This window comes from Suncus etruscus, chromosome 3 (assembly GCF_024139225.1).
Source record: "Suncus etruscus isolate mSunEtr1 chromosome 3, mSunEtr1.pri.cur, whole genome shotgun sequence".
Lineage (NCBI taxonomy): Eukaryota > Metazoa > Chordata > Mammalia > Eulipotyphla > Soricidae > Suncus > Suncus etruscus.
Window position 1 is genome coordinate 21990162 of NC_064850.1, and position 288358 is coordinate 22278519.

At 43.6% G+C, this 288358-nt stretch overlaps 1 protein-coding gene across 1 annotated transcript; it reads left to right on the top strand.

The window, feature by feature from the left end:
- Nucleotides 1–42717: 42717 nt before the first annotated feature.
- ADCK1 (aarF domain containing kinase 1) lies at nt 42718–158007 on the top strand. Its single transcript, XM_049770395.1, has 11 exons — nt 42718–42779; nt 47934–48079; nt 51311–51394; nt 83611–83814; nt 114963–115121; nt 130178–130336; nt 140042–140158; nt 149463–149612; nt 150262–150459; nt 154482–154675; nt 156300–158007. The coding sequence occupies exons 2-11, from the start codon at nt 47945–47947 to the stop codon at nt 156469–156471; spliced, it is 1572 nt and encodes a 523-aa protein (XP_049626352.1). The 5' UTR covers nt 42718–42779; nt 47934–47944; the 3' UTR covers nt 156472–158007.
- Nucleotides 158008–288358: the final 130351 nt, after the last annotated feature.

Consider the following 288358-nt stretch of genomic DNA (forward strand, 5'->3'; position numbering starts at 1 on the left):
ATGGCTGGAAACCCATAGTCACCGACAACAGAGTAACCCTAGAGCCAGGAGTATGCCCTAAATACAGACTGGTGTGACACGGAAACTAAAACAAAAACCATGAACAACCAACCAAAAGCCACATTCCTGGAATACTGCCTAGTATTGCTCCAAAATGGAAGGAAACATTCACTCAAAACTTTTCTATACTACACTATCTTTTGTACCACAATGTACCCTAAATGCCACACTTGTAGAAAGGTATATGATCTTAGTTACCTTTAAGACACTGTGCATATTGGGCCTGGAGAGATAGCACAGTGGCATTTGCCTTGCAAGCAGCCGATCCAGGACCAAAGGTGGTTGGTTCGAATCCCGGTGTCCCATATGGTCCCCTGTGCCTGCCAGGAGCTATTTCTGAGCAGATAGCCAAGAGTAACCCCTGAGCACCGCCGGATGTGACCCCCCCCCCAAAAAAAAAGACATTGTGCATCTTGTTCCTATGTTTTATGTATTTAAATGTGTTATATATATATGTTATGAATTAAACATAACCTTTGGTGATATGATGGGAAATTTTTAATTAGCTTGAAACTGTGGAGAGGGAATTGGGTAAAGAATAGATGACAATGGTAAGTTTTGTTTTGTTTTGTTTTGGTTTGGTTTTTTGTTTGTTTTTGGGCCACACCTGGTGACTCTCAGGGGTTACTCCTGGCTATGTGCTCAGAAATTGCTCCTGGCTTTTGGGGACCACATGGGGTGAAGGGGGATCGAACGTGGTCCGTCCTAGGTTAGCGAGTGCAAGGCAGACAACCTACCACTTGGGCCACTGCTCCAGCTCCAATAGTTAAGTTTTAATCACTTTAAAGTTGCATAATGGAAAAGTGAATGTTCATGATACTGTTCTTTATTCTTTTTATGCATTTAAAATTTTCCATGTTGGGGCCGGGCGGTGGCGCTAAAGGTAAGGTGCCTGCCTTGCCTGCGCTAACCTTGGACGGACCGCGGTTCGATCCCCCGGTGTCCCATATGGTCCCCCAAGCCAGGAGCAACTTCTGAGCACATAGCCAGGAGTAACCCCTGAGCGTTACTGGGTGTGGCCCAAAAACAAAAACAAAAAAAAAATAATAAAATTTTCCATGTTGACGAATAGAAATAGGCTCTTAATTACAATATAACAAACGTGCAGAAGTTGCCTACACTCTTAAATACACTCTAAAACTCTTTCAATTTCCTGCTAGACTGAACAAGAGAAACATCACCCACCCAAAATCACTAGAATTCTATTGTGATTAGATGTACTACACTTATCTACCACAGTTTCTGAGAATCAGTCTTTTCCCAATGAGCCTGCCTTCAAGTCAATAAATCTTATTTAGAGAAAACAATCAGGATATCACAGTGTATATACCCAGTGGTACTTAAGATTTATACCTGGTTCTGTGCTCAGGAATCACTCCTCATGAGCTCAGGGGACCATATGAGATACTGGGAATTGAACCTGGATCAACTCTGTGCAAGCGCCCTACCGACTGTATGATTCCTGAATACAGGAGTAAGCACTGAGTACAGCTGAGTGTGGCTCAAAAACAAAAACAAAAGGAAAAAGGGAAAAAAAGAGTATTTTGGTGTTTGGGCTGCAGTGCTGAGAACTTAGTCCTGTGCTCTGGAATCAGTCCTGGAGCAGCTCAGGGCTTGGGAGACCTTATGTAGTGCTGGGGATTAAACCCAAATTGACCTTACCTGCTATACTATCTTTCTTTCTATTTCCCCTTGAAAATCTTTTAATTTATATTTATTTGCTGTTTTTTTGGTTTTGGGGCCACACCTGGTGACGCTCAGGGGTTACTCCTGGCTCTGCACTCAGAAATCGCTCTTGGCTTGGGAGACCATATGGGATGCCGGGGAATCAAACTGCAGTTCGTCCTAGGCTAGCAGTGCAAGAGATGCCTTATACCCTGCGCCACCGCTCCGGCCCCAAAAATCTTTTATTTTAATAAAATTGTGATTTAGCCCATTACCATTGTTCCTTTTTCTGCAGTGATGGGCGAGGGCCATGATACACCTTGATTGCAGAGCCTGGAGATAGATCACTTCTTTATGACCCTTGGGGGGGTGGTCTTTAACAGCACTGTTGAACTGCTGGGAGGACACGCAGGCATAGTGGGGAGTAGAGGGGTGAAATGCCATGACTTAACTCACAGATGCACTCTACCAGTGAGCTTGCTCCAGGCTTCTCAAGCTCATCCCTTTGACTGCTGCCACCACCAGAGAAAACTCTTTGCTTTGAAAGGGCTCATCGATCCTGTCAAACCCATCCAGAATAATCTCCTTATCTTAAAGTCGACAGGTAACATATAACATTACACAGTCTAGTGAGATGTCCTCATATCCACAGCCCCGGGGATTATGCAGGACATGTTTTCAAGGTAAGAGATTTATAAGAGATCTTAGAATCATGCTAGCAATAGAACAGAAACTAAAGGGAAGAGAACTATATTTGTAAAAGAGATTCCTGATTAATTAGCAGGATTGTGTGTGTGTGATACTAGAATTAAACTCAGGTCTCAAGTTTAGATGCTATACTTTGCTATTGAGCTATATCCTTGGCCCTTCAAATACAACATTTTTTTTTTTTTTTTTTTTAGAGAACTCCCAAGCAATGCTCAGGAGACCCATAACTCCTCTGGTGATTCTCCGTCAATGGGGTTGGTTGTTTAATGCAAGGGCCTGAGAATACAGTGCTGCTCAGGCTCTTTAGTTCCAGAGATTATCTGGACTACCCAGGCAGTGTTGGAGGATCTCAACAGCCACACTTGGAAGTACTGGAGGGCTCCAGAGCTGTACCTGATGGTGCTCAGGGGGAACATGTGGTGCCCAGAATCATATCCAGATAGGGCACATACTAGGTTTATGTAATGAATGTCAATACTAAATTTCCTTTCCCATAGAATAAAGCATGTTTAAATCCAAGAGTTTCAGTATAAGATAGTAAATGCAGATTTTCCCAGTTATGTGAGCCTAGCTGTTTCTAATACTAAGGTTCTAAACAGAATTGGAATCTTTATTAAAACATTCTCTTATGACCTGCTCAGGAAAGCTCCAAAAAAAGAACAATTTCCATCTATGACACTGAATGATAGAAGGAAGAATTCTTGTGCACTGCCAATAATATACAGTCTTCTTACTGCTAATCACCCTCAAAAGATTATGTCTTTACCCTTGATTTGAAGAAAACAATAAGAATGTATCTGATTAACTGGAATACTGGTCAGAATTGGGTAATGTTAATGTTGCAATATCTAATTAAACTTTGAGTATACCATTTCTGTAAACCTCCTAAAAAAGCAAATCAAACTTGTTGGGCAGTTTATAAAAATGTATAGTCCTATTAGCTATACTATCTTCCAGTTCCACATACATTGTGGAGTGAAATTAGGTTGTTGTTGTTGTTTTTTTATAGTCTAATGATTTAAATTTAAGCTAGGATTTCACCATCAGTTAAGTATAATAGTAAGGTATACTGTCTTTAACTTCTCAAGGCCTGAATTCTTATCAAATTTAAGATGTTGAGGGGACGGAGAGATAGCATGGAGGTAAGGTGTTTGCCTTTCATGCAGAAGGACAGTGGTTCAAATCCCGGCATCCCATATGGTCCCTTGTACCAGCCAGGAGTGATTTCTGAGCATGAAGCTAGGAATAACCCCTGAGTGCTGCCGGGTGTGACCCAAAAACCAAAAAAAAAGTTGAATAATTATCTTCTTCAGATATATATCCTAGAGTGATGGTCACACTCACTGAGGTTTTTGCTTTTCAGAATTTGCTGAAGAAGTCTGTGAACACAGACTTCTCCAGAGCAGGAGAGATGCATGTTCAAGGAGAGCATGGACTTGAAAGAGTAAGCCAGAAGAGGATGTTTTACTTGGATCTAAAATTATAGATAAATATATTAGTCATCACAATTAATATTTTTGTTGACAGTAATCTGTTTTAACTGTGACCCAGGAACATAATATTTTTAGAAGAGGAGCAAATTAGAGAAGGCCTTGACAGCCAAGATCAGCGAACTTAGATTTAATTCAGCAGTGGTTTGGAGCTAAAGGTGGACCTTAGACAGAGGCTCTGGGTTCAAGGAACAGGCTGAAAAGATAATTCTTCAAGTGGAATGGGTTTCTATGGCAACGAGAGTCTGAAGGCCCCAGAGGACAAGAGTAAAGTGATTAATATGGGGTGGTAGTAAGATAATAGACCAAAACCTAATGAGATGGAATGAGAGGGGTAATGCACTCTAATTTTTCCTTGAGTAATATCCCTGCAAAATATTTCTACAAGTCCTGGTCCCTCACGCCCCGTGGTGTGTATAGAAAATAACAACTGATTTTATTTTTATTTACTCTTTTTGAAGTTTCTTTTTTTTAATATAATTTTTATTTTGATCGTAGTGGTTTACATATTGTTGACAGAAGTTTCTTTTTTTTAATTTATAAATTCTTTAATTGAGTCACTGGGAGACACAGTGGCAAAGTTGTTATTATTGAGTTTCAGTCATGCAATGGGCAATACTCTTCACCAGTGCACATTCCCGCGCCCCAAATCAGTGTCCTTAGTTTCACTCCTACCTTGCCCCTACCATCCCTTATGCCTGCCTCTGTGGCAGACATTTTTCTCTCTTTCTTTCTCTCTCTTTCTCTTTCTCTCCCTCTTTTTAACATTTTAGACACAGTGGTTTGCAATATTGTTACTGAAGGGTTACCATATGTATCAATTTATCTTCTTTTAGTACCCAGTTCTTATCCAGAGCAATCATTCCCAAATATTATTGTCATAGTGGTCCCTTCTCTGTCCAAACTACACTCCCATGCTGTTTGTGACAAGCTTCCTACCTTGGGCTAGTTCTCCTGGCCCTCATCTCTATTGTCTTTGGTTATTATTACCATACAGTTTTTTTTATATAACCCACAAATGAATGCAATCATTCTATGTCTATCCCTATCCATCCAACTCATTTCCCTCAGATAATATTCTCCATATCCATCCATTGCATAAGCATATTTCATAACTTCATTTTTCCTAACAGCTGTGTAGTATTCCATTGTGTAGCTATACCACAGTTTCTTTATCCACTCATCTATTCTTTGGCACTTGGCTTGTTTTTAGATTCTGGCTATTGTGAATAGTGCTGCAATGAACGTAAGAATTCAGGGCCCAGAGAGATAGCACAGCGGTGTTTGCCTTGCAAGCAGCCGATCCAGGACCTAAGGTGGTTGGTTCGAATCCCGGTGTCCCCTGTGCCTGCCAGGAGCTATTTCTGAGCATACAGCCAGGAGTAACCCCTGAGCACCGCCGGGTGTGGCCCAAAAACCAAAAAAAAAAAAAAAAAAGAATTCAGAGGGCTTTTCTTTACTATTGATTTTTTTTTGGGGGGGGCACACCTGGGGTTACTCATGGCTGTGTGCTCAGAAATCGTTCCTGGTTTGGGGGGACCTTATGGGATGCCGGGATCAAACCAGATCCGTCCTGGATTGCCGCATGCAAGGCAAACACCTTACTGCTGAGCTATCACTTTGGCCCAATATACAATTGATTTTAACAGCAATCTAGCAGAGCATAATTAAGAAAGCAAATCTGAGACTGTAAGGATAGTACAGTTGGTAGGGCACTTGCCTTGCACACAGGAAACCTGGATTTGATCTGTGGTATCTCATATGGTCCCCCAAGCACTGCCTGAAGTAATTCCTGAGTGAAGAGCCAGGAGTAACCCCTGATTATCGCTGGGTGTGGCTTAAAAACAAACAAAAAACTGGAAGAAAGGAAAGGAGGGAAGAAAGAAGGAAGAAAGAAAAAGAAAGAAGGAAGAAAAGAGAAAGAAGAAAGAAAAGGAAGAAAGAAGAAAGAATGAATGAATGAAAGAAGAAAGAAAAAAGAAAGAAAAAGGAGAAAAGAAAAAGAAAGAAAGAAAGAAAGAAAGAAAGAAAGAAAGAAAGAAAGAAAGAAAGAAAGAAAGAAAGAAAGAAAGAAAGAAAGAAAGAAAGAAAGAAAGAAAGAAAGAAAGAAAGAAAGAAAAAAGAAAGATGGTAAATTTACTGCAAAAGTAGTTGCTATTATAACCCAAGGTTATATGCTTTGTTGTGTGGGGGATGAGGCACATAGACAGCAACTATGCTGGAGCTTTCTAGTAGCATCTACACTTCATTATTGCAGGTAATTAGTCCCTACTTTTTTCAATAGACAGCCCAGATTAGGGCTCTCTCTATAGCCTAGTATTGGGGTTACTTTAGGCAATTTTAAACAATTTTCAACTCCCCTCCTAATTTCATCCTTAGAGGTTTTAGTAACTAACTTGATTCCTAATTAGCTGTGACTCTCTGAACACAAGTAGCAGAACTGGTAAGGTGTTTGGTGGCTTAGTAACACTCACGCCAGTTGGTATTTTTATTCCTGGGTTCCTGTCTCAGTTACCAAGTTGACTAGCTAAACATGGGGGCAAGTCTCTTCTTTCTGGGTTAGTTTTCCCAAAATACCCAAAGCGTAGAAGTAAGTATTAATCTAAGTCTGTTGAGACAATGAAATGCTTTAATCAGCAAAGTGCTTTTCAACTATGTCACAATGTTGACATAGAGTAAGCATCCTCAAATAATAATTATTTTTGGGGCCACAGAGATAGCATGGAGGTAAGGCATTTGCCTTTCATGCAGGTGGTCAGTGGTTCGAATCCTGACATCCCATATGGTCCCCTGAGCCTGCCAGGAGCGATTTCTGAGCATAGAGCCAGAAGTAACTCCTGAGCACTGCCGGGTGTGACCCAAACCCCCTCCCCAAAGATAATAATAATTATTATTATTATTATTATTTTCTGACCTTAATGTAACTGGTCTTAACACATTTTTAAGACCATGCTTGAGCTGCATGGCCTGCCTGGAAAGTGAGGCAATTGAACTTGATTTTATTTCTAGGATATCTTGCAAAAAATATTCTATTCTATTCTTCAATATATGCTTTTCATGATTGAAATGCTAGTGTTTTATGCTAAGATGCCCTTATGCATTAGTTATTGCTGTTCTGTTTATATTCACTGTGGAAGGTCTCTGACACACTTCACTTACCTTTGCCCATTCCCCCACTCACAAAAGAAAAGAGGAAGGCACACAGAGAGACCAAGAAAGAATAAGCAAATGTAGCACCATGTTCGTTGTTTTGTTTTGTTGTTGGTTTTCAGGCCACACTCAGGGCTTACTTAACCCGGTTCCATGCTTAGAGATTACTCTTTATGGGGCTCAGGGAACCGTATCAGCAGTTGAGCTGGGTTTGACAAGTGCTTTAACTCTTGTACTATCTATCAAGTCACCCAGATGTTAAGTTTTTAAAACTAGATAAAAGTGTAGTTCCATTTTTAAATTAAATCTAAAAAATGATTAAGGGCAGGGGAGCTATATAGGTGATTTACAGAACTGTTATCTCAACTGTGTGAAATTTTTTGTAATAAAACTTTAGGAGTGAACCACAAAGTTAGGTAACTGACATTTCTCAAATACAAAGCCTGCTGCAAAGCCACAGTAATCAAGGCAATAGAGTATTGATACTATACAGACAAACATACCACTGCAATAAAATTGAGGGTGCACACATAAACATATGTCACTGGTCAAGTAACTTTTGGGTAAAAGTACTGTTGTAGTATGAATGGGTCTCCCCAACATTTGGAGGTTGAAATCTGACCCACAGTGTGATGGTATTGGACATGAGACCATTGGGATGTAATTGTAGCTGGAGAGTTCATGATCTTATATTAGGCCTCACAGAATTCTTGCCCTTCCCAACATGTGAGGCTAAAGCAAGGAGATACCATCTGTCAGTCAAAAAGATGTTAAATCTGATATTTTGTTGTAACCGAATGAATGAACTAAGACAATACTAGATCATTATATGGGTAATAAGTAATGTTTTCATCAAACAGTGCTGGGAAACTATTTATATGCCAAAGAGTGAGTTGATTTTGATTTTTTTTTTTTTTTTTTTTTTTTTGCTTTTTGGGCTACCCCCAGTGACACTCAGGAGTTACTCCTGGCTATACGTTCAGAAATTGTTCCTGCATTTGGGACACTGGGGGATCGAACCATGGTTCATCCTAGGTTAGCCGCATGCAAGGCAAAGGCCCTGCCACTTACAAAAAAAATTACTCTATTTCCCGCTCCTAGAAATGCACCTTCTTTAAGAAAACTATCAGAAAACAACCCAATTGCACTCATGATTTTATTTATTTATTTATTTATTTTGGGTTTTTTGGGAGGTCACACCGAGCAACACTCAGGGGTTACTCCAAGATCTGCACTCAAAAATCATTCCTGGCAGACTCAAGGGACCATATAGAATGCTGGTGATCAAACCCAGTTTGGCCATATGTAAAGTAAACACCCTACCCGCTGTGCATATCTTGGGCCCCTTCATCCATGTTTTATTTATTAATTGCCTCATGGCCCCCCAAGGTGGGAACAGTGGTATCTCCCTCTTTGGAAAACACCACTCTGTACAACATAGAAATGAACTTAAATCAGATTAAAATTGACTGAAATATTAGCAATATAAATGACAAAAGTCTCAAAAATGATATTTGAATTTGGTATAGGATCCTTATGATGTTAGAAACATGAGCAAAAAGTAACAAATATGTCAGAGAGGCACAAATCATAGGGGTAATGTGCAAGACTTGTATGTGCAAGACTCCTGACCTCATGGACCATACAGCACTGCTAGGTACAATCTTGCTGGCTTCTAGCATTGATAGGCACTATCATTGTGAGCACTATCACATTGCAGGGACTATGCATCACTGGGAATGGCCCTGGGTCCCTATACTGAAAAAACAAAAAACTTTAAAGAATCTAATATATAGAAAAGGAATTTATAGATGATATATAAAGAGCTCTTATAAGTCAACAACAAAACAATAAATAACTCAGTAAAAAGAGTAAGCATTGCTTCAAAGCAGATCTACGAATGGTTAACTATAACATAAAAAGTTGTTCATGATTTTTTTTTTTTTTTTGGTTTTTGGGCCACACCCGTTTGACACTCAGGGGTTACTCCTGGCTATGTGCTCAGAAATCGCCCCTGGCTTGGGGGGACCATATGGGACGCCGGGGGATCGAACCACGGTCCGTTCCTTGGCTAGCGCTTGTAAGGCAGACACCTTACCTCTAGCGCCACCTTCCCGGCCCCAGTTGTTCATGATTTTAAACAGAGAAATGCAAATCAAAACTAGAAGGAGGGGCCGGGAAGGTGGCGCTAGAGGTAAAGTGTCGTCTGCCTTGCAAGCGCTAGCCTAGGAAGGATCGCGGTTCCATCCCCCGGCGTCCTATATGGTTCCCCAAAGCCAGGGGCGATTTCTGAGCGCTTAGCCAGGAGTAGCCCCTGAGCATCAATCGGGTGTGCCCCCCCCAAAAAAAAAGGTTGAATAAAGATAATTAAAAAAAAAAAAACTAGAAGGAGATTGGGCCAGAGAGATAGTGCAAAGATTAAGGTACTTGCCTTAAATGTGGCCATGGCTGTGACCTGGTTTCAATTTCAGCACTTCATATGCATTTTTTGTTTGTTTGGCTTATGTTTTATTTTTGGGCCACACCTGGTGGTGCTCAGGATTTACTCCTGAATGCAGGAATCACTCCTGGCAGGCTCTGGGGACTACATGGGATTGAACCCAGGTCAGCTTCATGTAAGGAAAGCCCCCTATCCACTGTACTATCTCTCCATTACCTGTACTTTTTTTTTAAACAAATTACTGGGGCCGGAGAGATAGCATGAAGGTAGTGTGTTTGCCTTGCATGCAGAAGGACGTGGTTCGAATTCCGGCATCTCGTATGGTCCCCTGAGCCTGCCAGGAGTGATTTCTAAGCATAGAGCCAGGAGTAAGCCCTGAGCACTGCCGGGTGTGACCCAAAAACCAAACAAAAACACAAAAAACCCAACCCCCCCCAATAAAACCAAAACCCATAAATTACTTCATTTAAAATCATGTATCACATAGTTGACTTACTTAATCATAATACATTTGTTTCTAAGTAATTAAGAGAGAATTTATAAAAGAATAAAGAAAAGAAAGGTGAAAAAAGAAGAAAGGAAAAGAGTAAATTTCTAGAAAATTTGTTAAAATTATTGTATCTTGCAATGAGGTCAGTAAGTCATTGTCAGGTATAGTAAGCTCTTGTTAGTTGATTATTCTGTAACCAGTTGTTTCTGAACATAAGGTGACTTCGAATACACATTGGCATATAAAGTGGTGTTTCCTGTGGGGAATGACAGTATTAAAAATTAGGAGCCTTGGTGCAGCCTTGTGGTCCATGAATTCCAGACATCATTGCTGAGGTTGTGGCTTTTGTGGGGTGTGTATTCAGCTGCCAGGGTTTTTGAAAGGACAAGAAGGTGGGGGAGAACAAGGTGCTAATAGTCACTCCAAAAGAGTCCTGGTGATGTCAACCCAAATACCGGCATACCTGGAGCTTTTATCAGAGATCTCTGCAGATATCTGTAGAAAAGTGATGAAGCAGGATCATTGGTGAAGTGGTGATTGTAGATTTCCTTAGCTCTGCCAGGAATGATCCCTGAGTGCAGAGCCAGGTATAAGTCCTGAGCACTTCTAGGTGTGACCCAAACTCCCCTCTCCCTGAAACAAAACTTAAAGTAAACCAAGGGATGAGATACATAAGGCAGAATTCAGGATAAAACCCAATGTCAAGTGTCTGGTTTCTTTCTTGAGACTACAGCAGAATAGCATTGGGTCCGTGTCAATAAGGCTATTGTCCACCAGGATGCACACTGGGCCTTGTGTCCAGAGTCTTTACTGGGGCTCTATCATGGCATGCCTGATTGCCTTTGTGGCCTATTTCAGTTTCTAGCATGTCCAGAAGTCTATGGCCTATGAATTTTCTGAAGTCTCCACACAAAATCACATTGTTGGTCTTTCCAACCAGAACCATTTGCACACTTGGCTTTATCTAGCCCCTACCTTAAATCATCCTGTTAGACTCTCTGGTTAGTCCAGACTTCAAGGCAAATATATATGCCTATTAGTCATGACATTTTAGAAATTAGAGATAACCTCCCAGAAGCTGAGGGCAAAGGCCAGATCTCTGTTGGGTCAAGGACAAATTCTTTAAAACAGCCTGAAAGCATGATGAGAACAAAGAAACCAGTGGCAAAAGGCCAGATATTGTATTATTCCATTTCTATAATACTTTGAGAATAGACAAATCCATAGAGATAAAAATAGATTAATATTTACCTAGGGATTGGTTCAGTGGGGAATAAGAAAAGTAGAAGTTTGCTAATGGGTTCAGGGTCTCTTGAAATGTTGATTCTTAGGTATTTCATCCCTTTGGTGTTACAAATGCAATCTATTTTAATATTATTGCTAAATACCATAGTAATATTTGTTATTTGTTTGGTTTGGGGCCACCCATGGCTGCATGCAGGGGTTACACCTGGCCTGGTGCTCAGGCTATAGCTCTTTTAAGTTATCTCCAGGCCAAGGACAGTAATTTTTATTTAAGAATGTCAAAATGTTCTGAAATGTGGCAGGCATTTGTTAGCACAACCTGTGTTTTGACTTTACACCAGGCAGTGTAAGGGCCAACTTGAATGAGTGAGGGTCTCATTCTGTTTTCTGATGGGGCTGGGAGGGACTGAGGAGTTTTTTGGCTTGAGGTGAAGGAGCAGCTTGCCTGTAAGGTACTTCTCCACCAGAGTGCAGAGACTTCCTGTTAGAAAGGGCTTCTGGGTGACCCCCCCCTTGTTGGTTTACTCTTAGCTTCCAACTTCTTCACTGCTCTCTTTACGTGTCAAAGACTCACCAAAGTGGAACTAGTTCTAGATAGGCCTTTTGTCTTCACACCTTTTCTCCACACAGAGGTCATTTTGGTACTTAATAAAAAGTGCAGGTTTGGTGGGCATCTCTCTCACTCCACAAGGTTGAAAGCTCCCAAACCATATATGTGTCACTCTCTCAAGCTTGGCCTGGTTTATTTTCCTAGGTGACCCCTGTTCCAGAACCATTTTCCTGGGGTTGGATTACAGTGCGTGGAGTTCCATACCCACAACCCCAATTTTTTTTTCCAGATATAATTATTTCTTTTGAAAGATGCATCAAACCTTCAGGAGATTTGAAACACAAGACTCCAATGGGAATGACACTTTAGATCCCAAATAACTATTTTTTCTTTTTGAAAAATTTCTTTTTTAAGAAGAAAGAGAGCGTGGGGAGTGGGGAGAGCGTAGGAGGGAGGGACTCTCTAGCCATGTTCAGTTTTAGCAATGCTATAGAGCAATGCAGTATTTCTTGGGCCCAACAATGCTGGGGGACCACCAAAGTCACCTCAGCTATGTTTGGGGGACCTTAGGGTGCTGAAGATTAAGATCAAACTTGGGGCTTCTATATGCTAGGCATGCACCCTAGTCCTTTGATCTGTCTCCCCAACTCCACACTCATTTCTTTTTTAATTGAACAGCCTGGTAAAGGAACAATTGTTCTTTGTCCCAAACATTATCATTTCAGGGGGAGTGATTTTTTTTTCCCTTGTAAGCATTGGTTAGCTCTGAAGGCAGTCATCTATATTTGAGGTGATCCTTGTATTACTCTCCTCTTCCTTCTCTAGTAGCAAGGTAGCCCATCAGAACACGCCATAAGGGTGAGAAATACTGGGATAATCAGAGAGTTGCTGTGAGTGGTTCCTGTCAGTCATACTCATTAACCTCAATATCAGTTATTCACGTTATTCAAAGCTGCATCTGGAAGAGTAAACAGAGGCTCCTGAACCTTTCACTATTGTCAGGCATTTTTTTCCCCCTAAGGTTGTGAGAATCAAGATGCTTGATTTACCTAGATGCTCTCAAGAAAACAAATGCTAGCTCAAGAGAATTGACTTAATTTAAAAAAGGGGGGGGCATGAGAATAGAAGCAGTAAGGCATTTGCCTTGCATGCAGCAGATCCAGGACGAATGGTGGTTTGAATCCTGGCATCCCATATGGTCTCCCAAGCCTTTGGGTGATTTCTGAGCACAGAGTGAAGAGTAACCCCTGAGCATTGCCAGAAATAACCCCAAAATAAAAAAATTTAAAAAACTTTAAAAAGGGGCCAGAGCGATAGAACAGCAGGTAGGGCGCTTGCCTTGCACGCGCTCGACCTCAGTTCGGTCACTGGCATCCCACATGGCCCCGGTGCATGCCAGGAAGGCGTCCTGAGCAAAGCTAGAAATAGCCCCTGAGCATAGCCGGGTGTGGTTAAAAAAAGAAAAAAAAATTAAAAAAGAGGCCACATTGTTATTTTTGTTTAAATGCCAACATGAATTGTACATCTGACCATCTTTATTATAGATATTGTTATTCTTTTAGATACTTTCCATAGATATTTGACTTTACAGTACTAATGTGAAAAGCGAACTCCAGGTAGACAATGGCCTTGCACAAGGCCGTATGGAGTTTGGCACTCTCGTCAGTCCCCTGAGCCCCACCAGAGATGATCCCTGAGTGCAGAAATAGGAATAAGCCCTGAGCACAGCTGAGTATGATCCCTTCTCTTAAAACAAAACAAAACAAAACAACAACAACAACAACAAAACAATGAAAAAGGCACCTTATCTCAGTAAGTGTCATGCTGGATGGAGATAATGACAAGAAGCTTTGGATGCCTGAAGGAGTGGCACTCAATGACAGCAGAGGAGTCTTCCTGCACTAGCCACTGATTAGAGTCATGAACCATGAATAACTGAGGCCCAGAAAGGCAGTGGCAGAGGTTGAGGTGGGTAACAGTGGGAGCTATGTGTTAAGTACAGGAACAAAATGAGAAAGTACTCAGAGGTAAAAAAAAAAAAATTAGTCTGTTTCTTCTTAGGTCTGTTAACCTGGAATAAAAAGAAAGCAGTTGGAATGGACAGAATCAGGCTCAACTCATGGGAAAAAGTAAGTTTTGTCTGAGTTTGGCAGACTCTGAAACTTTTTATTTTTTTTTTAAATTGAGGGCATCCAGCAAGGGAACTGGTTGGCTGAGCAGTAGACTGGTGGGAAGGTCAACTTCAAAGTGAAGGACTAAAAGCTTGTCCTTACTCATAGGCAGGAGTTCCTTCATGCCAGGATTTTGAGAGACTTGGCAGAGGCAGAGTGAAGGCCAAATGATGGACGAGGCTTCCCTGTGGAGTTCAAGGTCAAATTCAAATCACAGACAAGGACTTTGCTCTCTCAAACCACAGTGTGAGACTACATCACACCATTAGGATGGCTATAATAAACAAGACAGACAGTAACGAGAATCAGGGAGGAAACAGAGAAATTGGAACTCTTGTACACTGATGATAGGAAGGTAAAATGCAGACATTGTGGAAAATAGTTGGCAGTGTCAGAAAATGCTAAATTTAGTTGCCAGATGGCCCAGAAATTCCACTGCTAGATATACAACCAAGAGAAATAAAACATTTTTTTTCACACAGAAACGTGTACACATTGTTAGTTGCAGCATTATTTATAACAATGTGAAAATAATCCAAATGTGGTACATTGGAATTCATTCAGCAAAAAGAAGAAATGAAGTACTAGTTTATTTTGCAACATATATGAAGCTCAAAAAGCTTTTTTTTGGGGGGGGAGGGTCACACCTGGCAGCGCTCCTAGCTCTACACTCAGAAATCACCCCCAGCAGGTTCAGGGAACCATATGGGATGCTGGGACTCGAACCACCATCCTTCTGTATGCAAGGCAAACACCATACCTCATGCTATCTCTACAGCCCTCAAAAAGCTTTTAAGTGAAAGAAGACAATAAGAAAGTTCTGCACGTTATATTAATTCATTTATATGAAATGTCCAAAAGAGACCTATTGATGGAGTATTATTATTTATACAGAATGAAGCTCCTTACAACAATACTAGTGACATAGTAAACCCTGTAATAGTACCACAACACTTATTTATATATTAACCCCCTGGGAGTTTTAACATTTTTTTTGTTTTGTTTTGTTTTGTTTTGTTTTGGGGAAGGGCCACACTTGACAATGCTCAGGGCTTACATTTAGATCTATGCTCTGGGAACACTTTTAGCAGTGCTTGGGGAAGCATGTATAATACTCCAGATCAAACCAGGGTTTGGCTACCTGCAAGACAAGTGCCTTAACTCCTGTACTATTTCTCATCTCACCCTGCAACCATTTTTTTTTTGTATTTGTTTTTGGTTTCAAGGTCATACCTGATGGTGCTTAGGGGTTACTTTCTGTCTCTGTGCTCTGAAATTAATCTTGGTAGACTGTGGGGACTATCTGGGATGATAGGTTTTCTATGAACAAGGCAAATGCCCTACCCACTGTGCAACACTCCAGCTCCCCAAAAGAGTTTGTTAACACACTGTAAGAAGTCTGCATTTGTCAGTATCATTACTATGATTTTTTTTCAAGGGGATAATGGTTAAGTGATCCTTGAGTGCAGAGTCATGAGGAAGCCTTGAGAACCATTTGGTATGCCCCCCCAAAACAAACAAAAATAACAAAAATGAAAAACAGTGAATTCAGTGCAAACATTAGTAAGCTCTACAGCCAAATGTAAGAACACTACAAGCTGATGTGAAACCACTGGTGACAAAGTATGAACACCTCAGCCATTCCTGGATCCAGCCCCATCATCACCACTTTGATGGGGAAAAGGCAGGAGAGGGACAAAATAAAGGTATAAACAAATGACAGATATTAAAAAATGACTGGTATCTCAAAATAAAGGTTCTCAAAGGTGATCCTAGCAGCACAAAGAGAATTCTGATTAAATTAACGTTGGCAACTAGAATTGCTACTGTTGTGAGTAATGTTTTGAAATTTTTAATAACAAGGAAAAACATATGATCTTAAATTAAAAAGCAGAACCCAAAATAACATTCACAGCAGGAGTTCTATGATATGTATTTTCTTTTAAAAGCTAGAACAATATACTGTAAAATGATAGTGGTGATTATCTCTGCAGGGTAAATTATGGATAATTAAAATTTTCTTTCTTTTCTGAAAATTTCAACTTTCAACCATGAACCTGCAGATCATTTTGTTTCTAAAAATTTCCAATCTATTTCAAAGCAGGGAGAAGAGAAAATGAACCCAGGACCTTCATGCTCGCTGATGAAACCTGCTCCTTCTCAGATCAGTTAACCTTATATTTAATTTGTGATTTGTTGCAAATTTCTTTTTGAAAGGATTCTTATTTAAAAACCAAACCATGATGTTATTATACCAAAGTAAAAAGAAAAAAAAAACCTTTAAGTATACTGTTGGTATTGATATTTTATTTTCTTTATTGTCTTAACATTTTTATCTGTTAAATTCCTTATATATTCTTGGTTTTGATTTATTTCTATATAGTTTTTTGGGAGCTTGTACCTGACTGAGCTTAGGCTCACTCTTGATGGGGCTTGGAGGACTATATTTAGTGCTGGGGATTGAACCTGATTAACCATGTGCAAAGAAAGTGCCTTACCCACTGTACTCTCTCGCCCTGAATATATTTTTATCTTATCTTAATGGAGTCAAATAAAATTTATCCATTTGACTGTTGATATGTCTCATGTTTCTTTTGTTTATAAAGATTCCTCCTTTTAATTCCTTTATTTCCTTTCCTTATATTTAGCTGGAATACCTCTGTAAAAGAGAATGTTCTCTTTATCCACTATCTAATTTCTCTTTAGAATAAAATTCAAAGGTCTGAGTAACCTTTTTTCACTTCCACTTTTTATGGTATAATAGAAAAGCTCAGGATCATCACTTTTCTATGCCTAGTTCTGAACATGAGGAGCTGTGGTTTCTTTCTATATAGTAGTAGGTAAAAATGATTTTTAAAATATTTTTAAATAAAAGAAATGATGAGGGCCGGAGAGATAGCATGGAGATAGGGTGTTTGCCATATGGTCCCCGGAGCCTGCCAGGAGCGATTTCTGAGCATAGAGCCAGAAGTAGCCCCTGAGCGCTGCTGGGTGTGACCCAAAAAACCAAAATAAAATAAAAATAATAATAAATAAATAAAAGAAATGAGATGCCATATAGTGAATTATAGTTTAAAATGGGCACAAGGGCAGAAGAGATAGCACTTGTATTGCATGCATAAACATAAGGTACTTGCCTTGCATACAGTTGACCCAGATCCTATAAGGTTCACAGAGTCCAGCAGGAGTGACTTCTGAACATAGAGCCAAAAGTAAGCCCTGAGACCCCCCAGGTGTGGCCCAAAATAAAATAAAGCAAAATTAAAATGAGTACAATCAAATTATTGTAACATAAACCTTTTGAGAGCGAGGAAAGTAGTTCCTTACAACTCAACAAGATCACACCATAACACCCAATAACAATAACAAAAACTTAGTTTTCACGAATGAGTAAAACTGTTAATTTTAATTAATTTGAGAGGACTACACCCAGCAGTGTTCAGAAAACCATGTGGTGCTTCAATTTGAACTGGACTTCTTGCATGCAAAGCATATGTCCAGTCTGTTAAGTGATTTCTTTGGTCCACTTTAAAAGGTTATCAATTGGAACAAGCTCTAGTTATCTGGAAAATTGATGTAAAGAAAATGATTCATTTACCCCCTAGTAGTAAACCTTGGGCTTTATTTGAGGGTCTTGTCCAATACATACTTTATGGGGTTAGGGAACTACTAGCTCAGATGGTAGAGTATCTGTCTAGAATGTATGAGGTCCTGAGTTCTATTCCTATCACCACAAAAAGTACTGGATGGTCCCTTAACTCCACTGAGCATCACTGGTGAAGGAATAGTCCTTATTAAAAATATACATATTGGTCCCCATTCCCTCTGAATTGGAATGTAGGGTTTGGTATTTGTATTTGAATAAATCTTTGGAGTGCTTTGAAGCAGATGGTCCCCACAATGACCCTGTGACAATCACTGCCATGTATACATTGTGGACAGACCAATAGGGGTGGGAATAGAGGAGAGGGTGAGGGAAGTCTTCAGAGTACATTGGAGCATACTTTGGAAAATTAAACCATACTTTAAATGTTAGCAATTCTCTTCTGATTTCTAAAGGCTTCTATAATTTTTTCCTGTGGAAAATTAAACAAATAGAAAAGCAAACAGAAGATAATTAAAACCACCTGCAAGCAATTCTGTTATCCAAAGAAACTGTTCGAGTTGCCAGAAACAGAATTTCTTCCCGAAAGCATGTTGCAGGAATATGCAAGGGTGTCACCTTCCAGATGTTTCCAGGTGAAGTAATCTCTAGCAGCTCCGTCCACTTTGCAGATAAGAAGGTGGCTGAAACCAGCCAACCCTCAGGGTGGTGGGTTCTGAGATGGGGCAGGACTGAGTCAGGACTCATCCCAGTGGTTTAACCTACTACCAGAGGTACTTGCCACAGTTCTGAAGTTCCTGTGTAATATAGCATCTAAAATGAAAAGTTTTAGGTGGGGGTTTAAGAAACCTCTTTGAGCGGGATGAGTCCACATGAAGAGGCCAAATAGAAGATTGGAGAAGTACAGACATAAATAAAAGGGAGCTTGACCAGACTCTGGGTATGGAAGAAGGGTGAAGAGAATCACTGGACCCAAATCTATGGGGAAGTGGCTATAAATTGAGTAATCAGGGATTGGGGAGAAAGGAAAAGAGTGGCTTGGGCATGGAACCTGGCACAAAGCATTTGGCCAAGCACAGAGAATCGGAACAAAAAGTTGGGCATCAAAGCTAAGTTTTTTTTTTTTAAAGCTAAATTTTGTGGGAACAAACTGCCTTTTTTTTTTTTGAAAGCTTCATTGTTAACGACATCCTTTTATTTTTCTCAGATTTTTTCAAAAGAGGTTCTTTTAGACAGTGATACCAATGCCAATCACTTCTTCCTACAGAAAGTTAACCACCCACAGCATCTTATTATGTGTTGGTCTACTATGTCTGTAGCTCTCAGAGGAGACTGGAAGACCCTCTCTTTTTTGATGTGTCTATTAGCTCTTAAGAGTTACATTTCCGGGCCGGGCGGTGGCGCTAAAGGTAAGGTGCCTGCCTTGCCTGCGCTAGCCTTGGACGGACCGCGGTTTGATCCCCCGGTGTCCCATATGGTCCCCCAAGCCAGGAGCAACTTCTGAGCGCGTAGCCAGGAGTAACCCCTGAGCGTTACTGGGTGTGGCCCAAAAACCAAAAAAAAAAAAAAAAAAAAAAAGAGTTACATTTCCAAAAGCCTTTTTTGGGGGAGGGAAGTGAGAGGGTCCTGACCACCTCCTCTATCCCCCTTTCTTGGCAAGAAAAGGTTGGCGTAAGATTTAAATTCCCAAGAAAATTAAATATGACAAAAGCTCTCAGCCTCCATCTCACATTGAGCCAAGATCTTTGGGTGTTGAGGGTCATCACAGACAAAGGCTCTCTAATCACTTGCAATGGTTTCTCGATCTAATAATAGAAAGTATTGAGCTATTGTTTCCTAATTGCTTGCTGCAATTGGGCCTGAGCATTTTTTTTCTTTTTTGACAAAAGCCATTGTTTCTGATGAGTTGTTTTTTTTTCTTTTTTTGTTCGCTTTGGTCCATTGCCATGTCAGCCTGTGGATATTTCATTAGAGAGCTGAAGGAGGCGCTATGGCATTTCAGAAGAAGACTTCTTATCTCAAGCTTCCCCTTTCACAGTAAGCTAAAAGAGGAAAAGAATAAATAGAGGGTTAACTGAGCACTACTTAGCATGTGCCAAGCTTTGTACCCAGCTGTTAGTTTTTATTTTGGGGCCACATCTGGCCAAGCTCAAGAGATACTCCTGGATCTGTACTAAGGAATTACTCCTAGTGGTGCTCAGGCCACCATATGGAATGCCAGGGTTGGTGGTGTGCCAAGCAAGTGCCTTACCCAATGTACTATTGCTTTGGCCTTGACATGTTAGTCTCATGTATCAGAGTGAAAAATTTTCTCAATGACAGGTGAGTGCACCAAGGCACCCGAAGCCCTCTTAGGTCAAAATTGCTGAGCCAGGATTCAAACTCTCATTCCTCTTCTGCTTCTCCCAGAAGAGCCAAAGTATGTGTGCATGCTTTGAGTAGAATTTTGGCTCACAGAACATTGGCATTGCTGCTCCTTCAACATGGGAGAATTCTAGAGCTTGACTCCTGCTTTCTTTTTTTTTGTTTTTGTTTTTGGGCCACACCTGGCAGTGCTCAGGGGTTACTCCTGGCTGTCTGCTCAGAAATAGCTCCTGGCAGGCACGGGGGACCATATGGGACACCGGGATTCGAACCAACCACCTTTGGTCCTGGATCGGCTGCTTGCAAGGCAAACGCCGCTGTGCTATCCCTCTGGGCCCGACTTCTGCTTTCTTACCTGGAAAATACATCTTTCTAGGTTCCCTGCTAGTCTAGAACTGGGTGAGATGTCCTTGGAATTCTGAAAGGAGGTGCTAGATTCCTATATTGGCTCAGGGCACATGGAGGAATTTCCAATGTTCGATGGCAAAGAACAGGAGGAGAGTAACCCTGCCACCAGAGGACTAGCTGTGATAGGCCAGGAAGTTGACGACATGAGGGTCAGAGTGATAGTACAGTGGATAAGACCTTGTAAGTGGTCAATCTGGGTTTGACCCACAGCACACCAATGGTTCCCAGAGCATCACCTGAAGTGATCCCTAAATCAGAACCAGGACTAATCCCTGAGCATCACCTGAAGTGATTCCTAAATCAGAACCAGGAGTAATCCCTGAGCATTGCTGAGTGTGGTCCCCAAACCACATATACTAAAGAAAACTGAAGATACCCATTGGCTGTAATACAGAGTGCTGAACGGTACACTGCTTAGAAGAGTTAAGGGTCGGGAACACTGAAGCCTGGCACATCTCTCTGGACTGTATGTCTTCTGTGCGGCATCTGCGGGCCTGATTTTCTGTGTGTATGGCTTCATCTGCGGACAGCTAGCCTTCCCTGGAGGCGAGTTTTTCCACCTAGAAAGGGAGGAGCCAGAGCAGCCGCGCACACCATTTAGCCAATGAATACAACCACAACATGTAGAAAAACCCACAATACAAGTGTGACAATGGGGAAACAATGCAGGACAGTGAAGACATAGAAAATGAAGATGGCAACTCTGATGACCAGAACATGGCCAACCAACTAGTCAGTCTCTCTGATAAGGAGTTTAGAGTCGCAATATGGAAGATGTTCACAGAACTCAAAGAAAGTATAGAAAAGAACACTAATAAGAATCGAGAGAATATGAAGATAGAAATCAGAAAACTCCAAACTGAAATTTCAGGTCAAATAACAGGTCTGAAAAACTCAGTAGATGAATTGAAGAAAAAAATGGATGAGCTTTTCCACAGGTTAACAGCAGCTGAGGATAGAATTGGTACACTAGAAGATGAGATGAATAACAACTCCATACAGCAGAAGAGATTGGAAAAAAGCCTTAAAGCAAATGATCAAACAATGAAAAAATTACTCAAAGAATGTGAACAGATGAAAATAGAAATCTATGATAAGCTCAACAGAAACAACTTAAGAATCACTGGAGTCCCTGAGACCCAGGAAGAAAATCTCCAGGAAGAATCAATGGTCAAGTACATCATTAAAGAGAAACTACCAAAGCTAAATAATACATGCAATCAAATCCTACATGCCCAAAGAGTACCAACTAAAAGAGAACCCAGAAAAAACACCCTAAGACACATCCTAGTTACAATGACGAATCCCACAGATAGAGACAGAATTCTGAAAGCAGCAAGATCAAAAAGAGAAATTACATTCAAGGGAACATCCTTGAGATTTACCGCAGACCTGTCACAAGGAACACTCAAGGCAGGAAGGCAGTGGTGGGACATAGTGACAAAACTCAATGAAATAAATGCTTTGCCTAGAATACTGCACCCAGAAAAACTCACTTTCAGGTTTGAAGGAAGAATACATGGCTTCACAGACAAACAACAGCTCAGAAACTTTACAGACTCAAACCCAGTCTTAAAAGAAAAACGGAAAGACCTATTTTAAGAAAAGACTGACCAACAGACACACCAAACTTTGATAGAAAGATGGCACTAAATCCCAGGACAATTCTTTCAATGTCAATGGGCTAAATGCACCAGTTAAGAGACACAGAGTGACTAAATGGATCAAAAAACTCAATCCAACCTTCTGCTGCCAACAAGAAACACATCTGAGTAGTCAGAACAAACATAGACTCAAAATCAAAGGCTTGAGGAAAATCATCCAAGCAAACAACACGCATAAAAAAGCTGTAGTGGGGGCCCGGAGAGATAGCACAGCGGCGTTTGCCTTGCAAGCAGCCAATCCAGGACCAAAGGTGGTTGGTTTGAATCCCGGTGTCCCATATGGTTCCCCGTGCCTGCCAGGAGCTATTTTCTGAGCAGACAGCCAGGAGTAACCCCTGAGCACCGCCGGGTGTGACCCAAAAACAAAACAAAAAAATAATAAAGCTGTAGTGGCCATACTAATATCAGATGATGCAAACTTTATACTCAGGAAAGTTGTAAGGGACAAAGATGGACATTTTGTATTAATCAAGGGAAATGCACAGCAGGAAATCACTCTCCTAAACATATATGCACCAAATGAGGGGCCAGCAAAATATTTAATACAATGGTTGACAAATCTGAAAAATAATATCAATAACAACACATAATTGTGGAAGACCTCAACACAGCATTGTCAACACTTGATAGGTCAACCAGACTGAAACCCAACAAAAATATTCTAGACCTGAAAAGAGAAATGGAAGAAAGAGGCCTAGTAGATATATAGAGGACACTCCACCCCCAGAAACCTGGATACACATTCTTCTCTAATGTATATGGGACATTCTCCAGGATAGACTACATGTTAGCATATAAAACGTACCTCCATAATATCAAGAGGATAGAAATTTTGCAGGCTACCTTTGCTGACCACAGGGCCCTGAAATTATATGTGAGCTACAAAGGGACACAGAAGAAAAACTTTAATACCTGGAAGTTAAACAGCCTAATACTGAATAACCAGTGGGTCCGAGATGAAATCAAAGAGGAAATCAAAACTTTCCTGGAAACAAATGACAATAAAGACACAAACTATCAGAACCAATGGGACACAGCAAAAGCGGTACTGAGAGGAAAATTTATAACTTTGCAAGTACACATCAGGAAAGAACAAGGAGCATACATGAATAGCTTAATGATGCAGCTCATTGAATTAGAAAGTGCTCAACAAAAGGAACCAAAAATAGGGAGACAGAAGGAAATAACAAACTGAGAGCAGAAATTAATTAAGTGGAAACACAAAAAACAATCTGAAAGATAACAAAAGCAGAAGTTTGAAAAAAATAAACAACATCGATAGACCACTGGCAAAACTAACAAAGAAAGAGAGAGAAACTTGATAACTCGTATTAGGAATGAAAAAAGGAGAGATCATTATTGATATGGCAGAGATTCAAAGACTAATCAGAAACTACTTTGAGAAACTCTATGCCACTAAAAATGAAAACCTGGAAGAAATGGATAAATTTTTGGACTCATAATCTTCCACGGTTGAATGAAGAGGATGTAGCATATCTAAACACCCCCATCACTATTGAGAAAATTAAGACAGTAATCAAATGTCTGCCCAAAAACAAAAGCCCAGGCTCAGATGGCTTCACTAATAAATTCTTTCAAACCTTTCAAGAGGAACTACTACCAATCCTGGCAAGACTCTTTCATGAAATCGAAAAAACAGGAACACTTCCAAATAGTTTTTATGAAGCAACATCACCTTGATACCTGAATCAGACACAGATGCTACAAAAAAAGAAAATTACAGACCAATATTGCTGATGAACACAGATGCAAAGTTCCTCAACAAAATCATGGCAAATAGGATTCAATGCCTCATTAAGAAGATCATCCACTACGATCAAGTAGGTTTCATCCCAGGAATGCAAGGATGGTTTAACTTAGACCCCCAGCTAACATCATGTACGAAGGTAAAATCCAAATGGATGAAAGACCTCAATATCAGACCCAAAACTATAAGATATATAGAACAACACGTAGGCAAAACACGCCAGGACATTGAGACTAAAGGCATCTTCAAAGAGGAAATTGCACTCTCCAAGCAAGTGAAAGCAGAGATTAACAGATGGGAATATATAAAGCTAAGGAGCTTCTGCAACACAAAGGAAATAGTGCCCAGGATACAAGAGCCACCCACTGAGTGGGAGAAACTATTCACCTAATACCCATCAGATAAGGGGCTAATCTCCAAAATATACAAGGCACTGACAGAACTTTACAGGAAAAAAAACATCTAATCCCATCAAAAAATGAGAAGAAATGGACAGACACTTTGACAAAGAAGAAATACAAATGGCCAAAAGACACATGAAAAAATGTTCCACAAAACTAAACATCAGGGAGATGCAAATCAAAACAACTATGAGGTACCACCTCACACTCCAGAGATTGGCACACATCACAAAGAATGAGAACAAGCAGTATTGGCGGGGATGTGTAGAGAAAGGCACTTTTATCCATTGCTGGTGGGAATACCGTCTAGTTCAACCTCTATGGAAAGCGATACGGAGATTCCTCCAAAAACTGGAAATCGAGCTCCCATACGATCGAGCTATACCAATCCTAGGAATATACCCTAGGAACACAAAAATACAATACAAAAATTCCTTCCTTACACCTATATTCATTGCAGCACTATTTACCATAGCAAGACTCTGGAAACAACCAAGATACCCTTCAACAGATAAATGGCTAAAGAAACTGTGGTACATATACACAATGGAATATTATGAAGCTGTCAGGAGAGATGAAGTCATGAAATTTACCTATACATGGTTGTACATGGAATCTATTATGCTGAGTAAATTAAGTCAGAGAGAGCGAGAGAAATGCAGAATGGTCTCAGTTTTGTTAGAGAAATAACTACATTTTGAACTATCCTAATAATGAGAATGTATGAGTGAAATAGAAAGCCTGTCTAGAGTACAGGCGGGGGTTGGGTGGGGAGGAGGGAGATTTGGGACATTGGTGATGGGAATGTTGCACTGGTGATGGTGGTGTTCTTTACATGACTGAAACCCAAATACAATCATGTAGGTAATCAAGGTGTTTAAACAATATATATATATTAAAAATAAATAGAATAAGGGTCATTCACTGAACCAAAATGATTGCAAGTCCCCAGGAATAACAGAAAACATCTCTTTGCCTACTTCTTTAAAAAAAAAAAAACAAAAACTTTGTTTAAGCCATTATGACTTACAAAGTTCTTCATAGTTGGGTTGCAGACATACAATGTATTAGGGCCAATCTCATCACCACTTTTGAGTTCCCTCCTCTAATGTTCCCCAAGTTCCATAACAGCCTCCCCCTTCCCTCCAGGCTGCCAGCCTAGCAGACACATTTTAAGTTGTTGTTGTTAAATTGTGGGTCTCATGATTGCATTGTTGTTGATTTTGACTTGGAGATTTAGTTCTGTCCTTTAATTTTACTCCACCAATGCATCTGAAACCACTTGGTCCCAGGCACCCATCCTTTAATATTTGTGTTTCTCCTCCACGCACTTCTTTCTTTCCTTCGCCTCACTAAACTCTGGGGCCAAGGGTGTTCGAAACAACTCCCATTTGGACCATTGCATTTCTTTATGCAGTTATTCTAAATACCACATATAAGTTATATAATTCTTTACTTATCCTTCTTCTGGCTTACTTCATTTAACACACTATCTTCCAGTTCCATCTATATTGCAAAAAATTGCATGAGTACATCATTCCTTACAGCTATAGAGTATTTCATTTATATTTGTATCACATCTTTATGAAACACTCGTCTGTTGTTGGGCATCTAGGTTGATTCCAACAGCTAGCTATCATACTGACTGCTGCAATGAATAGTGATGTACATCCTTTTGGATCAGTGATTTTCTGTCCTAGGGATAGATACCTGAAAATGGGATTGCTGAGTCACATAGCAGATCAAGTCTTAGGTTACTGAAAACCTCCATATTGTTTTCCCAGGCAGCATTCCTAACAGCAGTAGATAAGTGTTTCTTTCTCATCTGTCAACTCAGATTTTTCCCAGTATTTTTGATATATGCCATCCTCACAGGCGTAAAATGATATTTCATTGTTGTCTTGATTTGAATTTCTGTAATGATAAGTGATGATGAAAATTTTTTACCTGTATCTGTTGGTCTTCCTCAGAGAAGTGACTGTTCATTTCCTCTCCCCATTTTTGTTGATGGCTCACCCCTACTTCTTTTTTGTTTTGTTTTGGGCCACACCTAGCAGCGTTCAAGGATTACTCCTGGCTCTTTGCTTAGAAATCATTCCTGTTAGGCTCGGGGATCACATGGGATACCACCCATACCGAGGCAGCTGCATGCAAGGCAAACACTCTACCGCAGTTCTGTTTCTCTAATCCCTACCCCTATTTCTAAAAAAATTTGGTTGCAGGGCAGAGGACCTGAAGCCCACTGAGACTGATGCCCAAACAAGGTAATCTAGCTAGCGGAGTTGATCAAAGAACTGGAATGCAAATTTGTATGTAGGAGCTTTGAAGTTGATGTCTGACGAGCCATAATCTCCCAGGACTACTGGGTGTGGCTCCAGAGCATCACCAGCCTTAAATCTTCTTTTCTCTTAAAAAAAAAAAAAAGTTCCCCAACAGGAGCTAAGGCAGAAAAGACATCCAGTATTGATCATACAGGATAGTATGGAGCACATAGGGCAATGTTTTTGGCCACACAGACACCAGGCCTATTTCCTGCATCCCCGCCATCTTTTTCTTTTTCCCCCTTTGTTGTTAGAAACAGAGTTCACACATCCTGGATGATTCATTGGAAATACTAAAGGGCAGTCAGTGCCAATCAATAGCACCTGTCATGTGGGGTGGTGCCAGGGATATAAGAATTGGTCTCACAACCTGCCACTTTGAAGCTGTATGGCTTGCCACATCCTAGCCTCTGGTCCCTGTCATCTATTCATATCTTTTGAGGAGATGAAGCCAGGGAAATCCTGGATATTCCACCAGTTTTTCATCAGACTCAACAGTGAAAGGAGTCACAGCGGGCCCGGAGAGATAGCACAGCGGCATTTGCCTTGCAAGCAGCCGATCCAGGACCAAAGGTGGTTGGTTTGAATCCCGGTGTCCCATATGGTCCCCCGTGCCTGCCAGGAGCTATTTCTGAGCAGACAGCCAGGAGTAACCCCTGAGCACTGCCAGGTGTGGCCCAAAAACAAAAACAAAAACAGAAAGGAGTCACAGCATAGGAAGTGATTCATGTATCCTCCATCAGTCTATGGGACTCTGCCAAAGGTCCTGACTGAGAACGCCTACCTCTAGGCTTTTCCTTACCAGTTCTATGTGCACTATGCCTTTACTTTGCAAGAGGGTCCTTTAGAAGGAGAATGGTCCCAAACCCAAGTGCAGCCAGCCACTTCCAAGCCTCACAACACAGCACTGCATGTGTTACATGGTGTGATTATGTTATGGGTGTGATTCCTGAGGAACTCAGGATGGTTGAAGGAGGCATGCCCAGCTTCCCCCTCTCAGGCTCTTGTTTTGATGCTGCTGAAAAGAATTTCTAGAGAAGACAGACTAGGAGTTTAGGAAGTGTGAGAGAGGAGAGAGAAAGAACAGAACCCCCATAGTAGGGTTAGAGGAGGAGAAAAATAATGCCCATAGTAAAGTCACACCCCAAAAAGGGATCACAGAAAACTCCAGAGGGGAAGGCAGACAAAAAAACATTTCTCCCAGACTCAGGTTGAAGGTTTCCCAACAGCCAAGTACTCACACTTCTTTAGGAGCAGATTTTGTACCTTTATTTTTATTTTTAATCAAAATACCTCAGTTTAGGCAGGGTGTGGTAGAGTAGTCAAAAGAATGTTTAGCTTTACGACTTTGTCCTCCCTCAGTTTTATATAGATCATCAGGAATTTAAAGACAGGAAATTTGCTGATAGCAGGTGATTCTCTCAGAATCTATTTTGTTCTTCCAAGTATTTCTTGATTGTTTTGTGGCCTGTTGTTTCTCATTAAAATTTTCTGCCCAAGGGCCCCCTAATTGCTTCCCTCCATGCACTGCCAGATCTCTCAAATGAGAACCATACTCAGGAGGGCTTTGGTTATAGGTTGGCTTCTTAGTTCAGCTGGACCATTCTTTGACCTGTACCAGTGTTAACATAGCTTTTTTTCATGGGTGGGCTTTCAATTTTTGCTTTCTTGTTCTGCTGCTCTGTGACTCTAACACCTGTTGGGTCTTGCTCACCTCTGGAGTAATGTTGGAAACTTGGTGGGGTTTTCTGGCTGCTCCCTTTTCAATGCAGAAAATACAGAGAGAAAGGAAGCTTTTTTTTTTTTTAACTGCATCTAGGTTTTAAACTTCTGTAGTCTTTATGGAAAACAATATGTGTTGCATTAAATAATTAACGATGGTGCTGGATGGTGAAGGATGGAGATGGGATTTTTCTCTGCCATCCCAGGCCACGTGGCTCCGCAACCCCCATCCAGCTGGCGGACCCCAGGTTTAGGTGAATGGCGGAATCAGACTCATCCAGAGACAGGCATCAAGAAGCATCAACTTTATTCATGCCCTATTCACCACATGTGTGGCCTATATCATAACCTATTAAGCGTTTGCTATTCTTAGCTTGCCCTGCATCTTAACTCCTTTCATCCATCTTCCCTTTGACCTCCTTGCTGGCCAAAGACCAGTAGCGCACTACCCAATCCCCTGGGTCAAAGGCCTTATCTACCTTTTCCAAGACCCCTCCCAGGAATGGGCGGGGTCTTGCAGGTAAGGTCAAGTTACCTAGGGAGAAAGGGTGGGGGATGAGGCTTCAAATATGTAGTTTCTCACAAAAGTAAAAAACTAGAACTCCCAAATGGCCAGTGATCCTACCCCCTTGTATTCTTGGCTTCTACCCCCAAGAACACAAAAAGATTAAATTGAAAAGATATTGAGTATATCCATGTCTAATGCAGTGCTATGTGTAACAGGAAGTTTTTGGAAAGAGCCCGAATGCCCAGTAACATATGAGTGGATAAAGAAATTGTGGGTGAAATCTTGCTTTTAGATACAACCTGGAGGTGCTGTGCTAAGTAAAAGAAGTCAGTAGAGAAGACAGATATAGGGGCTCTTATTTAAATGTGCACAAAGAAACAAAGTAAGGAATCAGGAAATGTGTAAGGAAACAAGTCCTGACTCTGAGGACAGAACTGGGGTTATTGAAGAAACTGGGGGTCATGGTGTTGTCATACATCTATAAAATCACTTTACTTTTTCCTTTCACTTTTTCTGAGTAAATTAACACAAATACCCTTAATTACATCAACCCTCAGGTTTTTTGTGTTAAATTCTGGCTAATTAAAGCATCAGAGAAAGCAGCAGAGAGGTAGAGGTTTGGCTGGTTCAATAAGATCTAAGAAGCTGCTCAACATCCCCTGGCCAAAATGCATTTTTCCCCCAGTGATTCTGTCTGATTTCTTATGCAAAACTGCAAGCTGAGACCCCACATAATTACCTCCACAATTTGTTGCCCGAATAGAAACCTGAAAACTTCAGAACAGTCATTTCTGAAGTACTGATTTCATACATATGAAGTATGTTTTCATATTATAAAATAATTTTTACCTTTCCTTTCACTTTTATGAGTTATTAACAATTACTCTTAATTACTGTTCAATAAAAGTGGCAGGGAGAGCAGCAGGGAGGAGAAACTTGGATGGCGCAGTAAGATTCAAGAAACTGCTCAACACCCCTTGGCTGAAATTCACTTTTTCCTATGACTATGTCTGGTTTCTTGTGCGAAACTGCAAGCTGAACCATCTTGGCTTGCTCAGTAAGATTCAAAAGGCTGCTCAAGACCCCCTGGCCGAAATACACTTTCTCCTGTGACTGTAACTAGTTTCTTATGTGCCACTCCTACTGACCTACCCATTTCAGGGTCAGCACAAACATGAACACAGAAAATACCACAAACTTCGGGTGGCTAAAAGCAAGCTGCATGTGCAGCCGTGAACTCCTGGGAAACCAGCCAACCATTGAATCCAGAAGTTATCTCTACAATTTGGTGCCTGAAGAGTGACCTGAATACTTCAAAACAGTGAGTGAGGCAACAACTTTCTCGAGGTACTGAATAGTGAAACCAGTGTCACCATGTCAACCCCTTCTTGCTGCACTGAATGTGCTATGCCCTCTACTAGCATATTAGTTTACATAACCCATCTTCTGAGTTGCCTTTTGTTTTAATTTAATTTAAAAAGTCCTAGAGTTGGTGTGGGAATGGTGAGACCTTTCTCAGTTCGGCCTGGCACCTACAGCCCCTTAAGCCTGTGAGTCTAAAAGCTGCAGGGTAATGGTGGAGAAAAGATCAAGGCGGTCAGATGAATTTCCAGGAGTTAGCCAGCTTTATTTCACTGTCCTAACTGCCGTGCACATTTCCTCGCATTGCTCCTATGCTAAGCCTTTTCCTAGCAGCTAATTCTTTGCTCCTTCTCTGGCTCTCTCTGCCTCTGTCTCCCTTTCAGCTGCTTCTCCAAGCTTCCTTGCTGACTGACGCCCTTTGCTGATGCTACTGCTGATGCTTCTTTGCTGATTCTGATTCTCTCTGCTGATTCTGATTCCCCTCCCCAAAAATCTTATTTATTCCACCTGAATGATCAGAACTGTCCACACCTGGAATGGGCGGGTAGAAGAGGCTAGCTGAGGAGAGAGAGGGGATAAGAAAGAGAGTTAGAGTCGCAAAGAATTCAGCATCAGCAAAGAAGTATCAGCATATGCCACAAGAGGGGAAGAGTGCCTTCCCAGTGGTGACGAGTTCTCCATCTAAAGGCCTTCCCAGAACTGATACTTTTACATTTACAACTGGCACTAAACTAGAGAGACCCTCATCTCCCAAGAATTGTAAGCCAGCTACCGTCTCTGCAGACTCAGAGTATGAAAATGACTCAACCAAAGATACCGCAGTGCCCCAAATACTGAGTCAGGTAGACAAGCCGGTGCTGGCAATCCAAGTCCTGGGAACTGTTAAATGGTTCAATGTCCAGAATGGTTATGGATTTATCAACAGAAATGACCCCAAAGAAGATACCTTTGTTCACTGGACAGGTATTAAGAGAAACAATCCCAGGAAGTTTCTGTGAAGCATTAGCGATGGGGAAACTGTGGAGTTTGATGTTGTGAAAGGAGAGAGGGAACCAAAAGCTGCCAATGTTTCTAGACCTAGTGGAATGGCAATGAAAGGTGGCAGATATACTCCCAATCGACATAGGTTCTGTCAATTCATCCCCAGCCTATCTCAGCTGGCCTACTACCTATGGTGGCAGAGGCCCCTCAAGTGAGACAGAAGCAGACAGTGAAACAAAAAGAGTTAAGACTCTGGGCAGCATTCTAGACACCACTGTCTACCATCTTTCCTCTACCAGAGGAGGCTTTTGTGGACCCCTAATCTGCAGCTGTTTATCAAAGAGACCCCAGCAGCCTAACACAGAAAGTGAAGATGGATAAGATGGAGGATCCAAGACCAGCTGAAGATTGGCTGAGAAGAAGCTGCTTTCAGAACTTTCTGCACCAGGGTTACCTCCAAAATATTAACTTATCCTAGGCTAACCTTTTGACCCTATTTTTACTAGTCAACATATTGCTGGTTAAATTGTGTTTTATCTGTATGGATCTTACTGTTTTGTTCTAAGCCCAAATTTTTCTGTTTGCAGTGGAGTTAGATATCATGAAAGGACAGAAAGTCACAGAAGCTTCTAACATAACCAGACCAGGGGGAATACCAGTGCAAGGCAGCCACTATGCTCCCAATCGACATAGGTTCCATCAATTCAACCTTCAGTCTTGCCCAGCTGAGGTTCCTTCAGGTGGGACAGAACTCGAAGTGAAAGGGAGTGATCTAAAGACTCCATACAGTGTCCAAGATACTGGTGCCCACCACCCTTTTGTCGAAGGCACTTTATGAGAGGCCCAAGGCCCCTTAACCAGCAGCAGCCAATAAAGGGCTCTGATCATCTGTGTATGTTTGTATGTTTTGCTAAAGAATAGCAAAACCTTTTCTCTATCCCTCTAACACCTTTTCTTTTGGCCTCAGAGTGTTCTCCTCCTGTGTTTTTTGTTTTTTTTTTTTTTCAGATTTGTGCTTAGAGAGATAGAGCCACCATTTGCAACTGAGCTGACCATGTGAAATGGCTTCTTCAAGTGGATCTTTGCCTAGTGATTCCAATCAGCAGCTGCAGAAGATCATTACCAACCTGACTGCTCTTCACCCGCGGATTACTTCATCAGCCAATCACTATCCAACATTTTCCCCATCCATGGGTGTTTTTAACAAATAGAAGAGGAGGAATTGTTGTTATATAGCTGTAAAATCAATTACTTCTCCTTTCACTTTTTCTGAGTTAATTAGCACAAGTACCCTTAATTACCCTTAGGTGATTTATGTTAAACTCTGGTTAATAAAAGTGGCAGGGAAAGCAGCAGAGAGGTAGAAGCTTGGCTGGTTCAGTAAGATTCAAGAAACTGTTCAACAACCCCTGGCCGAAATACACTTTTCCCGATAATTCTGTCTGACTTCTTGTGCGAAATTGCAAGCTTGGACCCCACAGAAATACCCCCACCACGTGGAGGGGTAATCTAGTGAACTGCAGTGGAGAGATACTGGAATTTTGGTGGTAGGTGATACTAACATTGTACTCCTAATACATAAAACATGTTTACATACTCTCCTGTAAATCAGTGCTATAATTAGCTAATAAAAAATTCCTTTGCTACTTTCTCTAAGCTATCTTTCTTCCTTGTCATAAGGAGACACTTTGTACCTTGATAATTGTGAGATGACACTAAGCTATAAACACAAAACAAAGATGTTTCCCCATCCCCCCCTTTCCTTTAAATTTCTTCCTTTGATATGTAAAAGCTCACCTGGATCACTTGACCTTCCCCTTCCTGGTGATTCGGTATTGGTTTAAATACCAATTGGCTTTGGGGTACTCAGAGATACCATAAGGTAAGAAGCAAACTGATTCCATGATTCTTTCCTGACTGGCTTGTTGTATTAGTTCTTTACTGCTACCTAGTTTCTTTAGACTTGTCCACCTGGGGATGGAAATATGCGTGTGCAGTGATTTCACAACGTGGGATTAATTTTACAGTTGATGCTCTTATGTTGCCTATCATTGACTGCACTGCATTGTGATTATTTTTTGAGATTATTTTTCTTCTGGAATTAAGATAACACCTCTGGGGCCAGAGGGATTGCAGAGTAGGTAGAGCACTTGCATTGCACGTAACTGACCTGGTTTCATTACCAGGCACCCTATATGGTCCTCTGAGCACTTCTAGGAGTGATTCCAGAGTACAGATCCAAGAGTAACCTCTGAGCATCACCAGATGTGGCCTTCCCAAAACAAAAACAACTTCCAAAAAAGCACCTTTCAAGCAAACATCTCTTGGACACTAAACACTCAGTTTATCAGGCCTTGCTGTCTGTGGAACACAGCTGACATTCTTGCAGTTCCTGAACTAAATTAGCTGCTTCCACTGTGATTTTCAGCTGCACTTTTACTTTCATTTCTATGGACACAGCTCATTCAGGTTTGAAGCCCTTCATTACACTGGGGCTGAAATTCAAATTGATGAGTCCTTCAGGGCCCCAGGGCCCAGTCCTCACCTGTCTCTCCTACCCACACCATCTCTCTATAGCAGCCACTCAGTCTTTTCTCTTCTCTTAACATGTCAAGCTATTTTCTTCAATTCCTGGGTCTTTGCACTCCAGGTTCTCTCTACTGGAAATATCCTTCCCTTTCTCCCCTGGCTACCTTTTTCAACAAGTTGCAGCTTCTTCAATTAGGTCATGTTAGAAATTACCTCTGGCCTCCTCCATTTGCTCTGACCCATACCCACTTCTGTTCTCCTTCACAAAGTTTACTGCATCATTCAAATCTTTGGTTGGTCAGTGCTTTGCTGGTCTATTGTCTGCCCTTTTCTTCCAAAGGACAAAGACCTTGTCTGCTCACCTTTAGCATCTTCTGTGTGTCAGACAATCTGCATCCAAATCCTTGCTCCTGTGGAACTTCCTTCCTGGTGTAAGAGAAGATACAAATCATCCAAGCAAAGAATGGATGATTCTAAGTACTAACGAGTTCTTAGAAAAAAGTACAGTACTTGAAAATAAGCAGTGGCGAGGACTGAGAATCTTGGGAAATATGGAGGGAGATGATTAGATTAGGGGGGATAAGAGATGGCCTCTCTGTAGGGGTGATATTAGGACAGAGAATAGACAGATAATGGACAGAGTAGACCTTGGAAAATATGGGGAAGCAGCAAGTGTAAGGCACTGGAGACAGCAGCCAGTATTGCTGACTCAGCTGGTGTGGCTGGGGGAAAGTGAGGGCTGCAGTGCTGGTGGTGGGGGAGAGTGAGTGATCAGATTGGAGACAGGGAGTGGGCCAAGGGAGCAGAGGTGGGCTGGGGTCAAGAGGAGAACTTGCATTTTCTGGATTTTGGGCTGGCCCACTATCCTTTTGTTGTGGCAGTGATGGGGGCTGCTCACATGTGGTTGTGGTATCCACCTAGTTGGTTGGGAGCTTGCACACTTGGTCATGGTGCTCTCCAGTGACAGTATTAGTTGTGGTGCTGGCATACAGTCTGGTTTTGGGGGTCACAGTGGTGCTCACACCTTGATCCAGACCAAAGCTCTCACCTGGATTTCTTCAGTTGTAGTGCTGGAACACTCCTCACTGGCATCAGGAGTCACACACTGTTGAAGTCACAGAAATACCAGACAGAGTTGGTGGGACCACTCTGGACATGTGAATGTAACTGGGGATAGAACTCATGACCTCATGCTTGAAAGACAGGTGCTTTGGGTGACTGAGCCACCCAAAAGAGCCACTGGGCCCTTTGTTTTATTCTAAGTGCAATAGAACATAGCTACCTAATAATGTTCAGTTTCCAAAGCACATGCACCATCTCCCATTGTCTTCAGCAATACTTTTGCAACAGTTGGGACATATGATAGCTCATAAACTATTTTACCAAGATGAAGAAACTACCATCTTTTTTCTTTCTTTTTGTTGTTTTTGGGCCACACCTGGTGACACTCAGAGGTATTATTCCTGGCTATGTGCTCAGAACTTGTCCCTGGCTCGGGGGACCACATGGGATACCAGGAATAGAACTAGGTCCTTCCTGGGTCAGCCACATGCAAGGCAAATGCCTTACCATTGTGCTATTGCTCAGGCCCCAATCTTTTTTTTTTTAAGTTTGAATTATCTTTATTTATTTAATTTTTTTTTAATTGAGAACATTGTGAGCTACAAGTCTTTCACAGTTGCATTTCAGGCATTTAGTGACAGTGAATTAGGGTCATTTCCACCACCAGTGTTGACCTCCCTTCATCAGAGTACCCTGCATGCATCCCATACCTTCACCCTTAGCCCCCAAGACTACTAGTATGAGAGGTCCTTTTTGTGTTTAGCTTGTTATAGTTTGAGTCTCTTAATTCTATTGTTGTTGATTTGACTTGGGTATTTAGATCTGACCATTTTTTCTCCACTCAGTGCTCCTGAGACCACTTGGCCCCTGTGCTCCATCCACTTTTTTATTTTTCATTTTGTAGAAATATGTAGAAATATGAGGCAGACAAAATGATTCAAATTCTAAGGTTCCATGAAAAGGGCAGGAACCCCTATCTAGAATATAAATAAAATTAAAAGAAGAAAATAAAAAAGGGGGGGGAGGAGCAGATTTGGCTTTTTTTTTTTTTTTTTCATAGACACAGCAAATTTTGGAGAAATTAGAAAGAAAATTCCATTGGCCTAAGAGATACAGGATATCTCCACCCATGAAGCATACCATCAAAAGACTGACTACAGGCTCCGGACATGTTGGTTGTCCAACTCCAAGGTTCTCTTGATTGTCCCAGAAAAGTTCTGCTCAGTTGAGGTTGTTAAAGTCAGTCTTCTGTAGTTGGAGATCTTGATTTTTGTAAAGATCCTGGGATAAAGTCTAGGATAAAGTTTTCCTTAGTGGTCCCAGGAAATGTTCTGCTCAGTCATGATTGTTGCAGTCAGTCTTCTGTCATTAGAGATCTTGGTTCTTGCTCTGTGTGGGAACCCAGAAAAATGGATCTGGAAGGTCCAAGGGGTGGCCCAAGAAACTTGTTACAGCATATCAGGTGATTCTTTTTTCTGTTTTTTTTTTGTTTGTTTGTTTGTTTGTTTTTTTTAGGCCACACTCAGCAGTGCTGAAGACTGACTCCTGGCTCTGTGCTCAGGGCTGACTCTTTATGGGGATTGGGGTACCATATAGGATGTTGGAATCTAAACTGTATTGGTTATTCAAGATAGCAGCTACCCACTGAACTATCGATTCAACCTCCTGCATCAGGGGACTGTAATGAGAACCACTGATTTCTGGTCACCTACATTCACTCTGGATAGTTGACAGCATCATTCTTCTACACTGCCTGTAAAAAAAAATCCACCAGGGCAACTGCAGGAATAGGGGAGTTAGACTAGACTCCAAAACTCCAAAATTAGACTTTCTGGCACTGAGGCTCAGGCACTGTCCTCATTGATCTGTCTTGGAGCACCCCACAATTACCTTTAGATTTTTCCTTTGGACTGCCATCTAATCTCTTCTCTTTGGATTATACCCTTCTTATTTTTCATTCCTCTCCTGTCATTTTCATGAAATTTTAGGAAGGAGCTGATTTAAATGGGTTTATTCAACATGCCATGTAGAATTGGAAGGCTTCTAAATTAAGGATTTCCTTAAAGAATTACTTTGAAATGATAAAAAATATATCTTTATAATAAAAAATGAAGTATTCCAACAGGGTTTTGGAAATAGTTTAGCCCTACTCTACCCCTTTCCTATTACTCAGGGTTAACTGCTAGCAATAAAAATATGGTTAAATTTAAGGTTTGATTGCGGTAAACTTATGTTTCTGTTTTATTCATTCTGGCATTTCACTGTGGTTTTATATTTTCTCTTTTAGGGGTGGTGTCAAACCATTCTGGGCAGTGCACAAGGGTCATTCTTGGCTTTGTGCTTAAGGCACAATCCGTGATAGTGCTCTGGGGGGCTGTATGAGGTGCTTGAGATTGGAACTAGGTTTACTGCATGTGAGGCAAACATTTCACCTCCTTCACTCTCTCCAGCCCTATTTCCCAGTTTTAATTAATTAGTATGTCTTTGTCTTTTACTGTTTTCTATTGCAGTTTTATGCCTTTTTATATGACTTTCCTCTGCCTGGGCTGCACCCAACATTGTTTATGAGGAGCCCTTATACAGCCTTTAATTCTTTGCCAAGTCAGTTTCTATTTAACACAGCATCTCAAATCTCCTGTGTAAAGTGAATATTCCATTTTTTGTGTCCCTATGCCTTCTTAGTTCAGACCTCTTATAATGCTTCCCACACTATTTGGCAGTTCTTCAGTTTTTAAAAGTCTTAACACCTATATATTGCAAGCTGGAGATGGTAGAGGCTGTTATTAAACTCTGGACTACTATTTTCTTTGTGTTGCACTAGTAATCTCACTCTGTGGACCTGTCTTTGTTTTAAATAATTCTCAGCAAAAAAAAAAAGCTTAAATTTAATACCAATTTTATCATTTTTTCAGATTTATCAAATTTCTAAAATTAATTTTTTTGGTTCTTTTGGGGTTACACCGTGTGGCACTCGGGGCTTACTCCTGGTTCTGCGCTCAAAAGTCACTCGTGGCAGGCTCAGGGAACCATATGGTTTGCCAGGGATTGAACTGGGGTCTGTCCTGTGTTGGCCGCTTGCAGGGCAAATGCCTTACTGCTGTGCTATCGCTCCAGTCCCATAAAATTAATATTTTTGTTTTATTTTTGGGGGGCCACACCCGTTTGACGCTCAGGGGTTACTCCTGGTTTTGCACTCAGATCGCTCCTGGCTTGAAGGGACCATATGGGACCCTGGGGAATCGAACTGAGGTCCATCCTAGGCTAGTAGATGCCTTACCTCTAGGCGCCACCACTCTGGCCCAGAAAATTAATTTTAGATTAAAATTTTTTTTGTGTGTTGGGGCCACACCTGGGTAGTGTTCATAGCTAATTTCTGCCTATGTGCTCAGAGATCACTTCTTGTGATGATCAGGAGACTATATGTGGTACCGGGGATCAAACTCACATCAACTGTAAGCAAAATAAGTGCCTTACGTGCTGTACTGACACATTTTTGTGATTTATTTTTACAGTTTTTTTTTTTTTGGTTTTTCGGGCCACACCCGTTTGATGCTCAGGGGTTACTCGTGGCTAAGTGCTCAGAAATTGCCCCTGGCTGGGGGGGGTGACCATATGGGACGCTGGGGATCGAACCGTGGTCCTTCCTTGGCTAGCGCTTGGAAGGCAGACACCTTACCTCTAGCGCCACCTCGCCGACCCCCCCCCTTTTTTTTTTTTACAGTTTTTGCTTGTCATTCAATAAGACATAATTTGAGAGCAAAAGATAAGTAAATAAATATAAACACCAACTAAGATAAACACATCAGCACATTCATACCCTCTTTTGTGGGTGGAGTGAGGGGACACTTGGCCATACTTAGGGCTTACTCCTGGTTCTGTGCTCAGGAATCACATCTAGCAATGTTTGGAGGACCATCAGTGCTGAGAATTAAACCTGGATGGGGCTGTGTATGTACTATCTTTCTGTCTCCTAATCAGTACATTCTTACATTAAAAATTTTTTTTACTATAACACCATATTTTACCAAGTTGTTATAATACAGTTGTTTCAGGCATTAAATGTCCCAACACAATCTGACCACAATGTGACCTTTGCTTCACCAAAGTCCTCATTTTCCTACACACCACCCACTCCTTGCAGTACAGATTTGCTTCATACTGTTTGTTACAACACAAAGGAAAATGGGATGATCAAAACTTAGATCAATAAGAGTTCCAGGCTGGAGTGGTAGCACAGAGGGAGGGCATTTGCCTTGCACATGGTAGACCCAGGATGGACATGAGTTCGATCTCCAACATCCAATACAGTCCCCCAAGCCAGGAGCAACTCTTGAGTACCACCAGATGTGGCCCAACTTCCACCCCCTGAAAATGATCAATAAGAGTTCATTTGTGAATACTGTTTTTGTTTGTTACTTTAACTCCAGCGATGCTTAGGGGTTACTCCTGCTCTATACTCAGGAATTATTCTTGGTGAGGCTTGAAGGACCCTATTGAATGCTGGGAAGCAAACCTGGTCTGGCCACATGTAATGCAAGTTTTGCCTGCTGTACTATCACTCTGACCCTAATTTGTGATAACTGTTATATCTCAAAATGGTGTTACTAAAGCCATTGTCTGAGGATCTACTGTGCTGTCTAGTGCTAGTTGAGTGTTCTTGTTTAGGCTCATTGACCTTGGTGCTCTTTCATCTTCTTTGTGTAATCCTACAGGGCTGACAGTATCATTTGGAGGTATCATTAAGGGGATGTCGTGGTCTGGAATCTATAGTTCTGGAACAATTTGGTAGTTTGGCAGTTTGATAAGGTTCACTTGTGGAGCTGGGCCTTTTCTTACTTTTTTTTTGTCTCTTTTCTTTGTTTTTGGCTTTTGGGCCACAAACATTAGTGCTCAGGGTTTACTCCTAGTTCTGCACTCAGAAATTACTCCTCACAGGGGACAGAGTGATAGTGCAGTGGTAGGGCATTTGCCTCACATGCGGCCAACCTGGGATAGATCTGAGTTCAATCCCTGGTGTCCCATATGGTCCCCGAGCCCAGAAATGGATTTCTGAGCCGGGTTTGGTCCAAAATGAAAAACAAACAAACAAAAAAAAATTACTCCTCACAGGCTGGGTGTCCAGTTGAGATGCCAAGGATCAAATTTGGGTTGGCTGCATGCAAGGTAAACACCTTACCTGCTGTGCTACCCCTCCAACCATGGAGCTGGGACTTTTCTATGTTGAAGGGTATTGGAGTTAGCTGTGGGCTGCTGTACCTTCAGGGAAAAAAGGGCAATCTGCCTGCACACATTCCAAGAAGGCTACTGAATTGTCAATCTGAGAAGCGGCAGATTGTTTTGGAGGTTAGTTGTCCTAAATAGTATATTCTCACTTTTACTGGGGAACAGATTTGCTACTGGGAGACCAGAGAAAAGGGACGATTTGAGGGATTATATGTTCACCTGAATTTCAAAGAAAATAAGAGAGAAACTTTTTTACAGGTTATTTGACTCCTGGGCATACAATTATGCTGTTAAAGCCCATAGTGGGGCTGTCAGGCCACACCTACAACCACTTGATCATCGGTTCCCTTACTCCCTCAATCTCAGGGAAGCTTTGGAATTTAGGCTGGGGCAAGACTGAACTCTTTTCAGTCCAGAAAAGGATGTAAAAATTGCCTCCATGTGAAGAAGGAGAGGGATAGACAGAATGGTCACACTCGTTTGTGGGAGATTAAAAAAAATACAGTATGGTAATAAAAATCCAGAGACAATAGAAATGAGGTCCAGGAGGACCAGTCCATGGTAGGAAGCTTGCCACAAATAGCAGGGAAGTGCAGTTAGGGAAGAAAATGGACCACTATGACAATCATAGTTGGAAATGATCACTCTTGACAAGAACTGGGTGCTAAAAGAAGATAAAATGTCATGCACAGTACTCCTTCAGAAACAATTTTTGTAAGCCACAGTGTATAAAGAGAAAAAAATGGAAAAGAGAGAGAGAGTAAGAGACAGAGAGAGAGAAACATATAGACAGTGACAGAGACAGACAGAGAGACAGAGATAAAGAAGAAAAATGTCTGCCACAGAGGCAGGTAGGGGAGAGGGCAGTGGTGAAGGGGAGAGGGAATCTGGAGACATTGGGGGTGAAAAATGTGCATTGGTGAAGGGTGTTGTACACTATATGACTGAAACACAATCATGAACAGCTTTTTTTTTTTTTTTTTTTTGGGCCACACTCATTTGATGCTCAGGGGTTACTCCTGGCTAAGAGCTCAGAAATCGCCCCTGGCTTGGAGGAACCATATGGGACACCAGGGGATCGAACCACAGTCCTTTCTTGGCTAGCGCTTGCAAGGCAGACACCTTACCTCTAGCGCCACCTCACTGGCCATGAACAGCTTTGATCTAAAATAACAACTGTATGATCAACAAGCTTGTAAACCATGGTGTTTTAATAAAGTAATAATTTATTTTTGGTTTTTGGGTCACACCCAGTGGTGCTCAGAACTCACTCCTGGCAGGTTCTGGGGACCACATGGGATGCAGGGAATGGAACCTGTGTTGATTGCATGCAAGGCAAACAAATTCCCTCCCTGCTGTGCTATTGCTCCAGCCCCTAAATAATTAAAAATAATTAAAAAGCAAAAGCAAATTATTTTTGTCTTTGTTGGTAAAGAGACAGTATACACCTGAGATATGAATATGGATACTTTCAATGGAGAGACACCCACTGAGTTTTCCGCCAAGGACAGTTCAAGAGTATTTCAGGGGTGAGTTAACTAATGAAATGTCTCTGTATGAATAGGTCTCTGTCTTGGAGTAGTATGACTAGTGGTGCTACAGCTGCGCACGGGCACAAGGTCTTTGTGCTTGCTCATATTCACCTGTATGAGCATGGAAGTATGATCTGAGACCTTGAATATTAGTATATTACTTTTAGGCTTCATGAAAGAAGAGCAAAACAGGTTGATGGCTCTATTTACCCAGCATGATCCAGTTACGGATTGGACTGGTTTTCCAAAGTTCTCTGTCAGAAAGTTGGTAACCAGAAGACTGAATTGGGGAAGGTCTCAAGGCTGCTCTATTTTTCCTCAGATGTATGCAATGATCTCCTTTTGTTTCCTTTGGAGGTTTTCCACATCTATAACATTAACTGTCAGCTTCCTTTTCCCAGTTCTCCTGTTTTACTGTAAAGTGCAGAAACCTACAACTCTGGGGCCTGAGTGATAGCACAGTGGTAGGGCCTTTACCTTGTACCGGGCTGACCTGAGACAGACCCGGATTTGATCCCTGGCATCCCATATGATCCCTTGAACCTGCCAGGAGTGATTTCTGAGTGCAGAGCCAGGAGTAACCCCTGAGCACTGCCGGGTGTGGCCTCCCAAAAAAAGAAAGGAAGGACAGAAAGAAAGAAGGAAGGAAGAAAGAAAGAAGAAAGAATAAGAAAGAAAAAGAGGGCCGTGAGAGAGCAAAGCGGTGTTTGCCTTGCAAGCAGCCGATCCAGGACCTAAGGTGGTTGGTTCAAATCCTGGTGTCCCATATGGTCCCCCGTGCCTGCCAGGAGCTATTTCTGAGCAGACAGCCAAGAGTAACCCCTGAGCACCGCCGGGTGTGGCCCAAAAACAAAACAAAACAAAACAAAAAAACAAAAAAGAAAGAAAGAAAGAAAGAAAGACAAAAAAGAAAAACGAAATAAGAAAGAAGAAAGGATAAGAAAGAAAGAAAATAAAGAAAAAAGAAAGAAGAAAAAAGAAAGAAAGATAATAGGAAAAAAGAAAACTACAACTGTTCCCAATGTCCCAATGAACACTTTCTGACCTGTTTGGAAAAACCTCCTGAAATCAGTGCAATGAAAAAAAAAATCCGTGTCCTCTGCCCCTGCAGAGATTGGGGCTGGGTGGGGCAAGGAATCTGGCTTGCTCTGCCTTTGCAAATGGACAGAGAGATGCAACACCTGCAGGAGGGGGCGGGGTGTCCAGGAGCCACGCAGAACTACAAGTCCCGGCAGCCCCCGCGGCAGCCGGCTCCACCCACCCAGTGCGCTCCGGGGGTGGAGGCGAGGCGAACCGAGTTCCTTGTCAAATCCCTGGCTCCCGGGCTCGGCGGGAAGCCGGCGGCTCTGCTTACCTTGGGGGTGAGTAGGGGCAGCTCCGGGGTGACCGGCGCGGCGCTGGGGCTGTTGGCACCACAAAGCACGGGAAAGATCAATGTAGAAGCTTATAGGACGCCCAGCAGGGTCACACCCGGCCTCTGCTGCGAAGGAACCCGGCCTGTGACCTTGTCACCCCGGTGCGGCGTGTGCACATGTTTGGGGTGCCTGGCTCTGCCTCGCAGGACTCCCCCATTAGTGCTCACCACTGGCAGATGCACGTACAGGCACTTGGACTGCACAGTTTTGCTTGGTGGTTCTGCTGGACCTTAAAGGAGGGCAGCTGGGGTGCTTTGTTCAGAAGCTCCCCTACTCCACTCCCCAAATATGCACCCCAGGAGACAGCTGTAGTCTTGGACCCAGAGCAAGGGGGCCAAGGATTCTTGCACTTTGCACTTGGGGCTGCCAAGCGCTTCTTGCGCTTTCTTATGGCCTGCAATTGGCAGGACCCTAAGCTGGCACAATCTTGCAGGTGGTAGCCCTGTGGCCAGCAGTCTTCAGATACCACCTGCATAGTTTGCTCTCTCTCTCTCTCTCTCTCTCTCTCTCTCTCTCTCTCTCTCTCTCTCTCTCTCTCTCTCTCTCTCTCTCAACTAGGAGGAAAGTCCTTTTGCAGGATTCTTTTTGCTCACCTCAGGACATGAAGGGGTGCACAGGAAATCGTTGCTGCGTTTAAAGTGAATCCCACTATACCCATGTCTTCACACATTCTCCTGTAGTTAATCTTATTTCCATTATCTTACTTTTTTTTGGTTTTTGGGTCACACCCGGTAGTGCTCAGGGGTTACTCCTGGTTCTGCTCAGAAACTGCTCCTGGCAGCCACAGGGAACCATATGGGAAGCTGGGATTTGAACCATCGTCTGTCCTGGATTGGCTGTGTGCAAGGCAAATGTCCTACCACTGTGTTATTTCTCTGGTCCCATCATCTTTTGCATTTCAGCTTCCCCAGTGGGTCTATGGCACACCAGAATACACTTGGGTGTGCATGTCAACACATGTCAGACATGTACTCCTTTAAACTCCTTAAAGCTCTCTCCTTGGTCCTTTATAGCATCTTTAAGCAGTTTCTCTTTGCAGTATTTCTCAAACTTCCTCCAAGGCAGCATCAACCAGAGGACAAGACAGTCTCCTAGACAGCATCGTCCAAGTTTGCTAGTCAGTAGGGATGAATGGGTGAGGAACAAGCCTGCATTTCTGCCTTGCTGGGATGCTTTTGGTCAGCGGCCAGACCATTTAGTATCTTTATTTGACAGGAAAACATTCTGTTGAGAGGGGAATTGTAGAAAAACTGGGACTATAAGGGAAACCGACAGATTTACTGTGCATAACGGGAGAGTAAAGAAAGATGATAGAGAATTCTGAGCTCAGGAAAGTCCTGGATCACTCTGCAGAGCAAAGAAACCGAATTGTTGGTTCTTCAAAGACACATCCGCCTTAAATGGGAGTGTAAGGTTGCTTGCTTGATAACTTACTAGCTTCACATTTGAAGCCATATCAATGGAGCAGACCTTTTGTTTGAATCTGGAGTTGGCCGGGCTTCCTGAACTCTTGGTCCTTGAGAAAAAACCTCCTCTTTCACCCGCCTTGGGCTACAATTTCAATCCTTTGAGTTTTCCCCAATACTGTGAACTTTCAGCATCGGCCCTTCCCATGTGATGATGGGCCTTTTCTGGCTCTGTCAGCCAGTTTGTTTTGAGGTTGTGTTCAGCGGTACCTTCCTGCACTGCTGCTGCTCTCATATCATTTTGTAGGTTTGTGTGTTGTCGACATGAGCTCCTTTTTTGACTTCTATCACCTATTTTATATCATTATTCTCTTGATCCTTTCTTAATCACCCTGGCAGATATTATTTGATCCCTGTTGGAAGAGTTGGCTTTTCTTCTTTCATTTCTTTCCGATTCATACTTCTTATTTTGTCAGACTTGTGGGGTAACAGAGTCTGCTTGGGCATTTCCTCCCAAACCCCAACTCCTGAATCTCCAGTGACCCAGCTAAGTGTCCACTGAGTCCAGTGTTCTTTGCTCTGTCTGGTTTTGGTTTTTGTGGGGACCATATTTGGTGGTGCTCAGGGCTTACTCATGTTCTTTGCTTTGGTATTACTCCTGGCAGGGACCATAGGTGGTTCTGGTATAGAACTTGACAGTTCTTTACAAGACAAGTTCCCTCCATGCTATGTTATCTCTCTGGTCTTTTCTGTGTGTTTATTTATTTAGTTATTTTTTTAAAATCTATACCAGTAACAAGTTTTCCCAAAACCCTGATTATTGGCTCTGTGCCAGTCTTGGGAACAGGCCCAGAGGAAATGATGCCCATTTGTCTCCAGGTCTCCAGGAGAAAGGTGGAGTCTGAGTTCTCAATGCCTTTCCTCTGGCCATTCTTGCCTGGGCACCAGGTGAAAGGGACACAAGTGAATGTGGCAAGGCTTCCTTGTCCTCCATGAGCAACAAAGATTTTTCTCCTCACTGAGTTCTGTGCAAGGGATGGAACCTTCACTTGACCATCAACTCCCTCCAGAATGGCTGGCACGTTAGCTATGGTACAGGAAGACAGATTCCAGCCATACTTATCAGGAATCCAGCAGTCAGAGACATGCATGCTTATTACCTGGACCACTGGCTTCTAGGGTCTGTGACACACCACTGACTTCCTGGACTCAGAACAGGGTCTTCATGCCTGGGACTGTTCGGGCATGGAGGAGGGCCTGTCCCTGCCCACAAGGACTACTGTAATTCCTTTGAACAGTGGACAGAGAGCTAGGATTCCCTGTTCAGGAGGTCACTTGGCAGAAAGGACTGGGTTCAAGTTCTTCCTCCGTCATTTGTGGACAGAATTGCCTGGAGGCAAATGACTCTCTTTGTTTCTTGTTCCTCCTGCAGAACTGGGATGGAGACACCAGGTTATATCTCCCTGGGCAGTGTTGATTAAGGATTTAGGCACAAAGGGCTCTGAGTACAAAGGGCTCTTGAAGTTGGTTCAAGCTGAAATTAAAACCTAGTGATTCTGTTGCCTTGTCTTAATGGCCTTAACTCTGCAATTTTGCCCCTCAACCCCATTGTGCTATGTGAAAGTCAGAGTTGGGGGACAATAGAGATGGAAGGGATGGTAGTGAAAGGCATTGACAGGCATTTTTCACAGCTGACAGGGTCTTTTAAAATACCCCCAGGGAAGCACCTCATTTGCATGTTAAAGACTCCCCAACACCTTCTGTAAAACTAGCTTCAGGTCTATTTAGACACAGTTTGGCTCCTCTATCATCCATTTTATGTGCTTCAATTTTCACCTCCTTTATTACTGAGGAAATTTGCATAAAAACTCAGGCTGGGACTGGGTGCCTGCCTCTGCCCTGCCTCCCACCTTAGAGTGGTCTCTGGGGTAGCCCCCAGAGGCTCCAGGAAAGGGGTTGGAGCAGCATTTCCCAGACTGGCAATGCTTTATCCTCAGGGGAAAGGTGTATCTAGGACAGTCCAGGAGACAGTAGGAGCCACTGCATTTTCTGTTTGCTTACTTAAGGTAAATTTTCAGGGAGAGCGAGTGATTTTTTTTCTGGAAAGGGAGCTGTAGGCTAAGTCAACTGGGGACCTCTAATTTTGATGGGAGGGTTTTGACAGGAGGGTGGGGCTCAGGAGGCTGTCCTGGGAGGTCATGATGGGGGCTGGATGCCAGAGTACCTTTAGTCCTGGATCATTCTCTCCTCAGTACCTGCCATGCCGGTGGCTCTGCACAGCCCACTGGAGGAAGAGTTTCTGTACCTATCTCCTGTCTCCAAATATCTTATTCAGTGAAGACTTTGAGGAGTACCTGCTCTATGTTCAGCCAGGGTAGGGCAGATTGTGACTTGAGGGTCAAATGTAGCCCCACCAGTCACTTTTCATATTTTCTGTGACTGGCCCTGGGTTTTTGCTGCTATTGTTGAGTGATCATGACAATTGTAGGCCAAACACCTCTGCCCCCAGAATCCTGGGGTGGGAAAGGAGAGAAAATGCGCGCGAGCGTGCGCACACACACACACACACACACACACACACACGCACACACACACGCACACACACGCACACACACATACACACACATACACTCACACACACATACACACACACAAACACACACACACCAGTGAGTTTATAAAAAGATGCAAGTTCAGAAAGAAAGGGAGAAAGAAACAGAACAGTAGGAAAAATAGAAAGCATACATATGGTAAAATTATATCCAAATGTGTAAATTATTTAAATGCTTCACATGTACATGTTCTTGAGATTGATCTGGCACCTCTCCTCAAATAGGATATTAAATCATCTGTTTGCTTATCGTCTCTCTTGTCTTCTACAGTCTAAGTACCATGTTGGTTTCAACCCCTTAGGTTTAAAAAATATCCCAAGATCATGCAATGTATTAATTGGCAGAAACTGGGTTTGAATTTGTTGTTCTAACTAGGAAAGTTGTATGGGGGCTTGGGTGAAGGGGAGGTTTGGCTATACCTGATTCTGCTCAGTGACTATTGCTGCCTTTGTGTTCAGCAGTGACCCCAATAGTACAGAGGGAATCATATGTGGTGCCTTGGTGTGGGATCCAAGACAAGCCCCATACACCCTGTGCTATCTTTCTGGTCTGGGCAACTCTTATTTCTTTGGGTCTTCCCACTAATTTAGGACCCAATGGTCCTCAAACTACGGCCCGCGGGCCACATATTGTATTTATTCCCATTTTGTTTCTTCACTTCTAAATAAGATATATGCAGTGTGCATAGAAATTTGTTCATAATTTTTGTTTTTACTATAATCTGGCCCTCCAACAGTCTGAAGGACAGTGAACTGGCCCCCTGTTTAAAAATTTTGAGGACCCCTGCACTAGAGCCATACCCAAGGTGATGCTGGGATTGAACTCAGGGACCTTAGACATTTAGGCTAATTCCTAGCCTGGACATGAAGTCCTTTTTTGTTGTTGTTGTTTGTTTAATGTTTGGGGCTATAACTGGCAGTTCTCAGGGCTTCTTCTTACTCAGTGCTCGGGTATCATTCTGGTGGTGCTTGGGGAACCATGCAGTACTTGTGATTGAACCCTGCCTGTGAAGCAAGCACTCATCAGTCTCTTGTGCTGGATGGTCATGTTCCTAATGACTTCTCTTTTCTGTCCTTCCTCAGGGGCTGGAGACATGGCCAGAAGGGTGCTCAAGCTTGCTTCGTGGACCGGCGTGGCTCTTGCCACCTCTGGTTTCTACCTCTACAGCAACAAGTACTTGGACCCTAATGACATTGGAGCTGTCAGGGTGGGCAGGGCAGTTGCCACGGTAGGTGTTTCTCATGGGGGGGGGTTCAGAGAAACTGCTGGTCGCAATTAGATAGACTTTGGCTTCACATACTGCAGACCCACATGCACCCTTACTTTTGTGACGTCTCCCTGGAAGGCTGCTGTGGTAGGGGTGCACAGTGCTCAGCTCCCTGTGCCCAAGCCTACCCAGTTCAGGCTCTGTCTTGGATTCCAGTGACAGACCCAAGTCCTGAGTGAAACTCTCAGCAAGGCTTTGACGAAGAAGCTTGGGTTCATTCTGCCGGAAGACCTGGAATCTCTCCAGGGAACTGGTGTGAATTGTTCTTGCGGGCAGATACTCAGTGCACTTGGGGCTTCAGGGGTTTTGGGAGTTCCCTCAACTACTTAAACTGAGACTCTCGGTGGAATATTTGATCAATCAAGGTTTTTTTTTCTTTTTCTGTAATTCATGAACATTATTGGGTCTGGTCATTTTTCTTTCCTTTTTGTTGTTTATCATTTGGGGTTGCCATCTGTTTGTCTTAGGGACCACCTAGTTAGTATCTGCTGGTGCTGGGAGTGGTGACTTGCAGTGTTGGGGACTGAACCGGGGGCCTTTCATATACTTTACCACTCAAACTACATCCTGGCCCAAAGCTGACAATGGTGGCCCCCAACATTCCTATCTAATGGCCCTTTGGTGGGTAGATGGTCACATGTTTCCCCGCTCCATTTGATGTTTTATTTTTACTTTAAATTTATTTGGGTTACATTTGGTGGTACTTGGGGGCTACTCCTGACTTTGTGTTTAGGGTTCATTCCCAGGAGTGCTTGGGGGTACCTGCAGTGCTGGGGATTGAACTCAGGCCTCCTGCATGCAAAGCATATGCTTGCTCTTTCTCTGCCTCTCAGAGACCCTTTCTACTATCCTTTGTATGCGGAATGAGCTCATTCTTTTTCCCCCAGGTAGAAATACTCTGATGCAATCTGTTGCATCAGTCCCTAACCATTGACTTGGCCTTGCCAAATCTTCCTCCAAGCCTGGGCTCTTGAGGGAGGCCTCTGCTATGTTACCTGCCTTTAGAATAAGCTGAACCAGAGATCCAAGGTTGGCAAATAAGTAAACAGGCTTTGGTGGAAGATTCTCAAATATTTACTATGGACTTCTGGGAGTCCTCATGTGGTATTCATTCATTTAAGGAGCAGAAAGAATTTTTATTACCTGGATCCAGCTTTAACAGTGCTTCTGGTTGAAGAGTGTCCACATCACTGGATCAGAAAACAATCTATTATTTGTTTATTAGAATTAATATTTGCAGTTTTTGGTCCCCACTCAGTGGTGTACATGGAATACTCCTGTCAGTGGTTGCGGTGCCAGAGTTCAGACTGGGGTCAGCTATTTGCAAGGCAAGTGCCTTACTTGTTCTTTGCAGCTCCCCTCAAACAGTCTAAACCTGTGTTGCATGACTTAGGTGACTGAAGCCCTGGAACATCAGACAGAAGGAACCCTTTAGGGCAGGGGTCTCAAACTCAATTTACCTGGGGGATGCAGGAGGCAAAGTCGGGATGATCCTTGAGTGCAAAGTCAGTACATTGGGGTGTGTGACCCAAACAACTAAAACAAAACAAAACAAAACAAAAAAAGTTTCCTCTAGGGCAGGGCCACAAAATGTTGTATGGAGGACCGCAAACGGCCCGCGGGCCTCGAGTTTGAGACTGCTTTAGGGGAAGGCACAGGTGATCTGACAGCTAACCTTGGGAAAGCAGGGCTGATGGAGCCATAGGACTCTGTAAAGTTGGAAAGGAGGGAGAAACCAAGTAGCAAGCACTAGACTTGTATTTAGGACTTCCTGTGGTCCTCTGCTTAAAGACCGGGTCTTGCTTGTGATTAGTCACAGATCCAGGGTTTGTGAATGGAGTCAGCAAGGATATGGTTTTATTTTTTTGGCAGGGGGGGGGGGCACACTCGGCAGTGCTCAGGGGGTTTTCTTGGCTATCTGCTCGGAAATAGCTCCTGGCAGGAGCACAACATTTTGTGGCCCTGCCCTAGAGGAAACTTTTTTGTTTTGTTTTGTTTTAGTTGTTTGGGTCACACAACCCAATGTACTGACTTTGCACTCAAGGATCATCCCGACTTTGCCTCCTGCCGCCCCCAGGTAAATTGAGTTTGCTGGGGTTCGAACCAACCACCTTAGGTCCTGGGTCGGCTGCTTGCAAAGCAAACGCCGCTGTGCAATCTCTCCAGCCCCAGCAAGGATATGTTAGATGGAATAAAATGCTGAGGGGATAGATGCAGAAATGGACTTTCTCAATGTTCTTTGTGTTGGTTTTAATTTCCCGTAACTTACAAGAGCCCCAGTTGTTCAGTTATTAAAAATGGTTTGAATTTGGGGCCCGGAGAGATAGCACAGCGGCGTTTGCCTTGCAAGCAGCCAATCTAGGACCAAAGGTGGTTGGTTCGAATTCCAGGTCCCCCGTGCCTGCCAGGAGCTATTTCTGAGCAGACAGCCAGGAGTCACTCCTGAGCACTGCCAGGTATGGCCCAAAAACCAAAAAGAAAAGGGGCCGGGTAGGTGGCGCTGGAGGTAAGGTGTCTGCCTTGCAAGCGCTAGCCAAGGAAGGACCGCGGTTCGATCCCCCGGCGTCCCATATGGTCCCCCCAAGCCAGGGGCGATTTCTGAGCGCATAGCCAGGAGTAACCCCTGAGCGTCAAATGGGTGTGGCCCAAAAACCAAAAAAAAAAAAAAAAAAAAAAAAAAAAAGAAAAAAAAAAGGTTTGGATTAGTTGATCCCCAAGCCTCCTCCAAAGAGAGGAGCAAAACATATGCTTTTAGATAGAACTGTTTATGTTTTATAAATAGTCATATTTACATGTGGTACAGAGAGGTAGCAGACGTTTTCCCTGAAGCATTCAGTCTGCTAGTGTGGTGGCAGCACTTACCTGAGTGTCTGGTGCTCTTAAAGGGGCTAAGGATATGATGATGACCAGGAAGGAGTGGCTCCTGCTGAAATTCTAGCCAAGGAGAGACAATCAGTCCATCACAAATATTTAAGGCAGTGTTTGAAGACAGCAGTCTGCTAGCTAGACAGCTGAGAGTTCTTGGTATGGGGCAACTAGAGCCCAAGTTGTCTGTGGGGGAGAAGCCAGGTTGGTTGGGAAGGGGACAGATTCCTCTTGGGAAGGAACTTCTCATCTGTAGAAAGTCCAGGGGTCTTGGGTGCAGGAGGGATCCCCACGTTTGGGGCTGAATCTCTCTTCCTTGACTCACAGACAGCTGTCATCAGTTACGACTACCTCACTTCCCTGAAGAGCGTCCCCTATGGCTCAGAGGAGTATGTGCAGCTTCGATCCCAGGTAAGGGACTGTGGGAGCCATCTGGGCCTGGTTTGCTGTAGTGACTTCTGGCCACTGAGCACTGTGTGCTGTGGGCAACACAAGGCCAACATCCAGCTGAATCCTGGATTCCTGAGATTATTAACCTCTGCAAGACATTGTTGGGGAAGTTGGTGTGTGTGTGTGTGTGTGTGTGTGTGTGTGTGTGTGTGTGTGTGTGTGTGTGTGTGTATGTTTGTGGGTATAGGTGTCTGGGAGGCCATAGGAGGGAAGGAGGCCCCAGAGAACTCCACTGGCTTCCAAGCTGATTCATCAGGCAAAACCCCACAGACACCCCAGTGGGCTGAGTTTCATTGCTTTCCCACATGGAGCCTTACATAGAGCTGCCAACCCTTCAGTGTGTCCTTGTCCTCTACATGGTTCAATGCCTTAACAGGGCATTTTTGTTAATGAAAGTTGAGTTTGGAGTCAAGTCTAGCAACCTTTGTTTCCTCCAGAGGCACACCTGGGGAGCATGATATGCTTAGCCTAAAGTGCTTTTTGCTGCTGAGATAATTCCTAGTCCTGGAGCTGGGGAGATGCTCAAGTGTTAGAGCTTGTACCAGAGTTTGTGCTCAGACACTACAAGACTGCTGTCTTTGCACTGCTCAGTATGCCTTGCTAGTCCCCAGAACTGCCAGAGGTGGTGGAACTACAGTAGTAGGGCGGGATATTGACCAACCTGCATTGGGATCTATTCTGCCAGGAATGACCTCTGCAAAAGGAATGCCAGAGAGATAGTATAGAAGGCAGGGACACTTGCCATGCATGCAGCTGACCCAGGTTCAATCCCTGGGATTCTTTTTGATCTCCAAAGCATCACCACGAATAATTTCTGAGTGCAGAGCCAGGAGTAATCCCTGAGCACCACCAGGTATGGTCCAAAAACCAAAAAAGTAGAATTAAGAAAAAAGATAATAAAAAGGAAAGGACAAAAAGTTAAAAAAAATATAAAGAAAGGAAGAAAACTCCTGGTAATCTTCTTGTCTTTTTTTTTTTGTTTGTTTGTTTTTTGTTTTTTGGGCCACACCTGTTTGACGCTCAGGGGTTACTCCTGGCTATGTGCTCAGAAATCGCCCTGGCTTGGGGGGACCATATGGGACGCCAGGGGATCAAACCACGGTCCGTCCTATGCTAGCGCTTGCAAGGCAGACACCTTACCTTTAGCATCACCTTCCCGGCCCCTAGAATAGTGCAGTTTTTTTTGTTTTGTTTTGTTTTTTGTTTTTTGGCCACACCCATTTGATGCTCAGGGGTTACTCCTGGCTAAGTGTTCAGAAATTGCCCCTGGCTTGGGGGAACCATATGGGACACCGGGGGATCGAACCTCGGTCCTTCCTTGGCTAGCGCTTGCAAGGCAGACACCTTACCTCTAGCGCCACCTTGCCAGCCCCATCTTCTTGTCTTTAACCCAGACCCCTCCCCTCCATTATGGTCTCCTCAATCATCCTTGGTGGGATTGAGATAATTAATTTCAAAATTCTTATTTAAACTTTTCATCATTGAAATTTTGCCCATTAGCAGGGAGAGAGAATAGTATGATGAACCCCTCTGGAACTGTCATTCAGCTTCAGAAATGTCTCTACACTGCCACTCTTGCTTTATCTGTGCCTCCATTTTCTTCCTTCATTTCTTTTATATTCATTTATTTCTTGCCAAAATATTTAAAAGCAAATCTTGTGCAAAAACTTGAGTATGTGCTTCTCTAATAATGACCTTTAAAATAATTTTAAAATGAGATAATGACTCTTGAAAGAAATCTAGTTACAGTACTGTGTTTCTGTTTTATTTCTCCTCTTGTTGGTGCTCAGAGACTCTAAGGGCCACACTTTCCAGTACTTAGGGACCATGTGGTTCTGGGGATGAAACACAGGGTCTTGTGCTCCCTTGTCATCTTAAAAATATCTTTGTGCTCTTGTTCAACTATGAATCCCAACAAAGTACAGTTACTATATTTTGGTTGGTATGCCCAAAATCTTTGAAAATCTATAACATTTTTCTTCTTTTCTTCCTTCTTTTTTTTTTCAAAGCTGTTTGCTTGTCAAAGAAACTGGATCATTTAGCCTGTAGAATTTACTACGTTCAAGATTTGGCTGATTGCATCCTCAAAGTGTCATTTAATGGGAAATTGATTCACATGGTCCACAATTCAAGATATGTAATATCTGAACATACAGCTGAGGCCTTTCTCTCAGTTTCTTAGGCACCCAATTTTCCTGCCTGGAGGAGATCATTATTTCTTGTTTGCTTCCAGAGATAGCTTCCTATTTGATTTAATTACTCATCTTTATTCCTGCCATAAATGATAGTTGGATGCATGTCATTTCTCTATATTATTGATGACTGGATTTTCCTTTCTTTCTTTCTTTCTTTCTTTCTTTCTTTCTTTCTTTCTTTCTTTCTTTCTTTCTTTCTTTCTTTCTTTCTTTCTTTCTTTCTTTCTTTCTTTCTTTCTTTCTTTCTTTCTTTCTTTCTTTCTTTCTTTCTTTCTTTCTTTCTTTCTTTCTTTCTTTCTTTCTTTCTTTCTTTCTTTCTTCCTTCCTTCCTTCCTTCCTTCCTTCCTTCCTTCCTTCCTTCCTTCCTTCCTTCCTTCCTTCCTTCCTTCCTTCCTTCCTTCCTTCCTTCCTTCCTTCCTTCCTTCCTTCCTTCCTTCCTTCCTTCCTTCCTTCCTTCCTTCCTTCCTTCCTTCCTTCCTTCCTTTCTTTTTTTTTATATATTCTACTCCAAGTGCAGTTTTCATGGGACTGAACTGGTTTCACCTCTTGTTTCAGTACCAGGCTATACTCTGCTGCCTCTTTGCCTTGAGAGAGGTTTTAGAGAGTATTAGTTTGTCATTAGAAAAACTGGGTTAGTACTTTAACTTTGGAAGCTCTTTTAACCTTTGGGGTTGCAGTTTCTTTGTCTGTAAACTAGAGGTGGTGAGGTTATGGATCTAGGATGTGTAAAAGCAAAGTAGGGGTCAAACATTGGTGTCCATGAGAGGGGTTCTCTGTGGGGTGTTGGGTATCTGCAGCACCACTAGGAGCACCTCTCCCAGGATAAAGCAGGTTTCTGCTAATGATGCATTAAATGAACACAGGAATGAATTGCTGTTTTGTATTGAATGATCTCAAATCTCCAAGACTTAATGTTCCCCTGCTTTAACCGGATATTTCTCCCCCTTTTTTCCATCTAACATGTGCAGAGATTCAGGCCAGGGAACAGAGGCAAATTCCCTGCAGACGGAGAGTGTGGGAATGGGAGTTTAACAAAAACTTCAGTCACTCTTCATGTGTATGTTGTCTGAAGGGCAGCAGTGTTGCAGCTCCTGGAGCTGACATTTTTTTGGGGTGAAGAAGGGCTGGATGCAGCAGAGGGCAGCACGTTGTGCCTGGCACCAAGTATCAGGGCCCGGGTAGGCTGATCCCTGGCAGTGTTGCCTGGGAAGGGGAGCTGGATGGACAGCAAGGAGCCTGAGTCAGTATGGCAGGACTGTTTCTTTCATCAGAACACTTATCGTTCCCGTCTGCCCAACCGATAAAGGAGTGAGTGAAGGGTAAAACGCAATTATCTCCCCTGTCAAGCTGGCGTCCCCAGATCCCAGTACGTCCCAGGCCAGAAGATGAGCTCGGCAGGCAGTCCTGTCACACAGTTGCATTTTCAAGGTTGGTGCTCAGCTGTCTGGGACTCAGTGACTCAGCTTTGCATTGGGGTGAGGGCAGACTCTGAGGGGAAGGTTTGCATTCTGGGGGCTCAGGGAAACATTGCTGGGCTGCTGAGTGGGTGGAGTGGTCCAGATGCTTTGAAGAACCAGACCCCTGGTACCCAGAACTTATAAGCAGACAGGAGTGAACGGTCCTGTCTATAATGTCGAAGGGAGTCTTGGCTAGCCAAGGCATCAGATAGTGCTCTGTCTGTGTTGATTCTCACCAAGAATGTAGCAGTAGGCTTAGATCAAATATTTGGTTTTCTTTTGAGCTGCTCTCAACTCAGGGCTCCAGATCCACCCTAGGAGTGCTTGGGGGACCATGTTTTGCCAGGGATTGAACCTGAGTTCTCAGCATGCAAAGCATACACAGTCCCTTGAGCTTCCTCTCCCATCTATAAATTTTGCTGCTCAGAAGCAATTCTTGCTTTGTGAAGCAGCATCCCAATAGTCTTTTTGGGAAACATTTCTCTCTGTGTAGACAACATGAGATTTGAGTGGGCCTTTCTCTGAGTCCCCTCAGCTCTGAGGGTTGGACAAGACACTTGAGCCCTCATTGGAGTGCCTTCTTCTGGCCCTTGACATCAGTTCAGGGGCAGATACCATCATCATAATTATCATGAAGAAAAACCCATCATGATTGGAGCCGGTAATGTAGGAGAGCTGACATTTGAGGCCCTGATGGAGCTGAGTGTGGTGGTGTTGGACTATCACACCCATTTCAGTTAAATGAGCAAGAGCTGCTCTTTTTACTCTGGTGGTTTCAGTCCAGTTTTCTGTTTCTTGCAACCGAATGAGTAGTGATTATTGCTCCATTGGGACTCATAGAGAAGTGTGCAGGCTCTTGAAGTATACTTGGAGTTTAGATGATTCATTCCAAGACCCTGGTTACTCAGGGGAAGACTCAAAACCCAGAAATTCTGAGGTATAAAGAGAATGAGAAGCAGTTTAGAATTTGATTCATTCTGCATTAGAGCTGGGATTTCTCATGCTCTCTGCCACCACCCATCTTCTCCTCTTCCGGTCAGTAGAGCTGTGGCTGGGACCTTTGCCCCTGCAGCATTTGAGCAGAGGAGAAGTTTTCTTTAGCTAGACACTGTGGGTTAGTTACTGCAGCCAGAGAGGAGATCAGGAGACATGGGGCTTGCCTAGGAGAACACTTGTTTTTTGTGCTAGAGATTAAAGTTGACCCCCATGTTTTGAGACTTGTGGTTTGCAACTGAGCCCTATTCCCCACCAACTTTTATCATCTTTACAAACAAGTTAATATTTTCCTTATTTCTGCATTTACTAGTTGGACCTCTTTAGTAAGAAATAACTATTTCAGCATAAAAAAAGATAGCATCTAGTGTGATAAGTACATGCTAGATATCCTTGTACCCAGCTGACTCTTGTTGGATGTCTGATACTGCATATGGTCCCCCAAGCCTCATCTTGAGTAACTCTTGAACACAGAGCCGGAGTAAATAAATCATGAACTCTGCCTAGTATGGCCTCCCAAATAATTAAATGGAACATTTTCTTCTCCCTTGGTTGTTTATTTTTATGAATATGAACACATGGATTTTTATTTTGTTATTTTTATTTTATCCAATCATTTCGTTTTGGGGGTCTTCCCAAGCATTGTTCAGAGAGATCTCTGGGGGAGGTCCATTCTTGGAGATATTCAGCAACCTGGACCAGATGGTGCAATGTGGGGGTTCAAGGAGGTGGTGATGCTTGGGAATTTCAGGTGCCTGGACACATCTGCAGTGCTCTGGGTCTCAGGGTTACACCCAGCAATGTTGAAGGAGTCATGCAGTGCTGGGGATCCACATATGCAAGGCATGTACCCTAACCTCTGCATTCTTTTCCGCCCCATTGGTTTTTTTTTTTTCTTTTGGTTTTTGGGCCACACCCGGCAGTGCTCTGGGGTTACTCCTGGCTGCCTACTCAGAAATAGCTCCTGGCAGGCACCGGGGGACCATATGGGACACCGGGATTCGAACCAACCACCTTTGGTCCTGGATCAGCTGCTTGCAAGGCAAACGCCACTGTGCTATCTCTCCGGGCCCCCATTGGTTGTTTTTATTGCTTAAATTTTTCTAACCTTGGCCATTGAGAGCTCCTTACAGTTGACTCCTGGTGACCCTTTGATATCTTTCTGCCAGGATTTGAGCCTATGTATGCATAGTTTTTGATTTTTGGGCCACATCTGGTGACATTCAGGTATTACTTATACTTTCTGCTCAGAAATCATTCCTGGAAGGCTTGAGGGGCCATATGATATGACAGGGATCAAATCTAGGTTGGTTGTGGGCGAGGTAAGCATTTTACCCACTGTACTATCTCTCTGGCCCCTTGTTTTTTTGTTTTTTGTTTTCTTTGGTTTTTGGGTCACACCCAGTGGTACTCAGGGGTTACTCCTGGCTCTGTGCTCAGAAGTCACTCCAGGAAGGCTCAGGGGACCATATGGGATGCCAGGAATCGAACTGGAGTTCGTCTGGGGCTGGCTGTATGTAAGGCAAATACCTTACCACTATGCTATCGCTCTGGCATTGCCCCTGGTTTTGAGCCTATTTTAACTTTAAGGAATTATAAGATGATTCAGACTCATTTGTATTTCTTTTGACCTAACCTTGGAAACAATCTCTTATCCCAGGAGTCCTGGTTCCTTTTATTGGACAATGGTATTTAGAAATTAAGATGTGAATACTGTGGGGCCCGGAGAGATAGCACAGCGGCTTTTGCCTTGCAAAAGCAAAGGACCAAAGATGGTTGGTTCGAATCCCGGTGTCCCATATGGTCCCCCGTGCCTGCCAGGAGCTATTTCTGAGCAGACAGCCAGGAGTAACCCCTGAGCACCACCAGGTGTGGCCCAAAAACCAAAAAAAAAAAAAATGATGTGAATACTGGATATGCTCATTGCTACTTACATCCATTGGTCTAGGTCCTTGTGGGAAGAGCACATGGAAATTATGCATGTCTTATTATTTAAGTACATTTTTCTATCTGTTAAAAAACATGACTTGGGGGCTGGAGTGATAGTATAATGGGTAGGCCACTTGCCATGCACATGACTGACCCAGGTTGGTCAGAGTCCTTCAGTCCTGCCAGGAGAGATCCCTGAGTATAGAATAAGTCCTGAGGACTGCTGAGTCTGACTCAAAGACAAACAAATAAAACAAAACAAAAACCAAAAAATCTCCCCAAAAGCATAACTTCATGCTGCTACTTCTGATTCTAGTCTAATGCCACAGTTCACTTTTGCTTTTCTCTCTTCTTTAAATAGGTAATATTTTTCTCTGATGAGGAGAAACCTGCCTCTTACTTATATTTATTTGTTCAACTTTAGTGTAACCCCAAACAATTAAGATTCCCTGTGCCATATAGGAGCAGAGAGAGGGATCTAAGATGGGCTAGATTGAATTTGGATGCATGGGTCAGATGGAAACATTGAGTGATTTTGGCTGAGTTGATGGGTAAAATTCAGTGGCTGATCTCTAAGATGCAGACTCATTCTCTGTGTTTAGAGACTACTATGTAAGAGAGCGAAGATGCATGATTGTAGATAGTATGAGTGCTGGGTCACGGAGGGACACAGAGATAACAGGGAACTATGGAAGATTTTATTAAGCCTTCAGCAGAAGAATGCAGAATCTGGTGAGCTTCTGTGTTTTGAATTTATGATGGAACAGTGAGGGAAATGGGGGGAGAGGAAAAAGGAACATGTGGCTTTTCCTTCCTTAACTTTCTTGGCTTTTCCCTTTATTCCTTAACCTGATTGGTGATCTTACCAGGACCAGGCTTTTCTGCTTGCTTGGGTATATGAGCCAGGAGGCTGGTGGATGTTCACCTCTGAAACTGAGAGCTGCCCAGGACAGACATGGCAGATGGGTCTTAGATTGGGACCCATTTCTTCTGGCAAGGAGGTACCAATACCAATAGTCAAGGGTGACCTGTAGAAAGGGTAAGCTGAGCATCCTAAGTTTCTTTTTCTTTATTAAATCCTTTTTGGGAGCTGTGGGTTTGGACCACACCCTGTGGAGCTCAGGAGCCAATCAGGAACTTTGGTGCTCCAGGCAGACATAGATGTTACCAGGGATTGAACTGGGGTTACCACATGCAAGGCAAGAAACTCACCTCCCTTCCTATAGAGAAGAGAGTGGCCCAAGTTTCTTCTCTGACAATCCCCCCTCTCATGGGGAGTGGTGGAAGGAGGGGAGATGCTGCATCTGATAGGCACTTCACTAGGTGGCCTGGAATTGAGTAGCGGGGTATTCACCTGCACTGCTGACCCTCAGAAAAGGGGGAGTAGTTATACATTTGCTTTAAGAACTCATATAAGGGGCCGGCGAGGTGGTGCTAGAGGTAAGGTGTTTGCCTTGCAAGTGCTAGCCAAGGAAGGACCGAGGTTTGATCCCCCGGAGTCCCATATGGTTCCCCCAAGCGAGGGGCGATTTCTGAGTGCTTAGCCAGGAGTAACTCCTGAGCATCAAACGGATGTGGCCTGAAACAAACAAACAAACAAACAAACAAACAAAAAAGAACTAATTCAAGACCAGTGCCCTTTATATGTGCTATTTCTAATTCTAGTCTGAAAACTTGGTTCATTTTAGCCTTCCTCTTAACCTTCCCCTTCTGTGCAGCTATAGTACACACATAAGACTTGTGTTAGGGACCCAGGTTGCTTCATATCTGAGTACAGGGTAACAATTGGACTTTTCTGACTGTGCTTCAAGGATGGGTGGTGGTATTGGTGTCATATACCATCAATCTTTCAAACCATGGCATATAGTTTGGAGTTTTGGCTGAGAAAGGGCTTCATCTTTGTTCAGTGGATATTGATGAGTAGAATAAGGGGTGAAAGTAGTATGGTGACATTTTCTATTTTTTTTGCTTTTGGGCCACACCTGGCAGTGCTCAGAAGTTACTTCTGATTCTGCACTTAGGTATCACTCCTGGTGGGCTTGGTGGATCATATAGGATGCTGGCATTTAACCTGGGCTGGCCGTGTGCAAGGCAAGCACCCTACTTGTTGTACAAGTCCTAGTTGCCATTTATTATGATGTTACTGGACTGGAGAAAGACAACTTTGGCTGAGTTGGATATAAAGTGGGTCCAGAGGTTCCAACCAGCAGCTGCTACTCATGTTGCTTCTCTCCCTTCTCCACTTATACTGCCTAAGGCTTTGGCATGGTCTGGACTGGGTCTGGAAAACCAGGGGAGAAGGAAGAAGGAAGCTGACTTGTCTTTACTCATTTAATCAGTGAACCAGACACTGCAATAGCAGTTGAGCAACTATTTAGCAACAGCACTTTAGTAAAATTCAGAATTTGCTTCCTGAATGGAGCGACTTGTAGACCCTCCAGAGGAATAGGTAGATATGGTTGTTGACTTTGGATAGGGCAGTGCTTCTCAAATAGTGGGGCACGCCCCCCAGGAGGGGGAGTGCGAGGCTCCTTAAAGGGGAGAGCCTTTGACCTCGGCAAACACTGTCATAACAAGCTAAGCCCCGTGTTTATGTCTCTGTATGTCTTTGGAGCTGAGAGTTGCTGTGCCCTTCCTCAAACCCCGCTTTGAAAAGCCATGCAGGGCAAACATGCTCATTGTAGCCATTAATCCAGACATCACCTCTGATTAAAAAAATCAGCTTAAATTATTTTACATATTTTTGTTTTACAGGTTTAAGTTTTTTTAAATAAAGATACTATTTACAGTCTCACGGGGCGCAAAAATGTTTTCTTCTTCCTAGGGGGGCATGACAAAATATTTGAGAAGCACTGGGGATAGGGGTATCAATTCCTTTTTTTTTTTTTTTTTTTTTTGGTTTTTGGGTCACACCCGGCAGTGCTCAGGGGTTATTCCTGGCTCCAGGCTCAGAAATTGCTCCTGGCAGGCACCAGGGACCATATGGGGCACCGGGATTCGAACCGATGACCTCCTGCATGAAAGGCAAACGCCTTACCTCCATGCTATCTCTCCGCCCCCCCCCTTTTTTTTAAATTTCATTTAGTTTTAGGGTCCCATTAGTGGTGCACAGGGCTTACTCTTGACTTTGTGCTCAGGGATCACTCTTGGCAAGGCTGGAAGGGACCTTATGATGTAAGTCACACTGGGCTCAACTGTGTACAAGGCAAGCAGCTTAACCCCTGCACTAACTCTTCAGCCCTAAAGGGTTTCAGCTCTTAAGTTTTTTTTGTTTTTGTTTTTGTTTTTGGTTTTTTTTTTTTTTTTTTTTTTTTGGTTTTTGGGCCACACCTGGCAGTGCTCAGGGGTTACTCCTGGCTGTCTGCTCAGAAATAGCTCCTGGCAGGCACGGGGGACCATATGGGACACCGGGATTCGAACCAACCACCTTGGGTCCTGGATCCGATGCTTGCAAGGCAAACGCCACTGTGCTATCTCTCCGGGCCCAACTCTTAAGTTTTTGAACAACTATTAAAACCGATGCCAGAGACTCTCCCCGGTACCAGCACAGAGAAGACTTGATGATTTACTGAGCATGTGGAAGATTCATTCCTCTGCAGGATTTTTTTCTGAAACCTGAGAACCATCCTACCAAACCAGGACATGTCTTTATAATTCTCCTTTCCAGTTCTTCCTCCCTCCCTCCCTCCCTCCCTCCCTCCCTCCCTCCCTCCCTCCCTCCCTCCCTCCCTCCCTCCCTCCCTTCTTCCTTCCTTCCTTCCTTCCTTCCTTCCTTCCTTCCTTCCTTCCTTCCTTCCTTCCTTCCTTCCTCCCTCCCTCCTTCCTTCCCTCCTTCCTTCCTCCCCTCCTTCCTTCCTTCCTCCCTCCCTCCCTTCCTCCCTTCCTTCCTTCCTTCCTTCCTTCCTTCCTTCCTTCCTTCCTTCCTTCCTTCCTTCCTTCCTTCCTTCCTTCCTTCCTCCCTCCCTCCTTCCTTCCCTCCTTCCTTCCTCCCCTCCTTCCTTCCCTCCCTCCCTCCTTCCTTCCTTCCTTCCTTCCTTCCTTCCTTCCTTCCTTCCTTCCTTCCTTCCTTCCTTCCTTCCTTCCTTCCTTCCTTCCTTCCTTCCTTCCTTCCTTCCTCCCTCCCTCCCTCCCTCCCTCCCTCCCTCCCTCCCTCCCTCCCTCCCTCCCTCCCTCCCTCCCTCCCTCCCTCCCTCCCTCCTTTCTTTCTTTCTTTCTTTCTTTCTTTCTTTCTTTCTTTCTTTCTTTCTTTCTTTCTTTCTTTCTTTCTTTCTTTCTTTCTTTCTTTCTTTCTTTCTTTCTTTCTTTCTTCCTTCCTTCCTTCCTTCCTTCCTTCCTTCCTTCCTTCCTTCCTTTCTCTTTCTTTCTTTTTTTTGGGGGGAGAGGGGGAGCATGCACATCTGGCAGTATAGGCTACTCATTGGTCTTTGTTGGGGGACTACCCTTGCAGTGCTCAGGGGACAGTGCAGTGTCAGGTTTCCAGTTAAGGCCATCCCCTCTTCCTTTCATCAACTTTAGTGAGTGTGCTCTGTTTACATGCTGAAAAACTGTGTAAGGCTCAGCCTCAGGGGATAGGAAGAAAAATTGGACTAAGCCTCTGCCCTCCAGCTGTTCACCATCCTGTGAGGGAAACAGTGAGATCAACAGTGGCAGAAGGATCGATTTGGGGGCCGGGCGGTGGCGCTGGAGGTAAGGTGCCTGCCTTGCCTGCGCTAGCCTAGGACGGACCGCGGTTCGATCCCCCGGCGTCCCATATGGTCCCCCAAGAAGCCAGGAGCAACTTCTGAGCGCATAGCCAGGAGTAACCCCTGAGCGTCACAGGGTGTGGCCCAAAAACCAAAAAAAAAAAAAAAAAAAAAAAAAAAAAAAAAAAAAAAGAAGGATCGATTTGTCCTTAATCCAACTTAGACCCCTGTAAGCAGCTAATTTCCAGCTGTGAGGAGGCTGTGTGGCTCTTTACCCAGCCTGGGTGGGAGTCTGGAGTAGTGGGGTTTGATGTCTGTTGTTCTGGCGTGGAAGCACTTAATTTGCTTTTGGGTCTCTGTCCCTCAGACTCCTCTTTTTTTTTTTTTTTTTTTTTTGCTTTTGGATCACACCTGGCAGCACTCAGGGGTTACTCCTGGCTCCATGCTCAGCAAATTGCCCCTGGCAGGCATGGGGGACCATATGGGATGCCAGGATTCGAACCACCGTCCTTCGGCATGAAAGACAAACACCTTACCTCCATGCTATCTCTCCCTCAGACTCCTCATTGCTGCTTTTTCTTTATTTTCCAGGAACATTTTCCAAGCAGGAGGGGAATTGAATTATCTGGGTCTTGCACCGGCTTTCTCCCAATCTATGATCATTTCTGTAGGCGCGTGAGCTGCATGTGATTTGCTCCGTGCAGGTCATCTAAGGACCAGGCTTCCAGATTAGGAAGCAGAGTCTGCTATTGAAATCGGTGCCTCTTTTTTTTTTCTGTCTTCTGTAAACCCGAACTTTGCTCAGTGCAGCATTCCTGGCATGCACACCTTTCTGCAATGGTCTGGACCCCAAAACCTTTCTGATTTGGGGGGAGTATTTTCTTTTGCTTTTGCTGTTTTTTGGTTTTTTGGTTGTACCCGGCAGCGCTCAGGGATTACTCCTGGCTCTACACTCAGAAATCGCTCCTGGCAGGCTCGGGGGGACCATATGGGATGCCGGGATTCAAACTACTGTCCTTCTGCATGCAAGGCAAATACCCTACCTCCATGCTATCTCTCCGGCCCCAAGGGGGAGTATTTTCTAGGACTGGGCTCTTGGGATGTGGTGGATAGTCTGGGAAGAGAGTTTGGGGGAAGCACTGATATCAGTGGGGATCCTGGGGGAAAGGGAGCATAATAGTAGCTCTCTGCAGGATTGGGATCATTCTGCAGAGACTTGCTCATAGCACCCAGGTCGAGTCAAGTCACCTACATGTTTAAGACTTGTCAGTGATGGGACTGGAGTGGAACACAGTGGGTTGGGAATTTGCCTTTCATACAGCTGACCTAGGTTCGATTCCTGGCATCCCATATGGTCCCCCAAGCCTGCCAGAAGTGATTTCTGAGTGAAGAGCCAGGAGTAACCCCTGAGTTACTTGCTTGCTGAGTGTAGCCCCAAAACTGGAAAAATGTGATCGGTGACTTGGCCAGTTAAGTGTCTCATTCTGCCATGTCTGTATGGCTTTTTGTTTTTAAAAACTGCATAAAATACATATGACCTAAGGAAAGGGAGAAATAATTTAGTGATCACCTTTGTACTTACTCACCAACGAGTCTCAGAAACAAGACCTATTATTTTTTATTTTTTATTTTTGGGCCACACCCAGCAGTGCTCAGGGGTTGCTCCTGGCTTTCTGCTCAGAAATAGCCTCTGGCAGGCACGGGGGGGGGGGGGGGACCATATGGGACGCTGGAATTTGAACCAATGACCTTCTGCATGAAAGGCAAATGCCTTACCTCCATGCTATCTCTCCCGCCCCTCAAGACCTATCTTTACGTATTATCTTCTCACTTCTTTGACCCAGCTTTTCGCTTCCTCAGGTCCAACTGTTCATGTTATTTGTGTGCTCTTATTTTTATTGTTAACTTTTGATTGGCTGTACTGAGATGGCACCCTGGGCTTCAGGGACACTACTGCTGAACCATATCCCTATCCTTGCCCCCCTTTTTTTTTAACCTTCTTTGTTCTAAGTAAACATATCTATGGAATTATAGGTTAGGAGGCTAGTGTTCTCTCTCTCTTTCTCTCTCTCTCTCCTTCTCTCTCTCTTTCTCTCTCTATCTCTCTCTCTCTCCCTCTCTCCCCCCCCTTTCTATTTCAGTTTACCTGCCACACCCAGCACTGTCTTTGTACTCAGGTATCACTCCTGGTGGTGCTGGTATATCAAACTGGGTCAACTGCATGAAGATAAGCACCTTTCCTGTTATACTGTCACCATCTCTCTGGTGCTGGTTAACTTTTTTTTTTATTGTCAGGGGTCCTAGGGAAAATTTTAATCCATATACAAATAAAGGAATATGCTGGGAATCCCCTGTTGTTGCCTTTTGCCTTACTTTTGTGCACACCCTCATAGAGTTAGTTCATGACAGACGTCTAGATGCCTTGTGCTCTCTCCAGTGCTATATCTTGATTCCCACAGACCTGGTCCCTCCTCTAGCTCTTCTCCTAGCTCACCTGTTTGTTTCTTGAGGGCTGTATGTGTTGAAAGTTATCTGCTGCTGCTGCTTAGAAGCAGTCACCCTGTAGCTCCACAGCTGGTCCCAGCCTCTGAGACTCTGCCATTCCACCAGGACACTTGTCATAGGATTCAGGGCCCTGTGGGCTCTCTAGGATGATCTATTCTGAGATCCTTAATTCCATTTCTAAAGTCTTCTCTTCCTCTGTAAGTCACAGACAAGAGTTTGCAGAATTAAGCAGTAATAGGGCCCGGAGAGATAGCACAGCGGCATTTGCCTTGCAAGCAGCCAGTCCTGGACCAAAGGTGGTTGGTTCGAATCCCGGTGTCCCATATGGTCCCCCGGTGCCTGCCAGGAGCTATTTCTGAGCAGACAGCCAGGAGTAACCCCTGAGCACTGCCGGATGTGGCCCAAAAACCAAAAACCAAAAAAAAAAAAAAAAAAAAAAAAAGAATTAAGCAGTCACGTACCTCTCTTCCTTCAGCTCACTCCAGGGGGGTGAGTTTCATCCCCAAGGGGCAGCTCCTGAGCTGATATCAGTCTACAACTGGTTGACTCCTTAGCTCCCTCATCTAGCTGGGTGAACTCCCAGGGTCCCTTGGGCCAGCATGGGGGCCTGTCTTTCCTCACTGTGTCAGGGAGTGGAGCCCTTTGCCTGGACAGCCCGAGTGCCCCATTGTTTTCTCCTGCCCTCTGTTACTTCTTCAGAAATCCTGGGTACATTGATTTCAGATTGGAAATGCTCACATGTTCCTGTGCTCAGAAGGTGAGCAACATAGTCATCAGGGACTATTAAACCAAACCAGATTGGCAAAATGTGTTTCTCCTGCCTCATCTGTGGCCACATCTCCAAAATGAGAATGGAGGGTTGCTTGGGATAAATGGAGGCCTGTCACTGAGATGAGGAGGCTGATGAAGGCCTCTGTAGTCAGGCAGGAAGGGAGCAAAACATTGGATAACAGCAGCAATAATCTATTTGCCAGCTCTGGAATTCTTGCTTCTCACAGTCTTGGCCCCGAGCAGTTATTTTCTACCAAATTAAAATCCACTCAGTTCACTTCCTGTCCTCAATGAAACTACCCCTAACACTCTTGCCTGAGACGGCCTGACTTTTAAATAGATTTTTTTCTCTTGTAGAACCATGAGACAGATGTCTAATTAGCAGGATAACTTGACTTAAATAAACAAGTAGACTGTTAGCTAATGAGGGAGGGCATCGTGAGGCTTATTTAGGATTTGAGGCCTGGGACACTGCCCTGCTTCCACCCCAGATCATGTCTTCTCTCTAGGTTCTTGCTTTTGGGATAGATCCCTCAGGCCTGCAGTCTGCAGCACTGGTCACAGCATAGAGTACCCAAACCATACGCTGATCTATAGGCATTTATTGCTCCCTTGCGATGTGACAGAAACTCTGTGAGAGGCCTGGTATACTGTGGTACTTTATTTACTTTATTTCTGTCCTTTTTTTGGGGGGGTACTGGTGGTGGTGATTGCTTCCAAACTCAGAAGTTCTGGGGCCCATTCCTATTGGTTCTTGGCCAACTGGTCTGGACAGTTCAATACTGGAACATGTCGATGTGATGCCTCTCATACCCACAACTGGCAGTGGACACTCAAATGACAGGCTGTTCAATGAAGGGGATCGAACTTGGGGCCTCACTCCAGCCTTTAGCACTCTGTTCCTGCCCTACAAGGAACTGTTCTTAGATGACTAGATTGTAATTAACAGTGAGGGGAGCTCAGGAGAACCTCAATGCAGGCAAGCAGTGTCACAGTTGGCGGTGGTACTCGCTGCTGTCTGTTCAGCACTTGGCACCTAATGGGTTCAGTCAATTCTTTTTAGTGAGCCAGTGATTAAGTAAACAAGCTAATGGAAGTGCTTGCCCAGTGCCCTAAAAGAGATAAAAGGTTTCTCCTATGAAAAAAGGGAGAGATGTGGGCCCAGAAGGGCTCTCTGAGAAGTACAGAAAAAACTTTAGTGAAGGTTCTGGGTGGAGACTGCTGGGTGTTGGCATACTCAGAACAGAGGGAGTAGCCAATAGGATGTCACTCGTACCAGCACCCTGTGCTTGATGTAAGTTAATCTTCAATAAAGACAGTCACTTCTTCTTGTGGCCTAATGCAGTACTTGAGTAGATCTTAGAAGACTGCAGCCTGGTGCTAAAATGCACCCAGATCTGCCCCAGGACTGGAGTTTTCATGTGAGAGGCCCCTGCTGTGTTGCCTTTTCCTTTCTTACTGGTCTGCTATTGTAGATGCACCATCTGCCTACTCTGTGCCTGTATTGAAGACCTATTAGCAATGATCAAAATATAGAAACAGCCCAAGTAGCCAAGATCAAATGACTATATAAAGAATCTGTGGTACATACATGTGATAGAAAAACTACTTGGCTGTAAGAAATTTTGTTACGGCATGGATGGAGTTGTAGAGTGTCATGCTATATGAAGTCAGTAAGTAAGAGAAGGATAGGCAGAGAATGATCTCTCTCATGTGCATGATATACAATATAAGAAGAATAAGGGAATAACAAATGCCGAAAGACAACAGAATTTGTGACCTTGACTTCAAGAGGAAGTTAATCATGGAGGTAGGAAGGGTGAGCGACGGACCCTGGGACAATGGTAGGAAGGAAGCAGACTTCTGAATGGAGAGAGTAGGGCTAGAATAGTTCAGGTGTGAAGTGATACTAATGTAATAGCAGTTTATAAGTCATGGTATCCAAATTAAAAAATAAAAAAAAATTAAGAAACAAAATATTAAAAAAATCAAAAAAATCTGAGACCATTCCAAAACACAAAAGACAACTAAATAGGAAAAAGAAAGAATTTTAAGGGGCTGGAGCAATAACACAGCAGGCAGGGCGCTTGCAGGTTTGGATTCTATTTCTGGCACCTCATATGATCACCTGAGCGAGTAAGCCCTGACAAAACGAACAAAAAAGAATTTAGAAAAATTCTTTTAAAAAAGGGCTAGACCCCTTTCTCCTTCCTCTCTCTCTCTCCTTTCCCTCTCTTCCTCTCCCTCTTTCTCTCCCTCTCTCTCCCCTCCCTATCCTTCTCTTCCTCTCTCTTTCTCCCTCCCTCTCTTCCTCCCTCCTCTCTCTCTCTCACTCCCCTTCTCCCTCCCTGTCCCTCTCCTCCTCTCCTTCCCTCTCTCTCCTTCCTCTCTCCCTCTCCCTGTCACTCTTTTCTCTCTCTCCCTCTCTCCCTCTCCCTCTTCCTCCTCTCTCTTCCTCCCCTCTCTCTTCTTTCCTCTCTCCTCCCTCTTCCTCCCTCTCTCTCCCTCTTCTTCCTTTCTTCTTCCCCTTCTCCCTCTCCCCCCTCTCCCTCTCACTCCCTCTGTCTCTCTCTCTCTCTCTCTCTCTCTCTGTCTCTGTCTCTCTCTCTCCACTTTCTCCCTCTTCTTCACTATCTCTTTCTCATCTCTCTCATCCCAGGGGCCCAAATACTACAAATAAAAGAAAAAAAAAAAGAAAAAAGGGGCTAGAAGTGTAGCTCAAGTGGTAGAGCACATACGTGGTGTGTTGGAAATCCTAAGGTCACTCCTGCCTCTGTGTTTGGGATGGGTTGTGGTACCAGGATCAATCAAACTTAGGCTCACTGCTTCCAAGGCAGATGTCCTGCCCACTGTCCCAGCTCTCCAAATCTTAATACTATTAAAACATTTTTTGGTATGTGAGTCATACCATTGGTATTTAGGGATCACTCCTATTGGATCTTATATATGGTATAGGGGATTGAACCCATGTCAGCTGTATGCATGGCAAACCCTTTATCTGCTGTACTACCTTTCTAGTCCTTAATGCTTAAAAAAAAAAAAGAATTTTTGGGGTGGAGGTAGATGGGTATTGGCAGCCACACCTGGCAGTGCTCAAGGCCTATTTCTGATGCTAAGCAGTGATTTTTAACTACTGGTCCTTAAGCTGATGCTGGTCTGTAGAAATTTCCTGCCAGTCTGAGAAAGAGCTGTTGTTGCTCAGCATAGTGGTTTTCAGCCACCCATTGGCAGGTATGAAAAGACTGAAAGCCAACGAGTGCTTTCTTCTTCGTCTTCTTCTTTTTTGGGACCACACCCAGTGGTGCTCAGGGGTTACTCCAGGCTCTGTGCTCAGGAATCGCTCCTGGCAGGCTCGGGGGACCTTAATGGGATGCCCGGGAAAGCAAATGCCCTACTGCTGTGCTATCACCTCGGTCTTAATGAATGCTTTATTGAATTACACCAGGCCTGCCTTCTTGCTCCCAGATGCTCTCTCTGTCTTTCTGTCAATCCTTCTTCAGGCTGCAGCCTGACTTATAAGGTGATCACAAGACATAGGTTCCAGAGATGAGGCAGTGGGCATCTTTGTGGGGATGGTAGAGCACCTTATTCTGCTTTCCACACTAGACAGTAGTGTGGGGTTCTTCTAGGGGTAGAATCTGAAAGCTACAACAGGTCTCACAAACCCTCCATTTGGGCCCCAGAAGAGGAAACCTTTCGATGGGAAGAAGAGCCTGGAAGCCAGCTCTTGTGATGCAGCAGAGCTGATCTTCTGTCATATACTATGCCAACGTGTGTGGTACAGAGTATGACAAAAAAAGACTGGCCAAGGTCTCAAGGTTTGGGAGTAGCAGGTTGGGATCTGTGAACTTTTATTTTTGATCACACCCAGCAGTGCTCAGGATTTACTTCTGACTCTGTGCTCAGGGATCATTCCTGGCAGGGCCTGGGGACCCTATGGGATGCTGCAGATTGAAAGGAGTTGGTTGTGTGTAATGCAAACAACCCTCCTGCTATACTATCTCTCTCCCCTGGGCCTTTGGATCTTTAAAGAAAAGCTCTAATCTGGGATGTCACTTAACATAGAACTCTTGCCTTTTGTGAGGACCTAGTTTGATCCCCAGCACCACCTCTCTCTCCCCTCTCTCTCCCACCCCTCTCCAATAAAAAACTAAAAGCTGTACTAGATGAAAAATTTCCAGTGCAGTGAAAAAGTAGACTAATATGATGAATCCTATACACCTGGCATCTCAAACTAAACTATGTTGCCGTAATTCTTTCACTTATTGATTTTTTTTCTTTTAGCTGAAGAATTTTAGATGATAGAAAATGTGGCAGTCCACCTGTAACTTCAGCGTGCATCTTTCAGACCTGACACAGTGAAAGAGCTCAAGTTCTTCCTCTGGGTTTGCTTCCTGGACTCCCCCAACATTCCCTCCCGCTGAGGCACTTGATCCTGAGCTCTGTACCTGTCCCAGTTCACTTCATAGTCATCACAGACTTGATGCTCACCTTTTTGGATAAAAAAGTGAACCTTTTTAAAAAATTGTGCTTATATTACTGAAACAAAACAAAATGGGGTGTGATGAAATGGGGACATATGAGCCCCCTTCTCTGAAGCTTTCACTTTTTCACTTAGTGTTCACTCCAGGCCCCCCAAATCTCAAGACAAGGAGAAAAGGGGGAAGGGCTGCTATCCCCCACCTGGTTACCTTGCAGGTGTGCTGTGCAGGTGCATGTTCCTGAGCAGAGCTGGAAGTGGGCTCTTGGGGGGTGGATCTGCTGTTCTGGGGGGCCTGCCCTTTGCGTTCCTTCTCCATCATTGTCATTCCAGAATTGCCCTCACTCTGCCAGCCACAGAGCAACTGTTGAGAACAAATTAATTACGCGTCTTCTCAGTGTGATTAAGGGGCAGATGGAGGGAAGGGTTCTCTTCAGCTTTCCTGGCAGAGAGTTTCACAAATGGATGCTTTCCAGACCAAAGAGTGTGTGTCCTCAGCCACCGAGGCATCTGGGCTTATGTGTATGGTTGTGTGGTAGCAGGCCTATGCCCTGGTGGGTAGTGATCATAGGTGGGATTCTTACATTTGGTGTCTAGATCATTTGCTGAGGACCTGCACATGTATAACACATTTACTGGGATTTCAGGGAGGTTGGCATGACTTGCCTGGCTTTACTACCTTCCTCAGTCATTGCTGATGTTTGTAATCCCACCATTAGAAATAAATTCTTTTGGCCTAAACCCTGTGCCCTATTAAAATGCAAGTATACTTGGCACCTGGGTGGCATGTTTTATTCATGATGCTTTCTCAGCCACTAGCAGCCGCCCTCCCAAAAACCCATTCCCTCAACTTTTGTTTTTGTTTTTTGGTTTTTGGGCCACACCCAGTGGTGCTCAGGGGTTACTCCTGGCTGTCTGCTCAGAAATAGCTCCTGGCAGGCACGGGGGACCATATGGGACACTGGGATTCGAACCAACCACCTTTGGTCTTGGATCAGCTGCTTGCAAGGCAAACACAGCTGTGCTATCTCTCCAGGCCCACCCTCAACTTTCTTTGTAGGATGGCCTTCTCCGAAACCAAACTCCTATCTGGAACCCATCCCTTGCCTCTCAGCTAGTTATGGAGACTGGAAGAATAGCCTAAGAAACTTCTGGCCAAGTGTCAATGATTGATCATAATTTTCTGTGTCTTGGGTGTGTTCTACATCTTTTATTTATTTATTTATTTATTTATTTATTTATTTATTTATTTATTTTTGGTTTTTGGGTCACACCTGGCAGCGCTCAGGGGTTACTCCTGGCTCTATGCTCAGAAATCGCTCCTGATAGGCTTGAGGGACCATATGGAATGCCAGGATTTGAGCCACTGACCTTCTGCATGAAAGGCAAAAGCCTTACCTTCATGCCATCTCTCCGGCCCTGTGTTCTACATCTTAATTGGAACTTTCTGGGAAAACCAGAGCTTATTGCAAAAGAATTCACATCTCAACCTTCACTCACATCTGCCTGTATCTTTGGGTAAATAGTGAACCTTTAAAAAAAAAACCTGCTTATAAAAAAACTAAAATGGGGTGTGATGATACGGTGACATGAGCCCCTTTCTCTGAAGCTTTTACCCTTTCACTTGTGTTCCCTCCAGGTCCTCCAAATCTTGGGATGAGGAGAAAAGGGGGGAAAGAGCTGCTTTTAGATCTTTTAGATCTCTCTGTTGGGTTCCCTTTGAGATGATGGTAGAGCACAGGGCCCTGCAGGACTATTCTCGAGGGTAGCAGATCCAGTTTGTGTGTCTCCATTTGGGTGTGGCTCCTGTTGGGCAGGAAGCAAGTGGCACTGACAATGGCCTAATGCCCCTTTCTTGGCAGGGCTGTTAAGGTATGAAGCCACTTCTGGAGGTGCTTGGGGGACTATATGGGTTTGGGGGATGGCTGCATGCAAGGCAAGTGCCTTAACTGCTGTACTATCTTGCCAGTTTCTGATCCTCATTTTTTATTTGCAAATAGTCACTGGGTGTTAATGTAATATAAGATGATAAGAATTGTAAAATAAAAATATCAACAAGTGGTGAGATTACCCCAAATGCCGTGCTTCTAACCCCTTAAGCGGACAGGTCTGATGAAGTAGGGTAACAGAGGAGAAATACCAAGCCAGTGAGGAAGGATTTATTGGAATCTGTCTGTTTTTTGCCTCATGGCCTCTCTGCCATGTGCTGCTTCTGTGCCTGCCAAAAGCCAGAACTGCTCTCTCTTTATTCTCCAGAACCAAATCCACCAGGGTACGGGAAGGTTCTGTAATCCAGGTGGGCTTTTACGCACCAAAAGAAGAGGTTATCAGGAAGAGGAAGTTGGGGGAATGTCTTTGTTTAGGGTTTTTAGTTAGTCTCACCTTACAGGGAATGGGGCCAGAATAATAGTACAGTAGGTAGAGTGCTTGCTTTGCAGATAGGCGACTCAGGTTTGATCCCTGGCATCCCATAAGGTCCCCTGATTCCCTCCAGGAATGATCCCTGAGCACAGAGCCAGAAGTAAGTGCTGAGCACAGCTGGATGTGGCCCCAAACCAACTAAACAACAAATTATATAGAAATGTTAAAAAGATACCACCTAATTTAAGGACTAGGGAGATGACTCAAAGATTTAGTGCTTATGCCTTGCATGTGGGAGGCCATGAATTTGATACTCAGCACTGAGCCAGGAATAACCTTGAGTACCACCAAGTATGGAACAACAACAACAACAAAAACCTAACAGAAAAATATAACCTAACATCCAAATATGGGGTTAGAGAATGGGGATAACTGTATAATTAGTGAATATAGTAAAAACCTTTGAATTGTCTAAATACTTGAAAACAGGGAGTTTTATAATATATTAATTATATCTTAAATTTTTGGGGGGGCCACACCTGTAGGTGCTCAGGGGTTACTTCTGGCTCTGTGCTCAGAAATTGCTCCTGGTAGGCTCTGGGGGCCATATAAGATGTCAGGAATCGAGCCACCGTCCGTCTAGGATCGATTGCGTGCAAGACAAACATCCTACCACTGTGCTATCTCTCCAGCCCTATTATACCTTAATTTAAAGGAGAGATTTAAAAGAGATATTTTTGGGGGCCAGAGAGACAGTACAGGATTTAACAAGGTACATGCCTTGTTTATTACTGATCCTTGTTTGATCCCTATCACCACATGGTCTCTGAGCATGTGGCATGTCTCTGGAGGCCCCCAAACACTGCCAGAGTAGCCTGGTAATCCTGGAATTCCAGGACCCACTGAACATCACCACCTTGGGCCCTTATGTTGAGTCTCTAGCCTGATGGTTGAGAATTACCTGGAAGGGCCCTGGTGACTACTAAGCACCACTTGGAGACTCTCACTGAAAAGCAATAACTTAACAAAGCAAATAACTTAACAACAAAGCAGTTACTGTACAAAGGAACGTAGAGTAAATCAGGAAAAATCATCTTGAAATTTTCACAATTCAAACACATTGTGATTTTGATACTGCTTTTTTTTTTTTTTTTTTTTTTTTTTTTTTTGGTTTTTGGGTCACACCCTGTGACGCTCAGGGGTTACTCCTGGCTATGCGCTCAGAAGTTGCTCCTGGCTTCTTGGGGGACCATATGGGACGCCGGGGGATCGAACCGCGGTCCGTCCTAGGCTAGCGCAGGCAAGGCAGGCACCTTACCTCCAGCGCCACCGCCCGGCCCCGCTTTTTTTTTTTTTTAAAACATCTATTTAATCTGTAATATTCTATCAATATAATGAGTTGTTTTCCTCAGTTGAAATCTTGAGCATTTTCCCATGATATTGCACTGTTGTCACTTAAAATGACTAATACTGCTTTGTGGGATTTTCATCCTACTTTTTTTTTTTTTTTTTTTTTTTTTGGTTTTTGGGCCACACCCTGTGCCGCTCAGGGGTTACTCCTGGCTATGCGCTCAGAAGTTGCTCCTGGCTTCTTGGGGGACCATATGGGACACCGGGGGATCGAACCGCGGTCCGTCCTAGGCTAGCGCAGGCAAGGCAGGCACCTTACCTCCAGCGCCACCGCCCGGCCCTTCATCCTACTTTTTAACTCCTTTCTATACTTCTATTTTTCTGTTACAGCTGAACAAAGGTTAATTTTATGCCTCTATTTATTGATAGGACTTCTGCATATTTCTTAATTTATTTTCATAGGAGCAATTTCTTTTCCTCCCTCCCTCCCTCCTCCTTCATTCCCTCCCTCCCTCCCCCTCCCTCCCTCCCTCCCTCCCTCCCTCCCTCCCTCCCTCCCTCCCTCCCTCCCTCCCTCCCTCCCTCCCTCCCTCCCTCCCTTCCTTCCTTCCTTCCTTCCTTCCTTCCTTCCTTCCTTCCTTCCTTCCTTCCTTCCTTCCTTCCTTCCTTCCTTCCTTCCTGCCTGCTCAAGGTTTACTCCTGGCTTTGTGCTGAGGTTTTACTCCTGATGGACTCAGTGGACCATATGGCATGCAGGAATTGAACCTGGGTTACCCATTTACAAGACAAGTTCCCTACCCCCTGTACTATTGCTTTGGCTCTATTAGTATAATTTCTAAATTGGTATATACATCTGAACAAAACAGTACTGAAAGAAATTTAAAAAGACCCAAATAAGTGAAGATATCTCTCATGTTTATAGATTCAAAAACTCAATGTTGTTAAGATGTTCATTTTCCCCAAATAAATAGATTCATGACAATCCTGATCAAAATCCCAGCAGGCTTTTTTGTAGAAATTGAATGCTCATTCTAAAATCCATTTGGGAACACAGAGGGCCTAGAAAATAACACTTATAAAGAAAGAAAAAAAACAAAGTTATAAAAACAGTAAGTACTGGGTTTCAAGATTTATTATGAAGCAAGTAATTAGTAAATTATTATCATTACTAAATAAAACTGGTATCAAGACAGTATGATATTGGCATGAAGAGAGACAAACTGATCTCTGAGCAGATTAGAGAGTCCAGAAATAGACCCAGAGACACAGGGGCAGTTAATTTTTAACAGTGATGCAAAGGGACCTCAAGATAGAAAGGTTTATTTTGTCAGCAAAATTAAAATAAAAAAGTACTGGAACAGTTAGATTCATAGGCTGTTAAACTTAAAAACTTAAAAAAAAAAATGGTTGGGTTCACAGCTGGTGGTATTCACACCCCAGCAATGCTGGTCCAAACCAAGAATACCAGGTGGTTCTGGAGATTGAAACCAAGGCCTGGCACATGCTAAGTTTGGGCTTCACACCTAGTTAGTTTTCTTAGTTGTTAAAGTCATAAGTGCTTTTCCCTTTAAAAAAATTTTTTTTTTTATCGAGACTATTGTGAATTACAAGTCTTTCTCAGTTGTATTTCAGGTATATAGTGATAGTAAGTTAGGGCCATTCCTACCACCAATGGTGACCTCCCTTCACCAGAGTTCCCAGCATGCATCCCATACCTCTACCCTTAGCTTCCTGGTCTACCAGTGTAACAGGTCCTTTTTGTGTTTAACTTGTTATAGTTTGGGTCTCTTGATTCTATTGTCAGTGATTTGTTTTTTCCTTCTGAGTATTTTAAAGAATTTTCTGTTTGTCTTTGTCACTCTCTTTTTCTTTTTCTCCAATATTGGTAGTGCTCAGGGCTCACTTCTGATATGTATGTACTGTAGGGGACTATATATGCTGCTAGGGATTGAACCCAGTCAGCTGTGTGCAAGGTAGGCACACCCTACCTGCTGTACTGTCTTTCTTGACCCCACTCTTTTCTTTATAACTGAATTTTATTTTATTTTTTGTTTTTTGGGTCACACCCAGCAGCGCTCAGGTGTTACTCCTGGCTCTGTGCTCAGAAGTCGCTCCTGGCAGGCTTGGGGGGCCATATGGGATGCCGGGATTTGAACCACCAACCTTCTGCATGCAAGGCAAACTCCCTACCTCCATGCTATCTCTCTGGCCCCTGAATTTAATTTTTTTTTTTTCATTTTTGGGTCACACCCAGTGGTGCTCAGGGGTTATTCCTGGCTCTGCACTCAGAAATTACTTCTGGCAGGCTCTTGGACCATATGGGATGCTGAGGAACAAACCCAGGTCTGTGCTGGGTTGGTAGTGTGCAGGCAAATGCCCTACCGCTGAGCTATCACTCCGGCCCCTATAACTGATTTTAAATTATTTTTTTGTGAGATGCTGATCTCTTGGGGCTGAGGGAGAATCTTGCCATCCTGTGTTTCCAGTGGAAAACCTCATGGCTGGACCCCAGTGCACTGTGCAGACATCACCTGGGAGGTCCTGTCTGGGCCCAGTGTCTGGTCTATGTTAGAAGGGAAGAAAATCTGCTGCATGTTCCTGATTCTATAAGATGATAAAGGAGGAATGACTAGTAAAATTCTTTCATATTCATCATAATAGGTGTTTGTTGTTCACCCATGTTTCCTTTTGGACACACATTCTTCTTTTCCCCCTCCTCTCTCTCTTCCTTGTTCTCTCTTCCTCTTCTTCCTCCCTTTCTCTCTCTCTCTCTCTCTCTCTCTCTCTCTCTCTCTCTCTCTCTCTCTCTTCTCTCCTCTCTTCTCTTCCCCTCTCTCAATCAGTTTCATTTTCAGGAGTGATGTAGAGCAAGGAGTAACTCCTGAAAATTGTCATTGTCAGATGTGGCCTAAATATTTCCCTTCCACGAAATAGTATTCTTTCTTTTTTGGGAGGAAACAGTAAAACAAGCTTATTTTGGAAATAAAGGGAGGGAAGAAGAGAGGTAGATAAAGATAACTGCTCAGAAGAGACACAGTCTTCTCCAGTGTGGGGGAAAAAGTGAAAATTGCACATTGCAGTCTGGATGTGTGGGCCATTTTCTGAGAATGTGCCCTAAAGTAATAAAGTCCAGTACTAAGGCAGATGTGGCCAAAAAGGCAATAGGCTAATAGGTGTTTGTTTTGTTTTCACTTTTGATCCATACTTGGCCATGTATGATTGACAGGGATCAGTCCTGGTTCTGTGCTCAGGGATCATTACTGCTGGGCTCAGGGAATCATATGTGGTGCCATGGATTGAACATGGGTTGTCTGGATGCAAGGCAAATGCCATATTGGTTATACAGTTGTTATAGGTGTTAGTTTTAAGAAAATTTAAAATATACAGGAAAACCTATAAATAAAAAGAAACACTCATATTACCTGACAGCCCAGAGAGATGCATTTCTTTGGGGTTTTTGGTTTTTGGCTAATAGAATTTGGTTTGGATTGAATGAGGCAGCATTGATATTCAGGCAACAATGGATAAAGCACTTTGTCTGCAGACCTAGGTTCCATCCCTGGACCTGTATACATATATATATATATATATATATATGTATACATATATATATATATATATGTATACATATATGTTTATGTATATCTTCTCCAAGCCTGCCAGGAATGATCTGTAAGCACCACTGGGTGTGATGTGATCTCCCAACTCCACCCCCTGAAAAATATTGGTGCCTATTATTGTCTATTTCAGTAGTGCTTTTCACACTTTTCCCAAAACAAATTGTATCTCTCACTCTGCCTCCCATCTCAGAACAGAAATCCTTCTACCTGTGGTGTCCAATTTTAATCTGTAATTCCAGTTCTGCTATACAAATCCAAGGGGCACTTGAAGAGTTTTAAACTCTTATTTTTCTTGCAGGGGGCAAATGTTTGGGCCTCATCTGGTAATGCTTGGGTTACTCCTGCTCTGGGTTTAGGTATCACTTCTGGCAGGGTTCAGGGGACCATATGGGATACTGGGGATTCAATCTGGGGTGGCCACATGCAAGGCAAGTGCCCTACCTGCTATACTATTGCTCAGGCCCTAGTTTTGGACTCTTTGTTCAAGAGTCATCTCGTAACTATCTTTCACTGTCTCTCTCCTAGGTGTGAGGTATATCTGTATGTCTGTTTCTTTCTTTTATGCTGACATTACCCCCACCCCCACCCCCACCCCCAAAGGTAGAGCCCTGTTCTCTGAGGTTTTATTAGTTTTCTTTTCTTCTTCTTTTTGAGGAGAGAGAGAGAGAGAGAGAGAGAGAGAGAGAGAGAGAGAGAGAGAGAGAGAATGGGAGGGAGAAGAGAGGGTGGGAGAGGGAGGAAGAGGGGGAGAGAGGGAAGAGAAAGAAGTAAGAGGGAGAGGGAGAGAGGGAGAAGGAGAGAGAAAGGAAGAAGAGAGGGAAAGGGAGAAAGGAGTAAGAAGGAGAAGGACAGGGAGAGCTCTATTAGTTTTCTTAAAACTAACACCTAGATAGCTGTAGCAGCAATATGGCACTTGTCTTGCATGTAGCCAAACCATGCTCAATCCATGGCACTACATAGGATTCTCTGAGCCCACCAGTAATGACCCTGAGGACAGAGCCAGGACTGAGCCCTGGCTCAGCCATACTTGTAAAAAAAGTAAACAGGAACTTTGATGATTTTCTGCCGAGTGGGGCCTCAGACTCCTGTGTGTGGGAACTTAGAGTTGAGTGAAGAATTGCCCTCCTTGGCTCTGCCCTATCCCTCACGATCAATAAGTAATCAGCCCTGTGTTGATCTTGTTAGCTATGCACTACCCCATCCCCAGGCTAATGAGCATACTCTTAATTATGATAAGGCAGATTAAAACTCATTACAGCAAGGTTATTGGTAATGAGACCATCAAAAGGCAGGTTATAGAGCTGGGAGGGGAGGGAGAGAAAGAGAAGAGAGAGAGAAGAGAGAGAGAGAGAAAGAGAGAGAGAGAGAGAGAGAGAGAGAGAGAGAGAGAGAGAGAGAGAGAGAGAGAGAGAGAGAGAGAGAGAGAGAGAGAGAGAGAGAGAGAGAGAGAGAAGCTGGACATTGGGCAGGAGGCTGTACTGGCAGTCCCTGCCATCTTTGTTGGGTACCATCAGGGATCTGGGGGGCTCTGTGGTGAGGACATACTGCAAAGCCATCACAAGCAGGCAGGGGTAGGACTCAGTTTCAGGGAGCATCTCGTGTTGGGGACCTATGGCAGGTGTCTTGGTAAGAATAAATAAGGCTCTGCTGCATCCTGCATTTCTTGTGTGCAGGTGTTTTGCAGGTTCAGTGACAAATCTTGGAGGTAGCTTTTATTTCTGTTAGATTGTGGCCCACACTTGTGGAATTGAGCACAGTTTAATGTGCATAGGCCTCGACTGGCTTGTTTTCCATCTCATTCATCTGGAAAGTTTGATTTTTATCTCCATTGCTCTCTCTTTTTCCATTTATTGACCTTTGACTTGATGCCTGGCCCTATACTCAACTCTTCTTTTACACATTGCTTCACCTAACTGCCAAAGCGACAAGTTTCACCTTTATCCTTATTTCACTGCTGAACAAATGTAGGTGCCAAAGCCAACTGGCCTGTCCGAAGGCCATATGACAAATACTGGAGTCTTTGAACCCAGGTCTTTGCAAAGCCAATACTACTGATCATTATACATAAGGACCCTTCTTCTTGTATTCAAGCCCAACTATAGCTCACTTTGAAACAGTATACATGACTCATCTACATTATAAGCGCCTTTCATGAATCCTTCAAGATAGTACCACAGAGGGTTGAGAATGCCTTCTACTAAATAAACATTTACTATAGTTGCTGCTAATAAACTCCAGCTGTCCAATATGGCAGCTGCTAGACACATTTAAAAGGAATGATATAAAAGAAATATGAAAAAACAATTTACTTTGTTTTTTGTGTTTTGGGCCATCTCAGGTTCTACTCTTGTCTCTGTTGAAGAGTGACCTCTGGTGGTGCTTGGAGGAGTATATACAGTGCCGGATGTAAATGGGGTCAGCTGCATGCTATACAAAAACCTTAATCCCTATAGTTTCTCCAGCCCCTGAAAATGAAATACTGGGCTCCTCAGTCACAGTAGCCACATTTCAAGTATCCTTCATTTACATGTAGCTAGTGAGGCTGCTGGCTGTGGCGCTGACAGAATGTGCCTGCAGAAAACTCTGTGGGACAGCACTGTGACAGACAAACTCACTCAATTCCCAGTGTGTCCCTCCTGATAAATCTGAAGGGCTCAGGCTAGGGAAATTTAGAAGTCAGGAGCTTTTAGAAGCTTTGCAGTGTGTATATTTGTATGAGTAGATGAAGGATTCTGGAGAGAAGAGAGTGGTGAATCCTTGTGTGTTTTTTGGGAACCAAGTTAAGGAAGTCTGTGGAAAGGGAATTTGCACTAAGCCAGTAATTTTTGAAATTCTGGGTGGGACTTGCCTTCTGATCTCTAAGGACAGTGTATCTGGAGTAGTAAAATCCTCTAGGATTCTCTAAGATCAGGTGCTCTATTATTCAGCATTTGAGTGCTTTTTTTCTGTAAAAGAATGTTTGAGGGAGAAGGAGTGCTAGCACAGCAGGTAGGGCGCTTGTCTTACACAAGGCCAACCTGGGTTCTATTGGCACAGCCAAGAGTAATACCTGAGTGCAGAGCCAGGAGTAGCCTCTGAACATTGCAGGCGTGGCCCAAAAATCCAAACAACAGAACATTTGAGGAGGTAGAGAGATAGCACAGAGGCTAAGTGACCAGCACAGAGGTTGACTGACCCAGGTGAGATTGATCCCTGGTTCCACATTATTGCCCTGTTATCTCCAGGTATAACCTTGGAGACCTGTGAGCACAGCAGGAATTGCCTGAGTGATTCCCAATGCCTGGGAGAGGGTCCCAAGAGGTCCCAAGAGGGCCTCCTCAGTACCACCTGCGAAACTCCCCCCAAATTGTGCGTTTCCTGAAGACTAAAATTACCTCTCGGACATGTGAGAGTGTTTGATTGTGGCTGTTGATCTGGAAGCTGGTTTAAGGTGCTCTCGTTGTGAATATGTTGGTGCCGTTTGCCGCAGATGCTGACTCAGTGTCATGGGTGATGTCTTTGTGAGTATGGAGCCAATAATTATCATCAATCTCCATTTATGGTGCATGTCCCTGTTGTCCTGAGGGCCGTAGCACGTTTGTGGACACACGTGGTCTCCATTCCCAGGGCTGCTGAGATGTCAGACTTCTTGGTCTTCTGTGGCCAGAGAGGGTGGCCTGTAGCACCTGTGCCAGCGATTTGCCTCTTCGGGACAGATTCAGACCATGGGTGGCGGACAACCTAGCTGATGGCTTCCTGCTTGAGGCACTCAGCAGGGGAAAGTGGTGTCATCTGGGGACATCCAGGGGGCAATCTGGAGTCCATCTCACAGGAAGCGTGAGAAGCCTTCAACTAGGCACTGAGCAGCAGGTGCCTGCTCTTTTTGTTCGTTTTCAGGCCACACTCATTGGTGCCAGGGGTTACTCCTGCCTCTGTGCTCAGGAATTTTTCCTGGTAGGCTCAGGCTCAGGGAACCATATGGGATGCCGGGGATCAAACCTGGGTCTGCCACATGTAGGGCAACTGTCCTCTCCACTGTATTATCATTCTGGCCCTCACCTTCTATCATTTCTTTTTTTTTTTTTTTTGGTTTTTCGGGCCACACCCATTTGATGCTCAGGGGTTACTCCTGGCTAAGCACTCAGAAATTGCCCCTGGCTTTGGGGGACCATATGGGACACCAGGGGATCGAACCGCGGTCCTTCCTTGGCTAGCGCTTGCAAGGCAGACATCTTACCTCTAGCGCCACCTTGCTGGCCCCACCTTCTGTCATTTCTAAGGTGATGGTTTTCTCTGTGGTTCTCTGGGCTGCTAATCATATGGGCTCTTTAAACCTGCTCTCCATGTTTGTTCATGTTTGTTGCCCACATTACATTATCAAGTTTTTTTTTTTTTTTGGGTTTTTGGGTCACACCTGGCAGTGCTCAGGGGTTCCTCCTGGCTCTATGCTCAGAAATTGCTCCTGGCAGTCTCAGGGGACCATATGGAATGCCAAGATTCGAACCACCGTCCTTCTGCATGCAAGGCAAACACCCTACATCCATGCTATCTCTCTGGCCCCTATTGAGTTTTTCTTGAGGTTTGTTGCCTCCATGTTGAGTTTCACCATGGCCACACCAATCAGAGCATTGTGGAAGGCCATACTAGGGATACTTATTGTTTCCTACTCACATCCGCAGCCATCTGGAGTTAGCTGCCTTATTCCAGTATGTATCTCTGACCCCAATCTAGGAGGGTTCAGGAAGGCAGGACCCCAAGAACTCACAGGCCTTTCATGGACATGACTGGGAAAGCAGGTGGGAGCCAATTCCTAGCTCTGGTTAGACAGGTGGGCCTCTGGCTTAACCCATCTACGCTGTCTCATGCTATTGCCCTGCTCCTCCAGGGAGCAGGGTCTGGACTATAGTCAAAGAGTTTTTATGCACCTTCCTTTGCTAGTTAGTAGCCCTTCCTTCCTTCCTTCCTTCCTTGCTTCCTTCCTTCCTTGCTTCCTTCCTTCCTTGCTTCCTTCCTTCCTTCCTTCCTTCCTTCCTTCCTTCCTTCCTTCCTTCCTTCCTTCCTTCCTTCCTTCCTTCCTTCCTTCCTTCCTTCCTTCCTTCCCTCCCTCCCGTTGTCCTTCCTCTTCTTCTCCTTCTTCCTCTTCTTCTACCTCCTTCTTCTCCTCTTCCACTCTTGGGCCATACCCAGTAGTGCTCAGGAGTTACTCCTGGCTCTGCACTTAGAAATTACTCCTGGCAGATTTGGGGTACAATATGGGAAGCCAGGGATCGAATCCAGGTCAGCCATGTGCAAAGCAAGTACCTTACCTGCTGTACTATCACTCCAGCCCCAGTAGCTTTTTTTTTTTTTTTTTCAGCAAAGCATCTAAGCGTCTTCTTGCTAAAGAACCCACACTTTCCTCTCGGAGCAGCTGTCAGGATGAAAAATGCCACGCATGTTATCATGTTCTCTGACATGTTAGCCCTCCACACTGCAGGCCTAGGGGGCGATGTATCACAGCAGAGTTCAGCCTGGGTTGAAAGCCTGAATTGGACATGCTTTTAGGGGAAGCGTGACCCAGGCTAAGCCAGTAGATAGTCTCATTGCTTAGCCAGAAATGGGAAAGATGGACAGTGAATGTGTGAGTGTGAGTGTGTGTGGGTCTGATTGTGTGTGTGTCTCTTAGTGTGTGTGGGTCTGAGTGTGTATGGGTCTGACTGTATGGGTCTGAGTGTGTGTGGATCTGACTGTGTGTGGGTCTGAGTGTATGTGTGTGTGTATGTGTGTGTGTGTGTGTGTGTGTGTGTGTGCTCTCAAACCCAGGCTCCGGGAGTGAGGCACTCACCCTGTTGTGCCTCCTGCCTGTATGCCTGCAGGTGCACCTCCGCTCCGCCCGGCGTCTCCGCGAGCTCTGCTGTGCCAACCGGGGGACCTTCATCAAGGTGGGCCAGCACCTAGGCTCCCTAAACTACCTGCTGCCGGAGGAGTATACCAGCACGCTGAAGGTGCTCCACAGTCAGGCCCCGCAGAGCAGCCTGCATGAGGTCCGCCAGGTCATCCGTGAGGAGCTGGGCAAAGAGGTACCCATAGCCATCGCAGCCCGACAGTAGGCTGGGCACTGGGGGATAGTCGAGGGACTGTGTTCTTTTTTTTTTTTTTTTTTTTTTTATAATTTTTTATTATGAATTATGACAACAAAAGATGCAAAGAAAGAGGATAAGGTAAAGTTACAGTGGAAGGACAATCACCCATAACATAATTATCAGAAGAAGTCCCGTTGCTGATATCTTAACTTTGAATTTTCACCAAAGAAAGTTAAGATAAATAAAACAGAATCCATGTGCAATTACTTTTTCCCTCAAGTCCCCAGATTGTAGCACATTATAATATTTCTTAACAGCACACAAGGCAATCTAAAGCCATCAAACTCACGTAACTCCTTAAACATTAGAGGCATAGTATTTTTTACATTTCCATGTACATGCATATTAGCTTAAGTTAACCTCAAATTTTAAGTGGGTGTGTTTTAAGGATTAGAGTCAAAGGAGCACAGTAAAAACGGTGTTAGAGTGGCAATTGTTGTTTGCATAGGCCCACCAAAATATGAGAGGCATGGAAAGGAATAGCCTTGGCCTAAATACAAAGAGATCCTACCCCTGAAGTTTCCTGGCATAAGACCAGCTCTAGGCCTCAGGAAAGTTATCGTTCGCTCCAAGACATTGTCCGTAGTGCCAACACACTTATCACACAGTCTCTGTTGTTGGTCTCATGTTTCTGTATTAAAGATTCTGGAATCTGCATGTCCTACATTGAAGTCATGATGTGGAGTGCCTTCTCGTTTCACCTCACCATGAAAGGGGAATGCAGGAAGCCCTGTCCTGTAAGCAGGTTGTTGTTGTTAAATCTTCTCAGTGTTAAGGGAAGTCTCTTTTGAGCAGGACGATGTCTGAGCAGTGGTAGGGTCTTCCGTGGTAGAGGATTGCTTCCAGGTGATGTTATAGACAAACCTCACCATAAAGGGGCAATACAGCAAGCCCTGTCCAGTAAACAGGTCATTGTTCTTGTTGTCTTCTCAGTGTTAAGGGATGTCTCTTTTGAGTAGATAGATGTCTGAGCAGCTGTAGGGTCGTCCCTGGTACAGGAATGCCTCCGGGTGATGTTATATACAACCTTGGATGTTTTGTAAATGTCTTCTGTAGATCAAGAGGTAAATGGAGAATGCCCATTCTTCTGAGGCCTGTGCCAGGTCTTTATGTCAATGTTCAGGGTGTAAGGTCTCATTGCACTACAAGATTTGTGAGTTCCCATTTCTATTAGATAAGAACTTATTGGTATGTATAGTATTTTCCTATGTTATTGTGCCTACGCAAACAAGATATAAAGCCACGTGGTGCTATCAGATATATGGGGGCATAAGAACATTTCCAACAAGACCCATGACTTGGTTCAAACATAAGTATTAAACTGAGGGATTCTTTCACACCAAATTCCATATTGAGAAGTTTATAAAGAGAAGATAAAAAACATGGGGGGGGGATCATCACTGTATAAGAAAGTATTTAGCAAAAGTTATAGCCGTCAAAGAAAACACCCATAAAATGTTGAAAAGATATGTGTCCTTTTTATGCCTTTTAAAATAGTTGGGTGGGTGTTAACTCTAGGGCACCACTTTGGTCTGTGAATTAGGACTCAACAGTACTTAAGTTAGAAAGGGTAAAAAAGGAGTAATGATGATAGGAGTTAAAGAAGTTAAAGAGAAATATGAACTTATGAAGGGGTATGCAAAAGGGCAGAGTACAAAATGGACATTCTGCATACATAAAAACATAATTCAATGATAGTGAGTACTATTAATGTTTCTTGTGAGAGTACTATTAATGTTTCTTGTGCACGCGGGGGGCGATAGCCCCCGCGCGATTTTGAAAATGTAGACTGGACAGAGATTACCAGTGCCACCCAAACCTCCTCCTGCTAGACTCCCGGCTCCCAGGAAGGAGAGATCCTTCAAGAAGCTGGGAGAACAAAAGTTCAGAGCCCCACCCAGACCCTCCCTAAGGAGCCGCATGGATAGTGGGGGAAGGCCTAGGGTACCTTCAAACTCCACCAAGGGACCCAACTCACCGGCTTGCACAGGGGTGTGGCCCGGGGAAGCCCTGGAGATCTGGAGCAAGGCGGCAGAGGGATGCTGGGGTTACCCAAATCCCGCACCCCCCCCCTAGGCCTGGCCAAGCAGGCCTCCGGCATGGCGTGGGCCTGCCAAACCTCTTCCTGCTAGACTCCCGGCTCCCAGGAAGGAGAGATCCTTCAAGAAGCTGGGAGAACAGAACTTCAGAGCCCCACCCAGACCCTCCCTAAGGAGCCGCATGGATAGTGGGGGAAGGCCTAGGGTACCTTCAAACTCCACCAAGGGACCCAACTCACCGGCTTGCCCAGGGGTGTGGCCCGGGGAAGCCCTGGAGATCTGGAGCAAGGCAGCAGAGGGGTGCTGGGGTTACCCAAATCCCGCACCCCCCCCTAGGCCTGGCCAAGCAGGCCTCCGGCATGGCGTGGGCCTGCCAAACCTCTTCCTGCTAGACTCCCGGCTCCCAGGAAGGAGAGATCCTTCAAGAAGCTGGGAGAACAGAAGTTCAGAGCCCCACCCAGACCCTCCCTAAGGAGCCGCAGGGATAGTGGGGGAAGGCCTAGGGTAACTTCAAACTCCACCAGGGACCCAACTCACCGGCTTGCCCAGGTGTGTGGCCCGGGGAAGCCCTGGAGATCTGGAGCAAGGCGGCAGAGGGGTGCTGGGGTTACCCAAATCCCGCACCCCCCACTAGGCCTGGCCAAGCAGGCCTCCGGCATGGCGTGGGCCTGCCAAACCTCTTCCTGCTAGACTCCCGGCTCCCAGGAAGGAGAGATCCTTCAAGAAGCTGGGAGAACAGAAGTTCAGAGCCCCACCCAGACCCTCCCTAAGGAGCCGCATGGATAGTGGGGGAAGGCCTAGGGTACCTTCAAGCTCCACAAAGGGACCCAACTCACCGGCTTGCCCAGGGGTGTGGCCCGGGGAAGCCCTGGAGATCTGGAACAAGGCGGCAGAGGGGTGCTGGGGTTACCCAAATCCCGCACCCCCCCCCCCCCTAGGCCTGGCCAAGCAGGCTTCCGGCATGGCGTGGGCCTGCCAAACCTCTTCCTGCTAGACTCCCGGCTCCCAGGAAGGAGAGATCCTTCAAGAAGCTGGGAGAACAGAAGTTCAGAGCCCCACCCAGACCCTCCCTAAGGAGCCACATGGATAGTGGGGGAAGGCCTAGGGTACCTTCAAGCTCCACCAAGGGACCCAACTCACCGGCTTGCCCAGGGGTGTGGCCCGGGGAAGCCCTGGAGATCTGGAGCAAGGCGGCAGAGGGGTGCTGGGGTTACCCAAATCCCGCACCCCCCACTAGGCCTGGCCAAGCAGGCCTCCGGCATGGCGTGGGCCTGCCAAACCTCTTCCTGCTAGACTCCCGGCTCCCAGGAAGGAGAGATCCTTCAAGAAGCTGGGAGAACAGAAGTTCAGAGCCCCACCAAGACCCTCCCTAAGGAGCCGCATGGATAGTGGGGGAAGGCCTAGGGTACCTTCAAACTCCACCAAGGGACCCAACTCACCGGCTTGCCCAGGGGTGTGGCCCGGGGAAGCCCTGGAGATCTGGAGCAAGGCAGCAGAGGGGTGCTGGGGTTACCCAAATCCCGCACCCCCCCCTAGGCCTGGCCAAGCAGGCCTCCGGCATGGCGTGGGCCTGCCAAACCTCTTCCTGCTAGACTCCCGGCTCCCAGGAAGGAGAGATCCTTCAAGAAGCTGGGAGAACAGAAGTTCAGAGCCCCACCCAGACCCTCCCTAAGGAGCCGCATGGATAGTGGGGGAAGGCTTAGGGTACCTTCAAACTCCACCAAGGGACCCAACTCACCGGCTTGCCCAGGGGTGTGGCCCGGGGAAGCCCTGGAGATCTGGAGCAAGGCGGCAGAGGGGTGCTGGGGTTACCCAAATACTGCACCCCCCCCCTAGGCCTGGCCAAGCAGGCCTCCGGCATGGCGTGGGCCTGCCAAACCTCTTCCTGCTAGACTCCCGGCTCCCAGGAAGGAGAGATCCTTCAAGAAGCTGGGAGAACAGAAGTTCAGAGCCCCACCCAGACCCTCCCTAAGGAGCCACATGGATAGTGGGGGAAGGCTTAGGGTACCTTCAAACTCCACCAAGGGACCCAACTCACCGGCTTGCCCAGGGGTGTGGCCCGGGGAAGCCCTGGAGATCTGGAGCAAGGCGGCAGAGGGGTGCTGGGGTTACCCAAATACTGCACCCCCCCCCAGGCCTGGCCAAGCAGGCCTCCGGCATGGCGTGGGCCTGCCAAACCTCTTCCTGCTAGACTCCCGGCACCCAGGAAGGAGAGATCCTTCAAGAAGCTGGGAGAACAGAAGTTCAGGGCCCCACCCAGACCCTCCCTAAGGAGCCGCATGGATAGTGGGGGAAGGCCTAGGGTACCTTCAAACTCCACCAGGGACCCAACTCACCGGCTTGCCCAGGGGTGTGGCCCGGGGAAGCCCTGGAGATCTGGAACAAGGCGGCAGAGGGGTGCTGGGGTTACCCAAATCCCGCACCCCCCCCCTAGGCCTGGCCAAGCAGGCCTCCGGCATGGCGTGGGCCTGCCACACCTCTTCCTGCTAGACTCCCGGCTCCCAGGAAGGAGAGATCCTTCAAGAAGCTGGGAGAACAGAAGTTCAGAGCCCCACCCAGACCCTCCCTAAGGAGCCGCATGGATAGTGGGGGAAGGCCTAGGGTACCTTCAAACTCCACCAAGGGACCCAACTCACCGGCTTGCCCAGGGGTGTGGCCCGGGGAAGCCCTGGAGATCTGGAGCAAGGCGGCAGAGGGGTGCTGGGGTTACCCAAATCCCGCACCCCCCCCTAGGCCTGGCCAAGCAGGCCTCTGGCATGGCGTGGGCCTGCCAAACCTCTTCCTGCTAGACTCCCGGCTCCCAGGAAGGAGAGATCCTTCAAGAAGCTGGGAGAACAGAAGTTCAGAGCCCCACCCAGACCCTCCCTAAGGAGCCGCATGGATAGTGGGGGAAGGCCTAGGGTACCTTCAAACTCCACCAAGGGACCCAACTCACCGGCTTGCCCAGGGGTGTGGCCCGGGGAAGCCCTGGAGATCTGGAGCAAGGCGGCAGAGGGGTGCTGGGGTTACCCAAATCCCGCACCCCCCCCTAGGCCTGGCCAAGCAGGCCTCAGGCATGGCGTGGGCCTGCCAAACCTCTTCCTGCTAGACTCCCGGCTCCCAGGAAGGAGAGATCCTTCAAGAAGCTGGGAGAACAGAAGTTCAGAGCCCCACCCAGACCCTCCCTAAGGAGCCGCATGGATAGTGGGGGAAGGCCTAGGGTACCTTCAAACTCCACCAGGGACCCAACTCACCGGCTTGCCCAGGGGTGTGGCCCGGGGAAGCCCTGGAGATCTGGAGCAAGGCGGCAGAGGGGTGCTGGGGTTACCCAAATCCCGCACCCCCCCCAGGCCTGGCCAAGCAGGCCTCCGGCATGGCGTGGGCCTGCCAAACCTCTTACTGCTAGACTCCCGGCTCCCAGGAAGGAGAGATCCTTCAAGAAGCTGGGAGAACAGAAGTTCAGAGCCCTACCCAGACCCTCCCTAAGGAGCCGCATGGATAGTGGGGGAAGGCCTAGGGTACCTTCAAACTCCACCAAGGGACCCAACTCACCGGCTTGCCCAGGGGTGTGGCCCGGGGAAGCCCTGGAGATCTGGAGCAAGGCGGCAGAGGGGTGCTGGGGTTACCCAAATCCCGCACCCCCCCCTAGGCCTGGCCAAGCAGGCCTCCGGCATGGCGTGGGCCTGCCAAACCTCTTCCTGCTAGACTCCCGGCTCCCAGGAAGGAGAGATCCTTCAAGAAGCTGGGAGAACAGAAGTTCAGAGCCCCACCCAGACCCTCCCTAAGGAGCCGCATGGATAGTGGGGGAAGGCCTAGGGTACCTTCAAGCTCCACCAAGGGACCCAACTCACCGGCTTGCCCAGGGGTGTGGCCCGGGGAAGCCCTGGAGATCTGGAGCAAGGCGGCAGAGGGGTGCTGGGGTTACCCAAATCCCGCACCCCCCACTAGGCCTGGCCAAGCAGGCCTCCGGCATGGCGTGGGCCTGCCAAACCTCTTCCTGCTAGACTCCCGGCTCCCAGGAAGGGGACTGTGTTCTTTGGTTGTTCAGATGCGGAGCGTTTGGGAGACCTTCCCTACATGGAGCTGAGTCTGGCTCCAGCCCGAATGCAGAGTGGGTTATAGATGCCCAGTGTGCAGTGATGCTGCCACTACTCAGAGGTCCCCTGACCTAGAGGGATCTCATGTGTCAGCTCTTGGGGACCCAGGTCCTCCTGCTCCCTGCCTACCTATTTGAGGAGGTGAGCCCAGAAGCCTCTATAGTTTCTCTTCCCACCAAGGGACCAACTCCTGATTAGGGAGATTTAGCAAAATGGAAATAACTACAATGCCACTTGGCTTTGGGCTGAGGGGGTCCAATATGGGGTTAGGATGTGGCAACCCCAGGTAGAGGGGACTGGACTGGTCTTTCTTATTTGGCCCCAGCCTGGCTTCCTATAGCATAAGACTCACCCCCAAATTAAACCTAAATAAATCACTGTAATGACAGTGTGAAGCATTTTATCACTGGCTTGTGGGGCCAGTTGGGGCCAGTAGCCTGAGTGAGGCAGCAGCTTAACCTTTAGAGATACCGGGGACAGGAGGGCTCGGGGCCAAGGCTCAGGGTGGTATCTGCTGCTGGTTACAGGGGGTGCAGGCTCCCCTGTCTGGTCTGTGTGTGCAGATTCAGGTAGGAAGGCAGAACCTGCATCATTAGTATGCCCAGTCCATCTCACCCTGATAGTGACCCGGGACTCTATTTGCCTCTGTCCCTGAGAGGAAGGAAGAAAGAGAGGCGGTGATAAGACCCAGTTCTGAGGGGGCTTCCTGCACAGCTGGTATTCCCCACCCTGGCTTCCCTAGACACAAGATCTACCCTCCCATCCCTGTGCTCCTTCCCTGATATACTTTCTCTGCTGTGGATGGAGGGAGGGCCAGGGGCACTGTGTGGGAAGCAGGGGGGTGCAGATGTGGGTGTGAGGGTGGAGAAAGTCACTCACTCTGCTCTTCCTTCTTCCTCCAGCCCTTCCCATGATACCCTTGATAACACTTTTGCTCCAGGGCTACACCCAAGCATGTCAGTGGGAAAACTCATTTTCATGCCCTAGGCCACCCCATCTGTCATATATCACGCAACAGATCTAGTCCTCAAAGGCCACCAAGGGTGCCTGCAGCCCCTGAATCACAGACTGACTAGGGCTACATGGCTGGAGAGGAGCGGCAGGCTGGGCTATTTGTCGGCATCTATTTCCTGGGGGTGCCTACTGGGCCCCTGCCATCAGAAGGGTCCTTGGTGTCTTGAGTCCTGTCTGTGTCCTTGGAAGATGGGGCTGATGTGAGGGTGTTCTCAGCATGGGGGTGAGAGTAAAGTTGTAGCCTCTTTAGACACACACTCCACTCCTGGTGTGCTTGGGTTCTGGGTCACTCACATCTCTGGGCAGCCAATGTCATGGTGAGGAGGTGAGGGCCAAGAGGAAGGGACCGCCTGGGTCTTCTGCTAAGGGAGGGGCACAGAGTGGTAGGAAGCAACTTTAGGCTCTGATTTTCTTTTTTCTTTAAAATCTTTTAAAAGTTGAGTCGCTGTGTGTAAAATCACCCCATGCACCATATCTCCAACTCCAGGTGAATCAGGGTTGCACATGAAATAATCCAAACCAGGCTGAGGATGAAACATGTGTAGTCTGGCATTCTTCTACATCATCTGGAGAGCAGCTGCCTGCCAGAACTGCCATTTTTATTGAGTACAGAGACCACTCTTGGGAGGGGCAGGAAGGACTGATAGCTCAGGCTATCCTGAGCCAGTCCAGGTTTATTAGTAAGACAATCTGTTTTGAGGTAAATCCAAGTTATAAACAAACATACAAAAGAACCAGGGATGACCTTTATTTTAGGTAAAATGAGGTGTAACCTAACAACCGTGATTTACACAGCTATTCATAGGTGAGATTCAGGCTACAGTGTTCTAACACCCATCCTAACACTAGTCCCAGCTCGTGTCAACTTCTTTTCCTCTAAGCCCCAGTCAGCCTGCTTAACAGGCCTTTTTTTTTTTTTTTTTTTTTTTTTAATTTGCTTTTGGGCCACACCTGGTGGTGTTTGAGTTTCTTCCTGCTCTGTGCTCAGGGATCATTCCTGGCAGGGTTCAGGGAACCAGCTGGGGTGCTGGCGATTGAAACTGGGTCAGTCACCTATAAGGCATGTGTCTTACCTACTGTGCTGTCTCTCCAGCTGTTGGCAGGGCACATTTTTCAGTTTGGTTGTTGTAGTTTGGGTTTCATACTTTCAATATTGTTGCTTCTGTGGTTTACAGATATAGATACACCACTGCTTGACACGGCCTATGCTTTAATAGGCTGGTGCTGTGTTCTCTCTCTCTTCTTTCTCTCTTTCTCCTTTCTCTCTTCTCTCTCTCTTCTCTCTCTCTCTTTTGGGGGGTCACATCTAGTGGGGCTCAAAGGTTCCTCCTGGCTCTGCGCTCAGAAATCGCCCCTGGCAGGCTGGGGGTACCATATGGGATGCTGGGAACCACTGTCTGTCCTGGATCAGCTGTGTGCAAGGCAAACTCCCTACCACTGTGCTATCTCTCTGGCTGGTGCTGTGTTCTCTACATCGTGTTTCTCCACCTTTTCCTGGCATTCTATATCTTTAGAACTTGTTTCCTTCTTGTGCCCACTTCCATCTTATGTTTGGCATCCTAGATTCATGCTGTGACCTCTTATTTATGTGATTTTTCACCTGTGCCCCCCCACCCTCTGGAGTATCCATATGCCCCCGGCTGAGAAACATAGCCTAATATAACAGTTTCTGTTTGCTAAAAATCCTTGTGGAATTCAGGGAGCCTAGAGGACAAGTTCTGAAGGACAGGCTCAAGCTCCAGGGAATAATGCTATTCCCTGCTGTCACCAGAATGACCTGACCTTGTTGTATGTTGGCTCTGACTGCCCCCAGGGCTCTGGGTTCTGGTGCTGTGATAACCTAAGCCAGCAGATGGCACTTGAGCTCAGGAGTCTGGGAGGGGTGTGGGAGACTGGTCTGGCCTATAGCAGGGAACCCTGACCTTTGGTGAGACTCCAGCTTCTCCTTATGGGCTTGGCCTGGGATAGCCCCTTTACACATAGCTGGCAGATGCCTACTGGGGCAGTGAGACTGCTGACCACCCTGGGCCCCTGGACCCTTGCTTTCATGCAGGTGGACCTGTCAGGGTTCTTCCTGCTGACCACCCATCCATTCCTCCCCTCTCCTCACCCAGGCTCAGAGACTTTTATTTATTTATTTATTTATTTATTTATTTATTTATTTATTTATTTATTTATTTATTTATTTATTTATTTATATATTTATTTTTGGTTTTTGGGCTACACCTTGTGACACTCAGGGGTTATTCCTGAGTGTCAGAAATCACTCCTGGCAGGCTCGGGGAACCATATGGGATACTGGAGATCGAGCTGGGTCTGTCCTGGGTTGGCCGAATGTAAGGCAAATGCCATACTGCTGTGCCGCTATTGCTCCTGCCCAGGCTCAGAGACTTTTGAGTGCCCTGAAGGCCTCACAGTTTCTAGGGTTGTGCTTCAACTTCCTTCTCTCTCTTACTTGTCCTAGAGGAGGGTGAAGGCTCAGTGTGGGAAGTTGGTCCCACTGGGGATCATGTCTGGGTCACAGGAGGGACCTTCTCTAATGGATTTGTAGGTGCCCATGGACTATAGGGGTGGGTGTAGAAAGATGTGGGGGCAGAAGAGGAAGGTGGAGGGTGATGGCATCAGATCTAGGGTTTGAATGGTGAGGAGGGTTGGCAAGTACTTGAGACACGCTTGGCCAATGTAGACACAGGAAAGGGCAGAGCTTGTGCTTGGCTAGGACCTGGGCGTCTGGTGGGCGACTAGCTGAGCTGATATCGTGGAATTGGGGCTGAGGCTATACTGAAGGCACGAGACCATTTCCCCTTTGAAAGACGAAACTCTAGAGAAGGATCTCAGAGGACAGGAGGCAGCTCAGGATAGGAGTGAGAGAGGAATTCGGACAAGGACGTGGAATTGCACGTGTATCAGCCCAGTGACCTCTGGTCATGCCACACACACATACACACAATCATTTGCATAGACAGACATGTTAGATCTCATAACAGTTTATTTCCAGAAATGATTTAATTTTGTGTTCTGGAATGTTTTTCCATCAGATAAGGATGCTTCAGCTCTGAAATTCTCTGAGAAATGGAAAGAAGTGAGCCAGCTGCTGGAGCAACACCTGTGCTGATGTTAGCTGACTAGGGTTTGACTTGTTGTGCTTTTTTTCATTGTTTGTTTTGGGGTCACATTGGGATGGTAATTAGGACTTACTTCTGTCTCTATACTCCTATATACTAGGGATTGCTCCTGGTGGGACTCAGAGGATCATATGGGATGCTGGGGATTAAACCTGAGTCAACAGTGTTCAAGGCAGGTGCCCTGCTAACTATTTGATCTCTCTGGTCCCTTTGAGTTGTGTTTTTGAAATAGGTTTTTATCAGTCTTTAACCCAAATTTCTATGGTGGAGGGTGGGGATGGGAATTGGCCTTGACCTTGTTATGTTGTATTTCATAGCTCCAGGGACGGGGTCCTGCAGGATAGATGAGTTGACCCATGTGCAAAGATTTGCACTTGGGGATTGGGGATAATACCCTATTTCTCATATTAAACATGGTCCATTGTAGTATTAATGAAATTAATAAAAGTCCTGGATGGTGTTGAATGATGGGTGGATGGTGAGACCTTACTCATCCAGGCCAGGCCAGGTGTTTGCATCACCTTCCAGCCAGTGGGTCTGAGGGTTCAGGATAATGGTGAAGAAATGATCCACAGGCAGTCAATTGAAGTTAGGAGACATGCAGCTTTATTAAAGGCCCTAGCCACCATGTGTGGCCTCTAAGCTAATCAGCCTCTTTACACCAACTATCTCTCATCTCCCCATCCTTCCTCTTCCTCCTTAATCTCCTCTCCTTCCTCCTTCCTCGCTCAATCTCCTCTCAATCTATCCTTCACCCCTACCCCAGGCCTAAATTACCAACCTCAGACCCTTACCAGATGTGGGCTGGTCTGACCATCAGTTAAGATTAGCATTTAGTCTAGGGAGGGGTACCAGTCCATAATTTCAGGAGGATTTTCATAGTTGCAGGAGGATTATGACCTTGCCCCTCCCCAGGGTTTAAGCAGAAGTCTAGAAAGAGCTAACACACCATCCTGCCAAGAACATAGGTGGTCTTTCTGTTTGGTGGTGGTGGGTGGCTGAGCACAGGAAAGGGTTTTGGGGTGGCTGAAAGGGGGTGGTAAGGTCAGAGTCTCTCTGGGCCAGGCAAGGGCCTCCTAGAGGTGGGAGCAGCCTTGGTGGCAGCTGGGCATTTTAACACCTTACCTCCTGGCTGCTGGTAGCTCAGCCTGGCTCTAGTCACTGCTGTTCTCCTGAGGCCTGCTGGCAGCCCTCTCTTTGGATTCTTGGAAAATGGGATTGAAGATCTGGCCAGGGATGCCCCAAATGCCTCGAAAGATGCCCCAAATGCTTCAAGTTGGTAGTGTAGTACCTATCCCAGTTCCCCACTAGCTGGTAGATGAATTCTACTTCCCTCATGTATCTCGGGTGCGTGCGTGTGTGCGTGCATGCGTGCGTGTGTTGGGGTTTCAACAGGTTGGACGCTGGATACGGGTTGAAGAGGATCATTTCTCAGAGCCTGACCTTTATTTCCTTACTCAGCCCTATGTGGCTTGTATTAACCCTGCTGCTTGTTCTCCTATGCTGGCCCTTTTACCTGTCCTCCACCTGTGGGTTTACATGTATGTACCAACCACTCCTTGTGCCACTCCTGGGGGCACTTTCCCCTAACACCCAGATCTGACCCCTGGTTTGCATACCCTGAGCTGCTCTTCTGGGATCAAAGCCAGGCCTCAGGCCTACAAGGCATGAGCTTTGCTGATAGCTCTGGCCTGTGGCTCAGGCCTGCTTGGCAGGCATCCACTCTCCTTGGACTTGCTTCTCTGGGCTGCCAGCACCACTGTTGTTTGCACTGGCATCAACTCACTGGTCTCTGCAGACAGGCCCCAGGAAGCTGCCGGACAATGTAGGTAGTGCTACCCATGGCCACACAACAGAATGGAGTGCAGGTGTGGGTGGAGAGAGAGCCCCATCTCTTCACTTTCCATAACCTTGTTACCCCTCCAACCTTCCCGATAAAAAAATAAAATTATATTGAAAACATAATGAAGAATAGCAACACACCCACCTCCATGTTGTCAAACATTAATAGGAGATTTTTGTCAATTATGAGAGAGATTTACTGAGAGGGAAAATGAGTGGCAGGAAGCAGGACCGTTAGCAGGGTGAGCTTGGTGTCTCCTGTTATGTAGGGGGACCTGAAAGGACCGAGATCTAGGTCTCTAGGTCTATCCCTTCCTGGCCTGTGAGCTTATGATCTGCCTCCTGGATGGTTTCCCTAGTCTCTGAGGCCCCATTGGGCCACTTATTCTGCCATTTCTGAGTGAATCTTTCCCATCTTGGTCCACATCTTCTGCCCTGGAGCAGAGACCCCTCCCTTCCATTCGCTCAGTGCCTTTCTCTTGACACCATCACTGTCTCCCCCTTTTCCCGCTCACACTCCTCCCTTTAGCTTTGGGTCTTGTCAGGTGGCAGTGCTGTGTTCTCACCTGGATCAGCCCCCTTCATCCCTCCAAGTTCTAGTTGTCACCATTGAACAGCCAACTCAGCTCTGCTACATGTGCTCCACCTGGACCCTTCACACATCTGAACAGGAGTTTAAGGCTCTTTCCTGTTCTGGCATTTTCCAGCCCCTGGTACAGTTTTTTCCTCCTGGTGTCTTGTGCATGCAGGGTTTCGGTCTGTGCTGGGGAACTGTGGAACTGCTGAGAATAGGGTACATCTCTCTGCTTTCTGGGGACCCCTCAGTGAACAGTGATATTTGTCCCCATCTAGCTCAGGGGAGTTGAGGTTCACCCTGCCCTCTGCATCCTTACTTCCTGACATCTGCTAAAGCAGATGTGAGTGTTGGGGGGAGAATAACACAGAGGGTAACCCCTAAACATGTTATTTTCAACCTGGTTGCTCAGTGTAGATGGAGTGAGGCCAGGCAGGGCCCAGGCATGGTGGGAGGCAGCATGGCCTAATGGTGAATTGGCAGTCAGAGAACCAGGCAAGACCCTGACATCTTCTGAATGTAACTGTATCATGAGTGCCATGGAGTCTTGCCATGGGGATGCTCTTGAGGCCTTTGTGCTAACATTATAGGTGTAGCAGCATTGCAGATTGTCCCTATTAAGTGTAGTTTCAATGATTTGTCAGTGATTTGTGTGGCAGGGGCCATGAAACCTGGAGGAGGGAAGGGTCCTGATGGCTGGAAATCTGCACTCTCGTGGGTGTTCAGAAACCATCTCTTTCCACTCTCGTGGCTCACAGGTGAGGAAACTGAGGCTTAAAATGGGGAGCTGCTTGCTAAGAACCACACAGTTGGGTGCTAGGAGGAGATCTGGGCTCCAGGTGGGTTTCCTGACTCTTCTATTCCAGTGCTTGTTCTGTCAGGCCAAGCACGGGAGGTAGGTGTGTGTGTGTGTGTGTGTGTGTGTGTGTGTGTGTGTGTGTGTGTGTGTGTGTAGGGTTTCCTGGCTCTTCAAATCTTGGGGACTTTGAGGAAACTGTCCTGATTCATCTTCTCTGTCCTGGCTCTGGGATTGGGGCTGTTCTTGGGGTCCCGCTGCTAGCAACCTCCTTCTTTGCCCACTGGTCCAGGGTACTGACCCTTAGGAGCTCACCATCTGTCTTCAACCTACAGCTGCTTGGGATATTTTCTCTTGGGGAACTGCTTCATCAGTGGTTCTCAAACCCTCAGGGTGGACCTGCTACTATGTCTGGGCTGTGTGTTCCACTTATTCCTCCCCCTGGCATAAGCAGGCCCACCACTGGCTGCTTTGTGCTCCCAAATCCCTGGAGGCTGATCACCTCCTCTTCATGCTAGTGTTATGGGGGATCTGGAAGATGTCAGAGCCCCAGCTTGCCTAGCAGAGCCATTGATCAGAACAACACAACCCTTGGAGAGATCCGGAGTGCAGGCAGGCTGGATTTAGGGGAGCTATAGAAAAGGGTGCTTGGAGGAGGTGGGCCTTGGGCAAATCCTCCAAGGATGAGCAGTTCAGAAGTGAATATTTGAAGTCTAAGGGGCCTAAAAGTAGAGGCACAGTCTCACCATAGCTCTTCTGGGCTTAGAACTCTGAACGGTGGCTGTGACCTCTCTTGAACTGTGGTGGCCACAGCATTCCTTGGCATATAAATGTAATCAGTGTCTCCTCCCCGAATCTTGTCTTTACTTTTTTATTTTTTTTATTTTTGGGTCACACCCAGCATCACTCAGAAGTTACTCCTGGCTCTACGCTCAGAAGTTGCTCCTCGCAGGCTTGGGGGACCGTATGGGATGCCGGGATTCGAACCACCATCCTTCTGCATGCAAGGCAAATGTCTTATCTCCATGCTATCTCTCCGGCCCTGAATCTTATCTTTCTGCCATGTGTCCATCTCAGTGTTCCTATATCCTCTGTTGGGGACCAGGCAAGATACTGCTGTTTAGTGCCCTGTAGGTTTGATTCCCTAGCACTACAGACCCTGAGCACAGTCACAGGTGTAACCCCCAAATTCTTTGTCACATAAAAAAAGGTGAAAGTGGGTTGGAAAGATAGTCAGGGATCAAGGCATTTGCCTTGCATTTTGCTGACCTCAGTTTGAATCTAGTATTTCATATGTCCTCCTGATCACATGAGCACAGAGCTAGGAATAGCTCCTGAGCACTGGCAGGTATGAGAGGAGTGGATGCAACCTGGGGTCTGTGCTGCCCTTGAAGGGGCTAAAACTGGAACCTGTAGTAGTGTTCAGGGGTAACCCTTGTTATCAGGCAGACTTCCGGTTTTTATTTGTATTTTACTGTGCTTGAAGCACCATGATTATAACAGTTGATTGTTTTTGTTTTTATTGGCCATACCTAGCAGTGCTCAGAGCTTACTACTCCAGACTCTGTGCTCAGGGATTACTTCTGCAGGGGCTTGGGGGACCATAAGTGGTGCTGTGATATGGCTCCAGCACCACGGTTTTAAGAGTTGGTGTCCCTCCTCCACCCTCATCCCTCAGTCTGTATCCTCCTCTCCTGCACCTCTCCTGTTTGGTCACATGTGCACATGTGTGGCTGTTTGCATGTGCACAATGCAGAGAAATAAACCCCCACTTGATGGACTGAGTAGTTGAGTCTGTCTCCATGGCCCACACTTGGCAGAGGTACCACTCTGTGGGGGCTGGTTTTCTCTCCTTGCAATCTCCCTGTAGCCTGGCACCAGGCAATGATCCAGGTGGCCAATGGCTAGAGGAAGGAAGTCCTGGCCTCTGCTTCTGAAGGGCAGCTGCTTGGTATCCTGGGACTCCTACCAGCTCCTTAGAGAGTGGGCAGAATGGACAAAGACAGGTGTGTGTTCAGTGGGTGTGGTCAGGTGCTGGTATGTGCAGGTGAGCATGAGCGGGTACATGGGTATGCAGATGGGCACAGTAGGTGAGTGTGGTTTCATCTGCATCTGAGACCTTCTTCTTCCACAAGAGCCATGGGCTGCCTGTTATGTGATGAGTTGAGCAGAGGTGATGGTTTGGAGGTTCCTGGGAAGCTTCTTCCTGCAATCGTGACTCTCAGCCTGGCTGTGGGCCCGCAGGTGAGGACTCTTCCTACCCAGCACTCCCAGAGACTCAGCTAGGCCCAGCACCTCAGTATCGTGGTTTCGTGGGCAGTGCAGTTGGTACTGAGGCTGGGGTGGGAGAACAGGGAGGGGGGGGGGTCTGTGCTTTGAACCCCACTGCCTTGTGGGCAGATAGACATGGACCCTGCAGACAGACTGGATGGTGTTAAACTCTCCTTAGATCATCCCAGCCATGGGCCATATTTGCCATGTGTGTGGGTGGCCTGGGGGTAGGCCCCGTGCCAACTCTAAGAATGGGAGGTTGTCCACTGCAGGTGGCATCTTCACAGTCTCCCAAGTGCCCTTCGGGTATAGCCCTGTTTTCATCCCACTCATATACAGGTGACGGTGCCACCTGCTGAGTTGCCAGTGAGTATGAGATGGTCTCTGGCACATAGGCTGGGTCTGAACTGGAGCCCAGTCTGCTGCGATCCCTGCAGGGAACATGAGCTGGGCACAGTGCCTTGCTCCGGCTGTTGGTGGCATCCAGGGCCAATCTCCAGGAGCGGATGGTGGGAGCTCCAGAGGCCATGGGGGTTTATGCCGTCGCTGTTCTTGGCAGTGGTCTGTGTGTCTGCGTTGGCAGCACAGTTCAGTCTGCTCCAGCCCTCTGCTTGTTTCCTCTAGGGGAGAAGCAGAATCAGACACTGAGTGCCTCACACAGGGTGATAGCCACCTGGGACTCAGCTGACTCACTCAGTTCAGCACTACAGGCAGGGTCATGGAGTGTTGGGCCTGGGTTCAAGACCAGGAAGATGGGCTGAGGAGACCCGGGGGGCCACATTCTTGCCTCTCTGACCTTTAGCTTCTGGCTAACTACAGTAGTGTTGAGAAGCTAGCAGTGACCTTGTTAGATTCTCTTCCACTATCGTGCTTCTGGGGAGGGGCTAGACTGGCAGGTGAAAGCCAATGATGGGGCGACAGGTGCCCCCTTGCCCCTATTTACCCTTTGAGTGTGGACCTTGCCCAGGCAAGTGCTTTTTCCAGCTCTCCTCTCCCTACTGCCTGTCATTTGGGCAGCTGAGGGAGGCAGGCCCTCCACGTCGGACTGATTTATGTTCATCGTTGAAACAATAATGTTTAATCTGGAAAGGGCTAATCAATTTTTTATGCTGATTATGAAAAGGCCAGCTGTGCTTGCTTGCTTTATTCATGGAGCTTCAGGCACGTACCCCCCTGTCCCATGCTAGGCAGGCTCCCTTGGAGTTCTCTGCCTGCTTCAAGGACACCCCTTTGGTGGCCTTGTCTGCTACTTTGGAGGTGACTGCTGGTGTGTGCATACATGCATGATGAGTATGCATATCTACACATGCATGTGGGTGGACATGTGTATGCGTTCATGTGTGTATCTGTGTGTGTGTGTTGGAAGGGTTACTCTGGGGCTAGGGTTTGATTAGGGGGTGAGTGTAGGGTGGCTGGTAGGAGCTTCAGGATCACAGAAGCCAGTGATAAATAAACGCTTGAGCCAGGCCAGCTTCAAAGAGTGGAGAACATGTCATTCATACCCAAGACCCTGATTTCACCCACTAAACTTCACTTACCTTAAGTAGCATTGCATCTCCAGGCTGACTGCTGGATCATCTGGCCGCTACTGCTGGGCCAAGTGTCACTAGGAGTAGCTTCTGGGATCTTGAGCACTTCTTGGGAATCCACCCTGCCCCCCAAGCAACTGATTCAATGCTCAGCACCCTCCTTTCCCAAGTGTGGAAGTCAGAGCCAAGATGATAAGGCACTTGCCTAAGGTCACGGGCTGGGTGCTGGCACAAGCGTCCCTGCTCTGGGGGGAGTACGGATGAGTGAGAGGCTGGGTGGAAGCATCAGGGCTAGTAAGGTACCTGAGCTGATGGATACATGAGCATAGGACTATGCCATGTCTGGTGGAGCAGGATTAGGGGTTCCCATACCTCTGTGGCCCCTCAGCATGGATCTGCAGGCCTGGATTTGGCACTGACCAGGGCTCGTGCGTCTTTGGCCCCTCAGTATCCTTCCTACATCTGCTGTGCCCCTGGGAATGTGTGCATGGTGGATATGGCCACTCCTGCTGCCTCTTTTTACCTCATTGAGGGACAGTGGCAGAGGTCACCATGTAATGTGAGACAGAGAGAGACAGAGAGAGAAAGAGGGATAGAGAGACAAAGAGAGAGAAAGAGACACAAAGGCAGGAGAGGGGCACCAGGTTGGGTGGGGGAGCCCGGATGCCAAACCCTGTCAAGAAGGCAGTGGCATAGGGATGGGTGGACCTAGCTCCTGGTTTGATGGTGGCATCCATCCTTGGTTTTAAGGATAGAGGCAAGGGGAGGTCTGAAGCAGGAGCTGGAATTGGGCTTCCTGGTACCTGAGCCATGGGGACCCCCTCAGGACCTACTGCAGCCTGGGAGCAGTGGGGTGTTTTCTTGACTTCCTAGGGGCAGTTGGGTTTCATGTGGGCCCCTAACTCCTGATCTGGCATGGGGTATATTGACCCGAGGGTGTAGTGGCTCAGGTCTGTGTTCTGAGAGCTGGGTACCTGACCTGGAGTTCCTGAGGCCCAGATTAAAAGAAAACCCATTGATGGGGGCTGGAGAAATAGCATGGAGGTAAGGCGTTTGTCTTGCATGCGGAAGGACGGTGGTTCAAATCCCGGCATCCCATATGGTCCCCCAAGACTGCCAGGAGCAATTTCTGAGTGTAGAGCCAGGAGTAACCCCTGAACGCTGCTGGATATGATCCAAAAATCAAAAACAAAAACCCATTGTGCCTCCAACACCCGCATATCCAGGCACTGCAGGGCTGTGTGTGTGCTGTGTGGACATGTGTGGAGTAGTGTGTGTTTGTATGAGTTGTGGGTGTTAATAGTATGCTGGTATGTTGTAATATGATATGTATTGTGTGTGTGGTTGGTGGTATGTATATATGTTGGGTGTGTATGTTGGTGATGTGTTGATAGACTGTATTAGTATGTGTTTATGGTGAGTGTTGGTGGCATGTGTGTTGTGTTGTGGGTGGTATGTTTGTTGGTGGTACATGTTGTGTATCCGTAGTGAAGTAAGTATTATGTGTTTCAGTGGTTTGTGTAGTGTCAGTGGTGGTGTGTGTCAATGGTGTGTGCTGGTGATGGTATGTATGTTGGTGGTATATGTTTTGGTGTTGGTAGTGGAATTTTGTGTGTGTCAATGGTGTTTTGTGTTGTGTCTGTGGTGGTGGTGTGTGTGTCCTGTGACCACTACCTCGGAAGAGAGGTGTCACTTTAGACCAGTGGTCCTGAAACTTTTTAAACTGGGGGCCAGCTTACTGTCCCTCAGAAAATTGGAGGGCCGGACTATTAGTAAAAATGAAAACTGTTGGGGCCAGAGCAGTGGCATAAGCAGTAGGGCATTTGTCTTGCACATGCTAACCTAGGATGGATTGTGGTTTGATCCCCCGGCATCCCATATGATCCCCCAAGCCAGGAGTAACCCCTGAGCATCACTGGGTGTGGCCTCAAAACAAAACAAAGAAACCTACCCCCCCTTTTTTTTTTTTTTTTGGTTTTTTTTTGGGCCACACCCGGTGACGCTCAGGGGTTACTCCTGGCTATGCGCTCAGAAGTCACTCCTGGCTTGGGGGACCATATGGGACACCGGGGGATCGAACCACGGTCAGTCCTAGGCTAGTGCAGGCAAGGCAAGCACTTTACCTCTAGCGCCACCGCCCGGCCCCGAAACCTACCCCCTTTAAGAAAACCAAAAACTATGAGAAAATTTCTATGCACAGTGCATATATCTTATTTTGAAGTGAAGAAACAAAATGGGAACAAATACAATATGTGACTCATGAGCTGTAGTTTGAGGACTACTGCTTTAGACCTTGGACTGATGTGTTGGGAGTTCTGGAGTTTGGGGATGGCCACCCCTCAGTTATCGCTTCAGCTCAGCTCAGAGAGTGTATCCATGAGAGCCTCTTCCTTCTTAGTGTCATATTATCCCCTGTTCATGGTCTCTCTGAGCTTTTCCTACTGGAGAAGATTCTTCCATCCTTTCTCCAGAGATGCACTGGCTTCTGTCACTTCCTCTGGAAGCCTTCTCTGTTTTTTTTGTTTTTTTTTTTAGCTTTCTCTAAGTTTAACACTGAATACAGACTCCCCCTCACCCTCTTTTTGGGTAGAGACACACCCTGTGTTGCTATGGGGGTCAGTGCTTAGGGCCAGTCTGGCCAGTGCTGGGGATTGAGTCCTGGTCTCCCCCCCCACCCCCATGCAAACCATGTGCTCTGACCCTTTGCCTCATCTACCCATCCCTGAACAAAATACTTTCAGTTACTAGCGAGCTCTGCCTTTGTAGCACTGGCCAGAGTTAGTTCATCTCCATTGTTAGCAATCACTTACTTCATGTGGTCTTCTGGCTGGACTTCAGTTTCTAGTGGTGACTTTGGGCCTGTGGACTATATCCGATTAGGACTTGCTCCCTGTTAAATCACCCGTGGCCGACATGGTGCCCTGCACATAGTAGCCCTTTTAGGAAGCATTTGCTGGGAATATGTGAGAGACTTTAGCTACGATGTTTATGTAAAATGCAGTAATCATATCTCCTTCAGATTGAGAGACTGAAGACCAAAAAGTGTTATGCAGACACAATGAGCAGCCTAGGTTTAAGCTTTCTGTGGCCCAGAAGAAAGATTCTGCCAGCTCTTTCATCAGCCCTTCTGTTCGATTACTGGATCCTACCTTACTCAGTATTGATTCTCCATCCTAAGATGTGATCTGGTGATTGGATCACTGGATTCCTCCCTACTTGGTATTCCTTCTCCACCCTAGGCTGTGGTCTGGTTCTTGCGAATAAAAGCCCGAGTTTCAGAAAGGAAAAGGTTCGTTTTTCAGTCTTCCTCCAATAAACTTCTTTCTACAAGCAGAAGGTTTGTGTGGCAGGATTTCTAACTTGAGTGTTGTAATTCCTGAATCCATTCTTGCACCCTTTCACTGTGTGGATTATTTCCTGTGCTGATGTTTGCTTCCAGACCTTTGTCTTTCTAGGTCCTAGTTTTGGAGCCTGAGGATTCTCTTACATACTTCCACTAGCTCTTCCATTAGCTCTTTCACCAGCCCTCACACCAGCCCTTCCTGTCCCATTTGCAGCTCAGTAGGTCCTCCCTTTGGCTAAGCTTGAGGGGAGGAGGCTGGAGAGCTCAGCCCCTTCCATCTGGGCCCAAGCTGCTTCTGCCATGAGACTCCTATTCCTGTGATTCTTGTAAACACCCACCTCCCCACTCTGCAGCTGCAAGGTCACTCCTTTCCACTGTACTCTGACTCCCCAGGGGTACCTGCCTGGAACCTGGCATTGGCTGTGGGGTTCCCTAGTCTCCTGTTACACATGCTCAGGGCCTCTGTCTCTTCTGCCCCAGAGATCTCTGTCCCAGGCAGAGACACAGCACGTCACCCTGCGAGCCTGCCCACATTATTAAGATGGGGATTTTGAAAGATTAGATTTATGACAGTCAACGGTGGATTATGAAGAATAATTCATCAAGTGTCAGCGCCTGCAGCCTACAATTTACAGAAGGTTTGCTTAAGCCGAAGGGATCTGATTGGACCGGCCCTCCCGCACCACTAATGAATGGCAGGCCTGATGGATGGCTCCAGGCTGGCCAGCCACACTGGGTGCTTATCTGCTTTTATTAATCATTATTATCACAACACTTCCGTGCTGTCCCTCCACCCATACACCCACCACTCTCCGAGGGCCGCCACCAAGGAGGCTTCTGTGACCACCTTGAAGGAGCTAGAGCTCCTTTTCTGCAACTCTGGAAGGCTCAGCACTCCCCACCAGATAGAGCTTCCCACATTCACTTCTTAGGAAATGCCTTACCTCACGCCCCTTCCAGTTAGGTGCCTTGAATATGATGCTGAGATCAAATGGTGAATCTTTTCTTCCCTTCCATTTTTTTCTCTCCCCTCCCCTCCCTGCACTGCCCAACCTTTCTCTGACCTCCTCTTCCCCCTTTCCCCCCTTTTTCTTCCCTTCCCCTTCCCTCTCCTCTTGTCCCCTCTCCTGTCCTCCTCTGCTCTGTCCTTTTTTTTTCTCTCTTCTCCTCCCCATACCTCCTGCCTTCTCCCTTCTTTTTTCTTCTCTCATACCCAACTCTTCCCTCCTCTCCTTCCTTCAGTCCCTCCCCTTTCCTTCTTTCATACCATGCTTAGGTCTTACTCCTGCCTTTGAGGTCAGGGTTCATTCCTGGCTGGCTTGGGGACCATATGAAGTGCCAGGGATAGAACCTAGGTTGACTGTGTGGCAAGTGTCCTATCCGCTATAATCTCATTCTAACCCCATCCTCAATGGTACTGTCTAGAGGAAAATAGACAAATGTAAACCAAGGCTGGAGTTCACTGTAAGAAGACAGAAGGAAACTTTCTTGAGATGGGGGCGGCTGAGCTGGGCTTTGAAGGATGGGCAGGAGCCACCCATGAGAAGCAGGCAGGGAGCCTTCTGGGCAGACAGCAGACTTGTGCCAAGTCCCTGTTGTGGCATGGGGAGAGCTGATGGCACAGAGAGGCCCTGTGGTCAGGATAGAGAGAGGGGATGATCAGAGAAGGGAACAGGGTTGTCCCTATAGGTCCTGTGAAGGATTTGGACCCTGGGAAGCTGAGAGGAGATGCAAACTCTGTCAATGCTCCTAGCTCTGCACTGCTCAATAACACCATACCAGGGGATTTCTCCAATAGCTGCAGTTAGAAAAGGGTCTGTGGGGGTTGGGAGCAATAATACAGCAGTGTGGTACCTGCCTTGTCTCATGGTACCCAGGTTCAATCCCCAGTATCCTAACCTTGCCAAGAGTGATCCCTGAGCACAGAGTCAGGAGGAAGCTCTGAGCATTGTTGGGTGTGCTCCCCTCCCAGATTAAAAAAAAAAAGGTCTGTGGGCGGGTCCCTAAATAGATTGGCCCTGAAATTCCCATTTTACAGATGAGGAAACTGAGGCACACAATTGCCTCCTCTTAGCTGGCCAGTGTGTGCAGGGAATGTTCTGCACTGGAGTAGCTTCCCTGGCTCCTTCCATCCTTGTCAGTGACCTGTCCCTATGCTTTGGGAGAGGAACGTACAGTGGATGCTTCCCTGTCTATGGACACTCCTTCCTACAGGAGTTAGGCCAAGACCACTGTGGGGTGACCACCAGGGTCTCACAGTATGCCTTAAATTTTGCATTCCTGCCCCCTATAACTTGACACCATTACTACTGAATGAAACCCATAGTTTATTCTTTCTGACCCCAAACATTGCAGTGTCCTGGAAGATGGGGTCTGTTATTGAGCCGTTATTGTCATTATTATGTTTTATTCTAATATATTGTTCCAGTAGAGAGCTCAGGGTAGGGGAATCCAACCTTGAGAAGGGTCAGCCATAATATGGGGAAAGGGAGGGAGACAGATCTGTCGGTGCCACCGTCTCTCTTGCCTCCCCAGGGTCTTTAGGATTTGGGTGGTCCCCTCCATTTATCTTGGGTCCTTGAGGGTTGGGTGAAGGAGCACTGGCCAGAGAGAGGTACCTGTCTCCTTTGGTCCTTGCTGAAAAGGCAACTGTGATATTTTATTTGGGAGTTGTGGGGAGCCGCACCTGATGATGTCTGATGTTGCCTAATAATACACCCTGGCTCTACACTCAGGGATCAGCCCTGACAGTGCTCGGGGACCATATGGGATGCTGAGGATCGAACCCAGCGTAGCTGTGTGCAAGGCAAATGGCCTGCCTGTAGTACTATTGCTCCAGCCCCCCGGCTGGTATGTGTTTCATCAAGATTGTTGCTTTTTTCTGATAAGGTATTCTGCTTCTCAGTCTGAAGAGTTTTATGGAATGAACACAAGCTTTGCATGCTGGAGGCCCAGGTGTGATCCCAGGCACCACATTGATTTTCCTTCTTTTTTAATTTTTTTTGGTGTTTGGGTCATACCCAGCAGCGCTCAGGGGTTACTCCTGGTTCTACGCTCAGAAATTGCTCCTGGCAGGCTTGGGGGACCATATAGGATGCTGGGATTTGAACCACTGTCCTTCTGCATGCAAAGCAAATGCCTTACCTCTATGCTATCTTTCCGGCCCCCACATTGGTTTTCTGAATCCTGTCAGATGTGTTCCCCAGCATTGAGCTGGGTATAGCCCTTGAGTACCACTGGGTATGGCTCCATCCCCCCTTCCCATGACACAGGATACAGAACCCAGTAACTTTTGATCTGGAGCTTCTACACAACCAGACTGCCCCCCTCCCATGTCTGTTTGATGCCCCTGAATCTACCATGGTCCCTGTCATGGGCCTGGCCTGCAGTGGTTTCCACCTGGCTGACTGAGATAGAGACACACACTGTTTCTGTCATGTATGGACCCTGACCAGTCTGTGCTGAGAGGGATGCTGAAACTTTTGGACCTGTGGCATTGTGTGCTGGCATTGATTAGTGACACCTAATATTGTTGTGCTTTGGGGTGTTTGTTAACTATGGCTGCCCAGCCAGTCACACCAAAGCAGTTTATGCCAGCCAGGTGCTAGGTATGGCTTGCTGCGGACTGTTTTATCCTGATGAGATAAAAAGTTCCTAAGCATAACCTTAGTGGGTTCATTTTCCCACTGGAAGTCAAGCGGGAGTGCGAAGAGGCGAATATGGAATAATGAATTATGAAATATGAAATAAATGAATGCATGGGGACTTGCATCTAGAAAGACGAAGACAAATTTATTTTTTGAGCTAGGTAACTTTTAAAGGTTGAGGTTTGGAATGCAGGGTGTAATTTTGGACATCAAAGGAAGTGGGAGATGGTTAGGGAAACAGAATGAAAGGGATGGCTAAAATCAGCATATTAAAGAACCGATACTGAAGGTGAAAAGAAGTTTTGTTTTGGGTTAGCTTTGTTTTGGGTAAGTAGGAGAAACCAGGTAATTTTCAGGGAAGTGGGAAGAGAGAGAAATGTTTTAGAGTTTTGGGGAAAAACTGAAAATTGCTTTACTATGAACTAAGTTTTGGGAAAAAACATGATCTTGGCGCCAAGGTAGCAAAGATCACAAGAGCTGGTTAGTGGGAGACTTTTGGTGGGATTTGTACTGTCCTTCTTTGTTAGAAAGAATTACTGAGGCCTGATTTCTAATATTGGTCAAAAATAAAGAGAGAGATAGTTACAGCCACTTTAGAATTATGGCCAAACACTCTACGCAAAGTGTCAACTGATTTTGACTGCTCTAAGCGGGCCTTTTTGGCAAATAATTCTTTTTCAGGAGTGCAACACTTTTAATGTGTGTGCCCTTCCTGAGTGGGGCGCAACAATGGCTGGGATGTTTCTGGTCTAGATTTTGAGGATGCAGATCCTGTCTGCTCAGTGGCTTCAGAGCCCGCGACCCCTGAAAGCAGGGACATGCCAGACGGATGTCGAGAGGCTCCCACTTCCTCTCAGCACCATCTGTGACAGCGAGTTAGTAGCAGCTTGGCGAGTGAGTGCATGTGTCATCCATGGGAGGCCCTGGGTTTCGTCTCCTGGCATCTCAGAAGAAGTATGGTACTTAGAAGCTCAACTGGTACAGTTCTGGACCACCCTGAGGAGCAGGACTCCAGCCAGGCAGGACCCTGGGAGAAACAGAAATGGCAGCAGTGGGGTGGTAGCAGGAAGGGCAGCTGGTGTCAGAGGAGGGACAGGTTTTCAGCAGGACTTGAGAAGTGAGGAGGCTTTTCTGTTCTCAGAAGATGCCATCTTTGGTTCCCTCACCAAAGTTCTCTCATTTTAGGTTGGGTTATCTCAGGCCAGAGTGGGGCAGGAGACTGGGGCCTCTCCATTGGCAAAGGGACGGGACTGGCTGTACCAGGCTGCTGTTTGAGATGTCAGAACCAGGTATGGGTACTACAGAAACCTGCCAGAGTGCTGCAGACCTATCCTGGGCCTGTGGGTGCTGAATGGCCTTTGAATCTTGGCCTAGCCATACCCGTGGGAGACCGGTTTTGTCTTCATTCAGAGCTGTTCAGTTGGGGCTTGTCTGTGTTGTTGGGGGTATCTGAGACTGATGGGGGTCCACACCTAAAGTTAGTCCAATGTGAAGAAGGTGAGAACAGCAGCACGGGCTCTTTGGAAGGGGCTGGCTGGGACCCTCAAAGATGCTCCCTCAAGATATTGACACAGAATAGTTTCCCTCATCTGTGCGATTTAAGAAAAATAAAAGACAGTATATAATAATGCCCAGAGACAATAGAAATGAAGGCTGAAAGGACCAGCCCATGATATGAAGCTTACCACGAAGAGTGGTGAGTTCAGTTAGAGAAATAACTACACTAACAACTATCATGACGATGGTAGTGAGTGAGAGAAATAGAATGCCTATCTCGAATACAGGCTAGGGTCACTGGTGGTGGGAAATTGCACTGGTGAAGGGGGTATTCTTTTATATATATATATATGTGTGTGTGTGTGTATTTATATTATTATATACATATGTTATTTAAACACCTTGTTTACATACATGATTGTTTTGGATTTCAGTCATCATCATCCACCCATCACCCATCACCCACCACCCACCCATCATCCAGCCATCACCAGTGCAACATTCCCATCACCAATGTCCCAAATCTCCCTCCTCCCCACCCAACCCCTGCCTGTACTCTAGACAGGCTTTCTTTTTTTATATATATATTTTATTTAAACACCTTGATTACATACATGATTGTGTTTGGGTTTCAGTCATGTAAAGAACGCCACCCATCACCAGTGCACCATTCCCATCACCAATGTCCCAAATCTCCCTCCTCCCCACCCAACCCCCGCCTGTACTCTAGACAGGCTTTCTATTTCACTCGTACATTCTCATTATTAGGATAGTTCAAAACGTAGTTATTTCTCTAACTAAACTCATCCCTGTTTGCGGTGAGCTTCATGAGGTGAGCTGTAACTTCCAGCTCTTCTCTCTTTTGTGTCTGAAATTATTATTGCAAGAATGTCTTTCATTTTTCTTAAAACTCATAGATGACTGAGACCATTCTGCGTCTTTCTCTCTCTGACTTATTTCACTCAGCATAATAGATTCCATGTACATCCATGTATAGGAAAATTTCATGACTTCATCTCTCCTGACAGCTGCATAATATTCCATTGTGTATATGTACCACAATTTCTTTAGCCATTCTTCTGTTGAAGGGTATCTTGGTATTCTTTTTTATAACTGAAACCTAACTACAAATGTGTTTGTGATCATGGGGCTTAAATATAGATAATATATTTTTATTTTTATTTTAAATATTATTTTATATTATTTATATTATTATATTTTTATTATTTTATTTGTATATATGTTATATATATATAAAGATGACCCCCAGCCTGTAAGCGGTGAGATTGCCCCACCTATGGGCCTTGGTGAGAGCTCAAGTGTCCTTCTCCCAGATGTGTTGTGCTGTCGCACAGATCCCATCTTCTTTTCAACCTTCCAGGACCACGGGCAGAAGTGGGTCAGGTCTGGGCTGTGTGTGGGCCTCTGGGAATCATCCCATGGCTTCCAGGGGACATCCTTTTCTTATATGTCAGTCTGCACCACCTTGAGGTTATCAGATCTCTGGATTTCTGTAGCTCAGATGCCAAACTCCACCCGAGGCCTTAGGATGGCAGACTCCTGCTCTTCTGCTGTGTTTCTGAGGATAGAAATCAAGCACCCCACAATACCCACATGCACCCCCCCCACACACACACCTCCTAGACCTTATAGAACCAGAGAAACTTTTTTCCTGAGTATTTTCCTTTTTTCAGACAAGGACATCGATATATTTGAATCATGGGCCGACAGTAATTAAAAAGCACACAACCAGTCATTTTAAAGCGCAGTTGTCTTACTTCATTGATTATGCTGCTGACCCAGCGGGAACAGGAGGAGCAGGAAGGGAAGGCTGGGGGAGACAGGTCTCTGCCGGGGGTCAGAACACCAAGGCCTGATGGGCAGGGGGTGGCATATGTCTCAGCTGCATTGCATGGGAGGATGAGACTTCTGCTTTGGGGCCAGAGTCTGCTTCCCTTACTATCAGCAGAGTACCTGCGGTGAACACGGAGAATTGCGGCTCCATTTAGAGCCTTTGTTCGTGTTTAATTACAGGCTGCAGCACCTATCTGTAATTACCTTCTTTCTAAGTCAGCTCAGAGCCACAGTTACTTATTGTGTGTGCTCGGGTGAGAGGGGGAATGCACGGGTGAGAGGGGGAACGCATGGGAGGATGTGGGCACGTGGCTGGCTTTCTGTGGGGAAGGATGGGGAAGGGGCTCACAGGTGCCCGTGTGGGCTGGGGGAATACAGCACCCTTTATTCTGTGCCTTTGACTTACTTCTACCAGACATACTAGGCAGAATCGGGCAGCTCACAGCTAGGTCCCATTCTAGCTGCTAAGTTTGGCTAGGGGTGCATATAGTCTCCTGGATTCCCCAAGTACTGGGAATCACAGGAAGCCTTTTGCCTATCCCCCAACAATATGGTAACCCCCCGAATTGGGGGGTTATCTTAGGTTTTTCCTTTCTCTCTTCTCCAGCATGCTCTTGGCTTCTGTTGTTGCCACATAGCCTAAGGGTGTTCTTCTGCCCTTTATTTTGATGACCGAAGTGTCCTTGGAAGGATGCTGGTTTCAAGACCAAGTGCACATCTCACCAGGGAGCCAGCCAGGTGGAGTCTGATGACCTCTGAGTCCCCTTACAGTGGGAAAATGCGGCCACCTTAGACACCTTGGAGATGGGACCAAGTTGTACCTCACCTCTCAAGAATTTTGTCTTTGGAGCACCTTTGAAAAGCAGCAGCAGGTTGCAGAGGACTGAGTGTTGATCTCATTATGGACTAACGGAATGTTACTGAAACTTCCTTTTTTTTTGTTCCTGAATCTCTGTCCCAGCAAGAAGGGGTGGTGGTGAAGTTCAGAAGTGGCATGTATGGGCCTCTTGGGGGGTGCTCACCATTGTGACCTCCGCTACACCCTGTACCCCCATTTGTGGCTCTGCTTCATTACTATTGTGTGACCCCTGGCAGCTCTAGGTTTCAGGTTCAGTTTTCAGCTTCAAGTTTAACAGAAAGAAAGGATTCCTTCTCAGATAACTCACCCAAAAGGAAATCATTATAAGACCAGGAGAGATAGTACAGGTGTTAAGGGGCCTGTCATGCATGTGGCCAACCCTGGTTGGGTCCCTGGAAGTATACAGTCCCCTAGCATGCTGGGAGCGATCCCTGAGTACAGACATACAGACCTAGAAGTAGTCTCTGAGCACCATGAGGTGTAGTCCAAATAGCACCTCCCCCACCCACCAAAGTGAGACATTTGTATCTGATTAGACCAGTTGGGTTACATCTGTCTTTGAGGAAACCAGCATTTCCAGGGTTTTTATTTTATTATTTTTCTGTTTTTATTTTTGAGCCATGCCCAACGGTTACTCTGTGCTCAGATCTCTGTGCTCAGAGATCACTCCTGTACATGCAAGGCAAGTGCCCTACCCACTGAACACACTATTGCTCCAATCCCACTTTCAGAGTTTTGATTGGCCACTGTAGTGAGTGGAATCTACCTTTTCTGTCCAAGGTTTTTGAGACCTCTGGGTTAGGAGTGTAGAGGAGGGAAGTCCAACAGTTTCCTAGGGAAATAAGAACTGTGGAGGGAACAGTGGTATCAGTCCTTCAGTTTTATTTTATTTGCTTTTGGACCACACCCAGCAATGTTCAGAGGTTATGTCTGGCTTTGTGCTCAGGAATCATTCCTAAAACTTCTAGGGGGACATATGGGATTTCGGGGATCAAACATCAGCCACATACAAGGCCCTTTGCTAATACCCACTGTGCTATCTCTCTGGCCTCTCTTCAACAAGTCTTTGGCATTGACACTTTCTAACTCTGGCTTCCGAGAATGCAGCGCCAAATGTTTTTGTCCAAACCTACAAAAATCTGTGCCCACTTAGAGCTGTTGCTAGAGTCCTGTGTCTTGTTCTCTGTTTTCCTCTCAGCCCAGGTCTGAAAAAGGGCCCTTGCACAGGGACACTCAGGGTGGTTGAATGGGAGCAAATCTGGGCCTTCAAAACCTAGAACTCCCCAGAGAGGGAAAAGGACCAGGGTGTGACTGAGGGAGAGGGTGCCGGCATGGAGAGGGGTCGGTAGATAGCCAGCAAGGAAGGAGGATGGGCGGTGGTGGGGACATGTGACTCTTCCGTGCGCTGCCTGGGCCACGGCCTGCGAAGGATGTTGATAAATGGGATGGAATTTAGTTGAAAGCTGCAAAAATGACGGCAGTGCTGCGAGGAGTGATTTATGTGATGCGATTAGCCAAGTGATGGCACCGCTTCGCACACGGACTGGGGTGGGGGTGGAGAGGGGACTCGTGACTTCTGATGCCCACAGAGAGGAGGGTGCTGTGGAAGGGCCAGCTAGAGGTGGAAGGAAGGGAGGAAGGGGGCATTGGCTGAGAAGAGGACGAGAGATTGTGACCCACTAAATACTGTGTGTGTGTGTGTGTGTGTGTGTGTGTGTGTGTGTGTATGAGAGAGAGAGAGAGAGAGAGAGTGTGAGAGAGAGAGAGTGAGAGTGCATATGTGTGAGAGAGAGAGAGCTGTATCTTGGCTTCAGGAAATGTGAGTCTGTGATTTTCAGCCTTGGCCAATCTCCCCAAAATTTCTGAGGGCCTCCCCATCTGTTAGCCTCTATCTAGACCATGTAGGTGTGACCACTCAACACTCAAATTAGGAAAAATCTCTCCTGGGGACAACTGGTGCGCCTTATCTGAGTGGGAGGGAGGGCAGGCAGAAAGGCGGGGAAAGCACCGACAGTAAGGGGCATGTGTTCCCCACTTTCTGTAGGAAGGCAGCAACACTCAGGCCGGGCAGGGGGTCTCTCAGGGCTCCCTCTGGGCTGAGGCTGTGGCCATGGCAGCTTTGCTGGGTGGACCTAGGATTCCTTACCAAGACTGTTGCCGAGGCCAGAATGAGAGAGTGGCACTTGGTGGGATCAGGAGCCGGCAGTCTGTGCTCCTGGGAGCCCTGCAGGTGGAAGGTGGGGTGCATCTTCCATTTATGTCTGGGAATGCCACAACCTTGGACTCTGTTAATTTTTGCTTAACTATATATGAGCACCTAGAGACATGGAAACCCCATTCACACACAGTGCTCTTTACCCAGCTGTGGGTCTTTGAGGGCCTCCTCCTGGGCACCACCTCCTTGACCTTCCACAGAGGGACTCAGGTTTGCCTGGGCATATGCACACATCCCTCTGTCCATCTCCTCCCAGAGGTAGGCATGAGTCTCAAAGGCCACAGTAGCAAGGCTTGGGCCTGACATATAGCCGAGAACAGTGAAAATCTGCCCCATAGGTATCAGATTCGTCCCCTGCTTTGTGCTATTGTCTCAGTTTCTCTGTCCTTCTCCACTCTTGACAGATCCATGACCTCTTCGCCAGCTTTGATGACACGCCTCTGGGAGCTGCCTCCCTGGCGCAGGTCCACAAAGCAGTGATGCATGATGGGCGGACGGTGGCCGTGAAGGTGCAGCATCCAAAGGTGCAAAGGCAGAGCTCGAAGGACATTCTGCTGATGGAGGTAAGTGCCTTCATCCAGGGACATTGCTTCAAGGCTGGTGGGGGACGTGGTCCTTTGAGCAGCTAAGAGGACAGTTGGCTATCTTGGGGTCTGTGGGTCAATGATTCCAGAACAGCGTAAGCAGCTGCTGGGGTCAAGGGGACTTTAGAGGGATGTTGTCAAGTGAAGACCCAGAGGGCATGTGTAAAATCACGCCAATGCAGTGTGTCTCTCCAACCCCAGGTGAACAAGTCTGAATCAGGGTCACTCATGAAATAATCCAAACCAGGCTGAGGGTGAAACACTTATAGTTTGGCAATTTTCTACTTCGTATCTCCACCTTCTGCCTGATTTTTATTGACTGACTGTTTTTTATTGAATATAGAGACCACCCCCAGGTATAGCAGTAAGGATATAGTAAGGGCAGATACCCAGGTTTACATATAAGACAATCTTTGTTTTGGGTGAAAACCAAGTTATAAACAAACAGATACAAAGAAAGCAGGGATGATCTTTGTTTTGGGTAAAATAAGGTGTAACCTAACAGTCATGGGTAGTTGAGCTAGGAGTGGGCACAGGTAGGTGGGACGGGCCATGTAGAGCTTGTTTGCAGAGAGTAGGGTCCATAGTAAGTGTTCATGATGGAGCTGAGTAGACCTGCTTTGCTCTGTTCTCAGCAGGGAATCATTGAAGAATCCTAATCGGGAATGTCGTGATCAGCTGTGCATGAGAATAAGAATCTTCAGGCAGTCTGGGAAGGGTAACCAGGGAGACTAATTGCAGGCTTGCTGCATTGGTCTGAGGGAGAAATAATGATGTGAACCAAGGAAGTGGAGGGAAGCAGAGAGCCCTTGGGGCTCAAGAAAGGGCCAGGCCTTTGCACCTGCAACTTAGGGTCTATGCCTCACCCTTTGGGGTTTTACTTATGAATCTGCAGCCTGGGTAGGAAGGGGATGCCTGGAACCCGGGATCCCTTTGAGGGGAGTTGGTGCCTGGTGCTGGCTGATGACAGGAACTTTCTATGGGTCTGTGGGCTAGAATGTGGGGCTTTGCACAGTTTAGGGGCCAGATGCAAAGAGCAGATGTCGCAAGAGAAAGCAGCAGAAACACATCATGTGTTTAGGGTCACGCCATGGTGCTCTGGAACTGGGATCACCTCCTGACCCTACTGGTGGAAGCCTAGAAGAGACCTTTCTCCCAAGGAGATCAGCATATGTCAGCCATTTGGGAGAACAGAACTACTAAAATGCATGTTAGTGAGCACCGAAAGGAGTGCTTAGGATTTGGGGGTTGGGGGGCTCTTGGGAAGGAGAGAGTGAATTGAGGTCCCAGAAAGTAGTAACAGAGGATAGAATGGTCTTTTCATTTCATGGGGGTTTGGATACAGTTAGGGTAGTGGTTAGAGCATAACCCTGGATCAGAAGAGGGGAGGCTGGGGTGGGCCTATGGCTGACCAGGAAGGCTGAGAGGGTGTTGGAGGTTCAAGAGAGAGAAGGGACAGAGGTGACCTGGAGGGCTTAGGCTCTTAGACATGGTGGATGTTAGGCTTTTACCGGCCTTTGTTAGGGGTGCAGAGGGAGGAAGCAAGGCTTGGGGGTGCAGATGAGTGTGGGGAAAGAGGGCGACGACAAGGGGAGGGTGAGTGGGCAGCCGAGATCTACCAGTCTGCTAGCCTCTATTTTTTTTTCTCTGAAGTAGGAGGCAGGACCATCTGCTGAGCATGAGGAGGTGGTAGGTGGCACCAGAGGCTGAGGTGAGGGTGGAGTGAGGGTTTGGAAGAACTACTCTCTGTGATGAGAAGGAGCTGACCGGAATGAGGGGTCACCTCCAGCTGAAAACCTGAGTTTTCAGGACCTGCTGTGACTGGCTCTTGGTGCGCGCCAGCTAGGAGTACACCAGAAGTCTCAGAGGGTTCCAGGTATTCTGAGACCCATATCTTCTCCTGCCTTCATGGGGAGTCTGCCAGTGCCTCAGCTTTCAGGGCCTTCCAGGGCTGGGAGGACAGCTGACCTCTTCTCTGCTCAGAGCCTCGATGGCTCTCCAGGTATTAACAATAGTAATTCACTGTAATCAAGCTTCAATGCTTTTCCTGGAAGCATAGCCATGTAGCTGCATGCAGAGTACAAAGTGGCTCTTTGGCAGTGACTAAGGAGGTACTAGGGCTTATTGCAACACCAGTCAGACACACCTGTGCTCACAGTGTTCAGGAGGACCCCTGGAAAGGAGACCTGGACCACCTCTCTGGACCACCTGCATGAACATATGCACCAGAAAACACTGCCTTCTAAGTGGGCTTGGACATTGGTCCTACTTAGGCCCTTGTCTCCTTGGTCTCTCTAGTCTCCTAGTCTACTTAACCTTCTGGGTCTCTCTGGTCTCCTGGTCTACCTTGTTCTATTTTTTTTTTTTTTTTTTTTTGGTTTTTGGGTCAAACCCGGCGGTGCTCAGGGGTTACTCCTGGCTGTCTGCTCAGAAATAGCTCCTGGCAGGCATGGGGACCATATGGGACACCGGGATTTGAACCAACCACCTTTGGTCCTGGATCGGCTGCTTGCAAGGCAAACACGGCTGTGCTATCTCTCCGGGCCCTACCTTGTTCTTATTTTACCTAATCTTCCTGGTTTCCTGGTTTATCTAATCTGCCTGTTCTTAGCTTTTTTTTTTCTAATTTGATTTTGGTTTTTGGTTCACACCTAGCAGCACTCGGGTTACTCCTGGCTCTATGCTCAGAAATCACTCCTGGCAGGCTTGGGGGACTATATGGGATGCCGGGATTTGAACCACTGTCCTGCGTGCAAGGCAAATGCTCTACCTCCATGCTATCTCTCCTGATCTGCCTGTTCTTGATCCTGCTTTTTCTGCTGTAAAACTGATAAGAACCTAACTGAAAATACTCATCTTAGTTCATATTTGAAATGCATTCTTTTTCAGTTATCTATTATTATTTTTTTTGAGTCTAGACCTAAAGGTGGCTTGGTTTCTGGAATGATAACCCCAGAAAGGTGCTCAGAGAATAATGATTTTTCAGGAGTATTAGTATTACCGTGTCTGCCATGAACTTGGAGAAAAAGGGGAGGCAAAGCCACTTTTCTTCATAGCTTTTAGAGCTTCTGATATGCCTGTTTCAGGGGTGGTATCCTTAGACTTTCATGTTTAGACCTTCTCTCTCTCCTCTTTCTTCTCCAGCCCTGCCAGTGAGCACAGCATGAGCCTGAGAGGAAAATAGTGTGGTAGAAGTAATTTATACTGAAGAGAGAATAACATACATTTATTAGAAATTTTTTTGGTGTCTAGGCCACACCTGGCAATGCTCAGAGGTTACTTCTGGTTCTGCACTCAAGAATTACTCCTGGCGGGGGGAGGGAAAAAAAAAAAAAAAGAATTACTCCTGGCAGGGCTAAGGGACCATATGGGATGCCAGGAATTGAGTCCAGGCTGGCTTCATTTTGGACCAGAATGACATAGATTTAAACTATGGGTTTAATCTATAGGTATTTGCAGCTTAAGAGGTGTTTGTCAAAGAACAGGGATCCTTAGTAGGTAACTTGCCACTTGGAGTGGGAAGGTGGGATGAGAAGGGACCCTATAACATTATGATAGTGTTAGAAAAGTGGCCACTCAGGACCAGGACTAGGTGCTGACACTTGATAATGACACTTGATATCCTATCAGTAACATTGTGGTAAATCATAGTATCTAAAAGGGGATTAAAAGAAAAGAAAAAATAGAGACAGGTGTAGGGGGGAGGGAAACTGGGGATACTGTTGGAGGGAAGTGGTAAGGATAGGTATTGGAACATTGTACCCTTGAAACCTTATCATGAATAATTTTGTAATTCATAGCAATTCAATAAAACATTTTTAAAGAAGAGATTTTGGGCTGGAGAGATAGCACATTGTATAGGGCATTTGCCTTGCATGCAACTGATCCAGGTTCGATCCTCAGCATTCCATATTGTCCCCCGAGCTTGCCAGGAATAACTTCTGAGCACAGAACCAAGAGTACCCCATGAATACTTCCAGGTATGGTTACTCCCAATTAAAGAAGATATTTCTTTCTTTCTTTTATGTTTTTGGGTCACATCTGGCAGCACTCAGGGGTTACTCCTGGCTTTGTGCTCAGAAATCGCCCCTGGCAGGCATGGGGGCAATGGGATGCAGGGATTCGAACCATCGTCCTTCTGTGTGCAAGGCAAACACCTTACTTCCATGCTATCTCTCCAGCCCCTAAAGAAGAGATTTTTGTTTTTGATTTTGGGCCACATCCGGTGACGCTCAGGGGTTATTCCTGGCTATGCGCTCAGAAATGGCTCCTGGCTTGAGGACCATATGGAACGTGGGGGATTGAACCAAGGTCTGTCCTAGATCAGCCGCGTGAAAGGCAAATGCCCTGCCACTGCACTATTGCTTTGGCCCCAGAAGAGATTTTCTTAAGCCCAAACATATCTACTGGAAGGATGGAATAGAGGATGGTGGGAAACTTTTCAGGGTGAGCCAGTGTAGACTATTGGTTGTATCAATTAAGATGCTTTTGGTTCCAGGTAAAAATCTACTTTAAAGGAGTATAAATAATTGTACACCATTTTAACTCATTTCGAAATATTTGAAAGTAGCAGTGACTGTTACACAGGTGCTACTTATCACTTGATGGTGTTGTCGTTATTTTTTTTTGCAAGAGCCCTACACACTGTACTGATATTTTAAAAAATAAAATTTATTTAAAGAACCATGATTAACAAAGTTGTTGACAGTCGAGTTTTAGGCATATAATATTTCAACACCAATCCTTCCATCATCTTCAGTTTTCCTCCACTTGAGTTCCCATACCCCATCATATGCCTCCCCATGTGGCCCCCCCCCCACAGACACCTTGACAGGAGGAACATTAAAGTTTCTGGTAATTTTAGCTTGGATTTCATGTTTTCAGTGTTGTTGAGTCTGTGCTTTGGATTTATAGCTGTACCACTCTCCCACAGTACCAATATAACTGAAGCTCTAACTTCTGTTTCCACATTACTTACCTTTCTCATTTTCCTCCCCACTTTCATATTTTTCTCCTTCTTGCTCTTCTTTTAAACTCTGAGGTCAAGAATAATCTAGGTCAACCCCCCATGCTACATTACTTTTACTTAATAACAGATATTAAGAATAATACCAATTATTAGGAATAATATCAATTATTTTATATACTACAAACAAGTGAGATCATCCTGGTTTATCTTTCTGCTTCTGGCTTACTTTACTCAACATATCTTACAGTTTTAACCAGGTTGCAGCAAATTGCATGATTTTATTGTTCTTGTACCTGCATAATATTCCATTGTGTATATGTTCCATATCTTCATAATCTATTCATCTTTTTTTGGATACTTAGGTATGGATAATGGTGTACAGACATCCATTTGAAGTGTTTTATGTCCTATACCCAGAAATGGACTTGCTAGGTCATATTGCATTTCAATACTAAGTTTGCTGAGGAAACCCCCTACAGTTTTTCCACAGGGGTTGACCCAGACAACATTCCCACCTGCAGTAGATAAGAGTTCCTTTTTCATCACATCCTCACCAACATAGATTGTTCCCATTTTTTTGATATGTGCCATTCTCACTGGTGTGACTCATTGTACTCTTGAGTTGGATTTTCCTAACAACAAGTAGTACTAAGCATTTTTCATGTGCCCACTGGCCATTCTACCTGTCTTCCTCTGAGAAGTTCTGTTCATTTTCTCTCCCTATTTTTTGAATAGGGTTTTTGAAAACTTTTATTTGGTCTCTGTGAGTACTTTATATATCCAGGATGTCAATCATTTATTTGATGAGTTGAATTGATTTTGATTTTTAAGGACCTTTCCACTTCCTGGATTCTAAGACAGCATCCTTCTTCTGCCCAAAACAACTATAGAGTCCCTGATATCATAGGTAAATGTGACACCCAGATGCCAGAGAGGATCTGTTTCCCTCACACTCCTCATTAGAAAGGAACATCTGGAAAATTCTCTTAATTTCTTATGGACAATCAATTTTGGTGTGAGAAATGAAATTCCTATGGCTTAGAACAGTTATGATTCACCTCAAGCTAATAAGCTCTTTTTTTTTTTTTTTTTTTTTTTTTTGGTTTTTGGGCCACACCCGGTAACGCTCAGGGGTTACTCCTGGCTATGCGCTCAGAAGTCGCTCCTGGCTTGGGGGACCATATGGGACGCCGGGGGATCGAACCGTGGTCCGTCTCCTAGGCTAGCGCAGGTAAGGCAGGCACCTTAACTCCAGCGCCACCGCCCGGCCCCCTTTTTTTTTTTTGGGTCATACCTGGCAATGCTCAGGGGTTACTCCTGACTCTGAGCTCAAAATTTGCTCCTGGCAGGCTTGGGGGACCATATGGGATCCTGGAAATCAAACTGGAATCTGTCTGGGGTTGACTGAATGCAAGAAAAATGCACTGCCGCTGTACTATAACTCCAACCCGTAATAAGCTCTTTTTTGAAGGACAGAAAATGTGTACAAAATCCACGTTCTGTTAATCAGGATGGTAGGGACAAGAGGAAGTTGCTTTTGTTTTTGTTTTTGGCCACACTTGGCATTGCTCAGGGGTCACTCCTGGCTCTGCACTCAGGAATCGCTCACTCCTGATGGTCCTGCAGGACTATATGGGATGGTAGGGATTGAATTTGAGTCTGCCACATGCATGACAAGCACACTGTGCACTATTGCTCTGGCCTCAGGTCAATGGGATCTGGGTAGTGCCACGGTAGTGTACTGGTACTGTCCTCAGAGGGAAGGAGATGCTTCTCGAGGGCAAGCTGTTAAGTGATGGCAGATGAATGGAGACCCACTTTGTGAAAGCTGTTGGATGAACCTCCTGGTATTGGTGGCTTAGCATGAAAGAGAAAGGGCATAGTCAAGGGCATTTTATCTTTGTCTTTGTAACTCAATATTGTCCCTTTACTAGCTGGACAATTGCTTATTGATGCACAACCAGTGACTTTTATTGATTGGAATGGCTCTCCAGAGTAAGTAGGTCCTGAGATGGGATCAGTGACTCAGCAGGAAGGTGGGAACTGACTAGGCAGAGTCTGTCTGCCTGCTGGCTGGCCTTGCAGTATGTTTTGCCTTTTAGTAGCATGAAGTTGAGTGAGCTATATCTCACTGTTAGGTTATTTGCACTATTTGGGAGCTGAAAACTCTCACAACCGAGGAACAGAAAATCCAGTTCAGTACCCTGAGCCTAGTACCTTTCCCTCATTGATAGCTGTCACTCTTCAAGCATTCTGACACTTATCAGGAGCTGAGCCCTCCGACAGCACCTCTCCCCTTCGTATTCTGCAGAATTGAGGCGTTTCCAGCCTGAGCACTAGAATTTGAGCCATCCTTTGATATTATCCCAAAGGTCTCTAAAGATAAATAAGTAGTGTTTTTGACTTTTTTTTTTTTGCTACATCTGGTGGTGCTTAGGGATTATTCCTGGCTCTGCATTAAATAAGTCATGGAAAATAAGTCGTGTTTTTTAATTTAATTTTTTTGGGGGGACATACCTGGTGGCACTTAGGTGTTATTCCAGGCTCTATCTTCAGAAATTACTCCTGGCAGGCTCCAGAACCATATGGGATGCCAGGCATTGAACCCGGGTCAGCTGCATGCAAGGCAAGTACCCTATCCTCTGTGCTATCACTTTGGCTCTTCTTTTTTTTATATTTTTATATAAAATGAATCTATATATTTAATATATATTATATACACTTATTTAAATATATATTTACTTTTTATATTAATATTCTTATTATATATATATTGTTTGGGGGGGGTTTGAGGTCACACCTGACAATGCTTCTGGCTCTTCATTCAAGAATCACTAGTGGTGCTGTTCAAAGAGCCATAAGGGATGCCAAGGACTGAACCCAGGTTGGCTGCATGCATGGCAAATGTCCTGCCTGCTCTGTTATTGCTCTGGCTCATTTTCTGACTTTTCTTAGCAAAATTTTCAGTGCCTTATTGTCTGTCATTTTTGTTTCTTTTCTGAATGTGTTGATTGAATAGTGGGTGGATAGGTAATGTTTGTGTTGGCAAAACTCCCAACAGCTGACTTTAGTTTTTTAATATACTTAAAAAAATACCATCAATGTAGACCATCCTCAGGAAACTTCATTCTCTCATGCTGTTTTCTAAAAAGTGTGAACCTTAATAACATATCAGAACAGAGATAAGCCCATGAAAGGCAAGTTATTTACATCGTTTAGAATTGATTTTCGATCATTGTCGAACATCCATTTTCACCAGTTTAGTTCCATGCATACTTTCTATTTAGGGTGCTGTTTCCTCTTAGAATGTCATTTCTTTTATAACTGGTAATAACTTGATAAGAATAACACACATTCTCTGGCATTATGCAGTTTACAAAGCTCTTTATGTGCCTTATCTCATAAGTTTCCTAATGTATTGACCTGTAATATGTTGCATGAGTTAGAGCGGCATAAAGAAAATCAACCCAAACCCTGGTCCCTGTCCTGCATTTTTTGAAAGGACAAGTATGTGGCCTTGGGAAGTGCTTCATGTCCTGGAACTGGTTTCCTTCTTTGTGAACTGGGCCAAGAAGGATGAGAAGGGAGTATGGATACACAGTACCATATACTCAGAATAACCACCAGGAATTCTATTTTATTCCTTTTTTTTTTTTGGGGGGGGGAGCATACCTTGCATTGCTCAGGCTTACTCCTGGATCTGTACTCAGAAATTACTCCTGGTGGTACTAGAGGCACCATATGGAATGCCAGAGATCGAATCTTGGTTGGCCACACGCAAAGCAAATAAATGCCCTATCTATTGAACTAGAGGCTCCAGCCTCTTCCCTTTTATTCTTACTTTGTAAATAGCGGTTGGTACTTTTCACACATTTTTACATGTCCCTTCACTTTTTTTTTTGTTCCAGATGGCTCATAATTGATGTTGCCTTCTATAATTACTTTAGAGGAAATCATTTTTTTCCTACTCTAGAGGAAGTATTCATTGATTGATTCCAAAGATTCCCAATCAAAATCTCAGATATTTTTAAGTGGGGCCCCTAAAAATTCAGAAGTAATGATCTCCCCTGCCACCTGGACTGCGGAAATAGGAAGGTTGAATTTGGATAGTATCATTGTGAGTACATTATTGTCTGTGGGAAGAGGAGTGAAGTTCTTTGCCACATTCATTTTTCATTTTTCATCTGCAATCACTTGCGTATGCCGGGTCATTGCTTGGTGCTAGTGAGAGCACTGGCTGTTGGAAAACTTCAATGGAGAAGAAATATTGGGAGAAAAACCAGAAAGTCAAATTGATGGTGACACCTGCTTTATTTTTGTTGCTAGCATGGGTTGTCCCAATAGAAAACCTCAAGTGAAGCAACTTAGAACAAGTTATTTTAAGGGAATTAAGGGACTGGAGCAGTAGCACAGTAAGTAGGGCATTTGCCTTGCATGCAGTCAAACTGGATTCAAATCTTGGCATCTGATATGGTCTCCAGAGCATAGCCAGGAGTAATTCCTGAGTGTAGATCCAGGAGTAACACCTTGGGCAAATTAGGATATTGTTCCTAAACCCAAACCAAACCAAACCAGAGAATTGGATGGGAGCAGAAGGTAAACTGAACTTTATTTCTATTTCCTCAGCCAAGAGATATCAATAAAGCCCAGAACATTTTATTTATCATTTTTGATTATGGGCCACACCCAGTGATGTTCAGGAGCTACTCCTGGCTTTGTGCTCAAGGATCACTCCTGGTGGGACTCAGGGGACCATAAAGGGTACCAAGGATGGATCCCAAAGTACCCTACCTGCTGTACTATCACTCTGACCCTTTTTTATTTTATCAAAATTGTTTTTCTTTCTTTTTGTTTTTGGGCCACACCTGGAGGAGTTTTGGGATTACTTCTCGCTCTACACACTCAGAAATCACCCCTGACGGGGGCCGGGTAGGTGGCGCTGGAGGTAAGGTGTCTGCCTTGCAAGCGCTAGCCAAGGAAGGACCGTGGTTCGATCCCCCGGCGTCCCATATGGTCCCCCCCAAGCCAGGGGCGATTTCTGAGCACATAGCCAGGAGTAACACCTGAGCATCAACCGGGTGTGGCCCAAAAACCAAAAAAAAAAAAAAAAAAAAGAAATCACCCCTGACAGGCTTGGGGGACCATATGGGATGCCAGGGATTGAACCCGAGTCTGTCTGGGTCATCTGTGTTCAAAGCAAACACTTTATCGCTCTACTGCTGTGCTATCACTCCAGCTGCATCAAAACTGTTTTGGCAAAAAACATCAGAGGGCCTCCTGAGCTTTGCTCAGTGGCTCCCAGGCAACTCTCTGTGGTTCTCAGCCAACATGCTGGTTGGGACTGAGGATAATGTGCTGCTTAAAGCCTGAGGTGTGCCAGGGACCACTGGGGTGACACTGGCAGTGCTAAGGGGTCTTCAGGGTTGCAGTCAAGATGATCAGGAAGTCACACGGTGCTGGAAATTGAACCTGGGGTCCAGCACATGCAAAAACCTACCTCACCCACTGCTGCACTAACTTCCCGGCCCAGCCACAACCATTTTAGACTCAGACCTGGCAAATCTTACTTGCCCTTCTCCCCACCCCCTTGAAATTCAAGAGCTTGATACACTTCCTGAATTATAGGTGAGGTGAGGTACATTTCCTTGCTTCATAGCTGGCATCAGAATGTCAGGTTGGTGTCATTTGATAACGACCCCACTTGGGCACAGCCTCGAAGTTAAAGGGAACCACTCAAAACTGCCCACCCTAGTGCTGCGGAAACTGGTTTTACAAGTGCAGTCAGAGCTTAGAGTTACGGATTAGTTTAGTAACTGGTTATTAAGGCTAGTATCAATCAATAAGTTCTTTGCTTTTATGATTAATGACATTAGGTCTCTGTAATGACTCATCATATCATGGATTAGGAGTCAAATAATCCTTAAGACACCTGTCAGTGCTGTTTGGACATTTATGATTTTCACAAGTCATGGTGACCAGACAATTGATGATGAGGGTTTAGTGTTTGTCCTGGTGCTAAATCCCCTGATACAAGTCCTGATTGTCCAGGTATTTAGCTGCCTCTATGGCTGGAGGTGATTGTCCACTTCTGGTGGACGCTGTGGGCCCTTCCTTGTCTGTCTTTGGTGAGAACCTCTGGCATTTAGTAAAATTCAGACCCAAAGGGGTTGAACTTGGGGCCTAGATAGTGGAATGTGGGTTGGTGCCTCAAATCCCTAGATTCTTGGGCCAGTCCAGGGAGATACTTCTGTGTGCTAGGCAATTGTCCTGCTTCCTTGAAGCCCATCTGAGGGTACAGGGAGAGGTGGGGCCAAGAGGTGCTGGGCCCACATGCCCAGGCCTGGCAATTGCCACCTCCCCTTTCCAGTTTCATGCAACACGAACAGAAACAAAATGTAAGTGAAATTGATTATCACAAGGTCCCAGGCCTAGCCTGTGAAAAACTAGACAAGACTTAAACGAAATGAGACTGCAGCCAAAGGTAATTAAAATGGGTTTTGATAGAAACGGAGTATAATAACCCTGAGTGATGATTCTTTCAGGATGGTGTCTGGTACATTGCCTAGGACACAAGGTTTGAAAACAAAGCTGTAAATGCCTAGTAGTTAATGGCCCTGCTTTGGATTTATTTCTTGTGATGGGACATGCCTAGCAGCATAGGGCATGCAAACACAGGTCGGGCAGCCTAGGGCAGGGCTGGCAGCCAGGATGCAGATGTCCTGGAGAGAGTGTACAGCAGCAAGGCTCCCGAAAGACAAGTGCCATAGATGGTGTGTGTGTGCGCGCGCGTGTGTGTGTGTGTGTGTGTGTGTGTGTGTGTGTGTGTGTGTGTGTATGCGCGTGTGTGTGTGTGTCTATAAAGGGGGCTGACTCAGCAGATACTTATTCCTCACAGTTCTGGAGGCTGGAGGTCCATCATCATGTTGCTGACCTTTTGCTTTCCTACGGACATTTTCTTCCTGGGTCAAAGATAACATTCTTTCTCTGTGACCTGTTGTTGCACAGATAGGAAGTTCTTAGGCTTCTTTCCTGTCCTTATGATATATATTAATATATGTAAAATATATATTATATTATACTATAATATATAATAATAAAATATAATAATACAGACTATTATTATAATATTATTAATATATTTTTGTTATTTTGTGGGGGCACACTTGGAAGTGATCAGGGCTTACTCTTTCCCTGTCTGTGCTTAGGAATAACTCCTGCTCTGTTTTTTTTTTCTTTTGGGCCATACACAGTGGTACTCAGAGGTACTCCTGGCTTTGCACTCAGAAATCACTCCTGGCAGGCTTGGGGGACCATATGGGATGTTGGGGATTGAACCTAGGTCAGCCACATCCAAGGCAAACCCTACGCACTATACTATCACTCCTGCCCCAACTCTGGGGGAACTTTGGGGGAACCAATAAGGGGTGCTGGTGCTAGTTCCAGGGATCGAATTTGAGTTAGTCATGTGCAAGGCAGGTTCCCTATCCACACTGTACTGTCTCTCTGACACAGGGTTCCTTTGTTCGTTCCTTCCCTCCCTCCCTCCCTCCCTCCCTCCCTCCCTCCCTTCCTTCCTTCCTTCCTTCCTTCCTTCCTTCCTTCCTTCCTTCCTTCCTTCCTTCCTTCCTTCCTTCCTTCCTTCCTTCCTTTCCTTTGTTTCTTTACTTTCATTTTTTTTGATAAATTGAGAGCCATACAAGACAAGTACTCTGCTGCTGAACCATACCCCTGGATCTCTCTGAAGTCATTTAAACCTAATAACTCCCACAGTCCCCCACCCCCACTTCAGATCCCATCCTATAGCAGGACATATTTGGGAGGTATCTACTATGCAGGTTTAGTGTGCAATAGATGGGAGGGATGTCTTTGGTGGCAGTGGACTCACATTGTCCTCCTGTTGACAGAGTTAGTGGGTGCTGTTTTTGGAGCACTGGGACTATGCATGCTATGGAGGACCACAGGGTCAGCCAGGGTCTCCCTGGATAGACTTAATACCAACACTTTTTAAGAGTATGGGGGCTTTGTCTTCTGGGTTTCACTCCCAGGATGCTGTCTTCAGGACTTCACCTATATCTCAGCATCTCCCTGACTCACCCTTCTGAGCCTTTGACCATGAACTTGGGAACTTGTCTTCAATCCAGAGCCCTTCTCTGAGCTGAGCCCTGAGTCTTGGGCCACTGAGGGTGTTGTGACAGTTGTCACAGGCTCTTGTTCTCTGCAGTTATGTTGAATCTCACATCTGCCATTATTAACTTTGTTTGTTGGGCTACACCCAGTAGTGCTTATTGGCCACTCTCAGCTATATGCTATGCTGGAGGTAAAACTAGAGTTAGGCTAAAGCAGCTGCATATAAGGTTGATGCCTTTACCTCCCACCCGAGCTCTAGGTGTCTGCGCTCACACTGTTAAACAGATAGAAAGGCCAGAAAAGTCTCTGAAATGCCCCTTCTCATCATGTCTTTATGCACACTTCATCCACAGTGGCACCAGTTGCCAGAAATCTGAGCTTCTTTGCAGGTGGGTAATGCTTATGCCTTACTCCTGCTGTCTCCTCAAACATTGCTTTGCTCCATTAGAATTTTCCCAGTATGGAAGATTTCAGAAGTACAAGAAAATGTGGGAAATGATATCAGTGTTGTGACTGTTCAGGGAATAGCCACCAGCTTTAATAAATAGTTACCAGAAGGACTGGAAAGATAGTACAGTGGGGAGGGCATTTGCCTTGAACATGGCCAATTCAAGTTTGATATCTAGGACCTCCTCTAGTCCCTTGTGTCACTCCAGGAGTGATCCCTGAGTGCATAGCCAGGAATAAATCCTGAATACTGTTGGATATGGACCAAAACCAAAAAGAAAAAAGAAAAGAAATAGTGACCAGAAGACATTAGCAAGGCAGCACCCTCATGCCTGCTTCTACCCTATACCCAGGATGGTGGAGTGAAATGTGGGGGGCAGCGCAAGTAGAATTTCAGTCTGATGCTGCAGAGCTAAGCTTAGGGGCTGGGTTGACCCCAGTGGAATTCCAGCTTGGGGCTGCCTTGCTGGGTAAATTCAGGGACCTCACAAAAAATGTCTCCACCTCCTCCTTTCTTTTTTTTTTGTGCTTTTTGGGTCACACCCAGCAGAGCTCAGGGGTTATTTCTAGATCCAGGCTCAGAAATTGCTCCTGGCAGGCACGGGGGACCATATGGGACACTGGGGTTCGAACCGATGACCTCCTGCATGAAAGGCAAACACCTTACCTCCATGCTATCTCTCCGGCCCCCACCTCCTCCTTTCTAAGATGGGGAGTGCTATGAGGATTTGGGGGTTCTAAGTCCTCACTGAACTAGTAAGCAGATCCTTATAAACTGACTCTTCACAAGAAACAACTTCAGTGGAAACCCACCTGGCCACAGATGGATTGAAATAGGCAATGGCAAAGAACCTGTGGCATGTCTGTGCTCATAGGAACTTTGCCATATTTCTAATGATGACCTAAGCCATTAAACTTACCTGGTCTGTGCTCATTAATTTTCTTCTTAGCCCTCACCTTCCAGGTAAGGACCCTGCCCTCGAGTCTGTCCCTTCAGTTGAGGACACAATGTGGGCGGGGACCAGCTTGGAGTGTGGTGTTCTTGTTGACTACACACACACCTATACTTGCCCTGTGTGGACAGTTGATGCATGTTAGCAGACTACACCTGTACATTGGTGGGTTGTGGGTGGATACCCACAGACCCAACCCTCTTAGGGTGATTTATCATTTTCCTATTCATGTTATCACAAAATGACCCGGAAGGGATTGGTGCCTTCCGAGGACCAGCTGGGAAGCTCAGCCTACTGCTGGACCTGCAGGTCAGCTAAGGTATCACTGTTACTGCTGCAGCTAGTGAGGGGCTTTTTATTACCCCTGTATTCTACTATGGAGATATGCATTGTGAGCAGTTTTCTACCCAGCCAAACCTCAGAGGAGATTGGGGGGGGGGGTGCTCTCCAAGTCCATTCCCTGGTAGGAGAGCAGGGAGTGTACTACTGGCCTGCTGGGGTACCATGAGCTGACTGATGGTGTGCTTGGTGGGTTGCAGATGCTTGTTCTGGCTGTGAAGCAGCTATTTCCAGATTTTGAGTTCATGTGGCTGGTGGATGAAGCCAAGAAGAATCTGCCTTTGGAGCTGGACTTCCTCAATGAGGGGCGGAATGCCGAGAAAGTAGCCCAAATGCTAAAGCACTTTGACTTCTTAAAGGTAAGCATGGCAGGATGCTGGGTTCCCCTGTGCAGGAGTGTGTGGCATGCTTGGAGCCCTGAGTTTACCCTTCAGCACCTGTGTGGCAGTGTTTTACTGGATTATCTTTTTTTTTGGGGGGGGTCACATTTGGGGTTACTCCTGGCTCTACACTCAGAAATTGCTCCTGGCAGGCTCAGGGGACCAGATAGGATGCTGGGGTTCAAACTACCGTCCTTCTGCATGCAAAGCAAATGCCCTACCTCTATGCTATCTCTCCATCCCCATGGATTAGCTTTCTGAGGTCGCATAACTTGTCAGTGCAATGTTACAAAGAAATGCTGAATGTGACTGTTGGCCTGACAGTCAACTGAACAGAGGTTTATTGAATGATCTGGACACTGAACATTCCCCAAGGGCTGCATGCCAAGGTCTCTGCCTCCAGGAAGCTGAGATGCCGACATTGACAGCTCACAAGTTTGTCCTCTGTCATGGCTCCTCCCACTCTTTTTTAGCTCATTGAATGTGCAGTTAGTTCTGCTGTGATCTAACATGTGTCTGAGAAATCATCACCATGTGCATAGTAGATACCACAGGACTTTTGGGTATCCCAATACTCAACATCTGCAGAGAGATAGCATTGAGGTTAAGTGCATTTGCCTTGCATCCCATGAACTTCAATTTTATTTCTTTTTTTTATTTTTTATTTTTATTTTTACTTTTTTGGTTTTTGGGCCACACCCAGCGATGCTTAGGGGTTACTCCTAGCTGTCTGCTCAGAAATAGCTCCTGGCAGGCACGGGGGACCATATGGGACATCGGGATTCGAACCAACCACCTTTGGTCCTGGATCGGCTGCTTGCAAGGCAAACGCCACTGTGCTATCTCTCCAGGCCCTCAATTTTATTTCTTATAATTTTTATTTTAACATTTTGATTTACCAAGTTGTTCTTAGTACAGTTGTTTCAGGAATTAAATGTGCAAACATTAGTCTTACCATTAGTGTGACCTTTCCTTCACCATTGTCCCCAATTCCTCATCCGCCACCCTAGCCTGCCTTCATGTAATCACAAACAAATTTACTTCATATTGCTTATTGCAACACAAATATAAAGAGAATTATCAAAACTTAGATCAACAGAAGTCTATTTGAAATGATGTTATACCTCACTGTGGTGATACTAACGTCAGTGTCTAAGGATTTACTGGGCAATAGTTGGTGCTAGTTGCGCCTTCTGTGCTACTGTTTAGGCCCACTGAACTTGATAGATTATTATATGACTGTCCATTCAGATTTCCTCTGATACTTCTAGGCCAATACTGCTATAAAATATTGCAGTGGCATGCAGCTGCATGCTGTTGCAGGGTCCAGGATTTATAGATTTATAAAACAAATTTGGTAGCTTGGAAGTTTGATAAGGTTAAGTGGAAGGGCCCAGCTGTTTTTGTTGGAGAGTGTACAGGGTGGCCTTGGGCTTCTGTAGTTCATGCAGAAAGGAGAATCTCTTCATCCATGACTCCCTTTTTTTAAATTATCTTTATTTAAACACTATGATTACAAATATGATTGTAGTTGTATGATTACAGTCATGTAAAGAACACCCCCCTTCACCAGTGCAAGATTCCCACCACCAATTTCCCAGATCTCCCTCCTCCCCACCTTACCCACACCTGTACACGAGACAGGCTTTCTATTTCCCTCATTCATTCACATTGTTATGATTGTGTTCAGTGTAGTTATTTCTCTAACTGCACTCATCACTCTATGTGGTGAGCTTCATGTCATGGCTGCACCTACATGGGTAGATGAGGGGGGGGGGATAAGGGTTGGGACTGAGGCAGTAAAAGATTAGAAATGAGTTTTGTAGGGTAGTATCAAGGTCACAATACAAGATGGATATTATGCATATATAAACTATATGCATACAATACTATCAGTAGGAGACCAAGGAGAAAAAATTTTCAGTGATTGTCCCAACATAAACCAGTGCTAGAGCGGCCCGCTCTCCTCCCAAAGCGCATTCCCATTAGTGTAGGGAGAGGTAGGGGGAAAGCCTGATGACCCCTATAGAGTCCACCTGGACCAGTGCCCAGGGAAGGCCTGGAGTCCAGGGGAGAAAAAGGAGGATGGTTGGGGGCCTGCCAAGTATCCCAGCACTCCCCAAGCTAGGGAGAAGGCCTCTGGCATGGGGACTCCCCAAACCCCATACCTGGCAAGAGCTGGCCTCCAGAATCAAAGGGGAAACAGGAAGCCAGATATCTGCCCGCCCTCCTCCCCATGCACCTACCCCTGGAATACGGAGGGAGGGGAGAAGCCTGAGAACCCCTAAGAGCCCACCTGAACCCACTTCTGGCCATCTGAGCTGGCACCCAGGAAAGGTCTGGCCCGACTCCCTTTCTGATAATGCCACAAGAGGTATCAGCCAGGACCAAGCTCCCTGAAAGTATCAAGAGCCATTATTTTGTTTTAGAACTTGGTGGAGGAACTGGGTCATTTTTCTGCTGAGAAGATGGTCAAGCTGGGCAGGGACTGCTGGGTTTTCCAATAGGCAGGGTGACTATGTGTGTGTGTGTGTGTATGTATGTATGTATGTATGTATGTATGTATGTATGTATGTTTGTGTGTGTCTCAGCTTAGTCTCATTCTAAAAGAAAACCCAGAGTTTTCAACTCTGTAATCCTATCTCACTTGAGAGCATTTAGCTGCTCATGTTATTTTATTATATTCATGGAACTGGACTGTTTCTGTGGAAGATAGATTTGGGCTGCTGTAGTTCATGCAGAAAGGGGAATCTGCCCCCCTCCCCTGCCTTTCTGAGAATGCCACAAAGGTATCAACTGAGACAGGGATATTTGGGACATCACTTCCGGGAGTAACACCTGAGTACCACTGGTTGTTGTTGTGTTACTGATCCTACCTTAATCAATTATTGTACCCCACCCTAGGGTGTGACCTGGTGTTAGTATATTGGATTATTCCTTACTTGGTATTCTGCTCCCACCCTAGGGGTGGTGCCTGATTCTTGTCAATAAAAGCAAGGTTCTGAGGAAGGCTGGGGCTCATTCTTTGGTCTTCTACTGAGCTGCACTCCATCTTAAAAGCAGAATACAAGGGGCCGGAGCTATAGAACAGTGGATAGGGCACTTGCCTTGCATGTACTCGACCTGAGTTTGGTCACCGGCATCCCACATGGCCCCCTGAGCATGCCAGGAAGGTGTCCTGAGCAAAGCTAGGAATAGCCCCTGAGCATCACTGGATGTGATTAAAAAAAAAAAAAAGCAAAAAAAAAAAAAAAAAAAAAAGCAGAATACCAAGTAAGGAATAATCTAATATACTATCACCGGGTCACACCCTAGGTGGGATACAATAATTGATTAGGGTAGGATCAGTAACACAACAGTTGTGATTTCCCAGATCAAGAAAACAGCATGGCAGTCTGGAGTCACATGTGTTGAGTGTCTGAGAAATCCAGCCAACTACAGCACACATGGCCCTGTATTGCAGCTGTCTGCAAAAGTGGGAACAGGTACCTCCTGCAACAGGATAGCTCTGTTGAGGAGTTGGTATTGAAGCTGAGCTTGGAGAATTCTCCTGCATCCCTAGAAATACAGGGACTGGAACCAGAGAAGGACATGCCCAAGCCTGTTCTTCCACCAAAGTTTGCTCTCAGTTCCTTTGGGCCTATTTGGTCAGAAGTACCTGGTATAGGACTTGGGCCTCCCTGATAACTATATGGAGAGCTTGACTTGCTACTCTTGGAGGTCAGCTTCCTCTCTTCATTCACAAGACTTGGAGGGAGGTCACAGAACTCAAAGGGGTCCTGTACTAGCTTCAGCAGTCATGGAATCCTCCCAGAAAAAGCATCTAATCTGTTGGATGGAAAGACAGACAGGACAGACAGAACCAGACAGAGAGTCAGACAGAACCAGACAGACAGAATCAGCTCCTGTATTCATTACCCTCTGGTCTAAAGTGTCTTATAGAGACGCCACAAGAGAGGAAGTTTCTTGCTTCTGTGTAACAGAGATGGAGTGACTGACTGGTGGTGAGTCTGCACTGGCCCACTGAGAACCTTAAAGCTCACTGATTCTCATGGGAGCAAGTCCAGCTGCAGCTACCCTTGGGGGGTGTCTTGGCTTGGCCCATTGATTGGGGTGGAAGCTGAGTTGTAGTTGCTTGTGCAGTTTTGCTCTAATAATGAGTTGGGAGTCAGGCCTGCCCCAATGGGCCCTATTTGCTCTGCTGGCCTTTCCTTGGCTGCATTGTAGATGTGACTGGACAGACAGCTAGTGTGTAAACCCATAGAGAAGAGCTGTTCTGCTCACTGCCCAGCCTTAGACTACCAGTCCTGTGAAACTGTGGTTCTCTCAGACAGCTGATGATACTTACCTTAATGTGATGCCACCTGGGATACACTTCCATCTGCATATCTCATTTCCCCCATCATTCCTCTGTATCTGGGGGCATTTCCTCCAGTTTATGTTCCACAATGGTCGCACCAGTTTACATTAAAAAAAAGAAAAAAAGCCCAAATAAACTAAACCTGCACAGGTTGCCTTTTCTCTGACACTTATTATGCCGGGTAGGGATGTAAACCATTTAAACCATTCTCCCAGATGTGAGAGCTCATTGTGGTCCTCGTGTATTTTCCTGAAAATTAGTGGCAATGAGCCTCTTTCTATATGGCTATCAACCATCTGTAGGTCCTCTTTGGAGAAGTTTTCATTCAAGTCTGTCCCCACCTATTTTTTTAAATTTGTTTCTGTTTGGTTTGGTTTTGGTTTTGGGGCCATACCTGGTGGTGCTCAGGGGTTACTTCTGGCTCTGAACTCAAATCACTCCTGGTGGGCTCAAGGGACTATATCAAGGGATGCCAGGGATTGAACCCAGGTTGGCTGAGTTCAAAGCAAACAACCTATTTACTATTCTCTTGCTTCACACCCCCATTTTTGATGAGTGGTATGTTTTCTTATCAAGTTGTATGAGTTCTTTATGTACCCTGGCTGTTAACTACTTCTCTGGGATCTATGGTGTGCAATCATTTACTTCAATCAGCTGTCCTTTCCTTTTATTTTAGGTATTTTCTTTTGCTGTACTAAAGCTTTGCCATTTAATATAGTCCCAATTATTTATCTTTACTTTTATTTCATCCACTTGCTGTTGCTCATTTCATTTACTTGCTGTTGGGGTCAGGTTCCCTCTAAAGATGCTTAATGCAAAAGTCATCGTCTGTTCCCCCTGATACCTTCTGTGAGCACCCTGGTTCTGGCACCCAGACTTTCCGTGACACCTGGCACCGATCTGCGAATGTTTCGCTGCCTCTTCCTGGGCATGGGGTGCTTCTCGGAGCCAGAGCTCCATGCCAGACAGACAGAACCAATTCCTCCACTATTCGTTCCCATGGCAACAGCAGAATAGTCCCCTGGCTGGGGCCAGCTAGCATCTGCTAGACCAAGACATGTAATGATAATAATAACAAGACATGTTTTTGAAATGAGAATGCCAAATGGGTAAATAATTAATGTAATGGTTTGACCCGCAGCTTGAAAGCCCGTTCACCATTCCCCAGACAATGGTGGAATTCGAGCTCCCGAGTAAGTAATTTTTCCCAAACACAGACCATGCGGGAAGTGAATTTTGCGCCACGGACCCAGTTGAGCTCTTAAAACTGGAGATGGATTGTCTCTCCACACTGGACCCCCTTCCAGCATCTTCGCATAATTAGGCCTCAGCACAGGGTTTACTTCTCGGGTAGGAGGCATCTTCCAGTGTGGTTGGAGCACCTCAGTCCTGTACTCTCAGCCTTTGAGCTGAAGACAGGTGCTGATGAATGCTGGGAAGACTGGAAGAGGGAGAGGAATCGCTAGCTGACCCACAGGCTTCCCCAAACCTGGGCAGGCCTGGGTAGGTGTGGCCTTAGCATGTGGGTATGTGCTCAGGCAGGGACAGGAGAGATGGTGAGGTTTGTGACTCAGGGGACAGCTTGGAAAAGGGCCTCAGAAGCACAGGGGTTGGGGCTGGGAGGGGTTTGGGGTGAAATGTGCCCCCGAGCAGGTCATTGCCAGTTTTTCAGTGCCAAGCAAGGAGCCTGGGATTGTCTGGAAATCAGGCTTCTACGTTTCTCTTTCTGGGAAAGGATTCTGCAGGCTTCAGGAGAAGCACAAAGATCAAGAATCACTTAAGCTCAAAGATGATTAAAGATCAGGTCTTCAATGAGGGAAATATCTTGCCTGGGAGGAGAGCAGGTAACAGCCCTGGTCCTGCTCAGATCACTCTGGAGGCGCATCTGGCATCTGGGGGAGAAAAAAGAGCAAATGTCATGTCTCTGAAACACCCTGGCTGCAGGGTTGGCATTTGCAATGCCATTTTTATATAGGCTTCCACTATGTTAGACACTTTTTGTTTCATAAAAACAACTTAAAGTGCTTTCTTTGCACACAGTCAATCTGGGTTTGATCTCTGATCTCCCATATGGTCCCCTGAGCGCTGCCAGGAGTCATTCCTGAGTGCTGCCAGGTGTGGTTCAAAATCAAAACCAGTTATTTTTTTTTCCTTTGGGGACTAGAGTGAGAGTACAACAAATAGGGCTCTTGCTTTGCATGTGCCCCATCCAGATTCTATTCCTGTCCCCATATGGTTCCCTGCTAGACCAAGGATGTGATCTCTGAGCACAGAACCAGGAAGTAGCAAGCCCTGAGCATCACTGGGTATGGCTCATCTATACACCATTGTGACCATGCATGCTGATGATCTGAGTAGCTCTGAGCTGTCTGTAGCAGAGAGGTGGTTAATTCTTATTTTTGGTGTTGGGGACACACCAGGGGGTGCTATGGGGACCCCATAATGGGTCTGTGAACAAACCTGGGCTGACTGCATTGCAAGGCTAGCCCCTTACCTGCTGTGCTACCCCTCCAGTCAGATGCTTTTCAAGCACTTGGTGTGTTGACTTTTCCATCCTTACTGGAACTCCACAAGTGAGGTGCTCTGTATCATCAGTGGGAAAATGAGGCCTGGGGACAGGTGTTCTCAGCTCCCAGACTCCTGGGACGAAGCAGAGGCAGTCCCAAATGGGCAGCCTAACCCCAGTGGTGTTGCATTCATCCACACACCCCTGTGACCGTGCATGAGGAAGAAGTGAGTAGCACTGAGCTGTCTGTAGCACAGAAGTGGCTAGTCAACCTTCCTTATGCCTGTGTGAGTCCCCAATTTGACTCTCACATTCCCCTAGAGCTCTATGTGGGTTGGAACCTCTGTGAGACCCTGCACGCAAGACCACACCAGTGCTCTTGGTCTGTCTGTTCAAAGTCTGTGTGTGTTGAGTGTTGAGTTCTCAAATCCCACACATGCTAGAGTTCAGGCTGGGATATTGCTTCACTGTGAATCATCCCTGTTTGCATGCAGGATGAGGAGGGGTGTCACTGCTACTCAGATAGGCTGTTATTCCTATCCATAGTCCCACTGGGAGGCAGCTGGCCTGGACACTGGGGAGGGGGGTTATTCTGGCCCCTATGCTGAGCGGTGCTGGTGGGTGCTGAGCAGGTGGTGCCTGCTTCCCCTGCACACTGACAGAAGGATGGTCCAGGGCAGGTGCTCATCACAGCAGGATGAAACCAGAAAGCTTACACCTTGGTGCTAGAATCTTCCTGAACTTGTGCTATCCTTCATGGGATCAGATTCTGCCCCGTTGTGTGGGCAGAATAGTTTCCCTGTGGTTGTATGCCCTGGGCATGTCCCCATCTCTCTGGTCAGTAGGCACCCTGGTCACATCCAGGTGGTGGTTTTTACCTTGATGAATTGTTTTCATTTGGTTCATTTTTCCTTCCTACAGAGCCAAGGAGGCTGAGGTGAAAGGCCAGGGTGTTAGTGAAAAGGGAACTTGCTTTATATTCCTGTTTGTGGGGAGATTCAGGGACCAGCTACCTGACCTGCATCCCTTGTCATGCGCCCCCTAGCGGAATAGGAGCATCTTGCATCTTGTGGTAGCTCCTGTTGAGCCTGGGACAGGCCCTGTAAGCTCGCAGGGTCCATGTTGCTGTCGTTTCCCATCCCAGTCCCTGATGGCTCAGGGGCCCCTTTTATTGTCAGACCCAGACTGCTGCTTCGGATGGAGCCTTGGGAAACAGGGGTCACCCAGGCTGACCCTGATTGACAAGCTCAGGACTTTCCAGCCTTTGGGTTTTCTTCATTCATGGGGCTCTTCTGTCTGGCCGAGCTGGGGGTCTGCCCAGGTTTCCATCACCAAGCTTTGATTTCTGGACACAAATGAAGACCTGAGCCCTCGTGTATTCCCCGACATGGACGCCAAGCTCAGCCCTAATAAATGTGCATTCATATGATTCTGTTATTACAGATGTTTTCTGAAAAGTTCCAGCGAGAACTTGTGGGTGAAGTAGCAGAGTCACAGAGCTGGAGTCCAGTGCGCAAGCTGAGCGCTCAGTGGCATCATGTACTCCTCCTTTGTGCTCTTGTGAGCCTGGACTGGGCAGGCACCTTTGTCAGAAGAAAAGCAGGCCAGGGGCACTGTGTGACTGGATGGTTGTTCACAAAACTAGGCACAGGAAATTGGTCTCCTGACTTGAGGGTCACCAATTTACAGTGATGTGAGTGTTAGGGATCAGGAGGAGGAGTGGTCTGGGGAATTCCTTATTCAATTCCTTGATGCCTGTGTGGGAGGAAGTCCATGGGGCATGCTGGGAGCCCAGTGTTTGTGTCCTCCTGGCAGTGAAGGCTCATGGGTTGAGATGCACACAGCAGCCAGAGGCTTTGCTCCTGCCTTTATCAGAACCTCTTACCTGTTTGACCCTGAGTGTTTGTTCTTCATGCTTGAGGGATTTGGGGGATTTCTTGGTCTGTCCAGAATGCTTTTTAAAGACTTGAAACCCAGTACTGTCTGTGCTTCCATAGTATCAGGGCCTGTGGCTCTGTGGTGCTGTTTGCATGTCTTGTTTGCACAATCAGGGCATAAAATGTGAGCAGGAAGAAGAACCTCACTGTGCACAAACACCCCATTTTCTTATGGCAATCAAGCCTTCCCTATGGTAGTATAAGGGCTCAGTAACTTACCTTGCTTCCTACCATACCTCATAGGGTCCGCCAAATACCGCCAACGGTTACTTCTGAGCACAGAGCCAGGAATAGCCCCCAAATGGTGCCTTAGCACTGCAGGCACCCCACCCCACATACCATCCAACAAACCTTCTTAAATGCTGTGGCAGACCTCCCCCCTCCATTCCATGCCATGTAAGCCAGAACATCGGCTTGTTGATGCGAGGCAGGTGGGAGATTGTGTTTTTCCTGAACCCACAACTACCTGATTGAAAAGTATAGCATCTACTAAAGAAATGCAGTTGTTCCTTTGCTACATACATTCAGTCTCCCCACTGCACAGGCTTAAAGATGGGGGGTAGATAGTTAAAGTTCTGAGGAAGGGTCTGATGAGAAAGAATAGTTGCTGTCATACCCCCTCTGGCATTGACATGGGGGGGGTGGTTCTTCTGCATATTTATCCCCTAAGTCTGAATTTTTTTTCCTCTTCATTGTATGTGGGAGGTACCATACAGCATAGGATCTGTCCTCTGGCTGTAAGCAGGAGGGGTCCTGGTTGCAGGCCTCTCTCCTATGTGTGTGTGTGTGTGTGTGTGTGTGTGTGTGTGTGTGTGTGTGCATGTGCGCACATATGCTGCTGTCTGATCCCAATAGTTTCCTATCTCCCCTTTCCCATGCAGGTACCTCGTATCTTCTGGGAACTCTCCACCAAGCGGGTGCTGCTAATGGAGTACTTGGACGGAGGGCAGGTCAACGACCGGGACTACATGGAGAGGAACAAGATCGACATCAATGAGGTGAGGGCCGGCACAGGCTGGACAGTGCTACCAAATGGGTGGGGGTCCCGCTGAGTCCCCACCCCAACCCGGACACTCCTCCAGTCTCCAAAACACCTGGTCTAGGGTAACCATCTGACCCTCTCTGACATTCGGGGTTGGGGGACATGTGCAGTTTCTCCATGTGGCACTGGGGAAATAATCCTTCTGCGCTGCAGAACCTGGAACCAGCCTTCTGCCACCCCCAATCCTGGTCACTCCCCAGAACACTGGGGATCAGGTCATTTCACCCACCCTCATGTTCACAGGGCTGGGAAAAGTGGGGCTCATGTCTCCAGGCTCACAGTCCATTGATCTCAAGGAAAGCTGGTCAGTGAGGGGGGGCTGTACCTCATTTTCTTCCAGGTCTTCATGGGGTCTCATCCCTTCATGGGATTGAGGTGAATTTGTGATTTTTCAGCCATATTCATTTATTTGTTTGTTTGTTTTAGGGTCACACACCCATCAGTGATTAGGGGCTAGTTTAGGCTCTATGCTCAATGTACCGTGCAGTGTTGGGGGATCAAATCTAGCCTCTCACAGCCCTTTCCCCACCGTGTTTGTAGTCGTGACTCTACTTGATGTGGGAGATCTGAGGGGACCAGAATCAGTTTTCTTCTAGTTTCTCTTTGCAAACCACACCCCGAAGTGCTCAGGGCTCTCACCTGGCTTTGCATTTAGGGATCATTTTTGATTCTGGGGACCATACATGGTACCAGGGATTGAACTCAGGTGGACTTGTGCAAGCCAAATGCCCTCTCTGCTGTTTCTCCATCCCTGTTTGAATTCTTTTTGTTGTTGTTTTATTTTTGGGCCACACCTGGTGGTGCTCAGGGGTTACTCCTGACTCTGTGCTCAGAAATCACTCCTGGCTCAGTGGATCATATGGGATGCTAGGGATTGAACCCATATTTGTCCTGGGTTGGCTGTGTGCAAGGCAAATGCCCTACCGCTGTGCTATTGCTCTGGCCCCCCTGTTTGAATTTTTTAGTGCCTTTATCCTCCTGGTTTGCAGGTTTAGCATGCACAGGAAACCTTTCAAATTTCTGCTGTTACGTCATTAAACACTTTTGTGGAGACTCCAGACTGGACAGTGAGTCAGGGACTGAAGCTCTGCAGTGTTTTCACTGCCTATCTGCAATTCTGGGAATAGAGCAGGGAGAGTGTTTGCTATGCAGCCTATGAGGTCTCTTCCAGCCAATGTGCAAGTCACAGACCTCAGTGAAGAAATGAATGTGCATATGCAGGTAGCTTGGACCTCCATGATGTTCAAGAGCCATCTGCTGCCTGCCCAACACCCTGCAGCAGGAGACACTCCTACCCTCGGCTCAGTCAGGGCCGGGCAGTCCTTGCGGCTCTAGTTCAGCTGTCTGGGATCCAGACACAGACAGCACTGAGGGCCGCCTTGGTGATTGTGTTTGCCAGTCACTTTCTGAGCTGGCGACAATGACGGCCATTGATTTCATTAGCGGGAAAGGTCTCATGGTGTGTGCTGCCGGACAGCGCCTTGCAAGGCTCATGATTCCCTTTGACTCAGGACCTTTCTCGAAGGTTAATTGGATTCCAGCAAGTGTGTGTTTCAGACCCTGCCTGTGCTGAGGCTCAATTGAATTTGTGTGAAATTAGCTAAGAGAAAGGTGACAAAGTTGGTCCTTTTCAGGGAAGTGGAGGATGGTGGCAGGCACTGTGGGCAGATGGAACACCCTGTGAAGAATGACCACAGCCTTTCCTCCTCTTCATGTGTCTCCTGCAACTTGGCCTCTGGGACCCATTATGATCAGTGGGGACTGTTGCCCTTTTTTTTTTTTGGTTTTGTTTTGGTTTTGGTTTTGGGGCCACACCTGGTGACACCCAGGGTTGTTCCTGGCTCTACGCTTAGAAATCGCTCCTGGCAGGCTTGGGGGACCATATGGGATGCTGGAAATCTAGCCGGGTTCCGTCCCGGGTCGGCCACGTGCAAGGGAAACACCCGATTGCTGTGCTATCTTTCCAGTCCCTGAAGCCCTTTTTTATTCTTTTTGGTTTTGGGGCCGCACCTGGCAGCACTCAAGGGTTACTTCTGACTCTGTACTTAGAAATGACTCCTGGCAGGCTTGGGGAACCATATGGGATGCCGGGAATGAGACTGGGGCAGCCTCATGCAAGGCAAATGCCCTACCTGTTGTGCTGTCATTTAGCAAACCCTTCGCCCTTTGTCTGGGATGAGGCTGTACATGAGTAGTTTTAGCTTAAAGAACCTGCAGATGCTTTCTGCAAGGGTGCAGGAGCCCCAGAGCCAGGGCTCTTACCTTGGAATTTTTTTTAATTTTATTTTCGGGCCACACCCGTTTGATGCTAAGGGATTACTCCTGGCTAAGCACTCAGAAATTGTCCCTGGCTTGGGGGGAACCATATGGGATGCCAGGTGATCGAACCACAGCAATCCTTCCTTGGCTAGCGCTTGCAAGGTAGACACCTTACCTCTAGCGCCACCTCGCTGGCCCCTTACCTGGGAATTATTAAGCCCGCCCTTACCTGGAATTAGTTGGGCCCTGGGACTCTTCCACCTTCCTTTGTGCTCAGGCCTTCAACTCAGCTCTGGCTCCTTCCTGTTGCCCAGATTTGGCCTCTCACTGGCTTAATCTTTCACTTGGATCCTAGTATGAGGGTGTGTGAGTATCCCACACAGTAGGTGTGTGTCTGTCTGCCTTTAAGCCTGTTGCTCTGCCTCTTGAATTCTGGACAGGAATTGCCTTCTGACTGAAGAGAATGTGAATTCCCAGCCTATCCTTCTTCTGGGGGCCATGTACTTGATTATTCATAACTGGCCACACCCACTTCCTGTGCCTGCCAGACCTCAGCCTTGCCTCCGCATTGCACACCCCACCCCACCAGAGCATAAATCGGCTTTCCCTTAGGGACAGGAATAAATTAATCCAGGCAATTATAGAATAATTAAAGTACTTTCAGCCAATTCAAGTTTTGAGAAAAATCCAAAAATAACTCCTCGATTTAACTATTATTTACTAAATTAATTCTTCCCTCAGCATTTTGTTATTTGGCTGGTTCTGCCTTCCCTTCCCTGCTGGGGTAGCATCGAGGACTTGAATGACTGCTGAACTTGCTCGCAGGAATGGCTGGTATCCACCTGGGATGGTGCATGGGACTGTCATTGGCCAGTCTAGGAAGCACTACATAGTGACTTTCCTGAGTGTCATTAAATCACAGTCCTTGGAGAATATTTTTTCATTTTATCAATAGAAGGGAAATCTCTGCACCCAGTAGAGTTTCTAGAAGCAGAGATAAGTTGGCCAACTGTGGATATCTGTATGCTGGAAGCCAGGCCCGGTCACCTGGTCAGGTGAACCTCTGCTTCCTGTCTCCAAGCTTGCTCTGTGCACCATACTCGATGCTCGTAAGTCCCTGTCTACAGGGATGGTGCCTACACTTACCTTTCTCAGCAAGTTGGTACTTTCTGTTTTCAGATAGATGCCAGTGCTAACAGGGCTGTTGTAGAAGAACTGATACATCCCCAAAGAAGACTTCTTTTATTTATTTTTTTGGTTTTTGGGTCACACCTGGCAGTGCTCAGGGGTTACTCCTGGCTCTATGCTCAGAAATCGCTCCTGGCAGGCTCGGGAGACCATATGGGATGCCGGGATTCAAACCACCATCCTTCTGCAGGAAAGGCAAACACCTTACCTCCATGCTCTCTCTCCGGCACCCCAAGGAAGACTTCTAATTGTACCTTCTAGTACCTGCTCACAGGCCCTGCCTATCAGAACCATGTGGAGACTTTCTACAGGGCTGGAGGATGGCTGTGTTCAAGAAGACAGGAGATGACGTGGCAAGCATGCCCACCATGAAGGGATCCCTTGTGTACCACTGCTGGTGATGTAAATTAAAGCAGACACTGTGGAAAACAGTAAAGCTGCTTCTCACATACTGAAAAGTAGGTGGGAGAGAGAGGACAGGACGGAAGGCATTGGTCATGTATCCATGCATGCGGTTGCAGCAGCTGTAACCTTAGTTTGGATCCCTGGCACCACCAGGGCTCACTCCTGAGCCCAGAGACAGGAATAGCCCTTGGGCATCTCTGGATTTGCCAATCCCCTTTCCAAAACATCTGAAGTGAAACTTCCATTTGATTCCAAAATTCCACTTTTGAGTATTTATACAGAGTAAGTAAAGTCATGAATTCAGAGAAATACCTACTCTCACGTGTTCACAGTAGCTCTTCATTGAATATTTATTTTTAGGTAGAGGTATATAACTCCAGCAGTGGGGAGCAGGGAAAGAGCAAGGGGTGTGCCTAGTGCTTGTTTCCTATTTCTTCTGGAATCCTCTAAGCCTCTGTGAGAAGGAGGGCTGATTATGGCTTTCTGAGCACAGAAGTCCCCAGATAATAGTTCCCCTCGATGACAAATAAGAAAAAACGATCCAGAATTAGAAATAAGGCTGTGAGTATTCGATGTGTCCTTCCAAAGTCATTCCTGATTTCTTGGGCTAGTCCCCCGAGGATTGCTCCGTGTCTGGAGAACATGTTTCCCTTTGACTTTGCCATTGGCATGGGAACATCATACGTCAGTTGTGGATATCACTCAGCAGACATGCAAATAATTTTTGTCCGGAAGAAAAGTTAACCCCAAGAATTATGATTTCCTACTTGCCCCTTAGGACAAGGATCAGGTTTTTTTTTTTCTTTGCCACACCTGGCAGTGCTCAGGGATTACTTCTGACTCTGTAGTCAGTGATCACGCCTGGATGGGCTCGAGGGACCATATGGGCTGCTGAGGATCGGACGCCCTTCCCTCTGTACTGTTGCACTGGCCCCAATGGTGAGTTTTTTTAATTTTTTAATTTTTTTTAATTTTTTTGTTTTTGTGTCACACCCGGCTTTGCTCAGGTGTGTGAGCAAATTCTGTACTCAGAATTCACCCCTGGCAGGCATGGGGGACCATATGGGATGCCGGGATTCGAACCACCTTCTTTCTGCATGGAGGGCAAACACCCTACCTCCATGCTATCTCTCCAGCCCCCAAAGTGATTTCTTAAATCTAATATAGGAATTTTATTTTCTAATTTCTGCTTAAATTTTATATATATGCAGTATCTCACCATTGGAAAGTCCCTTTGGAGTCAGGCCTTTCTTGATCCTTGCTCCTACTGAAATGATTTCAGCAATCTTTGATGCCTACTTATTCTGTTTTTATGTGAGAGTTGTACGTTTAACTCTGTGAACCCCCTTTGACAGCGATAGCAGAAGTATCCCCTCAAGCTTGGACTACAGGTGCTTTAAACAACCACAACACAGACATATACTGACCGTGTTTATGGGTCTTGTGTGAGGTATAATCACAGACACACATCAGTACTTGTCTGATGTATAAGTCTCTATGATGCTGCACTGTAAGAAAGTCAACTGGGTAGGACTGATCCTCAGCAGCATAGGGATCCTAGACCCAGACAGAGAATGGGGGTGACTTGTCACCCAGCCCATTTCCCTCTATGTGGCAGTACCAAAATGGCCCCAGATTAGAGTTGGTGGTTGAGACCAGTCCTACCTCCGATCTCTGTCTCCTACATCTGTCTGTCAGGGTGAAATCTAGCTAAAGCTAATGAGCTTCCCAATGCTGTTGCCCCAGACAGGGGCAGCTGGTTGGGGTGTTGATGCTCGTGACTTTGCTGGTGTGTCTGCACTGTAATTGGCAGCACCACTACCTCTGCCTTTCCCCTCTAGTGGCAATGATTCTCTTCTGTGGGCAAGAACACCTCTATAGTGAGTGCCTGGTCCTGGAAGGGTCATCTTTTAGGGGAGCAGTAGGGGCCCAGAATGATCAGCAATATTTCAGAAAGCTTCCGAGAGCTCATTCATCTTTCCCTGACAGGTCTGCCCAGACTAAATGAAACTTCATTTCTCTGCTTCTGGCTGGAATTCCGTCAGCTCTGTCTGGCCAGTCTGCTTATCTTGGGCTGATCAAGGACCCTGATTGGCCCCGATAAGCGTCCTTGACAAATAAAAATGAATTATTGCTTATTAAAGGCAATTGGCTGGGCAAACAGGTCTTTAGAGCTTTTTCCCTTCCCCCCAGCTCTGAAGCACCAAACCCCCTCAAAAATGGGGTTCATGGTGGCACTGAGGTAGGGACTTGCTTGTTCATCCAGAAATAACTTGGGCTGGGGACTCTCTCCAAGGAAATGGGAAACAGTGACTGGGGACTTGGGACTTCTAAGCCTGAGTCTGATGAATGGACCTAGGGCTACTGACACTGAGCACTGTTTCACCCAGGGAATAGGCAGAGTGGGGTGCTGGTGTGAAAGTAGGACCAAGGACAGAGAAGGGTCAGGGACTAGTGTTCTCCAGCCACCAGCCACTGGTGATGGCCTGCAGGTCTAGAAAGGTCAAGGGCATTGGTTCTAACTCATGTAGCAGATTGCATGACAGGACAGGTGGAAAAGAGCAGGCTAAGAGGGTTAGAGAATGAGGTTTTTCACAGACCGTTTGGCCCCTATGTCCTTAACTCTTTGTAAGATGCAGTGGAACCTCCCAGGCCTATTGGGAGGAGTTATTTAACTCCAAGTCCCTGTCGATGCCCTCATTTACCCTTCAGTGCCCTTGAGCCTTACCATCAGTTTATGTCTTTGAAACAGAGAAGATCAGCTGCTTGCTTATGACCACAGAGGCCACATATGAGTCAGGTGTAGTATTGGACATGAGGCAGAGGAGACAGTTGTGGAGCATAGCAGCTTTGAATGCTTCCCCCATTTCTTTCTGGCTGTGATGCTCCAGTCAGGCCAACCTCCACAAGTCCTGGTTCCTCTACAAAACCAGTAGTTTTTAAAGCTAAGGTTAGGAATTCCACAGTGTGGTTACAGAAATAATGCCATTGATGAGTGACTGGATGGATATGGGTGGGGTTTAGAGGAAGTAGAAGGGGTGAGTTAGTGTCTGAGTCAGGCATCAGCCTCTTGCTAGACTTAAACAGAGAGTGGGTTGGGGCTGGGTCTGCAGGGATGGGGCATGTGCTGTGCTCGAGAGAACCTGGGCTTGATCCCCAGCACTGCACTACGGTCTCCTGTGCTACCCATAGCTATGACACCCCAAGGAGGGCTGAGGGTCCTGGGTATGTTGAAGATGGAGTTTCATGTACACAGATTGACTGTTACTGCATGCAAGGCAGCTTCTGTTCAGCTGATTAACATGACAGAACTGTCCCCAACATCCTGGAAGCTTGTGCCAAGGGTCAGATAACTCTTACTCAAGTAATGCACAGTGTACCAGCACCCTGGAAATGCTCCTGAGTGGGAGGCTGGTGCAGGCTAACCCCAAAAGGTGATGCTACATGGGGACAGGGAGAGATAGAGAAGGGAACTGGGTGAGAGGAATGGCAGGTGTGCTCCCAGCAAACACAGTCCTGGGCAAAGGTCCTGAGGTTGGAAGGAACAGGGATCATTGGGGAAGAAGAAAGCAGAGAGCTGGCTGGAATGGCTGCATGGGGACATGATGGGGTCTGGTTCTATAGGAAATGCAGAATGGAATTGGTTAGTTTGGTTTTGTCTGGGATTTGGGGCTTTACCCAGCAGTGCTCAGGGGCCCCTCTCTGGCCTTGTGCTTAGGGAACCATATATGATGCTGGACATTAGAATCAGGACCTGCTGCATGTAAGGCCAACACCTTACTCCTATGTATTGTCTCCCCAGTTCAAGGAAAGGAGATGAGTCTCTTTGTTTTGGGGTCCACATCTGGAGGTGCTCAGGACTGACTCTTGATGCTAGCTCAAAGATTATTCCTGGTTGGGGTTTATATAGGGTGTCGGGCACTAAACCCAGATGGGTAGGTCACTTGCAAGACAAGTGTTTTATTGCTGTCCTATTTCTCAAGCACTAGGTCTTTATTTCCAGATCCCAATTCTGCATTTTTCACTCTAGGGGCCAGAATTATGCTCCTAGTAGATGTGTGAGCTGGTGGCCAGCCATCAGGTACAGTGAGGCTGGGAGGAAGGCTGAGGGCAGGGTGTGTTCTGGGGTGTCAGTTCTGCATGAACCTCCTTTTAGCTGCCCCAGGGCTGCTTTTCAGCAGTTTCTCCCTAGTTGGGCAGAGGATTTTCAACTTTAATAAACAAGAGAGAGATAAGACTGCTGCCTTGAGGGGTGAGGCTCCCTGATGGGGTGATTGAAATAGTCTCTCCAGTGTCATCTCTTCTGTGCAGACACCATAAATCAGATTAGCACCAGACCCTGGCGGGTGGGGTGGGGAGTCAGAACAGTGGCCTGCAGGGACAGGAGAAGGGACTGAAGTTCTGTGTCTCCTTGGGACTGGCCTGGAGCTGCAGGGGTCATCCTTGGATGAAGGGACAGGTCACCTGTCCATCAGCCTTATTCTTTGGAGAAGGAGCAGGCAGAATGGCTCCCATTGCCACCTCTGCTTTTCTTCTCATTGCCTGCTTTACAGAATAAAAAACTAAGAAAGAGCAATAAGAGAAACAGGGAAGGGAGAAATGGGGGAAGAGGGGTGGGATGAGTTGGGTTGGGGACCACTGGGAGCTGAGGTGGTTTGGCCTCATGTGCCAGAATAAAACTGCCTTCAAGTTCCTGGGTCTTGCCACACCTGAGCTCTAAATAACTCCTATCTGCAGCTCAGGTTAAGAATTGGGTTAAAGGGGCCAGGAGATAGTACAGCAGGTTGGATTTATCTTCACATCACCTGACCAGGGTTTCATCCCTGACATTTCATATGATCCCTGACATTTCATATGATCCCTTGAGCATTGAATGCAGAGCCAGGAGTAACCCCTGGGCATCGCCAGGTGTGGCCTGAAAATAGAGAGCAAAAAACAAGTATTGTGTTAGAGGATCAGTTAAAGCATTTGCCTTGCATGTGAATAGCTCTGGTTTAGTCCCCGGCACCGCAACCCTGCACACTGCCAGGAGTGACCTCTGAGCACTGCCAGGTGCAGTTATCCCCCCCTCCCCAAACAAAAACAAAAACAAAAAAACACATTCCCCTAGAAACTGAGTTGGAGGATTGAGATGGTTCAAAGGGCTGGAGCACCTACTTTGCATGCAGAACCCCCTGATTCATTCCCCAACACCACGAAGTCCCCTGAGTGCTGTGCCACGAATAGCCCCTGAGCAAAAATAGCCCCTCTGTCAAAAAGAGAAAGCAGAAAATGGAGCTCCAGTGAGCTCTGCACATCTCAGGCTGCCCATTGGCCCTTCCTACCTTCCTTCTGGGCAGTGCCCAGATGGAAGAACTAAAGCCCAAGTCTTTGAATAGGTCATCACACACGCCTCCCTTGCCTTTCAGGTCTCACGCCACCTGGGCAAGATCTACAGTGAGATGATCTTTGTCAATGGCTTTGTGCACTGTGACCCGCACCCAGGCAATGTGCTGGTGCGAAAGTGTCCTGACACAGGGAAGGCTGAGGTGGTCCTGTTGGACCATGGGCTCTACCAGGTAAGAGAGACCTTTTCTGTTCAGCCAGCCCCAGGTTGGGTCCTGCCTGCCTCTACAGCCTGCTGAAATGGGAAGCTGAAACAGGTTCAAGGGTAACAGGGAGCCAGGATAGCTAGAAAGGGTCTTCCCTATAGAGGTTTCCACTATGGCTCCTCTCATGCTCTGGCTTCACACTCCCAAATCTTAGCTTCCCTTGAAAGCTCACTGATCAGGAAGGCAGGCTGGATTACCTGGAGGATAGTGGCTAAGATGTTGCAGCAGTCTGAATGCCCGGTATATAGGGTGGACAAGGTGTCCAGAGGATACGAGCAGCCTGGACTCTGACCCTTGGCTCCCCGGAAGATCACATGCTCTGTCAGTTCAGGGGTGGTGAGCTGAACTCATGGGAAAGTGTTCTTGGGCTGGCCCGAGAATGGATCTGGGGTGGAGCTAGGCTCGAGGAGGGAGGCTGGGAAGATATTTTTATGAGGAGACTTGAAAGGCTGGTGGGCAGTTGGGTGGTCTCTGCCCCTGGGAAACCAGGCTAACCCGTTAGTAGCTTGAACTTGGTCCTTCAGAGTTGGGTGGACTTGGGGCTCAGGAAAGCTGAGCAGGAGATCCATCTGTACCCTACAAAGAGGAGACTCATTCAGTCTGCTTCCCTCCCTAGGTGCTCACTGAGGAGTTTCGGCTGAATTATTGCCGCCTGTGGCAGGCGCTCATCTGGAGGGACATGCAGGGGGTGAAGGAGTATGGCCAGCGCCTGGGAGCCGGCCAACTTTATCCACTGTTCGCCTGCATGCTAACGGCCCGTTCCTGGAACTCGGTCACCCAGGGCATTAGTCAAGCTCCGGTGACAGCCTCAGAGGTAGGTGGTCTTTCTTCTGGGCCCTGCCTACCCCCAGACACAAAGGACAAGGCCAGGAGTCTGAGTCCTTCCTGAGCCAAAATAGGAGTCTGTGGGCAGGATAGAAGGCAGAGCTAGTGAGGGAGGGAAGAGAAACTGTGCTCCTGCATGGAATGAGGGAGAGGAGCAATGCCCCCAGTACCCTTTCTGGCCTGTCACCCCAACGGTGGAGCGGCTTAACCAACCAACTCTTTCCTAACCAACTGTTTCTGCCTGCTATGAAAGCAGCTCCCCTTGTCTCTGAGAACCCACACTTTCTTTTTTTTTATAATTATCTTTATTTAAACACCGTGATTACAAACATGATTATAGTTGTATGATTACAGTCATGTAAAGAACACCCCCCTTCACCAGTGCAACATTCCCACCACCAATTTCCCAGATCTCCCTCCTCCCCACCCCCCTACACCTGTACTCGAGACAGGCTTTCTACTGCCCTCATTCATTCACATTGCTATGATAGTTTTCAGTGTAGTCATCTCTCCAACTGCACTCATCACTCTATGGAACCCACACTTTCAAGGCCAGAGATTGCACCGAGATTAAGGTGCTTGCTTTGCATGTGGCTGACTCTGGTTCAATCCCTGGCACCATGTGGTCCCCTGAACATCACCAGGGTGGTCTAAGTAACCTATGGTACTGCATTGCCCATTTGGTTAAGAATCACTTGGAGTAGTATCACAGGAAATCTGTTGGGAAAGTTCTGTAGTAATCGGCCAACGTCATTAAGCCTAAACAGTGAGAGAAAGTCTCAACTAAGCAGCAGCCACAGACCAGTAAATCCTTAGACACCGACTTTAGTAACACCATGGAGAGATATAACAATCATTTCAAATGGTCCCTTGTTGATCTAAGATTTGATACTTCCATTTGCCTCTGTGTTGTAACGAATAACAGGAAGCAAATTTGTTTGTGCCTACGTGGAGGCAGGGTGGTGGGTGGGAGATTGGAGATACTGGTGAAGAGAAGGTCACCTTGGTAGTGGGATTGGTGTGTGAATATTCAGTGCCTAAAGTGATTGTATTATGAATAGGTTGGCAAATCATGATGTTATAATAAAATTATAAAGAAGAATCACTGGGAGGACCCCTGATCCCACACATCAAGAGTGAAAGAGTCTGTCCTTTGTGAGATTGAAGTTTTTCTACCCATCTGCCACTGCGGGGGTTGCTTCCTTAGTGAGTTGGGCACCTGCTGGCAGGGCTGGCTTTACTTCCTCCCCTGGTTCTCCAGCAGAACTCTGGGCCCAGTATCCTGCTGAATTCTTGTTGGCCCAGTCTGTGGTCTCCATTGCTTCACTGCACCAAGATAAGGGCCCTTACCAGGATAGTCTAGCACGTGCTGTCAGAAGGTTGTGTGTGTGTATGTGTGTGTGTGTGTGTGTGTGTGTGTGTGTGTGTATGTGTGTGCATGCATCTGTATATGTGTGTGTGTGTGTGCTCAAATTTGGCAAGGAGTCCTGTGTGGTGTCTTTGTGGACTTCTCATCACCTCTTTGAGCCTCAGAGTCCTCCCCAAAGGCAGCTTTGTGGTGGGGCTTTGGGGATGGCTGGATCTAGAGTCTCAAACAATGTCCTCAAAAAGGATAGTATCTCACCATTTCCGAACTTTATCCTTTTTATGTTAACATCAGTTCTCAAACAGGATCCCCTTTTGACAGTTGGTACCATGTGTCCTCTCCTGAGCACTGCCAGGGGTGATACCAGAGGGCAGAACCCTGAACACTGCTAGATGTGACCCCAATAATTCCTCCTCCCTGAAAAAAAAATGTGAGGCCAGGATGATTTTTCAGAAGACTGGAACCTGTGCCTGATATATGCTGGGCCTCAGGTTTATCCCTAGTACCACATGACTCCATGAGCACTTGCAAGTATGGTCCCTTGCACTGCTAGCGTGGACTTGTTCGCCCCCAATAATTCAGTACCCAAGCACTAAATAGTGAGGCATGAGCTACTGGATGAGTATTGACAAGGGTGGCTCATGGATTCACTGAGCATGACTTGGGAGCCTTCTCCCTACCCTCCAAAAAAGAGTTAAAATGCACTGTACTTCCTGATGGGACTAAGAGAAGAGACTGGGCTCCAATACATAGTGCCTTCTCAGTAGAGCATTTGGAGGTTCCAAACCCTGTTGCAAGTGACCAGACCCTTAACGAATTTTCTTACTCTTGCCCCTCCAAGGATTTATTATGGGCTCCTGGGGTGACCTTACCCCAGACCCTAGTGTCGGGCATTCAGCTGCTGTAGCCCTCAGAAAGCATATATTCTTTGGTTTTTGTCTTGCTCATCCTTCGCATGGCTTCTTCATGTGTGTGTGTGTGTGTGTGTGTATGTGTGCATGTATGCACATACCCATGTCTCTCCTAGTAAGGGTATGGGTTATGAATTAAGGCCTTTATTTTCCCTAACAGTGTGTCTCCTCTTTCCTGCCTTAGGAGCAAGAAACCCAAGAAGTCACCCAATAGCCTCTTCCTTATAGTCCATTGGCTAAACTCTACCAGGAATCTTTCTAAATCAATCACTTGTCCAGAACAGTGATCATTGAGCCACATTTTATTAAGATGTGATTAATATGCAACACCCTATGACTATGGAAGGTTTCTGCCTACCTAAAAACAGTGTTGTTCTTGGGTCAGGTGAACAGAGTTGAGGTGGTTCAACAAGGAGCATGTGAGAGGGGCTGTTGGGGGGCTGTTGGATAGTTGCATAGCAGTTGGCTACAGATTCATCAGGCTATGTCTTGAAGGCTTCACTGCTATGAAGGTACAGAGGTACTTCTGTTTGGGCTGAGACAGGCTCCCACCTTCATAGTCGCAGCCTTTCTGAGGAGTGAGTAAGTGATAGAGTTGTGTGTGTGTGTGTGTGTGTGCGCGCGCGCGCGCATGTGCACATGCGCGCAAATGTTCCAGCTGCCTAAGGCAATCTCAACACTAGTACCTCCTGGACTTGGACTGTCCTGGAAGTGCCTCTCCATCTCTTATCTCTGACATCTTTGGTACACTGGGAAGAGGCAAAGAGAAGATTCTTGTCACATTTCTGTTTCATGGGGAAAAATGGGCTCATTTTTCCTTTTCATTAAGAAAGGACTTAATCCAGGCATTTAGCTTGATTGTGGAACCTGGATTTGACTCACATAGACCTTTGACTAGATTTGACTCTGGGCCTTGAGCAGATAATTGAATTGTTCCATGCCTCAGTTTCCCCCTCCTAGAAGAGAGCAGAACTCACACCTGATAGGGTGGTTAGGAGGATTAACATGTTGCTTTGTCTTTGTCTTTTTGGAGACCAGGGATTTGGGATGAGGACCAAACTTCATTCTTGGGCGGACTTTGCTTGGTGCCACACAGAGATCAGGGATGGGGAGGGTATTAAACCAGACCCCAAAATTGAGCCCCAATAACTGCAGTAGGATGTCAGGGCCTGGGGTACAGGGTGCGCTGAGACTGTGATGGCTAGGTGGTCAGTAAGGCAACAGGGTTTGGTAGGGCAAGGGTAGAACTTGGATGTGGGCTGAGACTCAGGAGCTCTGACCTGTGCTCTGACCTCTCTAGGCTTGATTAAAGGATGGCTTGGGCAATGCACCTTAGCTTCTGTCCAGAAACGGGTGCTTGATGGAAAAGCTTTGCAGAATGACATAAGGACAGACTCCTGGGCTGAGATGCTGGCAGATACCAGTATCATTGGCAGTGGGAAGGGCACTTTGTGCCCAATCATCCAGGTGTGGGAATGCTTGAACTTGAGGAATCAGGGTGGCAGCAGCAGCAGGCGGGTTTGCAGGTGGCATAAGTTGGGATGATTCATGCTTTGGGACTTGCAAAGATCCAGCTATTTTCCTTCCCTTTGGAGAGGATTCTGAGTGGTGTTGAGACAGCCAGGCTTGGAACTCCCCACTGAATGGTCCTTGCAGCCACCCAGACCACAGGCTTCCCAGTCACCTGCCAACCTTCTCACATCCACTGTCCACCTCTCTATCATTGTGCTTCAGGACCTGGAGATCCGCACCAATGTGGCCAGCTACCTCCCACAGATCAGCCAGCTCCTCAGCCATGTGCCACGCCAGATGCTGCTCATCTTCAAGACCAACGATCTGCTGCGTGGCATCGAGGCCTCGCTGGGCACTCGTGCCAGTGCCAGCTCCTTTCTCAGCATGTCACGTTGCTGTGTCAAGGCGCTGACAGTGTGAGTGTGAATGCCTGGGGTCCTGCTTCACCCTCTTTTTCCTGTTCCCAGGCCTTGTTTTCAAGCCTCCCTGCAGAGAGCTTGGGGGTAGAAAAGCATCGAATATTTTCTGAGGCCTGAGAAATGGAGCTCAGGCCAGTGTGGTGTGGTATGCCCAAGAGTCTCCTAAGTTTGATCAAACATTGTTTTCTAATTCTCAGTTTCCTGATCCGGCCTGCTAGGTGATGCTTAGCTTAGTAAAGTCTGAGCTATTTCTGAGTCTCTGCTCTATCCAAGTGGTCCCCGGATGTCCTGAGTTTACCCATCCCTGCCATACACTTCTGTCTCAGGCTGGTCTAAGCAGCAGGAGCTGTCTTCTCTCAGGCCTCAAGCATGTCTGTGGAGCGTGCTTAGGGTAGTGTCAGGAATGGGGTATCTTGGGTAGTCTTCTCTGCCTCAATACCCTATGGTTTGAATAAGAAGGCAAGGTTGACTCAGCTCATGGAGATCAAACCAGAGGAGCAGAGTTTGGGGCTCATCTGCCTGAGGGCAGCACATACATGGAAAAGCCTGCACTCTCTATAAATGTTCTCCCTTTAGACCAGCAATTCCAAGAGCGTGTGATGCCTCCTCCAGGGGTTAGAGGTAGCCTTGGGTGCCGAAGGTGGTACCTTTTCTGTTTTTATAGAAAGAAGTTTGATTTCCAGAAGAGCACTGAATGATTTTCTTTTGTTTTCTCAGAAGGGGGCAGTAGACCAAATAAGTTTGGGAACTTGTGCCTTAGACTGAGTCTAACTCCCTGCCCACCTGTTCACATTTGACTCTAATTGGGTCAAATTCTGTAAGTGAATTTGGCCATGTATAGCACTATAACACCTCTCCACTACCCGGTATTAAAATAGTTCAAAATAGACTGCATGTTCAAAGGACTAGACATGGTTGCTTCTTCCTTGGAGGGTACAAGAAGTGAAGTTTTAAACAGGTCAGCATTAAAGAAACTGGCTCCTTTGGGGGGAAGGTGGGAGGTGGCACACCACAACCCGCTGTGCTCAGGGGTTTCTTCAGCCACTGCATTCAGGGATCACTCCTGGCTAGCTCGAGAGACTGTATGAATTGCTGGGGATCCAATCCAGGTCTGCTGCCTACAAGACTAATGCCCTAACCATTATACTATTTCTCCAGCCCCACAAAACAGCTCCATCATGGCCTTTTTTGGTGCAGAGCAATTGAACTGGATGGAATCCATAGCCCTGGAATTTCCAACATCCAGGACCTCCTGGCTAGGAGGCTTCTGAGTGACTGTCGCTCTCAAAATCTGGAGACTTTCCCTATATAGTGTTTAGGGGATCCTGGATTGGTATAGCTATCCTATGCTTTTGGGAAAAGAGAAACATTAGAATATTCTGCTCAGTGTGCCCTTTGACCTTGGCTGCTCTTCGCCTTCCCCCTTTCTTGGGAGTTCCTTGGCCATAGTTGAGACCCAAAGTCCCAGACTGGGTAGTCATGTGGTCAGGATATGTGGCACCATCAACGTGGGTCAGTAGGCTGCTTAGCAGGTGCCATTTTCCATCTTTATAGAATGATGTCAGTGATTTTTGCCTCTCTCTCTCTCTCTTTCTCTCTCTCCTTCCTGCCCCTGCTGCAGACACAAGAGGAAGAATGCCCACTCCTTCTTCAGAAGGACCCAGATCTCTCTCAGCGAGGCCATCCACTTGTGGCAGATCAGCCTCCTGGAGTTTGTTCTGCACGTGAAGGGGCTGAGACTGACCAGCTGCCTCTGGGCCCTGCTGTCCTGGCTGCGCCCCACTCCCCACTGAGTGGACTCATCATTCCCTCCCCTCCTGGTGTGAAAGGGATTTTTCACATGCCACACACTTCAGTGACCTGCCATAACTCCCCAGTGACCTGGAGTCCAGGGTCAGTGTGGTGCTTTGTAGCTTCACCTCTGGAACTCTCCTTTCATATGACAGCCCATGACTTGGGTCCTACAAGTTGTCCTACAAGCGCTCAGTTTCTCCCCCTTATCCAGGGAGAAGGCGTGACAAGACTTGCTCACTCCCAGGTGCTTTTGGACTGGATGTCCCTTAGCACCACAAAATGCCTCTGAGGCCTGCTGCAGGAACATGGGGTGATCTAGGAAGTTTGGTTCTCTTGGAGGGGACCATGGCTCTCTTTGAGTTTGCTGGAACCCTGTGCCTCCACTTTCTCTGTCCGTCCAGAGCAGTGCCCCTTTGTCACCTGTGGGGCTGACTTGGCATAAGAGGCAACTCTATGGCAACTGCTCTGTAAATACTGTCACAGCAGTCCTATTGGTGTTTCATGTCTTATGGTTTGGTGAAAACTCTTTTGGGGTTGCCAGGCAAAGCTTGGTTGCTGGGAGTTTCAATCCTGTTGAAAATCCACACTGGTTGTTAGGGGGCAAGGGTATATGTTTGCATTTGCCACTGTCCTCTGCCTGACTTCTTGTCCCGTGTACCTTCCCCCTTTCCACTGTGCAACTCCTTCCTGCTTCTCATCGATTTTTTTCATCTTCCAAGACTCAGACCTTGGGTGGAGGAATAAGGTAACCCATGGTTAGGAACTTAGAAACTGGGCTTTAAATCCTGGTTCTTAGCTCATTGGTGAATTATCCAGCAACTGTCTTGTTCTACTAATTTTCCGTTCTGTTTTTAGGCTACACCCAGCAGTGCCCAGGTGTTACTCCTGGCTCTGTGCTCAGGGATCACTCCTGGCGGTGCTCAGGGAACTATATGCCAAGGATCAAACTTGGGTCAGCTACGTGCAAAGCAAATGCCCTACCCACTGTTCTAGCATTCTGGCCTCTTGTTTACTAATTAGTTCCAGGTTTAGCTGATGACCCAGCCCTGGAGAAGGGTCTATCTCTGTGCCTATGTTTAAGGTCTGAGTCTGGCTGCTCTAGAGACTCTTGCTATCATATCTCCCCAACTTCTGTTGCCAACATGGCCCCTTCCCACTTCATCTGCTCCCAACTCAGGACTTTTCTGTTTCCTGTATCTGTGCGATCTCCATACTCCCCCTTGGCCCACATCTGGCAGGCTCCGATTCTCACTATGTGCTCACAGGCAGTCATTCTCTTTGAGTCTCTCTGATTTTTCTGTACTTCATTCCAAATATAAGAAGCAGACTTCCCACTGACCAGAGATGATTTGCAATCCTGTTATTTTCTGAAAAAATTTCATTGTTCTCAGTGACCAGTTAAAGGCACCCAGGGACCTGAGAGAGTAATTTTCAAGATCTGTTATTAATCATGAGAATGCATGCTGCATATTATATTTTATGGGGTCTTTTATAGCCACTGGAGTAAATATAAATGTCCTTTTTGTTCAAGGTAATGGCTGCTTGCTTTTCACTTTGGGTTTTATGGTTGACTTCCTGCTGCCCTGGTCCCATCAGCATGTTGTTGGTGAGCCCCAAGCACCCAAAGCAGTTTTCCAGGGAGAGCGGAGAGGCAGAGAGTGAGTGTAGATTTTGATAGTAGGAGGGTTATAAGCTGATGTTTACTAGGAGCCTGCTAGGAGAACACACCAGGAACATACACAGATCACTGAACTGTCTTTGCACTCTTTGGGGTACTGAGATGAAAACTTGGAGAGGTGTAGGAGTTTGCCTAAAGTCACACAGCCTCCACATGCTTTCCTTTTCTTTCCCAGTGCAGTAGATAAAGATTGCCCATGTTCCTTGAGCAGTTCCTGTTTACCTGAATTGGGTCTTATGGCCCCTGACTTGAGAGGAAATTGGGTGTTAAGTGAACCATGGGAGAAGACACAAAGTCCTGGGAGTATATAGACAAACCAGTGTGTAAACCAGGCCTCAGGCAGAAGTTGGTGTAGATACCACAGTCTTCCAGGGATGCTTCCCTGTATCACAGGCATCACTTCAGGCACAAGGTACAAGTTTGAGGAGTTTCTAGGCCAGCTGCACTTTGCATTTCCCTTAGGTTCTTTGCATTTCCCTTAGGTTCATTCATTTGCTATGATGATGGTCATGACAGTTTTATTAGAAAGGAGCCACCAAATGGAGAGGCCTAAACTTTAGTGTCCTCATGGAGGAATAGGGACCCTGCACTGTCTTTGAATGGAGGAGGCATGGGGAGAGACCCAAGACCAGAGCTTGGGTGGGGATTTTATTGTACAGGTTTGGTCTGTGGCTTCATGGACCACACACTTGAACTCTGACTCCAGGTGCCTCCTGTCCTAGAGAAGGTGGGGTCGATGTGAGGCTGTCCTGAGTTGTCAGTGGCTTCGGAACCACAGAGATGCTCCTTTTATCCTGGGACATCCACAGTGACCAGCAAATTCTTTATTGTACAATGATCGCTCTGGGACCCTCTTGTCCACTAGACTTGGCCGAAGGTGTGTCCTGATAGACCGGCTGACTTGTGCTTGTTCTTGGTCTGGGGAGTACTATAGAGCTCAGGGGCTACGATAGCAGTTAGCTGGTTTTGGGGGAGGCCTTAGCTAGTCTCGAGAAGAAGAACTCATGTAAGTCTCTACCCTCCCTGCTCCTTACCAGTGCTCACCCCTTAGAAGGAATCTTCAAAAGTGTGTATCCCTGGACAGTGGTCCTTAAGGATGGGGGTAGAATGGGCTTGCCAGTTTATGCCCCCACAGATGTCATGTTGACCCCCTAGAGACTTATTTTCTCATTTTAATACTGAAAACCATATCCAAGAGTGAAGCTTTAATGTGCTGATGAAACAAGTGCTCATGTCAGGCATGATTTTACCTTGCACATATGCTCGGAGAGAAGACATCCTCACATCTCTGTTGGGATGAGTTTGGAAGGGGACTTCTGTGTTTTCTGGTGTCTAGGGGGTCCTCCTACAGGAGATCTGCACTCAGCTATGGGGAACATCTTTGAGCCAATATATGTCATTCCTTTCTCCTTCCCAATTTTTACTCTAGAAGAAGGATCTCTCCCCCGTGCTCAAATGACGTGTAAGTGGTGAGTCTGTTGAGTCTCTATGTGATCTCTCCTCACTCCCCTACTCCTCTTTGGGCTTGGGTTTTCTGATCAAATACTCATCTTGGAGAGGCTGATGGTCTAGAGTTCTGGCTCTGTGCTCCCTTGAGCATCTCTGGAGCCATTCCAGAGACCCTCTGGGTTCAATCCTCCTCCCCAAAAATTTATGTGACTTTTGCTCCCAACTGTGATAATATGCTGGAAGGCACCTCAATGTCTTTGAAGAGGGTCTTCTCCTTTCTCATTTGTGTACTTCTCAGCTGGGTGTTAGCTTTGTTGGGTGCTGTGACCATTGTTTTCCATCTTAGTAAGGGAGGAAAAAGGAACTCCAGATGTCTATGTGGACCATTTGGCCCTGAGCCAGGGATGTGCTCCCCTCATGGTGAGTCTGAGTAAATGCTCAGAGAACACATACAAATACACACATACGAATGTATGTAGCATGCTAAATTCCTATGACAGGATATTGCACTCTGCATTTTTTTTTTTTTTTTTTGGTTTTTGGGCCACACCCGGTGGTGCTCAGGGGTTACTCCTGGCTGTCTGCTCAGAAATAGCTCCTGGCAGGCACGGGGGACCATATGGGACACCGGGATTCGAACCAACCGCCTTTGGTCCTGGAACAGCTGCTTGCAAGGCAAACGCCGCTATGCTATCTCTCCAGGCCCTGCACTCTGCATTTTTAAAGTTATCTTTGGTGCTTTATTGAAGGAACACAGTCTCATTTGCTATGTAAATGTGGGCAGAGTTTCAGCATCTACTCCAGACTCAGAGATGGTCACTTTCTTCCATTCTGATGCACAGGGTACTCTCTTTTTGCTGTTGTTGGCCTCCTAGAAGAAGAACATTCATCACATCTTGGGAAATAGATGTGATTCCAAAAGGTGCCCACACAGAGCTTCTAGGGTGAATCATGCTAAGTGCTGCCACTGGATAGCTCAAATGGAGCCGGAGTAGTTGGCTTCTAGACTGGGTACCACAGAGATGGCATGTTCCCGGTACCTGGCTTGGGAGTGGGGCTGTGTTGTGAATTGGATGGAAAGAGCTCCAAGTTAATGAGGGGCCTTCATTGTCTGTAACTTGGCCAGGAGAATCCAGAGGGAACCTGGTCCCCTAAGACTACACATAGGTTTAAGCCTAAGCCTGTGGACATTTTCACAGAAGCTGGTTTATTCAGAAAGACTCTTGCCCTTTTTTCCCTTTTATTTATTTTTATATATTTTTTGGGGGGCCACACCTGTTTGATGCTCAGGGGTTACTCCTGGCTAAGCACTCAGAAATTGACCCTGGCTTGGGGGGACCATATGGGATGTCGGGGGATCGAACTGTGGTCCTTCCTTGGCTAACGCTTGCAAGGCAGACACCTTACCCATAGTGCCACCTCACCAGCCCCTCCTTTTATTTTTGTTATCTTTTTGAATTTGTTTGTTTTGCTTTTGGCCATACCTAGCACCACTCTTGACTTTTTTTTTTTTTTTTTGGCTCTGTGCTCAGAGCTGACTCCAGGTAGTGCTTGGAAGACCATCTGTGGTTCTGGGAATCAAACCCTGGCCAACCTTGTGCTCAACTAGTACTTTAATCTCCAGACTCTTCATCAGTCCTGAAATTCATTTATTTTTGTTTCATTTCGAACATTTTTACCTTGATGTGGCTTTAGTTACAAAGGTAGTTCATGAGGGTTTACCCTTCATATCCTTCACCTCACTTTTTCTAATGTTTATATCTTATGTGACTACAGGGTCTGTCCTAACACTAAAATGGAACATAAACCAATGCTATGTACGATTAAGATTTTGAGGTATTCACACAAGCCAGGAGTGCATGCTAGGATAGAATCCAACATTGTAGTATCCTCTTATTTCATCAGATATTGTTAACTGGGCATCTCCCTACTCCCCATTTCCTCCCCATGTCGTTCCTATGTCCAGGGTCTGCCTCCCCCTCTATACAGCTCCCTGAGTCTCCTGAGCTCTGGATGGAACCTCACACATTCCTTAATTGTCCCAACCTTGACACTTTGGAAAAATACTGATTGGCTTTGTGTGTCCTAGGGCACCTGTCCATTGGGTTTATTTGATGTTTTTATAAGATTTTGACAGCTTGGGACTGAAGACCAGTATCATCGCATCCAATCTAGAGAGCAGAATGTGTGCAGGACTGACTTGTTTTTGTCTTGGAAAGAAAGCCCCTAGCCAGGATTTGGAGAACCTTCTTTAGGCTCAGACACCTTCCAGGTCTTTCCTGGAAAAAGAATAAGTGTAGCCATGAGACGTCTGTGATAGAAACAGGCCTGGCAATTTCCAGACGAAGGGGCTCCCAAGAAACCAAGGACATTTTCAGACCAGTGCTAGGGAAAATGAAGGAGATAGTTGGGTTTTAATGGTTTCATTCGACATACACAAATTCGGGTACACAGACTGTGATGACAAATGAAAGTACAGTCATATGCGAGAGCACCAGCCCTGACTTCTAGTGTAGGTCTGGCTGAAAGGGTTGTTTGCCAGGCATATTTGTGCTTCCAGACCAGCTGTCACAGTGGGGGGTGGCAGGGAGCTACTGGCCAGTCCCCTGAGGGAGTGATCTGGTACCTTTTGTACCTGTCTGAGCTGAGAGCCCCTCCAACCCCTCCTGAAATTTGTCTCTTGGGCCAGGGCCAACGTACAGTCTAAGTCCTAGGGCTAGAGCTATGTATTACAATAGGAAGGGCACTTGCCTTGCATGTGGCCAACTAGGGTTCCATCTCTCACATTCCTTATGGTTCTTGAACATAGACAAGAGTATTTTCTGAGTGCAGAACAAGGAAAAAGCCCAGAGTATTACTGGATGTGGTCCAAAAACCAAAACCAAGCAATCAAGTTGTGAGCCCTGGCAATGGATGGTGGAAGAAGTGGCCCTTTCTGTGGCTCTACAGTAGCCAATGAAGGGTTTTACTCTTCCCAAAACCCATGCTAGTTGGGCCATGAAGTTATTCCAGGCTCTTCATCCTGGTTAATTGGGATAAAGGGCTGGGCCCGCACCTTGGTGGGGCTTCCAGGTTGGATGTGGTTGGCAGGAAAGGTCTTCCTGAGCTGCTTATTATTCCCTTATGTGCTTTGTATGAGTATGTGCACGTGAGAGGAACTGCAACACCTTGGACAATGGCTGTCCTCTGTGTTCTTACGCGATCTTGAGCGAATAACCCAACCTCTGTGCAGTTCCCTGATTTGAAATGTGGGCATGGGAGCTCCTGTTATTCTAGGGTAAGGGACAAGACTTGACTTGCATTATGTGAAGTCTTTGTTCAGTTCTTGGCACACTCCCAAAATAAAGAGAGCCTCCTTCAGGTCATTGGGAGGGTGATGTTAGACAATATATGAAATGGACTGCAGGAGTGCTGGGGACAAGAAACCAGGATAAGTTATTCTAAAAACTACATATAAGTGATATCATTCTGTACTTATACTTCTTCTGGCTTACTTCATTTAACATAATATTTTTCGATTCCTTCCATGTTCATTGGCCATGGATTTTGAAATACTAAGCACAAGTTGCTATCTTATTTGGGCAACTAGCCAACCCTGTAGCATCCTTTCCCCTCAGTCTCCCACACCTGTCCGGGTACTAATGAGTGTGTAGGTCTGGCAGAGGACACCAGTGATTGTAAGTCAGTTACCCAATCACTAGCAAAAGGACTCACCAAAATCTGTCTGGAGAGCAAAACTCAAAAGAGACCATGACTGTTCCTTTTGCATAGGTGAATAAATCAAGGCACAGGGGGATGAGTGGCCTTAAGGGAATGATGGTGTGAGACGGAGACATGTTTTGAGCCAAGTTTGTCTGAGGCAAAGTATGGGCTCCCAACCAAAGCTATGGTGATTTCATTGGCTCAAGTGGACTGTAGCACTCAATCTACTAGAGTTGGCCCCACTCTTGATTCCCCCAGCTCACTGGGTTTTTTCAGGGGACTTCTGTGCCTACTGTGATGGGGATATTAGGTAGAGCTTTACCAGGAGTAGGTTATCCCTTACAGAGTGTGGGTCTGAGTGGTCCAAAGCTATCTTGACCTATCTGCTCTTAGATACCAAGCCTCTTGGATTCTGCTCTGGATGCTGGGATACAATCTCTTCTCAGGAATTCCCTGCAAGGGGAGTTGATGCTGGCACAGTTCAGTTTGCCTTCTGCCCTCTGCTCAGTGAGTAGATGGCCAGTCTGTCCCTTCTCCCATCTCTTAAGAGTCCAGAGACAATGGATAGGGCAGAGCTGGTCAGAAGCGAGTCCTGCCTTGCCCCAAGTCATTGGGCGTGATCTGTGTCTGAAGTAGTGCCCAAAGTAGTCCAGAGTTCTACTTTTGGCTCAGGCTGGTTTCACAGGGATCACTGTTGCCCATACAAATCCAGACAGCTAGAGGTCAGCCCAGAACCCTCATTCTGCCATCTGGGCAGGTTGCTTTATGCTACTCTTTTTGGAGGACTATGGAACCCAAAAGTGGATGGTGGCAGTGGAAGTGACAGGAACAGCATGAGAACTTGACACACAGCCTGAGAGTTGACATTGTACTTGCCAGCATCCCTGCTATTTAACAAGGTCTCTACAGAGGATTCCCCTTCACCCTACCATAGAGATTGGTTTTAGTATAGACTCCTGACCCAAACCCAATGACTGATTTTCAGCTAAAGCTGTAGAAGATGCTTCCTTTCCAGGCAGCCAATTTCAAGCTGATCTCATTTCCCTCTTCCTTTGGACTTCTGCATCTAGCTATTCCTGCAGGCCAGATTTTTGATTTTTGCAATTATGTGACCAATTTGCTTCCTCTGCCCATTTTTGATCTGAATTATTTGGTCTGAGTTATAATCAGGCATTTGATTTGGGGGTAGTGAAGAGAGAAATCATATCTGATAGTGCTTAGGGGTCCATTTGCAGTGCTGGGATTTGAACTATTATCTTGGCTATAGCCTTAACTTCTGTACTATCTCTCCAGTCTGAGTATTTGATTAAAAATCTTTTAAATTGAATTGCCATGAGAGACAGAATTAAAAAGTTGTTGATGGTTGAATTTCAGTCACAGAATGTTCTAACACCCATCCCTTCACCTATGTTTACTTCACACCTCCAATTTTCCTCTTTTCCTATTCCAGCCTGCCTCTTCTCTGGTCTACATTTTTCTTCTCCCTCTTTTTCTCTTTTATGCACCATAATTTACAATACTGTTACTGAAAGGGTATTATGCATATCACTTTATTGCCTTTCAGTACCCAGTTCTTATCCAGAGTGATCATTTCTAATTGTTATTATCATAGTGATCCCTTCATTGCCCTAACTGAATTTCCCCCTCCTCATTTCTATTGTCTTTGGGTATTATTCACATACTATGCTTTCTCTTTAATATCCTGCATATGAGTGTAATCAATCTATGTCTGTCCCTTTACTTATTTCAGCACAATACTAGGAGTAATATTGCTGGGTAGAACAGAAGTTCAATTTCTACTTTTTTGGAGGAATGTCTATATTGTTTTCCTAAAAGAACGGTCCAGTTGACATTCCCACCAGCAGTGAATGAGAGCCCTGCTTTCCCCACATCTGTAGCAAAACTGTTGGTTCTTGTTCTTTTTGATGTGTGCCAGTCTTTGTGGTGTGAGATGGTATCACATTGTTGTTTTGATTGACATTTATGTGATTATTAAATTTTAGTGAGAGTTCTGTAGTAGCCTTTATCTTTAAGCACCCTAAACTCATATTTGGGGTCTGTGAACAGCCCAGAGGAAATGTGAAGGAGAATTATAGTAGTATCTACAGATAGGACACAGACACCTATAGACTCAACATTCCAGAAAACTGAGCAGGAGCCCACAGGGTTAATTTTCAGGGAGCTTTAAGTGTTATACTGAAAAAAAAAATCAAGTAAAGGCTGTTGTCTGGTTCTTCATGGCTGTTTCTGGTCATAATCAACACAGAGTCACATGACATTCCTGCTGGATGTCTGATGTATGTATATGCACTTTATAACAGTCACACTTGTTTTCTAATGAGCTATGGGGGTCTTAGAAACTGCCTGTTGGGATTAAGTAGGCTTAATTTCTTTCTCTTATTGATTCTGCTAGTTGCTGCCTAGAGAGGTCACTTCCACAGGGAGCTGGCAGGAAAACTCTTAATCACAGGGTGAGTCTGATAGATATGTCCCCAGGAACATTTTGGATAGAGTCAACCTGGGAGCCACCTCCTAGAGCTCATGTTTAACCAGGGATGTTTGGGAGCTGGACTCAGCCTCTTCTCTCCGTTTCCTCTTCCTCTACCCTCTTCTCTTCTTTCTCAATCTCTCACATCTGGTAGAATGAGAGCAGAACACTCATGAGGGTTGAGCTGTGACATTCCTCAACATCCTGATTTTGATAGATTTGTTATGTTTTTGAGACTCCCCAGCGGTGTTGGGGAGGCCTGGGGGCCTCTCCTAGGGTACTTGGCCCAGAAGGCCAGGTCTGATGGTTCTGTACTTAGTTTTGTCAGTTCCTTGCTGCTCATACCTGGCAGTGCATGCTTCCATCAGGGCTGCATCTGCTGGCACCTGGGCCACATAGTATTATACAGGGAGTCTGGGCATGTATATGTAAGCCTGTGCTGAAGCTTGAAGCTTTCTTCCCAGGCCTGATTGTGGCATGTGATGTTACCAGGTTTACTTTGTCCATATGAACATGCCTTGTTCATTCTGCTCTCTCTGCTTATCCTCATAGCCTCACCCTCTGTTTTCTAAATGCCTTTTAGTCCTCGAGTTTGGCCTTAGGTAAGATCAGCTGAGACCATTTCCCCTGTTTGTCTAGCCCAGTGCTTCTCAATTATTTTCTGTCATGCCCACCTAGAAAGAAGAAAACATTTTTCGTGCCCCCCTGCAAGACTGTAAATAGTATCTTTATTAAAAAAAACCTTTAACCTGCAAAACAAAAATATATAAAATAATTTGAGCTGATTTTTTTAATCAGAGGTGATGTCTGGATTAATGGTTACCATGAGCACGTTTTGCAGTGCATAGCTTTTCGAAGCAGGGTTTGAAGCAGGACACAGAAACTCTCAGCTCCAGAGACATACAGAGACATAAACATGGGGTTTAGCTAGTTATGACAGTGTTTGCCAAGGTCAAACGCACCTCTCTTTATGGAGCTTCGTGCCCCCCGGGGGGGGTGCGCCCCACTACTTGAGACCCACTGGTCTAGCGCCATGCCAGTCCTCTCCTGTCCCATGTCCACACTGAAGGGTCTTTCTGCCCTGCAGCTTTTGGAGGCCCCCCCCACTTGCTTTGCGCTGTCTAGTGTTGGTTCTCATGTGGATATTGATGCGATTTGCCTCACTTCATGTGTCCAACATACATTTTTTCACCATCCCTTACTCCTGAGGGTATCATGATAGGATAGATCCCACAGGATGCCTGAATGCCAAGAACTCGGGTTTGTGACAGGAGCAGCTGATTTTGATGAGGAGGGGGTTTCTGGCTGAGAATCTGTGATCTTGTACAGAACAGAGGATGCTGTGTAGAGAAAGGGATTCAAATAACCAGAAACCAGAGATACCAGCCAGCAGCTTTGCCCAGAAGTATAGTTCAGTGAAATTCACTCTTTGATTCATTGTTGTCCACTATTTTCTTTCTCTTCACTGTGCTCACAGCAGCTGCCTAGGTCTGGAAGGCAAGGAATAAGTGAACATGATACTTGGCCATCCTTTCTAGTTTAGTTTTCAGGCCATAGCTGGTGATGCTAGGAGTAACTCCTGACTCTGAACTTGGGAAGCACTTCTCATCAGGAGTGGGGGTCCATATGTAATGCTGGTGATTGAACCCAGGTTAACCTCATGCAAGGAAAGTACCTGGTGTACTATTGTTCTGGCCACTTCACTTCCACCATACTCTACCTCACCCAATGTCTTGTACTTTTTTGGGGGGGGGCACACCCGGCATTGCTCAGGGGTTACTCCTGGCTGTCTGCTCAGAAATAACTCCTGGCAGGCACGGGGGACCATGTGGGACACCGGGATTCGAACCAACCACCTTTGGTCCTAGATCGGCTGCTTGCAAGGCAAACACCACTGTGCTTTCTCTCCTGGCCCCAATGTCTTGTACTTAACAGCTGTCCACTACTCAACACCTCTGTCCTAGTTTGTGACTGGTCCTCTCACCTTGTCTTTTTGCCTCTATTCTTGTCCCATCAAACTGGGACAATATGCATACTATCACATCAATCACCAAACAACAGTTCTTCTGAAGCATTCTTGAATGTTTTAAGATACATTTGTCACAGCTGGAGAGTTGGCATGGAGGTAGGGTGTTTGCCTTGCATGCAGAAGGACAGTAGTTTGAATTCCAGCATCCCATATGGTCCCCTGAGCCTACCAGGAGCGATTTCTGAGTGTAGAACCAGGAGTAACCCCTGAGCGCTGCCGGGTGTGACACCCCCCCCCTCAAAAAAAGGACACATTTGTCTTCCTATTGTTTCTTGCATTGTTTTTCAGTATATAGATTTAAAAAAATGCAAGAGATTTTTACCCAATTTTTATAGAAATAAAGATTTCTTTTTTAGAAAATTTTAGAAAAAAAGCCTTTTTTATTTATTTTATTTTTTGTTTGTTTTGTACTTTCGTGGTTTGTTTTATTTAGGGACAAACCTGGTGGTCCTTAGGGATTACCCCTAGTTCTATGCACATGAAATCATTTCCTCTGGTGTTTGGGGACCATGAGGGATGCTGGGAATTGAACTCAGATCTTTAGCCTGAAAAGCCTGTGCTCAGTTTTTTGGGTTATCTTTTCTTCTTCTAAAAAAAGTGAGCAGCTTTTTTGAATGATTGCGTTCTTAAGGATGTCTTCCTCTAGGTTACCTACTTTCATTAACTTTAAAGATAACCAATATTTTTGCGATTTTGTCTAAAGACATTTTCCTCCAAATATAGCTGTTCTAGCAAGAAATATTCAAAGCACTAATTACGATCAATTGTTATGCGCTGTATCATTTTGATCCTCTAACTAAGGGTGCATCAATTTGAGATGGAAAGTGGTCAGGATAAATGTTGAGCTCTGTGTGATGCATATTATTCTATAAATTAGGAAGCTAGAGAAAAGATGATTCTTAGAAGCAATACAACTGGCTCGCCAGTGTTGGTATCTAACATGCTTAGCTCTTGTCCTGAGGGAGTGAGTGGGAATCTGTGATGAGGTGTGAGCACTACCACTTGTGGCAAAGCAATTTATCTCACTATTGAACTGTGTCACCTACCTGGAAGGAGACCTTTACCTTAGATTTTAAGCAAAGAAACCAGTGGAATTATATATACTGTCGATGGCAAAATTAATGAGCTTTTGATTTAGGAACATAGAATAGTTTTGTCTGGGATTCTGCACCAGAAAGGGCAAGTAACTGGCATCATGCTTCCCACTCTCCCATAGCCAGTGTAAACTCTAAGGGGCAAATGAATCCTTACTACTGAAGCTTGGATGATGCTCCAGAATCCTTATAAACACCACTAAGTAGTTATTGATTGAGCCATGTTGGAAAGTCATGTCCAGATCCTGTTTTTCTCAAAATTGGATTATTTCTTGACGCAAGGAAGTTTTAAGGCTCTTCAAATGAAGATAGAGGTGGAACATACTAACTTCTTCACCAAGTTAGGACATTTCTAGTTGTTTGGTGGTGTCGAATCAGAATTCATTGAACAGATTAATTTAAAGCCACTGAGATGCCATTGCCTTACATTGAGGTCTTCACTGTCCATTTTGCCATGCCTTCTCCCCCTCCCCCTTGAAGAGTTCAAATCTTCTTAGGTGAGGAAAACTAGCCTGAATCTCTACATTGAAATCTAAAGGAATTCTGTGCAAGGGCTGGGTCTCTGTTCTCAGAGCTGAGCTTTCTCTCTGCCCTCAAATTAAGGACATTGGATATGTGAGTGGATCTCAGTGTGTGTGTGTGTGTGTGTGTGTGTGTGTGTGTTTGCTAGTCTCCCATCTTAATCCATCATCACTTCCTGGAAATGTGAGTACTTGTGATCACGACAGTGACGTTTATCACCGTCTCTGAGTGGAAGCAGTCAAAGATGTTGGATGCCTTCATAAGGGCAGCAAGATTTATTTTATAGGGTGTTCCTGTGGCCCGTGTGATTTCTAAATATTTCAAGGATATTTGTATGGTGAGAATCTGTTTATAAAAAACTGAATCTGGGCCTGGAAATGGCACTATGGACTTAAAGACCTCCCAAGGCTACAGGCAGAGGTTATTCCATGCTTCAAGAATCCCTTGTGAGGACCCCCCAAACCCCACACACAATAATTTGCTATGAAGTTGAGGGATATGTTGACCCTTTAGGAAGCATTGTTCACCTATTTGGAAAAGCCTGTGACCCACGGGAATACATCTGCCTCTGAATGGCCAATGCTGCCTAACAGACTCTATTGGACTTCTATAATTATGCACAGACACATAATCCATATGGGCTTATGTGTACATATGTTAGATAAATTACACTTTCTATGATTTCATTTCAGGGCAGTAAGGGGGCAATGCAAAATAGTTGTCAAAAGATTATGTTAGCAATGGAATAGGATATAGCCATTAGAAAAAATTAAGTCATGAAATTTGCTTATATGTAAATGAATGATTAGAGAGTATTATACTGAGTGAAATGAGCTAGAGGGAGAGGGATATGCACAAAATGATCACACTCATTTGTGGAAATTTTTCACAATATCAGGGAAGTGCAGTTAGGGCAGAGAAGGGATCACAATGACACTGATAGTTAGAAATGACCAGTCTGGACAAGAACTGGTTGTTAAAAGGAGATAAAGTGTTATGCATGATACCCCTACTGTAATAATATTGCAAACCACAGTGTCTAAAAGAAAAACAAAGAAGAGAGAGAGAGAGAAAGAAGAAAAATGTCTGACACAGAGGCAGGGAGGGGGAGGGATGGTGGGGGAGGGCAGGAAGGAAACTGGAGACATTGGTGGTGGGAAATGTGCACTGGTCAAGGGTGTTGGACATTGTGTGACTGAAACTCAATCATGAACAGCTTTGTAACTAACTCATGGTGATTCAATGAAGGAAGTTATAAAAATAATATAGAAAGAAAGAAGAGATAAGCCTTTCTGCCTAAAACAACTACAAAAATGGACATATTAAACAATCCCAGATATTAATATTAATATATTAATACACAATATAATATATATTATAATATGTAATATATAACAATATAATATATTAATATCATTAATAATGGGGGTTTTGCTCCCCCTTGCCCTTCCCGTTGTTGCTGCTGGATTAACTTGGGAACACCGACACAATTGGTTATGTAGCTTATACCTTCAAAGTTAGTGCTTGCTGGGGAGCACCTCTGGTTGTGATGCTCAGGCACTCAGCTCTGGGGCTCATGGATTTGGACTGTACTTTTTATTTGCAGTACATGCACACTCCTTGTTGGGAGCATAGGAAGGAAAGACAGACTTGGTGTTACACCTTTTATCGTGGTGATGATGGACCTTTTGCTTGTGGTGTTCTCTGAGGTCTGATACTGTAGCTATGGTGCTCGGACACCTCTGGCTGGGTTATGTTTGAGACCACATCCTCTATTGTAGCATCAGGGTCCCAAACAAGAAACACAATGGGACTATAACCTGGTGCGTGTAGGCAGCTCCAAGGGTCAAACTCTCAGTCTCACACCTGCAAGCAGGCACTTTAAAAAATGGATTGAGTTCCTATGGCTTACAAATATTATTAGTAATGATTTCTCATGCACATAATTCTATCAGCACATCTACTATCAGGGTACTTATATCTCTCCCCCAAGGAACCTAATACTTTCTGATTCAACACCCCCACCTCACAAACTCAGTTGTGTGGATCAGTTCTCCCATTGTATTGCCTTTCTTCAAGTCTCACATATGAGAGAGATCAGTCTGTATCTGTCTCTTCCTTCTGACTGACTCCACTCAGCATAAGATCCTCTGGTCACATGCAAATGACATGATTTTTGTTCTTTCTTAGACCTGCATAGTATTCCATTGTGTAGATATACCACAACTTGATCCATTCATCCCTAACTAGGCAGTTGGGTTATTTTCATATCTTGGCTATTTTACTTAGTACAGCTGTGAACATATGTGTGTTCATATGTTAATCCTTTGATTTTAATGTTACTTTTTGTGGCTTGAAGGAAGATGCCAGAAGGTGGTATGTCTGAGTGGTTTGGTAGTTCTATTTATCTATTTTTGGAGATATTTCCATATTACTTCCCAGAGCAGCTAAACAAGGGCATGAACCCACCAGCAATAGCTTAAATCCTCCTTTCTCACAACCCTATCAAGGCAGGCATATTTTTTTCTCAAGTGAGCCATCTCTACCCACTCCTTATTCCCACCCAATAAGATTTATTTTAACTTTTTACATTCCAAGTTTGTGAGAGTTAAGAGTTTCATAGAACATGAATAATGCAAGATAGGCAGCAGCAGGAGTGGATCCAAGCAAGAGAACGTTCTCCCCAACTGAGCAAAGTTCGCACTGGAAGAAGACACTGCTGCACAAACCCACATCAGTGGTCAAGCCCTTGTTTTCAAACTCTTGTGTCCACATGGGGTTTAGGATCAAACCCTGTAGGTACAGGGAATCATTGATATTGACCAGGGTCCCCCTCAAATATGTGCCTCCTGTTCATGGGAGCTTTCTCCTCTCCTCTCTGCAATCCTTCCCTGTGCCCTGCTTCCATGATGCACTTTTAGTAGAATTAAACTTGAACAGCCCAAAATTATATAATTAATTACACTCAGCTTCAATTACAATCCCTAATTGATCCACGCCTGCTAACACAACATTGCCGTTGTTTGGCACACAATTATTGAGCGTTTGCTCTGCTGAAAAAGAAGTAGGAAATGGTCTATTTCTCCCTAGGAGAGCAGGAGAGATAGATGAGGCAGATGAAGACCAGGGGAGTGGCCTAGGATTTGGTGGAGGAAGTGGTAAGGGCTGTCCCCCTGCTGTTTCTGGTCATGTCTAGATATGTGGGACAGGAAAACCTTATGGTTGTTCTCTAGGTCTCTGCTTTTTATTTCTTTGACTGTCAGCTAATCATTAGTGAAGATGTTAATAGACCCCAAAACTAGAAGCTCAGGATCTTTCTGGTTCCTTCTCCAAACCTGAATAAGCTAAGCAGTTCAGTCCTGTAAACTGCAAAACCAGGGCTCAGCAGGTTAGGGTGGGGGCTGAGAGCTTATTTAAGGAGGCCTCAGTTTTATACTTAAGTCCTGAGTTTGCTGAAGGCCTGGGAGGAGGGAAAAGGGAGGAAAGTGGTACAGGGGCACCGGGCAGAATCCCTGAGGCCAAAGATCCAGTAAATTCTCTATAGCCAGGATGGAAACACCTCCCTGAGCCTGGGCCCATAGTCCAACCCCTGCCTCTCTTCCCTGAAGAAGGCTGGAAGTTTTCTCATCCCAGCCCATCTGGCCAGAAGAGAGGGTTACATCAGAAAACCTCTCCTCCTGGAGGGGAGAGTTTGAGTTCCCCCAGGAGCTAAGGCACTGAACTATTCCTGAGCACATATTCTGCATAAATATGTGGAGTTTTGTCTTTGCTCAGGAATCTATAGTGAGGACTAGAAAAATATCTTAGAGGGCTGAAGCACATGCCCTGAAGATGGGAGTCTTTGAGTTTAATTCCTAGTACCATATGCACTCCCCTGCCCCCTTTAAAATAGGCATGGCCCCTAGTTTTGAAAAGTATAGGGGGCAGGAGCGATAGCACAGTGGGGAGGGTGCTTGCCTTGCATGCGGTCAACCTGGGCTCGATCCCTGGCATATCGTATGGTCTTCTAGCTTGCCAAGAGTGATTCCTGAATGCAGAGCCATGAGCAACTCCTGAAAGTATGGCCCCAAAACCAAAAAGAAGAAGGAGGAGGTGGAGGAGAAGAAGAAGAAGAAAGAAGGAGGAAAAAAGGAGAAGGAGGAAGAAGAAAAGGAGGGAGAAGAAGGAAGAAGGAAGAAGAAAGTATAATGAGAGGCATCTTAGATCATTTTGGTTTTCTTATGCCTTGTGGATCACTCAGATGCCAAATGGTGTCCTCTCCTGTTTGGGGGACTTTTTTTTTTTTTTTTAAATCTCCATCCCCAAAGAATGTCTGCAGAAATGATACTTTGAACAAGAACTGGGTGTTGAAAGGAGGTAAAGTAATATGCATGATACCCCTTCAGTTACAGTATTACAAGCCACAGTGTCCAGTATATAAAAGAAGAGATAAATAATAAATATTTGAGTTAGTCTAAGCTCAGAGTAGACAGGAACCTGGCTGAGGTCCTTTGTGATACCAGCGTCATAATGTCAATGACAGGAAGAATTTCTACACAAAGGCACTATGCAGTCCTTTTCTATCATATACTGGGTTTGAACGTTGCATGTTACAAAGGGGAGTTGGGGTCTGACCCTAGCATGCACTGCTCACTCCCATGTCTTCAGTAGAACTGAGAAACCCATGCACTCACAAACAAATGCAGGATTAAAAGGGATAATCACAATGGAAAATTTAGTGCCTGGGCTTGATTACTCTGTGTGTTTATCTCTTTCCACTCCCTACTACCAGTTCAGCTCCGTGATAGTTACTGTATTTTTCGTACCATAAGATACACATTTTCCCCCCCAAAAGTGCATTTTATGGTGCAAATGCCACCTGGAGCTGAAGCTTGAGTGCAGGGGAGGAAAGCATTTAAAAACTATGTTCGTCTTATAAAGTGAAAAACACAGTAAATGCGTTACCAGAAGCTGAGGAGATGGTCATTACTCTTTGTTTTCCAAGGTCAAACAGCACAACAGAGCATTAGGGAAAAAAGACTTTTTCTCGGCCCTTCAGGTGAGATGTTGGCCAAATCTCTTACTGAGTTCAGGGATGCCTAAATCAATGGATACCATGCCTGGCCTGATCTTTCCAGGGGCATGCCATCCTGCTCTGAATATAAGCAGCAGGTACTTATTGTCCATGCCTTCTGGATGCTGGGCTGTTCTGCTCTGCTGTGTGCTCTGAGAAAACAAAGGTGCTGGGACCTCTCTTTGACCTCTTGCAGGAGCCCATTCAGAGATGCAGAGTCAGGTGGGATTTTTCTCTGCCTCTCTGCCTCCTCAAACACTGGCTCCCCTCCAGGAAAGCTCAGCTTCTGACCACCCTAAATCCTCTGGCATCCCCATCCAAATGTGCTTCTGGCTCTGATTTGCAGAGTTTATCTGTAGCTCTGAGCTTGCTGATCACCAGGGTTGCAAAGTCCCAGCTCTCTTGGCTGATGCAGGTACCACTGCTGAGCCCAGCTGCCTAGGGAATTCACACACATGCACATAATATTGTGTATTCTGCCAACAGAAGCTTTTTATTCTGCTTCAGTCAATAAAAATCTTTAGACTTTTTTTTTTTTTTTTGAGAAAAATGCAACTCCTTTATTTCTTTGAAATTGCAAAGGAAACAAGTAGCTTTTCCATTCAGAAAGACACACATGAGGGTTAGATAGAACTCACTCTGCCATTTTCTTTCTTGCCTCACTGGATTGATAACAGAACTAAGGTCTTGCCAGTCAGATCATCTCAATCCACTAATCATAGGTTGGTTGAATGAGGGCTGCATGAGCTGTGTTGGACCAATCAGAGTCCCCTGAGACTTTCTGTCTCCTCTAAAGGAGACTATCCTTTGGGAGTAGGACTCCCAACATTTAAAAAAAATTTGTTTTTAATTTAAATACCATGCTTACAAAGTTGTTCATAATACATTTTTTCACAGATAAAGTTGTTCATTACTGAGTTACAATCATACCGTATATAACAACCTTCACCAGTGCGCATTTCCTGGCACCAGTGTCAACAGTTTCCCTTTCACCTTCCCTGATGCCCTCTTCCCTCCCACCCACCCTCCCCTGCCTGCCTCTGGGGCAGGCATTTTACTTCACTCTCCCTCTCTCTCCCTCTCTTTTCTTGTTTGACATCAAACTGCACTCTCTTCTTTTTTGACATCAAACTGTACTCCTTACTCTTTGTGGCAAGCTTCCTACCATGGACTGGCACTCCTAATCCTCATCTCTATTGTCTCTGCATATTATCCCTAGACTGTCTCCCCACCCTTATATTCCACAGGTGACTGAGATTATTCTATGTCTATCTGTCTCTCTCTGGCTCATTTTGCTCAGCATGATATTTTCCATGTCCATCTATGTAAAAGCAAATTTTATAACTTCATTTTTTCTAATGGGTGCATAGTAGCATAGTATTCTGTTATGTAAATATACTTTTCCTTCTTTCTTTCTTTCTTTCTTTCTTTCTTTCTTTCTTTCTTTCTTTCTTTCTTTCTTTCTTTCTTTCTTTCTTTCTTTCTTTCTTTCTTTCTTTCTTTCTTTCTTTCTTTCTTTCTTTCTTTCTTTCTCTTTCTTTCTTTCTTTCTTTCTCTTTTTCTTCTTTCCTATCCTTTCCTTCCATTTTTCCTTCCCTTTTTCCTTTCCTTTCCTTTCCCCTTTCCCCTTTCCTTTTCCTTTCCTTTCCTTTCCTTTCCTTCCCTTTTTCCTTCCCTTTTCCTTTCCTTTCCTTCCCTTTTTCCTTCCCTTTTCCTTTCCCCTTTCCCCTTTCCCCTTTCCCCTTTCCTTTCCTTTTTCCTTTCCTTTCCTTTCTCCTTTCCTTTTCCCTTTCCTTCCCTTCCCTTTCCTTTCCTTTCCTTTCCTTTCCTTTCATTTCCTTTCCTTTCCTTTCCTTTCCTTTCCTTTCCTTTCCTTTCCTTTCCTTTCCTTTCCTTTCCTTTCCTTTCCTTTCCCTTCCCTTCCCTTCCCTTTCCCTTCCCTTCCCTTCCCTTTCCTTTCCCTTCCCTTCCCTTTCCCTTTCCCTTCCCCTTCCCCTTCCCCTTCCCTTTCCCTTCCCTTTCCCTTTCCCTTTCCCTTCCCTTCCCTTTCCTTTCCCTTCCCTTCCCTTCCCTTTCCCTTTCCCTTTCCCTTCCCTTCCCCTTCCCTTCCCTTCCCTTTCCCTTTCCCTTCCCTTCCCCTTCCCTTTTCCTTCCCTTTCCCTTTCCCTTTCCCTTTCCCTTCCCTTCCCTTCCCTTTCCCTTCCCTTTCCCTTCCCTTCCCCTTTCCTTTCCCTTTCCCTTTCCCTTCCCTTCCCCTTCCCTTTCCCTTTCCCTTTCCCTTCCCTTCCCTTTCCCTTTCCCTTCCCCTTCCCTTCCCTTCCCTTTCCCTTCTCTTCCCTTCCCTTCCCTTCCCTTCCCTTTCCTTTCCCTTCCCTTCCCTTTCCCTTTCCCTTCCCCTTCCCTTCCCTTCCCTTTCCCTTCTCTTCTCTTCCCTTCCCTTCCCTTCCCTTCCCTTTCCTTTCCCTTCCCTTCCCTTCCCTTCCCTTCCCTTTCCTTTCCCTTCCCTTCCCTTCCCTTCCCTTCCCTTCCCCTTCCCTTCCCTTCCCCTTCCCTTCCCTTCCCCTTCCCTTCCCTCCCCTTCCCTTCCCTTTCCCTTCCCTTCCCTTCCCTTCCCTTCCCTTTCCTTTCCCTTCCCTTCCCTTCCCTTCCCTTTCCCTTTCCCTTCCCTTTCCCTTTCCCTTTCCCTTTCCCTTCCCTTCCCCTTCCCCTTCCCTTTCCCTTTCCCTTCCCTTCCCCTTCCCCTTCCCTTTCCCTTCCCCTTTCCCTTTCCCTTCCCTTCCCTTCCCTTTCCCTTCCCTTTCCCTTTCCCTTCCCCTTTCCCTTCCCTTCCCTTCCCTTCCTCTTCCCTTCCCTTCCCTTCCCTTTCCCTTCCCTTCCCTTCCCTTCCCTTCCCTTCCCTTCCCTTCCCTTCCCTTTCCCTTCTCTTCCCTTCCCTTCCCTTTCCCTTTCCCTTCCTTTCCCTTTCCCTTTCCCTTCCCTTCCCCTTCCCCTTCCCTTTCCCTTTCCCTTTCCCTTCCCTTTCCTTCCCTTTCCCTTCCCTTTCCCTTTCCCTTCCCTTCCCTTTCCCTTTCCCTTCCCTTCCCTTCCCTTCCCTTCCCTTTCCCTTTCCCTTTCCCTTTCCCTTCCCTTCCTTTTCCTTTCCTTTCCATGCTCAGGCATTATTCCTGACTGTTCATTTAGGGAAGGGATCCTGGCAGGCTTGGGGACCATATGTGTATCCTGGGATCAAATCTGTATCTGCTCTGTTCAAGGCAAGTGCCCTACCTTCTGTGTTATCTCTCCCCATTCAGTCAGTTCTATTCTTTTGTTTAAGGATCTTGTCTGGGAGGCACAATCTTCTCAGTCTTATAACCACTCAAAGAGCGAAAAGAAACAGGTAGTTTTGGTTCTTGGGAGTGTGCAGTGAACTGCAGGGCAGAGTCTTACATTTTCTGCCCACAGAGCTCAAACTTCAAGCTTTTTTACTAGTTAGTATTTGGACTCACCTACCTGAGAGCATTATATCATGTCTACATGAATTTAAATCTGACTAAAACATCTCAATGACAAGGTCTATGATGGCTGTGATGCTCATTTCAGCTTTGTTGACTTATGCCTCCACCACACTAGCCAAGTATAGAGCATCCAGCATGTCCTAAATGAGGCATCACACCTGAGCTTTGAACAAATCTTTGCTGGACTCATGACCCTTCACCAAAGGCATGTCACAGCTTGAGAAGAGCACACACTTCCTCCTGCTGTGCTGAGCTCACCAGGCACTCGATAATCACTACAGTCAGTTCGAGTTTCCATCATGCATTCCTCCAACATGGAGTGATTCTTACGCTTTGCCAACAGGTCCTGAACATTTAAATATACTAGGCCTGGTGCAAGTTTCAGGATACTAAGTGAATAAGACCAGTCTCTTCTTTCAGATCTTTTTAGTTACTTTTTAAAGCACCATGAAACAGATTCACTGAAGCTTTGACAAGTACAGTTTGAATTGCAACACATCTCTGCATGGTTATTCATTGGAGCTCAAGAATTTTTTTTGTTAATAAATTTTTATGTAAGCACCATGATTACAAGCATGTTTGTAGTTGAGTTACAGTCGAAACAGAATACCCCCCTTCACCAGTGCAACATTCCCACCACCTTCTTCCACCCCTGCCTGTATTTGAGACAGGAATTCTACTTCTCTCATTTTTTTAACATTGTCATGCTAGTTATTAGTGTAGTTATTTCCCTAACAGCATTCACTGCTCTTTGTGGTGAGCTTCAAATTGTGGGAGCTCAAGAATTATTTCAGGCAGGAATATGCTTTTGTACTGGTCATCATCAGCAAACTTGGCCCCATTTCAACCCTAAGTGCTGCCACAATGCACAGGTAGACTAATGACAGTCTAATATCAATGACTAATGACAGAAGTCAGGAGAACACAACCTGCACCACTGCACATGGCAGCCTTAAAAACCCAAACAGCACCCACAGAGGACATCACTTCCCATTCAGTCACATGAGTAGAAAGCTTTACAGATGACAAGGAGTTTTACCTACACCATGTAAGGTGACCCACGAAAGACTATTTGGGTTCATCAGTGCTTTATCTCCTCTGCTGCTCATGGAGAATAGAGCCAATTTTCTGTTGTTTTTTGTAGTCCCCTGGACTCCTTTCAGAATGGTGACAGCCCAATAGATGACAGTCGTGGTGTATGGAGTACCATTAGCAGCCTCAGGCTGTCTTCCACCCTAGCCACTTACCTGGGATTAGCGGTGGTCCCGGCTCAGCTCTGCGGAGGTGACTGTGCCTGTGATTACCAACACGCTCCTTGTTTGTCTTTTCAGCCCCGAAATGCTGTCAGGGAAGAGAAGTGATAATAACATGTTATTAAGTTCTCTCTGGGTAATGTAATTCAGGAGTCAGGAGGCAGTTTGGTCATTTATGTCTTTGAAAAGCATAGAATAATTTTCAGTGTCATTATTCCCATTTTAAAGAGCCAGGCGCTAACATACAAATATATCTCTGGCCTCTCCTGTGTATATATATAGATACACATGGCCTCTTTGAGGGCCATGTGGAAATGTGTGTGTGCGTATGTGTGTGTGTGCGTGCGTGCGTGCGTGTGTGTGTGTGTGTGTGTGTGTGTGTGGTGTGCAGACAAGCATGGAACATGGGCAGGTATCTATAGGAATCAACACACACACACACACACTCATACACACACCAGGAGCTGTATCTTTGCACAAGCTTCCCTATTTTTATGAATATGGCTTCCACATTCTTGATTTTCAGGAATTAAATATATTCCTCTTCACTCCCTCTTTCCCCCATACAGGTTGAAGAGTCTTCTTTTGGGGTAACCATTTAAATATTTTAAAATTAAGTTTTGTTTGTTATTTGGGCACTATTCAGGCCTATTCCCACCTTTGCACAGATGGGGCTTAGAGAGCAAAATGGGGTGGTGGGCCAAATGATTGAACTGAGATTGGTAGTGTGCAAGGCAAGTGCCCTATCTGCTATTTTATCTCTCCAACCTCAGTAAATCATGGATTCATTTTATTTTAAAAGTATTACTATTATTATTATTATTATTATTATTATTATTATTATTGTTTTTGGGCCACACCTGGTAGTGCTCAGAGTTTACTCCTGGCTCTGTGCTCATGGATCACTCCTAGTGGATCTCAGGAGATCATATGTGGTGCTGGGATTGAATATGAATTGGCCACATGCACCATTATAGGCAAGTGCCCTGCCTATAATATTTTCTCTGGTCCCAAGTCACTATTTCTGATAGTAGCTCTGAAAGCAAGAAGAGCCTTGGTGAGAAACACAGGTATGAGACATATGGTGCCAACCTGGGGAGACCACACTTGGGATCTCAGTGCTTTTCAAGGAGCCTTCAAGCTCAAGATTCTGCATGGAGGGCTTGATTTTCTCTAGCCTTGTGTTCCTGATGTTACAAGAAAGTTGCTTCTGGGGCCGGAGAGATAGCATGGAGGTAGGGTGTTTGCCTTGCATGCAGAAGGATGGTGGTTTGAATCCCGGCATCTCATATGGTTCCCCCGAGCCTGCCAGGAGCGATTTCTGAGCGTAGAGCCAGGAGTAACTCCTGAGCGCTGCAGGGTGTGACCCCCCCCCCAAAAAAAAAGTTGCTTCCCTTATAAGTGGCATAGCTGCCTGACATTTTCAAGTTGGAAGGAGCCCGCAAGACTGTGTGAGGAAATTAGAGTGAGCTCTAACTAATTCAAGTTTCCTGTGACCAGTGGCAAAGCCAAGATGAGAAGCCAGTCCTGCTCCTCCACTCTACCCTCCATCTTGTCCTTTTGCCTTATTCCACCAAATCCTTCCTGAGTGTCTGGATGCAGTTTCAGGGCATTCTAAGAGCATCAAGACTGAAGTCTATCAAAGAGCGGTGAGTGCAGTTAGAGAAATAACTACACTAACAATTATCATGACAATGGTGAGTGAGAGAAATAGAAATCCTGTCTTGAATACAGGCAGGGGTGAGGGAGGAGGGAGATGGTGGGCATTGGTGGTGGGAATGTAGCACTAGTGAAGAGAGATGTTCCTTTTTATAACTGAACCCCAACTACAAACATGTTTGTAATCATGGTGCTTAAATAAATATATTATTAAAAAGAAAAGACTGGGCCCGAAGAGATAGCACAGCGGTGTTTGCCTTGCAAGCAGCCGATCCAGGACCAAAGGTGGTTGGTTCAAATCCCGGTGTCCCATATGGTCCCCCGTGCCTGCCAGGAGCTATTTCTGAGCAGACAGCCAGGAGTAACCCCTGAGCACTGCTGGGTGTGGCCCAAAAACCAAAAAAAAAAAAAAAAAAAAAAAGAAAAGACTGAAGCCCGTTTTGCAAATGGTCCCCCAGGCAAGTTCTTTCAGCCATCTGCATTTCATTGTTTGTGAATTAGGGGCTGGAGAGATGGTGCAATGAGTAAGGCCAGAGTCAAACACCAGCCGCTGGCTGACCTAGCTAACTCCTAGCACCTCATATGGACCCCAAGCTCTGCCAGGAGTGACCCCTAAGTGCAAATCCAGGAGTAAATGCTGAACACTGCTAGGTGTGGCTCAAACACCAAAACCAAAACAAAGCTAAGAGAGTGTGATAGTCAAGGTAAATAAATTATTATCTATTAGGTGCCTAATGTATTTATTTATTTTTTGCTATTTTTTGTTTATTTATTTATTGCTATTTACTCTTACTTGTACTACAGTGCCCTTTTATTATTTTATTTTATTTATTTGGGGGCCCTCCCCAAAATAATCAGGGGCCCTGGGCAGGTCATGCTTGGAAATATTCAGCTAACTGGGCAGATGCTTCAATGCTCAGGTACAGTGATGCGGTGCTTCTTGGGTCTTGCACGTGCTCCAGACCTTTGAACTACCTTCCTGGGCCCTGTTATTTTTTGATGTCTTTAAATTTTATTTTTATTTATCCCTCCCTTTCCTGGTTGTTGCAGTGATGGCAGAACATCTTCATAATGGTGCTCGGGTACTTGGTTCTGTTGCCTGCACATGCCTTCTGGGATGTTCTAGAGAATGCACAATTTTTGTTATGGTGTTGATGATCCTAGACAGCAGTGCTTCCTGAATTATGCTCTCTGCATATTCAGCGATGCCAGCATTGAACTTATGACCTTGTACTTGCACAGGAAGTACTTTGCCACTGCACCATGGGCCGAGGCCCCTCTACAACGCTTTCACTTGTTCTCACTGAGGTTCTCCAGGGAATGCAGACATTAGTCTTTTCTTTCTTTTCTTCGTCCCTTCCCTTCCCTTCCCCTTTCCTTTTTCTCCCCTCCTATCCCCTCCCCTCCTTTCCCCTCCCCTCCCCTCCCCTCCCCTCCCGTCTCCTCTCCTCTCCTCTCCTCTCCTCTCCTCTCCTCTCCTCTCCTCTCCTCTCCTCTCCTCTCCTCTCCTCTCCTCTCCTCTCCTCTCCTCTCCTCTCCTCTCCTCCCCTCCCCTCCCCTCCCCTCCCCTCTCCTCTCCTCTCCTCTCCTCTCCTCTCCTCCCCTCCCCTCCCCTCCCCTCCCCTCCCCTCTCCTCTCCTCCCCTCCCCTCCCCTCCCCTCTCCTCTCCTCCCCTCCCCTCCCCTCCCCTCCCCTCCCCTCTCCTCTCCTCTCCCTTTTTTTCTTTTCACTTGCTGGGGATTGGACCCAGGCCTCACACATGCAAGGCAAGTGCTCTGGTGCTGAGCCACATCCCTGGGCCAACACTAAACTCTTCCTGGTTTCTGAGTTAGCATTTTCCATTGAGAGCTTTACCTTCTCTCCCTGAGGCAATGTTATCCTTCTGGGGCTCCCCAAATTTACATCTCTTGATATTGCTTACACGAGTATCTTACATGATACTAGCTTTATCTGTTTGTTTATATAGATATGTTTATACAGTGCCTCTTATTCTATAGTGACTTTTAGGTGACAAGTGCTGTTTTAGATGCCAGGGATTTAGCTATGAACAAAAGAGCCTCCAATTCTTGTTTCAAAATTTCTTACAGTCCTGGTGTATGTGTGTGTGGAGGGGAGCAGGGAGAGAGAGAATCTCAAATTTCAATGAGCTATGAAAAGAAAGTAGGAAATGGGGACATGGAATTCTGGCGTGTGAGTTGTTACTTCAAATAAGAAGGCCTCAAGGATGTGGGGGAGAGGAGTTGGTGGCCTGGCCATTTAGGGGGTGTTACTCTGGGTAGGAGAAGAGTGAGCACACACACAAAAAAAAAAAACAATGTGCCTGGGTCTTGAGACATAACACAGGGGTTAAGGCATATGGTTAATTCTGCCTAGATCCTCTGTACTGTATGGTCCTCACAACACCAAGAACAACCCCAAGCACTGCCCAGTATAGCACAATCTCCTTCGTCCCCTCCAAGTAATAATAGGGGTCCTGAGTGATGGCTCCCATTTACTTGGCATTGTAAAGTACCTGATTTGCAAACAAGAGGACTTGAGTTTGAGCCCTGGTGCTGCCTGCATACACCAAGTACAGTCCTTCTGACACTGTTACCTGGGCCCCTAGCCCTGTAACAGAAGGTAAGTGCTTGGTTCCATGCAGCCAGGAACATGTGAATACCACAACTAGAGTATATGCTGCCCAGTGAATGCCATGGTTAAGTGCCTGAGCACAGAGACTTATGTGCATCCTCTGGCATGCACCATAACCAAGTTTGAGACCACCACAGCCAAGCAAGGTGACCTGATCATTCCAGTCAAGAAAAGGGGGAAATAATTGGGGAAATCTATAACAAGGCAAAGAAGCATATAGGCTGTCACAACTTCCTCTGTGAATTCTTCCTGTTTCCTTTCATCCTCAGCCAGCATTCAAGGGTCTGTGACTCTCTAGTTGGGGGTGGGGTGAATCCAAGCCTTTCTCAGACAGTTTTGATCTCTAGTGGTTCTGCCTATCTCAGGCCACTGCAGATTTCCATAGACTTTTTTTTTTTTTTTTTTTTTTTTTTTGGGTTTTTGGGCCACACCTGGTAACACTCAGGGGTTACTCCTGGCTATGTGCTCAGAAGTTGCTCCTGGCTTGGGGGACCATATGGGACACCGGGGGATCGAACCGAGGTCCGTCCAAGGCTAGCGCAGGCAAGGCAGGCACCTTACCATCAGCGCCACCGCCCGGCCCCAGATTTCCATAGACTTTTACTCACAGGTGTAGAGGTACAGTTAGGCATCTCTAAGAATCATTAGTGTTCTTCCCCCACCCATGAGAGAAACTCAGACACCTTTCCCCTTGGCAGCCGAAATCATTCAGAACATACTTTCTTCTGCCAACCACCTCAATGAGGCTGGAAGAAGAGGTCAGGTTGCAGCTGTGAATACAGCTGCCCACACTTGCATTCTAGCCTTGTGAGGGCCAGAGTAGAGAGCCTACCTGCATGCCAGGCTATTCTTCTGATGAACAGAACTGTGAGTTCAGATCCACATTTATCCATGTGTGTTGCAAAGTAATCAAAAACTGCTGCTTTGTGATCGTACAACACATGGGGTGCTTGCCTTGCATGGGGCCAACACTGGTTTGATCCCAGGCACTCCATATGGTCTCCAGAGTCCACCAGGACTGATTTCTTAATGCAGAGCCAAGAGTAAGCCCTAAGCTCTTCCAGGTGTGGTCCTCAAACCAACCAACCAAGTGAAAAAACAAACAAACAAAAAATGCTACTATACAGTCCCAGACCAGACCAGAAAGCTATGGCAATCCAAAATTTAAAATGAGTTTCATTGATGGTGAAGCAGGTAAGCCTGCTATTCTGCAAATGTGATTGGAAGTTCACAAGCATCTCATTAAGATATTTTGGCCAGTTGTGTGAAATCTGAATCCAACCAAGCTTTTAGATTACATGCCAGTTTGCATTTGTTAATACACATACAGTTGTAAAGAAAGGAGGATGACATTTACAAAATGTAAATGGTCCATTAAATCTAGCTTGGAAAAAACAAGTTTTGAGGAAATATGAAACTTAATTAAGTGGCATCCCAGAGAAGCAGACCTATTTGCACTGTAGCACTTTCTACATGACAGTTGGCTTTATTTCTTCAAAGTCAGGAAGCAGAAAATATCTAGAAAATACATGACTTAAGAGATGTATAGTTCATTGTATGAAACAAATTGGACCCTAGTTTCAAATGCATTGCTGTAAAGAGTATTTTTAGGACAATTGTAGACATTTGAATAGGAACTAAGACTTAAGTTCTTTTGGTCTGGTACTATGTTGGCATGTCACTGGACAAATATCTCTATTGTTTGGGGACATTTATTGGCATGTTTAGGAATAAAATGACTTGATACTTTTTTAATTTTTAATTATGAGAACAAAGATACAAAGAAAGAGGACAAAGTAAAGTTACAGTGGAGGGACATTCACCCATAAACAGAATTCTCAGAAGAAATCCCCTTGCTTCTGATTTCTCAGAAGAAATCCCCTTAATTTTGAACTTACAGCCAAAGAACTTAAGAAAAATAAAAACAGAACCCATGTACAATTACCTTGTCCCTCAAGTCCCCAGACTGTAGTACATTATAACATTTCTTAGCAGTACACAAAGCAATCTAAAGCCATAAAATTTATATAAATCCTTAAACATTGAAGAAATAGTTTTTTTTTTACATTTCCATACACATGCATATTAGTTTAAGTTAACTTTAAAAGTTTAAGTGGCCCAGAGAGATAGCACAGTGGTGTTTGCCTTGCAAGCAGCCGATCCAGGAACAAAGGTGGTTGGTTCGTATCTGGTGTCCCATATGGTCCCCCGTGCCTGCCAGGAGCTATTTCTGAGCAGACAGCCAGGAGTAACCCCTGAGCACTGCTGGGTGTGACCCAAAAATCAAAAACAAAAGAAAAAAACAAAAAAACAAACACTTAATGGGCCCGGAGAGATAGCACAGCGGCGTTTGCCTTGCAAGCAGCCGATCCAGGACCAAAGGTGGTTGGTTCGAATCCCAGTGTCCCATATGGTCCCCTGTGCCTGCCAGGAGCTATGTCTGAGCAGACAGCCAGGAGTAACCCCTGAGCATCACCGGGTGTAGCCCAAAAACCAAAAACCAAAAAAAAAAAAAGTTTAAGTGGGTTTTTTTTTTTAAGAATTAGAGTCATAGGAGCACAGTAAAAATGGTGTTAGAGTGGCAATTATTGTTTGCATAGGTCCACCAAAATATGAGGGACATGGAAAGGAAAAGCCTTGACCTAAATACAAGGACACCCTACCCCTGAAGTTTCCTGGCATAAGACCAACTCTAGGCTCCAGAAATGACTTGATATTTTAAATTTTCTAAGAAATGATTCAGTTATGAACCAATAAAAGAGAGTAAAATATAGCAAGAAAGAATAGATGGAGCATGGTAGATGGTACCTGGCTGGGTGTGCTGGATGGGTGTAATTTATTTTGGGGGTTGGGTTGGGGCCACATGTGGTGGTTCTGAGGATTGATACAAGGGTTGCAACTGTTATAGCTGCATGCAAGGCAAATGCCAGGCCACTTGGACTCTGGAACACAATTCTTAAAAATGAATTCTTTTGTATTTCCTTCAATGTTGGTGTTGCGATGACCGTACAGAGTACCCAGCAGCTTATGGTGCTTGCCGAAGTGTGTACTCCTTTACATGAAGTTCTGCACACATATTCACCAGGGCTTACACTCAGAGTGGAGGCACCTAAATTATAATTGTGGTGCTACTGGTTTCTGCAGGCCTCACTGCAGTTTGTTCACTCCTTTCATTGCAGTGATGACCAGAGGTCACTCTTCCAAACTACTGCACACATATATTTGTTGGGGCTGGCACCTTGCTTTCTGGTGCTTGTACACACCTGACTGTGATGTGACCAGACATTATTTATAGCACCAGGGATTACAGAGAGCAGAGGAGACAGATTGTACTTTGGTGGGTGCAGTTGAGACACCAAGGATTGAACTTGTTTGTGACCTTGCTACTTACAAGGCAAATGCCTTGTGCCCTTGGAACTTTGTTGGATCACAAAGACCAATAATTAAAAAAACAAAACAAAAAACCTTGAGGCTCCAAGTGATAGTACAGAGGATAGGACTCTAGTTTTTCATTCGCGCATACTTGAAATGAATGACAGGAAACAAAGAACAAGAAAGAAGAAAGTTGCTATGGTGCTCACATTGCTATCCTGTTACTGACCAGGGCCCCTCAGTGGAGGATGGATCTTAATGGTTACTGAAAAGCCTCATATCTGCTGACACCAGTGCTGCAGCTGCTGTGACAGAGGGAGAAGGACGCTACTTCCCTTCTTCCTTCCAAACCATGCACATGTGATGGGCCAGACCAAAGGCAGAAGGTTCATACAGGTCATGGGGATATCAGCTCTCACTCACACAGACAGTTTTCAAACAATGTGCAGACAAGACTGTGTGGTCTCATAAACATCTTTGAATAAAGGTAGAATGCTCCAAGTGTCAAGAGTTAATACCATTGTCTCTTTCAGCTCAATTTCCTGTCACACTTTTTCTTTTGTTGATTGTGAGTAGAATGGCTTTGGGAAGTTTAGGGATCCAGGTAGGAAAGTGGAATAAGATGTACATTGAGTTGCCATTCGTGAGATATGTTCCTGTGGTTTGGAGTCCTTGGCACAGTCTCCTTCTCCGAGACTGACTGGTGTTTTTTTTTTTTTTTTTTTTTTTTTGTGACTACCTCTACTGCTCATGATGTCAGCTCACCTGGCTTGCTACTGCCAATGGGACAGGACATAGGCCCTATTGGATATGTCCTACATCCAGACTTAGAAATAAGTTGTTGATGAAAGAGGAAGAAAAAGGTAGAAATGTGCAGAACCTAAGTAATTACTCGATCTGATACTCTTCACTTATCAGGTGTGTAACATTCTTTTTTTTTGTTTTTGTTTTTTTTGGCCACACTCGTTTGATGCTCAGGGGTTACTCCTGGCTAAGCGCTCAGAAATTGCCCCTGGCTTGGGGGGACCATATGGGACGCCGGGGGATCAAACCGTGGTCCTTCCTTGGCTAGCACTTGCAAGGCAGACACCTTACCTCTAGCGCCACCTCACTCTCCCCAGGTAGAATACTCTACATTCTAAGTAGAGTATTTGGTACTCATCAATGTCATGACAAAATAAAACATTTCCCTGTGGGCAGAGAGATCATAGAGTTGAACAAGAGTACTACATTGGAGGGCTGAATTTGCTGTCGTGTCATGTCTTGTGTGTTTTATGCCTGTAGAGGCCACAGAGAACAAAATTAAAAAACAAACAATGGGGCTGGAGAGATAGCATGGAGGTAAGGCGTTTGCCTTTCATGCAGAAGGTCATTGGTTCGAATTCCGGCATCCCATATGGTCCCCCGAGCCTGCCAGGAACAATTTCTGAGCCTGGAGCCAGGAGTTACCACTGAGCGCTGCTGGGTGTGACGCACCCCCCCAAAAGAAATAAAGACAAAAACAAAACAAAACAAACAAATCTTGAGGCTCCAAGTGATAGTATAGAGGGTAGGACTCTAGTCTTCATGCAGCTGTCCTGGGTTCAATCCACAGTATCCTATATCCAGAGTCCATCAGGAGTGATCTTGATTGCAGAGCCAGAAATAATCCCTGAGTTTCACCAGGTGTGGCCTCAAAACAAACATATAACCACCCCAGATAACAACAACAACAACAACAACTCTGACTACCAAGTCGGGTTGAAGGAAATTTTTATTGATATTTTGATATACTTACAAGAGAAATTTCCAAAAAAATTTTTGTCCTGTGAAAAAATCATTAAAGATTATGAATGTTCGAAATGTAGGAAAGAGCTATGTAAAGGTATGCTGGGCATTTAGATCATATTTTTCCTCTAAGTGTGTTTGTGTTAATTCAGCTTTAGAAAAATGTATGTCCTATGGTGATTTTCTATTCTAAATAACTATAATTTTATATTCTTTTTGACAGCTTTCCTATTTACTATAATTTAGTATTAAAAAACTTAATCTTTTAGTTTACTAGTCTGGAGGTGGGTTTTCAAAGCTTCTGGGTTTTCACGGTGCCTGAGGGACCAGGGCTCTATCTTGTTGCTCTTTTCTGAGCCTAGACAATTATGGAGACTTTCTCTAGTCAAATAAACAAAAAATAATGAGAAGGCCAGGGAATTAGCTCATTGGTCAGGGTCAGGAGCTTTATATGACTCCAGTTCAATCCCTGTCACTGCATAGCCACCCAGCACACAGCAGGGTGTGACTGCTGGACTTAAGTGATGCCTTGTCATCTCCAGGCCAGTTAGCTGAGTTGCCCCCCGCCCAACCCCAGGCCCCAAACATAATTCTTATGTGTGTGGAATGAATGTGAGAGTGGAGATCAGTTTGATGCCAGGTGTAATAAGAAAGGCACATGGCTGAGGTGAAGCCTGGAGGCTGGAGGGTTTGCAGGGGCACAGCCTCTCCTGCAGAGAACAACACAGTGATGAAGGGGAAGAGGCCTAAATGTGGCCAGCAGTAAAGGGTTCTATCTTGCTCCACAAATCTGATTGTGGTGGCCTGGCTTCCTAGGAAGTCAAATAGACTAGTTTATGGCAGGGGCAGATTAAGGGAAAGGGAGAGGTGTGGGATTAATCAGTATATATCATATATATATATATATACATATATATATGCACTCAATATATGGATTGGGGGAGAGAGAGGAGGAGGAGGAGGAGGAGAAGAAGAAGAAGAAGAAAAGAAAAGAGAGAGAAGAGAAGAGAAGAGAAGAGAAGAGAAGAGAAGAGAAGAGAAGAGAAGAGAAGAGAAGAGAAGAGAAGAGAAGAGAAGAGAAGAGAGACTCAGAAACAGGCAAATGGGAGAATGCCTCAGAATTTCTTTATATGTCTGGAACTCAACTACAATCATGTTTATAATCAAATTGTATAAATTAAGATATTAAAACATAAGAAAAAAAAGAATTTCATTCCAAATCTCTGGGAATGCTGGAACCAGACTCTTCCTTCAAGCTGTACTCTGGGGCTTGGATCTTAGGACTTCCTCAGTCTAAGGCCACATGCTGAGCTGGGCAGGCTGGGGAGGGCCTGGGTGGGCTGCTGTCTTCAGCAGTTCCCTTTTCTTGGTGCCCAGCCCAGAACTGTCTTCCATCTGCCAGGCTTTGAGGTGGAACAGTGAGTGAGGGGCCAGGGAGAGAGATAGAACCACTGAGAGGGAGAAGGGTTAGCTGAGGGCAGATTCTGGAGACCAAAGTTTCTTGCCCAGGATAGCCGAGAGGCCATTGGTTGCCAGTCTCTGGACTACCCTTCCCAGCCTGTCTGCAGGAGATGGGGCTGCCCCACCCCCCACCCCCCCCCAGCCTGCCCTCCACCACAGAAAATGTGCTCAAGATCTTGTATGTTCCTGCTGGCCTGGAGCTTGTGCTAGGAGCTGAATTGGGGCGAGTGGCAATAGGAAGCTGGCATTCAGCCGGCACGTCTTCCCATTGGCACTGCCACCTTCTATACAGAACAGCTGGCACAGCCTCGGGCCTGATTATTAACCCAGGGTGAAGCAGGAGGAGGGGCATGGATTGGTAGAAAGGGAGCTGATATCGGGAGTGTGTGTTAGAGAGAGAGAGAGAGAGAGAGAGAGAGAGAGAGAGAGAGAGAGAGAGAGAGAGAGAGAGAGAGAGAGAGAGAGAGAGAGAGAGAGAGAGAGAGAGACAGACTGTCCTTATGTTCTCTCACTGCCCTGATACTCCCAGCAGGGCAGGTGCTTTGAGGAACCAGTTGACCCCACCCTATTTTGGGAGGAGGAGCCCCTTACCACACTGGTGCTACTCTTGCTGCTCTCTCAGCCTCACCAGGTGTGGGTGTTGGAAATGTAGGTCCTGCCTAGCAGCCTTGGTGCCTGTGTGTTGCCCATGGCCCTCCTGGGTAAGGGGTTGGCAGGAGGGATCAGGGGAGTAGGCATGGGGGTCTTTGTAGGAGGAAAGGTACATGCAGGGAAGAGTTCCGAGGCCACCCCAGGTCTAGGGCCACAGTGTCAGGTAGCCCCTTAGAGTGGCAGCTCAGGCTCAGAATAGGGGTCTCTTTCTCTCTGAGACCGCAGGTGGAAAGAGCTGAGGTCTTGTGAATGGAGCTGTGTCTCCATTAAAGATGCTCCAAACAAGTAAACAAACAAGCAATTAAACTCCAGCCCAGTCTCCCAGTCACCCCATCATCCCTCCAGTCTACTCAGCACAGGATCTGTTGCTGATCAATTCTCAGTGGCTGACACTTAGGTTCCGCTTCCTGGGGGCCTCAAAAGAGCAGCAGAGGGGGCAGGAAGGAGACCTTTCAGCCACCCCTGATTGCACATGGAACAGACTAAAGTGCCAAAAAGACAGTGGTTTAGCTGGAGGCTTGCGAGGCCTGTCTTGCTGCAGCCCCCATCCAGAGAGGCCAAGTGCTTCTTCCTCTGCTCCCTCCTCTGGTTCCTTGGAGCAGGGCTGGCAGGGTCTCCTGGTTTTCTAAAGTTATAACATTTACCAGATTAAAGCAGAAGATATACATGAGTATTTGAATTTAGGAATAAATGGGCAATATTTTTAGTGTATGTATATAACCTGCATTTTGGAAACATATATGATTATCACTCATCTTGAATGGAATGAACTTTTGTAAAAGTTTGTGCATGGGAAAGGTTTATATTCAAATATTGGTCCTTTCTCTTCAGAAATATACCTGAAATTCTTTGTGGATTTTGTGTGGGTTCTCTACTTGGAAGTCACATCTCCCAGTCCTGGAAGCCAGGAAGGGTGGACTTAGCCCTTAAGCCTTCTGCAGGCCCTCCCCACCTCATCCTTGTGAGCCCATGGACCACCGAGTTAGCCACTTACTTAGAGGGCCGTAGAGAGTATTGAATTAGGAATCTGAGGCCTGGATTCTGAGTTGTGATTATGACCATGATAAAGGGAGGTCTGACCATACCATTTCCTCTAAATAATCAAGCTCTTTGAATTTTCACAGACAAATATGATAAAACCATTGGAGATTAATCAATCTTTTTTTCTTTAGGCAAAACATTATTATCACCAATGCATCCTAGAACTTCCAAGTGCTTCCCATATGCCAGCACTCTTTTCAAAGCTTCCTACGGTCTTATGAAGTAGGTATTACCTGATTCCCATTGACAGATCAAACTTTCACACACAGAGTGCAGAAACTCATGCCATGTAAAGCCTGAAAGTGGTTCATTAACTTTTAAGTTAGAAGTTCCTTTAGGAAATTAGGCCAAGGGAATTTTCTTTACAATTTCCCCAATATTTACTGCTCCTATTCAAAAATCTAAGCAAAACAAAACAAAACAAAACAAACCCAAAGCAACTTGTCATATCTGCCCCGCCCCCATTTTTCTCCTTTCTTTTTTTTTCTTTTAATTTTATTTATACTTATAGCTTCTAGATAGGGGATCCTGCCTGCTTTTTTTTTTTTTAAACAGAACCATAGAACATGAATCATCTTGTTCTGCCTCATATTTCTATATCTTCCTACAAATTGAGAGAAAAAAAATGGATGGGACCCAAGGGCCAAGTGATTTCAGGAGCATTGAGTGGAAATAAAAAATGGTCAGACCTAAATACCCAAACCAAAGTCAATGACATTAGAATCAAGAGACCCAAACAATAACAAACTATACACAAAAGGGACCTGAAGGCTCTTTCTCAAGTGCTACTGCACCAAACTATTTGTTAAGGTCAAAGGGCCCTCAGGAAGCAAATAGAGGCCGGGGAGCCCCCTTGTGGCAAAGAACAGTCACTCTCAGTCACCCTAAGTTGACCTGGTTACAGAAACCCCCCCCACCCCCCAGTTGGATTAAGTTCTTGCTTGAATGGTACATCTTCTACAGCAGAGAATTCACCTGCCTGTAAAATCACGGTACTCAGTTCTTTTATCTCCCAAGCAGTGGAGGAGCAGGTAAGCAATTACATGGATAAAAATGCTTTGGAAGTTTAACTCATCCCATATATATGGCACGAATTCCTCTAGACTCTCTGGGCTTCCAATTTGGTCAGTTCTAATTATAATAGACATAACTCTCTCTCTCCCCTTGTTTGTGGTGAGGGTTAAGTGAGTTCCTTTATGTGGACTACCTGAAACAGGCCTGTCATGTAGCATGTCTGGCACATATTAGCTGTTACTATTATGACCACACCGAGGACTGAGTGAGCAGCCTGGAAACCCTTTCAGGAGGAGCCTTGGGAGAACAGACCTTCTGAGTATGATTCTGCTGGTACTTCCTCCTTGTTGTGGACTCAGAACCCAATGCCAATGACAGATTGAAGTGGCAATCTCCTCACCCTCCTCCCCACTCTGATCCTAGGGGTACAAACCCACTTGTGTTCGTACCTGGGAGGCATGAAACATGAAGAAACCCATTGTGATGATAGCCTGGAGAACAGGAAGCTATCCATCATCTCAGTGCTTCATTCTTTCACTCAAAAGTAGTTTGTAAGGTCCAGAGGAATAGCACAGTAGTCTTAGAAAATGTGCCTCTCACCTTTCAAGCCTATGGTCAGGAATTCAAATCCTTGGGGCCCCAAGCAGGCCAAGCAAGGTCCTGGCAGCTCTTGGCTGTCTTCAGAACTCAGAACGTATTTCTGGCCATCAAGATGCTCTCTACTCTCTTCCTCTCTTGGCTTTGGTTCTGGTTGAGATGCAGGAATCTACAGATGGAAGGACTTTCTTCTTATCTTCTGTTCACCTGGGATATCAGCATGACCTAGCAGGCAGAGAAGGGAGGTAGAGGAAGGATAATGTGCTTGGCACAGCCAAGAGCCCTCTTGGGGGTGTCAGCTCCTTTATGGTTGGCTCTGTAGCCTTTTCTCTTGAAAGCTGTGCTCCCCTAATTCCCAGGTTTCAGATGCTCCTGTTAAAAGAGGGCTCTGTCTGTGCCTGCCCTGACACAAGTGATGTGAAACAAGCTGGGGAAAATGAGTCTTTTCCAGGGAGTAATAATGTGTGTGTATGTGAGTGAATGAGTGAGTGAGAGAGAGAGCGAGAGAGAGAGAGCGAGAGAGAGAGCGAGAGCGAGAGAGAGAGAGAGAAAGAGAGAGAGAGAGAGAGAAAGAGAGAGAGAGAGAGAGAGAGAGAGAGAGAGAGAGAGGTTCCTTACTCTCTTTGGCTTCACTCATTGCATGAAGGAGGCTTTTCCTGCCACATGAAGAGATGGAGAGAGGCATAAAAGTGAAGCAAACTCAAGGCAAAACAAAATTTTATTTAATTTTATTATCATGGCACATATTTCATTTCATTTTTATTTTTTAAATTTTTTAATAAATATCTTTATTTAAGCACTATGTTTGTAGTTGGGCTTTAGTTATATAAAAAATAAAAAAGAACACCCCCTTTTACCAGTGCAATGTTCCCACCACCAATGCCCTCCATCTCCCTCCTACCCCACACCTTACAAAACAAGAATTTAACCATCAGCTCTGCCTAAAGCTAGACTGCCCTTGATTTGCTCACCTAATACAAATACTAATATTTGTACCAATAAATTCCTCATTTTCATTACCCCAATTTTGAGTTGGATTTCAGTTGTTTGCAGTTGATAGAGTCCTGGCAAAGAGAACATATGACAAGATGTAGCTGTACTTTAGAATGCTATATTAAGTCCTTTCTACAGAAATGCTTCAAGGACAAGGAGCATAGGTGCTCTCTGGGGACTTGTTATAACACAGAATCCCAGGCCCCACCTAGGTGGTCATTCACACTCACACACCAAAGTGCTACACATATTCTAACTCTGATTACACACTTAAAAGCCCTGGTGTGTGGGCAGGAGACTGAGTTCAGCAAGTAGAGTGCTTGTCTTGCATGTAGTCATCCTGAATTCAATCTCAGCATTGCATAGGATTCTGAGTCTGCTCAAGAGTGATGATCCTTGAATACAAATCCAGGAGTAAGCCTCGAATACCACCCGGTGTGGCCCCAAAACAAATACACAACAAATAAAGTCCCAATAAACTAGAGAGGGTATAGCAAGTAAAGCCTTGTATTTGGTTGACTTGGGTTCAATTCTTGGCACCCCATATGATCCTCCATAACCCTACCAGGAATGATCTCTGAGTGCAGAGCCAGGAAATAAGCTAAGTATTACCAGGTATGACCCCTAAAACAAAACTCCCAAATATCTCTACTATGTAAGCTCGATTAAATGAGAATCTCAGGGGGTGGTCTCTGAAATCTGCATTTGAAATATTTATTTCCCCCTCTCCTTCCCTCTGTTGATCTTGTTGTGTTGACTGAGGGCCCCCCACATGCTCAGCTGTGGCAAGTCAGCTGCAGTGCTCATTGGGGGATCACTCTCTTGAGTGTGGTGCTCATACCTCTTGTGAGTCGCAGCCCACACTTGGCTGAGGTGCAGCCTAAAACTTTTTTGGAGATCACAGAATCTGGCAGAGCTTTCAGGATCACACTTAGTATTGATGGCAACTCTGGGAATTGAACTTGTGCCTGTCTGTCTGTAAGGCCCTGAGTCATCGCCTGCCCTCAAACATTTAGATTTCTGTAAGCTCCCGAGTAATAATAAAGTGCAGACAAGGCTGGGAGCAAGCTCTGGTGCGAATGGTTGGAGCTGAAAGGCCAAACTCCCTGTGAGTTAGTTAGCCAAGCAGAAGCCTACTTTCTTGGGAGCACAGTAAAGGGACTTCTTGATAGTGATGGGGTCACCTTGCTGTGAAGTGGGGTTGTTCTACAGGGCAGAGCAGCCAGATTGGTTTGTATTGCAGTTAAAAGCACAAACAGACCCTCCATATATTGTTTTTTAATGAAACACTAAGATACCTTTTCCTCAAAATTTTTCTTTTCTTAAGTTAAATCACTGTGAGATAGTTAAAAACTATTTATGACTGAGTTTCAGTCATGCAGTGTTCCAATACATCCCTTCCCCAGTGTGCATTTTTCTTCTCCAATATCCCCATCCCCTTTAATCCCCTGCACCCCATCCCTGACTTGCCTCTATGACATACTCTCTTTCTCTCTCTTTTTCTCATAAGCACTCTCTCCCTTTTCCCTGTAGGCAGCACTGTGGCTTGTAATACTGTTACTGAAGGGGTACCATGCATATCACTTTAGTCCCTTTTAATTCTCTGTTTCCCCTGAATTCTTAACTCAGGATTATATGAATACATCTTAAGCTTTCAAAAATTCAAGTCCCCTTGACCCGGAGACTCGACTATAAGTACAACCTGAATCCCAAACTGTGAACCCCGATTATTTTAACTGAACTATTTTTTTTACTCCCCCATATCCACCATATGTTGTGAGCTACCATTTTCCTTCTAAACACCATCAGGCTTGGGGAGTCAATTCCCTCTGGAACTAACCCAGAAGCATTCTGAAACCAGTGAGCTGCAAGAAAGTGCAGCTAGCCAAATAGTCCCTAAACTGAACCTCAGCGAAATTCTTTGCATTAGAGACCCTAATCCTACAGGGGAGCCAGAGGAAGAAATTTGGCCTGTGACCTCGCATTTCCAGAAGCTCATCAGATAGATGCTCAGTCCTCCAGTCCTTGCATCTCTCCATGGGATGTGCCCTGCCCAGACCCACCTGCGTGGGGCCAATTACATAGCCACCTGCCTGTGTAACACATATTCTGTTAGGGTATGCAGGAACCTATGAATCAAGGGGGAATTCCGTAGTCTCTTGGTAGAGGGAGAAGGACCAAGTAGGGAGATTCTGGGCCAGCTCTGTGTTCTCGAAGATTCTCACTGCCCAGGTAAAGCAGGAGATTGGGAGAGCCCGGGCTGAGCCCTGGAAGTTGGCCTTCTGCTCACCTTCCTCTGGCAGCTTGTTAGGGATTCTAAAAAGGCAGAAATAGTTTCCCATCAGCTCATTACCAACTCTAACAAGGTCCCAGCTCCAGGTTGGTGCTGCTTTTCTCCTGCTGGGGACTACAATGAGCTGCTTGTTGGAGCCCTCGGTAATTCATTTGTTTCAACATGCAGTTCACAGTAGCCTTGGGGTGGAGGCAGTGGTGGAGAGTTAGGGAAGAGATGCAGGGAGCCATTCCTGGGCAGAGGAAAAGAAGGCAAAACCCCACAGTATCTCTGCAAAGTCAAGCCCAGATTCGAATGGATTCTGAGTATCTGGGCCCAGTTCTGGGTGGATGTAGGTGGCCTTATGATCCTTGGCTGGCCTGGAAATTAAGGACAGGACAGGGTTTTAATCCCATGGGCGCAGACTTCAGGAGTTCCTTCAGGGACCAATCCTTGCATGTATTCAGTGATTCAAAAAATATTTGATGTCACAATTTTCCAATTCCGAAGCTGTGCTTTTTAATTTCCATTAGTCTGTGCTACATTTCTTTCTGTGCGTATCAAGGCTCTGGCTAATATCATCCTTGTCAAAGTAGCTGCATTTCGAGTATTTTTCCCTTCCTCCCTCCCTCCATGTATCAATGCCTCCTCCCCAAGAGCTCTCCATCAAGCGCTCTTAAGAACCTAACTCTTCAATAGCTCATACAAATTGTTCACAAAGGCCAGAGAGATAGTGCAGGAGGTTAGGTGTTTGCCTCGAATGCAGCCCACCCAGGTTTGATGCCCGACACCATATATGGTCTTCTGAGCCCTGCCAGGAATAATCCCTGAACTCTGTGGGGTGTAGTTCAAGGCACACCTCTCCTCATCATTAATTTTATCTTCTTGATTATTCTTTTCATATCAAATTCTGTCCATTTACCAAAGCTTAACCAAGCAGTGTATGATCTATAAATCTTTCACAACCACACTAACATTTTCTGATACCTATTGCATGACTTGACAGAGGGTTTAGCCAGCTGGAGTCCCTGGCTCCAATTTGGCCGACTCCCTGTTTTTGAAGGCCAGAGTCCACTGGAGCACAGCCCTGCTCCTACACTTACTTCTGGTTACTTTTGCAAAGGCAGGAAACTCACTTAATTGCAACTTAGGCCAAATGACCTGCAAAACTTCAAATATTTATTTACTTTTAGTTTTTGGGTCACACTCAGCATTACCCAGGAGTTAATTTCTGACTCTGACTTAGGGATCACTCCTTTTGGGGCTTAGGGTACCATATAAAATGTTGGGGGCCGAACCAGCGCTCACCATGTGCAAGGCAAGTACCTTAACCCTTGTACATACTCTCTCTCCGGCCCTGAGAACTCTCTTTTATTGCTCCCAGGTGTAGGAACTGGCTGGTGAGCTCTGCTGATCTGACCTGCGCTCAGCTGTCTTCACTCCCACAATGCATCTGGGGTCAGTGGGTAAGACGTCTAAGAAATGATTGTTCTAGCTAAAAGGACCTCAGTCAGGAAGACTCAGCTCTTCCTCATGTCCTTTTTGTTTTCTCAGGATGGAAATAGGTGAAAGGGCGAGAGAGGGGAGGAGATAGTTGGGCAAGATCTTTTGACACTGTGTTTAGAAGTGACAATATTGCTGCCTCGAACTGATGCTGCAAAAGCAAGTTATGAGGCAGCCAGGAACCAAAGAACATGGAAATAGAGATAGAATCAATCCCTCACTAGGCAGGGGAGATCTACCAAGCCATGTTGCAAATGGTGTGAGAAGAATTGGGGTGGTTGCTGTAGTCAAAGAGGAAAAACAGCCCTTCATTCTGGATAGCCCCTCAAAGTCTCAGGGGCATGGGACTCGACTCTTGTGCACCGCTGGCTCCTCATCCAGCTGTGGGAGCCATTAGTGCCTGCAGACCCTTTGTCCCTCTCCACTATCTGCCCAAGAAAGCCATAATTCTCCCTGGAAATGGCCGGCCCCTCCCTCCTCTGTCTGCGCCCAGCCTGAGGGATGTCATGGGCGACCAGCTGGCTTGATGAATGTCGCTTCCGTAAACCTTCCCCTGGCCTCTGTCGCAGCATCAGCGTGAAATGAACTTGCTAATACTCAGAGAGCCACAAACCTTTTCCTCTTCCCCAGCACGATGCATCGAATCGATCTGGCTGGGTGAGCCGCGACAAACCCCACAGGAAAAAAAAAAGCATCAGCAAATTTAAAGGCTCGTTCTAGGTCTTGATTCACCATAAACTAAGTTGAAGGCAGTGGCCACTGACACTTCTTCCACCGGCTGATATTGGGATTTATCGAGCTGCTGTAAGATGCTGGTATTGACCAAGACTTGAGTTCCAAATGAAAAGGCCCATGGCAGTGTAGCTTTATTGCCCTGGTAATCTGAAGATCTGCTAATCCTTCCTGGCTCCACTCAATAATGTTGCAGAAAGTTTTTGAGAACAGAGAGCCCATCACTTAGATTCAACAAGATGATTTTCTCCCCATGGCCTCGTGAAAGAGGGATGTAGGGATAAGCAGTGTGTGAGAATATGAGCCAGGTGCTAGAAAATCTATTCATGCCCATGCTCCGAACCCCCAAACACATTAATATCTTTAGCTTTCCAGAGGTCCAGCTCTGTTATTTGGGAGACATCCCAGAAAAGCAAAAAACCCACAACAGGATTTGGCAGGAATCTTCTGTTCATTCAAGTGTCTATTTCTTTTCCCCCTCTTGTGCCTGGCAGGGTCAGGCTTGTCTGCCTCCCACCCAGGCTAACGAGTCCCAGTCCCAGGGGACACTGATGTCACCCTCAGCATTGGCCCCTGACAGAAAAATTAATGTGACATTTGGTTCTTGCTAATTTCAAGGCCCACTAGGAATACCGAGAAAGAAGGGAAAATTTATTACCTGCTAATTTATTTTCTCATTGAAATACAGGCTGCGGCTTTCACTTTAGGGGAGGATGTCTTTGCAGGAGAGTTTCATCTCTGGTGACATTTGTATGATCTGGAGTGTCAGGATCCTGGTGGGGCGGGGGGCAAACAGTTTGAGAAAGAAGCTGAGCAAAGAGAATAGGACCAAGGAAGAAACCCCCAAGGGGTGGTGTCGGGAGAAACAGAGATGCAGTTTCCAGTCCCTCTTCCTTCTTCCCATCTGTTCTGTCAGTTTCTAGAAGCATTTAGTGGAGGAGAAGGGAGGTGCCTGGGGAGACATCACCAGAGGCAGAACCCAGGGAAGAGCCTCTAGTCCCTGCTGGCTGCTAGCTGGTGTGAGATGACTGGATAGTGGGCCTACCTGGAGCTCAGACTGTGAGAACCAAAGCTCCCTGGGCCTAGGACCAGGGTGGTCCTAAGCCCCCAAGGTGGTCCTAAGCCCCCAGTAAAGCCACTGTAAAATATTTTTTCACTCTATAACTCTTCCATAGGCAGAGGGTGTTAGCCCACAGACAAAACTGTAAAATGTACCCTGTAAGGGCAGGACCCTCCCTGTTCAGCTGAAATAAAGGAACTAGGTAGGTCCAGATGTTCCACCAGATAGGGACCTGTTCTACCAGACAAGGACCCCCTGACACAAAGTTGAGTCAGCAGTAAGTTGAGACATCAATCCTGAGTATGATGAGATTCCTGATGTGATTTCTGTTCAAGCGGATGAAATGTTTGCATTATCATATCAACCAATGAAATGCTTGAGTTGTTGAAGCCTGCAAAGTTCTGTATAAACTGCTTGAAGATTTAACTTGGGGTCCTTATCAAGACTCCCATGTTTGGATGAGATTTGGACCTGGATTAATCTAATTAACTCCCTTTTGCATCTTGCATTATCGGAAGTGGCCTTTGACTCTCAGTGCCGACTTGTGTGTGAACTCGAACACTTAAAAGACCCTCTTCTCTCTTCCAAGTCTCTGACTTGCTGCTTCAGTGAGCAAGAACTTACTGCATGTCCTGAAGATGTTTAAACACCCAGAAGCTCAACTACATCCTTTGGGCAGGTAGATGGTTTTGAACTTCAGTGCTTATTAGTATGGTGACTGGGGGCTAGTATATCTCCTCTCTAAGGCCCAGTTTTCTTATCTGTGCAAAAGAAACCTTCATTCTCCCCTGCTAGCAGATACCACTTGCATTCAGGTTTGGCTTAACATGGTCTTGGAAAAAATGGCCATTATTTCTTCCTTGCTGGGAAGTTTCTGAGTGGGAAGTTCATGCTCCTCATCCTCCTTGCTGTTCTTAATTCCTAGAGGAGAGATTTGGTAGCAATGATATGGCATTAGCAGCCTGCTTGTTCCCAGAGAGCCTGACTGCCCCTCTCTAGGTTCTACCTTCTTGGGGCAACTGAAGCAATCATTAACCACCATTAACTCTCCATGTTTAACATGAGAAATGAACCCTTGCTTAATACTGCTGTGAATGGCTTATTCCATCCTTTGAAGACAGAATCATTCCTGAATGATAGAAATACCTATTTCATGGTTTGATGAAAGAATTCAATGACAGGGTCAGAGGCTTGACATTTTCTATTCTCTGTAGAGAATTTTTGGTGGTGGATGGTGGTGGGTGGACCACACTCAGTGGTGCTTGGAGTGTAACTCCCAAATCTGTGTTTGGGGGATCACTCTGGGTGCTTGGGGGCGAAGCAGTTTCAGGGATCGAACTAAAGTCAATCACAAGCAAGGCAAGTGTCTTATCACCTGTCTTTATCTCTCCACTGCTTTGAAGAATCTTGACAGTAACTTTGTATATTTGCTCGATGGGAGTAAAGGAGGATCAGGGAGACTGGGGTAACTGAGGTTCTCTTCTGTATTGGGGAGAAGATACTTCAAGTCTTAGCTGAATGATTATCCACTCATCAGTCTTGGATATGCTGTAGGCCAAATACTTACCAAATACCTCTTGCAGACAATGATGGGTTTTAAAATTGGTGTGCACTTCAGATATCGGCAAGTTTCATCTATTGTTTCAGTTAAAGAAGTGATCTTAGTTCTGTGCTGGACAGCACTTTAGCTTGAGTTCAGGAAGTGATGGCTTACAGTGTGTGTGTGTGTTTTTTTATTGTTGTTGTTGTTTTTTAAATCAGTTCTGCCACCTGTACAGTCTTGGAGTGAATAAAAATATTCTTGGCAAAGAAACATTTTGGAAAGTGAAGAAACCTTTTCTAACGCCAAGAATTTATCTCATAAAAATCTTAGAGAATTAGTAGTTAGGTTCTCAAGTAAGGCGTAGATATCTACCCCAGCATGGCTTTTAAATCCTGAATTTCAAGGAGCTGTGATAAGCTACAATCTGAGAGACACATGTAAACTATTTGCAGAACCTATTATTTTTTTCACATTATCCCACAAGTGAGCCCTAGTATTAAATTGACTGACAGTTGCAGAGAGGGGTACCTGGAAATCCTGAGTACTGCTTAAGGGATCCCAAAATTTATCCTATTTGATCAATTCAATAGGTGGGTCGTAGAATATAACTTTGATTTTAACTTGTGTTTTTTTTTGTTTTTGTTTTTTTTTTTTTTTTTTTTTTTTTTTGGTTTTTGGGCCACACCCGGCGGTGCTCAGGGGTTACTCCTGGCTGTCTGCTCAGAAATAGCTCCTGGCAGGCACGGGGGACCATATGGGACACCAGGATTGGAACCAACCACCTTTGGTCCTGGATCGGCTGCTTGCAAGGCAAACGCCGCTGTGCTATCTCTCCGGGCCCTTAACTTGTGTTTTTTAATGTTTAATAATTAACTATTTGTAAAATTTTTGACATTCATGTGTTTGCTTTGGTGAAGTGCTATTTTAACCCTTTGCCTGTTTTAAAGTTGCATTATTGGGGTTGGACTGATAGCACAGCGGTAGAATGTTTGTCTTGCATGGAGCCAACTCAGGAGGGACCCCATTTGATTCCCAGCATCCCATATAGTCACCAAGACTGAGTGCAGAGCCAGGAGTAATTCCTGAGCACCGCTGGGTGTGGCCCAACAATCAACCAACCAATCAATCAATAAATAATAAAGTTTAAAAAAAAATAAAGAAAGTTGCATTACTGGTTTTTCTTATTGCTATATCTTGAGAATTTTATATATAATCTGGATATAACTTCTCTGTTGGATATGTTTTAAAAATATTTGTTCCCAATCTATATTTTGTTTTTTTTTTTCTTTCCTTTCACAGTGTTATTTACAGACTGAAAATCTTTTATTTTGAAATTTTGTTTTTAATGTTTTTAGCAAGTTATGCTTGGACATCAGGGAATGAAGATGTTTTCATTTTTTCCCAATCTGTCTGTATTTTTCTTGTGTTATTATGATAAATATGATTTTATTATTATTAATTATTATTATTATTATTTGATTGCAGGGATTAAACCCATGGTCTTATACAGAGCATGGACTCTATCCATAGTGTCTTGTTTGGTGTCATTTGGTTTTAGATTTTGTGCTCCTATTCCTTGTTGTGCTCTGTGCTTGGTAGACCATGTTGGGAATTAAATCTAGGCCTTCTGTATACAAAGTATGTGTTCAGTACATTAAGCTTTCTCTCTGGCCCCTTTAGCTTGTTAGTGAATTGAATTAGTGAGAATGCCTTCTTCCCAGTCTTAGAGGAACAATGGCAGTCTATTACCATTAAGTATGTAAAGTTTTGAAAATGCTCCTTGGCATATTGAGGAAATTTTCTTTCTAGTTTGCTGGATTAGCAAACTAGTGTGTTGCATTTCATCATTTTTAAATTGTATATGTTGTATTACTGATCCTACCCTAATCAATAATTGTGCCCCACCCTAGGGTGTGACCTGGTGATAGTATATTGGATTATTGCTTACTTGGTATCCTGCCCCCACACTAGGGTGGTACCTGATTCTTGTCAATAAAAGCAAGGGTCTGAGGAAGGCTGGGGATCATTTCTCAGTCTTCTTCCACTGAATAAAGCTGATGTCTCCTGATGCCTAACTGTCTGTGAGTTTTTTTACCCACCACTATCCTGAACCCTCAGACCCGCAGGCTGAACAGGGTGGCAGATGAGTGGTCCAAGCTGGAGGAGAAAGACCTCATCCTCTATCCCATACCCTTCCAGCCCCATCCAGGACTGAAATACAACAGTATAAATTTATATTATCACATTGTTATTTTAGATGGTTTATATGACTGTATTAAGAATTTATTTTTGCTTTTTTATTTTTTTTGGTTTTGGGGCCACACCTGGTGACACTCAGGGGATATATCTAGCTATGTGCTCAGAAATTGCTCCTGGATTGGGGGACTATATGGGACGCTGGGGATCAAACCCAGGTCTGTCCTGAGTCAGCCAGAAGCAAGCTTAATTTTTAAATTGAAATAAAATTGATTACAACATTAGATAAAGTCACTATTAATTTTGGCCAAATGTTGGGAGAATGAACACTGATTCTCTTCATACTATTCTCAAAAATAATTTTTATGTTATATTTTATTTAGTTTTTGGGCCACACCTTTTTTTTTGTGCTCAGAATTTATTCCTGGGTCTATACTCATTTCTGGCAGTCTCAAAGGACTATATGGACTGCTATTGGATTGAACTCCTGTTGGCTGTAAGATATGTGCCCTACCCACTGTACTATTGCTCTGGCCCCATCTGCAAAATTTCAAAGGAGGGAACTATCACAAACACATTCTATGAAGCCAATATTATCTTATTTCTGATATCATACAAGATGCCTTAAAAACAAACATATAAGAACAACAACTATAGACCAGTGTCTCTCAAAAGCATAGATGCAAACTCACAATAAAATACTAGTATTTGGGATTCAACAACATATTAAAAAAATTGTACCTCATGATCAAGTGGTATTTCTTTCCTCATGGATGCAAAGTTAATTGCAAAGATAAGCAAATCAATTAATGTTATATAGTAATCAATAAAATATAAAATTGTATAATAATCACAACAGATGAAAAAGGCATTTAGAAGATTCAGTCTTTTAAGATAAAACCCTTAATAAAATCAACATAATACATTTTCTCTTTGATAAACTCGCAGTCAACAACAAAAAAAAACCTGGATAACTTTTCCTTCCTTTAAATATTTGAAAGATCATGAACAAGACAAGGATATTTACTATACAAAACAGTGCTGGAGGACTAGAGAGATAATACAGCAGGTTGGATAATTGTCTTGTACTTAGTTGTCCTGGCATCTCATATGGTGCCCCAAATACCACCAGGAGTAATTTCTGAGTGAAGAGCCAGGAGTAATCTCTGACCATCACCAGATATTGCTTCCTATCAAAAGCAAACCAATAAACCAAAACAAAACTGTGCTGGGAATATTGCAAAAGCAGTTAGACAATAAGGAACCCAAATTAGAAGGGAAGAGGTAAAACCATCATTACTTGCTGGTGACAATATACTAAAACATAGGGAATAACATAGAAAATCTTAAAGACCCCAGTAAAAAAGCTTGAAGAAATAATCAAATAGGGGAACACAAAATTATTATAAAATTGATCACAATTCTATGTGAATAATAAATTGACAGAAGGACAAACCTAGTTTTTTTATAATTTATTTGCAGTTGAAAAATATTAGCAATATTTTTGAAATTTATTTCAATTGAATCAAAAATAATCAAGTACATTGGAATAAATTTCAGAAGCACAAAACATTGCTAAAAGAGAAATAAGATATAAATGGAAACACCCTGTATGTTTGAGATTAGAAGAATTATTATCATTAAATGACTTCATTACATAAAGTAATATACAAATTTAATGCGACACCTATAAAAATCCAAATGGTATCTACAGACTAGAACAAAAAAAATCACAAAATATATTTGACACTACTAAATATCTAAAGAGCAAAATTATTCCTGAAAAAAAGTGTGGAAAGGAGGTATCACTCCCCTGACCTCAAGCCATGATAGAAAGTGACAATGTTTAAAACAATAAGGTTTTTTTTTTTTTATGAAAAAAGACCAATGAAACAGAATAAAGGGCTCAGTATTAAAATCACACATATCTGTTTATGTTGAAGGAACTATTAAAAAAAACCTTTCTCACACACATAACCAGACCATTTTCTAATACCATATACAAAAGTTAATTTAAAATGAATCAAAAATTACAGAAGACTAAATTACAAATCATGTAAAAAACCCACAATGGAATATACTTCTTGTTTTCTACTTTAGAGATGTACCTTGCTATTGGACTCCAAATGAAGGAAAACAAAAATATCATCTTCAACAACAATAATAACAACATAATAATAAGTATTTCTGCACCTGTGGAGCTTATAACCATCACCTCAAAAGTAAACTCATTATTCTTAGAAGGTATGAAAAATGCTAAAGATGCCATTAAAAAACTCAGAACAGCAATAGTGGGACTATGGAATCAATACTCAGAATTCAGTTGCATTTATATATTCAAAAAATAAGATAGAAGAGAGAGGAAACAAATCCCATTCTTAATTTCCCCCCTCCCCGAAATCAAATACATGGCAATCAACAAAGGATGCATGGAATTTATGAGAATAAATCTATAGGGGCTTGAGTGATAGCACAGAGGTAAGGCGTTTACCTTGCATGAGGCCAACACAGGAATTCTGGCATCTCAATATGATCTCTCAAGGCTGCCAGGAGCGACTTCTGAGCTTAAAGCTAGGAGTAACTCTTGAGCACTGCTGAGTGTGACCCAAAAACAAAAAGATAGAGAGAATAAACCTATGAATCATATTGAAAGAAACAGAAAATATGAATTGGAACGACTCACATTGTTAAAATAACCACTCTTTCCAAAGTACTAAAGTACTGTATGGATTCAGTACAGTCCCCATTAAAATTCCCATGGCATTTTTAAAGGACCAAATACTGATAAATTTGGTGGAGTAATAAAGTTCCCCAAATAACCAAATCAATCTCTGTCTCACACCATACACTAAAGTTAATTCAAAATGTATTAAAGACCTCAGCCAAATCTAAAAAAATGCATTGAGAAAAATTGCAGTACTCCTCATGATCTTAACTTTAGAGACATCATCATTGACTTGATTTTATCAGCTAAGAAAACAGAATAAAAAATAAACAAATGGTACTGCATAAAATATAAACTTCTGCACTGTGAAATAAATGCTGACAAGAATAGACACCAAATTGAGTGTGAGAAAATATTTGCTCACCACAAAGGTGGTGAATTGACAATGGGTTTGTATTCTACATTAACACAACACTAATAAAACTTAATACCCAAAATTCAAATAGCCCATCCAAAATTGAGATATAGTCACCTTCTCAAGATATACAGATGACTAAAAGGTATATTGAAAGGGCTTTTCATCATTTATCATTAGGGAAATGCAAATCAATGAGAGATATTACCATCACACCAGTGATTACATAGCATATTTCAAAGAGTAGAAACAATCTGAAGGGAATGTGTGCAAAACCTACATACATGTTAGTGGGAATGGTTCAGCTTCTATGGAAAACAGTATGGTGGCTGCTCAAAATAAATTAAGAAATGAGAATCCACGTGACCCGGTAATTCTGCTTCTGGGCATCCACCCAAGAACACAAATACACAAACCCATTAATTTGAAAAGCTATCTGCACTTTTGTGTTCATTGCAGTGCTATTTACAATAGCCAAGATCCGGAGATAATCTGAGTGCCCAAGAACAGAAGAGAGTACACACACACACACACACACACACACACACACACACACACACACACACACACACACACCATGGAATACTACTCAGCTAGAAGAAAAAATAAAATTTAATAGTTCACTGGAATTGAGGGTGTTATGCCAAGCAAAGTGAGTAAAAAGAATAAAAGAAAAAGTAAAAGAAAAAAGAGCCAAATGCTCTTTTTCAAATATTAATTATAAAGAAACAAAAAAAAGGGAATTAGAAATGGCAGTGAGCCTTAAGTTGCCTTATAGAAACGAATTTGTTAAGAGGAGGGTTAAAGGGGACCTGTACAGGGTAGTGGAGGATGCTAAGTCTTGACTGAATAAAGTGTAGCAGCATGTATGCCTGAAGCATAACTATTAACAGTATTATAAATTACAGTACTTAGTAAGTGAAATATAAAAATGATTTTACAGAGTGAAAGAAATTTACATCAAAATAAAAAGGCATTCCATAATATGGAAGATGTTTACCCACATACATCTGATAAGTGCTTAATATCCAAAATATTACAAAGAACTAACAAAATCAACTAAAAAGCCCCAAATAACCAGAAATCTGATTTAGGAATGGACAGAGGATTGCCCATTTATTCAGAGACTTGTAAAAGGTTCACAGATATATAAAAAGATGTTCAACATCTCTCTTTATTAGAGAAATGAAAATCAAAACAACAATATTATTACTATAACAAAACAATAAATCATGGCTATTATATGAGAGACAGGAAACAAGTATTAGAGAGTATGTGAAGAGAAGAACACAATACATTTTCTTGGTGGTACTGAAATTGGCACACCCTGGGAGCCTTGATAGGCTCCAGGCCTTCTGGGGTGGCAGCCCAGGCGGCCAGACAAGGTGGGTGTCAGCGGTCCCTCCTGGATGGGGTCCTAAGATTTCCCCGCCCTTCCCTCAGGTCTAGGGTGGGAAGGGCACAGGGTGTAGGGCGGGCAGACCCTGGCTCCTGGCTCTCTCGATCCTCTCTTGAGCTGGAGGCTAGTTCTAGCCAGCATGGGGTTTGGGAAGACCCCATGTGGAAGGCCTTCTCCCTGACTTGGGTGCGCTGGGAGCTTTGATAGGCCCCCAGCCTTCCCCTCTTCTGCCCCCGGCCTCCAGGCCTTCTGGGGTGGCAGCCCAGGCGGCCAAAATGGTTGGTCCTAACTTGGGGTGTGCTGAGATTTGCTCCGTTGCGCTAAGTTTGTTACTGACAATTTCTGACAATTCTACATATGGAAAACCGCGCGGGGGCACTGTGCATGTATTAAGAGTATTCCTTATCTTTATGTTATGTTTTGCTTATCCAGAATGCCCATTTTGTATTCTGCCCTTTCCCACACCCCTACAAAGCTCATTTTTACTCCTTAACTCTCTCATCCCCCCCCCAAACATCACTAAACCACATTACTCTTTTTAACTTCACTATTGCACAATCCTAATCACAGACCAAAGCCGTGCATTGTAACAACCCCAAACTGTTTCAAAAGACGTAAAATGGACATGTATTTCTTTAGAATATTTTGTTTTTTTTCTCTGACAACAATGTCTTACTAAATATTCTCTTATACAGTGACGATTCTAACCACTTTTTATCTTCTCTTTATGAGCTGTTCAACAAGGAATTTTGGTGAAAGAGTCCCCCAGTTTAATGCTTATGATTGAACCATGTCATGGGGATTGTTGGACTTGTTCTTATGGCCCCCATATGCACCAATAACGCCACGTGGCATTTTTGCATAGGCACATTAAAATGGGAAAATACTATACATACAAATAAGATCCTATCTAATAGAGATTGGAATACACAAATCTTGTAGTGCAAAGGGACCTTATACCCTGAACATTGGCATAATGACCTTGCACAGGCCTCAGAAGAAAAGGTATTTTCCATTCACCCCTGAACCAGGGAAGCCATCCACGAAACATCCAGGTTTGTCTATAACATCACCTGGAAGCAATCCTCTACCACGGAAGACCCTACCACTGCTCAGACATCAACCTGCTCAAAAGAGACTTCCCTTAACACCGTGAAGACTTAACAACAACCTGCTTCCAGGACAGGGCTTCCTGCATTGCCCTTTAATGGTGAGGTGAAACGAGAGGACGCTCCACATCCTGACTTCAATGTAGGATATGCAGATACCAGGATATTTAATACAGAAACATGATACCAACAACAGAGACTGTGTGAAAAGTGTGTTGGCACTACGGACAATGTCTTGGATTGGATGATCTAACTTGCCTGGAGCCTAGAGTTGGTCTTATGCCAGGAAACCTCAGGGGTAGGGTCTCTTTGTATTTAGGCCCAGGTTATTCCTTTCCATGCCCCTCATATTTTGGTGGGTCTATGCAAACAACAATTGCCACTCTAACACCATTTTTACTGTGCTCCTTTGACTCTAATCCTTAAAAAAAAACCACTTAAACTTTGAGGTTAACTTAAGCTAATATGCATGTACATGGAAATGTAAAAAATACTATGCCTCTAATGTTTAAGGAGTTATGTAAGGTTTATGGCTTTAGATTGCCTTGTGTGCTGTTAAGAAATATTATAATGTGTTACAATCTGGGGACTTGAGGGACAAAGTAATTGTACATGGATTCTGTTTTATTTATCTTAATGTTCTTTGGCTGAAAGTTCAAAGTTAAGATATCAGCAAGGGGACTTCCTCTGAGAATTATGTTATGGGTGATTTTCCTTCCACTGTAATTTTACCTTGTCCTCTTTCTTTGCATCTTTGTTCTCATAATTAAAAATAAAAAAAAAAAAAAAAAAGAAATTGGCACACTCATTATTTAAAGTAGTATGCAGAGTTCTCAAAGAATTAAGAATAGATCCACTTTTCCAGTTCTGGCTTTGCATCTCCAAATACAAAAACAAGGAAATGCATATAAATATATATTTTTTCCCATTTAGGTGTTTATACTTTTTTTTATTTTTATAAATCTTTATTTAAGCACCATGATTACAATCATGTTTGTAGTTGAATTTCAGTCATAAACAGAATACCACCACCACCCCCCCCTTCACCAGTGCAACATTCTCAGTAATTTTGATTTTAGCTCAGTTTTTCTTTTTGCTGTTTTTGGGTCACACCCAGCAGTACTCAAGGCTCAGTTCTGGATTTTATGCTCAGGAAACACGTCTAGAAGTGCCTGGTATTGAAACCAGGATGGCTGTATGCAATACATGTATTTTCTCTCTGGGCCCTAATATTGAACCATGCTCACAGTTTTAGAATAAACTTCACTTATTTGTGGTGTTTTATTCTTTCTGTATTTTTCCCAGACTTAAATTGCATTAGCATATATTTGAGAGAATTTTGCATCTCTATTCACAGGAGATTGGTTTCTATTTTTTCTTTTCTCCTTCTTTTATTGGAGGGTGGGGAGAAGTATTGTAATTTCATGTGAGGCTAATGTAATGTAAACTTTATAAATCAAGATAAAATGCTGCTCTTCTATTTTTTTGAGCAGCATTGTCTAAAATTTGTATTAATCATTCTTTAAACGGTTGATAGAATTTGCTAGTGGATCTATCTAGTCTCTAAGTACTCTAGATTGCTTTAGATTACTCTTTTGGATTTTTTTTTAAATCATAAATTTGATTTTGTCAGTGTACTATTACTGCAGGTCATCTGTTTTATCTGAGTCTGATAGTGTCTTTTGAAGGATTTGGATCATTTCATCTCAGTTGTAAAATGTATGCATGTAGAACTGTTCTATGCATTCGCTACCTTTTCAATTCCTTTTAGGTTGATAGTGGTAGTGCCTATTTAGGGTTTTTCAGTTTTATTGAAATTGAATTCTTTTTATTGATTTTTCTTTTGTACTTTCACTTTCTGTTTTAGTTTTTTGGGGGTAGGGGTGGGAGCATTACCATGGATGAAACCCAAGGCCTCAAACATGGAAGGCATGTGCTCTAATCCAAAACTACATTCCCAATTTTCTTTGGCTTGCCTTTTGTTTATTTTATTAATCTTTTTTCTCATTGTGAAAATTTAGGTTATTGAAACTCTGATTATATTTTAAAATAATTATTTAATATTATCAATGTTTCTGCAAATACAGTTCAAGTCACATGCATTGGTTTTTCATTTTGTTTAGTTAAAAATGTTTCCTTTTTTTTTTGAGAACTCTATTTCAACCATTGGTCATGTGAAAGTGTGCTGTTTAATTTCCACATGCTTATAATTTTTCTTATCATTTTTCTTCTATAACATATATATATGCATATTTAGTTTTTTTTTGGGGGGGTAGGGGTCTCACACTTGGTGGTGCTAAGGGCTTACTCCTAACTGTATTCAGGAATCACTCCTGGAAGGGTACAAGGCACCAAATGGGGTGCTAGGAATAAAACTTGGGTCAGCCACAGCAAGACAAACTCTCTACCCCCTACAGGGTATCTATCTATTTCTCCTGACCTCAATTAAAAATATTTTATTTTTTATTTCTTGGGTCACATCCAGCAGTGCTCAGGAATTACTCCTGACTCTGTGCTCAAAAACTGCTCCTGGCAGACTTAGGAAATCATATGGGGTGCCAGAGATCGAACCCAGGTCTGCTTGGTTGGCCACATGCAAGGCAAATGCCCTACCGCTGTGCTATCACTCCAGCCCCAAATATTTTATTATTTTAATTTATAAATTTTCATATTGTCATTTAGGATAATATTCATTTCTTATGAAATTCACTGTTAGTGATCTTACTTAATTTCATTATTCTTAGTTTTATTTTAATTCTTTTATGCCTTTTAAAGTTTATTTTATGAGTTACAACATGTTCTATCTTTGTGGATTTTCCAAGAGTCTGTATTCTGCTATTCTTGGGTGGAACGTGCTATTTAGAATGTTCGTGAGTGTTCTATAAATGTCAGTTTGATATAGTTGGCTGATGGTGCTTAGTTAGTTTTATATTCTTGCTGGTTTTCTGTTTACTAGTTCTATTTGTTATTAAGCGTGCTGAAGTGAATTATAATTATAGACTTGTCTACTTCTTTCAGTTCTTATCAGTTTCAGTGAATGTGTGTTTCACAGTTCTATTATTAGGTTGCACCTTTCAGATTGCTGTTTCTTCTTGGTAATTTATCTTTGGTAATTTTATCATTTCTGAAATATTTTTGTGTAGTATTAATGTAACCACCTTGACTTTTTCCTATTTAGTTTTAGCAGGGCATGCTTTTAAAAATTATTTTATTTTTATCATTGCTCAAAATTATTTTTATTATTTTAATCATGATGTTTTACAATTTTTCAGTACTATCAGTGGTAGCATTTAATGCATATAACATTCCAACACTATGACCCACACTTACCCTTTTATTTATTTTATTAAATTTTTGTTTCTTATTTATTTATTTATTTATTTATTTATTTATTTATTTATTTATTTATTTATTGTTTTTTGGGCTACACTCGGTGAGGCTCTGGGGTTACTCCTGGCTTTGCACTCGGAAATTGCTCCTGGCTTGGGGGACCATATGGAATGCTGGGGATCGAACCCAGGTTCGTCCTGGGTCGCCATGTGCAAGGCAAATGTCCTACCGCTGTGCCATTGCTCTGGACTCTAAATTTTTTGTTTTTTTTTTTCGAGCTACATCTGAAAATGCTTAGAACCAATTCTTCCTAGCTCTGCACTAAAGAATTACTCCTGGTGTGCTGGGATGCTAGGGATCAAACCCTTGTTGGTTGGGTGCAAGGCAAGGTCGGATGCTGTTCTAGCCCCATATCCTTTTATTTTAACCTATATCACTTTATTTGAAGAATATCTTGTACATAGTATAGTAAGGGCTGCAAGGATGGGGGGGGGAACCTAGGTGCAGGGTGCCCATGAGGTGCCCACCCAGGGATGCCAGAATGTAGCAACCCGGGACCTCTGCCCCCCAGCAGCCCAGGAGAGATACAATGAGAGAAAGAAACAATGAGAGAGAAAATAGAGAGAAAATTAGAGAGAGAAAGAGAGAAAAACAATGAGAGAGAAAGAGAGAAACAACGAATCCTTGTATTCCCAGTCTGAAGTCTGTGGGGCACAGAGGGGGTTCTGAGAGAGAAATAGGTAATTTATCAGAGAGAGAGAGAGAGAGAGAGAGAGAGAGAGAAAGAGAGAGAGAGAGAGAGAGAGAGAGAGAGAAAGAGAGAGAGAGAGAGAGAGAAAGAGAGAGAGAGAAAGAGAGAAAGAGAGAAAGAGAAAGTAGAGGGAGAAAATGATAGAGAATAAATAGAGAATAAGAGAAAGAGAATAGAGAGAAGAGAAAGAATAGAGAATAGAGAGAACAAAGAGAGCATAGAGAAAGAGAATAGAGAGAGACTAGAGGGCTGGAGCGGTAGCGCAGTGGCAGAGCGTTTGCCTCGCACATGGCTAACCCACGACGACCATGGTTCAATCCCCGGCATTCCATAAGGTCCCCCAAACCAGGAGCGATTTCTGAGCACAGAGCCAGGAGTAACCCCTGAGTGTCAGCGGGTGTGGGACCCCCAAAAAAGAAATAAAAGAGAACATAGAGAGAATAGAGAAAAATAGAGGCGAAGCAGGCAGCATCTCAATGCTTTATCTTCGACCAGGCCCAGCCAAGCCCAGCCTAACCTCTGGTTCCAGTGGGCCTGCAGGCTTTGCTCTGGACCCTATCCGGTGCCCCCCCCCCCCAACTCATCCCTTTAACTGTTAAACTTTTTCGTGAAATACCTGCTGGATCGTTGTCCATTACAGGGGACGTGTCCATGTCCAAATACTGTTACAAGAGATTAGCATTATATGTATCAACAGGTCATGACTTTTAGAAGATATGTTTTCGGAGGTTGGAGCAATAGTACATGAGTTAAGATACTTGACTGGCTTATATATGACCTCATTCTGATCCCTGATACTACATATAGTTCTCAAACATCCCCAGTAGTCACTCCTGAGCACAGTCAAGGAATAGCCTCTAAATACTGCCATGTGTATCCCAATCCTCTCTCATCCTTCCCAACATCTCAAATAAAGACCTGTCTTTAATTGGTATATTTAGACCATTTTCTTTTCTTTTGGGCGGGGCACACCCGGTTTTGCTCAGGGGTTACTCCTGAAATCTCAGAAATCACTCCTAGCTTGGGAGACCATATAGGACGCCAGGGGATTGAACCCTTGTCTGTCCTAGGTTATAGAGTGCAAGGCAGATGCCTTATGGCTTGCACCGCTGTTTTGGCTCCTATTTAGACTATTTTTCACTTAATGTAATTGGTATGTAATTTAAATGTAATTTAAATTTAGATCTACCATTTTATTATTTTATAACTACTTTATGTTTCTCTCATTTTCCTTCTTTGACTTTATGTAGAGTATCCAGACATTTAGAATGTCATTCTACTTTCTTTGCTTTTGATTATATCTCTGTACAACTTTTAATGGTTACCCTAGGAGTTATTAGTTTTTATAGATGATGTAGAACCATAGGCTTATTATTCCATGTATGATATACAAATCTTACCCATAAGTCCTTTTGTTAATAATTACTGTTTTATGTTATAGTTCTCAATGAAATTTTAATTAACAAACAAACATTTTTTGTTTGTTTTGGTGCTAAACCTAGCAGTGCTTAGGGCTTACTCCTGGCTCTGTGCTCAGGCATCACTCCTAATGAGCTTGGTGGGGGGTCATATGGAGTGCCAGATATTAAACCTGGGTTACCTGCATGCAAGACAAGCACCCTACCTGCTGTATCATCTTTCCAACGTCCTCAAACATACTTTTAAGGAACTTAAAAATACTATTTTATGATACAAAACAAAACCTTTAGTTTTTGTAAAATACTTTCTGGTTTTATGTGTTTAAAATTTCTTTTTGCCACGTGCCATTGGATCCTGGGTGTTATTCCTGTCCCTGTACTCTGGGGTCACTTTCAGCAACATTGGGGGATGATACTAGACCAGGTATAGAACTGACGTTTCCAAATGCTTTGCATGCATTTGATCAGTTGTCCTCTCTCCAGCCCTGTTTGAACTTCCTTCTGATGTTTTGAATTTTCTTATAGTTGACTGTTTCTTTTTTCTCAGTGCTTTAAAAAAAAAAGGGAACGCTATCATCTGTATGGCCTCAAAAATTCCATAATAATCTGTATCATTGATAATTTTAAAGACTTTTATTTAGCTTCAGAAATTTGATTATGATGTATTTAGACATGGGTTTGGAGTTTATTATATTTGTATGTGGGTTTTGTCATACTAATTTGGATTTGCTAAACTTCTTGATCAGTAAATTTATTTATTTTTCTTTATTTAGAAAGCTTTTATCTATTATTTCTTTAGCTTTTAACAGCCTTTTATCTCTCCTCTTTTTTTCTGGAACTTGAATAATATAACTATGAGACCTCCTGTTAGTGTTCCAGGAATTCTTAATTTTCCATTAAATTGGAGGGAGAGATTTGGCCGCATCTAGTGATATTCAGGGCTTATTTCTGGCTCTGTGCTTGAATCACTCTTGGCAGTGCCGAGGGTCCATATCCATGTGGTGCCAGGGATTAAACTAGGATCAGCCTTATACAAGGAAAGTGACTTAAACTCTGTATTATCTCTATAGTCCCAGAAAACTGTAAATTTATAAATTTTCATTTTCTTTGTTGTTCCTTTGGGGGTAATTTATCCTTCTATCTTTGATTTTGTTGTTTCTTTCCTTTGCTATCTCTGTTCTGTTGTGCCCATACAGTCCCTAAGTTTCCATTTGGTTGTTTCCTTTAATGTCTTACCGTGCTTTGCTCAGATGTGTGTGTGTGTGTGTGTGTGTGTGTGTGTTACTTGGAAGTTCTTTGGACATACTCTTGGCTCTGCACTTAGGGATCACTTCTTTTGGAGATGCTCAGTGGACTATGTGCGGTGCTGAGGATTGAATTGAATGGTTGCATTCAAGGCATATGTCTTACCTACTGTACTGTATTTATATATATATATATATCTTTTTTATTTAAACACCTTGATTACATACATGATTGTGTTTGGGTTTCAGTCATGTAAAGGACACCACCCATCACCAGTGCAACATTCCCATCACCAATGTCCCAAATCTCCCTCCTCCCCACCCGACCCCCGCCTGTACTCTAGACAGGCTTTCCATTTCCCTCATACATTCTCATTATTAGGACAGTTCAGAATGTAGTTATTTCTCTAACTAAACTCATCACTCTTTGTGGTGAGCTTCCTGAGGTGAGTTGTAACTTCCAGCTCTTTTCTCTTTTGTGTCTGAAAATTATTATTGCAAGAATGCCTTTCATTTTTCTTAAAACCCATAGATGAGTGAGACCATTCTGCGTTTTTCTCTCTTCTCTGACTTATTTCACTCAGCATAATAGATTCTGTGTACTGTATTTTCAAAAAATACATTTAAATAATGCATTGAATATATAATACTTTATATTCTTATATATATTCTCATTTACAAATGAGAATATAAATTTATAAATATATTTATATTCTTATATGTTATCAAACTTTATTTTCTTATTTCATATCCAATGTGTTAATGATAATATGTTAGGACACTTTATAATAGTTTCTTTAAATTATCAGATAATTATAATATTTGTGTTACCTCTCTGTTCATGGGTTTTGTCTTTCTCCAAGTGAATTGAAAAATTTCAGGCTTTCTTTTGACATATCAAGTTAATTCGAGTTGTAGTTTGACTTTCTTAGAGATTCTGGTTTTTGATCTTAGTTTTATGGAGAATATTGATATCTTTGTTTCATGAGCAGTTGATCTGTTTGGAGTTAGGCAGCAAGCTCAAAACTCCAATCTCCTTTCTGTGGATCATTATTTCTATGACTACTTATTTTCAGTTGCAATATAAAAATGAAAGGAACTTGTTTTTTAATATTTCAGGTATATATTTTATATTTTTAGGTGCAAATCTTTATATAGATAGACTTTCTATGTAGACAAACACCCTTTATGCTTGCTAATGAGTTTGCTTTTGAAATCCTTTGTGTGCTACTTGCATCTCTCCTTTGTGTGTGCCACCCAGGGACTCTTTGAGCCTGGAAATGGTATAACTATTATTTCAGTGCTCAGAGTCTTGTGTGTACTGATTAGGAATAGATCCATGTATGCACAGCATGGAGTTCATAGTCAATTTTATACAATTATTTTCCCAACCTTTTCTTCCTCCATAATTTCCCTGTAATTTGCTGTGTCTCTAGGACTTCCTTCATGTCAATTCCATTTAGAATTCTGGGCCTTCATTTATTATATTTTGCCACCAACTTTCACAAGTGCTCATGTTTGGGTCCAGGAAGAGGAAACGGAAAGAAACAAAGCAGTGAACTTTTCCATTGTTCTTGTGGGATTGTAGTTCTCTAGTCACAGAGGAACATTCTCCTCTCTCTGGGTTTTGACACTTATGGGATTGATTATGTTGTGGACACAGGATTGACTTGAGGCAGAAATGGGAAGGATGGCGGGGGAAATGGTGCACATGCTTTGAGCATTAGGTGTTCCTTTTCATAGTCTCCAAATCAGAAGTTTGAGGCTTCTCTTGGAACTCTTTCTGCCTTCTGGATATTGGGTTGTATAAAGTTTAGACTGAAGGTTACCAGGTAGGTACACTTGCTCTTGGGTTTTGAGCATGCTCAAAGAGCTACTCCATGCTTTCTGATTGGGAGAAACTGGTCAAAGTGTATATATCATCTTACATAGAACCAGAACCTGAGCATTATCTTTTAAATTATTATTTCTTCATTCTCTCTTTCTTTCTCTCTTTCTCTCTTTCTCTCTTTCTCTCTTTCTCTCTTTCTCTCTTTCTCTCTTTCTTCTTTCTTTCTTTCTTTCTTTCTTTCTTTCTTTCTTTCTTTCTTTCTTTCTTTCTTTCTTTCTTTCTTTCTTTCTTTCTTTCTTTCTTTCTTTCTTTCTTTTCTTTTCTTTTCTTTTCTTTCTTTCTTTCTTTTCTTTTCTTTCTTCTTTCTCTTCTTTTTTTTTAGGTCACATCCTGTGATGCTCAGGGGTTACTCTTGGATATGCATTCAAAAATTGCTCCTGGCTTGGGGGACCATATGGAACGCAGGAGGATCGAACTGAGGTCTGTCCTGGGTCAGCTGCATGCAAGGCAAATGCCCTACCACTGTGCTATTGCTCCAGCCCCAAGGTTATTACTATTTCTACACTTAAAACCAAACACTTTACCTGATTTAACTTGTATTTTAACAACTGATTAATAGATGGCTTCTTTACTAAAGGAAAAGTATTTTTTTTCTTTTGGAGTCCTTGTGTTATTTAAAAAAATAATTTGACAATGGTGGTGGGAATGCCCCTCATTCATTGTCACTATTGCCTTAAAGATTACTGCAAAAGATTTGTGATTCATGTTTGCCACAATAAAATGTAAAAAAAAATTGGTTTTCTAACTATGAATTGACACATATCTAGATTTCTGTTCCTTATGTCTACAGTATCTAAGTGACAACAAGACACAATGAAATTTATAAGTTAAATGCAAACAAAAGTACAGAACCAAATAATTCAAACAAACATCATTTATTTAATTTGACAGACGAGGATGTTTGTTGAAATTAAAGAGCTGTTCACACTGTGAATGTTGGTGGGTGATTGTGTCACATCTCTGCTTCCTTGTGCCGAGTGATGACTCAATTCTCCCACTTATCTCTCTATTTAACTTCAGAACCATTTGGAAGCTTCCATTTGTACAGTGTACTCTGATATTATTTGGCCTATCTTTAACTCAAGGCAGTATCTTTATATGCAATTGCACTCAGCATCTCTCTTTTTCTATCTCTCTTCTCACTCAGGTAAGGTCATTAAATGAATCCAAGTCTTTCTACTAATACTTGTTCAAATTAGCAATCAAACCCCTTAAAACAGGAACTCCCAGAAGGAATTAGTTATGAGACAGTCAACCAGATGATCCAGAGTATGTTCATATTAGAATTTTTTGCCTACTTTCAAATTGAACAACCTTACATTCAAAATATAATTTTAGAAAAAATATTGGAGGCATTGGGGAGATAGGTAGTTTGATGGATAGGTTGGCTAGAATTAATATCGTGTGTGTCTAAGACCCTGAATTTGATTTCTGGTAGCTACTGAGGACTGTCATATTGAGAATAATCAACAATATAATACCCAACCATTATCATATTTATCCTCAAAAAGCATTTTTTTTTGGTGCCAGGAATTAAGCTCATGACCTCATGCTTGCAAAGCATGTGTTCTAACACTGAAATACATAGCTCTAGATTCTTAGATACTTAGCTTTCAGGGGTCTCAAACTCGCGGCCCATAGACCACAAACGGCCCTCCGAACACTATTTTGTGGCCCTGCCCTAGAGAAATCTTGTTTTGTTTTGTTTTAGTTGTTTGGGTCACACCCCCCAATGTTCAAGGCTTACTACTGACTTTGCACTCAAGGATCACCCCGACTTTGCCTCCTGCGGCCCACAAGTAAATTGAGTTTGAGACCCCTGGTAGATTTTTAGCTCTAGAAAATATTTGTGAATTCCCTCTAGGAAATATTGTAATGCTACAAAGATCATTATTTATTCTTGGTAGTGAGGAAACTGAGGCTCAAAGAGGGTAAATAATGTGGTCAAGGTCTTATAGCTGATACCATCTGTCTCTGGAGTGTCCACTCATTACTGGAGTGTCAAGGATTCAGGTTTGCAATGGTTTAGGTTGGCAGTGGGTTCAATCCAAGCTCAGTGATTGAACAGGGGTTTAGGCTGGCAATATTTTTGAAAATGAACAAAAGCTACAATGGAACCTTGCAAAGGGCCTCCATAGGCCCCTTCAATCCTTAATGAAAAGTCTTTCTGTTCCTCTATGTTAATGGAAGTCTTATTTCATTACGCCCTCTAGGCTTAAAAGAATATAAGGAAGACAAGAGCTACATTTACTTTCTTATTCCAAATTCCTTTTATGCCTTTGTCACTCCACAAAAATACACATTCCATAAGCATGATCTGTGCACATGCTCATATTTCCTCTGAGAAGTTGCTCTGCCATCCTTCCTGACACAGATTCTTATTCCCTTTCCTCTTCAACATATAACTCTGCTGAGGAAGCTAACCAAAGGGAGCCCCAAATTATGGCCACCTTGGGAACAGAAAGCTGCTCTTTCTCATCTCTGTAGCTTTAGAGGAACACACAAAGGTCTATATGCATTTGTTGAGTTGAATTATATCATGATCTTATATTGTAATTGACCATATGTTAAAATAAAGTGGATGTCTCGATTTTCTCCCAGAACATTTTCTCTCAGTTTTCTCCCTGACAGAAATGGCATTTCCAGTTTCTGGATAGCATTTGGATTGAGAGCCATTTTATCTTGCTAGCAATTGGCTAGAAGCTACCTTTAGTTCTACTCTGCATCATAGAATGTTTGCTGGATCACAGAACATTCCAAAATATAGCAGTATGTTCTAAAGAGTGAACAGTTGCAAAGAAGTAGAAAGAGATGGAAATTGTGGTCTTTTATATGGAATATTCATGTTTCATTTGTTGAAATCACTAGGTCTAGCCCATGTTCAGGGGCAGAGATTTACATAAAGCATGCCATCCAGAAGCTATTTTAGGAGCTGGCCGTGGTTAGGTCATGAACCAGAATTCCTGGCTGACCCTCAGCTTTCCAATTTTTGTGTTCCCTTATAGCATCAGGGAGTGAATTGATTAGTTTTCATAGTCCCAATTTGTAGATTCACGGGGAAATCTATTATTGGTTAAGTTAAATTATGTACTCCTTTTTGGTCCAATCAACTGTTTCCAAGGCAGCTAAGTTAAATTAAACAAAGATTATAGATGTATAGATTGAGGGTGGAGATAATGGCAAGATTTGATGGTTTGTCATCTTTGGAAAACTGCTACTTTCTATAGATGTTTTCATCTTGTTCCAACTTCTTGGTTTAAGTAACATTTAAATGGGAGAAGACATTAACTTAGATTGGATTCCAGCTATATAGGTGATCATTCCAAAAAGTTCTCAGGAGCTAGAGCTATCGTATACTTTACTGTATTCCTGTTGTCATGCTTAGAAATCACTTCTGGCAGGGCTCAGAAGACCATATATAGTGCCAGGGATAAACTCTTGGTTGGCTATATGCAAAGCAAGCACTTTATATGCCATATTATCTCTCCAAGAGCTCTTTTTTATTTACTACGTACAAGTTTCAAAACCTTCAGTGAAGATAGTATGAACTCAACACTTGTCTTGAAAATGCCTGATTCCAAAATTTGTTCTGAACTCCTTTCTACTATTTCTTAAAAGTAATTTCAGAACTCAGAGGGTATCTAAGTCTCATGATTATCTTGGAAAAGTAAGGATAAATGCTGAAGTCACTGGGTATTTTAACAGATTCATAATGTTCTTACAAATCAAGCTAAAATCCTACAGTTTGAATGGACCCTTTCATTGCTTTTCCACTCTCTGTGTATCACATTAATTTTACACTGTTCTCATGAAGTAAATTTTAGTGGGTTGTTTTTATTTAACTTTTAATTAAAATAAATGTGAGGATCACACCTAGGGGTCCTTGGAGGATCCATGTTGACCCAGTGATTGAACTTAGGACCTTGTATGTGCTAGGAATGGATTTTATCACTGGATTACGTCTTTAGCTTATTTTTAGATTCAGGGGAAGATGGTGTGGCATGCAAGCAGGTTCAAATGTTTCCTGGGGATCCAGTCACATTTTTTAAAAAACAAAAAATTTGAGATTCCATGACTTTTCATACTATTAGTGATAGTTTCTCATGTACATACTTCTAATACTACATCCATCACTAATGTACCCCCACCTTTTTTCCCAAGGTTCCCAATGCCCCTAATGTTCAACACTCCCCCGTCAACTCAGTTTTGTGGATCAGTTCTCTTATTGTGTTGCCTTTGGTCCTTTGTTGTTACCTTGCAGTATATCTTTAAGTCCAATATATGAGAAAGTTCATTTTCTGGGATCCAATTATGTTGTAAGTGGAAACTGAGGTAAACATGTGATGCTGGAATGGCCTAAGGAAGAGAAGCTTTAGGTAGGACACCAAGGCTGTTACCTAACTAAAGGGTGCTCCATTCTAGTAGGACTGTAACAGCAGCCTCTGGGGGGGAAATACCTGTTTCAGGATAATGAGATTTCTCAACTAATTGAAGTTGGTCAGGGTCTGGGTGCTCCCAAGGGTTAACTCTGCAGGCCTTGAAGCTGCAGAAATTGTCTATTCTTTGCGGCTGCTGTTTCTGTCCTCAGATGATGGAGGGGGCTATTTTTGCTGAGAGCTATTAGAGAGCCCGAGTGGGTAATTGGTTGGAAAGACTGTTCATCGTAACATATCCTGCTTGTCAGGATCTTGGGTCCTACAAGACCCTGAAACATCCTGCTGAATACCTTCCCAATGGGAACTCTCTGGAAGGCCCAGAAACATAGCTGTGGGGGCTTTGTCCACCCTGCTTTATGGTCTACAGAATCTGGGCAGAGATGGGAAAGTTCTAGAGACCGTTAGATTGAATTTTATTCTTTCTGCTGTTGATGTGGGGAGTGGAAATGGCATAAATAAGAATCTGTGAAGAAAGTTTTCATTTGCTTAGAGACTATCTTCCCAGGAAGTTGTGTGTGTGTGTATGAGGGGTCATACATGAATTGTGTGGACATTTTATTCCTTGCAATGCTTGATATGATCAGGGAGGAATCAAGTGCTTATGAGTCTCTGAGGACATGGGACATCTTGGGGATCTCTGTGCAATTATTAGAAGGAGGAAAGGAGGCTTTACTTTTTACCTTCTGTCCCCCCTCCCTTATTTTAAATTCAGCCATTATATCTAACACTATCATCATGTACTAGTGTTGGGTGATATTTGTATAGAGCAAATACAAGAAGGAGTACTTTGTTTAGCTGAGGAGGCAGTTGATAATTATAGCCTAGTGATAATAGGCCTGTGTATGGGTCAGAAGTAGAGAAGACTGTACGTGACTTTGCTTAAATGGAAGGTGGGGCTAAGAGTGAGAGGGTGAGGAGTGGGCGGTTCTTAGAGGATATGACAATTGATGAACATTGGAGGAGTTTGCCAAGCAATAAAGAGCAACTAGCAATACAAAGAAAATACAGATACAAATAAAATACAAAGAAAAGTTTAATGGTATGAAAGATAACTGAGTAAGTGTCCAGAGAATGTGTTATTTAGGGGTCCAATAAAATGTATGCATTTACAGCACAACTGTAACTGCTGTGTACTTGTAGATCATTGTCAGTGGTACCCAGTATTTTCCATGAATATTTTGACTATTGATGACTTTAAGGAACAAAAATCAAAGTAAGTGTCTTAATAAAATAAGCCAATAAGATATGAGCATATTTTATTTTGTGTAACCATAAAATTTGATTTATGGGACACTGGAACTTACTATATCAAGACAATAAGAAAGAGGAGAAAAGAAATGAACATAGGGTCAACTTAAGAGTTTACTTGCTAAATGGTTCAAATATTTTTCTTTAAGTATTTTAAGAAATAATTGAAAAATCTCAAACATGTATAAGAGTAGACAGTGACTTGTTACCTATAACTCAGTTTTTAATCACCACTAATTGGAACATCAAATATCCTTGGGTACTTCAACATAATTTTATTTTACAAAATATATATTGGCAAGATTTATCAGATAGAGGACAGAGCAATAGTATAGTGGATAAGTTACTTGGCTTGCTTGCAACTGACCCGGTTTTATCACCTAGGTCACTAATTCTTGAACTATATATGTTCCTCTGAGACCTCCAAGAATGATTCCTGAGTTCAGAACCAGGAATAAACCAGAGAAAACACACATATCTAATAACTTAAAAATACAATGTAACTTTTTACACCCAATAAACAGAATTTCATTGGAATCATTTAAAATCCCATCTATGGGACTGGAGAGATAGTACAGAGGGTAGGGCATTTACCTTGCACAAGGCTGACCAAGTTTCATCTGTGACATTCAATTTGGTCCCCTGTCCCACCAGAAATGATTCCTAAATGCAGAGACAGGAATAACCCCTGAGCTGGGTGTGGCCACTAAACAAAACAAATAATTAACAAAAATTCTTGTTTATGTTCAATTTTCCCTGATATTAAAAGCTTAAAACTTGATTTGTTTAAATCAGATCCCAAACAGTCCACATACAATATGAAAAATATTTGTCTCGAATCTTTTCCTCCCCATCCCATTGGATGATCAGTTTATTATCAGTGACTTAACCATACAGATGAGCATCTAGATAAAAAGATACTTAGGATAAAGTATGGAGAAGGGGTATGAGTCACTTTCTCCAAATCTCCAAACCCAAAGCACCTCAGCTCCATCATTTAGGGGTTTATGGGTGCTTTATTACAAAGACATGATTAACTCATTGGCTACTAGCGAAGTCTTGAATATTTCTTAATATATATATTAGTTGTTTATCCACTTATTGAACTCCCCCCATACACTTAAAAACATCTTTTAGAGAACCTCCATCCACACCTCCATTTCCCAGGGAAAAAAATGCCCTAACTCCTCTATCAAGCTCTAAACAAAAATAATGGTCATCAAGTCATCCCAGATAGTCTGGTCCTAACTGAGACATTCTTATAATGAGTGAGGACAGTTTCCCTTTTTTGCATGTATCACAGCAGCCTAGTGCTGTAACCTATACCCTAAAAGAAGTGACCAGCTCCACAACTGAACTCAAATAATATGAGCAGCTGAACCTTCTCAGGTGGGACCAGATTATAGGGCTAGGACTCTGGGACTATTTTCAGAATGGGTTTGGGCCAATCACTCCACATCCATTCCACCACCAGAAAAACCCACCTGCCCACACCCACCATTTTCCCAGCAGAAAAAAATGGCCTGGCTCTTCTATCAAGCTGCAAATAAGAACAATGACTGCTAATACTTCTCAGGTTGTCCTGTTCAGGCTGATGCTTTGTAGTAGATTATGCACGGGTGGGGGTAAATTCCTTTTTGCATACCTTTCTGCATGGACTGCAGCAGCCCATTGTCACACCCTAAATCCTCCTAAAGAAATAGTCAAATTCCACAACTTAACCTTATCAAACTGATAAGCCACTAAATTTGCTCCAGATCTATAGATTCTGGACTGTGCAGCCACTTCCATTATACAACACCTCAAAATTTTTTTATTATCTTTATTTAAACACCGTGATTACAAACATGATTATAGTTGTATGATTACAGTCATGTAAAGAACATCCCCCTTCACCAGTGCAACATTCCCACCACCAATTTCCCAGATCTCCCTCCTCCGCACGCCCCCACACCTGTACTCGAGACAGGCTTCTACTTCCCTCATTCATTCACATTGTTATGATAGTTTTCAGTGTAGTCATCTCTCCAACTGCACTCATCATTCTATGTGATGAGCTTCATGTCATGAGCTGCACCCACCAGCCCTCATCTCTCTTGTCTCTGAGATACTGTTAAAAATGTCTTTCATTTTTCTTAAAGCCCATAGATGAGTGAAACCATTCTGTGTCTTTCTCTCTCCCTCTGACTTACTTCACTCAGCATAATAGATTCCATGTACATCCATGTATAGGAAAATTTCATGACTTCATCTCTCCTGACGGCTGCATAGTATTCCATTGACGACACCTCAAATTTTTATATTTTTTATTAGTTAAAAATTTTACAATTTTTGTCAGCCCAGAGTATCACAGGAAATCTAATAGTAAAATTACATAGAAATTTATGTAATCTTAGTGAGCCTAAACAGTAACAAAATGGACTCAATCAATACCAACTGCAGCCCTGTAAGTTTTAGACACTGATTTTAGTAACACTATGGAGAGATGTAACAGTTATTTCAAATTGATTCTGTTGACCCAAGTCTTGATAATTCCATTTGCCTTTGTGTTGTAACAATATGAAGTCAATTTGTTTGTATATGGAAGGGGGAAAGCAAGGGCTGTGATAAAGGAATAGGTCACATTGGTGGTGGGATTGGTGTTTGAACATTTAATGCCTGAAACAACTGTATTATGAACAACTTGGTAAATCAAATGTTGTGATAAAATATATGTTTTAAATATTTTATTAAAACACCTTGATTACAAACATGATTGTGATTGGGTTTCAGTCATGTAAGGAACACCCCTCATCACCAGTGCAATATTCCCAACACCAGTGTCCCGAATCTCCCTTCTCCTCACCCCACCCCTGCCTATACTCTAGACAGGCTTTCTATTTCCCTCATACATTCTCATTGTTAGGATAGCTTACAATGTAGTTATTTCTCTAACTAAACTCATCACTCTTTGTGGTGAGCTTCATGAGGTAAGCTGTAACTTCCAGCCCTCCTCTCTTTTGTCTCTGAAAATTATTATTGCAAGAATGTCTTTCATTTTTCTTAAAACCCGTATATGAGTGATACTATTCTGTGTCTTTCTCTCTCTCTCTCTCTCTGACTTATTGCACTCAGCATAATAGATTCCATGTACATCCATTTATAGGAAAATTTCATGACGTCATCTCTTCTGACAGCTGCATAATATTCCATTGTGTATATGTACCACAATTTCTTTAGCCATTCATCTGTTGAAGGGCATCTTGGTTGTTTCCAGAGTCTTGCTATGAAATATTCTTAAAAATAAGAAAGGAAAAATAATTATTTTTGAGGAAACAAATTTTTTTTGCCCATAGAGCTCCCTAAGTTTTAATTTGGCTTGGTTATCTTACGTTATTCAGTACCAGGTCTTCTGTCTACCAATTTTTCTATGAACTGGTGGTTAAAGGTGAGGTTTGATCAGATTCAGGGGTTAAGATGCCCAAGTGGTTATTAGTATGCTAGATAGTTATTTCATGGTTAGTGAGATTCACTTAGTTCACTGGATTTGTATATCAGACTAATCCATTTATTATTAGTAGTATCAGAATTTTAAAGGAGTTTTTTTTTTTTTTGTAAAAACATAGACTCCTGAAACTAAATAGAGAAAAAAGAATGAATTTAACTGAGTAGTGAGAATAGTTGAAACTAATTTCAGTGTTAAAAAACGAATTTTATTGTTGTTTTGAGGCCACACCTAGTGGTGCTTTGAGTTTACTCCTGATTCTGCTCAAGGATCACCCCTGGTGATGTTCATATAGATTGTTGGAGATCGAACCTGATTGATCTTATGCAAAGCAAGTGCATTATCTATGCACTCCAGCCCCAAGATGAGAATTTTAATTAAGATAATGGTTATAGAAAGGGGCATGCGGATCCACATTGGAAAGAAGTTAAGTAGAAATTGCATCTCACTGGATATGGAGGCACAGGTAAAATAGAAAACAGTAAATCAAATTGTTCTCAGTCATTTTTTTTCTTTAAATACATCATCTCTTATCTGAGGTTTGAAACTTATTTGGTCTACTATCCTCTTTGCAAGAAAAAAGTTATTCAATAGCTCTTAGTAAATCTGCCTTCTTTAAATGAGGAAACAGAAATGGCACCCTGGACCCCACATTTTTATGCAAGGCTACTACTACCCACCCAGAAGATCATATGGTCTATCAACCATAGGAAAACATAGCTTGGACAATATTTCTTGTTCCTGTAGTCTGAAACATCCTTAAACACTGGTAGCTCCAAAGTTGTATCTCTGTCATGAAATATTCCTTCAACATCACTCTTTTACCTTCCTTTACATCTCCTTTGCTTTTGTATTTATATTGGGGTCACACACTTATTTGTGGTATTGGAGATCTCAGAAGTACTCCTTGCATCACACTGTGATATTGAATGGTGTTAGGGAACAAACTCTTTGCCTTACACCTATAAGGAAGTCATTCTACCACTGACCCACATCCCTATGCCCCTAAACTTTGCATTCTTACATCTAATTGACAACTGAACAATCCCACCATGACGTTGGATCCCAGATTTCTTTTTTTTTTTTTTTTTTTTTTGGGTCAGACCCGGAAGCCCTCAGGGGTTACTACTGGCTCTATTCTCAAAAATTACTTCTGGCAGGCCTGGGGGACCATATGGAATGCTGAGATTCGAACCACTGACCTTCTGCATGCAAGGCAAATGCCTTACCTCCATGCTATCTCTCCGGTCAAGGATCTCAGATTTCTATTTTCCAAACTGTACCCTTGTTCTGTCTCTACAAATGGCTTCTCTTCCAGTTTTTCTAATTCGACTAATGACAGTTTTAGGTATTCAGAAAACCACAAAAGCTTCCTTGTTTCTTACCTATAATTCATATAACCATAAAGTTATAATTCAAAATAACCAACAAGTTATTTTTTTTTCAAATTTAAGTTTTAAAATTGAAGTCACTGTGATTTACAATTTAACAACACTGCCAATTATATATTAGGAATATGACATTTCATCATCACATTCCCCCACCAATGTACTTTTTTCCTCCACCATTATCTCAGGGGCCCTCTCATTTTCCCTGCATCACACTGTCAAGCTAAGTGATGTGGGCCAATTCCTAGATTCTATTAATTTTGGCCTCTAAACAGGATTTACATACACATACATATATATACACATATATATGTATGTATATTGGTTTTTGGGTCACACCTGGCAGCACTCAGGGTTTACTCCTGGCTCAATGATCAGAAATTGCTCCTAGCAATTTCTACCTCCATGCTATCTCTCCGACCTAAAAGGAATAATTTTGTGTCTCCTTCTCTTGTGTCTGGCTTCACTTATGATATGAGTTCTATCTACATAGTAAGGAATTTATTTTGTTTGATATTATAGCTGAGTAGTATAGTTTATTTTTGCCTCATTAGTCATCTGTTCTTGGGTATTTGAACTGTTCTAAATTTTGGCTAATGTAAATAGTACTGTACTAATATAAGCACAAATACATTTTCTGAAGGTTTTTGGACCTTGATACAGATGTCAGAAGTGGAGTTGTTGAATCATAAGGAAGATATATTCCTAATTTTTTGAGATGTGATCCCTATATTATTCCTCTTGAATTCACCACCTAGTTCTCTGGTGTGATATTCTTTATTTCTAGTTTTTATTCCCTCTTCTGTTTATTTATAAATGTTTCATGCATCCCATCATGAAGCTCACTAATTTTTCCTCAAAGATTGTTCATCTGCTAGTGAAGACTTGAATTTATTTTTTAAAGTAATTTTTATTTTGACCAAAGTGAATTACAAATCTTTCACAGTAATATTTTAGGACTTTGAGCTTTTTATTTCCCGAACTGTACTTTGCAATTCTGACACTTTTACTTTGGAAAAACGGTATGATACTGTTTACCATTTAATTCAGCAATTAATCATTTGATTCAGCAATTCCACTTCTGAGCAAAAAACTCCAAACAAACTGAAAGCAGGAACACCAAACCAGTCTCTGTACTCCATGTTTGTAGCAGAATTTTTTCATTGAATTCAAAAGGTGAAAGCACTGTGCTGTGCATCAGCAATCAAACGGATAGATAAAATACATATGGAAGAAAATTTTGGTATGTCACATAGTTAAACCTTTAAGACATTATGCTAAGTGAATAAGATAATAATATAAGGATAAATACTATAATATTCCACTTATGTCAAGTCCTTTGAGTAGTTCAATCCAGAGGTAGAGAGTAGAATGGTGGTGACCAGTGGTTTAGGGGAGAAGACATGGGAAGTTATATTTACTTGGTCTGTATTTTTACTTTCATATGTTGAAATAAATGTCAAAGATGGTAGTGGTTGCATCACAATCTAAGTATACTTAATGTCAGTGAACTGCACACTTAAATGGCTAAAATGGTAGATTGTATGCTCTGTGTATCCAATTCTAAGATTTTAAAATGTCACAGAAAAACATTCCCCAGGCACTTAGAACACATTTTAATGTCTTTTGACTAAATCAATAGTACAGAACAAATATAAATAAAGTTCAGGAATAATGAAATAAATTATTGGACTTTCAGGTTTATATAAAAAGTACACTGTTTTCCAAAGTATTACTTCATATTCAAACTCCTCTATATTTAGAACATACTGTTGCTCTTCAGCTCCTATTTTATTTCTAAAATGTTTTTTCTGTCATATGAAGACTAACAAGAGAATATGATTTGTGGCTAATAAGTAATTTAATTTTGTATATTTGGAAAACAATCAAATTTAGGATAAAATTTTAGTTTTTTACTATTTTATATGTATAGTAGACTATATACATGGTATACATGTGCTTTCTATGATATATACAGTATGTATAAATTATGAATACGTGTCATATGAGAATATTATAATTAATTTTGGTTTTAGGCTCATTCTGGAATGTCCTTAGGGCTACTTCCTACATGGTGCTAGGGGTTGTTTCTGGCAGTGCTCAGAGGGTCTCATGGAGCTGGGATTAAACCCGAGTCACTCATAGGCAAAGCATCTCCTCCAGCTCTCTGAACTATATTCTATCCCCTACATGCTATATTTCAAAATATAATTCAATTGTTTCACTACATGATTAAACAGCTTTCAAAGACTTCTTCTCATAACCCTTACCAGAGTCTTGAAGCTTTAAGTGATCCTATATTACCTTTACCTTTTCAACTTCATTTTTTACTGCCTTATTTATAATAGCTCATTTCATTCTGGAATCTTCGTATTTGATCTTAGACTTAAATCCCCAAGGTTTGCTCTGCTGTTGGGACTTCACATTTCTTCCTAGAAATATCTCATGCCCTTGTTTTAATCTGATCTGTGCTCAGAGAGACCTACCTTAGCCACTGCCTCTAAAATAGATTTATTTCTCCAACAGTTATGACTTGCTGACTTCATATTCTACACATTTTCTTATTAGAAGAAATAGTAGTTTACTTCATAACATTACACTAAATATTTGGTCTTCATCTATTTTACATATGAAAACTCAAGTTCAAAGTGATTGATTCTAATTTTCCTAAAGCTATAGAACTTTTAAACAGGAGGATTTAGAAATAAATTTATGTCTTAGGTTCTCAGGTGATCACAATATATTGTCTCTAACTCCTTTCATATTATGCTAGATTTGCCAGCACCAGTGACAGAGGAGCTAAACATTTCTCATGTGGCTATTGTTGCTTTTGCTTTGCCATAATAAACTTTTGAAAATATATAGGAGCAGAAGAACTCAAAACTGAACAAGGCCATTATAGGTTAACATGAGGATTCTGATCAAATGACATCATCCCTTATCACGTCTTGTCTTTCAGACACAACCTTGGTTGCTCTATTTCTAGCACACAGAACCTTTTATTTCACATGTTCCTTCTGTGGTTGAGTACAGACTGCTGGCAGGAGTCACGGATGGTGAGTCACCATTGACTTCATTGTCCTAAGCTGAGGAACACATTATTTCCTCTCTAGAATCAACACTTCCCTCTTCTCTTCCCCAGATAGTAAGAGCAGAGTGGTACATTCAATACAGTCCTTACTCAGTTATCCACCTGAGAATGGTCACACAGCCCAAGTAGTGATCTTGCTGAGTCTAACTGTTGAGTGAAGAAAGGTCATTTTACTGTAGCTCAAGGGAGCCTGATAATTTCCAAGGTCTAGAAAATCTGGGGTGACTTATTTTGCAAGGCTCTGAAGAGTATGCTCCTTTTGTACCTCTGTGGGTATAATTTGGGCCATCTCTAGTGTGTACTGTCTTTCAGAGACTCTACATTGCAGACCTGGGCACTCCTTTTCTGAACCATCGCCCAGTCCTTGGGGGGTGGGGGAGAGCCACATAGGGCTTTAGTTCAACTGCTGCAGTCATTCCCTGCCAGGATTTGTACTGATTATTCTCTTTAGAGGTATCACAACCACCTCTATTTCTTTGGAGTTTACTCCCCTGAAAATGAGCAATGGCTTTGAGAATGATGCCAACAAGAAGATTGTAAGGAGCTTGGATTGGAAATGCAACTGAGGACAGGATAGTAACAGGACTGCTGCTTGCAGTGGTTGGTTTTCTCTCCCTAGTATGGCCTGAGTTTCATTCTGGAGCAAGGAACTTGCCCTGTATTGCGCACTCAGGACTTGATCCCCAGTCAGGCCGCTGCCCTGGGCTGCTGTTATTTGTTCTAAAACTTTTGTTTTGTGTTAGATAAATTATGCATACTCTAAAGTCTGAACTATAGAGTTCATATCACCTATCCAACAATAGACAATTAGGAGAAATGAACATCTGAAAAGAAAGAGACAGACAGAAACGTATAGAGACAGACACACAGAGAAAAACATATGCAAAGAGACAATATGCACAAAGCTATCAACATAGGAATATGAAGTGGAATTTCTTTTTAAGTAGAGGAATAGACTTGTATCTCAGGTCATTTACTTGAAATGGTAAGGTAGGCGTTATTTAAATGATACACCTAAGTTTCCATCAGAAAAAGTTTTATAGTGATAAACTAGTTAAAATGGATGTTACCTGATGTTAAGAGAGAGAGAGAGAGAGGATGTGGTCCTAGTCCATGCTGAATGTTAAGGGGAGGATTTAGTGTGCCCAGGAGATTCCTTGGAGGAAACTCTTGTTCCTTATATCACAATCCTATTTTCTCAGAGGAAAGATTTTGCTTCTAATTCTTAGACAGAGAAAACTTGTTTCAAATGGCATTCTGTATACTGTGTGTATAAATTTCTAGGTTATTCTGTTCCAGAATTAATTCTCATACCTAACACTTATATTGACTGTGCTGTAAACTATACCTAACACTTATATTGAATGTGCTGTAAACTATTATTCTATGCTAGCTAGTGTGACTTTAATTGAATTCTCCTAACAAATTTATGCATTTGGTACAACTATTCACTTCATTTTGCAGATGTGAAAAGGAAGGACAGTCATATGACAGAAAATCACTTTAAGTCACACTGGATGAAATGAATACTAGAGCATCTGATACCAGACTCTCATCTTAACCACTATACTATCCACTGGGTGCTTGTCCCTCACTCTCACACCTGTATGGAGCAGGTGGCTGCTTCAGAATTTACCTGGGAGGACCAGAACAATAGGACAGTGCCTTGCCCACAGCCAGCACAGGTTTGATCCCTGGCATTGCATATATTCCCTGGAGCCCACCAAGAGTAATTCCTGAGCTTAGAGCCAGAAATGACCCTTGAGCATGACTGGGTGCAACCCCCAAACCAAACCAAACAAACAAGCAAACAACCCCTCAATCCAATTTACCTGGTATGTGCATCTCACTTAGGACTATATTTGGGGGTTTGTCTTGTCCTCAGGGTGTTGAGGATGTCCCAGATCCTTATCAAAATAGACATGCTCTGATCTCCCTTTATCCCAGCAATTTTAGGACTTCAAGAGAAAGATAGAAAAAGAGGTTTCTGAGTCCTTTGTACTGTGTTTCTGGAGAACATGCCGAATAATAGGATCTGTACACTAGAGCTGGATTTTATGTAGTGATGGGAGAAAAGTGAATTCTCTACAGTGTTAGTTTCACCTGAGAACAATTATGGGCCAGGGTGAAATTCAGTGATGCTTCCTTTCACCTTGTTATACTTTTTTTTGTTCAAAAAGTGACATGAATGTGACCAGTCCAACATAATCCCAACCACAGAGACATCAAAGGACTTTGTAGACAGTCCTCTATTTATTTCTAAGAAGATACACTTGGCTCAAATTGTCAGAAAACAGAGTCAGACCTTATTTTTCTTTGTGAAGAAGAAATTTTCCACATGGACTTTTGAGCGAAGGATCTAAGACCTCTTTAATGGACTTTCCTTATGCTTTTTACCCTCAACACACTAACTGCCCTGGCCTTCACTCGTGGAGTAAATGGTAAGTGAAAGTACTAGGGTGCCCTGTTCTTGTCATGTCTGAGGACAGTTGACTTTACATTTGAAAAATAAACTTGTTATTTGCAATTACGTCAAACTTGCTTTCCGTCAGACTTTTATAGATGACTTCTTACTATTTCTGGATCTTGAAGTTCGAAGTCCATCTGTTTCCCCTCTTGCTTACTCTGTTTATTCTTTTCTTAGCCCTCAAGTGCAACAATTTAGCTAGGATGTGTCTTTTTGATATCTATAATGACTTATTTATTTTGATTATTTTTTTATTTTTCTTTATTTGTTTCATAACAAGACTATAACTTAATGCCCATTTCTTTGGAACAATTTTTTGTATAGATAAAATAACACTTGTATATGCTGATTCTTTCTTTAGAAATGTTCCCATATTTTATTTTCAGAGTACTTCTTGAGTCCACATTTTTAAACTTCAGGGACACCAATGTGTGATTTTATCCAAGTCTTTGTTCTCTATCTCTATCATTCTCTGTCTAATAGCTTCTAATCTCTTTAATCTTTGTTTTCCCCCATCCCCACTGTGATTATGGTGATGCTTTCTTTCAGTAGTATTTTTATTTATTTTTTAATAGCTGAATCTTCATATTTCACTCCTCTATTCCTAATTTATTTATTAGATTTTGGTTTTCTTATAGCTTTGTTAAAACCCTTGTGTTATTTACTTTATCGTCTCCTATTCATTGACTCTATATTTTTATTAAGTACTTCTATAAAATGGTAATTGGGAATCTAGTTTTTTCTTTCAGGTTTATTATTTTTAGACTATCAGATAACATATAATTTTATCTGATACATTGAACATATAATTTTTTTCATCCATCTCTTTTTGCAGAAAAGAAAAGTATTCCTGACCTTTTCTGACTTAGCTAAGACCCCATGATGGGGTGAAGAGGTTTTTACTCACTGGAGTAGCTTTTCCTAGATTTACCTACTTGTTTTCAGGTGATATCTTCCTAGATTGTAGAATATGTGTGAAAATTTATGTTAATTCTTAGGTATCTTTGGGCTCAATACTTTCCTACATTTTTATCCTTGTTGTCTGCCTTTTTGCACATATAGACACAGAATAGACTTGCATGATTAAAGACTTTCACAATTCATAAACTGCTATAAGTTTATGAATGCTGGAGTGGCTGGAGCACTACTACAATCTACATGCAGAATTTCTTCTTAGTGAAACTACAGAATAAAACTTACCCAAATGAGCAAGAAAAATCTCTTGCACTTAAATTTATCTGTTTGTAGGTATTGGTACCTTTATAAAACTTACAACACCTTCCACTCAATAGCTAGATTCGCTTTTGATTGGATAATTGGGGCCTATATCCTAGTCTCATTAGCACATAAAATTAAACATCATAATTGAGGGAAAAGAAAAGAATATAAATATAGAAAGGATTGGTTTGGTTTATTACTCCCTTTAGAATTTGGTAAATTAGAAATATGTTTCTTCTCATCTGTCTGGCTAACAATAATAACAGTCAGCATGTGGGGCCTTGGGAAGAGTCAACCATGAAACAGTTCAGGTAAAGATGCCCTGTGGCTGCTCTTCACATTCTCTCTTGCACGAGGGATTCAGCATTCATGGCACAATATTAAAGTTACCACAGCAAATAAGCTTGTTGGTTTGTCTTTTTTTATTTAAATACAGCTTTCCCTGAAATTATTGACCTGTGAAGCCCTTTCTTTCTTTACCCCCATGTAATAGCCATCTACAGAACATGTTTGGAAGATGGCTGGTTTAATCTCCTCTCCCTAAAGGAACAGTCCAGATTGCTTGGATACTGCTGAACTTTCTTTCTCTCACTGCACACACCAAAATTTACTGTTTCAACCACTCATGAACATGTTCTGCTTTCCTAGTGTTCCTAAGAAGTACAAAACTCACCCGAAATAAAAAAGTAAAAATTCTCTGCTTCAATATTGTTCATATGACAAAATCATTGAAGAAATAAAGAGCTCAAAGTCTTGTCACTAAATTTTTTTTAGTTTGACACTCAGGGGTTACTCCTGGCTATGCGCTCAGAAATCGCCCCTGGCTTGGGGGGACCATATGGGACACCGGGGGATCAAACCACTGTCTGTCCTATGCTAGCGCTTGCAAGGCAGACACCTTACCTCTAGCGCCACCTTCCCGGCCCCTTGTCACTAAATTTTTGAGTCAACTGGTCTCTAGGGAAGTATTCTTTGCCTATCTATTGGCATAGTAGGAATCAGAGGAGTGAGATCAGAGAAGCAGAACCCTGTAGGAGAACTCAGTATGGCATTCTACAGCCCAGGCAGTAGGGAACATTTGTGTGCCACTGATCTCATCCTACAACACTTCTTCAATTAGTTCTTGAATATCTACTGAAGACAAGGTTACTATGTGTGTGTGTGTGTGTGTGTGTGTGTACATGTGTGTGTATGTATTAAAGAACTTTAGGGTTAGGATCTGATTTACTAAGAGATCTCTCAAATAAGAGTGCCTTCGCCAATACTAGGATTATTTTCTAGGTCCTCTAGTAGACTGACTTTGGAATGAGGTTCCACGGTGCAAGGAACTCTCGTGCTATTTCTTTCTTTTTTTTTTTTTTTTTTTTTTAGTTTTTGGGCCACACCCAGCGTTGCTCAGGGGTTACTCCTGGCTGTCTGTTCAGAAATAGCTCCTGGCAGGCACGGGGGACCATATGGAACACCGGGATGCGAACCAGCCACCTTTGGTCCTGGATCGGCTGCTTGCAAGGCAAACACCGCTGTGCTATCTCTCCAGGCCCTCTCGTGCTATTTCTACGGTGTTTCAGTGATTCAACTCTACCCTGATTCCAGTTTGGAAGGACCCTAGAAGGGCATCTTTCCTCTCTAAGGATGACTCAGAAACTTTATACACAATTTATTCTACATAGCTATTGGTCACATAATCTCATGTAGCTTTGAGGAGGAATGGGCTGAGAAATAATCTTTAATAATCTCATAATCCTGTAATCTAGATAGTCATAAAACTCAGCAAACCCCACAGATGCTGGAATTTTGAAGAGGGTAAGAATGACTATTAGAGGACAATCGGCAGTTGTTTTCATCAGTTATATAAAATGTACAAAGACATGTGTAAAATCCTCCACTTTTTCTTTGAAGTGGGCACACACCTTGCAGTACTCAGGGTTTAATCCTGCCTCAGTACTCAGGAATCACTCCTGAGGCCTAAGGAACCATATGTAGTGTTGGGGTTAGAATTCAGGTCTGCCTTGTGCAAAATAATTGCCTTACCCACAGTATTATCTCTTATTACATCCAAGCAGGGTGCACCATATTTTTATCTAGGAATTGGTCTAAAGAATTTGGATTCCCAGACCTGAGAACTTAGAGGTGAGTAACATTGTATTGCTGAGTGGATAGGAACAATCCCAGAGTACAAAATATTTGAGGCTGACACTCTTGTTTCCAAAGTACTCCCAAAGTACTTTTATTTTTAATAGCAGCTTAACTTATTGCATTATAATTAATTCCGAGTGTGGCTGTGTCTGCCTTCCCAATTATACTGTGCTCTTCTAGGGCGGGGACTCTGTTCCTTGTCTCACTCAGGAAAGGTACTTGTAAACACTGGCTGAATCTGGGAGGTGACACCCACTTCCATCCCCTTCCTTCCATATCTGTCTCTGAACTGATCTGAACTCTGAACTCTGACCTTTTCCTGTGAATTAGATGTAGGTGCTGGGGGCAAATCCAAACAATAGCTACAGATTTAAGTTCATAAATCAACTTTGCTCTTGAGTTCTTGGGTATTGTCTGTTTACTTACTCAGATCAAACTTCCTAAATTGCCTCTGTGGATACCACCTGATCTGTCCATTGTTGTGTAGCACAATGTATGAAAGAATTGTGTGGTGCACCATAAACTCTGTTGATCAGGAGTTTGGGCAGAGCATATGGGGATGTTTATTTCTATTTTATAGTGTTATGGACTCAACTAAAGGACAAATGGAAGGAGACTAAACAGCTGGGGTGCTTGAGTAACTGAAGGTTTTCTCACTGACAAATCTCTTGATGTTGGCAGTTGGCTGGGTGTTTGCTGGGGTTGTTGCCAGAACACCTATGTGTGGTCTCTTCTTGTAGAGAGCTTGGAATCTTTCACTACATGATTATTGGGTTGGGTTCAATTGACAAGCTTCCCCCCAAAACTAGAAGAAGTAATATTCCTTTAGTTCTAACAATTTGGCAAAGTCCTAGAGCACCACTTTCTCCATGATTTGTAATTTCTGGCCATCACAAAGATCCTTCTAATATCAAGAAGTGAAGAAATGGATTCTATATATTGATAGATATAGTGGTGGTAGTGGAATTGGTGCTATGATTGGTGGTAGTGAAATGGGTCTGAGAAGAGCATGTGGGATTTGAGATGTAGTTGTAGCTATTTTTTGAAAATTCAGAGGACTGAGGAGCAAGGATTTCTGGGTTCATGAAGTCTTTGAGTAAGACAAATTCTAGGGGACCCAAGACTAGCCAGGAGAGTTAAAAAGAGTCCCTTGCATGGCTTCAATACCATGAAATATAACATGGTGTAGGAGAAAACTCCCTGGCTTTAGACAAGAGGCCTGTGTTATGACTCCTGTAATACAGGAAAGGCTATTTGAGCCTCAGTTTCTTCATTTGATCAGAGGAGACATTTGGACTGAAAGAGGGTGTTGGGTTCCATCACTGTCCCTGAGGAGTCACTGGGAACAGGTCTGGAAGATCTTTGGATCAGGCTCTTTTAGACAGGCCTGCAGGAGGGGTGGGTGGAAAATAGGATTCCCCAGATTTCCTTTCTCCAGATCGGCTGGCTTTCTCCTGGCACCTATGGTAGAGCAGACTTCACTTCCACCTCTCAATACTGCCCTGAGGTATTAGTGAGACCACCCAAGGAGTGGCAGAGCTACCTCTTGCTATTGTTTCACTAGAGCTCTTCCTAGCTTTCTGTCCTCTGGGCCAAGTCAGTCTGGTGTAGTAGAGAAGACAGGATCTTAAAAGAAAAGCTAAAGGTCTCTAAGGATGATCATCTCCACAGTTTCACCTATTGAGATTCCCTCAAGAGAAGAACCCACTCTTGGCGTATGGTCTCATCCTCCAGCTATTCCCGACTCCCTCATCCCAACCCACTCCCACCCCCACTTTCTCTCTTCCACATTTTCTGCTCCCTATCTTTGTCTCTCCATTGCATTCTTTAAAAAAAAAAATCAATCCACAGAGCGATTAGATTTGCAAATGAGCGGGCAGGAAACGGGGAACAAAGGGAGCCAGAGCCAAAGAGGGAGCAGGTATAATTACTGTAATTAACTCAAGCAGCAGGGACACAGCCCCTCAGCAGGCGGCTGCTGTGAGGGGCTGTAGAGCTCTGCAGGGGAGCCTGGGGGGAGCCTGGAGCTTGCCTGCCAAGAAACTCAGATGGTGCCTCCCACCCCCACCTTCCAGGGCTCCCCCACCCCTGGCAGGTGCTGCTGCAAGGACCACCCAGATCATCTTCAATCCAGTGTACTTGGGCAGGAGCAGGAAGATGGGCATCCAGGCTCTGAGGCCGTGGGACAGTCCCTTGCTGACCAGTGTGGTACAGAAAACCCTACTCCCTTTCATTTTTTTTTCTTGTTTTTTTTTGGGCCACACCTGGTGACACTCAGGGGTTACTCCTGGCTCTGTGCTCAGAAATCACTCCTGGCTTGGGGGACCATATGGGACACCTGGGATCGAACCCAGGTCTGTTCTCGGTCAGCCACGTGCAAGGCAAACACCCTACTGCTGTTCTATCGCTCTGGCCCTTCCTTTTATTTCTTTATCTGGACTTCTGGTTCCTTACATGCAATGATATCATGTCACCTGGCTCTGGTTCGCATGGGATCCAAACTTTAAACCCAGGAGAAGGAAAGGGCTTGTTGTCCCATAAAATCCTGTCCCCAAATGTCCCAGATATACACATAGCGGCACGTTCCAACTCACCATTGCAATCCTGCCTTCACCAGGACCTTGTCACCTCTCCATTCAGCCCCATCTGATTAAGAGAGACACTTCAGTGAGATTGCACTTTTTCGTGTGTGTGTGTGTGTGTGTGTGTGTGTGTGTGTGTGTGTTGCCATTAGAGATATACTTGAAACCAGAGAGCATCTTGGTACAGTCTATATATTGACCTCACTCTTTTATGTACCCTTCGTAACTAGACTGGCCCTCTTTCCCTCCTGTTTTGGAAAAGGTAAGCATAATCCAGATGCTAGAATTCTGGAGATTCAGGTTTCACTTCCACCTTTGGGGCTAGGAGTCAGACCCTTTTGACTTGGCAATGAATGTAATCACAACTCAGAGAGGTGTACCTGATGAAGGGGATTTCTTAGAATAACTGAGAAGTGGGTATGCTCTGATCCAAAGGCCCAGGCAGTTCCATTAGATCTATCTGCCACATCCTCCCAATGACTCTCCTTACTACTTGACTTGCCATCTATTCTAGCCACACAAGGAGCTTGAACATCAATATTCCTTGACAGGTCTTTAAATGACAACATAAAATTATTAGGATATAAAGTCCCACCTCTGGAGCATGATATATTAAGATGGCTTTCTATCTATGTATCTATGGATACATAGATAGGAATCTTTTTCCTTCTTTCTTTCTTTCTTTCTTTCTTTCTTTCTTTCTTTCTTTCTTTCTTTCTTTTTTCTTTCTTTCTTTCTTTCTTTCTTTCCTTTCTTTCTTTCTTTCTTTCCTTTCTTTCTTTCTTTCTTTCTTTCTTTCTTTTCTTTCTTTCTTTCTTTTCTTTCTCTTCTTTCTTTCTTTTCTTTCTCTTTCTTTCTTTCTTTCTTTCTTTCTTTCTTTCTTTCTTTTTTCTTTCTTTCTTTCTTTCCTTTCTTTCTTTCTTTCTTTCTTTCTTTCTTTCTTTCTTTCTTTCTTTCTCTCTCATTCTCTCTTCTTTCTCTCTCTCTCTCTTCTCTTCTTTCTTTCTCTCCTCTTCTTTCTTTCTTTCTTTCTTTTCTTTCTTCTTTTTTTTCTTTCTCTTTCTTTCTTTCTTTCTTTCTTTCTTTCTTTCTTTCTTTCTTTCTTTCTTTCTTTCTTTCTTTCTTTCTTTCTTTCTTTCTTTCTTTCTTTCTTTCTTTCTTCTTTCCTTTCTTTCTTTCTTTCTTTCTTTCTTTCTTTCTTTCTTTCTTTCTTTCTTTTCTTTCTGCCATCCTTTCCTGAATACATGTGCTCCTCCTCATCTCATTATCTGAATGCTCTCATCCCTTCTTTTCTTATGTCTATTTTTTGTTTTATTTTTGGTTTTTGGGTCACACCTGGTAGCACTCAGGGGTTACTCCTAGCTCTATGCTCAGAAATCACGGCTGGCAGGCTCGGGGGACCACATGGGATGCCGATTTGAACCAGCATCCTTCTGCATGCAAGGCAAATGCCTTACCTCCATGCTATCTCTCCGGCCCCTCTTATGTCTATTTTGGTAGCATCCGCTGACTCTCAGGGTCAGCATCAAATCTTGCTAAGCCCTCCTGGATGGCTTGGAACCTTGGACAGTTCTTTCTGGAAGCTTGAGGTACTTCACCAGGTTCCTGAGGCTCTCTCTCTCTCTCTCTCTCTCTCTCTCTCTCTCTCTCTCTCATACACTGTATATGTATTTCTCTTCACTTAGTGGTGAATTTATATTTTGGGTGGGGGTTTCTTCAGCATACTCCAGGATCTAAGGGACCACTCCCAGTGATTTCCAGCCAACTGCACTAGGTGGTTCAGGATGTGGAGCTGCACAGGCTTTGCTATGTTGGGAGTCCTCAAGGACACACCCAGTGGTGTTTTGTGGGCTATGTGATATCAGGGATCAAAACACAGTCAGGGGCTTGCCTTGTATATACTATAGCCCCTGTACTGTTTCCCCAGTCCTGTAAATTTTGGTGGGGTGGGTTAGGGCCATATGCAGTGGTCCTCAGAGAACTGGAGGGTAACTGGGGAAATTGCCTGGTGAAGGGATGGGAGTTGGAAACCTATTAGACCCAATCTCAACTATCAACAAATTTTAAACTCTGTATCTCATAGTGATTTAAAACATTAAAAAAATGGAAAACAGGGCTGGCACAGGTAAAACATGTCACTGTGAGTAGGCTTGCCTTACATGTGGCCAACCTGGGTTCCGTTCCAGGCATTCTATATTCCCAGGAATCCCAGGCATTACCCGAACCTGCAAGGAGTAATTTCTAAGCACAGAGTTAGGAATAACTCCTGAGCACTGCCGGAAGGGCCTCTCTACAAAAGGCTTGAGCTCTTTTATCTCTGGTGCTCTGCCCTGCCAATATCTCCCGAGTTTGCCCAGAATGCCATCTGTGCCTCCTTAACTCAGACCAGTGAGTGCCACTGAGTGGTGAGCATATGCAGTTAGCTGAGCAATGTCACAGAGACTCAGCATCTGTGGTCCTGTTCACATTATCTGCTGCTCATTGTCTTCAGGCACTGTTGATTTTGTTTGTTGGTGTTTTAAAGTTGTTTAAAGAGAAAGTTGAGTCTGATTCTTATTACTCCAGCATGAACAAATGTAGATCTGTTACCAGACTTAAAAAAAATTATTTTAGAGATATGCTCTGCATAATGGTTTATTATATATGTATACACACACACACACACACACACACACACACACACACATATATATATAAACAGTTCCCTTTGCTAACTCTTGTTTTGCACCTTTCTTGGTCATGCATTAACCTGTAGATTGTTGCATGGCTATTGACCCATTTTCTTAGAGGTGGCACTCCTGCTCCTAGCCTCTGCTCTCTTCTGCCTCTGTGAGTGACAGCTGAGTTATTATTGGCTATAATTGATGCTCAACAACTAGTTGAGGAGTTGAATACATTATGTTGGAACTGCACCCAGGTGGCTGGACTCTCTTGTCCTGCTGACTGGAGGGAACAGGAAGCTCAGAGCCAGTTTGGGGTCCTTTATACTCTACAGGGCTCTGTCCTTCCTTTCTTTACTCTGAAGTGGTTCTTGCTTTTGAAAGCTTGGAGAGAGTCATAGTCAACCGTGACACTGACTGTCTTTATTTCTTTCATGATGATTCTGTTTACATGGAGAAATCATATTCATCATATAAAAAGAGATTTAACTTCACACAGGCATTGCAAGGCGATATGAAAGTGTCACTGGGTAGAGACTGGCATAAAAATTTTTTTTAGATAAAGCTGGGGTTTACTTGTATCTTGTGCAGTTATTATCTAGCCTTTCCCCTTCCCCAAAGCCCTTGATGCCTAAAAATTGTTAAAAATAGTTCAGCGATAGTATTAAACATGAGCTTATAGGGATATTGATTGACTCACTAATATATAAAATTAAAGCACTGGAAATCCCCAAATTTTCAGAGCAACAAAATAATTAAACCAGTATCCCGTTGGTTGGACTATCATATGAAAGATTAATTGATAGCATTAGTATTGCTTCAATCTCTTCAATCTCTTTTGGTAGCTATAGCAGAAGTAAGAAAAATTGGGTAATTTATTTTTTTAATTTAAACATCTTGATTACAAATCTGATTGTGATTAAATTTCAGTCATGTAAAGAACACCCCCTTCACCAGTGCAACATTCCCACCACCAATGTCCCAAATCTCCCTCCATCCCACCCCACCCCCACCTGTGCTCTAGACAGGCTTTCCAGCTCCCTCATTCATTCACATGATTATGGTAGTTCTCAGTGTAGTTATTTCTATAACTGCACTCACCACTCTTTGTGGTGAGCTTCATGGAGTGAGCTGGAAGTTCCAGCCCTCCTCTCATTGTCTCTGAGGATTGTTGCAAAAATGACTTTTATTTTTCTTAAAACCAAAAGATGAGTGAGACTTTTCTGCATCTCTCTCTCTCCCTCTGACTTATTTCACTCAGCATAATAGAGTCCATGTACATCCATGTATAGGAAAATTTCATGACTTCATCTCTCCTGATGGCTGCAGAATATTCCATTGCGCATATGTACCAGTTTCTTTAGCCATTCATCTGTTGAAGGACATCTTGGTTGTTTCCAGAGCCTGGCTATTGTGAATAGTGCTGCAATAAATATAGGTGTGAGGAAGGGGTTTTTGTATTGTATTCTTGTGTTCCTAGGGTATATGCCTAGGAGTAGAATAACTGGGTCTAATGGGAGCTCAATTTCCAGTTTTTGGAGGAATCTCCATATCGCTTTCCATAGAGGTTGGACTAGACAGCATTCCCACCAGCAGTGAATAAGAGTTTCTTTCTCTCCACATCCCCGCCAGCACTGATTATTCTCATTCTTTGTGACGTGTGCCAATCTTTGTGGTGTGAGATGGTATCTCATCGTTGTTTTGATTTGCATCTCCCTGATGATCAGTGATGAGGAGCATTTTTTTCATGTGCCTTTTGGCCATTTGTATTTCTTTTTTTTATCGAAGTGTCTGTTCATTTCTTCTCCCCATTTTTTGATGGAATTAGATGTTTTTTTCTTGTAAAGTTCTGTCAGTGCCCTGTATATTTTGGATATTAGCCCCTTATCTGATGGGTATTGGGTGAATAGTTTCTCCCACACGGAGGGTGGCTCTTGTATCTTGGGCACTATTTCTTTTGAGGTGTAGAAGAAATTGGGTAATTTATCAACAAAACATAGCTCTGTAGGCCCAGGAAGTCCAAATTTGAGGCATTGACATTCCAGGACGGGAGAAATTTGCTTCCCAATTCACAGATGGTGGTTCTGGCTATTTTTTCACATAGCAGCTGAATTAAAGTACTCTCATTCTTCTCTTTTGTGAGATATTTAATTCAATTCATGAGGGCTTTGCTCTCTCTAATGCATGACACCATCACCTACAGGATTAAACTTTAGGCCATGGGCCCATGAACTTGTTCTCTGCATGCATTCACTCACACCTGCCCTCTGGAGAAGTGGACTTTCCAACATGCATGCTGGTTTGTGTAGAGGGGCTCTCTCTACCTTTGAAGAAGCCCACATTCTGTCTTAAGAACATTACTCTCTCCCTTTCTTATATTCTCCCTTCCTTTCTTCAGCATTTCCAAATAAAAACCTGCTTTAGTTCACTTCTCAACTACTCCTGAAATTCTTCTCTGTGAGAGAAGACAACAGACCTGAAAGGTCTATGTGGTGGAGGTGGAGAGAAAGCAGCAGCAGATTCCCTTTTCAGTTGTCTTTCTTGTCTCCACTTCATCTAAGCCACTGGGGACCTCCACTGGCATCATAGTTGGTGACCAAAAAGAGATTTTGTAGTTAAGAATTTGAGGAAGGAAGTAATCATGAAAATCCCTGTAGAGGTGTGCTTCCCTTGGAACTGCCAAGGGATGGGGAAGACTGTAATAATCTCCTGGAGGAGTGACCTTTGTCTCATGTTTCATTGACACAGTGGAGGTACAGGGAAACCCACTAGTGGACCAGACTGATCATTTCCACTATCATTGTCACAATCGTCTCTTCTCTGCCCTAACTGCACTCCCCTGCTCTTTGGGCAAGCCTCCTACCATGGACTGGTCCTCCTGGCACTCACCTGTATTGTTTTTGGATATTATTACCATACTATCTTATTTTTAAAAATATACCACAGGGCCCAGAGAGATAGCACAGCGGTGTTTGCCTTGCAAGCAGCTGATTCAGGACCTAAGGTGGTTGGTTTCAATCCCAGTGTCCCATATGGTCCCCTGTGCCTGCTGAGCAGACAGCCAGCAGTAACCCCTGAGCACCGCCAGGTGTGGCCCAAAAACCAAAAAAATAAAAATACCACAAATGAGTGTGATCATTCTATGCCTATCCTTCTCCCCCTGACTCATTCCACTCAACATAATAATCTCTATATCCATCAATATATAAGTCAATTTTACAGCTTTCTTTTCCCTAATAGTTGCGTAATATTCCTTTGTGTAGATGTATCATATTTTCTTTATCCATTCATGTTTTCAGACACTTGGGTTGTTTCCAGATTTTTTTTTATTGTGAATAGTGCTAGGTTCTGAAAGGATATAAAGTAATATGTATAATAATGCCCCTTCTGTAAGAATATTGCAAACCAAAGCATCTAAAAGGAAAAAATAAAAATAGAGAGAAGAGGAATAACAACAACAACAACAATAATAATAATAACAATGAGGCAGAGAAGCACAGAAGCAGGCAGGCAGGGGCAGTTCAGGCATGGGGGAGAGCTGGAGAAAAAATGAGACATTGGTGGTGGGAAGGGTTGTATATTTTATGACTGAAACTCAATCATGAACAACTTTGTAATTGTGTATCTCGTGATGATTAAATTAAATAATTTATTTGTAAGATACAATAAAAAATTGAAGATAAAAAGCAAAGAACTGATCAGAAATACTAGCAAGATAGCAAGGCAGACTTTTTTTCTCTCATAATCCAGAAGCAAGGTCTTCAAAATATACAGGACTATTGGTTATGCTTAACACAGAACTCTGGTAGTGTTGATGTCAGGTCAGAACACAGAAACACTGTGGGGAACATAGAGGTTATTAATGGAGATGTCCAATCCAATAAGTAAAATTTAGTCCATGAAATTTTTTTGAAATATAGACATTCACTTGATACCTAATATATAGCTCTTAAAAATATTGGCATCGTGTATAATCAAGGTAATATGGCTCCCGAATGCAAATTATCCCATTTCACCTGAACTTCAACTGATTTTCCCCTTTCCACTAACTGATTTTCCCCTTTCCACTAACTTAGAAAGTTAATATTCAGTGGGAAAAATAGGCCTGTTGTTTATCATATTTTTCTAGTTGTCACAGCCGCTTCACAAAGTGACTTTATTGGCCTCATTTCCACAGAGTCAGTTGAAAGCCATATAGATCATATATAAAAGCTAGGATATAATTTCAGGCCCCACTGTTCCTATAGCACTGAGGCCTCACTGTTCATGGATTAAATATTTGTTCCTGAGTCCAAGAGATATTTTAGAGAATTAAAGCATGTAGGAGGCTAGAGTTCAGTTCCTGGTACTTTATAGTCCCTCAAGCAAGGGACAGTCCCTGAGCGCCTCCAGACCAATAATCTGACCACTAATGACATGGCCTCAAATCAAAATAGAAATAAAAAATTGGGCCAGAGTGATAATACAGTGGTAGGGCGTTTGCCTTGCATGCGGCCGATCCATGATGGACCCGAGTTCAATCTCTGGATCTCATGTGGTCCCCTGTGCCTGACTGAAGTGATTTCTGAGCATAGGGCCAGGAGCACTGCTGGGTGTGGACCCCAAATAAAATAGAAATAATAAAAAAAAAAGATTAGAGGAAAGAAAGAGGGAGAAATAGGAAAGAGAAGATGGAAAGAAGAAAATAGAAAAAGGAAAGAAAGAAATCAAAGGAATGAAAGGAAGGAAGAAAGGAAGGATGGAAAGAAGAAAGAAAGTTTATTAATTTGTTTTCAGAGTGTATTTTGCAGGCTAGGTACACGGCTTTGCTGGTAAGCTTAGACCTCACATGTTTGAGGTCCTGGGTTTAATTTTCAGAATTGCCAAAGTGTGTTTCGCAGGACTTTATATTCCTACTATCAAGGAAATTACAATGAAAAGGGGCTCCTTGCTCTTGAATACAGTTTTACATGTTATTGAAGTGTTTGTGTTGTGATCTAAAATGAGATTTCATGAAGTAGTTTCTAGCATCTGCCTGAGAGAGAAACTTTTAATAGGAGATGTTTGGGTTGATGCTTTAAAATCCTTTCATAGAAGTGGATCTTTTATTTATATGAGTATAAAGTGGTCTTTTGTACACATTTTATGGGTAAGATCCAGAAGAACTTCACAAAGAATAATTTAGGCTTACCTTATTGAGGAAACTGAAGCAAAGAAAAAATAGACTTTTTCATGAGTACTACATGTTTTGGTGGAGAAAGGGCTAGAACCAGGTCATAGGTCTCTTGATTTCTATAAAGTGCTTTTTTTAATTCATGTGACTAGAGACCTCTATCATGACAGTCACTTAGTGGTTTCATATATATATATATATATATGTATATATCCTTATATATATTTCATATATATTTCCTTTCCTATCTGCTCTAGTATATGTGCTCACTTTGTCTCAAATCCTCCTCCCAATTCTGCATCAATTCATAAAGTGGCAATTTGATCAAATAGAAAAAGTGACTAGCGAGTTGAGTAGGGAAAAAAAACCCATCAGGATAAAGGTTGTAACCTGTATCAATTCTGGTAGTGATTACTGTGGGTTATTTCAGATGAGGGACTGAACGACCAAGTATCTTTAGGTGATTTTATAGTTGAATCATATCAGGAAAGTCTTCTACTTTAATATCATCATGACTACACTTGGTCTTATCTATTTCATTTCTAGAAATTATCTGACAAAGATGTTTGCAAAGATCGGAAAAGCATTATACACAATAACAAAAACAAAGAAACAAAACAAAACACAACTGAAGTATGCACTGATGGGCCGGTTCTGGAAACTGGCACATAATTATAATAGAATACTACAGGGCCACAAGATGCAACATGGCAGATTATTAAGCCTGATATGGTGCAACTGAAATGATAACGTTAATTGAAACAGTCAGATAGGTGCATTCTTGGTTTAAGCTTCCTTGAAAGTAGAGTCTCAGCAATGGTCTTGGGTTCATATAGTTTATTTGGGAATTGATCCCAGGGAAAAATGAATGAGGGTGTGAAGAAGGTGGTACCAAAAAATGCAATTAAAGGGTGTGTCATTTTGTTGTTGCTATAGGCTAGGGAAACTTTGTGCTTTCTACCAGCAAAGCATGAGATTTCCAGTTGTTTCGCATCCTTGCCAATACTCATATTGTTTTTTTTTTTTTGAAAAAATTTGTTATTCCAGTGGGTGGTAGTACTATTTCATGGTCTTAATTTGCATTTCCCATGACAATGATGTTGAACATATTTTTATTTGCCTATTTGCCATTTGTATTTTTGTGAAGTGTCTGTTCAATTTCTTGCCTGCTTAAATTTGGATTGGCTTAATAGTGATCATAAAATTGAGCTGTAAGAGTCTTTCATATATTGTAGATAGAGGCTTTTCTTCATATGCTACATTTATTTGTTTTCTATTTGTGGCTTGTTTTTTTTTTTCTTAATTCTTTGAAGAGTGAAAGGATTTCATTCTATTTGTTTTTGTTTTGTTTTGGAGCACCACAACTGTTGGTGCTTAATACTTTGGTGTTGGTACTCTTGGCTCTGCACTCCGGAATTATTCCTGGCAGTGCTTGGGGGATTGCATGGGATGGTGGGGATCAAATTCAAAGCCAGCACCCTACCTGCTGTACTATTGCCCTGACTCTGACTTTTCATTTTAATTTAAATTAAAGCACCATGATTTATAAAGCTACTCATAGTTGAATTTTAGGCGTACAACTGGTCCAGCACCAGTCTCACCACAATGTCAACTTCCCTCCATCAATGTTCCCAGAATCCCTATCCCAGATAGCCTACCATCTTTACAGCAACCTCTTAAAGTTCGGTTGTTAAATTTGTTAAACATGGTTTCAGTGTTGTTGACTCTCTGGTTTGGATATTTAGGTTTATCATTGCTTAACACTATCAATGTAGCTGTGTCCCCTTTACCCCTAACCCCCATTATTTCTCATCTGTATCCTCACCCATTCTATTATATTCCTTTTCCTCCCTGTACTATGGAGTCAAGGGTGATCTAGGCATCCTCCCATTCAAACCATTGCATTCCTTTATTCAGTTATTTTAAATACCACATATAAGTGATAATATCTTGTGTTTACCCTTCTTCTTCTGGCTTACATCTTTTAACATGGAAATCATTCAGTTAAAGTGAATGACATGATCTCATCATTCCTTACAACTGAGTAGTATTCCATTGTATATATGTACTACATCTGTCATAAACTGAGATTAATTCCAAGTCTTAGCTATTGTACTAAGTGCTCCAAATGTGTAATGATGTGTATATGTCCATTTGAATGTATGTTTTTCTTTTCTTTTTTAAAGAAACCATTATTGCAACCATTGTTATTTTCAAAATCCTTACTAGTTGCATGTCAGGCATACAATGAATAATGACCAATCCCACCACCAGTGCCCATCTCTCTCCACCAATGTCTCCAAGTACATCTTATATCACACCCCTGCCCATATAATAGACCCATTTTAAGTTTAGATTTTTTTTTTATTACATATTTTTTTTATTTTTATTTTTAATTATGAGAACAAAGATGCAAAGAAAGAGGACAAGGTAAAGTTACAGTGGAAGGACAATCACCCATAACATAATTCTCAGAAGTCCCCTTGCTGATATCTTAACTGAAATTTCAGCCAAAGAACATTAAGATAAATAAGACAGAATTCATGTACAATTACTTTGTCCCTCAAGTCCCCAGATTGTAACACATTATAATATTTCTTAACAGTACACAAGGCAATCTAAAGCCATAAAACTTACGTAACTCCTTAAACATTACAGGCATAGTATTTTCTTACATTTCCATGTACATGCACATTAGCTTAAGTTAACTCAAATTTTAAGTGCGTTCTTTTTAAGGGTTAGAGTCAAAGGAGCACAGTAAAAATGGTGTTAGAGTGGCAATTGTTGTTTGCATAGGCCCACCAAATATGAGGGACATGGAAAGAAATAACCTTGGCCTAAGTACAAAGAGACCAGACCCCTGAAGTTTCCTGGCACAAGACCAAGTCTAGGCTCCAGGCAAGCTAGATCGTCCAATCCAATACATTGTCTGTAGTGCCAACACACTTTTATTTTTCACACAGTCTCTGTTGTTGGTATCATGTTTCTGTATTAAAGATCCTGGAATCTGCATATCTTACATTGAAGTCAGGATGTGGAGCATCCTCTCCTTTCACCTCACAATCAAAGGGCAATGCAGGGAGCCCTGTCCTGTAAGCAGGTCGTTGTTGTTGTTAAGTCTTCTCAGTGTTAAGGGAAGTCTCTTTTGAGTAGGTCGAAGTCTGAGCAGTGTAGGTCTTCCGTGGTAGAGGATTGCTTCTAGGTGATGTTATAGAGCAGCCTGGATGTTTCGTGGATGGCTTTCCTGGTTCAGGGGAGAATGGAATATGCCCTTTCTTCTGAGGTCTGTGCCAGATCCTTATGTCAATGTTCAGGGTGTAAGGTCCCTTTGCACTACAAGATTTGTGTGTTCCAATATCTATTAGATAGGATCTTATTTGTAATTATACTATTTTCCCATTTTAATGTGCCTATGCAAATAAGAAGCAATGCCACATGGTGTTATTGGCGCATATGGGGGCCATAAGAACAATTACAATGATTCCCATGACATGGTTCAATCATAAGCATTAAACTGGGGGACTTTTCCACCATAATTCCTTGTTAAACAGCTCAAAAAGAGAAGATAAAAAGTGGTTAGAATCATCAATGTATAAGACAACATTTAGTAAGAAATATAGCTGTCAGAGAAAAAACACAAAATATTCTAAAGAAATACGTGTCCATTTTATGTATCTTGAAACAGTTTGGGGTTGTCACACACAATGCACAGCTTTGGACTGTGATTAGGATTGTACACTACTGAAGTTAAAAAGAGTAAACTAGGTTAGTGATGTTTGAGAGGGGGTTAGAGAGTTAAGGAGTAAAAAAGAGCTTTGTAGGGGTGTGGAAAAGGGGAGAATACAAAATAAACATTCTGTATACGGAAAACATAACATAAGAATAAGGAATATTCTGAATACATGAAGTACATGAAGTACGAGCGGGGGCGTGAGCCCCCGCGCGGTTCTGTAGTTTTTGGATGCCTAGGGAGGAATTTCTCACCCCCTCCCCCCCAGGGCCTGATTAACCAGGCGTGGCCCTGAAGACCCGCCTGGTGTGGGGGGAATCTTGTTCCCCTGGACTAAGTGGTCAGCCCAGGGTTCCTATGGTTAGCTGTCCTGCCCAGAGCCCCCAACATACCAGGCAAACACACCAAGAAATCCTGGCATTCGGAGTGTTCTGAGCCCAGCCAAGCCTCTGTAGTTTTTGGATGCCTAGGGAGGAATTTCTCCCCCCCTCCCCCCCAGGGCCCGATTAATTAGGCGTGGCCCTGAAGACCCGCCTGGTGTGGGGGAAATCATGCTCGCCTGGACTAAGTGGTCAGCCCAGGGTCCTATGGCTAGCTGTCCTGCCCAGAGCCCCCATCATACCAGTCAAAAGCCCACGAAATCCTGGCATGTGGAGTGTTCTGGGCCCAGCCGAGCCTCTGTAGTTTTTGGATGCCTAGGGAGGAATTTCTCACCCCCTCCCCCCCAGGGCCCGATTAACCAGGCATGGCCCTGAAGACCCGCCTGGTGTGGGGGGGAATCTTGTTCCCCTGGACTAAGTGGTCAGCCCAGGGGTCCTATGGTTAGCTGTCCTGCCCAGAGCCCCCAACATACCAGGCAAACACACCAAGAAATCCTGGCATTCGGAGTGTTCTGAGCCCAGCCAAGCCTCTGTCAAGTTTAGATTGTTAAAAAAAACTTGTTTAACAATCTTGGGCCCTGGTCCCATTTTTTTTTAATGTTTGTGTTTCTCCTCTTTCACTCAGTTTCTTTTATTCTCCTTGCTATACTCTGGGGCCAAGAGTGTTCGAGACAATTACTATTTAGACTATTGTGTTTCTTCATGCAGTTATTTTACATACCACATGCAAGTGATATAATTCTGTATTTATCCTTCTTCTGGCTTACTTGATTTAACATAATATCTTCCAGTTCCATCCTGAATGAAAGTTTTTCTATTCTGGGAATAAATACCCAAAAGTGGGATCACTGGGTTAGATGGCAAGTAAATTTTGATTTTAGTTAGAACCTACCATACTGTTTTCCATAAAAAGTTGAACCGGATAATAGTCCCATTAGCAATAGATAAGAGTTGAAAGGCTTTCATTTTGTTGTTGTTGTTGTTTTTGGGTCACACCCAGCAACTCTCAGGGGTTACGCTTGGCTCTACACTCAGAAATCGCTCCTGGCAGGGTTGGGGGACCATATGGGATGCCAGGATTCGAACCATCGTCCTTCTACATGCAAGGCAAACACCCTACCTCCATGCTATCTCTCTGGCCCCAAAAGGCTTTCATTTTTATATAGTCTGATTTATTATGTTTTTCTACAATATATGCATTACCTGTATTAAGAATTCTTTACCTATACTAAGGCCAAAACATTCATCTTTTCTAGATATTTTTAGTTTTGCATGTTCATTTCAGCCTTTGAATAATTTTTGTTTATAGTATGTGTTTATATGTATTATTATATGTATGTATTATTGAAGATTGATTTTCTTCCTGGGAGACTCAGTTGTCTTTGCAACATTTGTTGAAACTCTTTTTCATTTGATTAACTTTGGCAATTTTGCAAAGAACCAACTGCTCACAAACCTATTTTTGAATTTTATTTTGTTCCATTGATCTATATGTCTATTCTATGTTAAAAGCACACTGTGTTTATTATTGTAGCTTAATGGTAAATCTTAAAATAGGGTAGTTATTACATTATTTTAGGCTGAAGTGTAGGAGGTAGTTTAAATCCTCCAACTTTGATCCTTTTCAAAGTTGTCTTGGCTAATTTAAGTCCTTAACATTTACATATATGTATCACTTTATCAAATTATTTTGAGAAAAAATCAGCTGATATTGTAATTGATATTATGTCAAAGCCCAATACAGTGACAGATACTGATACATAACAACACAGCTTTGCAAGGCATAAGCATTGTATATATATAATTTCTTTGGTCTTCTTTAAGTTTTTCAATGATTATTTTGCTGTTTTTAGTGTACAGTTTACAATATATTTTGTTAAATTAATTCACAAGAGTTTCATATCTTGCATTGTTGTTGTAAATGGTCTTTGTGGAAGCCAGTTTTCAGCTTGGTTCCTGGTAGGTAAGCCTTTTCTTCGGATACTCTTTTTTTTTGCCACACCTGGTGATGTTCAGATGTTATTTCTGGCTCTGTACTTGGGAATTACTTGTGGCAGGCTCAGGGGACTGACTATATGGTATGCCAGGATCAAACCTGGGTTGACTACATGCAAAACAAATGCTCTACCCACTGTACCACCACTGTACCATCACTCCTGCCCCTGGTATTCATGTTTTTGTATAGTCTCCCTTACTTTTTTGCTTTTTCTTCTCTCTCTTGTGTAACTAATAAACTATGCTACCAGTAAAGAAATACCACTTTTAAGACTGTTTATAAAAGGCATCCCAACATCTTGGCTTTCACTTGAATTGTTTATTTTAGAAGACATAGTATAACTCTGTGTTGGAAGGTACAAGCAGTAAAGCATGGAGACCATTATCCAACAAGATATGAGTGCGTGATCTTGGGAACTCCCGTCTCATCTTCAAACGAGAACAATTTTAGACATATCCTGCCTGCAGCCTCCCAAGAGACCCTGAGTCAGACCACCCGGTGCAGCCATTCCCAAATTCCAACTCTGACTTTGAAGCTGTGGGAGATGACAAACGTTTGCTGTTGTCAATCGCTGATTTGGGGTATTTGTCATAAAGCAATTGAGTAATTTAAAAATGAATGGTACCTATTTTATTTCAATTGCCAATATTTTGTTTCTAGCACATAGAAATTCACTGCATAGTTTTTTTTTTTTAATGTGAGCCTTGTTATCCCATGTTCTTGCCAGAATTGCTCTTTTGATGATATCTTAGGATTTTCTGCCTAGTCAATCATGTCATCTGTGATAAAGACCATTTTCGTTTTACTTCCTTTCACATTGGAATGACTTTTATCTTGGAAAGTGGTTAGAATTTTTAGCTCACTGTTGAATAAAAATGGTAAGAGTGAATATCCCTCCTTTTTACCTTGATCCTCAGGACAAAGCCATTTGATTCTTCCCCATAATGCAGTGGCTTTCTAGGGATAATCTTTGTTAGGTTGAGGAACATTCTTCTTATCAATGCCAGATGCATGGTTTTGCTATTGTAAAAAACATTTGTTGCAGTGAGCTCTACCTACATATATAGAATGACTATTAAAGCTCCTATAGAACAATACTTACATTTTGTCATGCTCAAAATTAGAAGATGAAATATAAAGAAGAAAGAAGATGACACAAATACAGAGTTAACAGTAAAACAAACTACTCATTCTTGGTGCAACATGTGATAATGTTTTGTCAGAAAGATAGTTCTGATTGTCAGATTTACCAGATTTTTAGGGACACGAGCATAAGCTTAGTTGATACTGTGGCATGAAATTGAGTCCACTGCTGATATATTCAGAGTCCCCAAATATCTCCCAAATTGAGAGACCAACTCCAATTTTCGGGGAGACCTTGGCAATAATCGTCCGCAATAAATGATCCAAACAAAGAGGTTTGGGGGGACAAAAGGTTTGGCCAAAAGAGCCTATCCTCCTGGTTCAATCTCTCTCCTCCTCTCCTCTCCTCTCCTCTCTTTCTCAGTCTCTCTCTCTATGTCTCTCTCTCTCCTTTCTGTCTTTCTCTCTGTCTCTGTCTCTTTCTCTGTGTCTCCCTGTCTCTCTCTGTTTCTCTGTCTTTCTCTCTGTGTCTCTCTCTCTGAGCTGTCGCTTTCTTCTGTCCTTCTCTTCTCTTCTCTCTCTTCTGTCCCTCCTCTCTGTCTCTGTCCTCTCTCTGACTTCGCACCACCCCCTCTGTCCAACTGCCTCTGCTCAACCATCTCCTTTGGCCTCCCCTCCAAACTACTTGATTTCCTAATCAATCGCCCCCCCCCCAGAAAGTTCAGGTGGGACGACAGACAAAGAACAAATAGAATAAATACAAAATAAATACAACACATAAAATAAATACAAAAATGCTCTACAGATACATCCATATTTAGTTTGGATACCATACTTGGTGGTGCTCAGGGACCATTCTCAGCTTAATGCTGTGGGGTTATTCTTAATGGTTCTTGGTGGGGGATCATCATATAGTGGCATTGGCAGGGTTTAAATGTGAGGCATTTTGCATAGCTATGGGGAGGGTCTTCCATGTAGTGCTTAGAGGAGCTGAGGACCACTCCTGATGATACTTAGCCCAGTATTTCTTGGTCTCAGGTGTGCTGGGTCAATTTGATGGTCCTTTGGAGACAATGTGGTGCTGGCAGTCAAACCCAGAGTCTCTGAATGTCAGGAATATGCTTGAGTATTTTGAGCTATCACTTTGGGCCCAACTAAAGTTTTTATATTTTTAAAATAGGAAACCATCCCCAGTGGTTTGGGGAACTTAGGGCGCCATTCCTAGAGATACTTAGCCCAACAGCTCAGCTGTGTGAGTTTAATGCATTAGTATTTGGGCTTAGTAGTGCAATGCGTGAGGGCTACTTATCCATAACCAGAGGTGTTCAAGGGAACATATAACACTGGGGATCTAACTAACTCATGGCCTTGTATATGCTAGGCATATGTTCAACCAATGGAGCCTTCTCCATAGCCTATCCACCAAATTTTTGTTTTTGGTTTAAAAAAAAATCTATTTTGAGGCAGTCATTATAAAGCATTTAAGAACAGAATTTTGGACATTCAATATTCCTGCTCCAAACATACCACCAGTGTCATCATTCCTCCATTAAAGACCCAAGATCCCCTCCCTCTCCCCACCTGGTCTCCTTATATAACTAACTCTTTTTCTGGTTGTTGTTTGTTTAGGTTTTTTTGGTAACACTCCAAGGTGCTCAGGGGCTACACTTGGCTTTGGGCTCAGAAATAGCCCCTTGCAGGCTCAGGGGAACATATGGGATGCCAGGAATTGAACCAGGGTCAAGTGGGGTTGGCTGAGTGCAAGGCAAACGCCCTACCACTGTGCTATTGCTCAGGCCCTTTATAACTCTTTTTTAAATTATACTTTGCTTCACATGTTTCCAATATTGTTGCTTCTGATGTTAACCAAGTTTTTGACATTGGATGTTAGGTTTCCTACTTTCCTTTTGGGAAAAGAGTTATTTACTTCTGAAAAGATTTTATTTTCCTTCTGAGAACACTGTTACCAGAGTGCCCAATGCACCCCAAATACAAAAGAACTGTTAGCTTCCGTATCCCTGTGAAAACTGGCTTCTTAGTCATTATTATTATGTATTTTTGCAAAAAATTTTGTCTATACTCCAAAAGTGAACTGGACTTGAGCAGTATATTTCCAAGCAGTGTTTTTCCCCCTCAAAATGGTTTATATACTACCAGATATGTATAACATATGTATCTGTTTTTAAATGTATAAATTAATTCTGATCCGTATTTCAAAAGCCTTAACAATCAGCTTGTTTAGTTGCTCCTTTGTTGTCAATTAATTTTGATGTTTTTAAGTCTCTAGAAGATTTTTTTTTTCCCCCTCTTTCTTTCAGGTTTCACCTAGTGATGCTTAGGGCTCACTTTTGGCTCTGCATTCAGGAATCACTCCTGGCAGGGTTCTGGGGGACTATATGGGAATCAAACCCGAGTTGACTGATGTAAGGTGTAAATTCTTTACCCACTGTACTCTCTCTCCAACATCTTGAAGAGTTCTTTTAGGGTAACAAGATACAATCTCTTGCAATATATGTTCATATAACTCCTAACAAATGAAAGTATGAATTTACCAGAAATAGTAGATCTAAATATTTTGTTGAGAATCAGAAATTGGCCTATTACCTAGAATCCTTCATAAATACAACTCGAGGACTTATTATGTGTCAATGAGAGAGTTCTCTTTAGAGAGAATTTTCTGAATGATAGTATTAGGAACTCGTCCTTCCCTTTCTAGTCTAGTTTTCTTCATCATAATGATTTGATCCGTGATTTGTGTCTCCCTGAATATTTACCTCATAGATACTTACTCCAAGTTTCTCTATTTTAGTTTAAGTATTCACTGTTAGGAATAGGCCTGAGATGCCTTGACTTATTCTGTGAGGTGATGAGGTAGGGTTAGAATATCTGAAACAGTGGTAACAGGTACTGTGTTTGTGTCACTCTTCTAAGAATCATGAGAATTTTTACATCAGAATATTTTCTACCCATTCTAAAACTAGTTTTCTAATCTCCCACTATATTCTATAGAATTTGGAATTCCAGACGAGATCGTGCGCGTTCAGGGTGGTATGGCCGTAGATGGAATTTGGAATTCCATAGAAAGAATTTTTCTTTTTCTCTCTTTCTCTTCCTTTCCTCCCATCCTCTCCCTCCCATCCTCTCTCTCTCCCTCCCTCCTTCCCTTCCTTTCTTTCTCCCTTCCTCCCTCCCTGTCCCTCCCTTCCTTCCTTCTCTCCTCCCTCTCTCCCTCCTTCCTTCCATCCCTCCTTCCTTCCTCCCTCCCTGTCCCTCCCTTCCTTCCTTCTCTCCTCTCCTCTCTCCCCTTCCTTCCTTCCTTCCTTCCTTCCTTCCTTCCTTCCTTCCTTCCTTCCTTCCTTCCTTCCTTCCTTCCTTTCTCCCTCCTTCTTCCCTTCCTCCCTGTTTTCCTTTCTCCCTTCCCTCCTTTGCTCCTCCCTCCCTCCATTTCTCCCCTCCTTCTTTCCCTTGCTCCCTCCTTCCTCCCTCCCTTCCTTCCTCCTTCCTTCCTTCCTTCCTTCCTCCTTCCTTCCTTCCTTCCTTCCTTCCTTCTTTCTTTCTTTCTTTCTTTTCTTTTCTTTCTTTCTTTCTTTTCTTTCTTTCTTTCTTTTTTTCTTTCTTTCTTTCTTTCTTTCTTTCTTTCTTTCTTTCTTTCTTTCTATCTTTCTTTCTTTTCTTTCTTTCTTTCTTTCTTTCTTTCTTTCTTTCTTTCTTTCTTTCTTTCTTTCTTTCTTTCTTTCTTTCTTTTTCTTCCTTCCTTCCTCCCTCCCTCCCTCTCTTCCTTGCTCCATCTTTCTTCTATCTCTCTCTTTTTTTCTTTCTTTCTTTCTGTCGTTCTTTCTTTCTTTCTCTTCTTTCTTTCTTTTTCTTTCTTTCTTTCTTTCTTTCTTTCTTTCTTTCTTTCTTTCTTTCTTTCTTTCTTTCTTTCTTTCTTTCTTTCTTTCTTTCTTTCTTTCTTTCTTTCTTTCTTTCTTTCTTTCTCACCTCCACTTCCCCTTCCCCTCTTTCCCCTCCCACTCTCCCATGAGTCTGTCTTGACTCTCCTCATAATGGGGGTTCTATAAATATTTGTGGAAAGCTCAGTGATCTCTATATTGAGCTCCCAAGAAGATGGGCATGAGAAAGCCACTTTTTAATTTAAGGGTATTAAGACCAGGAAAAGCCTTTCTTCTTGCCCCATATTGGGGGGAGGAGCTGGTGTTCTTATATTAAGAATAGAAAGCCAGAAAGTTGGGATTCAGAAAAGAAAGCTTTCATTCAATGAAAAGATAGTAAGGAGATTGGATGACTCCATTGAGTCCCTAACACCTGCCCATTTCTCAAGGTTTATATATTGGGAAAGACTAGAACCTCTTGACTTTCTCTGCCTGAGTCAGTTATGGATTCCAGAGACTTGTAAATAGCAGGTGGAGCAGAGGAGAACAATGCAGACTCCCATTTTCTCTCCTTGATCTCATTTTTCATTCTCTTCCCTATCCTCCTTTAATCTAGACTAGGACAATCAGATGACAAAAGAGTTCTACTTTAAAACAAGTGCACTCAGGTATTTATAGTAGGGAAATGGACTGAATGAGCCAGCTGCTAAAAATAACAGGTCTGACTTAATCTGTTCAGGAAGATTGTGGCCCAATGCATTTAAGGGACAAAATAAATCAATTCTGATTTAATATTTAGGAAACGTATCCCAGATTGGGATTGCTGGTCTCCCATGAGAAATGCCATAGATCTATCCAAATTGACAACAATGCTTGGGAGGGTTTTTTTCAAGGTAAAGTCTTAACAGTTAGCCTGAGTAACGTAAGACCTGAAGTACATTCTAAATGCATTTCCTTCAGAAAACTTGGTCTAAGTCCTCTAAAATTTGCATATATATTTGTACTACATACATTTTTGTAAATCTTGCTGAGTCCATAAGGGAGGTTTGGGGCTCTGACTGATGTGTGGAGAATGCTAACTTATCAATTTCATAATTGATCATTCAATTTTCTCACATGTGAAGCAAAGTTTTGAATGAATAAACATGTGGACAATTCTTCCTGAGAGTATAGCAGGTTGCTCACACCACACAAGGCCCTTCTCATGCCATTTATTTAGGTCTCACTGTAGCCCTGGCATTCACTTCATTTTTCTGACATATTAATTGAGGTTCAACTGAGGTTTTCTGAAACCATGCTGCTTATTCATATGAAGTTGAGAGTTGAACATTGAATATTTAGCAGTGGGATAGGCTAAATGTACCTGAATCTTATTATCTGTGATCCTGACCTCCTCCATTTTTTAAAAATTCTGACTGCCTTATGTACAGATACTAAGTAAATATCTGTTTATAATGAAGTTCATAGCGAAGGTTTATGGAGGATTTCTCCCTTAATAACTCATTCTTCTTTGAGCACACTGCACAACTCTACTATTCCACTTTACCTTTTACTTTTTAAATTTTTTATACCATTGATTGTATCAGTTAGGAATATAGTAAGTTGTAAGAAAGAAAACCTTAAACAATACGATGGCTAAAGAATTGTTGAGGATGGGATGTAAAGCCCTGCCTTGTAAGCATGAGTCTGCAAGTTTAATATATGGATCTGTCCCACATGCTGATACAATCCTGACAAGAATACGACACTATTCTTTGTGGTTCTGACTCCATAGAAATTGAAATTTCAGGCATACTATATAGCCAATTGAATATGAATATTGCAACTAAAGGAAATATTAAGAATAAGGGTATAAGTGTCACTACCAAGTGTGTGAACACTACAACTAAGTGTGGAACTTTTGGTTATAACAACATAAAAAGGAAAGTAAAGGATATAGAAAACACTATGGGCACATTACTTAGCTCCATGCATATGGTACCCACATCTCCCCTCTTGAGATGTGGACTTTCTTACTTTCATGCTGGGTTGTGTACTTGGGCTCACTCAACCTTTGGAGAACTCCAAGCTCTCTCTTGAGTGTGTTACGCTCTCTCTTTCTTATCCTCTCCCTCCCCTTCTTCAGTAACTTTGAATAAAGCTTGCTTTTGCTGAAAAAAAAATACACCAAACAAAACAAACAAAACCAGTATGTGGATTTTTAGTAAACTAAGAATTGCGCTGCCATGTGACCCAGCCACTCAACTTCTTTGTATCTACCCCTAGGGTACCAAAAACATTTATTTAAAAGGACATATACATGCTGTTATTCATTGTAGCATTCAATACAATAGCTAAGAGGTGGATTTAATCTATATGTCCAATGACAGATGATTGAAATACTATAAAGCTGGAAGAAACAACAAAATCATGCAAATCACTGCAACTTGGATAGATCTGGAGGATTTCACGTAAAGTGAAGTGAACCAGAAGAAGCACCAACATTAGATGATCTTACATAGCTGTGGTTTATAGAATAACTGGGCAAGGAAATGCAAAGTATTAAAGGGGGCAACTCCATCACCTTTAATCCTAGAATAAAAGGAGAATGATAGAGAAAGGAATCAAATGGGTAGCAAGAAGCAGCAGACAGGAAGTAAGTAATGAGAGGCAGTGATTAAAGGCCTTAGGTAGATTGGTGGTATAAAGGAGTTGTGCTCTGTAGAAATGTCATTGCATGACTCCTGCATGAGTTAGATCACTGGAATCCAAAAAGTTTACTCCCCCAAATTTCTTGAAAGAAAGGCTTACTCAAAGAACCCAGCTATCAGGCCATGTAAAGCCTAAACCACAGGGGAAGGCCACACATGAGGACAGCTTAATACTTTCATTCAAGTCATTTTTTTCCTGCTCAGGTAAGACACAAGAATGAAGAAATCATTTCAGAGGTAGATATTTCAGGACTAGCTGTTCTGGTTCTTAGTGTTTGAGTCACTTAGTGAGCAACTCTCTTCAAAACAGAGGTTCCAGACATTGTAGTGTCAAAATAAATTGTTTCGGCCAGACCTTGTCTGAATTCCTGACTCAGAACCAGTGAGTTTAGTAAGACAGCTTTTATTTGTCATAGATTTTTAAATAACCTTATTATACAGTAAAAGTAACTGGCATTCCCAAACAGCAGTGGTTTATATAATAGAAGTATGTAGTCTCTCTGTGTGTGATGTCGAGGGAGAGCTGGAGGAGGTAGGTTCCTCTTGACCCAAGGTCAGTGTCCAATAATGTCACCAGAAGCCCAGAATCATTCCATATGCCATGTGGGCATCTATGATTTAAAAATATTAAAGCAATTTTGAGGTTATAATATAATAGTGTTTATGCTGTAAGTGTAGTGTGTGTCCCTGTACCACACACACCACCAAGTTGACAGTGTCCCTTTATGACTGTCTCTAGGTTCAATTCTGCCCACTCCTCTCCTTTCCATCATCTTCCCCTGCCATCCTCCTTGGAAACCTCAGCTCTGTCTTTAGAGTAGACTAAGGGTTGGTTTTGTCCTCATGCTTGGGTTTTTAAAGCTTTGGTATAAATACTATAGCTTCCAGGCATTGCATCAGCATTTCAGTTGGGGAGCAAAAACCTGGCAGGACTAGAATTTTGTCTGTAATTCTGTTTCATTAGTTACTACTTTGCCACATGTAGATTCTGAATAGAATGGAGGCAGGTGTCTTACTGCCTACCTATGCATACTCAACACAGTCTGGACTTTTTTTTTTTTAGCAAGCACACAGGAGAACATGCACTTTCATGTCAAGACCTGTGTCTGACATATCAGTTTTTTTTTACCTCTTCTGATTGATCCAACAAGATGGAGAGATTGAGAACAGAGATAAGAATTCTCAGAAAACTCCTCAGCAATCCTTACAGCTCTGAGAACATGACTTCTGTGTAAATTGATCATGTATTAAAGGAAGAGAAGAATAAAGAGGTTTTCCAGATTAGGGGTATTCGTATTTCCCTTTTCCATGTTCCAGAATGCACTTTGAGAGAAAACGTACCTTTGCACATATTAAACTGGGTGACTGAATGTTGCCTTGTAAATTTACAGAGTTGTGAAGAATGTAATGTTTGGCATGTTGTAAATGCTGACATTTGAAAATAAACCTCTGCTTTCCACTTTTCATAGTTACCAGTGAAGTTTATGTAAATATCATAGTGCTTTGATTCTACCATGTTCTGCATAAGAATACACACCTAACTTTTCTTTAGTTCTCAGAAATTTTAACATCATCCCTTATCCTCCTTGAACTTATATTTCATTCCACTTTCTCCAAAGAATTTCGTACTAATGTAATATAGTTTTATGCTTGAATGTTTTTTTTATTGATTTCTATGTCATTCTTCTCTGCAACAAAAAATGTACATATACATTGAAATAACATTTTCAAGCAATTCATGTGACTGAAAGGCTTTAACTATTGAAACATTTCTTCTGGATTGAATTATGTTAAAATTATTATTACTCTACAATTGAGAAAAGCCATACATATATTAAGCATTTGATATATAGTTACTACATTAAAGAAGTGAAATTCATTGGAAATGCATCTATTATGGGATGAATGGGATTTCCAAAGTTAGTTTATATATCTATAGGTGAGTATTATAGCTCGAATGAGAAAAAGTTTGTCAACAATTGCAATCTTTTTTTGTTTTGTTTTGTTTTTTTCGGGCCACACCCATTTGATGCTCAGGGTTTATTCCTGGCTAAGCGCTCAGAAATTGCCCCTGGCTTGGGGGGACCATATGGGAAGCTGGGGGATAGAACCACGGTCCTTCCTTGGCTAGCACTTGCAAGGCAGACACCTTACCTCTAGCGCCACCTCGCCGGCCTCAGCAATTGCAATATTTTATTTTTGTTTCTTAAGACCAAAGTACAAAACATTAGTCACAAACTAGATGGAAATGTATGGATAACTATTACATTTGAATTATTGGAGCTACTTACAAATCACATAGTGATTATCATCAAAAGTTATTTTTTAATGCTCTGCCAGCTGATGACACCATGAGGGTCTTCTTTGATTATTTTTGAAAAACTTGACTGGTAAACAGCTAGTTGAGTTGTTCACCTGCAAATTGTAAGGTTTATAGTGGAGATATAATATTTCCATTTGCACCTCTCTTAGGAGCCCTGAAAGCTTATAGCTCAGAAATCATATTAGGATTTGGGGTGAGTGAGAATTGTACCTTTCTTTCATTAAGTGTGGGAAAGCGTGCAGGAGAGAAATACCTAAATGTGTATGCATAGGCAGGTGAATTTCAGGAGAGTCTCTGGGAAACTGAGGATGTAGATATTGATCCTCTGTAATCTCTCCTTGCATCCAAACCTTGACCACTTGTACCCCAGTATAATATAAACCCTAACTTGAAGGTTTTAAAGGCTGTTTGTTAGCACTCAGCACTGTTAACCCTCCCAGAGAGGGTGGATTTGTTTGAGCTTTCCTTTCAGTCTTTTGGTGCTTACTTAATGAGTTGCTCTGTGCTAAGGACCTAAAGATACCTGAGTCCAACCTCAAGAAGTAGAAATAATTTGCCCTCTTTAGCTTTTTAGACACATATTTTCAAGGAAGTAGCAGACATAAAATATCAACACTGGTGTTTCAATTCTGAATAGGGTCTTCCAGAACATAAACTCTTTAGCTACCATTTTGAACTGTGTTTGGACATAGTTCTCTTATCAGAGTGCTCCTGGATTGTTATTTTTATTGTCTTTTCTCAGGCAAAATTTCCCAAGTGCTTCTCAGTCACAAATGACAGATTCGGCAGGGCTGGGTGGGGCTGAGTATCTTCCTGTATTTCTCAGATCAGAGGTATAGGAACTCTACTTGATTATCAGTTCTACAAAATGTGTCTGTTCTTCTGGAGATATTTGGGAACCATTGTTGTTTTTCCTTTAAATATTTTTATTTAAATAAAACTTAAATAAAGTGAGATTTTCACTTTTTTAGAAGTATGTATAAATATGTAAGTTATATATATATATATATATATATATATATATATATATATATATATATATATATATATATTCAAACACCTAAATAACTTTGGGGCCACACTCAGGGTGCTCTGGGATTATGCCTGCAGTATTTAGTCTTCAGGGGTGTCTTCTAGGAGGGTTTAGAGAACCAAATGGGGTTCCAGGGACTGAACTTAGGTTAGCCATGTGTAAATCAATCTCTCTAGCCTTAATTATTTTTAGTTATTTGTGTCTACTTTGTACATGATGATGCTCCTTGTCTTTACTAAGTTATTCCCACTGTCTGGATAGAATAACTTTCTCCCTTTCTTTCCTCATTGGTTTGATCTTCAAAATGGGGCATAAGGTATTATCTCTTTTAAAATTATGAGTAAATGGAAGTTCAATTTCTAGTTTATTTGTAGAATGCTCATGTTGTTTTCCAAAACGTCTGATCTAGTAGACATTCCACCAGCAGTGAATGAGAATTTCTTTCTTCCCACGTCCAAGAACTGGTTGTCCTTGTTCTTTTTATTGTGTGCTAGTCTCTGTGGTATGAGATGGCATCTCATTGCTATTTTTTATTTGTATCTCCCAGTTGATTAATTATGTGGAACATTATTTTTGTGTGCCTTTTGACCATTTGTATTCTTTGTTGAGGAAGTTTCTGTTCATTTCTTTTTTGTTGGGGCTGGATTTTTTTTCTTGTTAAGTAAATTCTACCAGTGTCTTGCATATCTTGGATATTGACCTCTTGTTAGATGTATGTTGGGTAAATAATCTCTCCTATTCTGTGACAGTCTTTGTATCTGGATCATCTTTTTCTATGAGGTGCAGAATTTCTTATTTTATTTTAATATAGCACCATTTAATTATTTTTGCTTTAATTTGCTTGGTCAGTGGTGTTTTATCCTTGAAGATGACTTTTGTTTCAATGTCATGGAGAATTCTGCCTACGCTGAGTGAAATGACTCACAGAGAGAGGGACAGACATAGAATGAATGATCACATTTAAATGTGGGATATAAAAAACAGTATAAGAAGTCAATAGAAATAGGTCCATGATAGGAAGCTTACTACAAGGAGTATTGGGATGTGCAGTTAGGACAGAGAAGGTATTATTAATAGAATAATAGTTGGAAATATTCACTTTGGACAAGAACTGGGAACTGATAGGAGATAAAACAATATGCATAATATCTTTTCAGTAGCAGTATTGAACACCTTAGTACCTAAAAAGATAAATGAGTGTGGATGAGAAAGTAAGAGGGAGAGAAAGAGAAAAGTATCTGCCATAGAGGTGGGCTGAGGCAGGTGTGACAGGAGGGAAATTGGGGACGTTGATGAAAGAATGGGTGTTGGTACTGAAACTCAACTATCAACAATTCTATAACTAGATCTCATGGTGATTAAATAGATATTGTAAAAATAAAATTATGGGCAACCCACTAGTTGATTCTATGACCACAGAAAGAGGAGGACAAAGTGACAAAGCTCTGCACAATGCCATTCCTCCTTTTGTAGACACATCCTGGTCTTTGGACATATTATTATGCCAGACAGGCATTGCTACTTTTGGTTCAGACTCTGAAGGCTCGTGCCTTAAATTTCTGAGCTCTGGCCTGCTGGGTTCAGGCCAAGAACACCTCTTCTCCCCTTTGACTGGCTACTGTTCCTCATCCTTGCTGAGTGGGAAGTCTGGCTTTCAGGGACCAGTAGATGTAATCCTTCCTCATAGCTTCACTGCCTCAGGGTTAAGTGGTTTAGAGCTGGCCTAAAGCAACTGTAGCAGGACTCTTTGTCCTCTTGTAAAGTCCGGGTATGACTTAGGTGTTCTGGCTCAGCAGGACATCACTCAGTCGTGGTTTTAAAATTCAGGTTATGTTGGCTAGCACTGGGCTGGGGGCTGGGCTTGTTTTGCCCAAATGGAAATCTACAACTCTCCTTCCTGAAATGGGTTCTTGACCTGGGACTCCATGTCCCCAGTGGAGAAGGTGCTGGCTGGCAATTATTGGATCCCTGAGTTCTTAATTGTTGGCAAAAGGGTAGGAAAGTGTGTTTTACTGCTAGAGAAGATGACTAGGTGGGGAGGGCTGAAGGAGAGGATAGTGCGGCATGTCCTAATTGGAGTTTAGAAGTGTTAGACCCAACAAGCAGAGGAACCCTTGGAAACAGACCACCTTGACGTCCATCTGTGTCCCTGTGTTATGCTCCCTGACTTTGGTTATTCTTTTCTTGGGTGAATCCTTGGAAAACAGTTTTAGCCATCAGCTTGATTATTTTCAGGACTTGTCTATAAATACAACACACAACACTAATTCAAGTCAAAGGAGAGGAAGGAGAAAGCTGCTGAGCCGGGAACTCTTAATGGCACAGTAATAACACTAATGACCCCTGTTCTCATTTATGCAGCATCTAAGAGCTTTGACATCTGTGGATTCTGCCTTTTGACTCAAATCTGGTGGCTGCGTTTCTGCTATGTAACTAAGGGCCCATACTTCCCCTTTTCTTCTTTGGTATTGGCACATAAACTCTATTCTTTTGTTTTTTGAAATGCTAAAGTTGGCCTTTTATATATATATAGCCACACCCAGTGGTGCTCAGGGGTTACTCCTAGCTCTGTGCTCAGAAATCTCTCCTGGCAGTCTGAGAGGACCATAAGGGATGCCAGGGATTGAACTTGAGTCTGTTCCAGGTTGGCCATGTGCAAGGTAAATAATACTCTACCACTGTGCTATCATTCTGGCTCCAAAGTTGGCCTTCTTAAACCATGGTCCTTTAGGACTCTTATTTGGCTTAAGAGGACAAATGCCTCTCACAATTATCTTTCTTTCTGTTTGCTACCACTTTTAAAAAATGTTAAAGTGCTAGTATACTTCTCCCTAAGACTCAATAATGCAGATTCTCTTGGTTTGCTGATTTTGTATGTGTCCACAATTTCCCCCAAGTATTCCCTAGCCTATTTGTTGTGAGTAGTGATTTTTGCTAAGTCTTCATTACTTCCTAATTGTTTAAATGTGTTTTTTGGCACCCCCTCTTCCTTTCCAGGTCTTTCTATTCAAGCAGTGGGTCAGGGATTTGGGAGCAAGCATGAAAAAAAGAGCTGTGTGTTCAGACTTCTGGTGGAGATATAAGAAGGACTAGACTGTCTTTACCTTCAGGGACCCCACAGAAAAGGCAAGGCAAGACAGTGAGTCTAAATTTGGAGTCTCTCTTCCCCCTGAGACTGTGATTTTTTTTTAAAAGATAAAGATCTACATAACCTTAAGTCTCTTTGCTTTTCTACAGCAACTTTGTGTGTGATATATCATCCATATACTATCAATATTTGCTTCTTCAAAATGAATCATAGGCCAATGCCAGATCACGCATACAGGGATGGCTAACCAGAGTCATGGGCCTCTCCTGTGGGATATGGTAATGCAAAGAGTGGGCTAGAGCAGGAGATGGGTAATTCAGGAAGGTCTAGTTGGAAAACTTCATGGAAGTAGATGGAAAACAGCCCTCAGAGATTCAAAACTGTATTGCCTGAGAAGCATGGTATTATCTCCCAAGAAAGGAGCTTAGCTTGAGATCCAGGCAGTAAATCTTCAGAGACATTTTTTTTCCCTTAAACCACAAATTCTTTATTATTAACAAATATGGGCACTAGAGTATGTCACAAATGTCAGTCACCCCAGACAACACTATCAAGCATTCCTGTACTTGGTCCCATAGGAAATCTCTATTGCTACTTCATCTAGGACAATGGATCAGCTAAACATCTGATAGCACATGATGTTGGAATAAACCCATGGTTTTCAACTGGGGATGACTTTACCTTTGAGGGATATTTGGCAATGTCTGGAAACAATCTGATTATTGTGATTAGAAAAATGTACTATTAACATCTAGTGATAAATGCCAAGAATGCTGCTAAAAGATCCTACAATACACAGGATAGCCCTATAACAGGAATTATCTGACCCCAAATAATATGCTTATGCTAAGAAACCCTACTTTAGGCATCTTAATCTGTGGCCTAGTATCTTTATTGGGATCCTCAAGTGAAATTAAATAATGCTATGAAAATTATTTTTTTCTTCGTTTTTGTCCTGGCAATGCTTGGGGGAACATACAGAATGCTAGGGATTGAATTTAGATCAGGTCTATACAAGGCAAACTGTACAAATCTGCTGTATGATTGCTCTAGCTGCCCAGGAAACTTCTTAAATTAGATGTCATTGTTATGTAAAGCACATAGTTATAGTCCCTCTTCTCTCCAATTTACTACTACCCAGTACTTAAGAATATGGTCTGTTTGGGAAGTAGTCTTTGCAAACATAATCAGTTAAGGATGTTGAGATCAAATACTCCTGGATTTAGCATGAATTGAGATATAGGGAAGAAAGTGTTTTGATAAAAGCAGGAGCTGAAGATTAGAAGATGTCTTAAGCTAAGGAAAGGAAAGCTAGGAACTACCAAAAACTGGAAAAGGCCAGAAAAGGCCTAGAACCTTCAAAGAGAATGTGATGTTGTTAGTGCCTCTGATCTTCTGAACTCTAAGAGAATAAACTATGTTTTCAGATAACCCAGTTTGTGGGTTATGTTATGTTATGGCAACCCTAGAAAACTAATACAGATGATATGCATTTTTATAGGACAGGAGATTTCTTTCTCTTTTTTTCTACCTGCCCAACATTTCATTGACCTTTTATATATTTTTTTTAATTTTTATTTTGATCATAGTGGCTTACATAATGTTGACAATAATATTCTAGGTACATATTTACATAAAATCAGGGGGGATTCCCATCCCTAAATTGTCCTCCCTACACCTCCGTTTTTGTCCTACCTCTCATTTCTTCTTCCCTCACCCCCAGGGTGGCTAGAATATGTGATCCCCTCTGTATCTGACCTACTACTTAGTAGTCTTGCATCAGTTTGGTCTTGGTGCCTCCCTTATTTCCCCCTCTAAGTGGGGGCAGGGCTAGCATTTCAAGTTAGGTGGTTTTGCCTGAAAAGGAGAAAATGAGTAAACTGGGGTAAGAGTCTAATATCCCAAAAATGGGCAGAATCCTTCTAGAGATTCTCCTCATCGATTTGGATAATGTAGGAGAAAAAGAAGGTGAAACACCCCATCAGTACCAAAAGAAGTGTCAAATATCCAGTGAGGACTCCAGTTATATCGATAAGCACCACAAAAAACTGATAAAAAAAATACAAACAAAAACAAACAAACATATGAACAAAAAAAAAAACTCGCTGTGGTCTTGAAATAAGAGACATGGTGTAGCACATAACGAAAGAAAAGAAAGGAAAAAAAAATAGAAACACACACACACACACACAAAAAAAAGAATAATTGGGGACAACAATTTCAGTAATCACATCTGAACCGAGAAATCGACCAAAATAGCTAGGTAAATAAAATTAGTAATAACAATAATAAACGAAGGTAATGTATGTATATATATATATATATATATATATATATATATATATATATATATAAATATCCAAGGTTTTGTGCTTTTTGCATTTTTGTTTTTTCCCTCTGCCCTGGCACAGTGAATATTGGGGTCATTCGAAACGGAATTCACTTGCCCTATGAGATATGGGGATTCTCCGTCCTTGGAGTATACTGTCATGGGATCAGTTCTAGGCTTTGCTCAGGATCATTACTCTCCCGGTGGTGTTTTTTCTTTTTTATTTTTTTTTTGTTTGTTTGTTTTTTTGTGTGTGGAAGACTTCTGCTTTGTCCAGGGTGATACATTCAGAGCTCTGTGTTGAGTGGTCTCAGTATCTGTACAACTCCTGAGGTGGGCCTTATGGTGAAGTCAGTCTTTGTGAGTCTAGAGGTTCTGTTGCCTCAGTGCCAATTGGATCCGTCTTCTGTGGTTGGTGATCTTGGTCTTTGCACTGAACCTAGGATGGCATCTAGGATAGTGTCCTTCTTTGTGCTTCCAGAAGCCCCTTTCCGTTACCGTTGTCTCTGCCGGACCTTTGGTACTGGGGATCATGCTTATTGTGCCTGTCTTAGTTCAGAGCCTAGACTAGTGCTTTTTGATTGGTCCCAAGATGTATACAGTCTGGTCGTGGTTCTAGCAGCCAGTCCCCTGTAAATCACGATCTTGGCTTTTGGACCTACCAAAGGGTGCCACATCTTCTGGTTTTGTCTTGTCGTTAGCTGGTAAAGTAGGCTAAACTGCTCTAAGGTCAAGTTGTTCACGTTTTCTTCATTGTCGGGATATCATGTTAGCGCTGGCCCTTGTTGTTGACCCTGCAGTATTGAGGCCGTCCCAGATGGAGTTTGTTTCTTGCAGCTGTTGTGAAGAGCTGTGCCGTTTCTATGCCTGGGAACCAGGGTTCAAGGCTGCATGAATGGAATCCGATCACCTGAGGTCTAAGTTGATTCCACATGACATATTTTCAAGGTAGGAGATATCCCTGTATTGTAAACAACTATGAGCTCCTATCTCTAGTAGGTAAGAGCTCTTGTTTTTTTTTTTTTTTTTTTTTTATGTAAGATTTCCCCTTTATTTAGTGTGCCATTGCAGGGGGAAGTGGTGCTCCGTTATATTGTCGGTGTATTTGGGGTGGACAGAGTGGGTAACGTAAATAGGTCACGTACCCAAATACGATTGAAAGAAAGAAAAAAAAATTGCATGTGCCCACAAATGTATATGTAGGGCAAACATTTAAAAAAATACATAAATAATAAAAAAAATAAAAAAAGAAAAAAAAATAAAGGAAATATAATGAGTTAGTGAAGTTTTTAAAGGACCAAAGTGGTGCAAAAGACTACTTTACATTTGGGGGAGAACAGGTAAAGAGGTGGTGTATTACAGGTCTTATGCCTATGTTGGAAGTACTGTTTATCTCCTTGTCTTTTGGATTTTTCTCGTGGTGTGTGGGTTCCCAGGCATCTTCCAATCTCACCCCCTGACCTTCTTCAGATTGGTATAAATTTGCAGCAGGGAGGTCTTGGAAGAGTTCTTGCATTGGGGATACTATTGGACCTAAGTCCGGTTTCAAGAAACAGTCCACTTTATGGGGAGTTGGTAGGGAGGGTCTTGCAGCATGAGTCCACAGGGGAGTTGGCTGTCTTTTCTTGCAGGAGATGAGGTGTGGGTTCGGCTGGGTGTCCCCTCCCCTGGGTGCTGGGTACTGGTTCGTTGGGTAGGAGGTCGATCTTGATGCCTAAAAGATTAAGGACTGAGGGTGGAGAGTTTCATTATGGTGGGAGATCTGGATGGGATTGAGGGGTGAAGGGGTAGTTGGATTTCCGGGGGGGAGAAAGGGGAAGGTATATGGGAGGGGTATGAAGGAAGAGAAAAGAGAAAATATCGTAGAAAGAAAGGGGGAAGAGAAAGGGAAAAAAGTAAAGAGAAGAATAGAAGAGAAAAAGAAAAAAGAAAAGAAGAAAAAAGGAAAAAGGAAAAAAATATATATAAAATATATATATTTAAAAAATAATAATAATAAAGAAAAAAACTAAAGTAGTGAGAAGAAAGGAGAGAATAACAAGGGAATTTTGGTTTGGCTGAATGTGTTCGATGGCTAGAGTCTGTAGTTTAGGTCTGTACGTCGCGGGTGCTGCTTTGGTGGTCTGACTGGTCACGTGCTTCAATTCCTAAAAGAAGGTTTAACCTAGAAATAAAGTGTATGTTAAAGAGTTTTCTTGTGGCCATCTCGTAGTGCAAGCAAGGTACGGTATCTCGTGTGGTGTCCCGAGTTGCCATCTTAGTTTGTCCGTCCTTTGTATCTAAGGGCGCCTGTGGACAGAAAAGCTGAGAGGTTATTTAATATATAGTAAGGTAAAGGGAGTAAAACGTAGTGTTATGGTATGTTGCCATCGCATTCCGTGATTTCCCGTGGTGTTCTATACTTGTGTTCCTGTTAACGATCTCTAAGGGGTTATTGTGGACCTTTGTTGTAGTAGTCTGATTACATATCTGTTCTCTCTATGTTACTGTTTTCTTTGCGGTATAATGTGCAGTCAAGAGTTTGCGTTATTCCTTCTTCATGTATTTTGGACACTGCTCCCATGTATATGTTGACTATTACAGTGTTCGGAGTTTCTACCCTGTTAAACCCTGTTATCTGATTCTTAGGTATTAGTTATGTATAAAATATATGTTCTAGGTGTTTCAGAATAATGCTACCATTCTGTGTTTATCTTTTGTCTTCTGACTTACTTCGTTTAACATAACATGATCTAGGTCCATCCACGTTGCTGCAAAGTCTGTGATTGTATCATTTCTAACTGCCATGTAATATTCCATTGTGTATATGTACCACATCTTAATGATCCATTCATCTGTTGTTGGACATCTAGGTTGGTTCCAAGATTTGGCTATTATACTGAGTGCTGCGATAAATAGTGGGGTGCATACGTATTTTGGAATGAATGTCCTTCCATCTTGTGGGTATATGCCTAGGAGAACAATTGCGGGGTCAAATGGCAGCTCGATTCTGAGTTCTTTGAGGACTCTCCAGACTTTCCTCCATAGGTGTTGGACTAGGGGGCATTCCCACCAGCAGTGGATGAGAGTTCCTTTCATACCGCATCCCCGCCAACAAAGGTTGTTTCCGTCATTTTTGATGTGAGCCATCCTCACTGGTGTAAGGTGGTATCTCATTGTTGTCTTGATTTGGATCTCCCTGATGATGAGTGAAGGTGAGCATGTTTTCATGTGTTTGTTGGCCATCCTTCTGTCTTCTTCAGAGAAGTGTCTATTCATTTCATCTCCCCATTTTTTTATAGCTTTGTTTGGTTTTGGGGGGCTCAGCTTTCTGAGTGCTTTGTATGTTCTAGATATTAGCCCTTTATCTGATATGTCGAGTGAAAAAATTTTTTCCCATTCTGTTAGCTGTCTTCTTGCGTTAAGTAGGGTTTCTTTTGCCATGCAGAAGCTTTTTAGTTTGATGTAGTCCCATTTGTTTATATTTGATGCTAACGTTCTTGCCATTGGTGCTCCATTCTCAAAGACCTTTTTGATATATAGGTCTTCGAGTGTTCTGCCTATTTTATTCTCGATAAACTTTATAGATTCGGGTCTGATTTCAAGGTCTTTGATCCATTTTGAGTTGATTTTTGTATAAGGAGTAAGGTATGGGTTGATTTTCACTTTCGTACATGTGGTTTTCCAGTTGTACCAACACCATTTGTTGAATAGGCTTTCTTTGTTCCACTTCAGATTCTTGCCTCTTTTATCAAATATTAGTTGGCTATATATCTGGGGGTTTATGTCTGGGAATTCTGTTCTGATCCACTGGTCTGAGGTCCTGTCTCTGTTCCAGTACCATGCTGTTTTGATTACTATGGCTTTATAATATAGTTTCAAGTTAGGTAAGGAGATGCCTCCCAGCTTCTTGTTTTTCAGTATTTGTTTGGCTATCCTGGGTCTTTTGTGGTTCCAGATGAATTTTGTGAATGATTGTTCTAATTCTTTGAAGAATTGTGTCTGGATTTGGATAGGGATTGCATTAAATCTATATAGGAGTTTGGGTAGGATAGTCATTTTGATTATGTTAATTCTACCTATCCATGAGCATGGGATGTTCTTCCATTTCTTTAGATCGTCTTCGATTTCTTTCTGAAGTATTTTGAAATTTCCCTGGTATAGGTCTTTCACTTCTCTTGTAAGGTTGATTCCTAGATACTTGATATTTTTTGATACTATCTTAAATGGAATTGTATTTTTAATCTCTCTCTCCTCAGCTTCATTGTTTGTATATAGAAACGCTACTGTCTTTTGTGTATTGACCTTGTAACCAGCCACTTTGCTGTATTGGTTAATTGTTTCTAGGAGTTTTACTGTGGACTCTTTAGGGTTTTCGATGTATATCATCATATCATCGGCAAATAGAGACAGCTTGTGTTCCTCTTTCCCAATTTGAATTCCTTTGATTTCCTTCTCTTGTCGGATTGCTATTGCTAGGACTTCTAAGGTTATATTGAATAAGAGTGGAGAGAGTGGACAGCCTTGCTTAGTTCCTGATCTTAGTGGGAATGCTTCTAGTTTCTCACCATTGAGTATAATGTTGGCTGTAGGCTTTTCATATATAGCTGTAACTATCTTGAGGAAGGTTCCTTCTAATCCTATTTTGCTGAGTGTTTTTAACATGAAAGGATGTTGGATTTTGTCAAATGCCTTCTCTGCATCGATTGATATGATCATGTGGTTTTTGTCTTTTATGTTGTTGATGTGGTGTATAATGTTGATTGATTTGCGTATGTTGAACCAGCCTTGCATTCCTGGAATGAATCCCACTTGATCGTGATGTATGATCTTCTTGATAAAGTGCTGGATTCGGTTTGCTAAGATTTTATTGAGTATCTTTGCATCTATGTTCATTAGTGAGATTGGTCTGTAGTTTTCTTTTTTGGTAGTGTCTTTGCCTTCTTTGGGAATGAGTGTGATATTAGCCTCATAAAAGGAGTTGGGAAGGATTCCTGTTTTTTCTATGGTTTGGAAGAGCCTATGGAAAAGTGGTAGTAACTCTTCTTGAAATGTTTGATAGAATTCACCTGTAAATCCACCTGGGCCTGGGCTTTTGTTCTTAGGGAGTTTTTTAATTACATCTTCAATTTTCTCTGAGGTGATTGGTCTATTTAGGATCTCTAGATCTTCCTTTTCCAGTCTTGGAAGAGGGTGTTTTTCCAAGAATCTATTGATTTCTACTGTGTTCTCTAGCCTAGTTGAGTATAGTTGTTCATAGTATGATCTCATGATATGTTGTATTTCTTGGGGTTCTGTTGCAATATCTCCCCTTTCATTCGTGATCCTACTGATTTGGGTGTTTTCTCTCTTTTTTTTGGTGAGTTTTGCCAATGGTTTGTCTATCTTGTTTATTTTTTCGAAGAACCAACTCCTGGTCTCATTGATTTTTTGTATTGTTTTCTTAGTTTCTATGTTGTTTATTTCTGCTCTAGTTTTTATTATTTCTTGCCTTCTGGATGTGGTTGGATTTCTCTGTTGCTGTTGTTCCAATTCTTTGAGGTGATCTTTTAAACTGTTGGTTTTATTATTTTCCTGTTTCTTGACATAGGCCTGTATTGCTATGAGTTTCCCCCTAATTACTGCTTTTGCTGAGTCCCATAAATTTTGACATGTTGTCTCTTCATTGTCATTTGTCTCAAGGAATCTTTTTATTTCTTCCTTGAGTTGTTCTTTGATCCAGCTGTTTTTGAGCAGCATGTTGTTTAATCTCCAGGTATTAGTTTTTCTCCATTGCTTCTTCTTGACATCGATTTTGAGCTCTGTTGCATAGTGATCTGAGAGGGTACTTCTAATGATCCTTACCTTTGTGGTCTTATATAGGTTGGCTTTGTATCCTAAAACATGGTCTATTCTGGAGAAGGTTCCATGTGGGCTTGAGAAGAATGTGTATTCTACTTTCTGGGGGTGGAGGGCTCTATATAAGTCTATTAGCCCTAAATCTTCTAATTTTTCATTCAGAGCTCTTATTTCTTTGCTATTTTTCTGTTTGGTGGATCTGTCCAGTGGTGATAGTGGAGTGTTGAGGTCCCCTGCTATTATCACATTTCCCTTCATGTGTTTCTCCAGGTTTGCCAGCAGTTGTCTCACATATTTTGCTGATTCTACATTAGGTGCATAGATATTGACCAGGGTTAGTGTTTCTTGATCTAATGTTCCCCTGATCAGTAAGTAGTGACCCTCTTTGTCTCTGACCACTTTCTTGAGGTTGAATGCAATTTGGTCTGATATGAGAATGGCTGTCCCTGCTCTTTTTTGTTTTCCATTGGCCTGAATAATTACTTTCCATCCTTTGATTCTTAGCCTATGCTTATCCTGTAGCTGTAGGTGTGTTTCTTGTAGACAGCAGAAGTCCGGTTTATTTTTCCTAATCCAGTTCTCTACTATGTGTCTTTTAATTGGAGAGCTTAGTCCATTAACATTTAGGGAGATTATTGAGAGAGAGGACTGTTGTGTGGTTGTGTTGTGTAGGGTGGCTTTTGTTACAATCAGGGGTTTGGATTGTGTAATTCATCTCTGAGTAGGTCGTTTAGGATCGGTTTTGTTTGGACAAATAGTTCTAGTTCGGTCTTGTTTGAAAATGTTTTCAGTCTGTTCTCCCATATGAATGATAATTTTGCCGGATATTGGACTCTAGGTTGGAAGTTTCTTTCGTTCAGTCGTTTAAATATGTCGTTCCACTGTCTCCTTGCTTGGATTATTTCGATTGGGAGATCTGGTTTGATTCTTATGTCCCTACCTTTGTACTTGAGGTTTTTTTTCTCTCTTATTGCCTTAAGAAGTTCCTCTTTCTCTTTGTTTTTTGCCATTTGGATTACTATATGTCTTGGTGTAGTTTTATTAGGATCTATTTTACCAGGAACTCTCTTGATTTCCTGGATTTGCCCTGAAGTTTCATTCCAAAGGGTGGGGAAGTTCTCTGCTATTATGTCTCTGACTACTTGTTCTTCTCCTTTCCCTATTTCCTCCCCTTCTGGTATACCCACGATTCTTAGATTGTTTCTTTTGTCCTTGTTCATTAGGTACTGGACTTTTCCTTCCAGTGCTTTGCCTTTTATTTCTTTGTTGGTTTCTTGGTCATTTTTTGTTTGCAGTTTTCCTTCGAGTTCTTCGATGTGCTTCTCCAACTCTGTGTTTCTGCTAGTAAGGCTTGTTACTTTGTCTGTTAATTCCTTCACTTCTTTTTGTATGGACTCTCTCATACTCTTTAACATTTCTTCTTTAATTTGGGTGATTTGTTCCTCCATAGCTGTTTTATACTCGGTAGCTAAAGTTTCTCTCATTTCTTTAATTAGTTCTTGTGTTTCCTTCTTCATTGCTGCTTTTAGGTTGCTTTCCCATAGATCTGTGTGTTTTGGCGGACTTGGAAACTTGTTAAGGTTTGTCTCCATATCTTCAGATCTTAGGGTTCTCTTTGATTTACCCATATTTCCTTGTGTTTATTGCTGTGCTTTAGAGTGCTGTTTCTTCCACTTTCAGCCTGTTTTGATCCCCTGTGGTGTGGGAATGGGTCCCCTCCCTGAGGGTGGATCTAGTGGTACTGTTGGGTGGGCTTGTTGCGGTTTGGCTCCTCTTGTGCTCCTTCTGTGGTCTGATTCGTTGCTTTGCCTTATTGTTGCCAGCTATTTCTGGGAGGTAGGAGATTCTCGACGGGGAGCGGGGCACGTTCACGCTGTCTGCGTGAGTGACCGTAACTTCTCTACCTTCCCGTGGGCAAAGGAGCCCCAGCAGGAGGAGGGCAGCCGTTCGCGGGGTCGGAGTGGGTGGGCGGACCTTCCCTACCTTCCCGGGGGACACGGGAACCCCAGCAGGAGCAAAGCAGCCCTTTCGCGTGGTCGGGGCGCGCGGGCGGGGCTTCCTTACCTTCCCGGGGGCAAAGGGACCCCAGCCGGAGGAATGGAGCCGTTCGCGCGGTCGGGGCTGGCGGGCGGGGTGTCCTTACTCTGTCTGGGGCTAGGGGGCCCCAGGCGGAGAAATGGAACCGTTCGCGCGGTCGGGGCTGGCGGGAGGGGCGTCCTTACCGTGCCGGGGGCTAGGGGACCCCAGCCGGAGAAATGGAGCCGTTCGCGCAGTCGGGGCTGGCGGGAGGGGCGTCCTTACCGTGCCAGGGGCTAGGGGGCCCCAGCCGGAGAAATGGAGCCGTTCGCGCGGTCGGGTCTGGCGGGAGGGGCGTCCTTACCTGTGCCGGGGGCTAGGGGACCCCAGCCGGAGAAATGGAGCCGTTCGCGCGATCGGGGCTGGCGGGAGGGGCGTCCTTACTCTGTCTGGGGCTAGGGGACCCCAGCCGGAGAAATGGAGCCGTTCGCGTGGTCAGGTCTGGCAGGAGGGGCGTCCTTACCGTGCCGGGGGCTAGGGGGCCCCAGGCGGAGAAATGGAGCCGTTCGCACGGTCGGGGCTGGCGGGAGGAGCGTCCTTACTCTGTCTGGGGCTAGGGAACCCCAGCCGGAGAAATGGAGCCGTTCGCGCGGTCGGGTCTGGCGGGAGGGGCGTCCTTACCATGCCGGGGGCCTTCGGAGACATTTTATAGGCCAATTGCTTATTTGGAATTTACAGTAGCACAAAAAAGTGAAGACACCAAAGTATGTTTAGGACATTGGTTAAAAAGTCACGGTGATTTTACACTCCATGCCTTTCATATTTGGCAATGTCTGATACCTTAACATTTTTGGTACAAGACATTTCTGGTACCTTAACCTGAAGGAGAGGCACCAGAAATGTCTCCAGGCATTAGCATGTAATAGAAATCATTTTTTTGTTTCTGTGCCAGTATCAAAGTCCCAAAACCCAAAGTCCCAAAACTGCTTTCCTGCTGAGGAAAATACATACAACCCCTGAATTGGTTTATGGATGTTGCTAAATATTTTACAATGAATAGAACCACCTCCCACTTTCACTTCACCCTGTGCCCCCCCTAAAGAACTGGATGGCCCACAAAGGTTTACAATGTCAACAGTGTGAAAAGGGAAATCAACATGGAAGTATTTACCTTTAATAATTATGAGCAGTTGCCTTGTCATTCCCTTCTCTCTAATAGTCTCACCTTTGATTAACACTTCCTGAACTTCTACTGGCCACCTGCAAATCAAGACCTCAGAACTGTCCAGGAAACTATGGGAAGTTTGGTCAATGAATACAATTGGGACGGAACTCAGTGGTTTTGGCTCAAGATATGTTTGTCTTCTTGTTGTTTCAGCCAAAAGTCTGTCTATGAAACTCATGGATTTTATATTTATTCAGAGTTATTTTTTTTTTTTTTTTTTTTTTGTGGACTTTGGTTTTGACTTTGGCTTTGTCACATTTCTGATCTGTGGAAGCCAAGTTTGTCCTTTTAATTTCTGAAACCTTAGTTTCTTCATCTGTAAAACATTCTAGTAGAAAAATGCAACTTTTATTCACAAAGTATTGGGTTGTTTTCTCCCAGTTTCTTGCTTTCATTATTTAATAACTGTTTAACAACCTGTTGTTCTGAAATATCTTTATAATGAAGCTATTGAGGGCCTGGAAGGTAGTTAGGTCTGTATTTTCATTTCTTCCAATTTCTGGTATATCATGATGCTTATTGAATGAAGCAATGACTCATTTATAGAACCTACATCACATGTTTTTGGTGAATGTTTCTTCTTGCCTTACCATTCTAATTCCTCTTCGGTGTGAAAAAAAAAATAATAATTTTGGGACAGGATAGGAAGATGGTAGAAAGGGGACATGGAATGTTACTGATTTTTAGAATTAAATTTCTTTAAAATTGTAGTTTAAGTTTATGGTATTTTTATTGTGGTTTACAATATTGTTTATTGAGCTTTTTAATTAAAATAAAATATTTTATTGTATTATTATTGCAACATGATTATAGTTATGTTACATTTATGATTTTGATGTACAAAGTTACTGTATCTCACCAGCACTATAGTACCCACGACTCTCCATCACTGTTCTTATGTCTCTTCTAGTCCAAAAAATGGTGATTCTGATCTTGATGTTTTGGCTGTCTAGAAATAGAGGTTGTATGTGATTAAAGTCTTCCATGCATATGACAGCTACTCAGTATGCATCTAAACTTTCTCTTCATAACTTTATATCACAGCAAACATGGGTTTGTTCTCATGTGGAGAATTTTATTTAATTTGGGACATTAGCTCCGAGGAGGGAAGAGATATTGATATTGATATTATTCTTTAACATCCTTAACCTTGATTGCTGTTCAAAGGCCTACGAGGAAGGGAGGGGAAACATAAGCTAATGAGGGTCATTCTGGAGGCTATTTAAACATCTGGACATCACTAACGACTGTGAATTATGAAGAATGTGATATGTATACTTGAGAGTATATCAGGGGCACATGTTAGTCTTTTTTTTTTAAAGAAATTTTTTTATTTTTAATTATGAGTACAAAGATGGAAAGAAAGATTTTTTAAAAGAATTTATTCTTTTTATTTTTAATTATGAGGACAAAGATGGAAAGAAAGATTTTTTAAAAGAATTTATTCTTTTTATTTTTAATTATGAGGACAAAGATGGAAAGAAAGAATTTTTTAAAAGAATTTATTATTTTTATTTTTAATTATGAGGACAAAGATGGAAAAAAGATTTTTTTAAAGAATTTCTTCTTTTTTAAAAAATACAAATTATTATCACATATTTGATCATATCACATAGTTGATCATAATACATTTGTATCCAGGTAAGTGAGAGCAAAATTATTAAAAAAGGAAAGAAAAGAAATAAAAAGAGAGTGGCTGGAGTGATAGCACAGTGGTAGGGCATTTGCCTTGCCTGCGGTCAACCTGGGATAGACCCGAGTTTGATCCCCAGCATCCCCAATGGCCCCCCAAGCTACTAGGAGCAATTTCTGAAAGCATAGCCAAGAGTAACCCCTGAGTGCTGCCAGATTTGGCTCAAAAAACAAGACAAAACAAAACAAAACAAAAAGAAATAAAAAGAGAGAAACATAAGAGTATAATAAGAAGAAAATTTGTGAAAATTACTGTATCTTGCAAATGAGGTCATTAAGTCATTGTCAGAAAGCTTAATAAGCTCCTGCTGCTAATTGATTATTCTGTTACTTTTTCTGCCTTTGAACAGAAACACATTGGCATCTAAACCCCTGTGGTTTCTACATGAACAATAGTATTCTAAAACTTGATCTAGGAAATCAAAGCCACTAATGCTGTGGCTTTTGTTGGGGTTTGTTTTTAGCTGTCAGGCCTTCAGGCAGTATCAGAAGGCAAGGGAAAGGTGCCTACATTCACTCCAAGAAAATCTTGGTGTTGTTATCCCGAATACCAGTATACCTGGAGTTTTGATAGGTTTGTTGTCTCTGTAGAGCCACAGATGAGCAGTGAAGTTGGCCATTTGTTTGAAGCAGTAAGCTGTGGGTCGTGGGTGGGAGCTGGTGTGGCTTCGCAGCAGGATGGAGACTTTTCTCGTTCTTTCCTCTGAGATTGCTGTTTTCAGCTATGTGCTGTACCCATTGTTTGGGTTATACCCTGCTTTTACCCCAAACTTCCCCAGCTTTCCTTTTTCCTTTCACCCATCCATTTTGATTTGTAAAAGGCCCACCTAGATTTGTTTAGCTTGAGATAGGTACTTTTGTCTGTCACTTGATCCTCCTGGTTGTGGATTGAGCTGGTCAGTAAAGATTGCAAAAAGTTGGTTTGATGGGGACCCTAGGCTGGAAGCCCCTCTCTTCTGGTCTGTCTTGGTTTATTAATGCTGTGGCAACCCTGTTTTATATATCCCTTCTCCTAGGTTGTATTACAAGCCTTACACTCATGATTTTTCAGCATTTGGTATACATTCTTTTGAGAATAGGGTGAATAGGGGCTGGTCAAATACAGATGGGGCAACTGCGTTTGACATGTTAACCTTCTTTAGAGTAAGGCTTTTAACTGTTGGGAGCAAACCTGATTCCAGTGTTCTTTGTGACTGTGGGAAAGTTTCCTGCCCATCCTCCTCCCCAGGTCAGTGTTTTATTGTTTTTAAGGTGTAGGTTTGAGACTGGCAGATAGATGTTTGCTGATCTCTTGTGGCTAAGGCATTAACTAAAAAACTTGAGGACTTGTTACTCAAGTGAGCATAGACTCCAGATGCAATCTGTGGGTTCTGAGGGAAGAATTCAGATAGAGGAGGTGGGGAAAAAGAAGAGATCAATTAGCTGCTCAATGAGAAAAAGTCATTTCAGAGCGCTGGATAAAGGAGGGCCAATTTCTATTTCTAGAAAACCATTCTCAGAACCATTTCCAGGACCATGTAGAAATGAGTTTTTAAGACCGTAGGCAATAATGTGAGATTTATGGAAGAGTATAAGGATAATATAGAGAATTCTGATGTTCTTCATATTCCAGTTACCTAGAGGATGCACCGACAGTGATAATTCATAACTGAAGTCTATGATTTCATTCAGATTTTCTTAGTTTTTATCTAATGTCCTATTGTGTTTCAGGATCCCATCCAACATATCATATTATCATATCACTCTATGATGGTGTTATGGTGGAAAGGAAGGGTAGGGTAGGTGTATCAGTTAATTGATTCTCTTAAATATCACCCACCAAAAAGCTAGCCAGTCAAAATAGATAATGGAATGACTGAGGGTTGGAAATGGTAAGAATGAAAGGAACTCTTAGTCAGGTAGCTTCCCCTTGATTCTACACACATACCTGGACAGAGGGTAACTTTTCTTTGGTCCCTCACTTATGCCCAGGCAGAGAGCTGGAAGGCAGTAGTTCCCACCCAGGTATGGCCAGAGAATAAGAAAAGTCAAAGGTGCAAAGAGTTCTAGGGCTATAGACTATTAGAGGCAGATCTTGAATCCCCAGTGACATTACAGAGCATCAGTAGTAGTCTAGGAGACTGTAGTGGACTTTGAAAGACAGAACCAGCAAAAAGATGATCAAAACTTTGAGAGATAGACCAGTGATAGAACCAGCAAGAGATGATCAAAAACTTTTGAGGGATAGATGAGTGGCACAGAACCAGCAAGAGATGTATCAACCAACATGAGGCTCTGGACAATTGGGAGGCAAACTATTTCCTCTTCCTTTTCCTAATTATTCATCTTTTTTTTGGGGGGGGGCACACTTGATGACGCTCAGGGAGGTTACTCCTAGCTAAGCGCTCAGAAAATTGCACCTGGTTAGGGGGACCAACATGGTATGCCAGGGACCAAAACTAGGTCTGTCCTGAATCTGCTGTGTATAAGGCAAACACCCCACCACGGTGCTTTCACTCTGCCCCTATTCGTCATCTTTTTTCTCTTTGTTTTTTTGGCTTCATCTGGCAGAAATTCAAGTTCTCTTCTCTACCTTCCAGTGCTCCTGTTAGGCTTGAGGGACTATTATGAAATAATTGGGGGAATTGAATTCAGGTCGGTTGCATGCAGGCAAGCAAACACCTTCTCTCCTATCTCACCAGCCCACAAACTATCCTCTTATATATATTTACAATAATTATACTTTCTTAAACATTTAGAGTTTGTCTGCAAATCTTTCGCATGCTACTTAGGGATCCAGAACAATGTAACATACAATGCAGCAATAGTTTCTTACATGTTCCTTGGCAGCTTTGAAGAGAGTTGAATTTGTGAGACATTTTGGACTATCCCAAAGTTGGGGTTTCTCATGATTAGTCTGAGATTGTGTTGACAAGAGAAAAAGAAATATTTTAGAATCTTTGAATCTGAGTAACTAAAAAAGTTAGAAGGAGGCAAGATCAAGCTTCAGGCAATCCAGACACACCTGCACTGACTGAAAACCTCATTGGCATAAAATTACCAATTTAAACTTGTCATCTGCTGTGTGTAGACATGCTCTCCACTTGAGAACATTGGGCCACCTCTCAGCCTGCAGTATTCAGTCTCCAATAAGCATTTCTCCTTTGCTGTGATACAACCAAAACTCAGTTTTAGGGTCCTCAGTGAGGCAAAGAGGAGGAAGACCACAGGAAGCTCTTATCCTCTTGGGAGGTGGTGCTCTGAGGCCATTTCTTGGGGTCTGGCAGTGCTTGAAGGAACAAAGGCAATGCCAGGAAATCTTGATGCTCTGGATGAGACTTTTGTGTCAGGTTTCCCCAAATTTGTTCTTATGATTTCCTCCTTGTAGATACTGTGGAATAATAAGTCACCATGTATAGCCTGCAGTTAGGGAGTAGGAGGTTATGCTCCCCCTCCCCAACCTCAACTAGTTAAATTGAAAAATAAACCTATTTGACTTTTTGCTATGCCAGTCTCACAGGTACTTGGCTAAGTCCAAGGCTCATTCTGATTCTTTGTCCTAGTCAGAAGGCTGATCAAGGCGCAAGGATTTCCTTAAGCCAACAAAAATTATCTTTCTCTGTAGAAGGTTACCCGAATGCTGAATTTGCTAATTAGTTGGCTCCCCTTCTGCAGGATCTTGAGAAGGAAGAAACAAATCTATCTTAAACAAGGAATTTGACAAAGGTGCCTGGAAGGCTGGGGATAGGGATGGACAACCACTCGCCACAAATGAAGTGGAGTAGACACAGAACTTACGTGGCCCTAAGGGAAACACTGTAGTTTACAGAGAATTAATGGGGATTGTGATCTCTGGCCCTAATTGAAGTTTCTCAGTCTGCACAATTCATCAGCCTTTCTTCTGGGTTATTGCCGGTACCTCTGCGTGTCTGCTAATGGGAATGGTGGAGAAATGTTTAACCTGGAATAGTGAGTGAGTACAAAGGCAGCTTGGAGTCACTCTGGCCTCTGGGTTCCAATTTGATGCCATTATCCTCCAAAACATTATCCTTGCCTGTCTTGTTTTTTCCTACTGCTTATATTCAGAGTTGAATGTGCTCAAGTCTGTCATTAACTGGTTGTGTGATCTTTGATCTTCCATTAGCTCCTCTCTGAAGTGACATGTTAGTTTGAACCCAAATGCCTGAACCATTAATGCCTGAGTCTCAATAGGCATTAGTGCTGCTGCCCAATCATTTTTATAGTTTGGGCACATACCATTCTCTCGCTGATGGTAGCTCCAGACTCCCCTTGCATATAGTGCAGTAGATATTAATAATGAACCAATTGGGATGGGCACCTTGTAAAGCATTTGCTATTCTTGGGTCAGATGCTCTTGTAGGGCCTTAAGACATTAAGATTTGGGTTATTCAGTATGCCATTGTTGACAAATACCTACATATGCCAGGCACTATGCTCACACTGATAAATGAAATAGACATGGTTTCTGTCTTTGTGGAACTTGAAGATGGTCAATTCTGATCAATGTCATGTGTTGTATCCAAAGAGTTGTGAGGATAGTGCAGTGTTATCAAGGTCATACAAAGGTAAGACAGGTAGGGACAGGTGGGACAGGTAGATTTATATTATTAAGCAGTGTGGGCAAGGCTCAAATATATTATCTCATTTAATCTTTATGACTGCCTTTTAAGTCAGTGGTTTGCCCCAGGTCACAAATAAGAAATATAACACATTTGGGCTGGAGCAATACCACAGCAGTAGGGCATTTGCCTTGCAGGCAGCTGACCTAGGACAGACCCAGGTTCAGTTCCCGACATCCCATATGGTCCTCTCTGAGCTTCAAGGAGCAATTCCTGAGCACAGAGCCCTGAATGCCATGAACCCCTGAGTGCCACTGGGTGTGGTCCCCCAAAACTAAAAAAAATAAATGAATACAATACATCCTTTCTTATTATTAATATATTTATTTAAGCACCATGAAACACAACACATCCTAAAGAGGCAGCCAAAGGGCCAAGAGGGGTAAGTGGTAAAAGGGGAATGAAATTTTCAGTAAGTCTGATGCCAAAGGCAGAAGTTTTCACACTTGACACTGATCTTTATAGTAAGAAGGCAGTAACTTCCATTGATGCAGGGAATGTTGCACTGGTAAAGGGGGAATGTTCTTTTTATAACTGAAACCCAACTACAGTCATGATTGTAATCATGGTGCTTAGATAAAGATATTAATTAAAAAATAAAAAATGAAGATAACATAAAAAGAGGGGCAGATTAAAGTCTCTGATGGGGAGAGAGAGATTGACTTGGCCCCTGTAGAAACTGACATTGTCAGAAGTTGTTGTTCAGGGCTGATACAATTGACCAGCAGGATGGTGTAGACTCTCACCAAGATGATGCCACAATACAGCCAGCCTGGAAAACTTTCCTCTGTAGGCTTACCTTGGATATGCAACAGAACTGGTTCTTTCCTGGTTCCCAAGCTACATGAAGCACTTTGATTTCAGATCTGGAATCTGTGGACCAAACAAGAGGCCTCATCATCATCACCACACCAAAGACTATTGCTGCTCATTCTCCCACTAATTAATTCTCCCTTCCTCCCAGGAATCCACAATGTCCACTTTGGCCATTGATTGTAGTTGAGACTGGGGGAGGAAAATCAGATGCACTATTGTACAAGGTCTGACTTGATATGGATATTTGGATCTCTGTGGTGATATTTCAAGACTCAGACTAGACTTCTAGACCTTTGGGGAATATTTTGCTGACCCATGTCTAGTAGGTTTTTTCCAACTTTAGGGATTTCCTTTTCACAAAGGTGCTGATTGGTTCTCAGAAAATGACCCAAGATGATAACCTTGAGACTATCGGTCCTTTGACACTTGGATTCACAAATTCTAACCACCACTGCATTCTTGAACTTTGCCTTTTCTTTCTCCAAGTGACCTCAGATTGTGTATGACCTGCTCCTTGGTATAGTTGAAACCTCTACCCTGTGCTCAGTGATAGGAGGGCTCCCCTGACACTTTCCCTCAGAGATCATAATCCTGTGCTCTTTGGTCTTATTTCTGCCACTGATAATCATGCGTTTTCCAACTTGCTTAAGCAGAGAGGGTCAATCTAGGCTCTGTTATTTCAGCTTGGCCAAGAGTTAAGCTCTTAACTGCCAAAGGATTGTAAAGAACAAGTAAAAGAAGATGCTCAGCAATGGTGGTGATTCCTAATTGTAAGGCAGACTTTTACTGCTCAAGCATTCATGGACAAGACATGCCAGGCCTTGGCTACTGAAAGGGATTCCTTTTCTATGGAAGCATCTCTTTTCATAATGGGCCTCATTGGAGGTTGGTGAGGACCCCAGTCGCAGGTCTGAGTAGCCTCAGCCGGGGGCAGTGTATATGTTCACAGCAGAGATTTATTTTAAGGATTAGGCCCATTCAGTCAATGCCGTGTTTTCTATGGATGTCCTGTGACAGCACAAGCTAGAAGGCATGTGTCAAACTGGAAAATTCATTGAGGTGAGTTCAGGTGTATACAAGGAAGGAGCCAGGCACAGTTAAGAAGGAGGAGCAAGGATAGAGCCTTCCTCTTGTCCAGGCCTGTAACCTAGAGATTACTGCTTCCTGGGATGGGAAGCCCAGTGATAGCTGCAGTCTGGAAGATGCTGGAAGATGCTGGAAGACTGGTTCTTTGGACCATAGCCTGACTCTACTACCTTCATTGCAGACAATTTTTTCCAAAAGAAGATTTCTTTTTCTTTTTTTTCCCTGTTATTTGTTTTGGGGCCACACCCAGCAGTGTTGAAGGATTACTTTTGGCTCTGCACTCAGATATTACTCCTGGTAGGCTCTGGGGACTGTATGGAATGCCAGAGATTGAACCTGGCTTGACGACATGCAAAGCAAATAAATGTTATACTCACTGTGCTAGATTTCTTCCTTTTTTATTAATATATTTTTTAAATTTAAACATCATAATTACAAAGTTGTTCAAAATTGAGTTTCAGTATTACAATGTACACCCTCTTTCACTCATGAATGTTTTCCACCACCAATGTCCTGGGTTTCCTGCCTACTCTATCCTGCCTGCCTCTGGGCAGGCACTCTGCTACTGTCTGTCTGTCTGTCTGTCTGTCTGTCTGTCTGTCTGTCTGTCTGTCGTCCTCTCCCCCTTTTATTCCCTTTTTCAGATATTGTGGTTTGCACTATTGTTAATGAATGGATACCATGCATATCACTTTATCTCCACCCAGTACCCAGTCATTGTCCTGGGTGATCAGTTACTATTATTATTGTTAT

Excerpts from the sequence above, each read along its gene's own strand:
- ADCK1 (XM_049770395.1), top strand. The coding sequence starts at position 47,945 with ATGGCCAGAAGGGTGCTCAAGCTTGCTTCGTGGACCGGCGTGGCTCTT. Across the intron at positions 83,815-114,962 it reads GTGAGGAGCTGGGCAAAGAG|ATCCATGACCTCTTCGCCAG; the intron begins GTACCCATAGCC and ends CACTCTTGACAG. Across the intron at positions 154,676-156,299 it reads TGTGTCAAGGCGCTGACAGT|ACACAAGAGGAAGAATGCCC; the intron begins GTGAGTGTGAAT and ends CCCCTGCTGCAG.